Genomic DNA, 288358 nt, shown 5'->3' on the forward strand with positions numbered 1-288358 from the left:
TGCAGCCTGCGGTATTGGCAATTACTGCAGGTAGAACTGGAAAAGCACCACTTTTTTATTCTTGAAACATGTTATCTCGAGGGCTTCAGAGTTACTCCTGGGCAGATTTTGTGATCTTCGTGCATGTGAACTTTTGCGGTTTTACATTTGTTGCTTTTATTTTCCAATTTGAACATGATTCTTATGCATTCATTCAATTTCACACCTTTATTCAGGAGCCAGCTTCAAACAAGTATTTAGTTAACCTTTTCGGAAAACAGCATCCTGTGTGCGGTTCCTTGCGTTGCCAGATGTAAACATTTGCTTTCCCCCGTCCCTGCAGATAATGTCTCATTTGTCATCTCGCGCCGAACAAAAACACAGAACAAGACACAATTGATTAAGGTTCACGTAGTGTGCCCTCTTTGCCCCCTACTGATTTCTGGTTCCCTTATGAATAATGCCGATTTTAGCAGAAAGTATTGTAAAAGAACAAGCAGGCACGATTTGCCAGTGTGGGGACTTAGTTTTCTTCTGTATCAAAGGAATTCATTTTTGTCAGCGTATCTAATTGTGAGCAGCAAAAAATTAACTGTACAGTAACTCGTTCTCTCTCCGGTTGTGCACTTTAAATCTCCTGTTTAGCATTTGGACAGCTGTTGTACAGACAGTAGGTGACCTACTACAGTTAGTAGGTCCGAAAAAAGGTTTGGTGTTGTCACTGTGACGATCTCAGTAGTCAGGCATTAGCGCACGATTTACATACAAAGTCAATATGAAAGTGAGTTTCACGTCACTCGCCTTTCGGCTACGTTCGGCAACGATGCAAAACGCAAAACTTACGTCATTCGCTTCGCCTGCTCTAGTTGAAATATTCGAACTCTCAGCGCGAGACTCACGTGACGCAATGTTGCGAAAAAAACCCCAGTCAGTTTTGAGATACTCTCCCGAGGCCAATGACGTTGTATCAGAAAATGGAGGACAAGATTATCGTTTTGCTCACACGGGTAAAGCGAAGTCAAAGACAAACGATCCTGCAGCCAAACTTGCCCCGAGGAAACGCAACACGAAAATTTGCTCAGCGTGTGGTCCTGACACACCACAAGTCTGTGCACGAGAGGAAACACTGTCAAGTACAATCACTGCGCAGGGTATTTGTCATTCTTACTCAATAATGCAGCCCTGCACATAGTAAACAATACTCAAAATACACCTCTCGTCTTATTAGTTTTCCCCCAAGGCCTTTCTTTGTTTCTACCTGCTCGTCACTCTGCTCCCGCTTTTTTGATGTTATTATTTCGTTTTTTTATTTCCCTCCGTTCTTCAAATTTGCCTGTCTTCAGGTAAACAGAGCGTTGGACAGTCAGTCATGCTTCTGAATAGCTGTAAAAAAAAAAAATGCTTTGCACATTTCACTGTGCATCCTGGTTTTAATTTGATCTAATACACAAAATCATAACCTGTACATGAAAGGATGTAATTGCATTAATATCACACCACACAATTTGGCTGGAGTGCGAAATGTATTGTCACGGATTAGGCACGGCGTTCATTGTTCATTTTTCAGATGCCACCAAATCCACCGGAGAGGGCTTTGCTCGCACAACACAATCGCCGAAACAGATTCTCACGGTTCCCGCTCGTCCATTGTTTCCATTGAGATGAGGAGCATGCGATGCCAGAGAGATTGGTCTCAGATCCATTTCAGTTGAAGATATTTCATTCGGTTACAGGCAGCTCATGCATGCGTGGATGGATTATTACATGGACTTACCGTGCACAGGCCCAAAGGGATCAGGGCTTCATCTGTAAAATGTAAGACGAGAGTGACCACGAAGAGACGTAAAAGCGGCTGCAAAGAACCGCAGAACAACAGCAAAAAGGATGGAAAGTAATGACGACAAAGAGATGAAAAATGATGGGGTAGTCATTTTGTGTCTCATTCAGTCTAAGGGTCATTGTTCTATTCAGGGGGCGTGGGACTGTCCATTTGGGAATGGGTTTGTGACTCAGTTTGGGTATCTTCGTTATATCTTAAGCTGAATAAAGTCTCTCTAAATAGCAGATCACATTTCCTTTTGCACTTTTGTACAAAAATCAATGCAAACTAAATCTAGTTCATTCAACATTGTAGCTATTTATTCAATGAAACGTTTCAATCACAGAGCAGGCCACCTAGATTGACATTGGGTATACAACATTTTTAATTTGTACAAATTCAGTTCATTCATATCTATTCGGTTGTTTATTTTTTGCTGAAGGTATCTTTTTTCTCATTTCCTTCCTTCCGGTAGTCGATGCCTTGCAATACTGATTCCCAAAAGGCAGGATTTTGTCTCAACACTGTCACTTACTTCACCTCACTTGTTTGTTTACACACTGATGCAGGGAACTTGAGGTGAAGACTGTCATCCGTGTCTCACCATCAGATGCAATCTTCAGCAGGTTAGCACAGTTAATGTGACAAGCTTGCATGTGTGTGTGTGTGTGTGTGTGTGTGTGTGTGTGTGAGTGTGTCTGTGTCCCCAGGTGAGGCTTCAGCCTTTCTCAATCTGTGGGTGGACAGCTGATAGGATCCTTCTTCCACCTAACTTGGCCCTATGCGTGAGTGTGTGTGGGTTTGTATGTGTGTGTGTGTGCACCCATCAGGGGACGTGTGCATGTATACCTGACAGCATATCTGTGTACTGTTTTTTTTTTTCTATGGCTGTGTACGTCTGACTGTGTGGCTTTGTGCATGCCTGTCATACCGAGGGTAGCTTCTGGGTGTGAAGAGGGACAGTCTCGAGGCTGACAGCTCACGGAGGGGCCTGTTTGGAGGGCAAATATTGCAAAAGGTGTAGAGCTTCACGCTGGCAAAGTGGAGTGACGGGCTGGAGCTGTCGGGTGTTTCTCTTTTTTGCATAGATCTGTCTTTTTCTGCCCTCCACCGCTCCCCCCTCCCCTAATTTTGTCTTTGCGTCTCCGTCTTTCTCTACATGTCACCTTGCCTGTCTCAAAATCGGAAATGAGCGTTGCCTCTCCAATTCCGTCTGTTCTCCTCCAAGTAATTGCAAGTGAAAAATATCTGACGGCTAAAAAAGGGCACGGCTGATAATTTGCCGCGATGGTAATCTTTTGAGATCCTTTTTAAACACAGTGTAATAATGGGTTGACATGAAATCAAGCTTTTCAAGCCACTAAGTTCGAAGAAAAATATCCTGAAATGAACCAAGCTTGCATTCGCCGGCGACGCTGTCATTCCACATCCAAAATAATAAGAAAGCGTGTCATTGTCCAAAATACAAGCCAGGAAGCCACAGTGAGATATAAACAAGTCTTTATTTTAATGCCTAAACTCTCCTCAGAGCGCACAGGTAGCAAAGCAAATGTTTTTCAGCTCATCCCCTTGTCTGAACTGATATTTGACTACCCCCCACATTGTATGACAAATACAAACTAACACGTCTGCCTGTGTCTACGTATCACATTCCATGTGTTTTTGGACAGTTTATTGTGGAAACAGTCTGTAATACAAGTACTGTTGGTAAGAATATTTTCCCATAGAGTGGAAGCTAGCATGCTGGGTTAATTAGCTTCCACACAGCATTTTTAAGAATTGTCTGCTGACTATTGTGGTATTTATATTCCTGCTTAATTATTGGCCTCACACGGGGTCATCCCTATTTTCCCCTTATTTCTATGAACCCCCCCCCTCCATCAAAATTAGGCCCTATGTTAGGGTTGGGGTTAGGGAACACAGTGTCATGATTCAGCCCTCCTTGAACTCTGTCTGTGCTTGTGGGGTCTTGTTTTGCAGTGTTCTGCTGTCCATGTTTTCGAGCACTTCTTGTGGATTTCGATTTGATTCCTCTTGTACCTCTGTTAAGTTACGTTTGTTATCCCTTGTGTTTCTTGTGTTTAGTTTTTTCTATTTCCTCGTGTCTCCGCACTTCCTGTGGGTTAACGTCTGTCTGTGTCTCCTGCCCCTGTCATTGGCTGCACCTGTTCCTAACGTGTCTCACCTGTGTTAAATTAGGCCCGCCCACCTTTTGTCTATTTAGTCTCTGTGCTTCCCTTCGTCTTCGTCAGTTCGTCTGTTGGTTTTCGCCCCAACCATAGTTTCCCTCCCTGTTTGATACCTGTGATATGTCCAGCCCGTGTTGTCCCTGGTCTTTCCCCGGGGTCCGGTTTGTTATTTCTTTTCCTGTTTTTTCCATTGGTCCCTTTGCTTGAGTTGGAGTTTTTTTGAATTGCCAGAATTTGGATTGTGTTGGGTCCTTTTCCTGCACCACTCCTCACACACAGGGCTGAGTGAACATAGACACGTTCCCCCTCACACTCAGTGCTGTATGTCTTCCATTACCAAGAGGCAGCATTTAGTGTTACAACATTAGCGAAGTAATGCGGCAAAAAAAACAATAAAATAACAACAATGAAAGTCATCCAATTTAATGCTAATTAATCTTCATTTAAAATGTTTTTTTAATGCAGAATACATATACCTAAAAAAAATATGTTCTAGGTTTATTATATCACATTCTATATCTCATGGTTTCATTATGCTGACATGCTGTTAATGTTAGCTAGGCTACCTCAACATGTACTTAATGTGCCAAACAGGTTGTATTTTATCGGCAGTTTGAGATATTTTTGCACGCAACACACTAAAAGAAAAAAGTTTTTATTGTTCAACATTTTTTCATCAACTCTACTCTCCTATGATCACTCCCTAGATCACTTAGCTGGTTAACTTGCCTCTAAGGTTGTTGGAAACTCCCACTGTGTTTGGAACTATTTTAGTCCCTGCTCACACAAATATCAAACCAATCAAATACCCAGAGCATATACAAATGCGTCAGTCAGAACTAAATATTGTTTGATATCTACAATACTGTACTGTCACTGCAGCAAAAAATAATTATACTTAAACTGCTTCTTTTTGATTATCACAATTTGGTGAGCACACGTGATGAATTAAAATTTTGTGAAATATATTTGGCTCCAGATCCGGTTATCATTTGTTGTCGCAGCCAAACGAGTGTATTTGCCCAATATGATTTCGATGCCGAGGAAGGACAACACAGAGAGAAATAAGTAGCCCAACCTCACAGGTTATGGCTGCTTTTGGCAGACCGGATCACCACAAGCAAAGGACAACTACTCGCTGTGCCGTTGTGATTTTTGTTTTTGTCCGTGTATGGTTTTATTTTTTTTTCATGGATGGATATCAGATTGTATGACATCGCTTAAAATAGAGGCAGGAGTGGGCTAGCCCCACGTGAGTGCAGAACCCACAGGTTCTTTGTCAATGGATGCAGGGGAGCACAAGGGACAGTCGCGGTAACAGCGGAAGCTCAGAAAGAACGGGTGATGCGTTTGTCAGACTCAGACAAATTACAGGGGTGTCTATGAGAGCTGTTCAAGAAGTGTTCAAAACTGATTTTGTGACATGCGATGGGAATTGTCTCCGAATAAAGGCTGGTGGGAGGATTTGGAACGAGGCGCTGTGCGAGGCGAGAAAGGAGGGGAGGGGAACAACATCCTGTGTTCAAAGATAAAAGATGTGCACCGTCTTCAGAAACAGACTTGCAGCATGAAACCTTTTTTTCAGACACAAACTGAAAGAAGTAAGGGAGTTGAGGATAACTACGTAACTCTCCAGCTATGTAGCAGATAGAATGTATTGCTCAAACACAGTATTCGCTCACGCAGCCCTTGATTTGACACTTACTCTTAACGACTTAATCCTCTCTATATGCTTCTACCCTAATTCATCTATAATCCTGATTCAAATTTGACCTATATGCCCAAATTCTAAAATGAAATTAACCATAAATCTTTAATCTTCAAACTGCCCTAATCAATATGTTTTATTTAAATACATATTAAAATGATTTGTGTATAATGTGAAAGGGGTGACTTGCTATGATCGACCTACAGAGAATCATTACCAGACTGTAGTTCCCCTTCAGGCCGTTGTTTTGATTTTCAGCCTGCAAATTTGCAACAAGCAACATTGTATTTAGAAGCTTAAGAACGAGGTCGGTGGAGACCAAACTTGAGCTAAAAAACAATTCAATATTAGATTTTGAGATTTAAGAGGCAGAATCACAAATGCTCACGTTGCTTCTTGGCTGCAAGATATGTAAAGGAGTTAACCATAACAAAATGATAGTATATTACAATTACATTTACAGCTAGTTCCGTGGCCCACAATAGGCAAAAAAAAAATCCAGGTTGTTATTTTAAACTCAAGAGTTTTCTCCTATTGTTTCGTCCACGAGGGGATTTCTTTTGGATCACACACACACACACACACACACACACACACACACACACACAAACACTCCACAATCCACTCTAACACACTGTCGTGGACCACAGGCAAACAGCGGGGAAGTCACAGAGTAATGGGACAATCCATCACCCGTGGCTGCATGCGGCTGCATGGTCTTAGTCAAAGAGACCCACCCACGGAGACACTAAGGCAGCAGGCTGGGAGGAAGCAGCCAGAAGGTACTGATTTAGAGACCAGAGGTGATAACCGGTGGGTGGGAGGAGGAGGAGGGGGGAGGCTGGAAACCATCCAAAATTGCTGCCTGTGGTCGCCATGACTGTGTCTTAGTATAACAGCATTTATACACGTGGCATGTCAAGAATACAATATTGAATAATACATATTTAAATGTGAGTAGATTAGATTAATATGTGTTCATTTAAAATGTATCATGAGCGTCTCTATTATTGTTTTGTGCTCTCTCAATTATTAACGCAAACCCAAATGAGGCCTTTGTCCTCGATATCGCTGATTGCTGAGTAAAAAGTTTTAATAGATGAATGAAGAATTTTTTTTTGAAGAATAAATGAAAAGACATGCCACGATAAACTGTAATATTTTAGTCTGCTCCAACAGACTCAATTTTGTTTTGTTTTTTGTTCTTGCTTCTTCAAACTTTGGATGGATTTTGTGCAGAATCTAAAATCTAAATGTGACCACAGAGTGTGACCCGTTTTCCACAAACATCTGATAAGACAAAGCATTAAATCTTAATAAAGCTGCTCTGAGATGACTGTGCAAGTACAGCCACTCGGTTCAACACAAACACCGCCTTGTAGAACAGAGGAAAATACAATCATAAACTGATTTTTGGGTCAGCTTGTACAATTAGTTGGATTTTTAGAGCTTTTTCTTGGTTTACTTTCAGTGTGACTCAGCTCTTTTGTCCTACAATATTTCATTATTTTTTCTCAATTTCCCAGTGTTTATCGAGAGTTCTGTCTTTTTCTCATTCCAATTGTAGTTTTGCAGCGGGTCATAAAAAATGAGCAAAGGGTGCAGTAAAAACAGAGGTATTGGTTTCGGGTCCACCACTGAACACACAAACGTACAAAAGAACGTCTTACCACAATCAAATCCAACACACACACACACACACACACACACACACACACACACACACACACACACAGCCATGGGAAGCTAAATCTGATCTCCCCAGATGCTGATATGCCTTGATCCAATTCAATCCAAAGCTCACCGAGACCTGTGCGATGGAGACATGTGGTCAAATTTACCAAGAAAAATTAAATTAGACTAGATTTAATTGAGCTGTATCGGGCCATGAAGAGAGTCCTATCGTGGAATCAGCCCTCCATCCATCGTCCGGATGGAGACAGGTGATCGGCAAAGACATGGCCCGCAGATACAATTAACAGGAATCAAAGAGAGGAGACTTGAATCTGTAAAACACACAGGACACGCGACACATAAGAAAACAAAAAGAGGAAAACGAACACCAGCACATTTCAAAAAGGAAACTGGAAAAGCAGAGAACTGAAATCAATGCACCACAAACACACACAACCCACACACACCAATACTGGGCAAACAAGCCCGGTTTAAGTCCTGACAAATTGGAGAAGCACACTGCACTGGCACATACAGTACTTGCACATACATGCAGGCACAAGCGCACACACACACACACACACACACACACAAACACACAAACACAAAAATGCCACTCGCACGACTGATCCCACCTCCTTAAGCATTCATGCCACGAACGGGGAGATCGATTCCTAACCCCGGGGATTCAATAGTAACCACATTAATCCACCACTGGGCACAGTCGGTGTGTCTACCAGACAGGCACTCAGTCAGCCACTCTGCTGCTCGAGATCAGCATTGGTTCGCGGAGGGGGTCTGAGGGGGAGCGGGTGAGAGGTGGGGATGAATGAATGACTGTAAGGCTCTCCGAAATGTCACCATGTTCACTCCGCCTGCCCTTTGCATAGATTCCCGGTAGTGCGCGCCAAATCAAACTACGGCATGAGGCAAAGTTCAGGCATTTGGTAGACTGTGTGTTCATTTTGTTTCATATGCGACCGTCTTTCAGTGAAAGACAACAGCATCACTCACCTTAAATGGCCCAAAAACTTGCTCTAGCAGCCACGGCAATAATGCTTCACGTCGAGAAAACCTTATTATGGGAGAGAAGGTTTTCCGACCAATAGTCAGCTGATGTTTCTTTGAACCATTTCCACAATCACTAACAATGACCCGGACACTTCTGTGCACCTGCGCCTAACCAGACATGGTTACCACTAATCATAGTGGTCCCAGTTTCATTTTTGAAATTTCGTCTTGGGATTGGCGAGAAAAAATGATTGTAACTACGGGATTTGGACTCAAAACAAGGGGTTGACACCCATTTCAGATGTGATGTCTCCAGGAGAAATCCTGGACATGGAGCATTGTAGGTAAAGAAGCCTGGCAGCCACAAAACCTCTGGCAAGAAAAACACAAAACTGAGGAGACACAGCGAAACGGAGGCCATTTTGAAAATGCAAAATAACATTGCATTACTGTTAAAGCCATTAAACCTGAAAATAGGCCGTGGTGTAACATTAGCATCTTACAACAACGCCAAAAACGCTTTGCTTAGGTTCAATGACAAGACAGCATCCCAGTCTGCTATGTTGGCCAACATTTAGCTTTGGAGTGTTAAATACTCTAAGCAGGCTAAAGCATGCACAACTAAATACAGATTTGACAGTGAAGTTGATTTTGCAACAATGGGTCTGTGATGGCTACATTTAGTCTGTCATCTACTGGTTCTAACGTCCGGCCTTGACTAAAGTCAGTGGTCTTACTTTTCTTTATGACACTCACCGTGTGTGTAAAACACTGCACATTGTACAAGTAGTATTCACTGCAGGGGTCTTTTTGATTGTATAGAGCTTTGTAGACTCAGGAGTTTGTTTTTACAGTGAGTTAAGATGATGGCAGTGATTTTCTCATATTGCAAGAGTTGGATTTCATTGCATTTGCTAATGTCGTTGCATCTCTCCAGGCTCCATTGTTGTATTGTCTTTCACGTCTGGACGTATTGCTTAAGTTGATAATATCAGACCAGACATCCTCTCCGCAAAGCTGTTTTCTGTGTGTGTGTGTGTGTGTGTGTGTGTGTGTGTGTGTGTGCGTGTCTGTGTCTCTTTCAGCCTAAATTTATTAGGATAAAATCTTATTTGGAAGCAGTTTGACTAAAATTCTCATTCTTGGTCTTGACCATAAATATATTAAAATGTTTAGAAATGCATATGAAATATATGTAACGTTAGTAGTAATGTATATTACAATAGTATTTTATGTGACCAAGACAAGAACTAAAGATTAAAAGGATGAGGTTGACTAAATATGAGTACAATTGGCATGCTCTTTTGATTTGAGGACTTAAGCGTGAGACAAATCCAAAGATAGCTGTGGTAGCTCCCGGAACCATCAGAACATTTTCTAAGATCTGTAAGAGGTCCTTGCTCCACTGGATGAGTAACAGTAATTGACCAGATTTGAGTAAATCTTTTTTCATCCTGAAAGTGCATTTCATAAATAGTAGAATTGTGCCATTGAAGTTACTGTACAAGGAAATCTACAAGGAATTTGCACTGAGTTTTTAACCCATTTTTATCTTTGACATCTTCTTCATCTACTCCTCCGCTTTAATGCAATCGTCCAGTTAATCCTCTGCAGGGCCTTTTGTGTGTGTGTGTGTGTGTGTGTGTGTGTGTGTGTGTGTGTGTGTGTGTGTGTGGTTTGTCTCTGCACCTGGCTTGTCTTCTCAGCTCTCCTCCAAATGAAAAGCAAATCTGTGGAACTCACTGAGAGAAGGATAGTTTCAGCGGCCATGCCAGTGCACAGGCGGCTGGCAAACCCCTTAATGAACCCATTACAGCCAGCGCTCATTTCCCTTGAATGAATTCAAAGAAAGCCCACCTTCCTGGAGAGCCCCCATCTCTCTCCCAGCAACTCATTGAGATCAAGTTTATTTCCTCTCCTTGGTCCCAGTGCTGGTTCTATAAACAATGAAAAAGGTGTGAGGCTGATGCACCGAACCCGACACAAGCTGACTTAATGACTCCGGCGAGGGTTAAGTCCCCAAATATGCTGTTAAAAACTGTTATGCCTAGTCTACCATTAAAAAAATAAGTGTGTGATAATATAGGAGTGTAATTAAGCATAGCTAGAGACTTACTACATGAAACACCTTGATTGCAAACATGATGAATTGAATGGGTGAAACAGGGGTTGTGTTTACCGCTACGTTTCACTTTGATTTAATTGAATAAGATTAAAAGGAGATGTCTCTGATATCCAAAGACGTTTCCCTTAGATTAATGTGCAAGAGCATGCATTTGTGAATGAAGGCTCACCCCATCAGTTATTTTTTCCTTGTTCCGATTGCTTCCTTAGTCATCTATCTCTGCGCGTCTCAAGTGGCCTCGGGAGGTTTTAAACAAGCCCTCTCCTCTTTTTTTGTTATTGATTTGAATTAAGGAGCTCCAAAACACAGATAAATGGATTTTGATCCCGGCATCAACCGCATGCTTTTGAAATGCGATTGAAGGCGCAGGCAAAGCTGCCGTTTTGGGATGGATTACACTTTAAGATCATCAGCTTTACTGATATGCATGAGCGGACCTCCACTAAGAGTGCATGGGTGTGTATGATTTTGTTTGTGTGTGTGTGTGTGTGTGTGTGTGTGTGTGTGTGTGTGTGCGGAAGGATTTGCGCTCATGTGTGAATATCCAGCCTCAAGTGTCCTCCTTACAGCACGGTAGCTTTGCCCTCTGTGGCTTTCCGCCAAAAACCCAAGTAACCTGCAGCATGCACGAGCACGAGACACACAAATAGACACATCGGTCGATAATCCTACTTGGCTCTCAATAGCTATTTTTTCCCCTCCCACTGTCCACCTGCCCATTTTTGTTTGTCTTTCCCCGGGGATCCTCACATTCCTAATTCATGCCGTATGAAACATTTAGCAGCACAACTGCTCGGCGCGGATTCCCATCCTTAATCGATGCGAGGAGGCAAAGCAAACAAAGCGCGTTTCATAAATCATTTCCTTAACCGATTCAGGCAATCATATCCGCAGACAAAGCCACAGTCACGACAACACTGCTAATATAGAACTCCCTTGAAGGTAAGTAGCAGCTTTGCAGGTGTTTATTGAGATTAGGATTCAGCCTTCATACTTGCGATGCCTTCCAACCACTTTAAAATTGGAATGAGTTATGCGCCTGCTGTATTTCATGCGCTGTTCTTTTTTTCTCTTCCATATTTGAAATAATAAGTAATAAACAAACGCTGCGGACTGATTCTGAGTGAGTTAATTTCTTATATTTGGACTTTGAAGAAGAGCTGATGAGTACTGAATGTTATTAAACCACACCAGCGGCGATACACCACTTTGGTCCGGGTTGAAAAAACTCAACAACCGTTGGAGGGATTGTCATCAAATGTGGTACGAACATTCGCGGTCCCCCAGAGTATTGAGACCTATGATTTTTGTCAATATGCTGGCCTTTCCTTCAGCGGCACTAACAGCTGCAAGTTTTTATTCATTGTTGCTCAGATGACGAATGCCAATGGTGGGGGCGATCCAATGCGCTACCTAGTGACCACCGGTCCATGTTGTCCTCATGGATGAATTGTTAATCGTCGCCTCCACCAAGGAGGTTTTCATCGCCGTTTGTCTGTTTGCTAGTCAGTAAGCAGAATAATAAACAGGAAGATCCGAGAATTTTCCTCTACTTTCTTTAACACGGCGAGACATGGCGTTAGCCTTGTTGGCAAATTTCTTTGGAAGTCTGTTCACTGGAGGCAGCGCAGGTTGGGGCTGAAGACGAAAATAAAAATAAAATCTGGGGGTAGTGTAGAGGCCAGGTTTTGATGAAGAGGATGAATCTGCAGAATAAAAAATATATATATATATATACTTCTGTTGCATCAATTTCAACCTGTCTATCATAACTATGACAATTGTATAGTGCAATGGGAAACTGCTGGAATACTCTTTGTATAGCAACTTTTTTATCTTGCACTTCTTATTGTTTGTCCAATAATACATGCAAAACGAATGACATCGCCGTCAGCCTCAGCTGAACTTTGTGGTCAGTGCTTTGACATTAGCAGTTAGGTCGAAGCACCGCTGTGACCGAGTACTGCCTCACAGAATGAGAGAGAGAGCGCACGCGGCAAAAATATATAGCACCTGAACAAATCACTGTCATGTTTGAGTGAACTTTCATGTTCAATTCAGAAACAAGTGGGACAAACTGCTCCGCCTCAGAAGCATCGACTACCTGATGAACTAAATATTTCAACAATCAAAAAAAAACTGTTTTACTTGATTTGTTTCGGGATATTATTATAATTTGAATCGTGAGAGATGACAGCAGTTATGAGGAGAGAGGTAAGGCAGAGGTTGTTATCAATTTTGAAAATATAAAGGGATAAAAAAAAAAAAGCCATTGGCATGCATTTCCATGGTAAAAAAAAAAATCCATTTGCGATCACCCTGTATTCTGCTACAATGTGTATGCAGGTGGTGTTATTCTGTTTGACTCATTTCATGTATGCTGATATTTTAACTGGTCATATTTGGCTGATTCATGTGCAAATGAAGTACAAAAAAAAAAAAAAAGGAGACACATTTGGAAAGTCAAGGAATTTAGTTGATGCTGTCCCCTGGGATTCCTATCACTGCAGGTTGGTGTGATTGGTTCCAGCCCAGCGCTGCCTGGGCCCATTTAGATAATATAATGGCCCGCAGTCTCGGCACTCATACATACAGATGCAAATGCGGTGTATGCGCACACAAGCGGGGCACACGCAGAGAGGAGGGAGGGCCGTATTTTGACACAGTTCGACGGGGCACAAACCTGCCTCCTCTGAGCTCTGAAGGTGGAGCTGAAACGATCGCTGTGTGGGATGTAAAGCTCCGGTAGCTGCTCCCATCTAGTTTTAAAACTACGACACTCTACTATATAGGTCCTGCTCAAGATCGACTCGATTCAGGCCGCAGCTTCATCTTTGGAACAGTTTGGTGTTGAAAAAGCTTTCAAAAAAGATATAGTCCTTCCCCCTCCTCTGCGAAGGAAGTAGGAGGGTGAGAAGTATCGCCGAGGTCTCATGAATCATTTTTAATCTTGTTAGGAGTTGTATAGGATTGACCTTTCCCGGTGTGTCTGTATTTACCTGCTAGCCGCGGGGCCTATTGTGCAGTTTATAGGGCATGCAGCTCCTGCACACTGTCATTCCAGACTAAGGTCAGGACGGAGTCATTTTCTAAACCGCCAGGTCTGAGACTGGCCTCGTACAGCAGCATGAAGTCGTGCTCACCCGCACGCCGCTCGGCCCCGCTCATTTTTTTGTGAGAAAGCTTACAACACCCCGCGCAAGGATCCCAATGCAAAACCTTGCATGGAATAACAGCAAACGGACCTATAGGAACCTATGCATGTGTGGCGTTTCAAAAGATGTGCTTGCGTCGTAGCTCCGGGGATGGCAATGTGTCCGTAGGTCTGTAGGCCTGTAGAAAAACGACTCGGTTAACGTGACTATTGGAACTCAAAGCTGCAACAGGTTGACATTCCCAGAAACACAGACCCACAGGCTTTACAGGCAAACATGCAAACACCACTCGTTCATATAAACACATATGTAGATAGACTCAGAGCGTACTGCATTTATTTTAATTACATAAACAAAGACCTGACATTTTAGCGATGTCTGCGTTTGACATTTTGCTAAAAAGCCAGTTTTGTCTAAAAGCAGGCTCTCGGCGTGTAATCAAAGCACTTTCAGGGAGCTCCTGCTCCTTTAAAGTGTGAGTAATCGCGAGGACAACATATATTTCAGAGACATACGAAGAGGTAATCTTCTTTTGTGTGTGAAAATGGCCCTGAGGTGCAATTGGATGGATTTTAGTGGACGATTTTGGTTGAATTGCCACATGTTTATTTTCCGCGTAGGCACCTGGAGTTATCATCAAACCGCTTTGCCTGGAATTTCCGTCCATTTGGTACCAAAGGATTCTCTTGTTACTATCCTACTGGATAGTTTGAGGCCCATCTGTGACCGCAGTTAAAGTGCACAGGTCTTATAAAGCAGATGAAGGCAACTCCCTTCTGTCCCTTTTTCAAGCCATAGCATGTTTTTTTTGTTTTTTTTGAGTGGGCCCACTGGAATGAACCGCACACGCTGCACTTAATCCATCCCTGAAAGATGCTAGGCGTCTCTCCATCGTGCACACGCTAACAGAACATGGCGCATGGCGTGTACTTTACAGATGTAATAAATCCCATTACATCGGCCTTGATTGCTCTTAACGTCTCCCTCGCAATTACACCCCTTCCATGTGCGGCGTCCTAGGACTCAGTCGATTGCTTCCGACCCCGTGCGAAGACTTCCACATCGTCAAGGCTGAGCCCCTGCACGCCTCGTCTTGTGAGATGTCAGCTCCAGATTGCGATCCGCGTCCTGACAAACTATTCTACTGAATGCACAATAACACCAGCTTTGGTTTAAGCCGAGACGTGACCCAGTTCGTCCCGCAGCAGCAGAGCTGTCCTGTCTAAGGCTGTTATACCCCCCGCTGCCAAAGATTCCCCTTTGAACTTCTGTTTGAAATGTGTTGTTTTCCTATTTCCTTCTTTCTTTCTTTTTTATCCAAGAAGTTATATAAGATACAGGTTTAAGCCCATAATGTATAATACTCGTAAAATGTGAATAATTAGTACATTAAAGCGGCTTTTTAAAGCCGTAATGTTACGACAAGTATTCGACCTACTGGCTTATTGATTGGTGGTCGTCAATTTTAATAATTTTAAACAATACAACGGCACATATTTTTCAGCAAATATGCTTCATCTGTGCGACACAGTGTTCAAGGCTTTTAACATCGTCATCTTATCGTAGGAGTGATGGAGTCTTGGATGAACACAAAGTTTTTTCTGCTAGCGTTGAAGCAGCTCACATATTTCCACATATTATATATTGTGTTTTTGACCTTGTTCCCCATGTTTCCAGGCCCTTGTCTGTCAAATGAGCTCAAACCCGGTGAGTCCGATTACGCCTTCATCAGGACTGCACTAGGGTTTTTTGCAACAAGTCCTAAAAGTAACAACCATATCGCTGGCTCGTCCCCGCCTGCAGCAATTGCCCATGTAGAGGCAGGAATACCCTTGTCGTCATGGTAACAGCCATAAACATACAATTAGGTTCAGGCTTTTGCGAGGGTTAAGGACAAAATGTTACAGGGACCTTTATCGTCATGGTTACGATCGTGAGCACACGGCTGAGGACGTGGACAGTCATGAATAGAACATATGAATGCTGACTATCGGTTACACGTCGGAGACTGCGTTTTGTTGACTCGTTCTCCTCCGCACAGTACATGGACTTTTATCGCTTCATGAACCAGGTCACCCTACTCCCTCATTAGCCCCATTATAATTACTATGGTAATAGAATATATGGTCGTAATAAGCCGCACGAATGTTCAGCCATTACTGTAAGTTTCTGTGGGCTTTAAAGAGCCACCCCCCCTTTGTTCACCCAGACGATTGTTCTTGCTGACGGAGGAGCTCAGTACAGCCACCGGGCTGGTGGTTTCTAAAGGGATACGCCTGTCAATTGGTCTGCTTCGGGATTCAACACTTCACAAAGAGAGCAGTCATCCATCCCATCCTGCTGTCGCATGTAAAGTAGAACTAGTCTACAGCAAAATCAAATTCACAAAACTCGGCCAGCGGCAGGTATGGATGCTGGTGGGTGGTGAGACACCTCCCATGGCAGGAGGACACTCAGTGTTACTGCTACTGTTATTTTTCGCCGGATGATTCATTCATAGGGAGAAAAAAGAGAATCTGCGTTTGCTCTGGAAGTGAGGGAGTGCAGGACACGTCAGATTCATCTAATACAACAGGAAAACCAATATATCGGTCTGACCCTAATTAATACCATTATGTATATCTAATTCATTGTCATGTTTCTACAGACAAGCCTAGCTCAATACATCCGTCAGAGAGACGACAAAGAATGTATGACTTTATGAATGAGCCTCAACGGTGAAAGTATATCACAAAAAAAACATGACGGATTGTTTAATATCGATGATGATGATAAAGATTCTGATGCAAACAAATTGGCTAAATCTACATTTAGGAAAACTGCATTATGTATTTAATTAGTGCAGCCACAGAGTAAGGGCTGCACTGTCTCTTTTTGTAGTTGAATGATTAGAAGGAAAAAAGAATGCAAAATGAAAAACAAACACAATGTTTGGACACTGTCCGTCATTCCAAAATGCTGTAAAATGAAGAAAATATGAGATGACACATGACAAATAACGTGATGGTAAACAAGCTCAGGACTCACACACACACACACACACACACACACACACACACACACACAATACACACACACACATGCTTGATTTAAAGGCTGTGCAAGCTGTGTTGGTGACTGAGGTAGCAAAGGTGCCTGTTGACCATACAAATAAAGCAAAAGCACTTTTAGGGCTTGTGTCCCTTAACAATCTTTGTCTGCTCTGCAAACACACCACGTGTTTACTGCATCAGATCTGATGTATGTGGTCTGAATCAAAAGTATACCGATGTGTGAGTGTGTGTGTGCGCTTTGAGTGGATTGACACAGAGACGGTCATAGCCCGCGCATGTCTTGTTTACCCTGGTCTGAAAAGGATATTTGGATGGGGTAGCAAAGGTCTGTGTATGTGTGTGTGTGTGTGCGTGTGTGTGCGGTGGTGGTGGGGGGGGGTTAATTTCCTTTTAAGGAACATTGCTGGACAGTCCTGAGGTACTGATACGGAAGAATCATCTGTATCAGAATGACGTATCATCAAATAAAGATGCAAGGGATCTGAGACACAATGATATACACAAACACACACAGACACACACACACACAAAAAGCTCAGAATTTTGCCTTAAGGTGGCGTACGTGGAGTCCATCGAGTCTTACACTCACTCACAGTACAAGTCTTTATCATTGGTGCCATGTGTGTACTGACGCCGTTCAATTAGCTCATCAAGATAACATTGTTATTTATCGGCTATTGTCTACAGTTGTGTGTGTGTGTGTGTGTGTGTGTGTGTGTGTGTGCTATATGTGACTGTATTTCACATGTTCCATCAAGCCTAATGAGGACACTAGAAATGGAAATGAGCAATCACTCAGCGACACGGGCACATCATTATCAGACACATTTAGAGTCTAATAGTGTTAATAAACACGGATTTGACGGATCTAAAAATTCGTCTGCTCCTTTTCGCCTTTTAGTTTATGAAACACAATTATTTTGGAAAATGCGATGCTTTCGGTAATTCGGCAGTGACTTGGTTGAAACGCATTCATTATTGTTTTTTAAATCCAGGGGGAAAAACAGAGGGAATATCCCATTAATGTTTTCATTTATATGCAGTCATCCATATTATAGTAATTATCTGATTATGTCAAACACAATCTTCCCAACAGGCAAACCCACATCAATCATTTCCCTGCTGTCATAAACTGCAGCCGTATTGGTCCCATGGCTCATTCTCCTGCTGCCGTTCAGTTTTCTCATGTGAAACACGCTCGAAAAGCGGACCAGGAAATGCAATCACATAATACATACTTTTACATTAAATGTATCAACCTCTCTCTTTGAAAAGTCGGCTGGCGGGAATTCCGCATGTGGCGTCTGCGTCACCTCTATCAGCGCTCCCGCAAAAATCCCAAATTACCTAATTACATCCATTGACAAGGTTTTTTTCAATTCTCATTTCTATTGCATCTGAACACGACAACTGTGGTAAAAAAAAAAAAAAAAGGGGGTAAACTTCTTCCACACTGTTTCCTGCAATGGCAACCGCCGTGTGGAATGGTTCAGCATAGACATAGACATAATTTTTAGGGTGGGAAATAGACTGTATTTGTATAGAGCCTTTCTAGCCACATTTAGCATATATTCTGCTATGTGAGGAGATTCTGTCTTCAGAAAAACCACAATCTGTATTTTGTCATCACACGGCAAACACTGGCCCCCGAAAAAGACCAGGAGCCGAAAGTCAACTCAGTCAGCTAGAGAAAGTCTTAATGCGCACGCTGTGCGGGCTGGAACCTTTTCGGCCATGGTGCAACGGGGTGCACCATCTTGAAACACGGTACGCAGTTCCCTGCATACATCCACGGTCTTTTGCACTTGGGAAATCAGTATCATGATAGATGCTGAGCAGCATTTCTGGCCTCAGTTGTCGGCTGTCAACTGCTGGCAGTAGTAGTAGTAGTACTACCATGCTGTTATCTGGTGGGCCACAAGAGTTCTGCAGCACAATGACCCCGTTTCCACGCTAATCTGTGGCCAGCTGGAACACAAATATAACCAGTGGAGCCGAACTGTTAGATCTCGGCTCCGGCATGAGCTTCTAAAAAGTTATTCATAACATCTCACTGGGATTTCATTTGTTTTGATTTTGGTTCTAATTTCAGATAGCAGATTGAGCTGTAGTGATGTCGCCGGGCATGCACAGAGAAAGAAGATTTTTTTTAAAGTATCCCAGCCAAAATTAACAATGTCATGATACATCAGTGAACAGCTAGGGGTAAATGCATCAACTGCTGGAGAAACACAGAAAGCATAGGCAAGTATTAGAAATTGCAATCATTCTAAGTAAGCACTGCAAACTCTCTCTCTCCCATTTAATGTCTACCTTTATTCAAATCATACTTTATTGTTTCTTCCTTGCCGTTTTAATCTGTTTGTTTTTTCCTTTGGTTATGAGCAAAGTTCTATCTTTTGTTATTGAATTTTAACTTGAAATAAACTCAAAACGGCACTAGAATAAAATAATATATACATTTATTTTACACAGTATGAATTACAAGTAAAACTTTCAAAAAAAATTACTTTAAGACATATCCTTGAAGCTGAAAGTAACTGTGATCAAAGCCATTTTTCCCCCCATGTGTTATTTAGAGGTAGAAAGTAATGAGGGATTCCTTCTTTGCATGCTGCTGCTATGTCCTCCATCCTTCGCCTGTGAAACTGTCACTGTGTCCACATGCATAATGATTACTTTCAACCATGCATGAAACTACATTGAGGGGGGGACTGGGACTGTGGTCACGCTTGTCAGTGGTAGACAAAGGATGGGTCCCATTAAAGAGATGGGCTTCTTTTTTTTTTTGCGCTGACAGAGAAACACACACATGGTAACAAAGTCAAAGCAGTCCCGCGCCTGCGTAATCAAAACGGGGGATACGAGTCCGCTACACTGCGTGCAGGGGGGAAAGGTTCCTGTTTGACTTGGCCGTTTGAGGACTGAAGGGTAACCTTGGACGAAATTCTTTCAAAACGACTTGTGCGCAGTTGTGCTTTGAGGCGCAAGGTAAGAGGAAAAGCTCCTGGAGCCGAGGCCGTCCCCCCATCTGTTCGTTTTAAAATAGAGCCTCTGAGCCCATATGTTGGTGCCGAAGGCCTCGTGCTAAACATATTGCCACGAGGGAGGTACAAGGGAAAATGCTAATTTCACTTCAAATGTGTCGAGCTTAAGAGGTCGGTGTGAGTTCAAGTGAAGAAATCAGACCTACTGGATCCCATTCACCTAATTCAAAATAAAAGATGTGGTCGACGGTCAAACCCAGCACACACACACACACACACACACACTGTGTATATACTGTGATTGACGAAGTATTGTGACCTAAATTCGGCGTCGACACGCCGAGCTGCTGTGTCACAGCATAGCCTACTTGCAGCTGTGCGGGTAGTGACGTGTCTTCTGCTGGTTCCTTGCTTGCGAATGTGGACACAAGGACATTTCTCTCACACAGACGTCACAAACTCGACATGGTCGCTGTCAAGGAGCGCGATGTGGCAGGTACAGCGGCCTACAATGTGCAGGCAATCAAATCCTATTTCTCAACACCCATATTGGGTTGCAGAATGTGTTATTAATTTGCTCCCGCCCGCGCTCACTTTCAGATGACTGCTAAAAGTGAATGACGGATCCGCTTGTGTGTAAGCAACACAGCCGGTCGAGAAGTTCTGCGCTATAAAAAGAGACTATTCATGATGAGCAAGTGGAAAGAGTGCGCACTCCAAGCCACGGGTGGCCGGGGGTAAACTCCCGTAGCTGGTGGGTGTGAGGGCAAATTGCGCAATGTTTTTTTCTGTTTCTGATGAACAACCTAGCCAACATATTATTCCCGGCGGTGTGTTTTTCTCGGTCCCACCTACCCCCTTCCACCTACAGGCCTAATTCTCATTTACAGAAGAAAAATCTATCTTATAAATGAATGAGCAGAAGGTTGCAATTAAAGACGGTAAGCAGCATCTGTCTCCTACGCTCCTGAAGCAGAAATGATCGGAAGGGAGACGAGTAAGTGCCACCTGATTTTAGTTTGTAACTGGTGAGAGCTGTAATGTTGATACTATTTTTATACTGTTTCGCTTGTTTTAAATGGCAGATTCATTCTTTTTGTTTTTCTTAAAAAAGAATGAATCTGGTTTAGTTTAGTTTAAAGAGTTAGGGATCGAGTGACGGTTTCCTTATTCTGAGACGACAGGAGTTGTAGAATCCAAGGAGAGGAAGCGTATTCAAAAGATCATTAAGTTCAGAATCGGACGTTTCCACCTCCTCTTTTAAACCATTCGAAAAGAGAGTAAATCATTTCAGTGATATGAACCTGCAGTAGCAAACGGAAAGAGCAAGGATTTACAATTGTACTACAAATCACTCAGTTGTGGATCGATTCTCCCCAAATTGAGCAGAAATTAAAATTAATTTTCTACCAGGAAATCTGTGTGTGTGGAGGACATCGTTGGGGCTCGTGTGTTGACTTGTGTACTCAGTTTGTCGAAACGGTAATTACCAAAAAGAGGACATTAAAGTTTTATTTATATTTCATGGGTGCGGGCTTTTTTGTTTAAGGGAGCATAAATGTGTAGTTTAGACTGACACTGTCATTACTGTAATTGTGAATGATCCAATATGTTTGTGGCCACGCACCATATCATCTCAGTTCCAATGGCCACACAGGCAGTTAACCAGCTGGTAGTTGGACGCTGCCGTTGCTTCAGTTCCCAAAAAAGACCAGAGCGATTTTCTCTTTTTTTTTTTTTTTTTGGCAGATGTTAAAAAGTCAGTGCTTTTCTATTGAGGAGAGCTGCCAGCGTTTCTCACGAATGTGCTCTCATGTGGCTACGGCTCATCCACGCTGACTGTGTTCAGCGAGTGCAGAAGAGAAGTCAACCAATCATCAGCGAGACAAAGATGTCAATGACCCGTGAATGTATGTACCTACCTATCGACCAATCACTGATCCCAATTGTTTGTTTTTTTGTTGCTCTGAATATATTGATTGACTATTTCAGTTCATCAGTTTATTCATGACAGTTCAGGCCCATTATCCGTTCAGTCCTATAATCCGTACCAGCCATCACTAAAGTAGATTGGATCTTGTAGTCCAGACGACTCAGGACACTCTATTTATAGCTGCAAAGTTTTACAGTCTGGTCATTTACCAGAACCCTCCTTTTCTATCATGTAATTTAAGTTTTAATTACTAGTAGTAGTTAATCCACAGCAGTATGTGGCAAATGGGGGGGGGGGGACTACGTCCTGTATCAAATTAGCGCATCCCGGATGTTGACAGAGGGTCTTCTGGGAAAAATTCCGCTCTCAAAAGTTAGTCAGACACTTCCAATGGCATATCCAAAAAAGGTCTTATCCTTTGTGGGAAAAATAGAAGCGCACAACAGTTTCACTGTCGTACTTTATTCGACAGCTGAATTCAATATTCAGTCTGACTCCGAGTCACAGTTGTTATTTGCTTCCTCTATTTTTCCTCTGCATCTTGTTCCGACTTACCTGAGTCGTACATCTGTATTGGACTGACAGTATTTCGGCCCGGCTCCTTCACACAGACCTCGTACTAATTTGCACAGATGAAAATAGGACTCAGGCTGGCTGTAAGGGTGCAGAATTTGAGGATATATACATGCATAACGCTGTTTATCTCTCAAAGACTTTCTTTCATGGTCCCCACACAAAAAATGGGCATGACCGCTCCCCTGAATATCATCAGAAAAAGAAAAAAGAAGTCACAAACCCAACCTGGGGCAGAAATACATTTTCCACAGTTTCTAAATATTGAAACCCCACCCCCCACAGTAACTGTATTTGGCATTTGCACTGTATAAATATAACTAAAGTATACTGTAATTGCACTTTAGAATGAGTCACTGTGATTTGTACCCTAACCAATGCATTTCTTGAGCTTGTATTTCTTTTAGTTCCTCCATCCCTCAATTGATTTCTTGTTTTGTGTTTTCTTTCGGAATATGACCAATTTATGGAGGTAGTCTCCTCGTTTAAGGAATATCAAGATTTATATTTTTATTTTTTGCCAGATATTGTTCGTAAAACATACTGTAGATTAGAGTATCTGGAAGTAGTGGTTTATCATTTCTACAGTTATTTCTTGAAACAAATCAAATATAGTGTTGTGGGAATTGTAGTAAGTTGCAAGAGACCATTTTTCACGTTGAGTACACGAATGTGTGTTTCGTGTATTTGCAGAGGAAAAACCAACTGAACTCATAAAATGGCGCTGACCGGCAACCTCACCAGCATCGGGCTCAACATCATGACACATTCAGATAATTTAAAGGAACCACGATCCCTGAACAGTCATACTTACATGAAATGAGTAAGGACAGTAAATTACATGCATAACACATTATGTTAACAACTGCATGAGAACAATGTGCTGCGTTTCTAATCAACAGTGTGTAGAACCACACTTAACAACAAAGGTGAATTATGTCACATTCACTACATTGTTATATAAGTATAAAATGCCTCACCACTTTTCACCACTAGATTTCAGATATAGATTTTCAGATATAACCACCATTTGAGCCTTAATATGAGTGTCTCCATTTATTATGCTCTGTAATAATAATAATACACATTTGTGTGTGTGTGTGTGTGTGTGTGTGTGTGTGTGTGTGTTTGTGTGTGTGTGTGAGGTCAGAGTTTAGGGATGCTGCTTGGTTATGATTCCTCTGCAGCATATAATTAACTACATCTATTAAGTGTGACTTTTTAATGGCCATTAAGGGTTAAAGTTGATGAAATGGCACTTTGTCTGAAATCTTTACTCAAATACCTTCGATGCTTTTTAATTGGCTACCTGTTGCCATATTTGTATTCTATTTTTTAACCTAACTTGCTGATACATTGAAACTTTGCCAAATGAAAGTGTAAAATGCAGTATACGTGCACTGATGGGAGTATTTTATGTTCTCTGAGGGGGGGAAGTCAGTGTTGTTGCGGGGTTTTTTATCCCAAGAACTTTTGTGTAACGTCTCATTTTGATCACTGTTGTTCTTTCATCGCCCCTGCCAGAGAATGAGAACCTAATCTGTGATTAATTTCCTCACTGACTTCCTCTGCTAATGCAGAAAGTCGGGTCCAACAGAGGCCCTTCATACACTGTGCCGCTGGAACGCTCCAGCTTATCATTCTGTATCAATCACATAGCATGACATGCATGACTAACATGACCCACTTGCTGATTCGCAATGTAAAAATATTCCTGGACCTTATAATTTTTTAAAAAGGGGGGTAAAAAATCAATTCAAATCAGTGCTGCTCTATTTACCTTTACCTGTATTAAAACACTGTGAACACCAGACAGCTGCTTTCATGACCAGTGTGACATTGAACACCATTGTTGAAAAAAAGCTAATGTAATGCACATTTCAACATTTGAAATGCACTCCGGCCATTTCATTCATCAAACCGCATTAATAATACATTTTAAGGATAAATAATATATCGGACCATTCTTCTATAGCACAAATTTGAGTTTAATTGAGGTTTTTCTTTGTGCGCTTGTATCATTTATAAACCATCAAGAGACTCATTAACGGTTCGGCGGCTTTTACTGATTGGCGCATTTTGCAGATACGTTCATCTCTAATATAGTAGATATTGATCAGTGTAATGATCAATATCTACATATACATGTGTGGCTGCCCCGGGAGCCCACAGGCATTGTTTTATTATTTTTCAAAGTCTTTCCAGCCTTTTTCCATGACCTAGTGTCATGCACTGCAGCCCTTTGATTCTCCTATCTGGGAACAAGCGGTCCAATTAGCAGGCCCGGACAGCAACGTAGAGCCTCTGCACGGTATAATGAAGGTTCCTGATTGCAGACAAATCGACCTGTTGCACGCACACTGCGGGAGATAACATCATCAGCGGAACATGGGTGAAGGGTGATTAAATTATACCGACCTGAAGGATTTATTTTTTTACTGCCCTCACCGCCGACGGGAACTGGAAGAAGAGATCATATTTCTCCGCGTCGGCTCCCTGTAAAATTCAGAGCAGAATTCAAATAGTCCTGCTCCTCATCTACAAAACCCTTAATGATCAAGCTCCATATATCTTAAATAGCTCATAGAACCATGTTATCCCAATAGATCACTTCGCTCTGTAAACTCTGGTTCCAAGGGTGTGTAAAAGTAGAATGGGAGGCAGAGCGTCCAGCCACCAGGCTCCTCTCCTCTGGAACCAGCTGCCGGTTTGTGTCCGGTCGGCAGAAACACTTTCTACATTTATTGTTAGACTTAAAACTTTCCCCTTCGATAAAGCTTATACAGTAGTTAGGGCTGCTCAGGTGTTCACTGAACCATCACTTAGTTATGCTGCCTAGGGAATTCCAATCATGCAGTATTCCCCCCCACGCATCTTCATATTGCTTGTTTTTTCCGACCATAAGTCATAAAGTCAGAGATATATTACCAGCAGCATGCATTTGGCGACGGAATCGTGGAACGGACTGTTTCAGCACTCGTTTAAACCTAATTTGAACATGAAGTCGTCATCGCTGAGAAGTGACGCCTAAAGGGGGAAATGCAGCAATTCACACACCAGAGTCTGTTCACAGGTCCTGGTGAGGACTGCTGCACGTGTGAAATAATTTGGAATGAAGCCTTTGGTCGCGCTGCTGTTGAGTTGCATTGAGGGTAATGTAGTCATCCGGTTTTGATAAGGAGGAAGACTGTGCGGAATTAAAACAGAGATAGATTTAGGATTATGTTGTAAGTTGTTGTTTAGTTATCATCGACAATGGAGTTCAGCTAAATGGAATTCAGCCATATATACAGTATATGTATATATATATAGTGAATAGGTGTAGATCCAGTAGTTCCACTATAGTACTGGGTTTCTATTAGCTAGACCCAAAGGATCAAACACTGGTCTCATCACATCACTGTCATACACTTGTGCGCACCATAGTCTCTCACGCACACACACACACACACACACACACACACGCACACACACACGTGTCCACACGTGTAGTTGCAGAGACGCACACACACGCTGCCCTCTCACTTCCTCTCTCTTGCCTGATTGCTTAGTTTAGCTGTCTCCATGGGGACTGTCTCCTAGATACACACACACACACACACACACACACATACGGCCGTACACACACTCGTCCCGTCCCATTTCTCCCCTGGCTAATCAAAAGCAAAGCACCGTCAATCACACGCACGCCCCTCCAATCTGGACTTTGTCCTTGGCTATAGAAAGCAGTCATCCTCTCCTCCATTCTTTTCCTTCCCTCTCTCCCCCGTGTCAGCCTCGGCCCGACCAGCCCTCTCATATCAAAGCCGGTGAGGACAGCTTTCAGGCTGTGGATCTCAACAGCGGGTGGCCGTCATGGCGGGAGGTGAATTAATCCGCCCTGGCATTTGAAACCCGCGGGCCCCATTCGAAACAGTTACATCTGCGCGGGCCCCCTGTATCTCCACTATAGCCAGCACTAGCGGCAGGCGCTCGTGTGAACAATGACACAGTTACAGTAATCTGTCATCACTCAGCGATTAATGAGAGACGGTGACAAATTTCCACTTGCTCACTGGTGGGGTTTTTTTAGAGGGTAAATGCTGATTGTTTATGATTTAAACTGTGAGAACTGTGCCTGCGCCAGAGACGGTGGATTTTTAATACAGCTCCATGCTGGTTTGACTGTTGCGGCTGATTTTTGGCTGTAATGCAGGAGGATAACCCACGCCATTGTTCTGTGCTTCTGTGCTGTAAATCGTGATGATTATTCTTAACATTTTGTGACAAACACAGACAAACACAAGAGTTTTTCCTTTTTTTCAAACAAAGTCTAACAGTGATATTTTGACACAGATGTAGATCGATAACATTTGAGAAAAACTCAAAAAAGGAAACTTCCCAGAGCCTATAATGTGACCACGTGTTTTTCCTCATTATTATTTGCTCTCTTGCCGAGAAGATTGATACCACTGTCACTTATGTATGGAATATTTACATGGAACCGGCAGCCGCTCAGTTTAGCTTAGCTTAGCATAAAGAGAGGAAATGACACACTAAACCGACACACTGACTGAAAAACCTCTCAGCAGGTCTAATACTGTATGTTGGAGCCGCGTGTTGTTGCCTGCCAATCAGGGAGCTTTATTGTGACTGCCCGTGAGGACTTGGCTACAAATTGAATAGATATAAATTTGTTTGCCAAACCCGATCAAAGCCATTGTTATTCTGAGGCAGGGCAAATTACACATTTGAAAAACACAGCATGGTGAATAATATTGGCTGTTAAAAGTAGAACCACTCAAAATTATATTTCCGCGCACACAAATTAAAATCTCACAGTGGAACAGCGCTGATATGACACCAGTCCCACACAAGCAATGTCCTCATAATAGAGATATACCATGTGCTCATGCTTTCTTGTGAGCGGCGGCTGCGGCAACATACACATTTTTTCTTCTGGCTGCAGCTCAGCGACAGAGGAGACTAGTGCGTCTCATGCGGCTGGTCAGATAGATCCCCGCAGGACCATTATTCAAAGTCAGGACCCGGATCCCAGGCATGTTGCTCAGCACTCTGTGTGGCTGGTTATGCTGCAGAAGAATAGAATTATAGAATTATATGCTCTTGAATTAATAGAAAATATGAGATGAAGGAAAATATGCTTTTATCAAAAGATTGAAAAGAACCAAGGCTGTTCTTCAGTTGCAAGAGAGATTATAAAATGTTGCCATTTTCTATCAAATGGCCACATTTAGTATCTCAGTCTTTTGGCGAATCAATAATTTGCAAATCTTATTTCATTTTTATGCCCCAGTGATGACCTACGGTTCATTGCGGCTGGGAAATAAATCGCACAAACACAGCGGTGGATTTTTATTTGATACCAATGAGTTTTTCTGCGGTTATGGGCCAAGTTATTGGACTCGTATGATCTTTTTTTTTTTTTTGCTGAGGTTATCTTGGGTGGTTATCTTTAGAGGCAGTATGGATAGACACATCAATGAGGATTTGCAGGGGGGGGGGGGGCGAATCTATACGTGAAGACGAAGCAGAGTGAGTGGAAAGAGACGGATAGACCTTCCCAAGTGCAGCCTCAGTCGCACAGGGAACTGAGCCATTAGCACTTTCACTGCAAGCCAATAAGTTTTCATGGCTCAAGATTGATCAGACCTTATAGAGTTCCACTTGAAAGCATCGTATTAAAACTGGAAATGACAGCTTAGTCTGCTGGTCTTTTGTTTTCCTGCAATCTTTTGTAGCTTTGCCATGCATCAGGAACTTAATGTGCATATGGCTCGCTGCTGTTTTGGCACAGGGGAGACGAGTGTGACTTTTCCTGGCTGTAACTGTTCAGCAGATAGAGAGCCCTATGGCTTTCTGGCTGAGGACAGTGATTGAGAAAGGCCAGCTGGCTTATTCCGGGCCTGGACGTGATCTGACAGGAGAAATATGGTCTTGGGGACTGCCAGAGGAGAGGGGGGTGCTGGGAGAGATATCTATTGGCCAAGGTTGGCCAACGATACTCAACCATTCACGGCTTAAAATCCGGGGAAGGGTGAAAGCACCCAGCCACACTTGGACAGAGTCTGACCCGGCGGGAGTCCAAAAACGCCAAACAATGTCGCAAGACATTCTGATCACACGAGGGTCCAATTGATAATAAACTAAATTCAATAACAAACTAAATTATATCAGCAACATCTGGTATAACACTGTGCATGTGAATTACGATACACAGTTCATAATTACATCAAATTGGCTCCTTCAGTGCCGCGGCATTTGTATGCGTTTGGTTTCGAAAGAGCCAATCTGATGATGAAACTGCCACTTCTGCTCATACCCACGTAAACACACGGGTAGCTGGTGACAGGCACATTTTTTGACGGGAAACAATGAGTGCATTGACTACATTAGGCTCTGTCACACTGCAGATGAACAGGCAGCTGTTTAAAAAAACAATTTGCAGCAACGTCCGCCTCCCCAAACGTAACTGCCAGGATTGACTGCAGTCGTGTTAAATTAAGGGCACCCGAGGATGATGAATTGGTTTTTCCGCAATTTAAAAAAATAATGCCCCATCTCTGCAGGCTAATAGTTTATGATGCAATAGGTTGTGACTCGTGGTTGACCAACATGCCTGCTACCAAGTCACCCCATTTGGCAGCATTTAAGACATGTTTGGTAACCACTGTACCTCCCTGCTTTCACATGTGCTCAACATGCACGAGTCTGCAAACAGTTCTGCACAGTAAGACGGGATGCACCATTGGGTTCTGTAATCACGTGGGGTGAAAATGTTCCATTGGTCGCGGGAGGCCGGCAATATTCAGCATCATACCACACGCAACCTGTCTATAAAAAAAGAGGATTGTGTTAATCCCCCCCTACAGCAACCCGATGAGCCCCGAACTGTGCCATTAGTCTCCAAAAAACTGGTGGGACTCCAGATCTCTACTGCGCCCTTGAGAAGTCATCGACTCGGCTTTTTATTTGACTCATTAGTTAAATTATTCATTTATTCCGACCCCTCGCTGTAAATTAAGCTCGTTCATGAGCAACCCTAATTTTCAGGTTAATTGGGATTCATAAGGAGACGAGGACGCGCACCTGCCGCAAGTGCCAGCTCCTCGCTCACAGAGTGGGAAGAACTAAAGCAGTGAATGAAACCCCTCGTAAAAAGGGTAAATATAAATCCGTATGAAAATGCCCAAAAAAATATGCAACCACTTCTAGTCTTGTGCTTTGTAGACCTTGAGCTCAGGTTACAAGGGTGTGAAGGAAAGAGTAGGTTCTCACTTTTTTTTGAGTCTGTCTTAAAGCAATATTCACATGCCCATATGCACATTGAAACAGGTTGTGGCTGGAGTTATTGTTACTTTTATGTATATATATATATATACATACTGCCTGTGAAGAGATCATGTGAGTCCCATGTACAGCAAGAGGTGGGTGGCGGCGATATTCACAGACCTCTTCATGTGTAAAATCCCACTCAATATTTCAGGTTGAGCTAATGTGTTGCTTCAGTGTCTTTGTTACATTATTTATCATTATTATTAATATTTGATCCGGTTAGTTTTGGTTTCACATCGCAAGTTAATATTATTTCGCCCCCCCCCCCTTCATTTTGACTGAACGTTAGATTTTTAAACAATGGAAGGAATGATTTGTGTGGTCAAAATGGTCAATATGGCCATGTGTCTGTTGTGTTAATATACGACTTGAACAAAGATGTGAATTTTTCTTTAACCGGTGTATAGATCAAAGAATCACAGACGCAGCCTATATCCTCGATATCTCTACACACAAACACACACACACACACACACTCACACACACACACACACACAGATCTGAAATTAACTCTGTGGGAAATGTAATCGGAAGAAATGTCAAACTTTAATTGGAAAGCACTATAACTGGAACCGCCAATGTCAATACCAGTTTAGGGAGGTGATGTGTGCATCGACGGTAGAGTTTCCTGCAGCAAGAGCAGCAGCAGCAGCAGCCCAGGATGAGAAACTCTACCTCTCGTCCCCAACATCCATTGTCGAAGAGAAAACTGAAGCTGTAAGCTCTTTTTACAATACTTACGAGGACGTGAGAGCACATAGTGTCTTTGTGGTCAGCATTTCAGTCAGGGAAATCAGGACAAACTTCTTCCTAGTACACCACTCACCCTATTAAATGTTGTTTTCTCTGAGGCTGAATTGATACTTTGAATAGAAGCAGAGGATGTGTTTCTTCTTGATTTAATCATTCAAGAATGACATTATTCATTTTGTGTGAGAAAATATTAAACTCTCATTAAATCTAAACTCAGTGGGAATCAAATCAAATCTTCTTTATTTGACTTTTAATAAAATTTGTCAGAACATTGATACAGTATATTGTGAGGTTATTTGGACCACACAGCGATGTACAGACACACACTCCTATCTTGACTGAACTGGAAAATTAATTCTTCGCTGTCCCTTTTCAAGAAAGTTTTGTATAGCTTAAACTTTTTTTCCCGTCCATCTGTCCAGCATGTTAAAAAAAAGAATAAATCTTTATGTGCTTCCTTCATAAATATGCACATGGTATATTTATTCAGTCCAGTTCCTTGGTGGATGTGGAGCTTATAGAAAGAGATGTACATAATTTATTTAAAAATAACGGCGCCATGGTTTTCTCTGCCGCTCCACGGATTGTCAGTTATTCACCTGCCAACATGTGTTATGTTTGGAGCCAACTAACATTGTTATAATTTACACACACACGATCACTTCTCTGCCACAGTTTTCATAACTCATATTTCATCCTTGATTTCCTGACAAATACAGGGCTTGTCAGTGTGCATGATTTATGGATGGGAGGTTGGTGGTAATATAGTTCACCTGCTGTGACCTAACTGCCTTTGGAAGTTATGCAAATTAAATGGTCCGCACAGTGCACTCCAAAGACGAGGGAATGGGATAATCAATATTTAAATATCAATCACACTGTGTCTACACTTGGCCGTGAATGGAGTTTAATTTGCATCCAATCTCATGTATAGTGTTCAGAGTCCCGCATTACTGTACGGACAATGCAATCAATATTTTTTTTACTCATTACAACAGTGTTGAATGATATTGTGATGTGAACTAGTATGCACACAGTGAAATTTGCTGAGCATTGAGCAAATGGAGCCACTTCAAGAATCCGTCTTTGTAAAGCACACAAATGGCTGGCTGATCAACACCCTTCAACAGACTGAGTTTTTATTGTACAATAATTCACAGGCTCGTGGATAAGAGGGTTTAACATAATGCCGCTTGCTATTCATCCCAAGAACAAAGTGGAGCCCCTCCTCATGTCTCACTCCCAAATCTGCGGGTGAGCTCATGATTAATGTGTAATTGACTTGATGAATGGGTTCCCCATTCCGCGAATCCATCAGAAATACTGCTTGATTAAGCCTCCTCTGCGCCTCTGATTAAAAACCGGCGAGATCAGCTCCATTTAAACACAAGCAAGGGGCCCATCATGTTTCAAAATCTGGTCACGCCCACTGATTATCTCCTCGCATTGTGGGGGTAATCAATGCACGCAGAGGCTGAGTATCGGGGGCGACATAGTTGTGCTTGTGCGGGATACTTTGCAGGCAGCGCGGCAGCGAGCCCAGCCCAGTTTCAGCAATCAGTCATGCCAACAGAAGTAGAATAGGATGGATGGGGGGCGGAGGAGGAGACGGATAGTGGAGGGTAAGAGTTTGAGAGGTGAGAATGAGATGGAATGGGATTCCGACAGAGACTGAAAGATGGATTCAGAAAGTAAGAAATTTTGATGGGGAAAGCAGGCAGTAGGGGGAGGGGGGAGGTGCTGACAGAAGGGATGATGAACAGAAACATGGAGATATGTTACTGGGTATTATGGACCCGAAAGGTTGGCCAGAGACTGCATATGACACTCGCCTCTTCACGTCTCCCCGTGTGAATCTATAACTCTCGCTCCGTCTCTGCTCCAAGTGTCGAAATGTAATTACAAAATGATAATGGCCAGAATCTCACCCTCGCAGCCACCAGCAAGAGAAAAGGCAGAGCTACTATATCTGGACCGCTGTTTGAAATTTACAGTTCTATATAGTGAGCATCTGGTGGAATATGAATTACATAGAATTCCAACAAGCGATAACTGCAATTGATCATGCACTTCTACTGAATGAAACTTTTCAGAAGATACATCAGCCATATGGCGTGTGTGGCCTCAGTTCCCATGGGGTTTCCGCTCTGTGACTGTGTGCTCGTGATGCGATGCCAAAACATCATTGTCAGGCCCACAAGCATCATAAATAACCTTGCGGGTTCTATATATGATCAAGGTACAAAAGTATAATGGGTATATATGTTCCATTATGTGACATTGTTGTAAATATACTTGTCCTGTTATGGAGACCATGCAGACAAACCCCCATTCTTTCATCACAGTAGGACAGTGATGGTGCGTATCGCTGTCTGCGTTATTTTTTTGTTTCTTCATGATTAAAATCTTCTCAGATTTGATTTGATGCTGCTGTGAAAATTTCTAACAAAGACATAAAAGGGTTTTTGGTGATAAAACTCTAGAATACCAGACAGCTTTATAATACCTTTGCAGCCTGCCAATGCAGATACAGTATCTCTTGCTGTCTCAACTTGCCAGGGTTTTTTCTGCACTTGAACGTGAGAGCGTCCATCCAAATGGACTCCAGCCACTGCCAGGGTGAAAAAATAATTCAAAACATCAGCATTCTTAAAGAGACAGCAGCTAAAAACCAAGTGTTTCAGACAGACGCTGGAAAGGGGAGCAGGGGGAATGGACAGTACGGGTGAACTGATGTGTTTACTGAGCTTTACAGCTTGTAAACCTTTTCAAGCAATAACCTCAATTATAAATTCTGAACTTGAATATGAGCATAATATGTCTCCTTTAACAAATCTGTGAATCCTCATGGAAGATATGGAAATATATACTGCTCAACATATGTTTGAGCACCGTTGGATGTTGCCATGCTTATATACCGTAGTATCTATCCCAGTACGATCTATCAAATAGTTGGCCATAGTCATAGTTAGCGATGGCCTCCATCTACATCTGGCACACGTCTTGTCCACAATGAAATGAGCCTTCCAACTATCCCAGATTTCCTATATATCATTTCCTTTGTGGTCCACTCACCCGGTTTGGTTTCCAGAGCTCCGGAGATAATGAGACTTTGGCTTGTCTCTTCATACAAGAACAATCATTAACACTCAGATGGGTATTAGCAGCAGAAAAAAAGCTTTCCTCTCCTCTCCTCTCCTCTCAACTCCCCCTCAGTTAGAGGTTTTATTTTCTTGGCAGCACCTTATTCCAGCTTGTGTTTTCCTACCTTGTTTCTTACCTTGCCGATCTTGTTTCTCATTTATTTTCCAGCCTTTAATTTGCCGAACCTCACAAAGACTCCATTGCTTCCTTTTTTACGTCTTCATCTCCCTCTTTCAATCAAGCTCGGTCTGTCTTCGTGCTTCTCTTCCTTCTAAATTTGCATCACTATTTCTCTCTGCGTGCACCCCCAACTCTTTTACCCTCACCCATTCTCCCCTCCCTGCCACCCACCATCCCTCCCTCCCACACATACGGAACATCAAACAGAATCCATTTCCCCTGGAGAGAGGGACTAACCCCCGTGAGCTGCTCTTGATCTCTGTCCGAGCATCTCTGTTTGACAGCTTACAAATGAGCTTGACCCCTTGTAAACAGGACACACACAGACACATGTATACGGTTTCCTCGTGCGGTTGTAACCTCTGTCGTCAAACAAGACCTCTGCTGGCCTCTCTGCTTTACAGACACCGACAGATTGCGCCGTTTCGGCCCAATGATGCCGTGTTTCCGATTGTCTAACCTCTCGCCCTGCGGTGTCACCTGCGACCTCTGATGGTGCAATGAAAGGGAGCAGTGTGGAGGGAGGTGTGCGATAAAACGTGCACAAATTTAAATTAAATTAAAATTATCAAATATTACCTGTTCAACCCACAGTTCGCCCCCCCCCCCCCCCGTATCCTGTAATCTGTGCGCCACACTGTTTATACACATAAAAACAAATATATACTACACACGCGAAGCGTATTACTCTCTCAACCGTTAACCTCTATGCGATTCAGTCCTCTGACGCGCGCGTCCTGCCACAACACCGCAGCTCGCGAATCGCTGGAGTCACTGCAGCATCTGCGACATTGGCCCGCCTGACGTTACATTCGCACACAGAACAGCTCCCAACAGCTCGCGCTTCTTGCAGTTTTGCCGCAGATGAAAAATTAATTGGGTGGCCTGGCAAAAGTCCGGATGCAGCACGATCCCATGAATATTTATGTCCGTTAACTGTTGTGTTTGTCGTAGTGGAGAAAAAGAAGAATGCGAGAATCACACCCTTTTTTTTTGTAAATGTAAAAGGAATATGAAGCACCAAGGTGGTGTAATTAAATCAAGGGACACAGGCATATCAGAGAGCAGTGTTACTCACAGCAGTATCTCGCACAGAAGAGGCAGAGCCGTGTGTCAGTAGTGCACATTTAAGGGTCAATTAGGGTCACAGTCACCCCCACGAAGACAGAGATGATAGATGAAACGGCGGCCAGCGGAGCCGTCGTCCAGAGACTTTGGAAACTATCTTGACTCTTCCTGCAACTTCCCGCTCTGTCAAGTTAACTAATCGGGTGTGAAGGACCTCGGTCAGGCAGATGACCACGGACCCAAAGCAGCAGGCCGCGTGTTAAAGCATCGAAAGCATGACACAAAATATGTTTCCCCGTGAAAAAAAAATGGATTGACCTTCAGCCAGTGTTGTGTCTGGCAGAGGCCCGGCGCGGCGCAGATCATCCTTCATCTAACACCGTCCCACTGTGACGCATGCAGGTGGAAGAATCAGGCTGAGACCTGTGATGAGTGCGAGAGAACAAACTGAGACGGATGCAGGCGCGTCCGTGAAGAGGAATAGACTCGAGGTGCGGAGGTGATTTGATTCAAACAGTGGTGTACTCCAAATGTGAAGGTTCATGAGTTCTCCGGTTAAAACACAGACTTGGATCTTGTCCGCATGGAAATGGCTGCTCACAAGATGCTACCTGAATCTGCAAGGAATATTCAGGGATTATGTGACAGAGTACAGATTTGCTTGGCTGAAATTGAGTTATTGATTCCCTTTGCCGTCTTGTTTTTTGTTGGATTTTGTTTCTATCGTGTCATCATAAGAGTTTTAGTGCAGACGGGTGACTCGTGAATCCCATGTTGGGTTGGCTATGTGGAAAAAGCTAAATTAACAAGCTGAAATCTTTTAACAATCGCCAGGACTCTGTCACGATCCCTTGTTGTTGTTGTTGTTGTTTCCTGTTTTATTTTGTAGTCCTTTTACTTGTGTTGCTGCACTTCCTGTCCCGTGTCTTGATTCTGGTATCTTTGCTTTCCTGTGTCTCCTGCCCCTGTGGTTGTCTACACCTGTTCCTAATGTGTCTTACCTGTGTTCAATTTGCCCCGCCCACCTTGTGTCTATTTAGTCTCTGCGCTTCCCTTTGTCTTTGTTGGTTCGTCTGCTATTTCCCCCGGTCTGTTGCTGTTATTCTCCCCGTCTGTCCCCTGGTCTGTCCCTGTGATTTTCCCCCTGGCTCCGGTGTTTTAGTTCGGACTACTTTTTCGCTACATGTTGTGGACACCCTCGGTTGGATTTTGGTTTTCGTTTTACGTTGGAAATTTGTAGGTTTGTTTTATTATTAAATATTCTTTTCACCACCTCTGCATTTGGGTCCAGTTCCTGCTCAACCACGACAGAGTGTTGCTTATGAATGCTTTGATCGGGTACTGATTAAGAAACTAATTGTTGCCGCTCTGCCTGTTAAATAACTGAGATCGTTGGACAATTTAAGTTAATTTGAAATCAATTGTCTACAGTGACTTTAGTTACATAGTTAACAAAAACAGATATTGCTGTCTTGCTATTGTCTAATGTTTTTTTTCCCCAAAAATTACATCATGATTGTATATTCCTATTGTGATATGAAATTACATCAGTCTGTCAGTCCTCTGAAATATCTCTGCAGATACTGGACGAACTGGCGTAAAATGTCGCACAGGCATTAATGGTCCCCAGGGGAGGAATACTATTGCCTTATGTGATCTCTTGACTTTTTCTTAAAGCATGAACATGAGGTTTAATGGATTATCGTGAAATTCATGTCCCCGTCAGGGTTAACTGTAGTTTTTCTTATTGCGCTAGCGCCGGGTTTAAAAAATAATAATTCAAAAACAAATAACTTTCCCATCGTCAACATGCTAAACAAAGTGGACATGGTAAACATTATACCTGCCAACCATCGGCATGTAAGCATGTTAACATTTAGCTTAAAGAACCGCAGGCACACTCGAAGATTCTTAGTCTTACTAACGCTTCATTTTTTTTTTTCAAAAAAGAATGATTTGTGCACAAGGGACTTACAGTGTCATAATCAGGACACAAATAATGGCACACTATAATGATTTTGTTCAATTAGCTGAAGTACTCAACGGTTTCAAGGATTTTCCCCTAGCAGCAACTGTTGGTCGTGTTTGGCGGATTGGTATGTGTGTTTGAGTGTGTGTCTGTGTACCCACACTCAAACCCTTTACTGTAATTGTGCTGGTATACGTCTGCTCTTGAAGCGTAGGTGGTGTCAACTGATTCAGCCTTCTAATGCACAGTACTCTCACAGCCTTCCAGCTATGGCTAAGGTATGTGTACATAACACACACACACACACACTACAGTTCGATGGATATCTGGGCGTGCATATGATTTCACATTGTAGGTGTGTCATATTTGGGGCGCTGCAGAAAACGTCTACATTCCTGACCTAGAATTAATTTTTTCACACGATGACTAAATATAGGTTTACCCAAGTGTTTATTAATTTGTCAGCTCATCACACATGAATGAAGTGTGTGTGTGTGTGTGTGTGTGTGTGTGTGTGCCCCATTGGGCCTCATGCAAGAACCGTTTTTACGAAAAGATTTGTTCTTAAATCGTGCGAGTGGTTTCGGAGTTAGATTATGCTAATTTCCTATCGTGCAGGCTCGCTCAAATATGCACTGGCGGCACTGGTGACGTGGCTTGTTCGTTCGGACTCAAGGTACGAACAAATGTGAGAGAAATGTAGGATGTGAAAGCGAAAATGTTCTTGGATGAGGCCCGTTGACACTACTGAGGTTTTAGGAAACTGTCACGATTGTGCCCCTTGAACTCTGTCTACTCTTGAGAAGGCTTTGTTTTCCTTTATGGTCTGTTATTGATGTTTTAATTACTTCTGAACTTTGATTTATTCATTCAAGATTCCTCCTGTACCTGTTTAGTTACCTTTGTTATCCCCTGTCTGTGATTTCTTGAGTTTCCCTGTTTTATTCTGAAGTCCCTTTCCTGGTGTCTGCACTTCCTTTTCCTCCGTCTTGTTCTGTCCACTCCTGTTCCTTAATGTGTCCTACCTGTTTCCCATCATCTGTGTCTCCTTGTGTCTATTTAGCCCCTGTGCTCCCCTTTGTCTTTGTCAGTTCGCCTGTTGGTTTCCACCCAACGACCTGTGAGTTTCCTCAGTCTGTTCGTCCGTGATTTTCCCCCAGGTGTTTTTTGGGCTCCTATGTTTGATACCTGTTCCGCTGAGATCATCTGTTTTCGTTCCCACTACCCCTGGACACCTTTTGTTGAACTGGTTTTTGTTTTACTCTGAGACTACGTAAGTTTGTTTTATTTTCACTTCATTCAAATTATTTAAATTGCACTCTGCATCTGGGTCCTCTTCCTGCATCCCATACTTCCCGTATGGGCTGATTAAAACATGTGGGCTCCATGTTACTGAAACCACATGGGACCCACACCATTTGTCCAGTTCAAGCCCATGTCCACTCCATACCAATTCAAATTCAACCCTTTATGCTGAATGGGGGCTAACTGACAGTTCCATAGCTTAGAACACGAGGCCAGCATTGGTGCCTACTGTATGCATTGCTTTATAGTTGCTATGTCACAGTCACTGTTTGAGGGTTTTTTTGTCCTTTGATGTTTTTTAATTTCTTTTGAAGATCAAAGTAATGGGCAGGAGACAAGTATTTAAGACTCCACCTCTTCACATGATTCACTTCACTCTTTCTCTAGTAACTAAACCAGCAAGTAGAAAAATATGGAAGACAGAGAGTTCAAAGACGTTTCAGACAGGTTTTTCATTCAACAAGACCAAATACACACATTCGACATGGAGATGTCTCAAACAATGAGCCAGCGGGACAGCTCCGTTGAGACTCTTCACCCACTTGTCAAGTCTTTTCTCATGAAGATGACCGCGGAGCAGTGGAACCTGTTGAAGTCTGGCAAACCGGACGATACCACAAAGATGCAGTTGGCGGACCTCCTGCTCAAATTAATATCGTCCCTCCTGACAGATGTGTTAAAGGCCCTGAAACGTGCACGCAGACCCGTATCGCTGGACAGCGTTCGGAGCCGCCTGGGCGACTCGCTCCGCCAAAGCTTTGCACCGGGCAGCTCAAGACAGTCTGAGAGTTTGGATCGCCTCACAGATTTGATTGTAGAGGAGGTGACGGAGACAGTCAACTCTGACCTATCTTCTGCGTGCACCAGCAGTGCATCCTATGAGGAGCCCGAACTAAGTCACTTCACTAAACCAAACAAACTGGAGAAAATGATCCGTTGTACCTGCAGAGTGTTAAAGACATTCTCCGCCAAGATCCTGTTCAAGCCTCAACCGCCTCGACAAAGAGGCCAGACCACGCGCCCGCAGACACATGGCACTGAAGTCCAGGTCATTCAGTGGAAAACAACCCTGTCAGACTCTGTCTCGTCAACAGACATTTCTGAGGGGTCAACAACCTCAGAGGTTTCATCAGAGGGCAGCAGTCAGAAAAGTACGATTTTCCAGGAAATAATTGACAAAGAGGTGACTGAACTTATTGAACCTCTTTTGGATGGAGTCTCCGACAGTGACTACAGCATGCTGCAATCGGAAATTTCTTTGGAGATTAAAGTTGCCGCAGACGAAATTGCTCCGTTGATTTTCGACGAGTACATAGCAAACCTGTTTTCTGCTGATCCAAGCCCCAAACTCCACAGACAGTGGTTCAGAGGAGTTGGGAAGAAGGTGACAAACCTTTGTGCGAAGACTTTTGCAACAGCAACTATTCTGAAAACACTGAGACACGTCCAGAAGAAATTCCAGAAGGAAACTAAAGTCCAAGACGGACCAGCAATTCGATCATTGATGGCTGGCATCGACTCTCTGCTTCTGAAAGGGGAAAAGCAAAAAGGTGCAAATGACAGCTATGCATCACTGAGGTTCGAAAAACTTTCACGTGCAAAAGTTCTTGAGCTCACGTGGGTATTTGCTGACCTCCTCTACATGCACGCCACAGCTGCAAGGAATCCAGTCATGACTCCGGATACAGTGACAAAAGTCTCTGTGCCTAGGTCAGATAGAGACATGTATGAAGACATAAAGAGGACAGCGTTATATTTCCTGTCGTTGATGAGCTGGTGGGTGAACAACCAGGTTGCCTGCTTCACAGACAGAGTGACACAGGCTTTGATGAACAGCGAATCATTGTCGACACCCGACGCCTCAAAGCTCAACGTCATGAAGACGCCAAAAGAGCAGGCAGAACAACGAAAAATGCTTGTCAATGTACTCGTGGACGATCTCGTCACGAATATATATCAAAAGTTAAAAGTGGAATGCACCGGTTGCAACACAGCACGCATAGCTCATCATCTGTTTGAGGAAACGTGGGCCAAGGTCAAGGACATCGACGTGGTTTTCCACCCAAGAATATTCAGAAACTTTGACAAGGCCGTTTTCGAGGACCTGTGCAATAGGTGGTGCTGTCCAGAGTCGCTGTTGGTTTCCATAAGTTTAGGGGAACCAGAAGTTGCACAGTGCATTGCATCCTATATTAGAAGTCACCTGTCCAACCAAACTAGTGCCAACCCATCACTGGTCTCCTCTGTGAGAAAAGGCCTCGGCAAATGTGGAAGGAATGTGCTTGATGTAATGAAGTATACATATGATATGTATCTATATTACTATACCTTTAGACGAATATAATGAAGAGCTCCAGTCCTGCTTCACATCCAGGTAATGCTCCATCCACTGGTTTCTGCTCTTGAAGGGGTAGAGGCCATTGGGACAGCAGGTTACTTAGATCTGGGGCAGGAATCCAGCTTTCTAGACCAACTCAGCGTTCAACAGCAATCAAACCTTCGCCATCTGGCTGTGATTTCAACCTGTTTTCTACTTACTTAGTAAGGTCTTACTTCGGGTGCTCGGGTCTCCTCCCACATTTGGTTTCTTGCCTAACTTCATCAGTCTTCATGTGTATGTTCAAATTAGTAGTTTAAAACCAATCAAAGAATTGAGCTCCCTCACCTGAAATGAGCTTCAACGAACTTTTGTTTTACTCCATTTTGTTTTTCTTGAATTTGGTGGAAATTTGAACTGTCAACGATCACTGCTCTTTTGGGGCCGATATAATCATGTTTAAAAAAAAAATTCAATTAAAAAAACATTTTTTGGACCAACAACTGTCCCATAAAGCTGGGACAGCGGCCCATCGGTTTAAATTTCTATACTTGACACTGGGCTGACCCAATCACTTCTCTTTTTAGGCTTTCCAGCTTTTGCACGTTTTTCAGGGAATTTCAACAATTCTGGACCTGACTATAATCATTCTTTTATTTATTTCATTTTATTTTTTACATATTAAGTTCTGTCTATCTTTTAGTTCTGATAAACTTCTGGCAACATACTTCATACATGGAAGCCATACAAGTTTTGTTAAAATATGTTAATTATAGCAAAACAGGCTTGTATTTTGAGTTATAGTGAAATAATTCCAATTAAAAGAGCGCATTGTCCATTCAGAAGTCTTACTCTTCAAGACTATAAACATCCCTGTATACTTAACTTTTTGAAATCATTTGAAATGATACTTTGAGTTCTAGCAGAGCTTTTTCTCCGACAATTCTATAATTACTAGAGTGTGGAGATTTTGTTCTCCACAGCCACTGCAGTCAAGACAGTGAGTTTTGTGCTACATTGGTCCACTACACTTACTACTCAGCTTTGAAGTGGTTTGGGGGAATAGTAGACCCAGTCCAGCCCTGCCCAAGATGGGTGTTAATGCCAGGTCTGAACACGTCCAGACTTCTAATACAGATAAAAACCGTCTCTCTCCTCCTGGGTTAGGGTTTTTAGGGTATAAGCATGGCTTTATCTAATGTGCACGCAGATTACTGGTAGAAGAAGAGAGCTGTTCTTACCTGTTCAATCCCTCGTTTTTGGAAAATAGAGGTCTTTATGCCAGAGTGCCTTGTTGACCTTGTGAAAGTGAAGACTTTCCCCTTTGCCAATGCCTTTCAGTAAATTAACTATTTGTACATTTGTTGTACCGCGCTAACTTTTATTCCCTGCCTTATTCTCCTTCATCATGCTTTCATTTTCTCTTTTTAAAGATTGTATTTTAATGTGTGTTTCTTCCCGATGCTTTGGATGTTTTATGTAAAGCACTTTTGAATCGCCTTGTTGAAATGTGCTATACAAATAAACTTGCCTTGCCTAGTCTTAGCAGCAGTTGTCGTGTCAATAGCAGATCACCATCATCAGACATTAAAAGGGACGGCAAATGAGTGTCAAATGATATTTCTGACCAAACACCTTGAATGTGAACAGCATGTAATAGCTGAGTGGACACATCAGGTACTCTGGTATTTTTAGAAACCTCGTATGCCTCCCATCTCTGGTGAGACCGTTCTGATCGCAGCAAACTTGGCAATTTCCCTCTCTTAAAATTTCACCCTCTTGTCTAAATGATCAGTGATTTTCATTATCTCCGCTCTCTCGCTGCCTCCGTCCATTGTTGCGCGACTTTTCCTGTCATCGCCATGTCTCTCCTATTCCCCCAAATCACCTTTGCTGTCCGTCCCTGCTGCATTTTTCAAATCGCTAACCGTTCCACTGCACGTCTGCCCCTCCCTACCTGTTTTGTCTCCCAAAGTCATCCTAATTAGTGTTTAAAGCCCCTGCTCCCCCACGGCGAGGTCGTCTGTGCCCGTAAGCCACCGCTGCCTTGTCTTCGCCATGCCAATTCTAATGAAAGAGCCCTATCTACTGCCATCAGTGTGTGTGTTTGTGTGTGTGTTTGTGTGTGTGTCCGTAATAAAGAAAGGGACAACTCACACATCATTAACAGCATTACCTCAATTACACATTCTGACAATGAGAGCTCGTGGAGAGAAATGGGGAATGCATGAAAGGTGAGTCTGGGGGGGGGAGGAATTGACGGCGGGTGAGGAGAGGGAGGAGGAGGACGAGATCTCAAAATGTTTGTTTATTCACCTGTCAACCAAATGTGAAACAGCTACTTTACACAAAACCAATTTCTCAACTACACCAAATGAATCCCCCCATTGCTTTTTTTGAAAATAAGAACACATTCATTCATATTACCACATGTCCAGGTTTGACTGAATCCACAGTGACAAAGAGATGGCAGCACATGGAGGTGGGTTTTTCTGTCAAGGGGCCCTGATGCAATCACACCAGCCTCATTTCTTATATCTCTCACACTCAGTCTCTTCACTCACTCAGGATTTTCTGCCCCTCGTTCCTCCTAGGCGGCAGCTTCCTTTTTTCTTAAACCAGGGAAAATAAAAGAAGAACCGATGCCAGCCCTTTTAGTTATCACTGAATTTCCTTCTGGGAACAACAAAACAAAACAGCGAAGGACAGATAAAAAAGGAGTGAGAGGGGACATGATGGAGGTGGAGTAGACGCTGGCAGAGGGAGAAATGGTTCAAATCAATATCAAGCATCTACGGGGATTTGAAATGGTGCCCGGGGACAGTTTAGGAGCAGCACATCCGCTGCCGATTGTGTGTCTCACCCAAGGAGCAAGGCCATTCAGGGCTGCTTGACCATGGTGCTCGACAAATCAATAGCCCTGCATTGTGTGTGTGTGTGTGTGTGTGTGTGTGTGTGTGTGAGCGAGCGCCCGCTCTATCTAACCACAAGCCCAACCTTCATTTACAGAGACGGCCGGGTGAAGTGTTGACTGAGGAAACCGTGCAAACAAGGAGGTTGTTTTGAGAGTGCAGGTTAGATAAAGGCTGCGATAACTTTCCTGAGACTAATGTAATATTTAGGTATTTTAAAGTAATTTTTTTTTTTTAAACCGACTAGATGTGATTAAGCAAAAAACGTTTTACTTACGTGAGGCTCAGTAAGCGGGATGTTTTTTTAGTAAAACAGTGTCTAAAGGCATCGTTCGAATTTTTGGAACGGAATTTCTTGTTAGTCATCAGCTGCCATATAAACTGATACAGACAATGAACTAATATCAGGCAGTGTATCAGCCCTGACCACCAATCTAAATGATATGCACTGTTGTAATATATCCGACACAACTCACACATATTCATGCTGACAAACAGTGGTAATCGGTGTTGCATTGCTAATTCATTATCCAATTAATACGCCATGTATGATAAAGTAATTTTGAGAGATATCCAAATATATTAATTACATAATATTTAGACTTATTAGTAAAAAAAAAGAAAAGAGGGGAAGATGAAGAACCAGTTTGATTTGGCTGACTGTACTGAACTTCCCCACACTAATGTCCAGATTAACCTCCTAAGGGCAGGGGAGGGGAACTTTTTTCCCCATCAAGGGTCATTTTAATTATTATAACATCCTTCGAGGGCCGTACTAAATTATTGAGCACACATATCACACTTCTGTCTGGAATGCGACGGCCGGAGCTGCTTCTTTTTGGCAAGGCATGGTTTCACCAGGTTCGGGTCTTTGCGAGAGTCAGGATTTTTTTTTTTGGGAAAGAATTGTTCGAAATTCGTTTGTCCTTGCTGCATATTTCCATCGGTAATAATGACGTGGGAGATTGTGTGTGTTTCCCCAAAAACGACGCATTGGGATGTCCTCTACTTCAACAAAAAAACAACATCATAATTGTTTTTCCTTTTCTCTTTCAAAATGAATTCCATGTCTTCTTGACAGGTGCCAAGATGCTCTGCAGGCCTGACACACAACGTAACAGCTACGTATGTTTATCATTCACCCTGCGCCTTACCTGACAGGCAAACCGCCAGAAGGGACCACCCTATAGGACATTTTAGTTTATTTTTTTTATTGCAGAAGAAAAGTATTAGTATGTTTTGCAAGTTGGATCAAATAGTCTTAAGGGCTTTATACAGTCCAGTAAAGATGGAGGTCCCTCAACCCTGTCCTTGGGGGCCCCAAGCAATAAATCTGTTGGGCCCCCACTCTACATTGCTTCAGAAATCAACCACTACTCGAAAGCTGGAATCACTGGCACCAAGATTTTCTATGGCTGTAAACTCAAACGACATATTTACTTAGGCTTCAATGTATAACCGTGAGCATTTTTTGGCTGAACGGTAATCCCGACTTGCCCGTGCTCTGCACAGAAGTGAAACTACAGCAGATTTAAAGCATCAGCAGGCATAAAATATGAACTCAATATTCTAAACTGGAAATTCAGAAAGTTGGGATATCCAATATCCTCCCAGGAAAAGGGAAATGGAAAAATAGAATGTCCTCTGTATAGTAGCGTATATAGTAGTTATGTATGTTAATGCTTTGTGACATAGTTGCACAAGTGCAATGGGTTGGGGTATCATGTGGTAACAAGCTGTTCGAATAAAATGTTAAATCTGGCATTACAATTCTATCCTACTAGCAGACATGAGACAGACAATTTCAAAGGCAGAACGAAATCTCAATAGAGAAGGTGGAAAAAATCACACATTATGATTACAGTATTTGATTCCTAAAAGTGCATTTTTGTACAACACCCCAGACTACAACTCGCGGCAAGAGGCAATGCTCTATGGTCTTATGCATATCTATTCTTTCAAAACTCTGGTAATTAGCATACTGTACTTCAGGCAGCAGCTGCTGCTCCATACTTGAGTGCATTATCTGTGAGCTAGGGAGCAAACACATGTACTCGGCTTTGTTTTGCAAGTCAGAATCCCTCTCACTGCAGAACTAAAAAGGAATACACAATTCAGGCAAGGCAGCTGAGGGTGTAGCGGCGAAATGTGTTCTGATTGTAAGCAATGTGAACAAAGTCTTGTTGATGCCAAACACAATCATGCTGGCACAGATGTGTCCTTGCTGTGACCAGTATCTTGTTGAGGCTATCTAGTATGATGACATAGATGTGTCCTTGTTGTGAACAATTGAACATGTGACACCTCAGGCCTGTTGCTTGGATGGTGGGTACAAAAGAACTGTACACCGTTATGCACTTTGATTTGTCTTCATTTTGTGCTGTGAACCACATCTCGAAATAAACGTCTCCCGCTGAAACTGCTCATCGGCTGCTTCGACTTGTATTTCTGCAAACCTCCTGAAACCTGAAATTCCTTACAAGGGAGCGCAACAAGAGAAACCATTTGGATTTGCAGTCATTTCCGTCAAGAATATTATATTTCCGTCATGTGAATTGGAAACAATTCATTGGTTTCAGAGCATCAACAATGCGGCAGAGGTCACTGTGTAAAGTGGCTGATTATACTGTTATCTATCCCCAAGCCACTGTGCATGTCACAGGGAGACAGATGCTGCATTTCAGTTTGTGTGATTGTTTTTGTTCTCTGTCTTCAGCTACAGCGGTGGCATATCGCTCATATGCTGTTCTTAATATACACACAGTTGTCAGTTTATTAGGAATACCAAGCGCAAACAGTGTAATACAGCAGTCCTGCAATATTAATTGATCTTTAGTATGGCTAAAGATCCAGTGTGGGCCCTTAGGCAAGGCTATCTGCCAACCTCTGATGTGTAACCGGTTATTGTAAGTCGCTTGTCAAAATTAGGTTTTGTGTTAGAGGCGTTAGAAGAGCTGCTCTTGGAAAAGATGAGTCTTCAAGAGGTGCTTGAAGATAGTATTGGACGCTAAAGTAAGTTTGTTGGCTTGTTCCACCTTCAGGGAACAACAACAGAACAGTCTCAAATCCGACCTGAATCCTGGATCATCTGTACTGGGTTTTACTGTGCATGAAGGGAGGCCCACCAGCAGTCAAGGTATAACCATGGCCTGTGCCAAGAGTTAGGTGAAAAACTGAGTCACTGTGGTACTGTTTTTTCTTAGTCTGTATTGTGCAAAGCAGCATGACTGGTAGACATAGCTGGTCGTCAAACATGACACCCAGGTTTCTCGCATACCTTCAGTTGGGGGGTGAGAAGTTGAGAAAATTTGTTCTAAGTTTGGCACAAATCTGATTAGATCACGGTGGTCAAAGGTCAACATCCGTTTGACCTCACGCCCGTCCCGTATTCTTTCATTACATCTGGAACATTCGCCTCATGGTTGACCTGATTACAATTTGGTGTTCAAAGGTCACTGTGACACATATTTGGCCGTAACTCGGGAATTATGATCATGATCTATATCACCTCTGCAGACAACAACTGGACTGGTTGGCGGATGCACCTAACCGCTGGGTGATGATTCGAGAATAACTTTACCTCTTGTCATCCAAGGAGCCAACGTGGATTTAATGTCTGATGACTGAAAGAAATTGCTGTTAGATAACCATTAGGTGTTCAGTTCATCCATCCATTCATCCATTCATTCAACTGCTGGTCGGCGGTAACAGTGGAAAACGAAGCGCTTGCCTTGCCTGGCCAATTTCTCCTTTAGTTAATTTTGCTGAGTAGCATATGATAGATTTAGGTAGATTTGATGAGTCATCGATTTGAAATGACTTTTTTGATGCTTCTCGGATCTGTTCCACTTGAAGAAGTAGACGCTGTGATATTGACCAAAAAGAGACTTTCAGAGAAAACTCCATATGAATTTAATCTACATGTTTTTACAGCCCATCAGAGCCAGTTGTAATTTGTCTACTGTAAGACAATATAACATATTTTGACAGTGTGAGTTTTTACCAAAGCAGAGACATAAATTTCTCTTCAGATGATCGTTAGAGTAGTGAAAATGCAGTTCAGCATTTTCAGCGGTGAGCGCGGCACATATTATTAGCACACGAGCTGCCGCACCCGAGCAGAGACAAAATGAAGCCGTGTCTCTCAATCTTTCCCTGTGTCACAACATTTTCACAAAGAGGTGAGATGATGGAGCAATTTACATAATTTGATATCTCTATTTCCATCTGTCGCGCCATTTGCATCAGCGCTCCAACTCCGTCCATCCCGATTCGGCCCTCTGCCTTGCACTCTGTTCTGCTGCTTTACTTGTCATTTTCCGTTTCTCTCTCTCTCCCAAAATCACTTTTACTTGCATCGCTGCTGTAATAAGCCTGTCGCTTTTCAAAGAAAACCGGCGATGATGTGACGCGGCAGTGCTTAGAAAAATCAATGAAAAGCTCAAAGGCCCTTGTAAGCCGATCTGCGGGGCACAGCAGTGGTTTGAGTCTAATGCTAACCATAGTCAGCTAACATGTCGTGTCAACAATGTCAACGCTCACGTGCTAATCTTCAGGCGGCTCAAATGTTCACCGTGGTATTTTTGAGCGCATTAACCAGTAAAGAAGTGAATACAAAGTACAAAATTGATTCACTAATCACAAATAACCTAATAGATACTGGGAGGGAAAATTCAGGGGATCACTACAATCATTAGGCTTCATCTTCTGGGGAACATGAATGTCTGTGCAGGTGTTATGGCCATCTGTTACAAAAGATTGCTCCCTAGAGCCTTTCTCACTTCCTCTTCAATAGTCATTTGATTGAGTATTGTTGAGAATATATTTCAGCACCGACATTACCTGGCCTGTTTTCATTTGAAACCACATTTTAAATTACTTAAACAGACATGGTTTCCCCTTCCTCGTATCTCATTCAGTGGTACACCTAAAGGATCCTTTGAAAGTAAGCCGATGAGCAGCCCCACTGGAGTATTGAGGAGGCGATGTATCTCCCCCGAGGGCATCCTAAATGTTGCAGGAAATTTCATTAGGCCCCCGCCATGAAAAAAAAAAAAAGCACCACTTTCTATTGGTTACAGTTAACGCTGTGTTGCGTAATTGCTGATGATGGTTTACTGATTGACCAGCACCAAAGGCTTCGCCTCGGGGAAAGCACTCTACGTTGTGGGTTGAACAGACACTGTCGCTCACTGGTCACTGTCCATGGCCATGTATTAGACACACACATCTCCTAACGTAATCTGTGACAAAGCGTTAGCCTTTAACCTTTCCCCCACACATTGATGTTTCCGTTATTAGACCAACAGGGTGGTACACATTGTGAGAAAAAAAACCAGATTCATTCATCTAATTGAGCCATACATACGCTTTATATTGATCATCTGGGGTCAGTTTAAGATGAAAGGTCAAACACAGTTTCCTGCAAGAGGAGTAGGCATGTAATCACTTGCATGGGGGGGAAAAAATAAAGGAGGAGGAGAAGTGATTGTGTGGAATGTGCTTCAGTCTTCTTTTTTTCTTTTGACAGGGATGATTGGTTTTTATACACAGTGTTTATTTAGTCTAAATTCACACATGTAGAAACCATATATCACATCCTCATATCATACGCCATTTGTTATGGGAGGACATTTTTAGACTGAAAAAATTCAATACGTATGCCGCTCCTGAAACAACCCTCCCATGTGTCCGGGTTCGGGACTAAGTACTAAGGATGCAATGGCTTGTGCGTCCCCAGTGACTGGGTTCTAGAAGCCCGGGGATCAAACTGGCAACCCCAGAGATCAGCAGACCACCTGCTCTGCCCCCTGAGCAACAGACCCTCCTATTGTGTGTACTTTCAACACTTGTTGAATCACAACAGTGAATATACTGTACACTGACTGCTGATAGCTGTGTGGCTCTGGGCAATGGACCATTACATTTTTCGAAGCAATGATTTGAGCCAGTGGCTGACATTGACAGTAAAGATACAGACATTACACGCTAGTTTTGTTCACTTGAGCTCTTTTTTGTTTCCCAAATTACCTGCTTTTTGAAAGGAACCCAGACAATGTTGGAGGAACAGAGAGGCATAATAAAAGCAAATGATAACTGGTTAAAGCTGAGCTCAATGGCTGTTAAATGTTTTAGATGAAATCTTGATTCAAATACGGTTCCTTCCATTATAGCCTTTGTGTTCCTTTTTGTAATTCCATCTGCTTTGACAAATCGTGGCTGAGTGATGGAAGTGCTTTGGCAACCACGTGCACATAAACACAGTAGGTGGAAACGCCTGTGCAGTTTGAAACAATAAGAAAGCAAAAGAAAAATGGCTCAGAGTTCGAACAGTGTCAGAAGACGCGGAGCGAGTCGGGAATACAGTTGGATAATTTGGGGTTTGAATAAATGGTTTATTGGACAAAATATGTGCAACAGTGTTTATGCAACGGAAATGAAAAATGAAACAAGCTGTGTCCAGCTGAATACAGACAAGAATGGCTGGTATTGCAAGTACATGGGACAAAAATATGGTGTGTGGAAGCTTTGTGTTTCTATGTGTGTGTGACAGTGGAAAAAGAGGGGTGCGCTGAGATTCAAATCCACTTGGAAAGTTTGACTCTTTGCCTCCGCCTGCCTCGCTTGCCAGATGGCCATGGTTTGTGGCGTGGGACTGCTGAGGCACAGTCCATAAGGCAGCCGCCTCTCAAACCCATGTAAGAATCCCCGTGTGTGGACTTGTTGTTTTTTTTGTCTTCTGCAAATTCTCATTGTCTATTACAGGCTGTGCCGTCGCGCTGCCTGAATTATAGAGGAGAGGCAAAGTGAGGGCAGGATGCTGGGGGGGTCGGGTAAGTGATTCCATTAATTGGAGTTAATGTTACGTTTTGACATCACCGCAGAGTAGTCGGGTGGATAAGTGAGAGAAGATCACAGATGAATTGCGCAATCGGTCAATGCCTACAATCACCGAGAAGTGAGAGATACGGAAATGTTGGGAGTAGTAAGATGAGCATTATTTTTAAAGATACAGTAGTTAAAGGTGTATCTGAGAGACACGGCCAGAGTTACATGATGATATTATTATGACATTGTCAACTGTGAGGGTGGAGATGGCTCAGGAGGGAGAGCACCTCCAGCTGCACCAGGGGAGTGAGAAGTCATTCCCCTGGTTTAAGAGCCTGGAGAACCTGGCATGGGGATTCTGATATTCTGGAACAGTCGTCATTGAACTTGGCTTTTTGGAAAAATATGTGGCGAGGAATATGCAGCAGTTGTGCTCAGTTGTGATGAATCTACAGCACCTTCTTCAATCACATGTCAAGGTTCGGTGTACGATTTGGAGACGGCACAATTTATTGCTTGTTGAACGAGCATTATAGCTTTCCAGACGAGCTTTGACCTCAGCTGGTATGTTTTACAGGACCATATGGAGCTCCCTTGGCAAATAAGCTAATTGGTATGCACGAGCTAAGAACCAAAGTAAAACGAATATATATAACTGTTTAGCCTAATCGGCAATGAATCTTAAGACTTGTCCGACTGTGGACTTTTAGGCTGAGAATAACGAGGCCCCTCTTCCCTCTGCGAGCATCGCCTGCTCAGCAGTGAACGCCATCACATTTGTGTAACAGTAATTCTGTTTGTTTTCTTGCTCAGTAATTAAAAGGAAGTGATAGAGCAGAGCTGCTGAAGCACCAGACCAACAAGCGAGATCGATGCGAGTGGTTGTATTGATCAAATCTGAGGCAACAACATTCCTACAGAGTGAATGCTTCATACATAGATTTATTTTATAATCTATTTAAGAGTTTGTTTGTTTGTTTGTTTTAAATGAAAGGATTAAAAAAAGGCAAAGCAGTCAAAATTTATTTCAAAGAAATATCACTATCTGTGTTCGTACGGTCCATCAATTCTCAGATTCTACCACATTGTTCCCCATGAATGTCTTAAAGATGGAGAATTACATTTTAAACCTTATCTGTCCCATTGTAATTGGAAATGTTATTTTCCTCAGAGGTAAAATAAAATAAAATAAAAAAAACATCAGAGCATAAATTAATATTGAGCTTAACTACAGTGCAAAAATATGACATATGACGTGTTGCCAAAATTAAGAATTCACTGCTTATTTGCAATGTGAATCGACTGCTGCCAGCTTGTATTGGAAAGTTGTTAAAAGGGGGAGAACACCCCTGATTACTTTACACCTCATGAAGCAGGAAAATAATTGTTATTGACTTCCTGGTTAGTCCTGGCTCCTTCTCATTTTACCTCCTTTGCTCACCTTTCCCTTTTCTTCTTTCCTTTATTCATCTGTGTTCATCACCTGTGTGCTTGTATTCTATGCCAAAGCTTACTTGACTATTTATTTTTCATCGTATCCTCCCTGTCTGTCCACCCCCTCTCCACCCACTACCATTTATCCCTTCCCTTATCACATCTGCCCATCCTCTCTATCCATCCATCCCTTCCTCCTTCCCATGCGGAAAGGCCACTCTGACCTGTATCTGTCGGGCCTGGACGAGTCCCAGGTTTGGTTTAAATGCCCCAATTATTCTCCTGAATTATGATGTCCTGCTCTGGGCTGTGTTACTCTGTCTCCGTGGCTCTCATGTGAAAGCTGGCACAACACAACGGAACCGTTCACAGAGGCCAGATTAAGGGCACATTCAAATGAGCCGCTCTCCCCATGCAACAGACCGTGGACAGCTGACGGTTGGTGTGGAAAACTCAACACATAAATAGCTTTCCCCCGGCTTCATGCAACACTCGTCTTTTGATTTTATGCATCAATATTGACAGTTTCATCTTGGCGCCAGATCTAATGCCATGAGCGATGTTTCAATATTGAGGATTAATGAATAATGCAACAGGATTTTTTTGTGTGTTTAAAATGACTGCAAAATGTATTTTTTGAAGGTCTAGAACTGTAAGACATGAAGGTTTAAATTGTTGCTGGGAAAATGAAATCCTAGTAATGGTAGCTGGCAAACAACACTGGACCATATAAGATTTGTGTATGATACCAACCATTGGGATGTGCTGCGATCATTTTTCATTTTAAAAATAGACTGACTTGAACTCAAATTGTAATCGTTAATGTCCGCACATTAACAGTCTAGACATTTACCTTACACAGTTTTAAACAGCAACCTCAATAGAATTATCAACGTTTGTCCCCCGTCTACGCTCTAAAAGTGAAGCTAACCCGACCGGCTGCTGGCCGTAGCTTCCTATTACCATTTTGCTGACAACGGGAAAAAAACATATTGGTTCATTTACCAAAGTGTTGAACCAGTCCTTTAAATTCCATAGATCTTGTATTTTGCAGCCAGTCTTTGTCAGACGGTTTTGTGCCTAAAGGGACATTCATTCTTCGGTGTAAAAGATTTGGCATCGAAAATGGAAACCAAGGCAGGTGAAGTGACGCATTCCGTACAGTTAGGTGACCTCAGGTGCACTCATAAGTCGTGTGCTCGTACTACTCCCTCTTGGAGAGTGCAGAACACATTCAGTTCACACTTGGATGAGCCCAATAAAGCCTTACCCTCCCATCCCTTCAAAGCAACTGTGTAATCCAGCCTCCATGGTTATACTCCTCACTTTTACCACCAGTGTAATCCTACGTTACGACTCAACCCACTAAACCTCTGGTGACATGTTTCACACTCTGAAAGGTAGTCTAATCATCCAGATCTTTTTCTTTACCCTACAATTTATCATATCGCATGTGGCCTTGATTAAACACCCACTCGCACTTCAGAATTAATCATGCATTGCATGAACTTAGCATTAATCACGGTATAACCCTCGCTCCATCTCCATTCCTCGGTCCTCAGTCGGACTGTAATGGGATATTCATCTCTTCAACAATTAATAACATCAGCATGGGGGCTTTGGCGCACGAGGCCCATTCTTTCTGCTCCCACAGTGTTATTTTAAGCTGGTCGCAGGCAATGATTGAGGGGTTGCACCAAGGGCTTAAATTGGATTTATTAGTGTAGATGCCAGAGGTGAAGAGAGGGAAGAAGTGAAGAAGCAGTGGGGCGACTGTGAGGTTGTAAGAAGCAGTGAGGGGGGAATAGAGAGACGGGAGGGCAAGGGAAGAGAGAGTACCCAAAGGTGATAGAGTCATTGGCATGTTTTCACATGTGTGCCCCCTGGAGAGGTATCAGTCTTCTCTATCTCTTTTAGAGTTTTCGTATCTCTGAGTTTTTCTCTGTGTAATAACCCCCTGCCACCTACCAGGTGATTCATCTGAAACACTCTGCGAGCAGAGCTCCGCCGGGGTTCACAGAGTACCTGCCACCACGATCCATAACGGTACATAACGGCACGCGCGCACAAAAGGAACAAGAGGGCTGGAAAATAGATTATTAAGCTCTGCTACAAAAATTCACTTGACCGTAACAAGATGAGAGTAGCCTCCCATACACCGCCGCCGCCGCCGCCGCCGCTGTGGAGCATGAAAAAACAACAGAAGAGATGATTGACGAGCACAGAAGCTGGCACCCATAACTCATTCTTCGGCGTTGGGGTCACGCGCACTGGATGAAGTAATGTTGCCCATGTCATACAACTTTTAAACTTCTTACATCCACAGACTCTGGCCTACAAGTAATGATTGAAAAGCAACCGCTGACCCAGGACAGAAAGAAACCATCATTACGGTCCAGAAATTACAGTTTGCTCTAGACTTCCAAGGAGAGGAGGAGTAGAGGAGTCGTCGGATATATTTCCGGGAAAGTTAAAAGAGACGGTTAATACCAGTCATGACTGTAGAGCCAGCAGCAGATTAGCTTAGCTTAGCTCAAATAATGGAAAACAGCCGTGGTTGTGGCTTTACAGTGGATCATGGCGACAGTTGTTGTTTGCACACCGGATTTGTACAGATAAACAAGATATAATGAGCTTTACAGGTGCTGGTAGGCCGATTTTGTTACCGTGAACAACAGGACACACTTGAGAGAATACTTTCAGTAACTTAAGCAGTATGATAATTTTCCAAACGGACATGTAATATTAATGCTGGTCAACATTATAAGTGTGCAGTAGGTCAGCTGGAGTAACCTTTAAACTTTAAGTGTAAATGGAATGAACAGGGGCCAAATGACAGTTTAAAATGTGCCATTTGAACAGGGTGACGCACTCCATTGGTCTTCCCACATACTAATCATAACTTTGCATTCATATTACAAATGCCCTTCATCTAAATGTCCGTCGGTAAAAGTGCCTGTATATGAAATAATTCTAGGACGGTGTGAGACAGATTTAAAACAAAAGAGGATTCATTCAAATGCAACAAGGTCAGTCTCTTTCCTTTCTGTATCCTGTTTGCAAAACTGTAGCATTTTTTAAAGGAATAATAAACTCTACACCAAAGTACTGTTTCACCTTTATTTTTAATCTAACATATTAAATCAGGATTTCGAATGCATGGAAACAGTTTGGCCAACAACCCAAGTGGTGGCATCCCTGCCTTGCTTTCGGCAGCACCTCTCTCATCTTCCAGGCTGCGCGTGTCCACTGCGGCTGGCGATGGCAAAAAAAACAAACCACGACCTTCCTGCTGGGTGGAGACAATGTGCTCGATGCCTCAAAGGGATGCCAGTTTCTTTGAAGCTCCTTGGCACCGGTCAACCGCTCCAGATGTTGCCACACAGCGCCCCCCGTGGACATGCGGCAAAACCAATTGGACGGTTCTTTTGCCCCCCTGCTGTGGCACGAGGGCGGATGGCGTGTATAAAAAAATGGAAATAATTCAAACCACATGTGATAATGACTTAATGGTAATGCCTTCTCTTTTATTGATCCCTATAGTACTGGGTGAAAAGCTCTTTTGTGAGGACTTCTCCTCACATCTTTCTCAAGGACAGTTCGAGGGAATACTTGCTAGATGCAGATTAAACCCAAGTTTTCCTTCCTCTGTCTCTTTGTTTCCTCTTTCTTGCAGAAGCTGCAGTAGAGACAGTGAACACGAGAGCCTTGATTTGCCCCCTTTGTTACAAAGCTGATGTGCACTCAAGGTACAGTCCCCGCCTGAACAAGGTTGAACTCGGATAGAGGCATAAATATACAGTTCAATAATTACAGACCCGAAAGGCAATGGCGCGAAGCTGAATTAGTGTACACTCGGCAATGTCACTGCAGGAAGCTGAGCAGTTGCACACAGCAAATTGAATAAATCCACACTGCATGCCCATAAGGCGCGATGAATGGGAGATAATGTTCTGGACTTGTTTTTGAAGTTATTGAGCACATCAATATCACTGCACATTATTCCCACACACAACGCTGTTTGCCATTTACACTCGGAAAAACATATTTCCTTCTTGAAAAGCTTAATAGTAGGTCCTTCTATGTTCCTCTGCCCAAATCAGGCAGACAGTATTCACCATTTTACTGTACGAAGTTTGACTGCGTAAGATGTGTGCACCGTATTGTGCCCTCAGCAGTTACACAATGACAAAATGACAATGACTAGTAAAATGTCCAAACTAACACGGTCTGACAATCCATATGGTCAGTTGTTTGATGGTGCCTTTAGGCCATTATTGCCGACTCATAAAACCAGGAAACATCATATAACCACCTGTGAACACACAAAGTGTGGTGTAAGAAAATATTTAACATTACTCCACTGTTTTTCACTGGCTGCCTTTTTATCACGTGGTAGTATTACAGACAAACAGAAGGTCGACTCCCAGCCACAATATACAGAAACTTGAACTATTCATGTCATATTTCTAAGGAAATCATGTTTTGTTCGCCAGTTTTGGCATAGCAGATGGGTCTACAGTACCCGTGAGCCTCACGTGCTGCTGCCTAAGAAGCCAGGGTGAATTGCGAAATGGATTGGCAGAGAATTTGTGTCACGATTCAGATCAGAACTCTTGAAAGTCTTTTGCTTTATCTTTGTGGACTTTTTAAAACTGTACCTCTGTGGACCTTTTTACTCAGTGAAACTTTGTGTTGGCACTTTGAATTGATGGTTTTTCAACTTGTCTTTTCGTCTTCTTACCTTGATCTTATGATTTCCTTTGGCTTTACTTTGAAATTATTTCACTTGTGTGTCTATACATGATTTTACTTCCTGTCCTGCTGCTGTGATAGGCAGGTCATCCTTCTTAGTTCTTTGCCTTTTATGGGGTTTCTTTTGCAGTTTTGAATTTATTCAGTTTACCTGCCTTCCCGTTGATAAAGACCTGCCTTTTTTGTTTTATCAAATTCACCTATATCTCTACCTGCCTTGTCCTTCGCCTGGATTTGGGTCATGTGATGTTTCCAGGAGCTATATTTTTCCCCTTAATGTTACAAATTTACAAGCTTGTACTTTTTTACTTTTTTATCAAAGATGCGGATATTATGTAATTCAGCAGTTCACCCTAAATAGTTCAGGCAGTTTAACCAGTTGGATCTTTTAACTGTCAATTTGACCACTGCGTGTGCCCTTTTGGGCACCTGTCAAAAAAAAATCACCCAAAAAAGTTACAACAGCAGAGTCAGTGGCTGATTCTCGATCCGTTCATCATTGCACGTCTCAGTTTACAATAAGCTGCACAGTTGCATTTACACTTTGGAGTGAATGCGTTGTCTCGGTGGCAAATGGTCTCCAAGCGACTGGATGGAACCTGATCCCTCTGAGCAACAACGATCTCCGTTCAGTGCAGGTATGTTTTCTATGCTATCTTCCGCTGTTCCTGCCTGTGCTGTGTCCTCAACATGTGTGCATTATATGCGACTCACAAAACATTTTGTTCTGCCGCATATCTTGCGTCCTCCGTGACTGGCGCAGGAGGGAGAATAGCAGTCAAAGGCACATGATAAACCCACAAACGCCTGCGGTATTCTCTGTTGGCTGTTTGGCTGTGTGTAAATCCAGAGCTCCCATTGCTCTTCACTGGCACTCAGAACAGCAGCCCACAGTGAAAGCATTCTGCACTTCTTTTCATGCTCGCTATTATGCCACGGGGGGGGCAGACATTCAGTTTCCAGCGACAAGAATTCCGCAGTGACTTAAATGGCTCGAGGTATTTAAATGTGAGTACAGAAGGCCTTGCAAAAAAAAAAAGAGCAGCACAGCAGTCAGATTATTCTGTGCCATAAATCCACACTGCCTTTGACTGTGATTGTAGCCTTTCAACATGTCTATTGAGTTGAGTTCCGCAAGTTCCTTTCTAATGCAAGTTTGATTTTTAAACTTCAATACGCGAGTCTTCCCACGTCAGTATTATCCCGCCAGACACTAGAGTATGAGTATTACAGCAATTATAAAAGAGAAGATGTTCTTTTTCTTTGATTATAGGCAAAGCAGCGATATGACAGTGTAGTGTGTACATACGCCCTTGTGCCAAGTGGTGATTATATAACAGCCATGCCACAGCGGAATGCTGTGGAAGGTCTCTGCAATCAAGTAATAATGGCTTAAAAGATGTGAGCGAGCCAGTTGTATTATTTTCTGTTGTCTTTTTTTTAAGCAAACTATGATGAGACACTGATGTTTAACATATCCCATTATTGATTTTAGACAATTTTAAAGACCCTTTGTGTCAATATTTAAAGGGGTTTTTCAGTTTCTCGATTTTCCTTGCAATTAGCATCAGCAGCTTCCAGATACACAATCCAAAATCTGACCTCTGATCTCTAACTCCATCAGATTTTATTTTTATTTTTGAACACTAAATCATAAACAAGACACAGAGTATAGTATTAAGACGACAGTAAACTTGAGCGGTGATGCACTAGATCACTTATGAGCCAATGCCTTTTATTGTTGTTATTATTATTTTTATTAAAATACTGCTATTTTGTTTAGTTTAGCTCAGCTCCTGCAGTCGGTATCATCCTCCTGAATTTTTGTGTTTTCAATGACAATGTTTCAGTTACAGGTAAGAGTAAGAAGGGCAAGGAAATGCATAGGGTTAGGAAATGATTAGAAAATGAATAAAGAGATATTTTGAGAGGAGGTGCACACAGTTTAACAATACATTTCAAAAAACGAAGACAAAGGCACCCCACTTTTTTTTTTATCAAATAACTTCTATACAAGCTCCCCTTGTCAATCATATAAACCCCAGTTGACCATTGGCTAAGAGCTAGTCAAGCAGTGTCATACTTTAGAATGAGGCATTTTTTAATTGTGGCTGAGGTCAATTTCATTCTCGTCTTCTGTCTCAGCATTTAAGAGAAGATGTATTTGGGAAAGTTGTTTTTTTTGGACAGCCATATGATTCCACAAATTTTATTCTTGTTTTATACAGAGTTTGTGGACCTGTATTATTGTGGTAAATACGTCTTCCAGTACATGTATTACATGCAATGTACGTCGCGGGCGGTCATCTGTCTCGACTGGTTGGGGGGAGGAGAGAAATGGGTTAGAGAGGAGAGGTGGGCTGAAAGAGGGTGGGAGCAGAGACAGTAGGAGAGAAGAGAGAGAGAGGACAGTTGTACAACCGCCGCTTTAATCTCTATCAGACTGATACTTATAATTAAAAAATACAATTATGTTGTTATTATTATTAGTGTAGAAAAACACAAACAAGGTTAGTGACATGTAATGTAAATACATGGGGGCAGAGAGAGAGAGAGAGAGAGAGTGGGAAAAGGAGAGAGTGGGAGACGGAGAGGGATGCTCATGATATAAGTTCCCCCAGCAGTCTAGGCCTATAGCAGCATAATAAAGAAATGATTTATTAAACACTTGAGCAGCTCTAACTATAAGCTTTATCAAAAAGGAAGGTTTAAATGTAGAGAGGGTACCTGCCTCCCCGACACACACATGGAAGCTGCTGGTGGCCCGAGAGCAGGAACAGTGGTTGGGTTAAATCCATGTTCAAGGGGGCAATGCAATTTTTGGTTATCAGATCACATGTACTGTTATGAGATTACAGTAATCTTTTATCCCCCCCCCCCCCCCCCCAAACCCTGAAATTATTGGCCATGTACTTCCCTTTCCCGGTGTCAGCTCTGTTGTCAGCCAGCTCTCGGTAAGTAGGTCTGATAATGACTATCGCAGATAACAAACCCAGGGATTCCCTGAGCGCGCCTCTCTCGCGCCTCTCCCGGTCCATTAGCCAGACAGACTGGCTGTGCGGCCGACAGATGACTGAATGAGATCTGAGTATCATCTGATGTGTGTGTGTGTGTGTGTGGGGGGGAATATATCTTGTCTTGTCTCTACTAGATCTTTGACACATGCTCTCTCCCCCCCCCCCCCCCCCCCCCCCCAGTGTCTGAGTTGCACACTCTTTCCCTGTGATGTTTTCTTCATTCTGGGAAGCCTCTGTCTTTCTCGCATCTCTCCCAGTTTTGCTCGCTCTCACTCAAGCGTTTCCCCCTCTCTTTAGCGTGACACTGGACCCGTTCATTCGGCTTTTCTTTTTTCCGTTTGGAATTGCTTCTCCCGCTATGCTCCTTGCACTTTGGTGTAGATGTTGGGCTTATAATGAAGCATACTTGTGGGGCTTACTTGCAGTATGGTTGTATCCGTGGGTTCTTTTGGATTATGAAGGCCAAATGTGGTTGAAGATATCAGCTGCAGGAAAAAAAAGAAAAAAAACAACTATTATAATCTTATGGTTGCAGCCACAATCCCAACACTGGCCACAAAAGGAGACTGAGAAATTCAACATGGAAATGTTACAGCTGAAAATGGGCCAATTTTATGGATACATGGTCACCATGGATACGATCCCTGTCAATAACAAAGAGCTAAAATATAGAAAACTTCCACTTCATATGTGCTTTTTTCTCTCTCGATTGTTGTTCACCTTATTTAATTGTAATAGTTGAATTGTTGTTGCTTCTTTGGTTCCAGTGTTTCACATTTATATATTTACTCCATGAAATGAATTCAAGTAACAGAAGAGAATGTGCTTTTTTTTTTACTACACTAAATTGAAGATGGCATGAATTTTATAAAATCAAATAAAAAAGTTTTAAAAAAGCATATTAGCTGGTGCCAAAGCGTTTTTAATTATTATAGGTGGTTTTACACTCTAAATGCCGGACACATACTGCATAGTTCAATATCTACAAATCATATGTTTGGGTAAAAATTTAATGCACAAGCTGTGAATTCACCCACAACTGCTAATTATAGCTTGTTAAATATAATATACAGTAATTACAGTAAGATAATGGAAATGACTTTGTTGCTGTGAGGCGACGGAGCTAACCACTAGACCACTGTGCCATCCCCCAGGACAGATATTTAAAATCCTGTGGTTTTATTCGGCTAAAGATGTGGACGCACTATCTGAAAATCGACACATTAAAACATTAGCTGAGTTCTGAAAGGAAGAACGGCGCACAAACTCAGCAACTGAGTAAATACAGAGAGACGACGCAAAGATACAGTCACCAGAATCCCCTCAAAACTGACAATCATTAAATTCTTTCAACTCATTTTTTACTGCAGTCTGACAGGGGTTTGAAAGATGAGGATACCATAAACTCTACCGGGAGCTGAAGGCGAGTAAACTTTCCCAGAGTGAGGTGAGTGAACTCAAACACTGCACTGGGCTATTTGCAACCTCAGCACGCTTTATCTCCAGGATTTGCTCTCACATTGTTCACTACACAGGCATTACGGAAAAAGGTCGCAATATTCTTTTTTATATCTTTTTTTTTTAACCTGTTATGTATCTGTGGGGTTATGTCCCCAGAGGGAATTTATGTGATGCCACAGAAGTTTGCTGTCTGAAAATGATGACATGGTTCGCCCGAGATTAAAACCAACCGGGAGCGTTACAACTTCAGCAGAAGGCCTTTGGAAAATCCCCCAACAAATGAACTCGTGCGAAGAATTTTCCGGCAAGTTGCACTTTCCAAGGTCAACAGTGATCCTTCAAGGTCGACGTTTTCCGAGTAATCTTAATGAGAATAACAGGCAGCGACTGGAATCAGAGGACAAACAGACTGGGACAGACTCGGGCCAAATGAGTCCAATCAGGCGACACCTACGATACCCCCCCCCCCCCCCCACCCCACCCCCCACCGCCATTTCTCCAACTAGAGACAAAGGTATTCACAGAGCCACCTCTCCTGTCCAAACTCTTACCGCTGCCACTCTGTATATCCCCAAACTTTTAATTATATTTGACGAGCTGCCATAAAAATCCAATTCCCCCAGTGTCTGCAGGCCCTTTTTTTTCATTATTGCTCCGTTACAGGAGGACCTTGCGTTCCACGCAGACTCTTCAACACCGTCTTCGTCCGTGTGTCTTCCTCACAGCCCTCTGCTTTCCCCCCCTCACATTCTCTTTCCTCGTTTGCCTCTCTGCGCCTCTTTGATTCGATTGCTCGCACATTGTCCCGTCGTTTGTACCTGCTTCTATCTTCTCCTCCTGCATCTCTCTCTCCGTCCTTCACGCCGACGTTTCCGTCATTTCATTTCTTATGTTATTTGTAATCGCTTTGCACTCTCAACATGTCAAGAGCAAATCCTTTTTCAAGAGCGTCCGTTTATGTTTGCCGTACAGCCGTCTCAACGGGCCCTCTGCAACTGTGACACTGAACATCTTTTTTTTATGCACGCCGACTATGAGCATCTCTTCACTTGAGCAGAGGAGCTTTTAATGTATGATGTGAGATTAGAGTGTGCAGACCATTCTTAGGAAAGAAATAAGTTCTCTTTGTGGCTCTCCATCCATTTTGCATATTTCAAAATGCGATGTGGTGCAGTTTTGCATGGTGCGCTTTGCACTCATCTTCCTATAGCATATTTTCCAAAAGGTAAGTCAGGAAAAAAAGGCTAACAGATAACTGCATGAAGCTAACAACAAAAACAAATCTGTTCTGCGAGTCACTCCTATCCCACCAACCTGCCCAGGCCAGGCGCCCTCAGGAAAGCACAGCTCCTCCTACCTGTCAAAACACAAAGCTGCTCAGTAAGCCCACAAGATTTCATACAGGAGCAGGGCTTTCGCTGCTTTGTAGTGGGCAAAATCTGCCTTTCTTCTGACTTCAGCGAGAGCTTTGCAAAAAAGGAAAAAGAAAAATGCCCAGCCCCAAAACAAACAGAGAGGAGATCGAGATAGAGGAGGGAGAAAAACAGAAGCGAATCACTAGAGAGTAAAAGAGAGAAACAGAGAGGGAAAATACAAAATAATGTAAAGGGGGAAAAAAACCCAGAACTGAAATGAACTGTGAGTGTGTGACCTCAAACCTTTAAACCTCCTGAATGCAGCCCCGCCTTTGCTTCTGCTCATTTAGGTCTGGAAAGTGTCCATCTCTTGTCTCCTTGGCACAGGCGTCCTTTCAAGTATAGCTTGTTCGTTATGAGTCAAGCGATGCGAGGCATCAAAACGAGCCTTTCATACGGCCGGTGACTGCCAACGTAGCAGTCACCGTATCTATTCACACTATAATTGGGAGAATGCGAACATGTGCGCCACAAAACACGGGGACCCTTTTTGACCACAGGCCGACGCGCTCATTTGATTTGTATTTGGCCGGACAAAACTCGAACAGCTCAAAGAGGAGTGTGCGCAGCTGCTTGACAAAAGATATGACGGAGGATTGGAAACGGTACATTTCATACAATGCATGAAACAACTGTCTAGTTGACGTGTCTGGTGTGTGCACAGTTGGTGCAGTTTGAATACGGACAATCCTATCTGTAACAACTGTGTCTATTGGTCTATTTCGTATGGTCTGAGAGTGGTACTTATTTCTTTGATTGAATTTCAGCGGGTCACGTGGTCGTCATTCCGCAGGGTCCAACTGACGTTTTTCAAGAAAGTCTCGTGCAGGGTTTCGATTCGACCTCGCGAGGACGCGCACCCCTGCGAACAAAAGTGGTCACGTGCAGATGAAAAATAGATTCCGATGTCCCGTGCCTATCCCGGACCCTCCTTATCGCAAGTGCAAGAGCCAAGGTCGTGTCCCTTCCTCTGCATTACACATGCGCGCGTCCTCAACATAACACTGGAACGCACCGCCCAGAGGGAGTGTGGACGCCGGAGCAGGGAGCAATCTTATTAGAGTGCTCGACTCGCGTTCATGTAGAACAAGGCTCGCAGGTTGGCGGACGAGTTTTATATTCTGTTCATAATTTTCGATTTATTTTCTTTTTCTTCTTTTTCTTTTGCTGTCTTGTGGAGCTATACATGGATATATATATATATATATATATATATATATATATATATATATATATATATATATATATATATATATATATATATGCAATGCGTCTGAAAAAAAAGCTTTTTGTTTTTTCCCCCAGTGTTTCTGTCTGACAATCACATTGGGGAGGTGTGACAGCTTTTGACCCACTCTGGCGTCGCAGCTCATATACTAACAGGGATATAATAACAGTGAGGCACTGTTAGCGTGGCTCTCTGTGAGAGCGGCTGAGTGACGCAGGTGCAGAGAAGGAAGAGAGAGGGGGTCACAAGGCCCCCGAATATCCACTTAAGTCTCATGAAAATTGTTTAAAGCACTCAGAGAACCCACCTCGTGCATCCGTCAGTGTTCTGTTTTTCAGCTATGGCAGTGACTCACACTTGAATTGCCTTTGTTTTTTTTGTGTGTGTGGTTTTTTTTTTTTGTTTTACCCTCAGCCGAACAGAATTCCAGACTTCAGAGGCAGCCGCTTGATGATTGCTGACATTGAGAGAGCCCTGCTCAGCGACCCCTGTGACCCAGGGCCTTAAATCTCCGAGCGAGAAAAAGAAAAGCAGAGGAGGCGCAGTTTATGATATCGCACTTCACTGAGCACCGGAGAAGAGAAAAATAAGTATCAATTTTACGAGGGGCTCTAAATCAGGATGGGTTTGCAGAGACGACTTTATTGTTCAATCTGGCCGCCTGTTCGGGAGGTGTTAGCGGGGTTAGACAAGCGAGCGATGAGCACGCCCGCCTCGCCATAACAATAATCATCTAGCTAAGCCCGCAGCTCACGACCTGTAAATTGATTAAGGAGAGGATGATGACAGATAGATTCTCCGCGAAACCTCTCCGAGGCACTGTGCGATGAATTTCCAGGCCTTCATTAGATGGACTGTCCGTCCAAGCGTGCTGGATCCAGGGGAGATGATGAGAGGGTGTGAGGGGGTAATGGGAAAACTCCAAACTCATTGGCCATGTTTATACGAGCTGTCTAGCATGAAGGGAAGGGGCCACGGCATGCACTGTCCTGAGATGAATTAAAAAAAGAATCATCCTCTCTGTCTGTTTCATTACGGAAAATCATTTCTCCCAAATCAGAGCAGATAAATCATTTAGAGAAAAATGCGGCAGGGTGCAGGCTTGCACGTGTGTGTGTGTGTGTGTGTGTGTGTGTTGGAAAACGTTTTGCGGATGTATAATAAGGCCTGTGTGTGTGTGTGTGTGTGCGTGTGTGTACGCCTGCCTTCGTGTCTGTCCGCCCATGTTTTGTGTGTGGGTGCGTTACAACAACCATGTTTGTGCATGTGTCTGTTTGTGTGACTGTCAGCTCAAGAGTCAACAGACGCTCTGGAGAAGCGGATGGTTATTTCTGTATCGTGGGGTCTTGCCCGAGGAAGCATGATTAAGACGCTGAATCAGGCTCCCTGGTCAAACCTCACAGCAGAATCATGCAACTTTAACTTCCTCCGACCCGTTGACACAAACAAGTAAGACATGACTCCATCCAACATTAATCAGCCCCTCTAGGAAACTCCAGGATGCAGAGGACTTCTTTTCATTTTTTATTTATGCGAACTAAACACTTTCCATGCAAATATTGCAAGGTCTCGCAATTTTTGGCCAATCTTTTGTGGCATGAGTCATCATTTCTGGAATGGTGAAGGATGTTTTTTTTAAGAAATCATCAATAAATTACAGTAACCTATTTTTTTTTTAAAACATACAGTTACACTTAAACCAAACAATATGTAACTCATCCAATGCTCACAAATCCAGCATTTTACATATTAAACATAAACCGAAAAGGGCATTTATTAGTTTGTAACACTGGTATCGTGTTTCACTAAGCATTGGTGAGATGATGCAGTTTCCCTCGACAAATGTTTTGACACAGTAGAAGGGTTCATCGCTATTTTTCCAGGGTCATACACTCCCCAGAATTATACATATGTTATACATAATAGTTCAATAAATGTGCTCTCCAAGGTTTCTGTGTTCCAAAGATCAGAGTTTCCAATGGCCCCACGTTCCCCAGATCTATAGAGCGTAAAGGGAACCTGAAAAATATTCTCTTAGCTCTGTATTCACTTAATGTAACATGGGTTTATTGATGTAAATAAATGGTAAATATTCTTAATAATCAAGCACATTTCTGTAGACATAGCCAAGGTAACGTTTCCCCCAAAGTTTCCAGTCGTTATGCTAAGCTATCATCAGCCAGAGGACGCTGGTTGCCTTGGTGACAGAATAGAGCTTAATGAAGGATTGATGAATGTTTCATTAGAAACTCTCTTTTGTCCTTTCCCCCCGACCCATCCACATCCTTCATTCACTGGTTCCCTCTCTGTTTAAACTCAGTTCATCTGTCCATTCAACTCAACCTCTAACTCTTCTCATTAAACTCAGCGGCCAATCACACGTTGGTATCACCCAACCTCAGACACAGTCGTGGCATAATGCCTCCTTTCACCGACTGAAACCAACATCCAGGCGATCAGCTCTAAGATCATGAAGTACTGCACTTATATTCCACCGTATCAACAAATATTTCCCTCTTTCATTTACAATTTTCAAACCATACACACTACCCACCCTTATTCAAGGGTGCTCTCATCTCTCATCACACTGTCCTTCAAAGCTCTACTAACCGGGGCCATTCATGCAACATACGACTGCAGAATTTATCTATCTATCTATTGAAATAGAAAGAAAAGCACAATATTTGCCTTTTCAATGTAATTAAGCAGAATTAGAAAAGTAAATTGAAGTGCTAAAGTAGTTTTTTTTTTCTTCCAAACAAAATGAATGATTTTCGATAAAAACTCAGTGTGTATCCTAATTAACCCTGTGAGAAGGATTTGGCTCATGCAGCATTTGCAGAACTAATATATTTGAAAGAATTTGAACGATTTATTTAATCAATCCCCAAAGAGAAATAAGCCTCACACAGTTTTACCTTTTCCTATATACCGCATTAAAGCATTAAAGAGACTATTTTTGTTGTCCATTGAGCAACTATATTAGAAATGAAAAGGGATGCCATCTTGCAACACAATAGCCAGTTCTCCTCAGTCCGCTTCTTTACTGCCTTTAAACTTCTCGGTATACCTCCACCACCAACTGGTGATCGGTGGAATACCGCCCATGTATGCATGTGCAGGATACGAACACTATGGCGAGCCGCTCTTACAAACAGTCCATTGCTCCATTGGTTTAAAACTCCACAGGGGCGCTTTAAGTAGAGTACCAAAGGGAGTTTCTACCACTGTACAAAACATAACAATAGTTTAGTGTTACTTTCAAGTATTTCAGCATCACTTTTAATATAAAAATTGTCCATCAGTCCCAATACTTGATTAAAACCCTCTGAACCCTAAGCCATTTATTCCTATTTTTGGTCCGCCGCATCACCTCGTGTAATAATGCTTGTCAAACCTCAACCCTGTAATGTTCAGTCAAGTTATTTCCATCTTTTTTTTTTAAGGACAACCTAGGCTATCAGAATATGTACACTTCAGTGATATCACATGAATGTATAAATAGTTCAATGACCATAAAGAAAAAGGAAAAACTAAACGGAAATTGGATCTCACAGACATTCATTATAATGACACACCAAACAACAATAATGAAGATTCTTCCCTCTTGAAAGCTGTTCCTTGAAGCCTTGACTATAAGGGAAAACATTCTTACTAATGCAAATCAAAGGTTATGTACATTTTTCTACAAATAAGTCCTTTGATTTTTCAACCCCAAAAAGTCACTTGTGCCATTCTGCAAAGCAGTTCCTGTCTGCAGTGACACAGAGGAGTGTCAGTTGTAGCAGTAGGAGTAAACAGGAGGAGTGAGAGGTCCTGTTTTCAGTGTAAAATCTTTTTGGTTTTTTTTCCAGCAGTCGCGATAACAGCGTCTGATTGGTACAATTCTGTAACAACGCCTCTAATGGGTCAAGTTTATCCACGATGGACGGCTAGAAGTCCGCTAACAACAGCAGCAGCCTTTAACGTCTTGGAAAACGGGATGAAAACGACCATCAGAGCCATTCCATTTTGGATTTATCACAGTGGATACGTTGTACAAAGTCTCCGAAAAAGACACTGAAGTTCCCGGCCGCGCCACAAGTCTTCTTAAAAGGGCCACGGACCGCACGGAAGCGCTGCCCGGAACGACGCACGCTCTAGCTTCCGGTCAAAACAAACCGTAAGTCGCTGCTGCTGCCATTCTCTGTTCCAATGCTCCAATGAGGGCTTTTGTAACGTGACGCATTTTCTGTCGCGCACGACCGGTTCGGGCTCGGACGGTCAAAGTATAACAATATAATATAACAATAAGTATAGCAAAGCAAGTAGACACACTAGCCTTCAATGCTATGAGCACAGCACGTGATATCACGTCTTTAAGGTTTTTTTTATTTTTTTTATTTTTTATTTTTTTGAATACGTGCTCTATGAATCTCTCCTCCCTGAGCTCAAACTCTGTTATCCAATTAAGCTGCACAATTTCTTTCAACATCTATTTTTTTGCTCCTTGTTAAAAAAAAGAAAAAGAAAAAAAAGCAACAACCTCAAAGGCATAGGGGATACTGTAAAAAAAAAAAAAAACTTTAAACCACACATGCATTACAAAAATAGGCACAACTGACCCCCCTTTTTTTCTTTTCTTCTTCTGCCCTTCACACAACATGGACCAATGAAAGCGGAGAAAACAAAAGCGACGCAGCGCGGGCCAGGCGTCTCCTCCGCTTAAGGACTGCATTAACCTTTTTCCGCGGAAGTCGGCGTATAATAGGTGGTACCGCGCGCCGCACACTGGCATTTGTCTAGGATAAGGTGCAGGGGTCCCCCGCTAAATGCCACCAGTAATGAAGCAGCTCTCTGCCTGTGCCGCGCTTCCTCTAATCTGCAGTTAATGCCCCTCTAAAGTATATGTATGAAAATGTGCATGTGCTCAGTGTGTGCTCAGTGTGTGTGTGTGTGTGTGTGTGTGTGTGTGTGTGTGTGTGTGTGTGTGTGTGTGTGTGAAGAAAGCAGAAAGACAGCAGTGTGAATTTCCGCGTCTGTCCTCGAGGAATTTGGAATGCACAGTGTATACGAATGTAGGTCATCAGCGTGTGAGTAGGTAGTGCCTTCTGAAATGTTAACATCATTCATCACTGATATGGCTATGTGTAGAGCTAACACTGAGTTCTGTGATTCCCCTTTTTGTTGACAGGTCCCTTAACATGTTTCTTTGTCGGCTGATGCGCAATTTATGTTTTCATTTCTAAAGGAAAAACATACAGCGCAGTGTAGAGGACTATGTCGTCAACTTAAAACCACGACCTACAGTATATTGTTAGACACTTCATCTACCTACAATTTTTTAAAATACATTTTACCAACATTGATCTGACTTTGGAGATCGTTTGTCTTTTCATCTAGCATCATCAGAGGGTGAAAGCGGTCCCTAATAACTCTTCAGTTGCTCAATATTTAGTTTTACGGACAAACAGCCGCGAAACGAATGATATGATATTCTTGTGACGCTGTCTCTGCTTTCAATGAAATCGCTTCTTTTTTTTTAAACATAAAAAAACGTAATGACACTGATTTGCCCGAGGTCACTACTCTCTCCTCATTTCCCTCCATCTGCGTGTTCCTCCGCGCTGAACCCTGTTTCATCGTCAACATTGACATCATGGAGGAGGGTGAATCAATTTGGGCTCCCAGCCCCTCACCTCGGCATCTCAACTCACTGGCATCAGTATTGATTCTTCACAACTCCGAGCCGAGAATGTATCGTGTCTGGTCCTGCGTTCAAACACTTCTGAAGCCAGTTGGATTCAGCTGGTTGGGTGGACAGTTGATAAATAAGGGGATAGACCTTAGACCTGTCGCCAAATATAGCGGCATATCCCGGGGTAACAGTGAAGAGGGCCAACATGCAAGAAACCTTTTCGAAAATGTCTATTTAAATTAAGACATTTCCTTTATCAACAATTAAAAAAACGAGTATGATATCGAGAGAGATGTTGAGACTGACTAATTATTTGCGGTTTTCTCAGAGCCGGAATTTAGAAGCTATTAGAGAGAAAAACTGCTTTTAAAGCCACTCCTGCCCTGCTTTCACCACTCAGCCGTGGTCGTGGCCACTCGGGATGAACATCCACTGAATGCATGTTTTATAAGCTTAGCTGTGTCGAGCATGCGGAACACACTGGGTGGCTGGAAGGTTTGAGCGCAGAATCAAAGGCATGTGATTCTCAGGTAATTTTGCGATGGCAATCACAGATGTGTTTACACATGTCGATATAGACCTGAAAAAAATACTGATTAGATCATTTGACACGGAAGAATCTCCCACTTTTTTTGGCAATGCGACGTTGACAGACTTTATGTGTTACATATGGATGTTGCCTCGCACATCCCTGGCTAATATCTCAGGGACGCACAGAACCTAGAAAAGAACAGTAAGAATGTCTGGGGAAGGTTTTTTTCCTTGTAAACCACTCTCCCATCTCGCTGTCCTCCACCCTGGCTGCTAAGCTCTATTGACCAGCCGGAGCAGAGGAGAGGACCCTGTGGGCCTGACCACGAGCTGCACAGACACAATGCAGCTTCACACACGGAGGATCTGTCCCAGAAATACTCCATGGAAGCAAAACACATTGTTCACTATTACAGTAGAATGCTTTCATAGGATTTGAAAAAGTTAAAAAGGCAACCTTGACTTCAAATGTCCCCTAAACAATCCGTCTCTATCTATAGCACAGTCAGACCGCCACATTGTAGTGTTTCTGTTAGTCAATTGAGCGCAAACCCAGCATTTAAAAATAACTAAATGCTCACACTACAATTGCAATATGCTGCTGTTAAGAAGGATTTCTTAGCTTAGCATTCTGACACGCGAGTCTAATATTTGCTAATTGCCACAAAACGTACATCGCCATCGATAGAGCAATGCCATTAGCATTGCTTATTAAAATATCTACATAGTTGAATAAGTATCCACGTAACTTTGAAATACAGCTGTGCTAAATGAGCAGTTTTTGCATCTGTTGCGCAAGAGAGCAATGTTCAGGGTGTGAAAATGAGGATGTGAATTGTGAACTCGACACATTACTAGAACACAATGCAATTTGCTGAGTGACAAGCGCTGTACGTTTACCCACCGAAGCATGCAACGAGATAAGAGAGGAAAACGGCATTTGTGCAATTAGTGAATACACTTCCAACATCATCTGCTTCTGCCTCATACAACAGAATAAAAAAGAGAGAGAGAGAGAGAGAGAGAGAGAGAGAGAAATAAATAGACAAAATGAGAACGGAGAACATCCTCATCAACGTCTGTCTAAATATAAAAGTAAAAGACTGCAGAATCCTACAGTACTGCCAGTTTCTACCTAGCGGAACATGGCAGATGCAAGAGTTCACTGGCGGGGCAGCGAATGCTGTCAGTTCCAGAGCACAGGAAGCATGAAGGGGCCACGGACGAGCTTCCCAGGCACTAATGTCCACATGGACTTGACTGTTTTGCTTCTGACGTTGCAGAGGTGAAAGTTGCTCAGCTCATTTTGGTCAGAGAGTTGCACAGTCAATCTTGATCTGCCTTTCAGCATCCTTATTACTATTTTTTGTGTAGTGCATTTCCAGTTGATATCCCAGTTCTGCTCTTTCAGATTCCTATTGCGCTCTCTTGTGATAGCACATTTCATTAGTTTAAATTTTGGGTGATAAATGCGACCTCCTAATCCTACTTCCTGCATTGTTTTACTGTCATTTCATTGACCCAGCAATAATTTGTTGAAAAGACATATTTGCTTACAACTTTACTGTATGTTGTCGGTGTAATTACAGGCTATACTGTAGGAGCAGAAGCCTCACCGGCCTGAATGCAGTGAAAAATCGTGAAAAATCTCTCCAGCAGCTTCCATCAAGGTGAAAAAGTAAACCGAGTCCATCGGCTGCATCAGTGGAGCAGCTCGGTGGCTGGCAGCACATGACCAGCGCAGCTCAGGGCAGCTGTGCATGTGGGGAACAGTGTTTAGCATGGCGCTGCTGAGGAAGAGGGACTGCGCTCACACAAATTGATATTAGATATTATAAAAAAAAAAAGGAAAATCGTTGATTTTACCCCGACTGCTACGCTGTCCGTTATCCCTGTCCTGTGGCGATGAGGGGGAAGCCAGCTGGCTGGAGACCTCGAAAATAAACAAACCCAACATTGTCTGGCTTGAACAAACAACCTGTAGTTTCCCCAGAGCCATGAAGCCTTTCCTCCCCAGCGATGATGAATATTCTCTGTCTCCCACAGTCATATATTTTTTTTTCTTTCTGTTGGCTCTGGTGAGTTTTTTTGGCTTCAGGGCCGGATATTGATAAAGCTGGAACAGGATTTTGTGCACTGTATAATGTGGCTATCGCTCAGTGGTGTGTGTGTGTGTGTGTGTGTGTGTGTGTGTGTGTGTGTGTGTCTGTGTGTGTGGGGAATGCTCTGAGCCGCTGTGGTTCGAGATATCCAGCCTCCTCCCGCTTTGACACACGGGGTGACCGAGGTTTATGTGTAAACAGGGAAGCAAGAGGAGTGTGTCAGTCAGTAATGACCGATCTCACGGCGCCTCTGACCTCTGTGCCTCTGTCCACACACACATGTTGTCCACATTTACACACAGCAGACGCAACACATACACACACGCACACACACACACACACACACACACAGAACAATGACAGGCACCACCTCACACTGTTCTATTTGAGCTATTTACCCATTTAATCCCAGTGTGTGTGCTGCACTCCATTTCAACCGGCAGTAATGAGCTGTGGCTAGACCCTTGCTGTGTGCATGTGCGTGGGTGGGTGGGCGTGCGTGCGCGCTTGTGTGTGTGTGTGTGTGTGTGTGTGTGTGTGTGTGTGTGTGTGTGTGTGTGTGTGTGTGTGTGTGTGTGTGTGTGTGTGTGTGTGTGTGTGTGTGTGTGTGTGTGTGTGTGTGTGTGTGTGTGTGTGTGTGTGTGTGTGTGTGTAAATGCATCCTGCAGTGAGGTCTTTAGTGCAAGCCATGTCGACTCACCCAGCACAGCTCAGCATAGTGGCTCCTCACTGTGGTGTGTGTTTGTATAGTAAGAGGACCACTTTAGGACTCCTCCTGTGCCTCATTGAGTCCATAAAAATCATAGACAGACACACGCATACATCTGTGCCCCGCTAAACAAATGCACACGTACACACTCACAGTAAAACGCACGCAATGTTCCGCCTTTATTATTTCAGAAGCACTGGGCTGCCCTTAATGCCGAAAGAACATTGCTTTCGGTGCTGGAGGTAAATAAGTAAATAAATATAATTACCGTATTAAGTTGCATTTTTTGTGAAACCACAGGCTTGTGTACTATAGTACAGTATAAGTGCCAACTGTTTTATTAAGTCTCTAAATATATGTTGCAGGTCTAAAAACTGAAAAGCTGCGGCACAACAGGATGCAAAGTTCAAGACCCCAAAAAGAGTAATATTCCAAAACGTATTTTACAAGAATCACTAGAAAATGGTTGTGAGCTTTGGGGTAACACTCCTAACAGATTTGCATAGCGATGTACAGTATAATAGGTGCAGCTCAAACAGCCTGGAAACTACTCAAAGAGGGAGAGGGTAGCCTTGGAGGTAAAGGACGAGAGCTGTAACAGCGAGTTAACACTCTTATTTCTGACTTATGTGAGCTATTATTTTGTATATTAAAATGAAGTTAAGTAGTTTAATGTTGAGGGCAGGTGTAGTGCAGCAAACTTGTCAGTATATTGCTCCAAAATAACCAGCAGTAAGCTTTCCAACTTCTAACAAGTCCTGGGGGGGTAATTGTTTTGTGGAGAATTGTGTTGTTCATCAGGTTACACTAATCCTTTATCAGGAAACAATGTGTCCGGCAGCAGAAACTCTCTGTGTGGCCCAGTGCATCGGCAGAAAAAAACACAAAACAGCAGCAATAATGGCTCTACAAAATACTTGAAGAAAGGAAAGTTCACCGTGAATCCCATGAGCTCTTTCAAGAGCCGCAGCAAGGATAAAAACCAAGTTCACGTGGGACTTAATTCTAAAGGCTAGCAAAGCTAGATAATATTATTCAGCCCGTATACCTCAACACTTTTACAATATAGTGTTTGAACCAGAATTGTCTGGTTTGGGATTACAAGAAATTCATAATTAATGAGATAGATTTAACTGGGTCCCGCAAAATGAAGCCAGTGCTGAAGCCTGTATTGTCTGGTATCACCAAGAGGGGGCGACTCACTGGTTGAGAAAATGACTACTTCTCACTTGATTTATAACGTCCAAAAAATCGGACATAGTCACTGGGTCCGTTAATTGAAGACAATGCGGAAGTGGCTGAAAGCCTGTGTACTCTGGAATGACCAGCAGAGGGCGACTCCACTGTTTGCAAAAAGAAGTCAGTTTGGACAGAAGTCTAGGAGAAAATGACTCAATCGCTAGTTTCAAGTGTTCTCCAATGCAGCATGGTGTTCATTTTGTCAGCTGTGGTCTCATTTAGAGTAAAATAGAGGATAAAGCACGATATGTATTGGTGTGTGGAAACGGCATGATTAACACCTGGAAACATCCAATCATTTATGTTCGCAGGTTCCGAAAACATGATGGCGCTGGTCAAAATGTTCAACTCGAAGGGTTCAAAACGGCAGTTTGCAAAAAACGATCTGTAAGGTCATGGTGGGTTGCCCAAGGACACGTCGGCATGTGGATTCGTGGAGCCGGCGATCAAATGACCAACCCTCCGGTAAGTGCACGACCCTCTCTACCTCCTGAAAGAGAAAGACAGCAGAGCAGAAATGAGGGGTTTCGCTCTCAGGTCAACCACTTACACGCGTCTGAGTGCTGATGAACACAGTGTCTGACACCACCACCAGTCCAGGACAATACAGTCGCCGCTGATTGTGAGCGAACAGGCAGGTGATCGGGTTCCGGCAGCCCTCTCCGAGCACGACTCCAACGCGCCCTCGCCCCGCGCTTCACTTCGTGCATTCATAATGCAGCCGATGTCCTCTAATGACGAGCGTGTAGATCTAATGTAGCACAGCAGTGGCCTTGGACCAAATAAATATTTAATAACATATTACACTTAATGGCTGAGTAGCTGCTCGCTGATGAGCTGCTGGAACGCACGGCATAACGAGCTGTTAGGCGAGATCTCCTTGCTCACTTCTTCCCCGTTCTGATCATTCAAACTAAATCCATTACATTATGCATGAAAGTGTGCAATGAGCTGCAAATTGCTAAAAAGAAGAAAAAAAAAAGAAAGAAAAAGAAAGGGAAAAACAGACATGTTGCTTTACTAATGGCTGGATTTATGACGCTTAATAGTCTCCATTCTATCTGCAGTCACTCTTTGAAAGGGGTAATATGTAAAAATAGAATTGTAAAATAATGAAGAATATACAAAACTACTGTCTTCATTTTTATGTTGTGTATAAAATGGTCGATTAAAAAAAATACAGCTGGAATTAAGGACTTTAATAATTAACAGTTGTTTGATTAGATTAATATTTTAAACAAATGATTGTTTTAATACAAACTGGTAGGGGTTCGAGCCTTGAACATTTATGACTAGAAATGATTAACATTTACTTTTATGAATTTTTTCATACTTTTAGACGCGTGAACATTATTGACTCACAGTCTCAATACTGTATAGCCACACAAATTGATATTTTGGAAAGGAAAGTGTTAATATGGATTTATTTTTTTTAAGTTCATTTATTAGCATTTGCGATCTCTTTCATAATGTTGAATTGGCTCCATGGATTAAAACAGGAGCTGTCATAGTTGTTTTCTGTGCTGTTTGCAGTTCAGTTTTAGTAGATGAGGACAGATAAACCCCAGTCTGCTCTGATTGGCCAGCTGGCCCAGTCTGTTGCGATTGGTCAACCGCTTTCAAAACCTGTGGGGAAATGTCACGCCCCTTCACCACCGTTTCTTGGGCACTCATCCCTGCTGGATGCTCGTGGTACACACACTGTACATTACTCACTCAGCAAAGATCAGGCTGACTTTGACTGAAGAATTCGATGAAATAACACGGAACATTTAATCGTAAATCCAACGATCTGACAGTGGAACGGAGGATCCACTCATCAATAAACAGAAAGGGCTCGAAATGCATCTTCTGCTAGATGCAGATATGAAAAATCAAACGGCAGTCTTTTAATGCAACAGCACTGCTGGAGCAGTAATTTAAAAAATTTTTGTCAAATGTGTCAAAAACAAAAAATCTCTGACAGTTTCGCCAAGATAGATGCAATCGACATTGTAATCTGGCTAAAGAACAATAACGCGTGGGTCAGTGTTAATTGATTCAATCTGTTTTTTTAACATTAGACAACACGAGTAAATTCTTCTCCTGCTTGTGGATAAGTAGAATAAAGTGAAGAACTTCATATCCTTCTTCTTACAGTAGCTTCCCCCTTACTTCACCCAATGTCTCGGTTGCCCCATACATTTACCATATCTAACCAATATTACTTTGGGTTTAAAGGAAGGGCCCAGAGTAAAGCTGTCCAGCAGAAAGATGATTTGTCAAACACGACTGATCCAAGCTGACTGAAAACCAGAGAGATTGTGAAATAATCTCCCTGTCTGCGGCGAACAAACATCACTGAGTGTGTAAACGGCTTAAGTTAGTCCTTCGCTGATGCTCGTGGGAGTGTGTTAAAAACTTAATTTGGTAGTGAGTATACGTTTGAGTGAGTTGTGAGTTTTTTGCCCTGCGTGCACATTTTTGCACCGCGTATATGGGGCAAAGGCGACAGGAAGGAGTTCACCACCTGTTCACCTGTAAAAAAAACAACAACTAACAAACACATAAACTGAGCAATGAAGCAACAGGCGTGTAAGTTGTGCTCACTGACTGATGCTGTGCTCGGTCAGAGACGCGGAGAGAGACGGGGAGTCTCCATGGTTACTGCGGCTGCTGTCATCTTCAATCATGTGACCTTTTCGCACGCTGCAGATCAATAATAGCGAGGTATGACCTCCCAGGTAACCAAGGGAATAGGACGACGGCGGACGGGAATAATTGCCGTTCTTTTTTCTGGCAAATTTTCTCGGGATGTCAGTTAATCTCTCCACTTTAGTATACGGTGTAGATTTGTGCAAGAAACATAGAGTGCATCTCTTTTTCTTCTCTCTCTCTATCTGCTCCAAAATTTCACACCCCACCAGTCGACGAACTCTCGGCGGTGCTGTGGAAAATCGCATGTGCAAAAAAAGGAGGCAAAACTTTAATCTGCTGTCACTTCTGGCACACACCATCTTAGACTTAGCCCAGAATTAACTCAAGAAAGCAAGTGCAGTGTCTGAGAAGGCAACAAATCCAGAGTCAAATGAAAGGGAGATTATGAATGTAGCAATAATATCCTTCTTTATTACACCAAAGGACTTCAGATAGAGCTGGCGCTTATTAAAACTCTCCTCACGGGCCGTCTGAGAGGCGGCGGAGGCAAACCCTTGGCAGAAGAGTCGGGTTGCCTTGGTGAGGCTACGTTTGAAGTTGTGAACTCCTAATTTGTTTTCCGTCCGAGGCTGCCAGGCCAAGCCTTTTCAAGATGCCTTATTTTTTCGGGCTCTTCGCAGATGAAGCTTGCCGCGGCGCAGGGGCGAGAGAAGAAAAGAGGGTGAAGCAGAGCGAGGTGGAGGGTGAGAGTGGAGCGAAGGAGTTAAGGGAGTCTGGACCATTGTGATGGACAAATAATGGTCCATATGTCAAAATGGTTTGTGAAGCTAGAGGGGGAAAGAGGAAGTGTTCACAGCAGAAGCCAAATACTTTTTATGTTCTTTTTTTCCCCTGCATTTCATTCTCGCTGTACGCTTTTGAAATAGTTGCACCGTCGGGGGTTGAGCTTCAGTAGGTCTTTCAGGACATGTTCAAAATCACACACTGTAAATTAGTACCGATTGCAATTCAGCCACAAGTAACAACCCTTCAAATGAGGGAGGATACTTCTACCAATCGGGGGGAGAATCTTTGGGGATCTCACTCATTGAATCCAGTGTCGACTCTTGGGCTATACATCCACATAAATACATTTTTGTATTAAGGAGTTTTCCAGCAACTAAAACAGAGATGTTTGGGAAGCGCTGCTTGCCCCTTTTTACTTTGAAAACTGCCGGGAAACGTTTTAGTCTGGACTGGCGGAAAAACTGAGACGATAACGCAGTCACCCGCATCGGCTTCCCGATTGGTTCTTATAAGTCACGACTTGACTACCAGCGGTGAAGTTAAAAACATTATATAAACACGTACGTGAATGGTCACGTGATATACTATATTTTTCGTGTGTGTTCGTATGAACGGGGATTCAAACTGAGAGTCCAAAATCGACCCTCGATTATATGTAAGAGGTCGCTATTTTCAGGCACTCTGCCACCAAACCATCCTTTCATGTTCTATAGGTGAGGTAAGCTTACTGGCCTTATTGAGAGACAGTCTGTGGAAAGACAAAGTAGAAAAATGTGTAGGATTATACAGCTTTGTTTGATTTTATTTTTATCATTTCTGAAATAAATTGGCAGCACATTACAGTCGTCCGCCCGTATGAGAATAATGAAACGACAGTGTGACAACCCAACTCCAAGTGTCTCCAGCACCAACGACACTCGAGTCTGTTTTGTCCAGCGGTGCGGGCTCCGTTGGTCGGTTATTGTAATATTGGAGTCTGTGAAGCAAATTTGTGTAGTTCACACACTCTTGTTACAAACAGAAACGTGTCCAGCGCTCAGCGGCTCTCTGACGGTATCAAAGTTCCGGCAAACTTCTTTCCACTTCTGCCTAACGGTATATTACTGTCAATCTCTTATCATAATGGACTCGAAAATTTTGTGCTGGCATGGCTCTATCGCCATGGCAACTGGTATTACAGCTTTGAGCTGCCTTATTTCTTTTTCTTTTTGCCTCTTTTTTTTCTTTCCCCCTGCACGTTTCGTTTCTGTCGCCAATTTGCCTCGCACGGTAAACTGTGCAAATGGACACATTAAACCACAGGTATCAGGCGCACGCACCTGCACGCGGGCATACACACACACACTAACACACACGAGGCGGCGGCAGCACAGCGTGAGTCCGAGTAAGCCAGGAGCACAAATACAACAGAAGGAGAAAGCAAATGGGAGCATGAGTGGGTTTATTTTAGAAAGTGGGGGGATCGAGGCTGGAACAGAGTTTAATACCGTCATTTCAATTTTCAGCGGTGAGGCGGGGACTCGGCAGGGAGCTGGAAAGAACCTGGCAGACAAAAAAGACCGGCAGAGCGGTGCGCTGCAGACAAGAGGGTCAGGCTGCTGTTATGTTCCACTCCTGAGCCCCTACTCAGCGCGGGGGGGCGCTCTGAAACTCGGCCAGAGAAACACTCTCGCAATTAGCGGCAGAGTTAAGAGAAAGGTCAGGGGATTGAAGGGCTGCTTTGATGAAAATATCTCAAACTAAAGTAAATGTCATACTTCTTAACCGTGTCTTCTGCAGCAGGACAATAACCAGAAAACCCTCGGAGGTACTTTAATTGATTGTTACAGCTTCACTTACCTTTAACTGCCCTGAGAGCTTATTTTCTCAATCACCTTCTTAAAGCACGAGCAATGGACTCCTACATAACACACACACAGTGTGTATGACACGGCACAGTCATTGTTATCTATTGTGAGGTTCTGTTTTCTCTTTTCTTTTTTCTTCCCTTCTGAAGGTCACTCACAAAACACATTGTTGGCCTCTTGAATGTGATATCTTGAGACTGGCTTTGAAGAGAATCACTTCAAGTTTTTCACAAACTTGAAGACGAACTGATTAGAATTTGATGGTCAAAGGTCAAGGCCACCGTGACCTCACATCCATCCCATTTCGTGTGATAGCGATTTCTATAAACCTCGCACACAAATACAAAGAACTGATAACATTTCCGGTTGTCAAAGATCACTGTGACCTCACCTTGTCAGAATCTGAATTCAAACAAACAGTAAAAATGTCCAGTCACCATTTTTTAAAATCACTTTTCTGGTACATTGCCTAAGGAGGTTTATATATCTGGAATTATAACATATTAACCTGGGTGTGTAATCACACGAAATTACCAAAACAAGCTGGTACTTTCTCCCTGACAGCCGCTACGTATCCTGGCCCTCACTTATCTATTTTAACATCGAGTTCCTCCAATTTTAACACCGTGTGAACGCAAACCGTCCGTTACAGTTTCCTCGGATCAGGAAAAAATGTTGCATCCTTTCATGATCAGTCACGCGTGCGGTTGGCCTTCTCGCGTATCTTGCTTGATTTCATTCCCCCCCCCCCCCCCCCCCCCCCCAAAAAAAGAAAGTGAGAGTGTTATCTGCTATGCTCTCTGAAGTCAAGTATGCCCTAGCTCGTTTTTTTTTTAGGCTGACGTGCGTGAGTTCCATATCAGCACGCCTCCAATACACGATCACCGGACTAAAAGAACGACCTTCATGAGGAAAATGGTTTATTTACTGTTAATTTAAAGAGCTAAAAATGATCCTTTGGAGGAGTTGTGAGTGAGTGAGTGAGTGAGTGAGTTAGTGCATCGTATCTGAAGCCAAGGGTTCCGATTGCCCCGGACCTGTGGCAGGCTGCCTGAACAAATCGGCCTCTCAAGTGTGGAAATCTACAGTACAAATGATAATGTAATCTGGTGGGTTGCACACTCGCAGAGAGAACATACTGTGAAATCTTGTTTGTTACCCTTTTGCTCTCTTTCTCTCTCTTTCAACCACCTCTTTCTCTCCAACACCCCCTCCTCCCTCTGTCTTACTTCATCCGTCCTGTCCCTTCTCTTCTTCCACTCGTTACTCTGCCTCTCAAGTTTTGGGAGCCCAAAACGAAACAGGCGGCGTCTCGGCGGGAGGGTTTTGCCGGTAGTGTTGAGATCAACCCGGCTTCCTTCCACGATCCCCTCCCTGCTCCCGACTTCTCCTCCCTCCCCGTCATCCACAATTTACTCGGCGCGCCGGAACGTAAGCTCGTGACGCGAATCCACGCACAGCTTTCGTGAGCCCCCCACCGAGAACAGAGGAGCTGGCCCACACTTCCTCATGACTTTATGAATAGTGCATCTGCAGTTGGATGTACTGTACTCTCCCTGGTACAGGCTGCTAATAACAATTCATGTTTGTCTGCTCAACCATATGGCCCCATTTGTACTGAGTCTGCTTGTTCATCACAGTTACAAGCACACTTCTTGATTCTTTCTCACAGCATTTCATTTACATTTTCCAATTATCCTCCAGGAGTTTTCTTCTCTGTCTCCGTCTCACAAACCGGCGGAGATGCATGTTGGGATGACAGATTGCTGGGGGTCAGAAAAAAGCCGGGGGTTTCGATCAAAATATTTGTGCCGGCGTCGGTGGAGTTGCTCCATGGCAACAGCAGGTTACTTTCGTGCAAGAAGTGGACAGTCAGACTTGAGGTAAATATCCTGTCACGTCGTCTATTGCAAAGTTTGTTGCTAAAGTGAAGTTTTCACTGTTTATATTTTCTCTACACCTTCCATCCAAAATGTCTAGATCTGGGGCGTTTCCACTACCAGGTTGTAGGCTTAAAATAAAAGCCTACAACCTGTATGTGCTGTACTTTCGCCAATTGGATCACTATATGTTTACAATATCAAACATAGCATTTACAAACCAAAATCGTAACACGGATCACCGTGGACAGAGTCGTGCTTCATCCTTTTTTGCATTTGTCCGTTTCTGTCCTGTGCTAACAGCCATTTCCCTCCCGCCGCACACGGACGTGGAGAAACTTCTGTGGATCGACCAGCGGGTCTCATCTTATCCAGACCATCAGACGCTGTGTCCTAACGCTCGGAGAGAAAAAGAGGAAAGGCATTTCATCAGTGCACTGTACCTGCTGACGCCCCTGAAAAGGTGAGGGGATATGGTTTTTGTACAGATGACAGATGAATGACTGTATTTTTGTCACCAATAACCGAATTTCTCTCACTGTTTGAAGAACATGGATTTGGGTCATATTACTTCCTATTTTGCCGCATTCAATCGTATTCAATGTAGAGACCACAGAAGCACTAACAGACCTATAAAATCTAAATAAAAGCACCGACATTAGACAGGCAGATAGATAGATTGACACGTTTTTTGATACTTTTTTTAGGACTAAAATTAGTCAGAACTCTGACTAATAACATTTTAGTAAAAGCCGAAATGTATGACATCTGAACATAAAGACAAAAGAAGTAAATATTTCTCTTCCTAATTTCAAATCATAAACCTATACCTTTTTTTTTTTTCCAGCATATTTGCCATAAGCTTTTTAGTTCAGTGTACATTTTTATATTCACATCGATTTCAGGTCAGAGGATGGCAACAGGCAGGTGTTACTGTACATAACTTTATTTGATTCACAGTATAGGCGTGGGTTTTGAGGGAACCTGGTAAACACGGCATTAATGTGGTGCTGGTGACTGATGAAGGAAGATGCTCTGTGTTTCTGAGAAGAAAGAAAACCAGAGGGAGAGAGATAGGAGTGGAGTGTTTAATTAGCAAAGGAGGATTCCCCCTGGTGTATAGGAATCACAGCAGTGACGGTCAAACTGACGGCGAGCGAACAAAGCCGCCAACTAAAGAAGATGAAGAACCAAGAACTGTCGGGACTCGTGGGACGGGCTCACATCTTACTTCAAGTAGAAACAAGCTTCAAGACATACATGAGCTGCGTATTTTTCCTTTTCAACTTGATGTGACACTTAATGCTACAAAAAATATATATATTGCATTTGATGTGATAGTATGGTTGCTAGGATAGCAGCAGTGAAAAGAACAGGATAGCTAAGAATAACAATGTTCCCAACCCCTACAGGAGTCCAGTGATGTCCGCGGTGCTCCATGGCAACAGTTGAGTAGGAAGGTGACACGAGTACATAGCAGACATGGATGGAAGTGCATTCGTAAGTTATGTAATGTGTGTGTAGCGCATACGGTATTATGAGGCTGGGGATCGGTACATGTTCAGTGATCATGCGCTCCTGCATGTGCCTGGACCGCCGTGTGCTTTGATTCCGTTGCATCTCCATCATCAGTGTCCTTTTTTTTTTTCACAGGTTAATCTTTGGCCACTTCACCAGCTTCCGCCCGGCGATCTCCGCCGACAGCCGAATATGGGAGCAGAGATACGTCCTCACCAACTCCAATTAGGTTTGTTTCATTTAGAAGTAAAGCATCAAGCTTCAGAAGAAAGATTTTTAAAAATAAAATAAAATACAAAAACAAAAAAAGCCACCAACTCATCAGTCCTCCTGTAATAAGCCGACCATCACAGTATTTAAGCGCGAGGCTTTTACGCTTCGGAAAAACCAATCAATTCAGTCTATAAAACTCTCATTCCATTTCATTTACGAAACAGCAAACATCATTATTGGGACATTAAAGCACGCGTTTGAATTAGTGCTCCTTTGTCACAGCTAACTAAGCTCTACTTTAAAACAACACGTGCGCGCTCGGCCGCTTCTGCTTGTTAATTGTCTCGTGGGCGCCGCTGTACCTGGTGGGGGAGAAAATAAACAACCAGCGCGACTTTGTGAGAATGAGGGGCGTTTCAGGTCGCACGCGTCCGCTGCTGATGGGTATCGGATGTGAGTGTGAAGAGACTGTGAAGAGCAAAAAGTTGAGGATGCAAAGTGTCAGAGAGTGCAGATGAGAAACAAGACAACAGCTATATGCCAGCAGCTCTGTGAGGCTGATCCCACATAGGCACATTTGCTAACGTCTGCATGCTATCATGCTCAAAATGACATTGCTATCATGCCGTTGTGATGCAGGTATCACGCTCCATGTTCACCGTCTCACAGAGCTGAGATCAATGGGAATGTCCTTCGTTTTTGCAAGGATCTGACTAATAAACTGGAAATCTCAAATCTGACAACCGCTCGTCTGATCCACGTCAAACTTCGCAGGCGCCATCGCCGAGGAGTTACTAGAGTTACTAGTTTCATTAATTATGTGGGTTGCAGTAGAACAATTTGGCAGTTTATCCTTTTGGGGGTTATTGGTTTAAGTTAACAAATGATAGGGGAATTTTCAATTCACTATACAGTAGATGCAATATTCCAGTCTGCGCCGACCCTGGAGTCTGAAGTCAGCTATAGGAAGAAGAAAAGAAAAAATCAACTGAGAAAACCGAGACAAAGACAAGAACGGATTAGAGCAGACTCACTATAACCCTGTCAAACTGAAGCTGAATTCAGGGCTCCAGCAGTTTTTTTTTTCCAGATAAGGGAGATTAGCATTGGATATGCAGGCTGCTGAGAAATCAAGTGTCAGGGTTATAGCCTACCAGATGCATCACTCAGCTGAAGAGTCGACGAACGATCGCACTTACACGGCGGTCAAGTAGCCGCCTCGCAGTCGCTGCTTCCCACCGCCGAGTGAAACTGTTTCCATTGTAGTAATGTGGAGGAGACGTACTGCACCAACAAGGTTATCACAAAGGATCAGATCTTCACACTGCAGCCTCCTTCTCGATCCAAATTAGTTTGGCTTGCATTTTTGAAATGAAGTCTATTTTATATTTTTTTCCAGTGATACATCTGTTGGAGAACAGATTTCATTTTTGCCTCTGGGTTTAAAAAAATAATATATAATAGCTTGTATCTTCACAACTATTCAGTTAGGTTCCTTCCTGAAATGAGAAATACAGTTTTGTCAGTTTCAATTGGAGTGAGCCGGCACTGCAAAGCATTCGCACACTAAAGAAATAACTGGGGTGGAACAGATTTAACAAATCAAACTAAGCTCAGGCAATAGAAAATATTACTTGAGTGGTAAGTGTGCTGAAGGCAATTACAGATTGGCTTCAGTGACTTTTCTTTTTTTTGTTCACCGTGCCGCTTTCCAGACCTCGGAATTTGTTTCAGATTTTTGTCTGTGCTGTTTTGCATTTTTGCACAAAGTCAGTAAATGCGGGGAAAGGACAGGAGACGTACCTCACTTGTTAGCGTGAGCACGGTTAGTCCCATTGCTCCCCTTATGGTGACATGTTCTAAATATGCAAAAAAAAAAAATTACAAGCTACATATTTGTAGATACATCTTCAATATGAAATGAAATGTCCCATGTTATCTCTCACTAGGTGAAAAAGTTTCTTGTTCCATCCATCAGGTGACAATCGCAACAAAGTTGGACCGAAGAATCAAGGCTTCAAAAAAAAAAGTTTTAATGGGAAATGATAAATGTCTTCAATATGTAAGTCTACATGGTCTGCTCTGCTCTGCTCTGGCAAGCCCAAGAGTGTCTGAAGCAAATGGACCTCTTTGTCGTCAGTCCAATCTTTGAAAAAGGTGGGGGTTATTACATTTCATTTTATGTTTTCTTCTTTAAAAGAGCCGGCTGAAGGAAAATGGTCGGTGACCTTGGGTGGAAACGGAGTTCAGCTCGTAGTCCGCTAGACAGAGAAGGAGGAGGAGGCGGCAGGAACTTTAAATAGCTGACTCCTGCACAAGGACAAACACTCCATGAACCGGGGCCAACAGCCAGGCTGAAGGGTACCAATGATCATGTGGCTGGACAATGGACACTTGTATTCCTTCTATTTCTTTTCTGTCTAGCTGTATGTGCGGAGCGAGCGTGTGGATTTAGTGGGTGAGGGATCGTGTGTGCAAATGTAAAAACACAGTTTACTTATTGTCCGTACAGCAGCTACAGTGATGAAGAAAACAAACTTTTTCATTTGCAAAACTGAAGTCTCGCACCAAGTCGCTAAACCTGCGTGTCACCAAAGATGGCCGCTGTATTCAAATGATCTCAGGGCCTATGTTTTTTCTTTAATGTGCATCGGAAGTGTGTCGAAAGGAACAGAACATCCACGAACATCGTCAGGAATATGATTATGAATTAGTCACTGGCCAGGGCTTCACTTTTACATATTTGTCTTTTTTCTTTTTGTAACACCCACATGCAGGTTTGTGTTGATTCCATGACACCAGGAGCTCTCGCTGTTTGTAAGGCGCGTTGTTGACAACCTTATCATCTTTGAATTCTTCCCAAGACAAATGAAGAAACATCTGAGTGGTGATGCCTTCGTTATTACATTTATTCCTCCCTGTTGTTGGAGCATAGCATCGAGCTGCCCTCCAGCAATCAGTGTTTGCCCACGTTCTTGCTCGAGGCTCTCCAACTCCCACGTTTTGAGAGTTGAACAGGTGCAAACTCAAACCGCCGGCAGTGACGTCTGCCACTGGATTCAGTGTAATCTGCAGACAAACTCGACCCCCGAGTCGTCCCGAAGCAGAAAAAACGACGTCGTAGCTCGGGCTTGCAGTGGCCACCGTAGAACTGCGCGCTCTCTTTAGTCCCGCTTACCTTTTAAAGTGGCCGAGCGCGAGTGGAAGAGGCGGGGTGAGAGTGGTAACTCAATGAGCACAAAGTGTCTCGTGAAGCCGCTCTAATGGCGCGGCTCGCCTCGCAGTAAAGTGCACCGGTCGTAACCTCCACAGAAACACAGATCAAACAGCAGTTTGTTTGTGTCCATCGGTTGTTGCGTTTGTATTTCTGTCCAGCCCCTGTGACACGTACAGCACAACCCCTTGTGGGACGACCATCGCATGCAGTCGGCCGCCTGACTCGATGGGAGCGCTTCAAACCTAGGCCTGAACTCCTCTTAAATCTGAAGGGATGAAGGAGTTAAAAATTCCATTAACTATCACGCCGGGCAGTTTATTTCATGAAGACGAGGACAAACTGTGGCAAACAGTCTGGCACCAGAAAAGACAATACTCTCACACACACACACACACACACACACACGTGTGGAGACAACTGCATCCAAACTGGATGACGCTGACGAGGTTCAAAGAAGGAAAATTGTGAATTCATCAGTTTAACCCTCAAACCAATCTGAAAAAAGACAATAAGTGCATTTCCCATGAGTGTGTGTGTGTGAGTGAATCTACTGTCCAGCTGACAGGATTAAATGGGTTAAGCTGCCAAAAGAAAAGCAGGAGTAACTGTAGTTCCCCCGCACACGCACACACACAAACACACACACACACACACACACACACACACACACACAGTTAATTACATATCCTGAGTGTGTCACTGCTAACCATTCTCTTTTTTCACTAAGGCTTAGGCCGGCGGGGTTGGCTGCTTTTTTAGCTAACACAGCAGCTTTGAGGCCGAACTGCCATGGAGGACGTACACATCCACACACTATACACACATAGACCTACACTTGCGTAAGTCCAAAACGTGTGAGGGGTAAGACATTCGTATTGCAGTTTTTCAATTGATGTGGACCTGAAATACTGCGTTTTCTTACCCAATCACCAAAAAAAAAGAAGGGGGGAAAAAAACAGCCACCGCAGCACTGAAGGGATGAGAGCAACTTCTAGTCTAGGTGCTGCAGATCTACAGCTTTTCCATTTGGACAACTTGCTTGCAAGTTGGATAATAACATCACAACAATGTTTTCATAGAAGTGGAGTGAAAGTTAATTAGGGCCCGAGCACTGAAGGTGCGGTGCCCCCTGTGTGTACACCGGAGGGCGCCCTATTGTCAGTAGGTGGCGCTATGACCATGGCTGAATATTGACATGATTGACAAAGATGCGTTGAGGGTGGGACTGTCATCATGCATGAGAGATTTGGTGAAGATTTGACAATTTGGAGTGGAGTTATGGCATTATGATGTTTCTACTATCCATATTGTTGATGAAAAGTTATCTAAGGATCTGTATTCCGTGGAACGCCATTGGTCGAGCCTCGTGGCAAAGGTTGATGTTGCCAAATGATCGGGGACATTTACATTATCCACCTCAAATGTAGATGAACGGAATTTGGTAGGCACTTGTATCATGTAAGGAACTACAAAAAAGCCTATGGGCGCCATTACCTCCGCTGGGTTTATATTGGGTCTTTTTTTTTTTTACATCACACTTTAACTACCTCCTCCTAGAAAATTAATCACAGCAACTCCATATTCGGTCGCTGTCATCTAAAGACCGTGTTGATGAAAAGTTATCAAAAGATTTGTATTCTGTTGAACGCCATGGGCGGGGCCTCGTAGCAAATTTGCGTTCCTTCAAGTCTTACAAAGGTTGATTGATTCAATTATGGGGCGTCGGTTAGCTCACTTGGGAGCTCCGGCACCCCATGTACGGAGGCTTGGGTCCTCCTGCCGTGGGTTTGACTCGGACCCTGGTCTTAAAGTCGCTTTGGACAAAAGGTGTCTGCTAAATTAATGTAATGTAATTTTGAAGTCCTCGTACCCAACGCAAACACACATGACCTTGATTCTGGAGGTTGAGGGGTTCAAGCACCATCTCGGGGGGATTCAGTGCACATCAGTGTCTGCATTCACAGCTACAGATTGATGATGATTGATGAAGTACTGCAAGGGGAGTCAGGACAATTGGAAGGAGGGGGGCAATCATCATCATCATCCCAGAACTGCTTCAGGGCGCAGACACACCATCTAAGCTATGGAGCGAATAAAACATTTGTTTCCTGTGGCGAAGGCTTTGGATGGAGCTCTGGATTGCCACTTAAGTGAACTTTGACCAACTTGGTGTTGTACCATGGGTATCATGTTATTTTTTGCTCAGGAACCACCTCAGGATGATTCTATGGCAAGGGGGAGCCAGTCAATGTGGTTTCAAGTCTTACCAAGGTTGATCAATTTTGTATGCATTCATCACAAGCAAACAGAGGCGCAAAGGGAAGACGACAAACCAAAATTGCTGTGGCCGGTGTGGCACAGTGGACAAGAACACTGACTTTGGATTGGTAGGTCGTGGGTTCAAGACCGATTCATGGAAAATATCTGGCAAAGGAGAAGCTAGACAATGCGCTTTCAGGTCTTTGGACGATTATTGTATGCAATACCCACGTTCACCCAACAGAGGTAGAAAGGGAAGATGACGAACAAAATTATTGTGGCTGGTGTGGCAAAGAGGACAAGAACACTGACTTTGGATTAGAAGTTCGAGGGTTCAAGACCGACTCGCGGAGGACTGGTAAGACCAATTAACTGAGGTGATGCGCACGGTGGAAAAGAACTCTGACTTTGGCTCAGTAGGTTTCGAGGGGTTCAAATCTGACTCAAGGACATTTAAGCATCCAGTGTCTGTATTCACAGCTGAAGTCTGGGGGGAATTATCATTATCCCTGTAAATTAATATGTTCCAGTGTCTGTAAGTAAATAATTGAATTGGAAGTCAAAGTACCTCCTAGAAGATACCTTGGATGATAACCCCAGACAGTTGATAAGAAAACTGTTTTAAAAGACAGTTGTTAAGAAAGGTCTAATCAACTGTCTTAAGACAGTTTTACCTAACAACTGTCTTAATTAAAAGACTGTCTTATAAAGACAGTTGATAATAATACTATATATATTATTATATATATATATATATATATATATATATATATATAATAATATATAAATATATATATATATATATATATATATATATAAACTTTCTTAAGACAGTTGATAGATGTTTTCTTGGTAATAATAGTATATAATAATAATACTATAACCATATATATTATTAAATATACACACTACTATATATAGTTTTATATCAACTATATATTAAAAAAGAAGAACCAACCACGTTCAGGGTTCTGTTCATCTGTCCCTGGACTAACCTGTGCATCCCAGCGCTGGATTACCAACTAGAGACTGTCAGGGGCGTTGAGACTTTCTCTTATCTGGGGTTTTCATCTTAAGGTATCTTCTAGGAGGTACTTAGACTTCCAATTCAATTATTTACATATTAACAGGGATAATGATGATTCCCCCCTCCTACCTAAAGTCCTGGCTCCCCCTTGCCGTAGCATGTTATACCCCATCGACCTTTAGCTGTCAATACAGACACTGGATGCTTATATATCCCTGAATCGGATTTGAACTCTCGAACCTACTGATCCAAAGTCAGAGTTCTTTCCCACCGTGCGCAACACCTCCGTTAAACGGTCTTACCACTCCTCCGCGAGTCGGTCTTGAACCCTCGAACCTACTGATCCAAAGTCAGTGTTCTTGTTCATTGTGCCACACCAGCCATAGAAATGTTGTTCGTCGTCTTCGCTTTCTACCTCTGTTGGGTGAAGGTGGGTATTGCATACAAAATCATCCAAAGACCTTAAAGCACATTGTCTAGCTCTCCTTTGCCACAGATGCTCCAATGAGTTGGTCTTGAACCCAAGACCTACTGAACCAAAGTCAGCGGTCTTATCCGCTGTGCCACACCAGCCACAGTAATTGTGTCCGTCGTCTTCTATTTCTACCTCTGTTTGCTTCCGATGAATGCAAGAGCTTGAAACCACATTGACTGGCTCCCCCTTGCCATAGAATCATCCCGAGGTGGTTCCTGAACCCACGAACTACTGAGCCAAAGTCAGTGTTCTTGTTCATTGTGCCACACAAGCCGCGGAAAAACAGATCGTCACCTTCCATTTCTACTTGTGTTGGCAGCTCATAAATGATGGGTACAGGACTTCAAAATCAATCAACCTTTGTAAGACTTGAAACCAGATTGAATTGACACACCATGACCTGCGACACACCCCGACGTGCAAGTGCGTGGGCCCCCATATCGCCGCTTGCAGCTTTAATTTAGGTTTGTTTTATTTCAAACGTATAATCACTATTCCAAATAAGTTTCCAATAATGATGTTCTGTATTTCAAGCATTTGTCAGCTTCCTAAGGGTTTCAGCATTTTCCAATTTTAACTAAAGCCATTTACCCATTTATCTACTTTATGCTATTGTCCTTTTTTTTTGTCGGGGAATTCTTCCGCCTCTCCTGAGGAACTGTAGAGATGACTTTTCTTTCACCATGGGAGGTCATCCCATCAGTGGCAGGCCAAGAGAGTCGGAGGTTAGCCTGAAGGCTGCCTCAGGGGGCGTCATAGTCGCAGAATTTAGTCTACATCTTGCAAGACACATTGTGGTAAATATGGAACATACCCAGACGGAGACAGTGTTACTATGGAGGTAGCCATTACTGTTTGTGGGACTGAATGATAGGCAGATTTTTGGGACACCACGTATTGACCAATTCGTCGATCCGTGTAACCGACCAGACATCTCCTCCATATATATTGGGCTCTTATAATAAATACTTCTGGTTCAGACATCTAGGGTCTCCCGTCTTCCTGAGTCAGCATCAACTCCATCAACTTTTCCAGCAGGATTTCTTACTATTTGAATCGTATATGGATTATTGTTGGCTAATAATTCCACTCAATTCATCCATTCGCTTCACCTGGGAATAGAGCGCCGCACACAGAGCTGCTGATGTCGGCTCCACCGGCAGTCTGCTCTGTGAGACAACGTTTGCCGCCCGTGAAAGGCGCGTTTGATGGGTTTCGGATTGAGAGGCATGATGTGGCACAGTGCGGCATGTAGCTGAACGGTTCAGACCCTTTTTTTCTTCGGCAGCTTCCCGCGATGTCAAGGCGTGACTCGTCGTCAGTCAGCCTCACCACTCGCCGCCTGCCGAGTTTCCAGGCGGGGATGAAGAAAAAAAAATATGCATCACAGACATGCAGCAAGTTGCAGAATGCAGCTGGGGCTCTATCATCTCTGTATAGCTGACAAAAAATCCATGCTGGTGCTTCTGCTGGTGCTATTGACTGACAGACGCACAAAGTGCTGCTCTTAAAAAAAAAAAAAAAAAAAAAAAGCTTTCGAAGTTCTACAAATTTCGAAGAACCTTTTCGGGAAAAATATAGAATCGTTGAGATCGTTATAGATATCATTAGTTGACACTTTGCTCGAGCCTACGATGTGTTGTCGAAGTGATCCACACCGGTGGGTACTCCCTCATCCGCAAAAGAGCCCGAGAAGAAGACATGAAACGAAACTTTTAAATCTGTAACGCAGATTTGCCATCCGGTCTCAAAAAAATCGCCTTCCGTGGCCGCTGCCCCGATAGAGCAGAACAATGATCCAGCATCTTCGCATCGTGGATTTTTGTAACTTAACATTTAGAAGTATTTTCGGCGGAGTATTGGACTGCGGCACCCAAACCACGCAGACGAGTTCCCTCCAATGGTGGTGGCCGGCAAATTACACCACAGTCATTTTATGTTGCGTATCACAACCTAATCTACCAGAGACGGTGTTTTTTTTTTTTTTTTTACCTGAAGGAAACAACGATGGAGTTCCAAAGTATCGTCGTCGAAGTGGCCGTGCGCGCTGGCCGAACACCGCGGCGACGATTGGACTCGCAGTGACACACGCGAGCGTCATGACACCCATGACGGCGTCAGCGGGCGGTGACGAGACGTACGGTGGATCTGACGGGGAGCTGAGACCGGCCCAGGTTCCGAGCCTGGATGTGACGAGTAAGGTCTTTACCGGTTCAGTTTACGTGTCAATCAAACAATCCAAAAAGTTTCCCCTGAAGTCACGCCGGGGTAAGCGTTCCCCACGGGCGTGAGGCCCGCTCACTGACAGCGAGGAGTTCTGTTGAAATAGAAAACAACCCTCGATTCAAGTCATCAGACGCCGAGATTTGAACACTTTTGACCTAAGAAGTTAAAGGACACGTGGGTTCTTTTGTCACAAGGGTTGACATGAAGGGCATTTCGTTAAATGGCCTGAGAGTTTAATCTCCGGGGGCGACTCCGCTCCTCGCCTTAGGGAGCCGGGGATGGAAACTTCTTTTGTCTGTTTCCGGCTACAGTACTAGGTGTCAGCGGCGGATAAATCGCTGCGGGTCGCTGAGCCACTTTTACCATTTCACCAGCCGAGGGACACGAAGCATCTCTTAAAGTATTAAAAATGTTCTACATGAAGTCGTTGACGGTCTTCATTTCTCCTCCAGGCGCAGTCACAAGTCCGGCAGCAGCTAAGTTCGCCGGCCGGTCCCACGTTGCCCTCCCAGTTCCAGCTTTGGCACGACTGTTTTGTTGTTTTCAGATGTCACCACGTGAGGGTCATTTGAAAACACTTGCACACTAACACTCGTGGAAATGAGACCGATCCCGTACACTTGAGCACGTGCGTACGAGTGTGAACAGGAAGTAGATCCTTTTACTTGGTCACCGAAAATACTGATAACAAGAAAGGACAGTGGTGAAAAGTGAGACGAGGACGAGGAGAAACCAGCGCCTAAACTAGGTGATGACAACGTTTTACATTCCCCGCCGGTACTGGAGTCGTGGCCCGATAAAGAAACCAACCGGGGAAGGAACGAGGGCGACTGCGCTATCGTTTCCGAACGTCAGGACAGCAACGCAGCCCCGGAAGTTTTTCAAACTGAGACGGGAACCAGAAGCAGCGATGTGTTTTTTTTATAAACGGAAAAGTAGTAGTGTGTAACGTAGTCTCTTTGGTTCCTTGGGGCTTTTTCTGTAAAGGTAGATGTCCGTCTGAGGGGGGGGAAATGAACAACGATTTATCTATTTCCACCTTTTTACAGTACATGTACCAATCTTGAGATTGCCAGAAATACTTTTCCATTTAATTTACCCCCACCCCATCCGAAAACACATTTGGTTCCCTCTGTCGCCTCAGCCCGAAGCTTTAAATTGAAAGTGATTTACATCACAGTTGCCGGGGGGACACGTCCCCAGAGAGAGCGCGCCGTTATCCGCCCCCGTGACAACAACGCTATTGCTGCGCGGCTCCTCCCTTGGGCAAAAAAATAAAAAATAAGAGGAGAGTCAGGAAATGGATTTCACACACACGAGCTTAAGATTCCATGGAAAGTCAGTCGCCTCAGTGATCCCAGAATGCGGCAGCCTTTCGCCCTGTGTGAGCCCCTTCGGCGAAAAAGGGGACTCACACCGGTAAACACTGGTTTATAGGCCTGTGAATTAGGGGGAGTGAGGAGGGGCCCGGGGACGTGCACCTGCGGCGGCCCTGAGAGCTCAACACAATGCAACTGCACAAAACGCATGCAAAGTATGACAACATCCACATCAAAGTGTCAACACACATTATGTACATATTGTGTATCCTTTTATTTTTTTTTTTTTTTGCTAATGTAACAATTTCCCCAGCGCGGGAACAATAAAATGTTTCTTATGTTATCTTTAAAAAAAAAAAGAGAAAGTGATGGATCCAGCTGTTGTGCGGTTTCCTACCGGCAGTGCGCTGAGCTCTCGGGGGGGGTCACCGCGCGACCAGCCGAGGCTTGAACTTCAAATGTAGACATACTGTCCAAATCAAGAGTAAACATCTCCCAACGTGTAGAGGGGAAAATGGCCGTGAGGGAGAAGCTTAGAGAACAGTTGAATGGGCTCATATTTGTTTGCCTCATCTCTTTAGCTTCACAGCGAGCTCCTAGTTCTTTGTTAGCACTCACTCTCTTACGACGCTGCGACTACTAAATGTGTGTGTGTGTGTGTGTGTGTGTGTGTGAGAGAGAGAGAGGTACCTTCCTGCGTCCATTGTTGGTTTTAATGTATTTTTAATTTCCCATGAAGTGACTGGAGTCCTTGGTGACCAGCACTCTGTAATTGGCTGCCTGTGTGAACATCAGTCAGCTTAACGAGAGTGAGGGAGCTTCTACTCCTGCATGTGCTCACACTCTCACACACACACACACACACACACACACACACACACACAAATCTGCAAGTGAATGCAGATGGCTCTCGTATTTGTGTCTTCTCCGTCTCCACCTTTCCTTCCTGTCCTCTGCAGGACGTGCACACGAAAGAAAACACCCACACACACACACGCACGCACGTGTGAACAGAGTATGAATACAGACGATGCAATTAGCTACACACTGCACGTTAGCACAGCTGTTAGCCGCGGCCTGCTCACCGCGCTGGCTTCATGCATGTGCAGACACAGAGCTTTAGTTTAATTGAATGCAATTGGACATGGAATATTTCGAATTCTGCGCATACACACTGGCACATGCACGCACACACGATAGAGTACACAAAAGACATACACATGAGGCCGTATTCAAAGACAGTTTGGTCATATATATAGGATTTATTTACACTTTCTATTTACACATTTTTGTTTCAAAATCTTCTCTGTACACATTTTAAATTCAAGAACCACTACTCCTGTCGCCCACAACACTCTAGCATTATTAGATTTTTTCTTTTTCTGAGTACTCATGAGGCAAAAATAAACAAACTCAACCCCCCCAAAAAAGGGGCGGATCTTGTTTTTGTTGTTTGGTTTTCATGATTCTATTTGTGCGTCGGGAGAAGTAGAGCGATAGAGAAAAAAACCAACTCTAAAAGAAATGAAAGCAGACGAAAAATGATACTCCTCCTGAAGATGCTCAAAAAGAGTGTTTGAAGTTTGTGTGTGTGTGTGTGTGGCACTAATATAGGGCTCCAGCCAGACAGAACATCGTTTATGTCCGAAAGGCGGCTAATTCTTCATAAAGGGGAATTTGCTGCTCATGACATTACACCAACAATTGAAAAAAATTCTCCTTACACACACACACACACACACACTCAGAGCGACTTACTGTAAACCTCCGACAGGAGTTGTTTTCCTGGGCATCTCTGGCATCCCCCCCAGTGTTCAGTATTAATGTGTGCAATAAGGCAACCAAAAAAAATAGGAACTTTGGATAATGAACTGGACAATAATTGACTGTTCTCCAATTTCTCCCTTAGTTACTGTTGCTATGCCCGTCAGGCTATCCACTCACTCTGCACGCTCAGTTTAAAACTCCCCGACTTGTCTGCGGAGATGGACGACACGTCTCCCACTTCCCCCTTGTTCAAAAAGTGACGCCAAAATATTCCCTCCAGCATTTTGCCCGGGGCTGCGATCTTTATGACCACCGCCTCAGCACGTGCAGAAATCTAAAGCCTGACGGGTCGAACGTGTTCTAGTTTACAGTTGCCAAGCTGTAATTGAACGCTTGCTGCCGGCGGCAGCAGTTTAGCAAAACAGTCAGTTGCCGAGTTTGGACGATGAATATGGTGTAAATGGCCAGAGTAAAATCAAACAGTTTACATTGGTGGCTGACAAACCCTACGCCCAGAAAACTACATGTGCACAAAAAAAGGAAGCCTTGTCACTGCAAGTTCAAAATGTCTTTCTATTGCTGGCAGAAATCTAAAACCAAGTTTCCGAGTTCATTTAAATTCATATCTAGGACGTCGTCTCGTGTCTCCAGAGTCAGGCACAATTTAACAGACGTGTCATGTAAACAGCATAAAAAAAAAATGTTTAAACCAAAAAAAACAGAAAAGAAAATCTTTAAAGAAATGCTGATTGAAAGAATATATCTCTTACAAAGAGAGAGAGAGAGAGAGAGAGGGGGAAGACAAGGCTACAGACTTTTTAAATCAAGTATAGTTTCTTTTTTTCTTGTCAGAGAGCATGGCTTGTGAAACTTGTGCAGACTGTGTGAGAGACACTGACAGCTCTCCGTCCATCTCCCCTCCACACACCGTCTTCGGGGGGCTCGAGTGACGACGATGGATCTCGGCGAAGTCGCGACATGTATAGCTTTGTGTTTAATGTCACGACTGTCTGATTCCGCCCACGTTCATCGTCTCCTCCCAACATCACACCAATGTGGTGCGACTGACTTTGGTTGAGACACGAACGGGGACAATGCAGCAAAGACGGTGACAAAAGGGCAAATGAATGACGAAGTACAATGATCAGTGTTTAGAATCATAAGGCCGTATTTATCTGCACCTGCTGCTTTCGTCCGTTCGATTATTAAGCCCACCACGTTTCTGTCACATCTGATGTGGGTTCAGACCAGCTTCTCCAAGTCTGGGGAAATAAATTCAGAAAGAGTAGAACCAAAGGGGTTTAAAGATAATTCCGATACGAACCTGCTGTACGGCATCGCGTTTTAATTTACAGCCGAGGACAAACATGGAAAGCGGCTTCGACGACCGTCCTGAATCTGAGCGACGGGGGCGACTTTGACTTATCACAGCGTCCACTACTGTTTGTAGGCCTTATGGGTGACATCTTATTAAGAATGAACCCTAACTGAAACTGAACTCGCATCAAAGCTTTATCTTTTAGGTGCAACTAGGTTTCAGAGAATGTATAAAGAAATGTCTCTTTATTTGAAGTTGTTTTGTGAACGGTTGCACTTTTACTGTACACACATTTCGTCTGAGCGCTCGCTGTTGGTATCATATCAAACAATCGAACAAAAAGTGTCCTCTCTCTTCGAAATGTCAAAGACGATTTGCACTGACACCGAACCAACAAATTGGAACGTCGCATGGTGCATTTTCTTTTTAAGCCCTTGAGGGGAAAAAAGGGTCCATAAGACGGGGGATGGGGAACAGGTGAGAGGGAAACTATTTACCTTATTTAAGCCAAAATTGTTAATTTTGATCTTCACAGTCTCACGAATTGAGTTTCCACGAGGACATTTCACTTTCTGCATATTGTTTACTTTGACACCGAACTGATGTTTGCGTCTGTGTGTGTCTTAATGAGTGGATCTCCACTCGTGTGTTGACTTTTGTTCTGAGGTAGTCGTAGCTTCAGAGAGAAGGATGAGTAACAGGTAAGACGTGGCCCTTCGTATACAGGCAGGTCCGAGGGAAACCTAATGAGTGGGAATAAGTCGTCTTCTTACTGCTGATGGCTTATTACCGTCTTGGATAATGGGGTGTGTGTGTGTGCGTGTGTGAGTGACTCTCCTGACCTGCAGCCTCTTACCGCCGTTGGTCTAAAACTCTGTTCTGTCGGTGTGCGGGTGGGAGGACGGGACGAAGGCGGGATTGAGCTGGTGTGCGCGGTTTGTGGGAGGAGGGAGGCATTATGCTTCCATGCCTAGACCGATGATATCTCTCTCTCTCTCTCTCTCTGTAAAACCCCGGTGTGTTCATGAAGGAGAACGATCTGCGTGTCCCCTGGTGTGGAGAGAGAGAAAAAAGAAAAAAACAGAAGAGGTCCCGTTCCTACGGGGTCTGTAGTGACCAGGAGCGGGGCTCAGATATGTAAACCATGTAGCACAGTGTCCTTTTGCCATCTTTCTTTGTCTTGGCAGGCTTAAAGAAGAAAAGAAAAGAAAAAGGTCACATTTTTGCCTCAGGGAACAAAGAACAATGTATTGCCATGGTACTGGAAACAACAGTAAGCAGGTTGTGTGCCGAGGTGTCAGTCCGAACCCCCGACAGTGAGTCACGGTCTTCAGATGACGTCGAGCTCTGCGGGAGTGCACATTTCAGAGCTGATCCGAGAAAAATAAAAAATACAAATAATAATAATAATAAAAAAGGCTCCACATGATCGTGTTAGAATGCTACACCTCACGTGCCTCCTAGTCATTGGTTGATTTGAATCTCTTAGTTGCTGCAAGGGCCCATTGGGCAATTTCGGGAAAGGGTGGGGTTAAGAGAAAGGGGGGGAAATCATTCCGTGTAGGAATCGAGGCCTTTTAAGTTCAGTAGACGACAGAGGGGAAGAGGAGGAGGAGGAGGGAAGCAGCTGCGCGGGGCCACGCCTATCATCTCTTGTAGTGGTTGGGCGCGTCGGCAAAGGCAAACTTCAACCTGTAGGCTTCGGCCAGCAGCACGCTCACTTCCTCGTTGCCCCAGTGCATTGTGGGAAGGTTCTGCAGGAGGATCATTAGTCCCTGTTGGATTAAGAAGAAAAGAAGAAAAATTAGAGGCCGAGACTGAGAATTAGAAACTGCAAGCGAAAGAGGACACCGGGAAATACAGTTTTCTGAGATAAGAAAGAACTGAAAATATTGTAACAGAAGGGGGGAGGGGGATTGATGCGAGAAGACAATAAAGGCAAAGATAAATCTGCAGCTGTTCCACAGAGAAGAGGGCTGAGAAGGTGATAGGGAAAGAGAGAGGGAATAAAACTATATGCTAAAGGCAGTAGATTATGCCTTTTATTACACCATAAAGATTGATATATATGCAGAACCCAGCAAGCTCATTTTCAAACTGGGTAATTAAAATTCCTCTGTACCTGACCAAACAAAATACCCAGAATGTGGACTTCAACAAATGCATATTGACAACATTTAATCTCTGACTTGATATCTTAACTGGATGGATAAAATAAAATAAATAAAGAAGTATTTACACGTAGAATGTCATGAAATCTGCTGTTGGTAAAAAAAAAAGGTGCTAAAAACAGCACAAAATATGATTTCAGGCTGTAGCTTGGTGTGTGATCCAACAAAGTGCATCCTCAGGGGTCTGTCTGGTACGTACGAGTGTAACGTTAGTGCAGCAGACAGGCACAGTTACACTAGCTTTTTTGCCTCCGCCCGTGTGACAGAGATGTTATTAACTCAGTCAAAGTGGTTTAATAACAGCTGTGAGACAGATAGAGGGGGGAGGAGAGGTGGGTGGAGGGATATGGAGGGGAAGAAGAGTAAAGAAAGGATGAAGTGTCAAGTACAATTCAGCGCGGCTCACTCCTTCTCCCCAGATTGCTGTTCTGTACATTACTGCAAGTACGAAGGTAGACAAGACACACACACACACACACACACACACACACACACACAAGTTCAATCTCGCCGACTAATGCCTCTCTCTCAAAGGGGAATGAGACTGGTTAGCAGTGAGACAAACTGATTCTCTCTTTCTGTGTGTGTGTGTGTGCCAACGGTTCAGCATCTCTGGAGGTTTTCATCATCAAGGCTGAAATCATTGCCGTGACAACGGGGTTTACAACCAATCACGACGTTGATAAGCACATCGAAGGGACGAATCACGTCGGCTCCTCTGGCGTCTGCTCTCGTCGGGAGTCCTGAGCAAATTTGCTGGCCGTCTGAAAGGGTGCCACCCCCCGTAACCAAAAAAGTACAGTAACACTGGTCGAGGTCTGTGTCGTGAATGTGTCATAAGCCCTCCGTTCTATCAGCGCGTCGTTGTGCTTCTACATTTTATGCACAATCCTTTGTTTTGTTTTTCTACTACTGCAGAGAATGTCAAACTACACAAAACTTTAAGTGGATATATTTACTGCAGCGAGCCACTTTGTATTATTTTTTCCCTCCTACAAATTAAATCGAAGGTGTTTGGGTCCATTCATTTATTTTATTTTTTTCACCCCTTCCTGGCTCGGTTTTAATGAGCCGGCGAGACGACCCCGATGACTTTTCGACAAAAAAAGCATTTGTATTCCGAGTGGGGGAGGGGGAAAAAAGCAAGATTTCTTCGACTAATGAAGCTCAGAGCCGCTCTCCTGGCCAGATTATACAGATTAGGCGTGCGGGTGTGTCCCACCTCTGTTTCCTCTGATATTCAGCCGGGTCCGCCTGTTATAACTAGCAGACGGACCCGGCTGAATGTCATTCTTTCCACAAACAGTAAATTTAAGATTTCTGAGCTTAACAAAGAGAGCAGCTGGTGATTACTGCAGCGGTTGTTATAAGCCTGATAAGCTCTTGACATGTGTTAAAAAACCCTGTTCGCAAACTGCGAGAGAGAGAGCGTTGCTAAAAATGCTAACAAACTTGGCCCCCGGTGTCGACCGACATGAAACAGCACGGTCAGTTCCTGGTCAGATTCTCTAAAAAATACTGCTCCACACGACGAGCACCAACATGCAACCACTTGTTAATTCTACATTTTTTTAAAAACCCACAGCACAACAAAATAACAGATTCTCATTTGAGGGGAAGAAACGTTGACATGACGACTTTTCCGCTCGGTTCAGAAAGATACACTTCTCTGAAGTGTGTCCACTCTGAGGGAGGGAGAGAGGGAGAGAGAGCAGAAGAAAGAGAGGAAAAAGCAGCCTGATCAGAATTCAGCTTGCCTTCCTCTCATCTGTATTCAACAGAGCATCACTATCGGCTCGCTCTCTCCTTTCATCACCTACCCTCTCTCGCCCACTCGCACATGCGCACATTTGAAATCCACCCGTTTCGCTCCCAGATACTGCACTGCAGGGCGTCGTCTTGTGTTTATGCCATGTCTGCTCCCGTGGAAACAATCAGATACTTGAGAAAGAAAAAGATATTCAAAACAATGTTTAAACAGCAAAATTGTGTATCTGAGAAGAGCGTTCGGCCGAATACAAGACACCAATAACTAACAGGTCATTGGAATAAAGGCAAACCAATCATGGTTCAATAAAACTAAGTGATGTGTGGTGGTGGTGGGAAAAAAAGTTTAAAGCCCCGATGCACATACCCTCGGAGACACTTTGCGTTTCGCTCAAACATTTTGAAAAAAAAGAGATTACATTGTTTTTCAAAAAAGTCCAAAGTATGTTGGAAATTCATGGAGTATGAGAGTCCTCTCTGTGGCCTGTTTTGGCCTCCGCAGGAGAGCAGTGGGAGGGAAATATTTAACACCATACCTTTATAAAATCAACAATTGGCACTGATTGCTATGCTACAGGAGAAGAGCCAACCACTGTCTAATCGTGTGCTGCTTCCGATGTCACAGACTTCAGGCAACACACCCAAAAGAAACACGCACGCACGCACGGCATACACACAAGCACACCGGTGCATGCTCCGCCACACACAAGTGCACACACGTGCACACACACACACACACACACACACACACACACACACACACACACACACACACACGTAGTGACTGAGGAGGTTCATTAAGAGCATATTTCTGCTTGGTAACCATCTGCTGGCCATCACTTCTGTTGAGCTAATGACTTTAATATGGTTTAATTGCATACATTTCTCTGTCAGGGGGGTAAACCTGCACCCACTCCACTCCACACAGGTGGTGACACTCCACGCTGAGAGCCCATGAGTGTCTGTGTGAATGAGAGTGCGCATTTGCATGACAGGAAGGGGAAGGGAAAAAAAAAGGAGGGGGGGGGGGGTTATCAGTGCAGTCCATGAAACTCAATGTATGTTTTGGGGCAGTGAAGGACTGTGTATGGTATTAGACACAAGAGATGTAACGAAGGAGAGTGTGAGGATGTGTGCGTGTTTGCTACAGTGCTGTGCATGTGGGTGCTTGTGGTTATTCATGCATGAATATCCATTTATCCCACAACACTAACAAACACATTGATCCACCATTACTGTATACAGTACGCTATAAAAAATAAAAGAAGGAAAGGAAGAAAAAAAGAATGCAATTAGCTCCCCATCTCCATCGCTTGACAAGGCTTAAAGTGGTTAATGGCTATTGATACTGAGGGGAAAGCAGATTGTCAATAGAGTCAGTGCTAAGGCTCTTTTGTTCAAGAAGAGAATGGAGTAATGTATTGGATACGCAGAGAGCCAAGGCCACTGCCGAGTCAAATGTGTTCTGTCTGCAGTTATTGTTTTGACCTGGATCTGACCAGGCTTAGCTGATTTAACACAGTTCCTCCCCATCTCCACTTATTAAAAAAAAAAAAAGATCAAATGTCTTTGGAAAGGGCCAACTTAACATCTCCAATGCACCTCGGCATCTACAAGTCTCTACTGTAGGGATGAACAAAGTTCTACCAAAAGACTTAAATAGACTATAAAGCAGGGTACACATTGGGGAGTGGATACCGTATGATCGACAGCTAGTATCGTCAATCAGACCCACCCCCTGCTCCTCCAAATATGGCTGCCACTCTGTGTGAACAAAAGGACACTACAGACAAAGATAAAGCACACAAGTGAAGCCCACTGTGCATGTGAGCCGCACAGTCCATTTGCTGGCAGAATGAGATGGCGCTAAGTGAAGTGAATACATTCAGTGGCCACAAAGTCGCGCAAGCTGCCTTGCCCCCGTCTTTCCCGCGGCGTCAACTACAGCTCCCCGCTAAAGCCCTGGAGAAATTACTGGGGGAGAGATGACAGGTAGCACCCACAGACACACACATAGTTTGTTGTGTTTGTTTGACATGAATCACTGCATCTCCCCACCTCCCTCAAACAACACATATACATGAGAACAAACACGCGCACACACACACACACACACAGAGACTGTCACCTGCGAGCACAAGCACTCCAGGTCGCTGGTGGTGGTAATGGTGTTTTGCAGCACCCTGAGGTGAAATGGGCCCAGGCACTGCTCTGTCGGGGCCATTAGCTTGCTGTAGTTCGTATAATTACACAAAATGGGCACTCTGGCAAACAGTGGGTGCTAATGTAGGAGTGGGACACTGTAGCATGTGGAGGTAAGAGCTGACATGGGATGGCACCGCCAAGTTGGACGGTAAAAAAAAGCCTGGCGGATTAATAGCGACTGGTTTCCTTGTTGTTTCTGTGGATAACGTGGGATTTTTGTTGCCAAATACACACGTTTAGCATCTTATCAGTTGTTTTTCTTTCCAACGACCACTCAACATGCGGATGCAACTGGCTTACATTCGGTTTAGGCAAGCGCTCCTATTGACTGTAGAATAATATAACTTTTTCAGTTCAATGAAATAAGCTTATACACCTTGTCGCTGATAACTAGTGGAGAAGATTGATACAACTCAGTTATGTACTTGAAAACTGCAGGAGGAGGAAAAAAAATAATAATAGAAGTGTAAATAAATCTGAACAATTTCTAACATGCTTATTGTGCACACGGGGCAATATTGGCCCAAGGTAGTGGGAAGTAAACTAATTCATAAAATCCCTCTATGTTCTTCACAAAAAGGAAAAAAATAATAGGGCGACATGTGGGATGTGGGTAGAACCTTTGCTAATTTAAATACTGTGGGAGTGCGAATAAGATTAAAGCGTGAGAGAATGCATGATAGATTGCCTGAAAGCTTTCGGAACACATGAAACCACCAGCGTGGGCGTGTGTGTTGAGGTTATGATTTGGATACCGCAACCTCTGCTGTTACCTCGTAGAAAGATTTGTTTTAATGTTTTTTGGGTTTTGTTTTTTTTTAAACTAAAACATAAAAAGAGTAAATGGAAATGAGAAAAACAACGTGGAATCTCTTTTGCTTTTTCCACACTTCACGCTCACTTCAGCGGGCTGTAGCCCTGCGCCCATTCTGTACCAGTCAATGCCAGCGCAATGACAAGTTCATAACCTCCGGAAGAAGAAAAAAAATTTAGCCAGAAGGAATACGAGCACTAAAACAGTCGTCCGTGCTTGTTCTGTGTATTGGAGCATTTACAGTGATATTTCACTCAGCTTGACTAGTTTCACTTTTCAGTACTTACAACTCCAAAGTTCAACACTGGTCAATATTTAACCGTTTGCCCCCCTCAGCATCAAGCATTACCACCCAGTCTGGCAAACGTGCCTCAGAAATATATGATCCAATCCGCTTATTTATGTTGTAGAGTCCGAAAAAACTGGTAATACGAACAGTCCACTGGGAACTTCACCATGCAGACGCCCTGCGAATGCCAACACTCTAAATTCAGTTTAACTCCGGGCTTCACCCGCTGCCAAGTTCTGAAAGGTTAATGCCCCCCCTATCAAAAGTTCACGATCCCTGAAAAAACCCAAGAGTGGAAGAGCCTCAGCTCTCAGTTTTGACTCTATATAAGAGCATTTATATTTAAAATTCAATATGTATGGCTCAGTTTGTGACCCAGCCCGTTCATAAAATCTCCTTTCTTCTCCCTTTCTTTAAAAAACAGATTGTCCCCTCCCGCTGCTGCTGCATTCTGTTTATTCCTCATGAGTGGGTTGATATTACTGTTTATCTTAACGGAGCGAGCAGGGGGGGCATGCCGTTGGCTTATGGGCTGACTGAGCGACTGCTGTTTTTCTGTTATCTTAGGGCAAAAAAGCCATAAAACTGTGACTCTTCCTATCTTTATCCCCCTCTCTCTCTTGGATAAACCTCAGCCAGCGATAATGTCGGTAATGACACTCACATGGCAAGCTAATCACCTCGCACGCGCGATTGTTTTGAGCTGATAAATGCTTTTGCGGAGACTCCTGGCAAAGGCAAACCTTTGCTTGCATGCATTGATCAACAGAGCAACAAACCAATTGCACATATTTTAGCACCCACCCACCCACGCACGCACGCACTTACTTACTTACTTATTGTCTACACACACACACACACACACACACACACACACACACACACACACACACACACACACACACACACACACACACACACACACACACACACACACACACACACACACACACACACACACACACACACACACACACACACACACACACACACACACACACTTACTTACGTACTTACTTACTTACTTACTTATTGTCTACACATGCCACACCATGACTAATCACTACCGACTTCCCAAGCAGCTTCGGTCATCAAAAGCGCACAGCACAATTATTCAGCGTACGAGCCCACGCACGTTAGCCTTACAGCGAACTTCCCGCTGTCAGTGATGGAGAGCATGTAGGAGGAACGGGAGCAATGAAAGAAGGATGTCACAGGATAAAAGACAGGATGGGTGGAGAGCCACATAATTACTTCTACCATATTAAGTCCTCTATTTTCCTCTAACTTCCCCCCCCCCATCTTCTCCTCTTGTTTTGGCACAAATAGATTCCTATGCCACGTCAGACGCAGCACTCAATCAACGGGGTGATTATTAAAAGTTGTTTACCGGGGGTGGCCTTGTCTCACTTTCAGCCCTATTGACTACAGCGCCATCCATCAGAGAAGCAGCAGACCCCCTAAGAGGGTCTTGCTCAATACGAGCCAAGTTTCGGAACAAAGTTCTGGGGGGAGAAGATGAGGAGGTCTTGTAATGATAAATGGGTGAAAAGTATCAAATTAATCAGAGGAAGAACCCAGCCCTTTATTGGAAATTGTGGTGGTGGTGGATCTTTGTGGGCACTTTGCTGTTGCTCACGCACACACACTGTTAATAGGCTGAAATAACAAACACAAAACAAAAGATGCACATATGCGCATTGAAAGAGGTTATATTCGTACATTCAGACCATAGACTGTGAATTGAGGTGGATGACATATCTTCACTTCCTCCCAATGTACAAAAAAAAATAAAGCCTAAATGTCTGATACGGGCGCTGCCATCTTGTACTTTTGAGATTATTTGGAGTCAAAAGTGATCAGTCTCAGTGTCGAGGTCGTGCTCAACCAATCGCGAGTCAGTCTCAGCTGTCAATCATTACATTTCACCCTGTTTTTATAGCATCATGTCATCCATCTTTACATACAATCAATGATGCAGGTGCAATACATGAATAAAGATAAGCAAAAATTTAACAAAGAATTTTTTCACTCTAAAGAAATGACGTCTTTTCAATAGTTGCCGTTTTTTTAAGAACAGCTCTGCAGGCATTTTTGTGTGGGGCTTTGTGTGATGCTTTTTATGTGTGGCATCCGCGGCTCAATTCTACAGAATTGTAAATATCTTATTTAATGTATCAAAAAAAGGGATTGTGCGTATGAACGGCATGGAAGTAAATACAGGCGGAAAAAGGAGCTTTTTTTTCCAGGAGAGGGCCCCATGGACTGCAATGTTTGCAATACTCTCCAGCATTTGTGTTGGCAGAGTGAAACATCTAGAGTGACCAGATGTCCCGATTAAACAGTGAGAGTTCCAATTTGTCCTGGCGCCCTGACAGGGACACACTTTGTTCTGATAATGGATCGGAGTTTTAGTTTTTTCCCAAAAAAATAAAACTTTTGAAAAGAGGTGAAATGTGTCATTATGAAGCTAAATGGGGTAAATCAACACAACTATCAGGATATGTCAAACACACAACTGGTTATAAATTTTAGAAATAGAAAAACAATTCTTCAAGGGCGCCGTGGAAAATCCTGGCAGTGAACTACAGCTAAGGCCTTTCAAAGAATAGAAACACATCCACGAGCAAAGTGGAGCTGAAAGCCTCTCTATCCAGAATCAGAGGTTTCTCTCTTCTCCACAATGTAAACTTAATCCGAAAAGTTGTGTTCTTAGGGGCGGTGATTGAAATAGTGCTGACATTTCCAGAACGCTCTGGTTCCTCTGGAGAGGTTCCTCGTTTCCTTTATTGCCAAGGCGGCTGAACCCAAGGCGCTCTGCACGAGCAACTGATCTGAGGACCGATGCTGACATTTGCAAAGGTCCACAGTTTTGCACACACCATTAATTAAGGTGAAAACAAATCTTAGTCTCCCCCTTTCGCAGCTCTTCTGCACATCTTTGGGGAGGAAGAAAAAAAATACCTAGTGACAGTGAGATTCCATTTACACAGAACTAATAGCTTTGCATTCACACAACACTCAGTCTCACATTAATGATCACAATGGGGGATCCTCACGGCGGAAGGCTATTCAGCAACGCTCACTAATGAAATCTCAAGCAAACAGTATTAAATGGTCATAATCAAGAGGTTTCACTGGCGACCGTGTAATGCATGCTGACAAATAATGCTCTTGGATTTGTTGTGGATGGACACAAATGGGAGAATCTCCTCGCGAGTAGGATTCCCAAATGTGTTGCCCGGCCTTCGACAAAGCAAAGGTAAATCACAGACAATAAATGGCCTAAATAATAATGAATAGTCTTTTAAAAAAAGTCTAATATCCCAGTCAAGCTAGAAAAAAAAAAATGTAACATATTAAACTAGTTAGTACTAATTAATACTTATAGTGTAGATGACTGATCAGCAGAGAAGATAGAGCAGTAAACACAGTAGGTACAATGTATAAATGAAAAGGTACAAAACCTACAGATAACAGTAGTCGGGTGGATTTCACAATTAACTGAACATTAAGCTGTTTCTTCACGAAGTTCAAGGATTGATCGGTTTCTCACAGTATGTGTTTTCATGACTGTTAAGGTGCAAGAGTTGGCATACTTCAAGTACGGTATATGATTGTGAAATATTGTGCTCGTGCTAAATGGTTGGCTGTGGAAAGTAAAGAGGATGTCATGTTCCAATGCGTAAAAATGTCAAGACTAGATCTAGCTACTGAAAGTCAAGAGCAAAGAAAGACAAACTTCAAAGCATAGACAGTGTGCAGGCAATTGTATCTTTAAAAGCTTGTGCACCACCTGGGCTATTTATGAGACTTTAATCTCCAGAGACAAATTGTTAAATGGCTGAATTACAAAAGCCGTTATACCTTGAGTCTTAAAGGAATCCATTACAAGTTGACATTTGTGCCCCCCCCCAAAAAAGAGCTCTCGTCTCCTTAAATTTCTGGCTGCTGGGCTGTGGTTATTGCTTGGTTTCAAATAGTCACTGAAAAGCATTGGTCATGTGCTATACAGCCAAAATCTGACAGCTTGTTCAGAATTTTCCTGGCCCGGCCACGGGGTCACAATCACGCAGCTCCACATATGTGGACTCAAAAAGTGCAAAGGCATGTCATTTATAGAGTCAGTTCTGTGGTAGTTCTCTTGGTGTCTGCAGGTAGTAAAGACTAATGGAAGTGGTGCTGATTGTGCTGGCATTCCCTAAAAAACAGCAGTGCAAACACGTACCTGCATAATATCGCTCGCAGATTAGGGTGTGTGTGCGTGTATTTGTGTTTGAAAGTGAATGTGTGCCAGGTGATGCATATATGTGTGAATAAAACCTTACAGTGTGAGAGAGAATTGTTTTTGTGCATGTTTATGTTGTCGTGCCAGGCTTTGAGTGACAGGAAGTGCGTGAAAGTGTGTGAGTGTGTGTGTGTGTGTGTGTGTGTGTGTGTGTGTGTGTGTGTGTGTGTGTGTGTGTGTGTGTGTGTGTGTGTGTGTGTGTGTGTGTGTGTGTGTGTGTGTGTGTGTGTGTGTGTGTGTGTGTGTGTGTGTGTGTGTGTGTGTGTGTGTGTTTGTGTGAGTGCTAACTTATCCTTGCAGTCCAGGCTAGCAGTTAGCAGTAGTGTGCCAGTTGAAGTGGAACGGTGGAAGGCAGATTGCTTGGGGAGTGCCATACACCTCCTGCTTTTTCATTTAGCAGCTTAACCAATCCAATCCCACGACCAGGGGAGGAGATTGCGGTTACTCTCTCCTAACTATGTTTGATATCAATGCATGAATTATCCTTTTTTAAATTACATTCCGCATGCACTTTTTAATTAACTATTAAAGGGGAAACAATCATTTGAGTAACCTCTCAAGACCCCAAGCATGTAACTCGCCAGCAGTTTGTCATACGCCGCTGCTCCTCACATTCTACATTTGAGAGCGAAGGAAATTACTTCCCACTTTTTTTAACAGTGGATGGTTACACTGCGTTGACTGAGTAGATCTGGAGGGGTTGTGGGGATTAATTTGACCTCGAAAGGAAAGCCTTATTTTCAAACTCTTGTTTGCATTTGTGAGTTTAACCTGTAACTTTTCAGTCTAGTGTCTCAATGAGTTTAAGACGTAATGAAATGTACTGTATGACAAAATATGTTTAAAGTGATTATTTAAATTATAAACACAAGGGTTAAACAAGTTCCAAACTGAATGGAAAGGAAAAGAAAAATCAATCAAAGCAATGATTTAGCAATGAAGCAAAACAACAAGCTATTATTGTTAAACTAGGCTAACTAGCTGTTATTACAAGGCTTGTTGGCCTCCAGGCCTGAAGAAATTGGAGTCGTAATTGCGTTTAATAATGACTGGATTGATGAGAATAGGCTTGGAACCTTTATCACAATGGTAGGAGCATGTGTTGTTTGTGTGTCTGTTGTTTGTCTACAAAATATCACAAGATAGTGAAAGAGGCCTTTTATTATATAACTATATTTCAGTCCAGCGCATTTGTGAAGCTTTATCTTTAAAACGTATTTCTGATTAAATTGTTAGAATTATCAAAAATTGTTGCCAATAAATGTTCTAACGGATGAATTAATTATTTGTTGCAACTTTACTTTTGTGACCGGAATATAATATGCTCCCTTTATATTACACACACAAATTGTGGTGCTACAAGAAAAAGAGTCCAATGGGGTTAGACCATGAATATTTGTAAAAAAAAAAAAAATTGGACAAGAGCAATCCAACTGTTGACATAAAAAATGAAATAAATGAGAAATAAAAAAATGTGGCAAAAAACAAAAGCGGCTGGGAATTAGCAACATGAAACGGAGCGACAGAGCCACAGAGAGAGACAGAGAGAGAAAGAAAGAAAGGCGGACATGAGAGGAGAGCGATGCCACAAGGGTTGCTGGGTAAGCGTGTGGAGATAAGAGCTGTTCAACGAGCCCTTAAGAACCTGGCAGGCCCACGTTTGAACTTCGAGGCTCAGAGGATCACAAGCAGAAATCTCTTGGAATTAAACCACTAAAGCTGAGAAGAGAAGGAATTCTCTTCTCCCCCCCGCCGACACTAATCAGCGGCAGGGAACTATTTAGCGAATTGTATGATATTTGGTGGATCAATTTGACGGCGATTTGCTCAGAAAGACACGACCCTGTGTGCTGTGTGGTGGAACGCGCGGGACATCTGTGTTCCATTAAGTACGGACAACGGACTTCCCAGGAAGACGTGAACAAATAGGCGATGAGAGCTCATTTGCTGTGTCCCAGTCAGGGGGATAAATGCCAGGATGACATTTGGCTGTGTCTCTTTATGAGCATGTGTGTGCGCTGTTGAGAGTGAGCGCATGTGTGAGTGTGTTTGTGTGTGTGCGTGTGTGTGTGTTTCCATCCAATAGCCTCAACTGAATATTAAAACAGGGTCAGATACGTTTTACTAAAATCTGATCAAATATTTAGAAATAAAGGCCTGTCTCCTGTTTTTCTCTGCAGTCGAGGCCACTATTTAGAAATTCATGGCATCTAAAAAGCCTTTCACTACAGCAGGGAGAGTTTTCTTGCAGTTTCCGTGAGGAGTATGCACTCCTGGGCTTTCTTCATTTAGGAGTCTGGATTCCAGAGCTACTTCTGTAGAAAAAGTTTGAATGGACTTTGGGGTGTGTGCCTGAGAACATGGTGAAGATATCCACAGTGGACTTATGGTTTTTCAATTATTTGTCAAACGGCAGGAAAAAAAGACCCCCCAAAAAAATCGAAAGAAACCTTTGCTGACAGCTCTGAACTCACAGTAGCGCTTTGAGCTAAATGCTAACGTCAAAATGCTAATGCCCTCGCATCAGTCAGGCGGTTTACCAGTGAGGTTTTTTCCGGTTCATCCCGGGGACGACATGAATGTGTGTACCACATTTCATTACCATCAAATAGCTGTCGAGACATTTCATTCTAAATCATAAATGTGCTGCTCGTGGTGGCTACAGATCAGAAAAAAGCCAAACAGATCATCTGTGAAACACAAATGTCCGTAAAAAAAAAATGTTACGTCTGCCTAATAGTTGTTGAGATACTTCACTGGGTAAAGGACGATTTCTGACCTCCCACTGGCACAACATGAAAAGTCAGGTTATCATCAGAGTAATAAGGTGAATGTCTGTACCAAATGACATGACAATCCATTTTTAAAGTTGTCAAGCCTTTCCTAAAAGAGCCCCCCACCCCGGGGAGGAGATTATAACTGCAGAGATTAAAGAGTTGTTTTTTTCACAACAATATGATGTACAGTCAAAGGCCTGTCTCATACTTGTGGGTTCACACATTCTGATCATGTAAAAAATGAAGCTGACCCAGCTGTCTTATAGTTGATTGTGTTTAGAAGCTTCCCGAAATTGATTATTATTTTACAGCCTGCCATCGCTGACCTCCCCTCGAGCTCTATCTGCTCTCGGTAAGCCTGCCTAGTCTCGTTCGGATGATGAAAATTTCCATTAATGCACAGATTATTATAATTTTTTTCCCCCAAAACCATTACAATGTGAGAGTGAACTCACCTTAACCACACAAATGTTCACAAGGGTTTCTCTGTGCAAGGCTCAAAATACTGCGGAAATCCACTGATCCTTAAATTCAATCTGAAATGGAATTCATCTTATTTGAGCTTCAACTTGAGAGAGTAAAGTGGAAATGGTGGGAGAGGCTAAGAAGTAGTATGAAAGTAAGAACAGATTAGTCCGTTGATGTCTCATCTTCAAACTCTTGACAGCCTCCGGTGTCTCAGTCAGTGGGTGAATCCTCTTTAATCAGCTGGCCTCCATCTTAAACACAGCTCCTTTAGAGCCATAACCCTCTGACTGGAGCTGCTTTTGAAGACTTTGTCGGAATTGTTCCACAGCGGGAGCCGGAGAATAGAAAAACGGAGCTGAGGGCTTGAATGTCGATGTCTGCAACGTTATGCAATTTTACCCGACGCCACCACTTTGCATTCGCTGTAATTACGTTGGTTTCCATCCCTCTTCGCTTTAAAATAACCACCTGAGGTACATAACGGTAAAACTGAGATCTGCAGGAACTCTGAAGCCGTCGGAGGAATCATTCTAAGGAAAACATACCCCGGCAGGGATTCCAATGAATAAAACCAAGCACAAGGGCAAAGTTCACAAGGAACTATATGATCCAAGCTTGAAAAAACTGATTTTTACTTAATGTAAATGTTAGTATAAGTTCTTTCTCTCTCTTTTTTTTTTAATGAGACCTACATTTAAATGATGTAAAATAACAAATGTTCTCTGGACAATCTCAGCAAACAACCACATCTGGAAACCTGTCTTTTGTTTGTGGCGTCCATTCTGAAGGGTTCCCGTTGCCTTAAGCCTCCATTATGTTTCATTAGTCATATTTATTCCAACATCTTTAACATTGCTCAGAATAATAATCTGTCGAATGGGGAAGAGCATTACAGGAAAAAGAACAACTGAAATATTCTCTGTTGCTCTTAAGTTTAATCTGTTCTTAATTCTACCCCATCTTGCTACCCTCTCATTACCACCCTGATCGTCTTCTCCCTACACCCCCTCTTTTCCTCTCATCTTCACAGGGATGGATACTTTGCCCGTGGCGCAACACTTTGTAGTCTGTGTGGCAAGTCAGCCAGTAGGTGAAAGTACATGGAGAAAAATGCTCCTAAATTTGGGGGGGGTTTTTTGCCTAAATTGTGTGTGCGACAGTGAAGACGATACAGAGTCAGTGGGTGCTTTTAAAACATAACAAATGTGCGACCGCACAATGTACGGGGCGCGGCAAATGAGATGCAAAGTAAAGCAATGAAAAAACAAAGATTAGGATATGATATGTAAAAAAGGAACGAGGGAAAGTTAAGAAGAAAGAACAGAAGAACAGATGACTGAATAACTGTGCTCACTGAAGTGAAAAAAATATAAAAAAGAGAGGAGGAGAGAGAGGAGGAGAGTCAGCAGCCAAAGAGCAGCGATTATGTTTGTATGTGATGATATTCGGCTGTGTTGCTACTGTTAAGAAGCCAGGTCCCCCGGTGAGCTGGCAACCAAAGTCACCTTCTGGCAGCTGTCGACTGTCATCTACTAATGCACTCACAACGACTTTTGAACCTCGCAGTTAATGGCCGGGGAGGTAATGGAGAGGGATGTAGGCCACGAGTGGCTCGACGACAACAGCAGTCTGGACCGGACTGTTTTATGTGGCTTTTCCCTCTACACGACCCGCACAACGTCGACCAGCACAACCCGATCCTTCATTTACATAAATGTGGTATGAACAGTATAACACCATCAGAGTGAAAAAACACAGCGTGTACGACTCCATGTGAATCTTCATTCTACATGTGCATGCGAACCTGTCTTGCTTCTAACGAGAAAGACGCAGGTTTACGGCGCCCCCTGTGTCCCGTGAGCACATTACCTGAAAATCCCTCTCCTCGAGAATCTCTTTCCTCCACCGCACCAGGAAGGCAGCGCACACGTACAGGTGGAAGTGGGAGAAGCCCTCTGGTTCAGCCTGGTGAGAGAGAGAGAGAGAGATTAACGGCGAGTTCGACAAGACACTGGCATGAAACAAATGATATGTCCATCCCAGCTGGACGCCGATACGACAGCTGCTCGGACCCCAAAAAAACAGAAAAAGAATTCAACACATTTTTCTGTCAAAATCCAATTTACATTTGCAAGGCAACAGAGACTACGAAAGGTACAAATCCACAGCTTTTTATCATTATTATTATAAAGCCCCTCGTAACATTTGGTGGCTCACTTCTCTTTTTTTATGACTCAGCAATGAACAGGAGAATTACAGGGAGGGAAAGACAAAAGATCTTTTTTCTACTCCAGTGGATAATTGCCAGGGCATTTGAATGCAAGTGAATTAGTACATGCTCCCATAAAAGGTGGGAGACAATATCCAAAGTGCTAAAATCTTAAAAGGTGACATTTCCTGAATGCACTCTGGCGTGCTCGTCGGGGGGGTTTAGTTCCCCACGTGTTACTTCGGCTTAAAATTCATGGAATCACAGCGTGGAGTTGCACACGCGCCCACCCCAGATGTACGAGCGGAGAAAACACACACACACACACACACACACACACACACACACACAGACACACATAAATGCACTCACGCTCTTTAGCAACAGCTCGAATTCATGAACTTTTCCACGCGTGTGCTCTCTGATGTCTACTTTGATAATATGCTGCATTCAAATTTCACAAACCCAGTTGTCATTCGGGGCTTTAGGAAACAGACTCGCAAACAAATGCCTTTTAATTCTGCGACATACGGTGCTGTGTCCCTGGCACAGGTTAATAAACAAAGAGCCCGAGGCTAGGCACATGTTTCCGGTAATCCAACCGGGTTGAGCGCATTTGTGCTCTAATTTACAGGATCCCAGTCAGACGGAGGGTGTACATGTAGCCTTTTCTTCATTACTTATTTGTACTGTAACCGACTTCAAGTGCTGCTGTTTAATCACCACACTCATCAACTCCGCAGGAATGAACAGAAACGGCCTTTCTGCTGAGACAACTGAATTGTCACGGAAACACGGATTAATAGTGGCCGGACTGATTGTAACAGAGAAATTATGTTATGTGTCATGTTAAATTAAAATGAAATAAATACATAAAAACTCCTGTATTTCAACAACAACGTTGTTTCTCTTGTGTTTGGGATTTTCGAGACGGATTGATCCTCTCGACGCCTCACTTTACCTCCCACTTAGCTAACACAATTTTCCGAATTTTCCAACTGAGAGTGTGTGTGTGAGTGAAAGAGAGAGAGCATAGAGTGTGATGAGAGGAGAAAAAAAAAGGACTGTCGTTTGTGAACAGCGAAGCGTAGCGTGATGCGGGTTGTAAACTGGCAGGTGACTAGCTTGTTGGTCTAACCTTGCAGCTCTAATCCAAACAACTGAAGCAAGCAAGCACAAGCACAAACACAAGCATGCACACACACACACACACACACACACACACACACACACACACACACACACAAACACACACACACACAAACACACACACACACGCACACACACACACACACAGATGAGTGAGTGTATTAGTGGCACACGGGAGCACAATGTTTATCAGTCCCCAAAGATTTGGAAAGTTTTAATTTCCTTTCTACTGAGTGTGTGTGTGTGTGTGTGTGTGTGTGTGTGTGTGTGTGTGTGTGTGTGTGTGTTCGTTCTTGGGTGAGGGCGTCGGTGAACTTTCAGGGAGTGTGAAAGTATTTCTCTTTCGGGCCCCTCCCTCTCTTTTTCTTGATCGCCCCTCCGTCCACGCTCGCCTCCCCCTCCCTCATTCAACACCCTCTCCTCTCACTCTCTCATCAATATGACGGTGAGGGATGTTTCACACACCGCAAAGTGATTCCTCTTTATTAAACACCACTTGTGTTAACAAGCGCTCGATATTTGATATTTTTGATTTGCCACCAATCATTTCCGTGGCGATCCGCCATTAACTTGAAATCTATCGACTCCCATCAGCTGCGAAGGGAGTGGGGGCCTAACTAATGACGGTACATACTGAACGACTCGCTCTGTGGCTGGCAGCTGAAAGATGGCAGGAGAAAAGGAAAAAAGTTCTTTAGGAAAATAGGAAAAACCTCACTACAACTAAATGTGTCAGGGCAGCCATATTGGCCGAGACAGACGGGACTCTGACTGACAACTGCTGCAGATCAAAGAAGGGAGAGAGTGGGAAGAGCATTGGGGGGGAGAAAAAGGGGGTGATGGGGTACAGGGAGGGGGGAAGAAGTGAAGGGGAGTGCGAGAAAGACGGTTAGGTTAGGAGGCTAAAGGTGAACAAAGGAATAAATGCGGAGTGAGATGGAGCAGAGAATGTCACGGCGTCTTCAAAGTGCTGCGCTGGCTGTCTGACTAGTCTCCCCCCGTCCAAAACAAACCGGCCTGATGTGGGACGAACCGAACGCAGACGAGATGAAAAGGTGATGGTGCAGCAGGGTGATGCAAGATGACAAACGAGGAAGATTTAAAGTGATGCAACCGTTACGCGGATAGAATATGACGAACCGCTGGCACTCGAGTGGGTACTGTTAGAGCTCTTTTCATATTTTATGTATATGAACAGGACTCTGGTAGCAATCGACCAACACAAGTTGGACGAGCATTGTTGTGCACAGTTCAACCCTTGGTGCTGCGATAGTGCAGGAGAAATTTAAACACCACGGCGAGGACCGCATATTTTGACTGAAAAGAAGAGACTGATGAATAGTAGTAGGTCATGACCATTTGAAAATGACAGCAGGAGGCTCAAAGAGGGAAAAGATTTTTTTGACAAATGGTCCTAAATAGAAAACTTCAGCACAGTTTTCTTTTTTTTTGTTGTCCTTCGATGTGGCGTCTTGCTTTAGGCTAGACTCGCTGTTTATGTGGATGATGAATGAGGAATGTGTTTGCCATGGTGGTGCGTGCGGTGCAGACCCAGATGCCTCTCACAAACAAAACAAACAAAGAGCATCTTCTACACGGCAGAGACGCAGGACCGTCACGGTCAGTAAGACTCAGGGCTCGTTTGTATCGACAAGGAACGGTGCTACAAAAGCTGAAGTTGCGTGGGTACACTGTTCTGCAACGGTGGATTTTATGACTAAGTTAAGCTCACTGTAGCAGTCTACCTGAAAGAACAGTTCGAGGCATCTGTGGTCATGAAGCAGCACAGCCCCAAATCATTTTCCTCATCGCTGATGACTTTAATCGTGCATCTTTTAAAACTGTTTAGCCAAAAATTCCCTCGAGCACCAGTCAGGTTTACTACAAGAGGGGAAAATACAATGAAATATATATAGTTGTTTCTGCTAATGTGCTCACAAACCATAGACTGTAAATAAAGAGAGGAGATGTGACCGCTCTGTAAAAGTGAAGCCAAAACATCTGGATCGCTGCCTGGTGGCTGGCTGCAGTATTGACCATGAACCCAGCCACCTCCATGTTAGTGGACTAAACTAGTCTAGGACTTATAATAATAATAATTATTATTTTCCTATTTTAGGTTGTTCTTCATCACACTGATGTATGTCCGAGCGTTCAATTTTCCAGTGAGTTTTACACGATTGACAGCTGAGACTGACTCGCGATTAGTCGAACCCAGACTCCGGCTCCGAATTATGTCAATATGTGGGATGGCAGCTTCCAAATCCAGTTTATTAGAGCTTGAAAGTGGAGACGCTTCGTCTGTCCGCATAAAAGGTCTATGGCTCACACTGACCCCTTGAAATAGGGTTAGGGTTAGTCATTTGAACATGTTAGTTTTGAGTTGGAGTCTTCATTAATATTTTGTGCTTTGCCCCTACTTATTGTCTTGAATTGACTCGTGCGAAATGGCTATGTTAAGTATGCATGTTTAAATAACAGTAAAAGCTGAACACAATCCTGAACCTGAACAAAAGCATTGAAATAAGGGCAGTGAAGTATGGGTGAGTGTACATGTACAGTACGTCATAGTGAGAATATACAGGACGTACGTGTAAATGAACACTAAAAAACCATAAATGGTAGCGCTGCTTGTGTCAAGCTGCGATTGTGTCAGGGAGACAATTAGGGAATGATAGAAGAAGAAGAAATGAAACGCTCACGCCAGTGGGATCGTGACTGAGGCTAAGAGAAGATGGTAAGACTCAGTGTGTGTGTGTGTGTGTGTGTGTGTGTGTGTGTGTGTGTGTGTGTGTGTGTGTGTGTGTAAGGCCAGGGTCCTGCCTACAGAGGCCTGTCTTATTGTATTGGCGTGACTACAGGGACAACCATTACTATAGATGGAAAAGAGTGGCAGGAAAAGTGCGGAAGGCCACTTCCCTCTGGGACGGTCATGCAGTCTCTCTTTTATTCAGGTGGCGCTATATTGATATTCATGTAACCCTTGCATTGTCAGATAATTGACTTCGGCACAACTTTGTGAGTGAGCTAAACGATATGAAGGGTTGAATGAGGCACTGTAAGGTGTGTTACTTTCTACCGCTGGTTAAGCTAAGAGCTGTAGAACATGGAACTTCAGCGACTGCGACAGTCTTTGTGCTCCGTAATTTCCGAGCAGATCTTCTTACCCCCGCTGCAGTAAATTACAAAACTGCCCCACATGGGGTTGAAACATACGATCGCATCTGACACGTTGTTGTTTCTTTGTCTTTAGAACACGGTGGCTGACGGCGCTAAACAGTTCCCTGCTCGGGGAAATTCAACCACTCGCATGGAAAGAGAGCCATGTCAAAGAAGCTGAAAATGTCACAGTATCCCTTTAACAGTCATGCTTATGCTGCCACACTGAGCTACTTGCTAATTTCATGCTCCATGCAACAGAGATAATTTGGTCCCTGTCTGTCTGCCCGTCTGTCTGTCTGTCTACAGGGGAGGGGAGGTGAGGGTATGTGTGATGTGAATCATCCCTCCTCTCTGTCAGTGCTGCTCCCTCTCTTCCTTTTAATGAAATAGTGACAAAAAGCGAAAACGTCCAGAAGAGGGAACAAGGAGGAGGGGGGGGGGGGGACTACACTGAGGGGCAAAATAGACCAAAAAACAACAAACAAACCCAAATATAAAAAAAGAGACGGGAGGTGGAAAGACAGAGCGATAGAATATGACAGATCTATCGACAAGGAGCAAAAGCCGTCTAGTGCTGGATCGGGCTACTGAACAGATGGCCGCGCCGCAGAGAGACGACCATAGCAGAGACATTACAACACTCAGGTTAAAATCCCCCTTGAAACACGCACACGCACACACACACACACACACACGCACGCACACACACACACACACACACACACACACACACACACACACTCTGTCGCAAAGGGCAAGGTCTTTCTGTTCATTATCGGCCTGTGCGTTAAGGACTCTGTCAAAAAAAGGGGAAATAATCTGCAGAAGGAGGAAATGGAGGTTGTTCGGACATGAACACATAATGCGTACTCGGATCACGTAGAGAGAAGAAAAACAGTCTGCAGAACAAACGATTCACCTGCGAGGGACGGAAACATCCGTGCAGGATAAGTCGGCAGGTAGAAGGGACACAATGCTTACAAAACTAACCGAGCATTATCTGTGAATCCTTGAGCGCTGAGCGAGCAGTGCACTACGCCTAAAGATTAATCCTGGATTTCCACTGGATGCGGAACGGCTGCGAAGCGGTGGCGCAGCGTGTCGGTTGCGTGTTTCGCCGTCCGCCAATCCCCACCGCCTCCGCCACAGTGGTGCGCTGCGGTGCGGCCATGACGTCACGAGGACCCACGAGATCTCGCAAATTCACGTATGATCGCGCGATATAACAGGGTGTAGTTTCTATAAAGAGAATCACAAACCAACAAGTTATTTCCATCATAAGTGATTTGGTGATTTTGGACTTGAATAATCAGCATCTCCTCATCCATGGTGTCAACGGGGTGAACTGGTCGCTGAAAACCTCTGACCTGTTGACTTCAGGGCTGTCTCCGCCCATTATGACGTTTTCAAGGTGTAGCGCAGGGGAATATGATCCGCCGTGAGCACGGTGTATTTTATTTTGACAGTTAAAGTATGTTTTATTTTTGTTTCTGTGCTCGACTTCCTGTCCCGCACGACCTGTTTTGCGCTGAATTGCAGCGTGTGTGCTCCTGCGTCCGGCAAAAATAGAAGCCCTGCGTATCTGCTCCGGAGGGCTGCGGAGCGTCGGAGCTGTGACGGAGCCGTGCGGAGTCAGTGGAAATACACACATTGACTTTAATTGACACCTATCGGCTCCGTCGCCGTTTCGCAGCCGTTCCGCATCCGGTGGAAATCAGGGGTAAGAGTAGGAAAGCACTCATGTACACACAAGGATGCCGCGTGGTGGAAATCACATGCTATGGGTCCTTTAGTGGGACAAAGCCTAACCCCCAAATGACCCTGGTTGTCTGTTGTGGACAGAAGGACATGTGGGTAAAGGAAGGGTAGGGGAGTGTTTCTGGCATGAGTCGAGAAGAGACGATAAACAAGTGGGAGGAAAGTGAAAGAATGACATTTACAGTAAAAGTTTCCAAGAGGACAACAGCAGACAGCAGAGAGGAACCGACAGGAGCAGCTTTGTGTCTTGCTGTCAGCTCCACTTAAAGCTTCATGAGCGGAAACTGCCTAATTCCCCCGATCAGGGTGTAGAGCTCACGACATAGACTGTCCAACAACAAAAAAAGAAGGTGTACGTGCGTGTTTGTGTGTTGTCCGTACGGCGCGTGTGTTGGCCGCGTGCCGAGGACGGGATCCAAACAGCGTTGTAAAACATCAAATATTCAGAGGATGGATTACAAGTACAATGTGCAGCTGGGTTGCTGTCAAGTCACGACAAAGAAACAACACAACGGTTAATCATTCATTCCTCGGGTCTCTCTCTTTTTTTCTTTTCAGACTTGAGGTGCACCTAGCGCGAACAAGTGTGGTCTGTCGCGTTATCCTTTCACACTGTGATTCTTGGTTACAGTCATATCAATAGTTTCCGGGTCATTGTGGCAGGAAATCCACAGAGGAACATGTAAACTGGACAAGGTCCGTCTGGTGTAAAGCAACAACGCTACCCATCACGCAGTTGATACACGGCATGATTTCAAATCACATGATCCCTATGATGATGTGTCTGTGTCAAATTGACATCGCCGATAGTTGCTTTGCGTTTGTATAGTTATTGTCATCAGGATATCGTGTGAGATAATCCCCAATAAGTGTCTTGACAAGGAGCCTGTTTGTCTCTAAATCGGCAAAACTGCTCAAAATCGCAAAGCAAATACAACTTAAACCGAGGACACCCGTGTGGTGTGAACTCATACATCAACGCTGGCTGCGCTGATGTCAAGGTGTAAATTATGTTCAGGAAAAAGACACATCGACTGTGACTAAATGTCAGGAAAAGGTGTTGTGCATTTTTCTTTGGGACACAAGCGACTTTCGATGCTGTTCCCTTCGTATATGTCTCGCTGCGTTTTCACTCCTTCTTTCTGCTTCGGTAGGACGATGATTAAGATCGTTCGCCGAGCTCCGAACTGATGATGCATGATGAAAAAGAACTGCTTGTTACCACGGACGCCATGCAGTCATCATGCATAATAGGAGAAGATTATACTGTAGAGCTGGGTCAGGTACAGGGCATTGCTGGGTCAGCTAGTATGTGTGTGTGTTTGTGTGTCCCAGTAACCACCCAGTTTGAGTTCAAAATGTGATCAATTATGGTTTTCATGCTGCCCGCGTTCGTGGGCACTGCGCTGTAGCTGACCGAGCAGCTTAACGTCACTGGGAAGACAAGTTTTTACCGGGAGCGACAAGTTAGATTTAAGTAAAAGAAAACGCTGAAAAGCTCCACTTGTATGAAATCTATTGACAGCTTTGACAGTTTGCAAAAGAACAATTTAAAAGTTTCTTTAAGTGATTAAAAAGCCACCTGGTGATGCTGAGGGACGCTGAGAACAGCTGCAGGCGCCGTTGTCAAGATGACAGACACTACATATGTTTGTGCAACCACATGGCGCCGGTGAGTGTCCCACCGATATGGAGAAGTTTATTTGAATCCCTACGTTACACATCCTCCGTTCTTCTTCTTCTCTCCGCTCCCCTTGTCTAATCACACACTCTGATGAGATCGAGTGTTTTACACTCTCAACCTCTGCATCAGCTGGAAAATCCATTATGTGTGCTCAGCTCGCACCCTGCACAACCCACACACACACACACACGTCCCGGCGTATGATCACACCCCGTTGAATCGATAGCAAACGCTACGAGTTATTGACAACTGCCGACTGGGGTTAATAATCTGATATAGATGTAGGTGGGCCTCTTTTAAACAATGTGTAAATGTGAGAGGGCAGCAGATTGAACTGGTCCAGATTTGCTTGAATTGGATTAAGATCCTGCTCTTGCGCTCTCTCGATTACACATCTAGGTCAACACAATAATAGGCTTTACTTTGACACTTTCTCTCTCTCTCATACACACGGTCAGAAAAAATAAAGCAACAGCCATAAAAAGAAAAATTAAGCCATAGGGTTATAACAGCTGAAACCTTTGTTCCGTGCATGAAAGAAAAGAAGCTACTGACATCTGTGTTTCATTTCTGAATTAACTAGTCCTTCTATATCCCTCAACTGCAAATCTCCTGAAATGTGTTGTCATTCACATTTTTTTTTAAACTTTTCCTTCTTTGAAACCCCTTACATTCCCTGAAATTCCCTGTGCTGTTGCTATATATTAGCAGAGCACTACTTCACTCTGTGTGTTGTTGTGCCAACACCAAACAAATCAACTCGTGCTGTTAAACTAACAACAAAGAGTGTAAATTTGTCAGTAGCAGGGCTGTGTGAATAGGATGAGCAGCACAGTTAGGCTGTACATCACATGCTCTGTATAATTGAGCATGTAACAAAGAGAGCAGCCATGTTTGAAGCCGTTCATGAAAAGAATCATCTTTAGTGAGTTGCGTTATACTGCCGTGCTGGCCGGGACATAAAGGTAGGAATAACACGAGTGCCACTACGGAGGCGATCACTGATGTCATTATCAGAGAATATGTCCATTTTTTTAAATCTCACGCAGAGTCGGATAGAAATGGACAAATAACAAACAGCAAAATAACAGTTGGTGTGTGTGTGTGTGTGTGTGTGTGTGTACCTGGTAGGTGTCCCACAGTCTGATCGTGCAGCGTAGTGGCAGCTCCCTCATCAGGAGGTTGTTCATCCAGCGGAAGGCAAATTGCAGGTACTCCACCTCGTACTGCTGCATGTGGCGGTGCACGGACTCTGCAAAATAATGAAGTATTAAAATAATCAGATGTAAAAAGAAAACACCCACAAATGAAGGTTCTCCTGCTTGCACATATGAGATGTGAGTGTCTATAAGGCAAGAATAAAAATTGCTTTAATAATTGTGACAGTGTGCAGTTAGACATACGCTGCTCTAGTAACACACACAAGATGTAATTACAGAGCTATCAGAATTGTCTGAGAAAAGCTACGCACCAAATTAGGATGTGAACAGGGAGTGCTCGCATTCATCCTTGGATCAAGCTTGAAAAGCAATTGCCGTGTCAGCCCAGTGAGGAATGGAGGGTGTATACTATAGGTCAATGACGTCCAGAGGTGAGGAGAGAAGACAAGATCTGTGTACGTGATGTATTGCGTGTGTTTTTTTTAATTATTTCTCAGACATTGTTGCCTTGATTAAAACTCTATTTTAGTTCATTTCTGACCTGTCGTTAAAGGTCAGTTTCTGTAAAACCTCAATAAACCCTTGTTGTTTCTCTCAAATTTGTGACCATCTATACTATTTGTGGGCAAAGCAGGATGATTTTAAGCAATACAAAGCAAGTGTGTGTGATTTTTCACCCACATCATAGTGTTAATTAAAGTTGAACCTATTGTTATTGGGCACACGCATTTGTCCTCACTATCAAAAGTTAAATCTCTTCACTGTTTTACAATGAGGCATGATATATTTCCTGTTATGCCCCGTTTGCTTTGTTTGCAGTTTGAGCCGTGAAACATTGGCCACATGATTATCTAGCAACATTTTTTAAAAAGTTAATTGGCAATGACTAAAATGCATGAAACGCATGAACTACCTACCGCAAGAATGGCAAATATTGAATTTCCCATTTCTGGAATATTATCATTATGACCCCAATGTGTCTTTACCGTGTTTGGTTAATCACTTGATCAAGGTCAAGCAGCTTACGGCAAATGCATAGACTTTTTTTTGTTTTAGTTTTTTGGCAAACTATTTGGCAAATCATTTTTGAAAACTGCTTGACATTGTAGTTCTCAGTGAACGGCACTCTAACAGGAGCAAACACTGCTTTTGTTTGTCACTGCAAATGAATTCACATTACATGAATTCACATTACTACAATTACTGGTATTTCCGGCACTATCACAGTAATAAAAAAAAACAACCTATGTTTCAATTGTAACAAGGTAAATGTAACTTTTTAATGCTTTTAAAAAGCTTTTTTTAATTGTGGTTTATGGAAAAAGTTTTGTAGGCTTTTTTTTTCGGTAGGGGGCGCTAAGGTTTCTGTTCCCCAGGGAAAATGTTTGGTCTGTGACGCAGAATAATTCCCTACCATTAGGCCTCAGCTCCACCGACAATAGCGGTAAGTAGAATGAATCCATAGATAGATAGTTTTGGTCTTGTCGGGGCATTTATGACAACAGCGAAAATATAGAAGCCTCATTGTTCGAAGCAGATATGATGGATTTTCTTTGCACATTACAGTAATCCGTCTTCTGAGGTGTGAACATAGAGCTGGGATATACATCAAAAAGCAGCAAAATATATGCATCAATCAAAATTCAGAGCGTAAACATCTGCTTGCAATTAGGTGTCCACTTCTGTCTCCTCATACCCATAAAACGTTTTTCCTTCCCCCCCCCCCCAAATTCTATAATCAGTCCAGAGCTGACGCGGCATCAGGCGTTCCTGAAATATCCTCAATGTGGAGTCAAACGTCAGTGTCAATGTCGGTGTCGTGGTGTGGCGGGCTGGCGCTGAGACTCGCTCAGAAGAACGGATGAGAGGCAGGAATGTCAGCTGAGAACTCGCTGCTGCAGACGCGGCTGTGACACCGAGAACGGCAGGCCTTTGTTCCCTTTCCCTGCTCTTGATAAATGTTTGTTTTATGCTTCTTTACATAACAAAAGATTAAAAATACCGCTCAGTATTCAGCGACTCCCCACTTCATAGTCATCAAACCCGTGGGCTCATTCGCTCATTCTCTCTGTCTCCCTCCCTCTTTCTCTCTCTCTTTCCCTCTCTCACACACGCACACACATGCACATTTCATAAATGGAGCTTTAATTATAGAGCTGTCAGAGAATCTATGAGAAAAAGCCAGTAAGGGAGGAACTAAAGCATCCTCATCTTTCACACTCTGTACTCTGACAAGCACGCGCACACACGCGCGCACACGCACGCACACGCACACGCACACACACACACACACACACACACACACACACACACCTCAGCCTATACAGCTTTAATAAAACAGGTGCTGGTGAAACATTTTGCTAGGTATTTCGATCCCGAGAACGCATACACGAGTACTCTGCAAACATTTGAGTGACACCTGTCTGATGCCCATGCGTGTTTGACGATTAGGGCGCGCACATGAGCCGGGGCGCGAAAGTAAACACAAAGCTATTGTTTCACACTCTCGAGCTTCCTTTTAATTATCACATTCTGCTGCAAAACGCATAAACAAGGCAGGCTCATTAAGGGCCGTGTGTTGCGCAGCGACAGATCTCCGCCGACTGCCAAACGGGGGAGAGAGCGGATCAACTTCAGACAACGCCAAATGACACTAATGAACTTGCGCGGCCTAAATATTAGTGACGAGGAGATGCACGGTGTGTGGGGGATGGAGGTGGGGAAGGGGGATTGGTTTGTTGTGAGGAGTTATCGCACTGGGAGAGAAAATTTAATTAAATTACAATGAAATGGACCATTTCAACTTGTGACTATTTAACTATGGGCTACCGACCGATTGCTCGGAATGCTGGGTAGTGTAGCTATGTGGGGGCCGAGGGGGGTTTGAGGATGACAACTCTCACGGACACCGTTTGACGGATGAGTCTTGTCTTCCTTCCTGCTGCTGGTGGAAGTTTAGTGGCCAGCAGCCCCATGGCCGGTGGACAGCAGGAGGTCAGAGGTCGTACAATGACTGGTGAGCGGCTCCGAGGATTCTGCTGATGGGCCAATTCTCAGCGAATTCATGCTCCCCCTTGGTGTAAAATGTAATTACAGTCAAACACTTTTCTCTCGAACTGTGTCTTTTTGTTGGTGGGGGAGTGGATCTTCTGTGTGTCAGATACTTTTCCATTAAGGACAAATACGAATTATTAAGCTTATCTAAAACAAACCCTTTTGTTTGAGCGTGTGTGTGTGTGAACATGTCTTTGTGTTAACAGATTTTACCTAGAAGGGCGATCGGAGAGCGTACACCTCTGCCACTGCTTCGGCCATGTCTCTCCACGTAAAAGAAAGCTAGAAAAAGAATTCCTGGATTTGTCTGTTTATCCGCATCCGCTCCAACATGTAACGGGCTCTTCCTTAGGTCATCCCCCATCCTTCCAAATAATTCCATGGAGAGGTCCAACACTCAGCCAGTCAACGATTGGCGTACGTCTCTCTTTGTCTGTCTCTCTCTCTCTCTCAGACTGAGTAGCGATTGTTCTACAAGGTCCCACATTTGTTACCAAGTAGCCTGAGTGTGACTGCAGCAATTGTCGGGGAGAATATATTTCTTGGTGTTAGTCCCCATATGTCGGGGCATTGTCAAAGATCAACAATCTGTTTTTTCCAAAATTTACACACAAAAAAATCCAGCTGCAGGAAAGTAAATTACCGTGATTTATCTCCCCCCAACCCATAATACACATTGTAGCCTTTCATTATGCAACATAGTCTTACAATGCAGCTACCAGCCAGGCTCAGAGAACACATTGTGAGCGTGTCCTCCAATCTGCATAAATAAATTCACCTTTGGGCAATTTGCATGTTGATGAACTTGTGTTTAATGCACTTGCGTGCAACAAACACACAGAGAGATAAGCGAGGGATGAAGAGATCAGAGGAACATTAAATGCATGCCGACAAAGTGGCATGTCTTTTGAGGAGGGCACGCGTTCCAGCGTCAAACACGGCTAATGGGAGTTAGCGTCACTCATTACAAGTAGGATTAATTACGGAGGAGGGGGTTGGATCTGAGGGAGGGGCTATTAGAGGGAGAGACAAAGATCATTTAAAGTTAAAGCCTTCAACGGATGTCACCTGCTGTTTTCAACGAAGCAAATAAAATAAAATAAATTTCCAGTCGTCCCAGGACATAAACTGGGAATTTTGAGGTTAATAATCTGCATCCTTAAAAGACTGAAATTTATTGCTGTCTTGCATGCCATCTTATTTTTAGTCTCTGCTGCCTGCAGACATGTTAAAAGTTGATCTTCACCTCGGTCAGTGCGTTGACACCTGTGTAACGGTGAAGGGAGATGCAGCGCTGAACGTGTTCAGAAGACTCACAGTTGGTCGAACGGTATGAAGCCAAAAATATCACTGTTAACAAGGAAATTCATATTTGCCAACTCTAACATTTGTCCTGCACATGTCAGCCCCGATGTGCTGAAGGACAAATAATGGACATAAACATCAAAAACACGGTTCATGTACACAAAACATGCACAGTGGTTTAAATTTACACTCACTGAAGGTCTTTAATATATAAACCAAATGCCTCAGTCTTATAATCAAAAAGTCTGGATTCAAGTATCTTTTATTTCTACTTCAGTAAACAAGACGTGACTTGGCGATGAGGATGAGCGATGAACACACAACGAGGTCAGAATCAAACGGATGAAGAGGGCTGATATTCGAATGAACAAATTGAACAGTTCAGTTATTTTCGGTGATGGAGAAATGAAATGTGGTATTTAGAATTAACAGAGAAAGGCGGAACGCGTGGGGAATGAATCATTCCTCAAAGGCTCATAATTAATAATTCAAGGGCTCTATCTGACATCAATCCCTATCACAGACGGCAGTGAAATTAAGTTCTCGCCTATACTTTGGCAGTCTCACTGCTGAATCCTCTTAGTTGGATTCGAAGCGGTTCAGTCGGTGGTTGGTCAACTCTCCCAGAGATGCAGCAGTCGCCAAGCAACAGGAGCCAGTGAGCGGGATGCTCCAGCGGTCCAGCGGTCTTACTGCCGGCGGATGGAGCGGAGTCAGGGCTGAAGATGGCTCTTTGCAAACAGGTCAGGAGTGTTACGCTACATCTTTTTTTATTCTGGTTTCTTGGTTTTGGCTGAAGTTGGTGTCAGGATAAAATCACTTTTTACTTTCCCTAACTAGACTCTCTGAAAATTATTTTGCAAGCTGGGCGAAAAAAACATACTCAATGCGATCAAAGCAAGATTAAGTAAAGTACAAAAATAGTGTTGTTGTTTTTTTATAATGAGCTTGATATTGAGTTAAGCTACGAACCTAGGTTTATTTCCACTAAAGATTTAAAGACGGGGCCGCTCAGTGTAGAGGGGAAAAAACCCAGAGCAAGAAACGCAATCCAAAAAAAAAAAAAAACTAGGAAGAAGAGGAAAAAGCCAAAGAGAAGACCTTTACTGTACTTTAAGTAAGGTACGTTTTACAGGCAGAGATCACAAACGTACATTCAAAATCTGTCATAGATATTCTAAAGGCATACCTTTAAGGAGCCTCCAAAAAAAATGTCTTTCTTTCCGTCTGTTTGTACAGTTTATGTTCTGTATATGTTCCCCAACATCTGACAGACATATAGGAGGAGAGAGATGCAGCCAAATAAAAAATAAAAAAAACAACAGAAAGTGACATCAGCAATGTCCTTTCCTTGCTGACACTGTACTGCAAACATTAATGCAATGAAACACTGAACGGAGGTCAAAAACATCGCAAGACGCCATCTTTACCCTACCGTCCTTGTCATTGTCTTAACAAATAACCCATAATGTCTCCGTATCAGTTACACAACCAATACAAGGGCTGGAAATTAATGTCCAATAGCAACAGCCTTTCTTCTGCCTTATATTGATATACTATCTAAACCAATGAGCTTTAGGTAAAATTAATCCTGGTAATGTAAAACCAGGAAAAACTAATATGTGAAAGGAGAATATTGGTAAATCCGTAGGCAAAACATCTGTCTGTTGTGGCGGATCCAATCCTTTGTCAAAATACACACCGACTTATAAGCGCTGACATACGATTTTTGAAAAGATGAGGGGGGCCATTGTTCCCAAAAACAGATGCCATGTAGACAGTCAGGCGAAAGACAATCCTGTAACGTGAGAGAAAAACTATCTGTGATCTCATTAGAGGTGGTAATGTCAAGCCACCGAGGTAGAAAATGGCTCTGCCCCAGCTGTGATGACAGGGCACTTATGGAATAAGATACAGGGAGAATTGCTGACTCGTCTTTTTTTTATGTCTTTGCTGGGGTGTGGTGAACCTCGGACGGTGTTGGGACCTTGCTTCCCCTTAACTCTTTTTTACCGTCTTTACTTTTGGGTCATCTTTCTTTCTTAACATAGATAAGATATATATACAGACACACTCACGCACACATGTTCATTTTTAACCCACACCTGCACTTCAATACGCACAGTCTTCACACGAAGTTAACAATATAAACACACGTTAAAAATATCAGTAAATTCGCACCAACAGTGACGCTCACACATCTTTCTTTCCATTTTTCTATAGGCGTGTTTCTTGTCACTATCACAAATGCAAACAGACAGGCCGGCATTGTCTCACTCACTCACTCACACTCACACACACACACACACACACACACACACACACACACACACACACTCCATTTGAATGCAGCGGGTGAGTCCTCCCCTGCCTCTGGCTGACAGAGCAGGTGACAGGAGAATCGGACGGCACCAAGGTTATCCCCAAGCACGACCACCGTACAGAGGCACGCGTTGATAAAACCTTGTTTCACACAATGCATCATGGTCCACGGTCTACAGCGACAAAGACGAGTATGGATTGCTAAAAGCAAACCAGGTGGTACTTACAAAATAAAAATAACACCAAGTTACGGTGTCACCGAGCGGTGCGTGACAACACGTGGGGTGCATAGATTAACTCCCAGGGCTCAGCGGACCATTGATTTGCGCTAATAATCACCAGCGCGTTCACATTTCCTTGTCAGCCGGGCGGAAGGGAAAAAGGTTCGCAGTGTCATGTCGTTGCAAACTGATAAAAACCTTCAGAAGAACCGAGGTGCGTATCTCGCTCTAACGCAACATTTCAAACTATTAAAAAAAGTCACGTTTTGAGCAAATTGCGCTTCAAAAGTGAGCAGAGAATTTCCTCATTAATTCCTGTTGCCGGGCAGCAGATTCCAGAACTTTAAAGATATTTATGTTATCCAATCACCAACAACCTTTCTTCTCACTGCGGCGTGTGCTTGCTCAGGCTCTTCAGCAAAATGGAAGAGGTAAACAGATCACAGCAGGCCTCATACTTGAAATCTTTATATACACAGTGTGCACAAGCTTAGATTTCTCTCTTATGGCTCTACTATACAGAAAACATTCTTTGGTTTGCGGTGAGTCCAAGCCTATGAACAAATAATGTGATGTTTGGTGTGTTTGAGTAAAGACAGAAGAAATGGAAAGAGTTAGAGCTGCAACAGCTAATCGACTAAAAGATTAGTAATCGACTTCTAAAACAAATCGCCAACTATTTTGATAATCGATTCAACGGTTTAAGTCAAATTTCTGTGATATCAGCTTATTAAATGTGAATATTTTCTAGTTCCTTTTCTCCTCTATAGCAATAAACCAAATATCTTTGGTATGTGAATCATCTCGGGATTTGGGAAACACGACCACGAAATTTTTCACCATTTTATGGACCAAACAATTAATCAAGAGAATAATACACAGATTTATCGATAATGGAAATTCTTGTTAGTTGCTAGCCCCTAGAAAGAGTTTGATTATACATAAAATTAAAGAAAAGGCGAGAGGTAGTAAAAGCAAATCGAGTCAACCTGGCAGAGCTGTGAGCAGAAAGTACTTTGCGGATGGATGGAGGCGAGGCAGGGTGACTCACCATCAATCCTGCTGACCAGCTCCTCCAGGGCCTTGACTTTCCTCTGGATCCCTGGTTGGGCAAATGTGTAGTTGTCCTGTGGAGAAGAAAAAACGTTAGTAGTCAATGTGGACGGTCACCACGTTGAGATGGGACTAGTAAACATATAATGTCCCTGTAAGACTGGGAAAAAACACATAACAAAAAAGTGCTAATAAAAGAAATAAAAACAGGAGTATCAAGACGATATTTCATTAAATACTTTTTTGTCATGTTTCTCTGTCATTAAAAAAAAGGGGGTATGATTTGTGTCACGTTGACATTTTGCAGCCATTCGTCGAGGGATTCAGAAGTATCGCAGATGCACACTCAAAAGGGATGGAAATTTCACATTTTAGACGATTCATTGTCAGGAAAGGGGCCGATAGCGGAGCAAATTTCAAGTGTTTACCTGGACTCGTTTCAAACCTCACACAAAAGCAAGCAGGAGCCCATCTTAACAGAAGAAGAAAGAGAGAATAGAGAAAAAGGGCCATCTAAGTGGCGCTGGCAATACAGAACGTGTGTCCGTGGCCTTGGAGACAAAGCAGTGCTGCCTGCGAATGGGCCTGTACGAACACGACGAGTGAGCTGTGAATGGATCCCGGCCCCGTGGTTAAAACACAGACAAATGTTGTTGTTTTTTTGAAGAGCGGATTTCTGAGCTCTGCATTTACCTACTGTTTCTTTCAAATAGTCTCTTCACCTCCTCTAGAATAAATAATGACGGCAGGTTAACAAAACTTGAAAATGAGAAGGGTTAGGGTGAGGGTTTTTATTGAAACTAAGACTGTACTTTTTGCTTATGGCAGTTAATGTGTTACAATCAATATGATGCTTTCTTTTGGGTCTTTATATCATCTTTTTATTTTTATTTTTTTAAGCTAATATAAGATTGTTGGTCTTCTTTGGTCAAACATATAGTCAATGACATGACTGCAGGCTTCCAAGAGACGGCTCACTCAAAGAACCGGGGTTACCAAGGTAACCTAAATTGTTTCTGTTTTCTGCTCATCCTTGGTGTTAAGCCTGAGTCTAGTCCTGAGTCCATGCTTGCTTTGAGTTTCACTCAAAAACCTCACAGATTAGTCTGATTCGCCGTGTTACTTTTCAGCACTGAGCTCTCGCATCTGACATTCTCAAAACTGTAATAAAACACCTTTTATAATTGTTTACATTTTTCTTGGCAAACCTAAAATTCTATGTGTATATAAGCTATTATAGACTTTGACTGCAATTATTCACATTTCACACCAAATAAATCTTGATTTTCTTTCAGCCCTGGAGGAGAAAATATGCAATACGTCTACATTTGTAGGTAATGGGGAACTTTGAGAGGCACATAACTGGAAAACAAAACAAAAAAAAGGAACTGAAGTCATTAAAAGCTTCCCAGACAAATGACAGCAAGTTTCACATGTGAAGCGTCTCTTTTGTGTTTAAGCGTTTACGCTTTAACACGAAAATGTATTCCTGAAATGATTTAGTGAAGATTGATTTGGGATTTTTTTTTATAGGACATATACACAAGAGTGGACAGTGTCGGTCGGTTGGACTTGCAGAATACAATACATGTGAGAACACGCGCACACACTGAGGATTAAGTTTCCTTGAGGGGTCATTTCAGTGTGGCTACAGACTAGCTGACGTGGCAAACTATCCTGTTGGATGGAGAGAGGGAGAGGAGGAGGAGAGAGAAAATGAGAGAGAGAGAGAGAGAGAGAGAGAGAGAGAGAGAGAGAGAGAGAGAGAAGAGTCATTTAGCAATAAACCGCTAAAGTTGTCCTTCAGGCTCAGCAGAGCCGAGGCACATGTGTCCTCCGGAGTGCATCGGTGGCTGGCAGCGGAGAAACCACGTTCTCACCTGCCTTTTTTTTTAACTCCTCCACGAAGAGCATCTCTCCCTCCTCCCGTCCCTCCAATGTCCTGACATGAAGCTTCTCCCCTTTCCTTCTCATTCGCCCGAGTCTGTCCCTCGTCTTCATTGGATAGTACGTTTGTTTTCATTATCTGATTTTTTTTTCAAAATTGTGCTAATTTTACAGTTGTATATTGTCATTATCCGTTCGGAGCTTCTCGGCCTCTCTTTTCTTTCCGTCATCCCAGAATATGTATATATTAATATGGTTAGGTAATTAGCAAGCGCGAGGGGCCAGTACAAGTAATTACATTTGCATTATTGAAGCTGCTGGCTTTAATCAACTGCTCTTCCTTCTCTGTCAGCCCCATTTTTCCCTGGCTTTTTACAGGCGGGAATGTTGTGCCTTTAAGTTCTGTAGAAAAGGTACAAACGTGGATCTTGGTTTTAAAGACAGCGGTGGTTGCCATAGTGATGTTTGTGTCAAAGGAAGAGCCCGAACTGAGTGACAGATGCCAACGCCGTTTGTGTATCATGTCACACACCTGATTCCAGATTCCATCTAGAAGTCATTAAAAATTATACACTGTGGAGCCAATATACCAATTTTGCCAATATAAAGTTTCTCAATCAACAATCTTTGACATACGAACTCTATATTTTTTCACTTTCTTTTTATTCTCACACTGTCTGTTATAACTTGGTCTTTCTATCCTTGTTTCAAAATCTATCCATCTAAACATTTTCTTTTTGCTCATCCACCACTTTGTCTATCTGTCTGTCTGTCACAACCTCTGCCCTTCAGTTTCAAAAATTATTACCCATGTTTTTGTTTTAGCCAGGACTCATTTTAGTACATTGCTGACGCACTTTTTGATTCTTTTTTTGGTAATCCCCCCAAAAATACACAGGAAATAAAAAAAATCTTCTTTTCTTATTTCTTAAATCTAGACATTTTGGGGGGTTAATTGTTATTCATCTTTGTGTTCAGTATCATGTAGCATAATACCAATATAAACAGCACTAAAAGTGATCAAAAACACCCATGAGATCAGCCATCAGTACCAACAGTCTTCAGATACCTTCTCTTACTTTGGATACTCAGTCATTCATTGTGCTGTATGTTCTTCCAAAGATCCATTTAAGTCAACTTCTCTTCACTTTGAATGTTAGACTATGTGCTTTTTTTCTGGTTTTAGAGAAATAAAGTGAATAGGAATCGCTATGTAATCGTAACTGAATGTTAAAAAAATATCGTAAATCCAATCAAGGGTCAAGAAGTTTGCAAACCTGTTTGTGCTTTCAGGAGCGTACTTTCTTTCTCTTGCTCCTTCGGTTCTGTCTTGCCCATTTTCCTTCTTATTGCATTCTCCCTATTATGCTTGATTTTCAATACGCCTTCATTTCCCTCGTTTCTCCTATAAATCTGGCTCCGTTTCTTCTCCACCCGACTCCTCGCACATCTCTCTCGTTCGTCCCGTTAACAATCTGTAACTCTGCCACCTTCTGTTCCCCATTTCATTGTCTATTTTCATCAGTCTGGTGGTGCTAATGAGGCTAGACTTGACTAAGTGTTTTGAACATGCCATTATATCTCCCCTGCTTTGTTGTGTTCCCTGGCGTTTCACTTTGTTCCACGCTGCACTGCATTTTATTTTGTGACTGATGTTGCTTATTTAGAGCCGTTTTCCTTTCCTTTTTTTTTCGGGGGGGGGGGCATATTTGTGCTGAGGCAACATAGAAAGACATTTTTGTTGCTTTATATTCCATTCTCTCTTTTTCTGCATTCACATTTACCCCACGTCTCCAATTGTTCTCCTGTTCATTTGTCTTAACTGCTTCTCCTCCTATTTCCTCACATTATCTGCACTTTGTCTCCCAAATCCCTCTCTCTCTCTCTCTCTCTCTTCTCCACTATCTTACCTTCTTTATTAATAATTTTTTTTGTCCCACTTTTTATATTCTGCTCTTATTTTGCCTGTTCCTCTTCCACTCACTTCCTCTCTTTGTCAAATCTAATATGTTGAATCTTTGATCAGCTGAGGCAACAGGAGGAAATCAACTCTCACTCTGTTATTCATTTATTCTCCTCTTCTCCCACCATCTGTCCATCCACCACATCTGACCCAGCAACTAAGTGGAACCTCCCCGGCTCACATGAACGAACAGACACACGGTGCACAAACATAAAGACTGTGTGTGTTTTCTCATTCTCAGCCAGGTGTCAACAGCCTCTTGAATTCTCTCCGTCTTTGTTCCCTCTCCCTCTTCTCTTTCAGTCGGCTGAATCAATAGCTCCTCTTCACCTCACAGTCTGTTCTATTAGAGACAACAATGGCTCCACGCTGCACTAAGATTGCCTCCTATTGAGGCGCTGGATGTCTATCAGCGAGTTGGACAGGAGCAACACAACAACGTTGCAAGGTTATGTGCACGTGTGCAAGATGGAGAGAGCGAGAGAGACATGAGGACAGGGGAGAGAGAGAGAGAGAGAGATGACAGGTCAAGATAAAGGGAGACAATAATGGACAGTGTTGTAGAGAAGGCTGAAGGACGGGGCGATGATCTGTCAGTCTGGGGCATGTTTGTGAGTGTGTGAGAGAGAATAAGAGAGGAGCAGAAAGTGATTATATGAAAGAGATGACAGGTTCTGATAAGGCGTAGACAAAGGTGCGGAAATTTAGAGTTGTTCAGGAGGTACAGGACGATTGGCCAGATTTCATTCTGTTGCTCAGAGTTAGTGTGAAAATCTACGGCCCGCGGCCTGAGGGCAGTAAACTTTTATGCAAACAGGCAGCTTCACGAGTTGGAGACGCTGCAGCGCGATTTCTCCAGCTGACGGTAAAGGTTTAAAGGTAAAGCCAACGCGCGCAGAGCATATGAACGCGGAGCATCATTCTGTGGCTGCGTTTGAATAGGAAGATTTCTAACTGAAGCGCTTTTCGGACATGAACTCCAGAAAATGCCCACAACTTTTGCTAGTTTTCAGGGTTATAGTCAAAAACTAAACGTAACGAAGTTTAGGGGCATTTTGGAAATGCTTCTGACATCATGAAGGTTTATCACATACTACTATCAAACACAACTGTTAAGAATCAGTATTCAGTTCATCCCAGCCTTGTTAGGACCACCATCAGCCCAAACAAATCATTCACCCACTGTGCAGATGGTTGGATAATGGATGGTTGGCACATGATGATCATTTATACACTACATGTACTTTTCTTTCCCTCTTTGCAGATGTATACTCTGAAGTATGTTTTCCCTACACCTGGCAAACTGTAGGAGCTAGAAACTTTCATTCTAAGGAGAAAGACAGAAGGAACAGATGTAATAAAAACTGATTAGAAACCCATAGGCATGGCTAGGGGGGAAAGAAATCAGCTTTCTCTGGCTGAAGAAACCAGGTTTCTCTAATTCCTCAGCCCAATTACAAAAACTGTGTTTCTCATGAATGTGACACTGGAGAAATCAGGTCACTGCAGAAGACACACTGTAACCTGGCTGCTGATACTTAACTTTTAGACAATTTTGTCAATTAAATCTGCAGAGAACTCGGGGGCCAGGCATCGTTTTTTAATACGAGGAAACATCTTTGACACCTTCAAATTGACTTATTTACAGTATTATTCTCGTGAAGTGGCCTATTTATCCAGCGCAACCCAATACTGATTATTTAGATGAGCAAATATATAGATGTTCTTGTTATTTCACACGGCACATGCAGTTAGTACTTTGAGACCGCCGCCGACTATGACCGACTAAGAAACCTGCCTTACCTTACATGATCCCTTATGAGATCAACACTATTCGTCTCTCTGCTAACAAGGTTTTCATCCAGCGTATAACAGTGCACACTCTTATTAAATAGCTGTCCCGAGGGCATCAGGTACTCTTAAAGTTTAGATGCCTGCCTCAGAGTGTGAAAAGATGAGTCACTTTATTGCTAACTTGTATCATGTCAGCCTGTCTGCAGTTAAATCATTAACACAATAAATCAAAAATAATTTGAATGTCTTTCTGTGCCCGATTTTCTGGACTAAGCCCTTCTTCTCAGAAGCTGCGTGGAAGCTTCTTTAGCTAACGTGATGCTGCATAATCTGTAAAAGTAAGAGAAACGATGAGGGGGAAGAAAACTATGGCTGACATAGCGGGAGGCGGGTGTGTTAAAGTCAAAGTTGTTGTCAAACTGCGGATACATTTAGAGGCACACTAATGAGGCTTGGAAGACAGACAATACAAACACACATACAAACATGCTGTCAAGCATCACACTTGTGCAGACACCAGCTGGCAGAACATTCTTCCTGTGTGTGTGTGTGTGTGTGTGTGTGTGTGTGTGTGTGTGTGTGTGTGTGTGTGTGTGTGTGTGTGTGTCTGTGTGTGTGAGTGTGTGTGTGTGTGTGTGTCTGTGTCTGTGTCTGTGTGTGTGTGTGTGTGTCTGTGTGTGTGTCTGTGTCTGTGTGTAGGTGGTGGATTGAGTGACAGCCCAAGGTGACGGTAGGGAACCCTTGGGGAGACCGGAACAGGACATGGCGTCTGGTTTGGTCTGGCTACCGTCTGCTAGACGTCGGTCCTCGGACCCCTGTTCTCACTCAAGGGAGACCCCATCTCTTGCTGGCACGTTGGAAACAGATGGTTTCCTTGACAGTGAGCGGACACACTCCGATTGGCTCGCACTCCAAGGGAGGGGCTGGCGGCGGCTTAGACATGGAGCAGCGAGAGAGGGAGCTGTTGACCACCGTCTTCTCCTTTATTTCAATTATGTTCAGTTGTTTTGTTGATGACTTAACAGCAGAGGGGTTTTCAGTCTCGAGGGGATTTCCACTTAAAAGCTGTGTTTTTAGACACGAACTCCAGAGAAGGTCAAGAGCCAATTTTCTGGACAGTTCGCCGTTCACATATGAAAAACAGCAGAAACAGCAGGAGACTGTCTTTCCACAACAGCAGGAACACTAAGGCGAGGGTAGGGTGCCACACTTACTCTCCGTGGATTTTCCCGGGAGATTTTCCTCTATGGAGGCAAAAAGCTTTCATTAGCCCGACCAGTCGCACCAGAGAAGAGGGGCAAAAACTAGCATGTCCAGCTGGGTGTCATGTTTCAATCATCACCACTAATTGGAGCTGGAGCAGATAAACACCCGTCACGACTGCAGAGTCATTTGACCAGAGGATTAATGCCGGTTGTACCCCTTTCTCACTGAGGACAAAAAGCCAAATATTGGTGGGTGTTAGTGGGGGTTTCAGTGCAGCACGGAAGGTGCTGGACATACAGATTTGATTCAAATAAATAAAATAGTACTGACTACCTGCCAAATATTATTCCTGGCAGTGTATCTTTTTAAGCTGTAAAGCCGAAATGTCGTTGTAAACAGAATGAATAGAAGTATCTTTCATGTTCTTCACTCTTTGGCTGTAAACAAGAGTCACTGTAAAGTCAAAGCAGAAGCTGCAGTTATGTACTTGTTGGACAACCACCAAAATGTCCAAATTAGTACGCATCATGCCACAGACTTGAACCATGGCATTTGACCCGCAAAATAGGCTCTGAGACATTTTCATGTTGGACCCCTATCTGAATACCATTGATATATGCTCAATTCAGATACCCAGGGGCGAAATTTAATTTGTCAAAGTAAGGGTCCAGCAATAGAAAAAATAAATTTAGGAGCCCCTTGCTGCAAAAAGGCATATCTGCAGAATTAGCATAAAAGGCAGGTTTTCATCACCTGGCTTTAAAACTGGGAGCCCTTGGGGGTGGGGGGGTGGGCTGTGCTGCAAGAATAATGGACTTGTTTGAACTTTCTGACTTAAATTCCTACTCATGGCGTGGTTCGGGATAATCGGGACATGTTTAAATCAACAAGATAATATTTGGCAGGGATGACAAATCCACTTATGATTCATTGAAACGGCAGATATGGAGCCATTTGAATACACGTTACATGAGTCAAGTTGGCCAGGGGCGCTGTCAAACTTGGCACAGTGCAAGACTAATTGGCTGCCGGAGAGAGCGAGGTAACATCGGGGTCAACTTTACAGAGCCGTGTCTTTAACGGGTAAATGTACCAATTTGTACGAGCTCCACGGTGCTTCTTTTGTCCATTTTTTTCTGTTCAGCTGTCATTCAATTTCAAATTTGTGCCTCCGTTCAGAGGACGAGCCGTGCTTTAAAGCACTCGGATGTGTCATATGAGTGGATAATCATGAACAATAATAAAAACTAGCCCATTTGAACATGACTAATGCCCCCCCCCCCTTCTCGTTTAGTACTCATGTTTTTTTTCTCTTGTTTTTTCAGTCATGTCACAACCAGACGTGGAAACTGGGGCCAGCCTGTTTGATGTGTAAATGGGCTGTGGAGAGCTGCGCGCTGATTTCTTGTTGATGCCGTTGTAAACAAATACGTGAACAGACCAGTGCTTGCGCGTTTTCCGACTGCCTTAAAAGGTTGTGCCAGGACATGACGAATGTCTGTCTTCACTCATTTACTCCCGAAACTGTCACTCACTGTCTGCGAAAAGCTGCAGTCTCAGCCGTGACAAGAGCTTTAATATAAATACACTCACACTAAAACTGTCGCAATTCTGATTTTGACAACATGGACATTAGCGATGTCTGGGATCAACAGATCTCTCCAACGCTCTCTATCCCAACTTGTTCACACGGAGCTGGTGGGGGGGATGCACTGCTGCCGACTTACTTCGCTAATGAGCAGCTGTGTAAAGTTAATTGACAGCCAAAATAGCCTTTCCCTTTAGGTTGGGAGGGAAGCGTGGTGGTGAAACACTAAAACCAGAGCTAATGGCCAATTTACTGTATTATAAAAAAGATAAGGGGGGGGGGGGGGCAAAAAAATTGTATTTCCACCTGTACAACAGGCAATTATTATAACATTGCGAGGAAAGCACACCAGTGGCGATTCATGGATGGATGACAGAAAGTTACGTTCCTCCTCACAAAACTACCCAACCATGTGGTGGTTTTCAAAGCTCCCATTAATGAGTTTGTTTCTGCATTGTGATGCAATTAAATTATTTTACCCCCCCCCCCCACTTGTCCAATGCAACTGGACACCAGTGTGGCACCATTTCTGGAGGAAATACTGTATATATATATGTATGTGTGTGTGTATATATATATATATATATATATATATATATATATATATATATTTGAGGTTATTAATAGGCAGTGAGCAAATTAAACTGCACGGACAGAATCTACCCTGTCCTTCATCTCCAGGCCTTCGGTTCAGTGTAATAGTGTGTGGTGTATGTGAGGGGGGTTTGAAACGAGGTCAGAGCAAGGGATCGCCAACGAATTACAGTGCTGAGTCAATCAGCCTCCGTCAGAATGGGGGGGGGGGGGGTGGCATGGACATCCCTGGTGCATTGCACAAAATTAGTTAGAAGCCAAGGTCACAAACAAACAAGCATGGGAACAAACAAGATCCACACACAGACACACACTCTTTTCTTCTCGCGTACGTCGCTCAAGCTTGGTTTTCCATCCGTCTTGCTCTCCGAGGGGCAACAAGGCTCGGCGTCTATTAATTTCTTAAATGAATGGCCGACCAATTGATGGTTATTTATTGACGCTCACATTTTATGCACAACACACGCTGCTTATGATTAATTACCTTTAGTGTGGGACAAGTATATTTCAATGCACTGATGTGTATTGATGAAACAGATTCATTTTTCTTCCTCACCTAAACTTTGCTTCACCAACAAGATTCAGGATGAATTTACATACAACAATAAACATATTGCCCCATCAATACATTTAAAGACTAACTGCTGTGGCCAATCTCCTAAGTGTTATTACAGATTAGGATCACTGACCTGACTGCGGAGGCTTGGCACACGCTTTTTAAACCGTGCCAGAAAATGATTAGAGCATAAAACATGGTCAGAGAGTGAGTAACTTATACATAATATGAGTAAGTCAATGAAAATTGAAGTTTGCCACCTATTCTTTCAGCACGAAGAGCATCATCAAGTCTCTTCAATTGCTTATGGTTTTCTGCTTAAATCCAGCACATACACACTTATTGTAAAAACATATCACGGTTGAGAATGTAATGGGGGTACAGCTCAGGGCAAATCTACAGCCAGTCGCATCCAGACACGTTTAAAATTGACAGTTGGCTCAACCATGACCGCTGCGAGTGAGGTCGTTGATGAAAGCTGCTGGGGGGGGGATGATGAAACAAAATGAAGTTCGGTGCTGCCGTCTGCTGTCAATTATCTGGTCTCCAGACTCACGGGCCTGCTTTGCTTTAGAATATGCAAGACAATCATATTTCTACAAAGAAAAGCCCTGCCATACACAATGCTCACACTGTTAGAAAGCTCCTGCAAAAATGTTAAAACCACCCCGAACACTGCAGCACTCGACACTGTGCATACAACTGATTGTGTGCAGTCTTATGTCATGCACAAATACACAAAAATTGAGCAGCATACAACCTAGATTGTTTTCCTGTCCATTAAAAACTCCCCAAAATGGAAAAAGCACAGATGTTTGGCATGGAAGGTCTCAAAACATATTTTGTTAAATATTCCATTAGGGTATTTTTCTTGAACTCCGTGAATTGACACTGTAACTGAAACACAAAATGAAACTAAGCTTATATGTAAAGGAACACTGGAGCTGCCCGCCACATAATACGATTTAGTGTCTGGCTTTTGTTTCCAATCTCATGTCAGCAACATTTCCGATCCATTGTTAGTGTAGTTAGCATGCTTAAGCTCGGAGGGATAACGTTGTTTCTTCGCAGTAGTACATGAACATTGCTGTCACGACCAACATCCCACCGAGCCTTGTTCAAAACATCTGGCTGTTCAATAAAACACAGTTTGATAGTTTGTGTAAAAAAAAGAAAGATGAATAAGTCAATCAACATTCTTCAACATACAGGCCAAATATATAAACAGTATTTATTTCAACAACTGGGTGTGACCTCCCAGTTGCAGTTGTATGGTCTGAATAATGGCAGTTAATCCTGAATTGGATATGTACTGTAATTTGAAGGATACCAGCAGGCCAGTAGGGCAAGAGGCCAATTATTATTATTTATTTATTTAGAATCAATCATTTTCTCCAGAGAATGTCAAAAAAATACATGTGTCCAAGGCAAATGTCTTGTTTGCATTAATCAAGTCCAAAATCTAAATTTTTTTGTGATTTTTACCATTTTTGAAGGAACAATGATGGGAATGATCAAAATAGTTCTGGATTCTTTTTTTTATGTCTATCACCTAACTGATTAAATGCCAGCATCTTCATACAGCAAAAAAGCTCGGAGCAATGAGTTTGTTATGGGGTCTACTTTCAGTCTTCTAGTGGTCAAAATGTTCTTAATTGAAAGTTCTTTGTGGCTGCTTGATTTGAATAACAACAACAAGTGGAACACATATCTCTATATATACAGGAAAACAGTGGGATAGACAGACTACACGAAGGAGGGAGTCGGCGGGAGACTGAGCATCTACTGTACGTTGTAAGTATGAAGCTGTATGTGGGCATTTTGATCAAAGTTTATTCGTAGACAGCCAATATCTTTTCAACACACATGCTTACCTGGATGCCGTCCAGCAGTTTGCTCATGCACCAGAAGCTGTCAGCCTCGATGTTCCTCAGAGCCTCTTCCTCGAGACTGGACACGTCAAAGTTTTCCACTTCCTCCTCTGGAGAGTAGACAGGAGAACATAGGCAGTGAGAAATGAGCGGCACAGGAGACAGACTGAAAGAAACAGTGAAGACAGGTGCGAGGAAACGGGAGAGAGAGTTAAAGAAAGGTAAAAAGAGAGAGCGAGAGGTGGTGGAGAAGAGACGGCGAAACAATTTCGAGCCTACCGGCGCAGCGGGGGCTCTGTCACAAGCCCACTGTACAGACAGGAGAACAAGGAAGTTGGCAGTGTGTAGGGGAGGACAAATTCAATGTGGAGTGTGGGCGCAAGGAGAGAGGTAAGGGGGAGGATTATGAGAGGGATGTATGGACGGTAACAAAGACAGATTGGAGCACGGGGGGGGGATAAAAAGCGGACTTATAGAGAAGGTGAATTATTAGCATCTTTTAAAAACTGAATTCTTTTTCATGGCTGCTTTCAACATTGAGAAAAGGTCACACCATGTCCACCGGAGCTATATTCTCCCAGTCGACCAGCTGATTGGTTTGGTTGATAGGCTAAAGACGTATCAGACGTTTCCTGAAAAAAATAAAAACTACACTGCAGACTGCGGAGAGGACAAAAACATAAAAATTCCCAAGCAGCGAGCGCACGTCGAGTCCCCAGTCGTCTCTCCAGCGGGTGACTCCAGCGACGGGTGTCATCAGATGTCATTAATGGCAGCAGTGTGTGACTGACTGCAGGGGTTTTGACGGGCCTCTGACAAGCCGCTGACAGCCGGCGGAGAGGAGATGGGACGAGACTGATAAACAATGATCTGGAGAGAGAGGGAGGGAGGGAGAAAGAGGGAGAGAGAGAGAGAGAGAGACACCGGGGGCCATATAGAAAAAGAAAGAAAAGAAAATTTGTGTGCGTGTGTGTTTGTGTGGCCATATTACCATACATTCGGGGTGGGTATTTGTGTGAGCTTGTGCATTCCTAATACAAACTCTAACACATACTAAATCGGGACCTGGCAGCGCTGCTCGGTATCCTTAGCAACCCCAGTGGAATGTTGTCATGGTTGTAATGAGCATGGTCAGTCTGACAGACAGAGGACTAAGACTACAAAAGTCACTAACAACTAGGCTATATGCTTGCATCCGTGTGTGCGTGTGTGTGTGTGTGTGTGTGTGTGTGCCCTCTCATCATTGTCTTATCTCAGCTTGAAGTAAGGTAAGAGTCGGCAGAAACTGAGAGGCTACAGCTCCTTCATTTCAGTGGCACCTTTTCACAGACTCGCACTGATCACCATGTCCAGACGCACAGAAATCCTTTTTTATTTGCTCGCATAGCAACCAGATGTTTAATACCAGATATGGAAGTGGTCAGTGGGCGGCATTGCGATTGCATGTCTCACCGTAGATCATTCTAACCGCAATTCTAACACAAGCGGCGCGGAAAATAAAAAGAAAAATGTAATAAAGCCGCAGGCCACTCACGCAAGCCATTACTGGTGCAAATGTACAGCAATATAATCAAATGGAATCCAATTTTTGGAATGAGATCGAAAAAAGAAAAAAAAAACAGTGAGAAGAGTTAACAAATGCAGAGAGGAAGAGGTCAGCCACCAAAAGAACAAAACAATAACACAATATTTCTTCTCAGGTTTAACTGCCACAGCAGAAGTCACCACCTACAATCAGCTAGACTCAACTGTGTTGGAGCAGCTGTTCAAAGAGACAAAAGAATCCTCCATCTGACCAATTTGAAGCCTATATTTAATTTGATTGCTCCTCTGTTGTGACGCAGGCGACAGTGACAGTACATTAACGCATGCGGCCCTCCGTGGGACGCAGCGGTTCCGGGCATTAAAATTTGAAAAAGATTAATTGTAAACAGGCTGACTGGCAATGTGTGTGGTGTCGCGGCTGATTAACAAGGTGGCGAGTGTGCCATTGCTCCGGTGCTCCGGAGGACCAAGAGGATCCCGAAGGCTCAAATCAGTCTTCGGCGAGAGGCTTACTGTCGGGCGCTGTTCCAAAACCTAGACCTTGACTCTTAGAACAGATTAGAAGGGACAGCTGCTTCCAGCAGACCAGTGGTCACACTGGAAATCGGGCATAGCTCATCACAACAGCGAGGACACAGGCGAGGGGGAGGGTGGTGGGCGAAGAGGCCACGATGGAAGCGACTGGAGCACAAGGCAACGGTTCACAACAGTGTTTGCGTCAGCGGCCCTGACGCAAAAACGCCAATGACCTGCAGCCCACAGATGGATGCTCAGGTTATTAGTCTTTGAGATTGCTTTTAGCAATGAAAAGTGCTCTATAAATGAAATGTATTATTATTATTATTATTATTATTATTATTAGTCATTCTCATGGTCAGGAGGCGAAGACAGCACTCGCTGCTCACTCTTTAGAGGATGAGAGAATCAAAATCTGTGAGGTGTGCGCCGGATGATTTAGCAGCCTAATTTAGTAGACTAATTCAGTTTCCAAATTACCTATTTGATCCAAATTTTCAGAAATAAAACAAAAGAGGGAGGCCACGAGGCCGCGTCGTCTCAGTTGACCTGCCCGCAGAAGAAGAAACTGTTAATTACTTCCAGAGGATCCACGCCTCAGTACGAATTCCTTCAAAAATATTCTCTTGGTAATCACCATCTGGAGCTCTGCTGTCCACACAAAGGACAAGCCGACAGTACGTGTCTGGGACATGATCCGAGGAGAAATCCTTCCACAAATAAGAACCTAGGGAATATCTGGAGGTTCAGGCTTCAGCGAGCCTCGCGCAGGAGAGCGGGGAGTCACGGTGGCTTCGGCACCGTGTGAGATGTTGCTTTTGCGCCAAATAATATTCTTGGGGGCTGTCGAGACAGCAGGTCGGACACAGACTCGCCGACACAGATACGGCCAACTGTCGTAAGACACACACACACGCATGGGCCTCTGACGATGGGGCACTTTGTCAATTTGTCTAATTGGCAGTACGGCACAGCGCACACAGATCGGAGAGGCATAGCCAAGGAGTGCCACATGCGTGCACACACACCAAAACAAACGACAGTAACAGCGAATGACTGCTTGGAAGTGAGTCATCAAAGATTTGATCTGATGTTTGGTATTGATGTTACACAAAGAGAAACAATCCCAGAATTGAGAGATTCTCTATATTTTATTTGGTTCTGACACCGACACGGACTCCTAGGCTGTGGGCTTTGGCCAGTACAGAGAACAAGTCCGCATTTTTATGTATTGTGTGGGTGCTAGGTGTTACTGCACCCGTCAAAACATTGACTTTGCAAATGCTGTAGCCCCAGAAAAACTGTGCCACATTAGTTCTGTTCAGTCTCCTTCTAGCAAAGTGTGTGGGTCTACATAGACGTACACACAGAATTGAAATAAATAGATCGGTCCCCATAGATAGGCCCTATTTCACCGATACTCAAGCCAGCCAATAGTGGGCAGAAATCTCATAGATGCGGAGGGACATGTTTAATTTAGGATTCTAAACTTTCTCCAAAATCCAAGCTGGAAGCAAACTATTATTCTCTTGACATAGTTTTAGCTCTGCCACATCAATGCACGGCTCCTTCCTTGTTCTTTTTTTTTTTTTACACCTCGACTTTGCTGCGTTAGTCTCTTGATCTCTCCGTTGGTGCATCAATGCGTTTCCTCTCTGCTCTCCCTTGTTCCCTCCATTTCTACACAACCATATAACATCTCTTCCGTTGCTGCTGCAAGCCGCCCGCACCACCCTTCCTCACCTTCCTCCGTCATTGGCCGCGGAGCCAGCTTTCTGCCAGGCCCCGGGGTTTATTTCCTGTTTGTCCTGGCGCAGGGGGCAACTTGTCCAGAGAGACCAACTGCTTGGTCGCTGCCAGCTGTGAGCACTTGGCACAGCTTGGCATGTGGAGCCAGGTTACACCTCCGGAGACCGAGCGCGGGCGCCTACGCATACAAGATGCATGCACGCGCACGTGTACGCACAAGACACACACACACACTCGCACCAGTGCTGCCATCTGCTCTTTACAACTATGGGCCACAAGGTAATGTGATGTAAGATGATAAACGATCTAGTCCGGCCTGATGTAATCATAAAGTGTGTGTGTGTGTGTGTGTGTGTGTGTGTGTGTGTGTGTGTGTGTGTGTGTGCAGACAGCAATTGGCAATAAAAAACAGTCCCATTTGACAACCTTCTGTTGGTTCAGATTAATCACAGGCAATCCCGAGCTGCCGACTGCCACAGATACAGACGCATGCTATTTTGGATTTAACAAGATTTCACCATCAAAAGTTTATAGAATCACATGAAGTGTCGCTGCCATTACTTATCATTTACGGTGGCAGTCGCGGTAAAATCTAATGAATCTAATGATTTACAATTTGGGCAAATCCAAACATTTCACAATCCACTTTCCACCTTCAGAGCGACACGAAGAAAGAAAGCCGAAGGCTTTGCACGTGTCGGCTGCTAGTGAGCCGTGTGCAGTAGTAATACTTCCACCTATACCCCGCACCTCTAAGAAACATCACCCCCAGCCCCCGCTGGCTGCAACAAGATTTCCCCTCTGTGGCACAATTAGTGTGATAACACCGATGTTAATGAGAGCTGAACATATTCCAGAAATGTGGCATTCATACTGTTGGATAATTAAGAAGAGAGTCCACCTGGCAAACATGGTGTCATGCACACGTCGAGAGCGCACACATTGACGCACAAGTCGAGAGCGCACACATTGACACACACACACACACACACACACAAACACACACACACACACACACAGACACCCATCTGCAGAATCCCAGGTGATTTGAGCGCAATGAGAATAGAATTATGGCAGTGTGAGAAACACAATGTGAAGATGTGAAAATACACAGCTACTGTAGAGTGTGTGTGTGTGTGTGTGTGTGTGTGTGTGTGTGTGTGTGTGTGTGTGTGTGTGTGTGTGTGTGTGACGTAAATCTGCTTACAGTCACAAAATGCGGGACAAACAGTACTGCAAGTCCCCTTAAATTAAGTCATTACGTTTTAAGGTGACAACTTGTTTCAAGGTTGCGGTGGTGTTAGGTTCAAGTCAAAGTTAGGGTAAGTGTTAGATTTGGCAAGTGATATCTATAGTTAAAGGTTATATATAAAATGTTTTAATCATAATTCAGCATTAATATAGCTGTGAGGTACAGGATCGGGATAATTGATTTTCTCCTCACAAAGTTAATCTTAAGCAACCCTTTATCTTTAGGTTTATGAAACTTATCTTAAGTCTGCCCTTCTAGTATCCCTCCCAAAAATAGATCTTAGAAGTTAGTGTTTTTCTTCAAAGTAGACCGCTCAGCCTACTCGTTGAAAGCACTGAACTTCAGCCTCACCAGTGATAAGAAACGCTTTAGGCCCTTAAAATCTACACAATCACTCCGCCAATTTTCTCATCTCCCACTATCTTCACAAGGACCCATGTGTCCATACATCAAACAGCGGGCGCCCGCAGCAGTTGGCAAGATAATGTAAGTACTTGACATCAAATACAATACAGCTATTAATGCTATATCTGGCATTGTGCAGACACATAATGATCCACTTGCCCCCGAGGTAGAATGGCGTCTTGTATAAGGGAACTTTACGTGTTTAGACTGAGTAAGGTCAACAGCATCGCATTAACTGTTGCTATCATGTGTGCGGAGATGGTGGGACTCAACATGTGAGCAGCTGTTGACATACTCCATGACCGTGTAACCATGGCGATGCCAGATGCCGTTTCTAATTCCGCAGTGATAACATGTAAAGGACGAGAGGGCATATTGGTGATCAATGGCACAAATCATAGCTGGAGCAACAGGATGCTTCCTGGTGGAATTGATCATTCATGGCCAGTGGCCGCTGTCAGGGAGGGGCCTTTTGAAATTAAACTCACGTTAAATAATTAAAACCACAGACTTTATGTAAAAATGGACGTAGTCCCCAGGTCCAAACAGTGAAGCCAAATACGTGCAAACGTAAAGTTTGCAGGTTGTAAGTGTTCACACGTGCAGTACAAGACTCCATACAAGTGTGTGTCTTTGTGCACGAGTGCTATTGTTGCACATCTGAAATGAGTACATGTCTGTGTGTGTCTTTGTGAGTGAGTGTGTGGGTGTGTGTGTGTGTGTGTGTGTGTGTGTGTGTGTGTGTGTGCGTGTGTGTGTGTGTGCTTGTGTGTGTGTGTGTGTGTGTGTGTGTGTGTGTGTGGATGCACACGGTCATGACGCAACCCAAAACACCACACACCACCAGCACAGCAGCAGCACGGTGAGATGACTGTTTCAATTGCCTCCAATTGCGTCAGGTCAAGCGGAACGCGTCTCGCTGGTGACAGAGTGATAAGACGAATTTTCTTTTTCTCCCCAATCACACGGCTGACGGAGAGAACGAGAAATAGAGACTTGGGAGAGATCTGAGCGCTTCTCGGTGAGGAGAGTTTCAATTTATGGCTTTTTATAGTCAAGTAATTAACTTAATCTAAAAATATTCAATAACCCCAGCGATTATTCACAGCAGATAAATCATTTTTTGACAGAACTATTTCTCTGGATCATTTCAGGGCTCTATTGCTTTTCATCAGGCGCGAGGAGAGATCGTCTGGTATTGCGAGGGAAATAAGATCGGGTCGGATGCAGATCAAAGCACAAATATTGATTTTCAGCTCTATACGCCAGATTGTCGAGCACAGACGATGGTCCGTGCGATTTCACTGGTCATTTCTACAACATGGGCCAAAACATGTGACGTTCACAAGACAATTAAAAAGAACGACGACAAATGTGGTACATGGAAAGTGGCAAGTCCATTTAACAACAAAAAAAAACGCTTAGCGCCGCTTTAGGTGTGCAGAATCTACCGGGTAAGTATATGAGTGGCAACTGAGTGCAAAAATGAGATATACGGGTGCAGAGTGTAACCTCTTTGAGTAGAAATAAGAAGAAAATAAACACACAGTGGCAACCATCAAAAGTGTGATAGAAGAGAACATATCAGAGGAATGAAGGGAGGTTGATACAGAGACGATGGGGTCGGAACCATGTGGCTGATTCAGTTTCTTCAAGTTCAAAATGCTATTACTTAACCCCAGAAACATGGCGCTTGGGCTCTAAACCAAATAGAGGAGTGGAGACTGAGGCAACACTCGAGCTGGGAGAAAGACGAAATGTCAAAGGCGATAGAAGAACAAACCTCAAACTGTCTGGCCTAAATAATGCCTACATCAAATCAATAATCTCGCCCAATGATTAAAGCAGGAGAAATTAGAGAAAAGCAAAAGTAGATAAGGAACAAAGTAGGAAAGACAAGTCTTCCTGCTGGATGTCAGCAGCTGTGCTCGGGCGACCGCTAAGCAACTCATTAGAGCTAATAACAGCCGTTAATCAGAGGGAGACTTCGAAAAGGAAGGCTCTACCAACAGGCGGCCGGACCACGGGGAGAAAGACGCCGATATTAGTTAACTGCCTACTGGCTAGGATCCACTCCGCAGACCGCTCAATCTATAGACGGACAAAAGGAGCCGAGGGACGAGAAGAGAAGAGAAGTAATCCCCCTGATGTGAGGGTGAAAATCAAATAAAAACGAGCGCAGCGCAGCGTGGCAGAGCACGCTGTGACACTACTGAAGCTCCATGCCAGTGGACAAACAACAGAGGAGCGAAGTGAGGGGAAATGCGGAGGAGAGAAAAAAGGAAAAAGTCAGGATAAAGTAGAGTGAAGCGGACATGCCAAACATAAAAAACACAGAATACTGTAATATTATTACAGCCGACGACATTCCCCTTTGAGTTTCAGAGGAGACAAATTGATAATTCACACAGTTTCCAGTGTCAGTGTGTGTGTCTGTGTGCGTGTGTGTGTGTGTGTGTGTGTGTGTGTGTGTGTGTGTGTGTGTGTGTGTGTGTGTGTGTGTGTGTGTGTGTGTGTGGCCCCACTCTCCTGCAGGCATTGCATCACAGCTGACTGACAGTTTGCTTCCATCTCCCCATCTCGGTCACTGCGTGCTTCACCTAGCTCTTCCACCAGCCATCTGCAATACTGCACCCCTACCCCCCTCCCCTCCCCACCCCTCCACACGCAGACCCACACACTCCCTCTCGCCCCACACACACATGCAGTGACAATGCAGAGGCTGTGTGTCTCTATATGCATATTAGTGGTCCATGCTGCTCACTGGCCTTTTTTCAAAGAGGCATCCAGCAGTGCATCTCGCTCTGTTCTGAGGTATTGTACAAAATGGTTGGACAGTATATAGTTGTATAGGTTCTCTAATAACCTCCTTGTGCTACATTAGCAGCATTTACCTTGTCCATCACAGCTTGTCCCTCTTAAATTAAAAGAGAGCTGCCTTCATTAACAGCAGAAACTTGGCACTTAAGGGTTATGTAAGTAGGATCGTACATAAAGACCGGCACAGAGTTTAAATTACACACACACAAACACTTATATTGTCAGTTAGAGAGAAATACGTACATTTCCACTAATTTACTACTGCCCATATTTTCCATTTCCAGCCCCGACGTGGTGAAACGTTCCCTCGCGTGAGGTTAAAAAGCAGCCGAACAAAACGAGTGAAAGAATCACAGTAAAAACACTTCAGTGAGTGAAAGAAGAAATGTTGGCAACAAGAAAGTTCTCTTTTTTTTTAAAAAGTTATTGAGATCTGTAGACTGTTCAGTGTCCCTGACTGAGCGTTTCCTTTGTGTGGCCCTGGCTGCAGTTAGCTCTTATAACAGGAAAAACACATGAGCATTATCTTAAAGACGCACGTGGCGAGTTAATCTCTCCTCTCGCTTCTATTTTCTCCATTAGGTTCAAGAGCTTCTTTTTTTTTCTCCAACTCGTAAATTGCACTTCGTAGGCGTGCAGCAAAGAGAAACTTTTTTGAAACTACGTGAAATGTCAAGGGGAAAAAAAAACAGGTGACATTAAACATCTTACGGAAGCCCAGTAAAACTTTGCGTGTATAATTTACAAATGTGCCCTTGGCAGACACCAGTTGCTCGGCATAAGCAAGTGATAAAGAGCGTCTTGTGAAAGGACGTATGCACTTTCTGCATTTGTGAAAGCATAAAGTAGCTTTCTGAGAAAAAAGCGTCCGTCTGGGGATCTGGGAAGTCTTCATGTTTTAAAAAGGCTGGCTAAAACACCTTGGCATCTTGGTCACCTTGTCTGTCCCTTTCCCTCAGCTTGCCTCTCACTTACTGATGTGAGTCGAGTTGTGTAACTGGCTGAGGATTCCTCTTGTCAGACCCGTCCCTTTAGTGAATCACATTGCCATTTGAAGATGAGCCTCTGCTTCTGTCGCAATGAAATGCATATATATTTTAAAACACACTTAACCAAGAACATTTCAGATTTGTCCTCTTCCTTGCTTCCCCCGAGGGCCACCCCCCTCCGCTCACCAAGCACATTATCCTGTTTCTACAAGGGATGACAGCAATCTACAAAATGGTAGAAAGTACATCAGGACTTTTAAGAACAAAGATCGCTTTTGTCTCTGCTCAAAAGTCAACTCTTCACTTAGTCAGGTTTTTTTTTTTTCAAATATCAAAAACAAATGTTTCTTTTTACTGGCAGACAGCGTTCGACTGTAAAGACAAAGGTCTGCAAAGCGAGTTAACCAAACAGACAGATGATAAAATCTGCTGCCAGGATTTCAGCAGGGGAAACTGGCAGTCTAGCAGCCGGAGATATGAAGCCTCTTACTTTGTTTGTGTAACAAAACTGTACTAAAGGGCTCACTTAACAAACTCACCCTGTACTGGTAAGGCACCAGTAAAACCTCACGTAGGCAATGAACACACAATCACTTTTCTAGCTGACTAGCTAACTTGTTGAGTTGCTAATTATGAACCAAACTTTAAGAAGAGCAGGACAACGTATTTGAACTATCTTTGGACCATCATATACGCGAGGCTCATTGTTGAGTATTTAATCAGACAAATAAATTCCCCACTGCTCTCACACAGTGGGGACAACACTCTCGGTACAGAACTAATTGCTGGATTCCTCGTGAAATCCTAGCACTTTGTGCCTGTCATGGCAAGTTCAGCTTCAAAGTGGAAGATGGCGATAGGCTACAGCGGACCATTCATTCCTAGTTGGTGGGGAAGAAGGACTGCTTTGCTCGGCTGCTTCCTGACAGCATGGGAGCACTTTCCAAGAGGGTCATTTCCCCCCCCTTTTTTTCGGAGTTCTTGTTTGTTTGCTCTGTTGTTTGTCACTTGCAGTGCCTTCACGTTGTCTTACTCGTAAGCCCTGCCAAGAAATACTCTGGTTGCTGTAATTTTCTACTACTCTGTCTCCATTCTGGCTCTGCTTCCCTTTCACTCACGGTTGTCGAACCATTGCCTCTTTAGATATTTAGATTCACTCCCTTCTGTTACCCTATGCCTCTTACTTTGCCTCCGTGTTTTGATCTTCTTTTTTTTTTCTTCCCCCAGAGCGGATCCATAGGTAGACATTGGCATGCAGATTACATTATGGATCCACATGCCGATCGAAGGCCGTTCCTAACATTGAAGGCGGACCAACCTCGCTCGTTGTCTAGTCTTGGCCCGTCCTGGCCTTAATTAGATGATTTTTATTGTCAGTTAATAGGAGAGGCGCTACACTATGGAAGATACGAAGAAGACCTCGCAGTTAAGGAACAAAAAAACGTTCCACTCTCTTAATCAATTTCTCCTTTGAAGAGAGGGAGGCCTGCTAGATTGCTTAACAGTCCAAGTGGACACACAACTTTAGTGGTATTTTTCCTTCCAAGGCATGGGAAGAGTTTATCAATAATCCACCAATTGGAGTTTTTCAATTAGGATTAACAGGCAGGTATTAATGGAATTGGGCCGCGGAGATGGAGTGGTTAAGAGGTCGAGCTATGGCTCCACATTGCATCATCAAAGGTAAATGGAGTGTAGGGAGGCTGAACGAGCACTGCAGTAGCACACCACGGCTGTTATGTGATGTTGAGAGCTAAGAGAGTTAAAATGAAAAAGAAAAGAAAAAAGAGATGCTAACAAAGTGACTGATAAGAATAGTGGAGTAAAAGGAAGACAGAGAAGACTTGAGAGGAGAATTAAACAGCTGCAAAACAGGTCAAAGTCTCAATCAGATTCCCCCGGTGGCTCACATCCCCCGGTGGCTGTCACTCAAACTCACTCGGGGCTTTAAACCACTCAGACACAACAAGCATATACCTGGGTCAAGGGTGAGGAAATTAGATCTGAACACCTGCATTACTGTGAGTGAAAAGGAAAACTAAGTTATGGTTCGCTGGCGGAGCAGATAAGAGTTGCCGGTGGATATAGTAAAAGCCCCCTTAGAGAACTGTGTTACCTTGGTCAGGTGGAAAACCGGGAGGAAGTGGTTACAGCTAAATGTGTGGAAACAATTCAGAGATGTTAATTGGTAAACATTAAACCAGTTCTCACATACAAGCCTCTGTGTCTCGGTCCCTGGGTTTATTATTCTAATTATTCTTCTAGAAATAAATTCCAACTTCAGAGATTGAACGTCCTGCTTTCACCATGTGCTCACCAGGGCTCAAAAAGGAGGGAGGGAAAGAGAGAGAGACAGAGCAAGAGAGCATAACGGCATGAGATGGTATAACTCACACCTTATACCCCTCCACAAAGGAGCAGGATTAGACCTGCATCATGAAAGCGCCAAACCTCACTATGCACCTGAAAACAAGAGAACCTAACAACAACAACAACAACAACAATGCGGCGCATCAGCCCATCGTGCGCGATGCCAGCCGGGCACGTTTGAAGGTTTGTTGGCTGCTGTGTGTTGTTCAAGGCTCATCAGCGCACGGAGATGCAGGGGACCAAAGCGCAGGGAGCATCGCTTTGATGATCTTACATTAGCCCGACTCACCCACAGAGAAAGACAAAGAGAGAGGGGAAGCAAAACGTAGAGAGAGGTAGGGATGGATAAAGAAGAAGAAAGTGGTGGGGAAAAAAAGAGAAATGAAATGAAATGGAAACAAGACACGGGAGATACGTGATAATGAAAAAGTGAAAGACAAGATTGACAAGATCATTGTGCGCAGTGTCTTCAGATGTCTTATACTGCTCGACCATACGTCTAAATAATATAAAAAAACTAGGGCAAACTTAGAAACGTGATCAACATATCATAAAATCAACTAATGATTTAAAATCTAAATAAATTTTTAAATGTTGTAAGTTTTCATTGCAGTTCATACTTTAAGACACTTCCTTTAGTAAACTATTGGGTAAGTTAAGATGTAAATTTTATTTTTCAATATATACTTAGTTTCCGGTTTATTAGGTACACCTATCTAAATCTTATCGTGTTGAATAGAACAGCTCTATGATATACACTACTTTCATGAGGGTTAAAATGTTCTAATGAACTGTTTTGTAGAGTCTGTACTCCATTTGTGATGCTGTTGTGTAACACTAAAAGAAGTCAAACCAAGTAGAACCAGAGAAAAGGGGAAAAAACGCTTTAAAACAAACACTTATTTGCTCTGAGCTTTGCTCAGATGTTGTGTGTGCCAAAAGGCCGTAAATAGAAGCACTGGAGTCAGAGAGTCCAGCCTCCTGCGTGCTTCCCGGCATTTAACTCGTGGATCCTAATTGTTTCTCTGTGACCGCAGTTGGTCCGAAGTGTGCAAGGTGCTCCTCCGAGTATTGCGGTTTCCCATTAAGCCAAGCGTTTTTTTAGGCCAAAAGCATCGCAACACACAAAGCTAAATAAGCACAGTGTACAGGGATGTATGGAAGAACTTGCATCACAGAGAAGCCATGCAGAACCCTGCTGTGTTGGAGTGACAGTACAATTTCTATACACACTCTCTACTGTTGATCATAACCATAATCAAAAGGAGGATGCTGAAGGGGAAAAAAAGGCATATGCAAAACCGCTGTTTTCTCAGCGGATGGAGAAACTCACAGAAACTCTCAGCAGGTTGTTGAAATGTATTTTTTTCTGCAGAGAGCTTTTGCAATAAAAGGGGGGGGGGGAACATTGACAATGTGAAAAATATGGAGGTTTGATTAAATTTGATTCTATTCTTCACAATGTATTTCTCCAGACTGTGTTTTGTGCATCTGGTGAACAAAAATAGAATTAATGAAGTGGTCCCCCCGAAATAGAAGTAACAAAAGAAAATCTCTACAGTATATTATGCTGACGGTTCAAATGGCAGAGACCTTTTTTGATACATACCATATCATGACTGCATGTCACTACTTTCAGGATGGATGGAGGCACAATTTTTAAAGATAAAGAATAACGGGGGGGGGACACACACACTGTACATACCCAAATGCAGCGAATTCCTCATCAAAAATATTTTCCAGAACACTCACACAAGTGAGCACATTTACAGAGAGTGAAGAGTCTAAAGGAAAGGGGTACAGATGCAGAAGAGGGAAGACAGAGGGCACGGAGCTGTAGGGTGAGTTCATTTGCCAGAGAGTTGTAAATAAAGAGAGGTTCAAGGGTCCAAGGGGTTGATTCCCTGTGACCTGTGGCGGTGGAGCGGGGAGTAAATCCACCGTGTTTGCGGCCACTGTGCACAGCGGCACTTTCGGTTGAAAAGAGACGACTCAGAGATGATTCTCTTTTGGACGGCATATCACAGAAGATTAGGGGAGTTTTAAAGTGAAAGGAAAGGGAAAGAAACGGAGAGAGATGGCACTCACCGATGTACTCGAAGACGTAGACCACAAAGAACGGCGTGACCAGGTCGTTGATGCCCTGCACGTAGCCGCTGGCCGGGTGGCGGATGGCCCAGATGAACAGGATCCGCTCAAAAATCTTGCGCACACACACACACACACACAGACAGAGACAGAGAGTCAAAACAGAGATCTTTACACAAATCACGTTTTGATTACACACAGAATTAAAGAAAACACATCCCTATTTTGTGGAGAAGCTAAAAGCAGAATGGAAAGAGAAAAACTCCCACGACTAACCATCTTGCAAGTTTTCCGTTATAATAGGTAACTGACTAATCTTAACCCTGACAAACGATCGCAAGCGGGGAAGCAAAACCTTCACATACGCTAAGATCTATAACAGTCTTTCTCAGAGAGGCGAATAAATTGAAGACCCCAAAATCCAAACTGGGAAACATTAGGGCTGTTAGCAACACAGGTTTTAATCATAAAAGTGTACAAGTTTTGAAAGTGAGTGATGTGTGGAGTGTAGATATCAGAACGATTGAGGCATGCCAAGCTGGTGAAGGAGAAAGCAGCTGAACTGATCATGTGGATATCCATTAAATGCCGATATGTATTGATTGATTGATTGTTTTCACCCCTGTCCGCCTGTTTGTTTGTGGTTGGTTGGTTTGTTTGTTCATGAACAGGTTTCCACAAAAAACTACCAATCCAATTTCAGAAATAAACTTGGTGGACAGATGGGAGATGGGCCAACAAAGAAATCGTAAAAATGTTGGCACAGATCTGGATAAAGGAGCAAATTATTTAGGTTCAGTCTAATAATTAAGTTATAATGCTGCCGATAAAAGCTTCCCACATTTGTCTAAGCTATTGAGGCGACCGAGTAGATGCGCCAATTATGACAAATTAGACAAATGTCTGATCAGAAGTGGTGACATTTTATCGGAAAGGTTAAAGTTCAACCTGTGACATCATGATGTCCCTAAAAAGACGCTTTTTTGGCCAATATTTTTGCACCATAACTGGGGAACAGAGGGGGAGATTGTGATCATATTTCCTGGAACTTGACTGGTTGTTGGAGGCAAACAACCAAGAGACACAAAATTTGAGTTCCACTCAGTATGTCTGCTTCTCTTTCTCTTCACCCCTGAGTCGGTTTCCTCCTTCATCTCCCTCTCTCTCTACCTCTTAATATCTATTTTTTTCGCAAGGCAAACACTTCCATCTCGGTTATGGGTGGCTGTTTAATGCTGTCAGCTCCAGTGTGTTGGAGGACGCTTGATGTTCAGCTTGTTTTCCTGGTGCGCATATGCTTTCCCCCCCAAAAAATACACACACATACACACACGCACTATCTCCCACCTCGCTGCGCAACACCCATCAGGCGCTTTCTTACTTTTTGGGGGACGTGTCATGTTTCTGTCACTTTGTAAATAACCTCATAGCTCAATGTTTTACAGTTAAAAAAACAAAACGCACGACAAAGTAGGTTTTTTTGGAAGCTGTGCGTGAAGAATCTCTTGTTTTTATTTGTTAAGACAGCTAGATTGGTAAGATGAAACCCTCTCTGGCCTTTTACGACACTTCTCCTAGAACCATCTTCACCTGCCTCCGCACCTCCTCATCCCTTATCAAAGCCCCATCCATCAAACAATGAGAGAAGCTGGCGCCAGCAGGGGAGTAATGGGACTTTCTTTTCATGCAACCTCAAAAGCTGACATACATATTTCACATTTGGCACCTGCTACACACATAACAACTTTGAGTGAACCCATGTACCAAAAAACATGGGTTCATGGGTTCTGGGAGAACGGGGAAGACGAGGTACGGGGAGAAATACAGAGATTATATACAGTAGTTGTACACACTGTACATGAGACAGTAGGTGGAAAAGGAGTCAAGTCTCGTCATTGCCTGACCCTCCCGGGTTATAGCCCCGAGTAGAGTCCTGTAAGAGACGGGGGGTGTGTGTGTGTGTGTGTGTGGGTGTGTGTGTGTGTGTGACTGTGTTTGAGTGTGGATGAATTCACGGGCTTGCACGTGTTTGCCTCTGTGTGCAGATCATAGCATGGCTCCTCATTTCCCTTCTATAATGTGTGTACACATGCAAATGTATGTGACCAAATGTACACCTACACATCTATATGTGTAGGTGTGTACACACACACAGAGCAGTGCACTGGCCACCTCATCAGCCAGCACCTCATTATGGGATTTTCCTATCGGGTGTTTTTAGCCCGTGCTCCTCAGGCCAGTGGTACTCTATGACAGGACCTCCCCGGAGAGTCACGATAAATAATAAGATCAGCTTAACCCCCGAGATGTGAATGGCATCGAGTTAATTTCCGCGTTAAGCTGCATTTGGAGGCTTCTCCGACAGTCCCCCAAGCCCAGATGAGCCAACTTCCTCCACACGTGCTGGAATATTCTTATTACCGCAGAAACACAAGTGATCGTATTTGACATTTGAGGTATCGAAAGCAACACCATTCTCCGAAGCAACTTAAAAGTGGGATCGAGAAAATGTGTGTCTCGGCTGTATGTTTTGCCAATGTGCCCTAAATACTACCGATACTGTTTTAGAAAACATAATGCTTAAGAGGTCTATAATTAAGATAATTGGTCCTTATATCCCCGCAACACAGCGCCCAACAGTGACAAGGCATTCTTCGCTCGGTGGAACAGAGACGTATAAACGAAGAGTGCGAGACTGCACAAAGTGAAAGTTTACGTGGATCTGATCACATGCATGACTGCAGGTATATGATTCCGTGTGAGTGTGTGTGTGTCCATGCCAGACCATGCAGTGTGCTGAAGCGAGAGCTTTCCCCCCTATTTCCAATGTTTGATGCTACTACATACCTGCCTGAAAGCAGAGAGGGAAAAACCCTGCTAGGTGAGGAGGCGTGTGTGTGTGTGTGTGTGTGTGTGTGTGTGTGTGTGTGTGTATGTTTGTGTGTGTGTTTGTGTCTGTGTGCACTAGGGGGTGTGGGGGTGGTGGGGTCTCACCTCTTGGACAGAAGCTTGTTGAAAAAGAGGAATAAGGGGATTAGTTCTCGGTATGTCAATGTGAATCTGCAGAGAGAGAAAGAGAGAAAAACAAAAAGGACAAACAATGAAGCATCGGGCAGGTTAGCACAGATTTCACAGGCATCACAGGCAGTGAGAGTGACACAGAGAGGGAGGGAGAGAGAGAGCAACAGTTAGTGGATTTGGTGTACTTGATTGGAGGCGAACAGGGGTTTTGGTGATCTGAAATGGAGAGCAGCCCTGGTCTCGAGGGTATACATGTTTGTTTACAAATGTCGAGTCTGTCTATGCGTGTTTGGGTGTGTGAGAGATACACAAAGAGAGAGAGACAGAAAGAGACCAGGTCTACACCATTTCAGAGTCTACCCTGCGGATGACAACAGGCGGACAGATTCGTCAGCAGGGAGCCAGACGGATGCAGGAAACAGCGACCGGAGCCAAGCCAGCTGAAGCAATCCAGACTGGACTGGCGAACGGTTTGGTGAGGGGGTGTGTGTGGCTTGTTGACCGACGGGACAAAGTGGGTTCAAGTTTGTCCGCTCTGTCCGCCTTACCTCTGTCACCTTCGGCTGCAGCACCAAAGACTCGGGACTCATCCGAGGAATGTCTATGTGGATCTGACGGCAACATGGGAGAAAGGGGTGTTAACACACACACACACACACACACACACACACACACACACACACACACACACACACACACACACACACACACACACACACACACACACACACACACACACACACACACACACACACACACACACACACACACACACACACACACACACACACACACGACTGCCAGTGTAGAAGTCCCCTTCAAGAAATTGTCTATACTCAAAAATGTAACTTGTTCTTTAACCTGGGTTATATTCTTGTAATTGTGGCAATTCTGGCAAAATTTAATAATTATAATCCAGGGGACTCATTTCTGTGTTAACTTCTCGCCACACTTGAGCTGAAATTATACTACTGGTTTGCAGGTAGACTGCATGAGCCAATTCTACCCAATCTGTGAAGCATATCATGACAGACTGACAAAAAAAAAGAGACACTGTGGAAGAGAGTCTAACATAACAAAAGATCAAAAGATGAGGAATGTGATAGGGAGAAGAATTCAATGTTCCTCTGTAACTTCAGGATCTCTGAAGATGCTTTCAGACCGGAAAAGTTCAGGCAAATGTCCGGACTTGGGTGCATGTCTGAATAACGTGGCCACAAGAGCTGGATAAGCTGTTAACAATGTATAGTGGTCGTCAAGTATGTTCTTTAAAGCAGCTAGAAAAAGTTGAGCTAAATCAGTTGTTTCATACCACTCCTCGTCTCTTCTGATATTAAAAAAAAAAAGCTACATTTGATTTAAAACACTTTCTCTTCATGGAATGAAACTGCAGCAGTGCTTCAAAGCAGCTGCAATACAAGCTGGGACTTTCTACAATGGCCACGTTCATATGCATGTATGCATACGGCCATACACACAAGCTGTTTCGGGCGAGTAACCAATGACGTGAACAAACACATCGAACGAGACAGACGGACAGAATCGAGAAAAGACACCACCTGTGGACACAGATGGAGATTCAGAACGGATGACCAACCATCCCCATATGAGCACAGACGGATACAAAGACAAGTACGAGACACACACATATGTATGTAAATACATCTACAGCCACTGAAACATATATATAGACGACAATGTACATACACCCACACTGCCATGTGCAATTTGAAAGCCTGAGGCAACGTATGAACAGATGAACAGTCACAGGAACAGTAGAAAAACGTTTCACCGAATGTCAACACAAACAGTTTTGAGATGAGAAAAAAAAATTTAGGGGGGGATCAGAGACGTGATGCAAACAATCATCGAAAAACAAACTGTGCCAGCTTTGTGCCACAGTTTGAAGGCGATCAATGAGAAATTGGACACAATCGAGCGAAATGTTTGTTTTTGCCATCGCCAGCTCACTTTGATGTTTCGTATCAGCCTGAAATGAATAGCAAGTAGTCAATGTTAAAGAGAGAGAGAGAGCTTGTGGGGGAGTGAGAGAGAGAGAGAGAGAGAGAGAGAGAGAGAGTGAAACAGAGAGAGAAACAGAGAAAGAGAGAGAGAGAGAGAGTAAAAGCAGATACTGTTTTCAAAGCCAAATATAAAGGCTCATTTAGGCAGCTCTGTGACGCCCTGGGGGGGTGCGTCTATTCTGTGAACAGAGCTCGTAAAAACTTCCTCCATGTCACACAGACGTCCAATGAGAACATGAGGGAGAGAGAAAAGGACACAAGTAAAAAAAAAAAACTAAAAAAAATCTTTTTCACCCAGATAACCAAAAAAAAGCCAGATAACCACTTCTACAGTAGTAATCCTTTCTGCATGGTCCACTCCTGTCAAAACACATTCGCACACAAACTTATACATGAACAGCTTTGTGTCCTGGGTCTGTGCTGAGGAAACACAATAGAGACAGGAAGTAGTTTTCTTTGGTTATAAGAAATGCAATCCTCTGTTGTCCAAGCTTTTGGATTCTGATGTAGAAGAAATTATAATTATCATCATTATTATTATTATTATTAACACACACGTGAATGTGTGTGTGTGTGTGTGTGTGTGTGTGTGTGTGTGTGTGTGTGTGTGTGTGTGTGTGTGTGTGTGTGTGTGTGTGTGTGTGTGTGTGTGTGTGTGTGGGATTGAGGGTATCGGTACACGTACCTGTCTGTACGTGTCCTGATGGTGTTCGTCATTGCGGGAGTCGTAGTATTGCTGGATGAAGCCAAAGTACTCTTGTCTCTTCCTCTGCAGGACGCTCTCTCTCCTCTCGGCGTTAGCTGGCAGGTAACCCTGAGAGATAGAGAGAGACGGACAACGAGAGGAAGAAAGTCGAAGAGTAGACAAAAAAGTGTACATTTTTTATTTCACTGAATTCAGACTTGGAGGCTTACACTGAATTGGACAAAGCTTAGTTTGAAATTAAAATAGTTTGTTGGAAAAAAGAATGCTTTGAAAGCTTTCAGACTTTTATTTGGGGGGAAATGTGTTTTTTTCGTTCTTGCCAAGAGTTGGATGAAAGGATGATACTCTGTCGTAGGTTTGCTAAATATGAAGCTCCAGCCCCACTTTTTATTTATTTTTTTGAATCCGTATAAGCACTTACAAATAAAAAACAACAATATTATCTGGTTTGAAGGGGGAGTTATCTGCTGGACTCTTTCTTCGCCAGGACCAGAGACTTCCCTGGAGTCGACACATAGCTGTCGACAAGAAAGGAAATAAGCCTTACTTTGCAAATTGTTTAACTATTCCTGTAATAAATCTACATATGCTTTATCATTTGCCTGAAATGTTTAACTTACAACCAAGCAAACGTATTTCAAAGCGTCTGAAATGAACCATAAACGTTTGTCACGCCTATGAATTAGCCGCACAGGCTCAACACACCGGTGTGTTTTTGACAAACACTGAATGCATTCAAGTGGGTTCCACATGGGACTCGTTAATCGAGGTTCTATAGATACTCAGTCGAACCGTCTTTTCAGAAACCACATGGTGTTTATTTCCTGTTGTCTGTCTCGAGCTTGTTTATCTGCTGTCGGTATAAAAGATTTAATGAGCCTTTGTTTCAAAACTCTTGTTCTAAGTGCTCGACTTGTTTGGAGTACGTCCGATCGGAAACCGAACAGCACCGTCGCCATGGGATTACGCAGTCCACAGATGTGACACACCTCACTTTGTGAAATAAAACTTTTGCTGTTTAACCAAATGCTTTCTGCATCTCTGGGGAGGCACCTTTCTTTCTCCCTCTGTGTGTGCGTGCGTGCGTGCGAGCGTGCGAGCACACATTTGTGAAAGCGTGTGTATCCTCCTTGTGCGGTCAGGCTTATGCAATGAGGAGAAAGTCTACTCCAGACTGAACAACAAATCTAAGGTCTATTAAAAGGCATAGTTGGGAGCGAGCGGGGGCTCTGAAATATTCACTAAGTTAAGATCTTAAAAAACTCAACTCAAACACGACTGCGGGCCCTGAAAACTTGTCCCCGTGTCAAAAAAGCCGGATTGTCTCGCTGTTCCCATGAAACCGTCCTTCATGTTGCTGTGACATGGTTTACAATGTCTTAAAGGGGCGGCAAGCGATTTAACAGAAAGCTTATCTCTCTCTCTTTGTTGCTGTTGATGATTTCAATGCACTGGCTTGGAGAACAGGGAGGTATAATATTGATTAAAAATGTGTTTAGCATCATATATTTCCAGACGTGTCACAAATGAAAACACAGGAACTAGAGAGAGAGAGAAGTTGAATCTTTGGCTCTATTCTGACGTCTTTTTTCGCACGAAAGTTGACGTGAATGTCAGATTACTGGTTTCAGAAAGTTGGAGAGTAGTCAGACAAAAAAAAAAACTGGATCTCTGGAAGGTGTGTGGGGAGGTAGGTTACTTGCCCCATTTAAATTACCCTGCTTAAATCTTACACCAAGTCGCATGTAAATTTTTAGGCACAGCAGAAAACAAATGCTCCAATTATTTGCCATCACTCACAATTTAAACCAAGCATTTTTTTTTTTCTTAGAGTAGATTTGGCTGCTTTTCAGACACATCTCTGTTTTTGGACCAGCTTCAGTAAAAAATCCTCATCAAAACAAACCCGTCTACCTGCGACCAACGGAGACAGTTTTTTCCGCCCATAGAAGCGAAACTCTGGAAAACATAATGGGCCTTAAAAGGCTGACGGTGTGTACTCCGTGTCTGTGTGAGTGTTTGTCGTTTGCGTTTTTTGTCTTTGTTACGACTCTACTGTCTGTTGTTCTTGGAAGCGGGCTACCGCTTACACGCTACCAGGAATGACTGAAAAACACAAACTATTTTCTGGGGGGGGGGGGGGGCTGGAGAGTACACACATTGACAATCACACATGCTGTACAAACTGTACATCATCAAAACATCCAAACACACAACATCACATTTCTCATTCTGTCAGCAGAGGGTCACTTGATCTGTAGGTTTCAGCCACTGACTGGAAAAACTCAAACGGAAAAAATCCTTCCACAACCACAAGACTCAGAGGGAGGCCGACTCCTCCGTACTACTCATCGACACCTGCTGCCTCACCTCCTCTCAACGTCTGCCACTCAGCCAGACGGTTCACGTGTGTACGTGTGTGTGTGTGTGTGTGTGTGTGTGTGTGTGTGTGTGTGTGTGTGTATGTGTGTGTATGTGTGTGTGTCTGTGTGTGTGTGAGTGTATGTGTCAATCACACTGACGCTGCATTACTGCTCAATAGGAAATGAGCATTCACACAAACACAGATTTGAGGAGTTTCAAGAGGATGCAAACTGTCACTTTATTACTAGTTCAAATCACTCATCATACGACTTTGGGAGATGAGAGATTTGAAGAATTTCTCTTTTACTTCTGAAATAAAATAGCGGAGATTTGTCAGAGAGATATGCCTCAGAATATTAACACATCGGCCTCCTGCCCTTCAGGATGAATTCACACTTGACCTTTAAAAAGCAGTATTTCGGGTGGATGCTTTCCGATATTTCAGTTGTTAGTGACTTCTCTGTTCTGCCAGTTCACCTCCTCTTGAAGAAGCCAGCTCCTTCATCCCTTTATTCTAAGGAATGAAGCCTCATTTCTAAGCTGCCATTTTTATCCAAGATGTTAGAAAATGCCTTTAATTTCTTTTATAAACAAAAATAAACTTTTTTTTAGAAATGTCAGTCTGCATTTCGCCCTTGGCATCAGTGACAATGCGGCAAAAAATGTTTTGCGGTTGAAGGACGAGGTATAATTACACCTTTTGGTCGCAGCACTCGTCCTTTAACAATCTCTCCTGTAGTCTGGGTGCCTTATCCAATAATGTTATAAAATAAAAGAGAGTAATATGTGCAATGAACTTTATTGTGGTGTGAGCAGGGGTGAAACATCCAAAGACTAAAGCCAACACCGCCAGGCTTTGTTCTACAACAACAAACCACCAGCCTCGCTGTACATCAGTGGTTACCTGCGAGATTCAGAATTGATTTTCAGATTTTTTTCTGCTCGTCTTTTATAGCCTTTGAGGAGTCGGAAGCCAACTGTTCATATCTGAGATCTGCTAATTCCCCATAAAGCTGATCACTGCTTGAGATCCTCCGCAAGCTCCGATCTAACAGATCCAAAATCTCAACTTGTCAGAAGCTGTGAACCGCAGCATTCCCTTTTTACTGTTAACCACTGTTTTGCACTGTAACTGTTTTGAAAAAAAAGCAATTATTAGTGTTTTTATAATGTGTAATTTGTCATTGCTTTCTCAGATAAAAAATATTTTCCATATTTCCATGGTTTTTCATGTTTCAAGTGTAACTGAGTTGAAGGAAAAGCATGCAAACAGAACAAGTAGCTTGTCTTTCTTTTTTTCGTTTGTTTTTTTAACCCACACAGAATTCATCTAATCTCGCAGTAAAATGCTTCCAAGTGCCAAAGATGCCAGTGCACTCATCCGAGAACTTGAGCGACTCATTTAATTTCATTTGTGGTCGACTGGTTTAAAAAGGGTGAGTGGAGATTAAGAGGAAAGCGGAGAGATGGAAGGGCTAAAAGCTCTGAGTTGTGTGTGTGGGGGGTACTGCATAGGGCGTCAGCGCCGCTTCTGTTTATCAGTCTACACGAAGTTCATATTCTCCCTTGCTACAATCTGCTACTCAATCCATCCATCCCTCTAATGGATCCTCCACATCAGTAAACTTTCTGTAAAAAAAAAAAAAAAAAAAAAAAAAAAAAGGAAACCAGGAGAAATATGCTTGGGGAATCCATTCAGGGAATTTAAATGAAATAGTTTTTTTTCTTCTTCTTCTTCTACTTCTTCGTTCCTCCCCTCACAGTCTAAATTGATTTCCACTTAGCAGGGACACATCATCCTGGAAGAGTAGACTAAAAACAAACTGTCCCGCTACGGGACAGAACTTTGCTTCCTTTTAAAATGTGACGAGCTTAGCTTTGATTTGTTTGGAAACAAATAAAAATGTGCGATAAAAATGTTACATATAAAAAATGAAGCACGATACAAAACTATTTGGAGGCTTATCTCGGTGGAACGTTTGAGAGAAACAACAGCGGGGTAGGACTTGTCCAGCCAATCAGGTGTAAGGATCATGTCGATGTCTGATTGGTCTTGTGCTTTGAAAGATCGTGTGATGTGAACTGGATTAAAGGAAAACTAAAATATGTAAAAACATTGCATTGCCAGGCCTTCAGTGTCACTGAGCCAAATTTAATCTCTTACAACTTAAATAGAAGATAGTTAATATTAGTACACACTCAGAAGTTGAGCAATTCAGCGTTTAAAGCCCCTCAAAGCAAAATGTTGCTGTGAAATACAATTAAAATTCACAAACTTTCAGAAGTGAGTATGTTTATACGCACCTTACATTACCCTTTGTCGAGTCTATTCAGATTTTGTTCATAATAAAAGCATCCTTTAAAATGTAGTATAATCCAAAAGACATCCGGCATTGTGAAGCATGGGCAGTGCTGCATTTCACTCATCCTCACTATTACAGATTGTGCTTCATAGCTCAAATGCAGAGAGTGAATTTCCCTACAGATGTACAAGCCAAGGATGCAGGTACACAAAGGCAACATCTTTCAACTTTTCTGGTCCTTGATCTGTTGATACGCACACAAAAAAGAAGCTATTTGGTAATGTCTTTAATATTGAGGTGACGGCGGAGCTGCACTTCTCGTGAACCGCGGTAGAAAGGCGTGTATAAACTGAAATAGAACAAAATGTTCCAGCGACTTTGCGAGGCGCCTGTTAACAGTGCTGATACACGTGTGGATGTTGAGCACAAAGTCTGCCTCAAATGAAAAAAAGAAAATAATTCTCAATGTTTCTTTTCTCTCGGGGCGTTAGAAATTATGTGTGCTGTTGTAAGGTAACAGTTTAACATAATAATCGCTAAATCTGTCCCCGCTCGCCGCCGCCGTTTGATACATCTCGTATGACCCTTAAGCCTTATCAATATTTCCACAGCCAGTTAGTTTTCTCCTCTCCCACTACTTCACATTTAACAGCCACACTCCATTAGCAAATGTAAATATTGCCAAAGGCTGACACTCATTCACAAAGCAGAAAATCCATTTAATTTCCCTCTTTTCTCCTTTAGGCTTGGACACCGAGTGCTCTTTAAACAAATTAAATAAGACGGTATTATTTCTCAAATAACAGGAGGTTCAAAGCGGATGTGTTCCTGGGGCTGGGAAAAATAATAAAAAATAAAAAACAAAAGGTGGTACAGGGAGCGATCCAGTCAGGCTAAAACGTTAACTTTTCATTTCCACACGGGCTAATGAGAGCGGAGGCTTTCCGCGACGTGGCGGCGAATGACGGCGGCTGGGAGAACGTTACCGAGCTCCGGCCACAGTGGCAGAACTTGTTTTCTCGACTTTGTCAGGTAAGGCAGAGCGTGGCTGGGAAAAAAAAAAATCAAATAAGTTGGTGCACACTGGTGAGCAGGAGAAGGGCACAAGGGACACCACTGAAGTGAAGTTTTATTAGGTGCCTCTGCCAAGGATATGGAATAAAGCATGGGCTATGAGTCTCAGTGTGTGTGTGTGAGTGTGAGTGTGTGTGTGTGTGTGTGTGGGCGTGCGTGTGGGCGTGCGTGTGGGCGTGCGTGTGGGCGTGCGTGTGGGCGTGCGCGTGCAAGACGGAGAATAGATTTTCGGAGCCCGATCCCTCCTATCTATTTCTCCACTGGGTCATACCACACACAGGACAGAAAAGGCAGTCGAGTGTTATGAAACTTCAGGAGATATGAGCGCTCCTGACACCATTCCCACTTTTCACTTTGGATTGAACCCCGGGATAAATTCATGCTGCACTCGACTCCCCCATCTATTGAAATGCTCGCCGCTGTGTTGGCGGAGATTACTTCAGCAATGGATCTGGGGCCCGCGTGGTCAAAATAGCTCCTAATATTTAGAGTGATGTCCTCTGTGAAGATGAGTTATTGTCGGTAATGCTGCATCTGAGCTTGGGGTGACAAATGTGGAGAGATCAAGAACCAGCCTGGTTTAAAACGAAGAAGAAGTTGAAAAACAAATATTTGAGTCTCCTATACTGAAGGGATATATTTTTTCTTTAGAAGCATCAGGGCTTCAGAGCTTAAAGAAGGCGATAAAGAGATGGTGTGAGATAACCTGGGCAAAACACGGGGTTTCTGCAGGGTGCACCAAGAAAAATTTCAGACTTTCAATACCACATAGGGTGAATATTTTACACTCAAAGTCTTTAGGTGAAGCACAGCTACGAAGAAACTGTTTGACATTTTACCAAATGCACTTACTTGCCTTGGCTTAGTTTACAGCTCGTCTGGATCTTCTCTAAAGTTCCCAAACCCGACCGTCAGCCCCCCTCAAGGTCTGCTTGTCTTTCCCAAAATGTCAAGCTATTCCTCAAGGAAATGATTTGATTAGCGGCGGAGGAAGAACTTATCTAAGAAGGATCATTCTTATATTTCACACTCGTTTTTTTTTTTTAACAGTATCATACAACTGGTTTTAATGCGTTCTGGGGTTGTTGTTTTTTCTGGTTTTGTTTGCATCTTTGCCCTCCACACAGTCCCTTCCTCATGCCTCCATCTTTATTTCTCTGCAGGGAAGCAGAGGCGGTCCAGCTGGTCCACAGGCCACGGCTGGGTTTTGCTATCCCCCAAAAAGTTCACAGCAGTGTTCTCTTTGCATACGTACAGACCGTACAGACGTGGTACAGACCACATGTAAACGAATGCATATATACACACTATGGCCACCCACACATGCACGTAAACATTCATGGGATTACAGTCAAATACAGAAAAGACAAAACGCCCAGACGAACACAGATACACAAAACAAATTAGCGAGGTGCCCCTCCCCTCTCCTCCCCTGGGCACTGGCTGCCTACACTGTGGCCAGCGCTTCGCAACTTCACACGGCCCTTTGAGCCTTCACTTCGGCACTAAACAAAGCAGTCGTTAATGGTTAAAGCACCCAGTAGGTAACCTACCACCATAAAAAGAAAAACACGCACACAGATACACAAACACACACAAACCTTTAATGACATCTTTTCTGCGGCACATTAGCTATTGTGCGGTAATTAATGGTAGAGTCATGGTGCTCAAAAAGCCAGTCTTCTCTCTGCAGACTAGGAGCTGTATACCTCAACAATAGCTTAATGAGTAAACACACTGAGCCTCTCATGAATAAATTATTTGTGCCTCGCAATTAATTTTCCCCTATTGAAGTTTGAAAAAAAAGAAAAGGAGGACTGTTACCAGTCTTCATAAATCAAAAAAGGGGGAGGGGGTACGGCGATAGAACATGACGGCAACTTTGTGTGTGCGCGTGCATGTGTGTGTGTGTGTGCTGAGGATCATTTGTTATGTGTTTATTATTTGTGCGATTTTATCTCTGTGTGTGTGTGTGTGTGTGTGTGTGTGTGTGTGTGTGTGTGTGTGTGTGTGTGTGTGTGTGTGTGTGTGTGTGTGTGTGTGTGTTTGTGTGTGTTTGATTAATCTGCGTTTTCCCTTTTGGGTTTATGTATGAGGTTACATTGTTTATTTTTGTCTTGGAGTGCTTTTGTATCCAAAGTGTTTTGAGAGTGGTTGTACATTTTACACAAATAAGTGATTGTTTCCCCGTGTTGGTGATTGAAGGTACGGTTTATATCCACCGGATTCGTTCGCATGTTGTGTGGACTGTGTGCACAAAACTTACGGAGAGGAGTTTCCACGTGATCGGTCGGACCTGTCTTGGGATTCCAGACCAGCTGAGTTTCCGTAGCTCTTCTGCAAAAATGCAATATGATGATTAAAAAAAAGAAAGCGTACAGGGTTTTTAAAAAGTAATAAATAATGTTTAAAGGAGGTCATTTTGTGTTTACTGCTTGTATTAACTACTAAAGAGCTATTTCAGTATGAATATAATATATATATATATATATAACAGTTTGCTTTTTTTTATAAAACATACACCTTGTTTTCAGCAGGGACCAATGAGAAAAAACAAATACGGACTCCCCAGCGATGACAGGAAATCCATTTCCGAGGACACGGAATTATCCCAATAAAACAGTTTTAAACCATTATCAGATAAGTGAGCAGCTGAATCAACATTACATCCAGCACTGCCAGTCGTTAAGCCGGATCTTCACTATCTAAGTTTCCCTTCCTGTCCGTCCGTCCGTCCGCCTTTCCCCTGACTGAAATTATGTGATGGGGTAGAAGTGGACTATTGACTAGTCTCCTCAGACTGAGTGGGAAAGCCTGTGGGCTGTGATGTAAAATAAATCTGACGGAGAGGTGCAAATTGAAGTTTTAAATTGGCAGAGCGACGTTCCCTTTGGGTCTTTGAAGACCCAGGAAATATGGCTTAATGTTCGGCGCTATCGGGACCATACCCATCGCTCTCTCTAACACACACACACACACACACACACACACACACACACACACACACACACACACACACACACACACACACACACACACACACACACACACACACACACACACACACACACACACACACACACACACACACACACACACACACACACACACACACACACACACACACAGTGGGAGAGGACGGGTCGGTGTAGGGATAATCAGTGCCAAGAGAAAATGCTTTGTCTTGCGTTATTTAGCAAACCGGTGTCTTCAGTTTCATCCCATTTCCAGTGAATCAGACGTAATAACCGGACTACGATGAGGGGGGAAAGGATCTCAAGAGATCTATGTTCATAAATAGAACCAAAAGCTATTGTTTTGTGTTACTGCCTTGCTTGTAATGTCTCCACCCAGTACTACGGACCTTGTTGGGGGCTGTGACGTAATAGCCAAGTTACACATTTCAGATCATCGTGCATTGTTCCCCGAGTGACCTTGGGTACCTTTTTACCGGGTAGGTTGGGATATTGAAAATTACTTTGTTTTATTTAGGAGCAGGAGGTTCCTGGATGAGTTCTTCTCACTTACATTCTCTCATACATTATTCACAGATAGGTCTCCCTCTTCCCTCTCTGGCCCCCGCAAGTGCACAAACCTCCCCATTAGCATTCGATAAGACAAGACCAACGTGAAAAAACAGGAAATCTCTTCACTTGTAATTGCACTTCCACTGTTTTACCTGCATTCCAAGAGTGAAAGGAAGAGGGGGAAATTGATCTCAGTGCAAGTGAAATGGCGCTTTCCTAACATACTTCTCTGAGGGGGGGACAAATACAAAAAAAAGAAACAAATGTACCTAATGAATGAGCCAAATTCTTCGACTCTTATTCAAGGCACTGGACGGAAATTGATAAGCCCTTCGAACAGACTGAACAGTATTGATTAGCGCTGCCAAATTACTCTGCCTTGCTTGTTCTTCAAGGCAAATGCAATGGAGAGTCAGTGACAGATAGCAGAATAGGAAATAGCAATCACCCAAACTGCAATGGGCTAAGTCCATTGGCCAAATTGAGTGAAACGCATTAGAGCTTGTTCAACTGATGGGAGTAGCTATTTATTCCCTATAGTCCCTGTGCATCTTCCACTTAAAAGTTCCCTCTTACCTTGTCCCCAGTGACTTTAATTATATAGAAATTCAATACAGTGATCTAGTGCACAGCGTGGCTCTGTTGGTCCGGAGGCTGTCAGAGGCCCACATCGTATGGGAAGGTTTCGATTACCCCCAGGGATAGTGTGCAGCAGCAAGTTGCATTTAAAACAAAGATTAAAAAAAAAAAAATCATTCAGACATGACACAGCCAATAAAATTGCAACGCAAAAAGTGCCTCAGGTTTTACCGCGGATTCTCTGTCTGACTACGACAGATGGAGGGCAGTGCATGGAAATCTGAGGGTGTGGAGATCCTAGAGGTTAGACCTCTGCAGTCCACTCATTTGTTCTTGAGGCTAGCATCCCGAGGACCGAACTGTCCAGGGTTGAGTTGCATTGTGGGTAACGTAGGTGCGAGATCTTAGCTCTGTCCTCCTTCAGAGGCTCCAAGGGGTGGATCCTTCTCCGGCCCAACCTTTCCCAGGATTCATTGCACGCCGGAGACGAACTTTCTCATACCGTGGGTAACTGCAGCTCCGTTGCTTGGCAACAGCCGCCAGGGCAAAAAAAACAAACCGGTGAAGGCAAATAGGAAATCTTCCGCAGACCACACAGTCCTGTTTCTGTTCGGCCTTAGTGGTCTGCATTGACCTCATCCTCCGAAGGAAGCGGCCCCTGAATAAGCCAGCATTTAATTTACTGATAGTTTCCCTTTTATCTGGAAAAACTTGTTATCATTAAAAACCCTTTGTTACTGATATGGTATAAAACAATACTGCTGCCACAGCGGACAAACCACTGTGGTCTCGTCTCTGCGCTAGAATCGCTGCCTGTTCTGAGGGCTCATGAAAGAGGAATTCATGAATGAACCATTAGGCCAGTCGCACGGACATCTGCCTTTTACACATGTAGAGTGGAGGCAGCTGCGGTGCAGTTATGTGAAGTTCATTTAAGTCTATAAGCGTGAAATCGTTATCCCATGTGCACCTGTACATTCATTACAGCCCTAACAGCTAGTCACTGGTGCCTCTCCTCGTGCCTTGCACCCTTTGAACCTTCATTTGCGCTGTCGGAAAAAGAAATGACTCCATGAATCTTGTGGACTCGGGCTTAATTAAACTATGTTATATATCCCCCCACCTGGCATTAATCTCACCGAAGGGGGTACAGAGAGGAGGGGGTGAAAGGGCGTGGAGCACAACTTGGCTAATGGTCCCATCACGATGCTGCGTTGATCTCCAGAAAGCCCAAATCCCCTCTGGTCAAAGATTTGGCAGGAAAGGTGGTGTGGAAAGGAGGAATGTGTTCATTGTAGAGGCCTGTGTGTGGGCATGTATAAATGTGTGGAAAAGGGCAAAGGAGCAAATATTTACTTGGCACCGTGTGGCCAGCAGAAGCAGATGTGCCCATACATCAAATACAGAAAAGCGCAGACACAGCCTTTGCTCCCTCGCCGTATTCCTAACGCTCCTCTGCAGAGAGAGCCGGACTGCTGCGGAATCCAAATCACAGTTACCTCAACGTGAGCCTGGATGACTTATAGACCTGCAGCTCGACTGGCAGAGTAGTGATGCTCTGCACCGGTGCAGTACATGAAAGGACAATGGGAAAAATGTCTGGGATGAATGTTCGTCATATTCTTCCAGTTTCAAATATTTTACTTAGTCCCGGGCTAAAAGGGCTGCTTTGAGGAGAGATCTGCGCATGGAAACAAATAATCCATAATCCATCTTTGAAATAGATTCTGTGATGCTTTATTCTAATGCAAATACACTCTCATAGGGAATGTGTCTATTCCCCTATTTGCTAAAAGCTTACTGCAGTTTGCAGCCGCTCTCATCTGAGCTCTAATTCCTCAGAAATTTCCCACAGTGGGCAGAGACAGATAGTTGATATACAGGCTAAATTGCAGATGTCGTTTCATTAGTGTGAGGCCGGATCATCTCTCAGAAAAACATATCTGACTCTCCGGGGCATCTTTTGTGCATTATGAATGAGACAGTCGAGCCCCAGCTCCGCTGGAATAAATTTAGAGGCATTCTGTGAAATTTTGAAAATTAATCTGTTGTTCTGTTTTTTTTGCTCAACAGGTACCTTTATTCACGGGTGAATAAAAACTGCAACTGTCCTGCAGGTGACGTACCACTAGCTGTGCCCGTCAGTGCAAACAAGCCATTTCTAGCTGACAAACATGTCGTTCCCGTACAAAAAGTAATCTGTACAAAAATAAACTCTGCTAATTGAAATTGTAAAGACACTCCCTTTTGCAGGGCTCTTATGCAAACAATGCAGCAGCAACTCATTAAAGCAAAAACTCCTACTTACAGCTAATTCACCCTACAGGCAACCATTTAATCATTTTAAAGAACACATATCGAAGTGCGGGCGGGTACAAGAGAAAGCACAACTTCCCCATTGGGACCGGTAAAATATCACATTTTTATACATATGCATTGGAATTAGTGCGATCAGATTCAGGGATGTTTAACATGCTGGTAGGCGCACGCCTCGGGGGACCGGCCCGGAGGAAGCTATTTTCCTCGCTGGCACGGAAGAAACACCTGTATCGTCGGCAATGTGCAACTCAAGGGCAGCTGCTGCTAGTCTTTTCCTCCCTGCGTCTACTGTATTCCATTATGCATGAACTTACAGGGGTGCACTTTGTCTTGGCTGGAGTTAAGCCGGGGACCACAGGGGGTGATTAGGACACCGTGTACCTTCTGTTGAACACCCACAACAGCTGCTCTGATGTGGGACCCTCCGAGGTAATGAATGCTCAATGACTCTTGAAACATTCAGAGGGCAAAATAGAACTAAATATTGTGATTTTATTTCATTTAAACTCATTCAGCAAGCCGAGTAGCAAAAGTATTACGCAACGGCAGCCTGACAGTGGTTTAAAAGGAGAGGGGGGGTAACATCAAGTGAACAACATGGAGTTGCCCGTTGCAGTTCACTCATGTTCCGTTGCCTACAGCAGCTCCACTGAAGAAGATGGGGTACGGGTGTCTTGACAGAGGCCACCTCAAGTGTACTCTACTTGCCGAGGGAAGAGAGAATGTGTCTCATTCACCTTTCTGGCCCAGATTCTCTCAGTCTGCATGGGGACATGGAACACTTACATGTGGGTCACAGGACCGTTTTGGCAACATGTTGGCAACGCATCGTAAGTGCCAAGAACAGGGAGCCCAAATAAAACCAGGGTTAAGGGTTTTAGTTCCCAGACACTGTATATAAAAATCGACGTAGTCACAAGCTCCCGGGAGTGAAGCCAATGTGGAAGTGACACCTGTATTCTCCCGAATGACCAGCAGAGAGCGACTCCACTGGTTGCAAGAATCACTTAACATTTTCCTGATGTGTTTATGTTCTCCATCTCTAGTTTCAACTATTCTTTAAGAAAGCATGATGTTCATTTTGTAAATTATGCTCCCATTTATAGTAAAATAGTTGAAAAAAACACAATATACAGTACATTTGGGGCGTGGAAACAGGGTTAGGGGGACAGGGACAGCTAGTAACGTCCAATGGTTGCAGGTGTAGGTGGACTTGCAGTGTCCTCGAGCTCTCTGACAGGCCCCACCCCCGCTCCTCCAAATATAGTTACAACTGTTTGTTTTTTTGAAGATGCTTAAACTTAAATGCTGAAATCAGGCCTAAAAATGGCAGTTCCAAACGAAGGGGTGATGTCACAGTGGGTTGCCACTTGTTCCACAGATAAAAGAAAAAATGTATTCAATATTACACTACTAAACACAACTAAAGCTTTACTATAGTATAAAGAAGGCAATTTTCATTTAAGCCCCACTGCAGCTCTATTATGGATACAGACAAAGGCGAGCAGTGATGCAACAAGCTGTGGTTGTTTATATGGAGGCACATACACATTTTTTTAACTTTTATTTAAGCAGTAGAGGATGCCAATTTGTCTTACAATATGAAAAGTAAACCCGGGGTGTATTCAAATTTTTCAGAAACTGAGATGAAAGAGAAGCCAGATGTGATATCAGGACTGGATCCTTTAAGAATTTAATTTTAGACTTTAATCTTCATTTCAAACAAAGGCCAAGTAGGAATTCAAGTGCCACCACCTCCTGAGTGGACTCAGACAACGGGGCTCTAGGACGTTTTGTTGCCGAGGGAGGGCAATTACTAAGAACAACCAACCCACATGTTAAAATTAATAAAGAGAAAAGTGTGTTTGTATGTATGATTGTACGCGTAAATGTGCAAGGCTGAACCTGTGCACACCTTCCGCGTCTGCCTGTCCACCTGCCTGTCAGTCAGTCTGCCTACCTGCGTGCACGGTTCTGTGCGAAAAGGCCAATAAGAAGGCGAGGAGACAGCGAGAAGAGAGGAAGTGTTGTCAGTCAGTGCTGGCTGAACAAGGAGCTGACGGGGGCAGGAGGGAAGACGGTTGGCGGGCCGGAGCCATGCACTATTCAGGCAGGAGCGCGAGCACTGGGGCAAAACACCGCAAGGTTCAAAACACCGCAAGGTTCTCAGGCAACACACACACACACACACACACACACACACACACACACACACACACACACACACACACACACACACACACACACACACACACACACACACACACACACACACACACACACACACACACACACACACACACACACACACACACACACACACACACACACACACACACCTGACAAAACTGGCGATCAGATTCTGCGACAAGGGGTTGCCTCAGCGAATCAAGGGTCAAAACGGTGGTTTTCACATACAGTACAGTGAAAGTCTGTGGTTCCTACTCAGACCCTACTGTATGCTGTGGTCTAAACCTTACGGAACATAACAATCAGTTGTTCTGTGTCATGCTGTAAACACAGTGGTGCGTCATCCTGAACACCTGCCTGGGGACAAATCAGTGTCATCACAGACCATTATCGCCGGTGAGGTCAGAAAAACAATACAGTCGGGACAGCCACCTTTATCATGCAGTGTATTAAAAAGTTAAGCTCCCCTCCTATAAACCTTGAATACTGTGAGCGAGTCCCGAACGGTCTCAACTCATCTAGAGGACAAAAGTGATGGCGCCAGGGAGCAGACGGCTCATAAACTAATGGGACTCTTGTAAAAAGATACTCCCCCCCTGGATTATACCTGCTCAGGAGGCCTGATGGATGGCCCAGATGGCTGGGAGAGGACACCGAGCATAGATGAGTGAACAGGTGTGAGAATTTGTGTGTGAAAGTGTGAAAGTGTGTGTGTGCGCGCACTCAATTCCCTGGAGCTTGCTTTGCCTAACTGATGAAACCAGCCCTAAAAAAATTTGGGGGGGGGGGGGGGTTTCGTACTATTAGGACCGTCAAACATAACAAATTGTCAACAAACTGTTGTACTCTGGCAATGCTAAATCAGTAAATCTCAAAAATAAATGTGCATAATCAAAACAGTTGGTTTAAACTAAAACTGCTGCCAGTGGACACAAAAATGGGCAGTTTATGGAGGCCAGCAGAGGTCACGTGTGCACTGTAAGGGCTGAGTTGCGTTCAGTCAAGCTTCTCTTTGAAAAAAAACAACAGAAAGACTCACATGGAAGCACAACACAGTGAAACATATGAATAAACTGAGCCGGGCAGTCGGTGGGGCTACTGACATGGCTGGTGGCGTGACCAACCTTATTAAGTCAGGTGTTTTGCCTGGAGACATGCTCGGAGGCAGCGCGTGCAACATTAATGTGCACATACTATACAGATTCCCCCTGACTGTTGGCATAGTTGTTGTGAACGACACACAGTGGAGTTTGAAGGCAATTTTCCCTCTTAATGCGAAACATGTGCTGAGATTTTAAGATTCAGTATTTCTCACTGTATATGTCATACAGTAAACAGCATGCATGTATTTTCATGTCTCTGTAGCTTTTCTCAAATACATTACACACTTACATTCTTGGCTAATTTGCCTGCGAAACTCCCTTCAACAATCCAATGCCACACTATATCTTCCTTAACACTTTCCCAGCCGCCAGTGGCGCACACTCCTGAGGTTGTCACACATGCACGGAGGCATTAGGGCTGAGTTAAATTGAATTACATCGCCACTTCCCACTTTGATGGCGCCTATTAACTTGGCAAACAGCGCTGATGGTAAGCCTATCATATGGTTGATGCTGTGTAACAGGATTGCAGATTGCTGCACTGTAGCGCGCGGAGCGGGCAGGGCCGTGGCAGGGAGCAGAGCGGGCCCAAGCTTACCACTAACAGGTTGCTGCAGTGAACGGCGATGGCAGTTGGGGAGAAAGCTGTGCTGGGGTGGACGGATGTGTAACAAAGAGCTGCAGCACCCCCAACAGAGGGTGGAGACACACCGACATGCACCGAGGCAATGGAAGGAGTGTGTGTCTGCGTATTCCTGTGGGCAGACAGTTGTTGCATTTTCTGTGTTCTCATTGTTGGTAAGCAGTTTCTTGTATATTATCGACGCGCCGACAGCCCATGGATGTATGTGGGTGCACATGTGTGAGCACATGTGAGCTCCGACATAATCAAAAAAGGAGTAATGAGAAAATAGAAAAAAAAATAGACAAACAAGGACAGGTACTCGTGAAAAGGGGAAGTAAACAACAAAAAGGATAAATTGCCAAGGAAAGGAGAAGGAAGGACAATTGCCATAGCAACAGCAGTATTTCTGTGATCCAGCAATATTGCCTTGATGTCAGATGCCAGCTCTCGTTCTTAAAATCTATTAAAAAGAAAGGAAAATGTGCAAGAAGTCTGTAAAACCTGGCATTATGGCTGATAGCCCATGACAGAGCAAGTGGTTCGCAGAAAGTTAACAAAATACACACACACATACAAATACGACTTATTCCTGAATTTTGACCAGAGCTGTCAGAAAGGGAAGGTGTTTTTTCTGAAAAACAGCAACTGAAAAAGCTTAAAATCTGTAACAAGCTACAGGAAAATAAGACAGATCGTCTTGACAGACGTGTCATAATTACAGGCGGGCCACGGGGGGGCCAGGGGTGCTGTGCCCGCCCAAATGAAACTGACAGGACTTTTGACGACGAGCTATAAACTATGCACCGTTGTTGATTTAAAAAGTCAGAGGGACCCAACTGGAAGGCATATTTGCTTCATGTAAGCGAGTTGCCGGTGCAGCTGTTCGACTGGCGCCTTTCTCTGCTCAGAAACTGGTCGGACGCCATGGTGATTGCTGACAAGAAAACACAGATCGCTAAACTTAGGTAGTCTGGGGCTTTTTTGTGTTTTTTTTTTTTTTTTTTAAGCTTGTCATGATCGGAAAATGAAATGAGAAAATGCCTGGGGAGAAAGAAAAAAAATATGGCCCAGTTGAGGTAATATAATCAATGCTGATGTGTTTCATTTTCTGATTAGCAAATTACTATTGTTTAAATGTTGTTTAATCTGATTTTCCGTTTCCCCCGCGAATGATAAATTGTCAGTTCCCTATTGGCAATTATGATACAGGGTTTTACAAAGATGACGCCAGCTTAAATTGCCTTAAATGCAGTGAGTCTCTTGTGAACAATTGAGTGTGATATTAGAAAAGGTTGTTATGTGAATATAGAGATGGTAGAAAAAATTCAATTCACAATTTTAAAGCTTTATAATATCTGATGTTACAATTTTCAGTTTAAAATAGCCAGGGCTCATTTTGTGATTTGGTAGAAAAGAAATTGGGTTCATCAAGATCAAGAAGATTCCATCTGGGATAATAACATCACTTCTGGATTGTGTTGAGTTACACAGGAAGGGCTACTTCTAGACTACATATTCAAATATATGAAAATACTGCATGCCTCCAAAAATACATCCGCCTTGCTGCAGCAACAATGAGTGAAACTCGTGAACTGGAGGGAGAGAGACTGTGTTTGTCATTGTCCTTCAGTTTCCCAGCTGAAACCACTCGCTCCTCCGCTGAGCGGTGTACAGTGGGTGCTGTGTTCAGGCTCGCCTCAGGACATCGGGAATAATTAGGCGAGATCAACGGGACATCAATCACCCGACTCTCGCGCATGCACGGGTCATCACCTTCCCCGCGACCTTACATGCTAAACAGGCCGCTGTCACAACCTGTCGCAAGGCTCAACGGAGAGAGAGAGAGAGAGAGAGAGAGAGGGAGAAAGAGAGGTGGAGAGAGGGAGGGAGGGAGGGCGTTAAAGAGACAGAGAGAAACTGACAGGGGTGTTAAAGATCGGAATGCAAAGGGAGATCATGAAGGCTAGTTGGACAGGTATTGTGATCAAAAAAAGTGAAAAGACGACCCTGACAAGTGAAGGGGGGAAAAAAAGAGAAACAGGTGAGTGAGGGTGCCGATTCTTGTCTTTTTTGTTCTCACCACCTATCCCCCCTTCAAATGCTGGTTTCTTCTGTTGCACAGGCAAAGTTTCAAATCACTCGTGACAGGAGAAGTGTACGTTCAAGCTAACCTACACCTGTGACAAGACCAACTCGGCTGTAACACAAAGTCAAGCTGGCTATAATGTGAAGTTATGGGCCCTAATTCATCAAGTTAAAAATATATATATCACACAATGCCCCGCAAAAAATCACACACAAACTCCAGAGACTGCCAGGTCAGACATGTCGACATGGCTTGTCCTAAAAAACATGGCGGCTGCCACAATTAATGACACCATTCAACTGAGGGACCAGCCAATGTATCATCTCCGTCCACCCCCCTTCCTTTGACCTCAAGGACAGTCGGTCGAGTTTCTCGTTTACACAAGGGGGCGTCATCCCCGCTGACAGTGTCTGCCGGTATGTCGGAATTTGTTTGAGTGCAAATGTGTCACAGACGGCGTGCGGGGAGGGGGACAAAATTTTAATCCGTCTTTTCATTCTCTTCAGTGAAAACTGCAACGTTATGCTCATGTGTAAATGGTCAAATGTGAAAAAAATCCCATTCGTATTTCAATCTGGCCAACAAAAAAAAATGAGACCAACTTTGTGAACCGAGGTCTACTCACAATGTCAGTGTTTACTTTTGTGCCAGACATATTTAGTCCCACTAGGTTGGAATTTCTTCACATGGAGGAAATTTCTTTCTCGTCTCCTCTATATCCCATTCTTTGCTGCTGCAATGACCCAATTTCCCCCTGGTGATCATTAAAGTTTCATCTTATCTTATCTTATCTGCCCCTATCCCCTCCCGTTATCACCCCCCTCCTCTCCCCCACAGTCCTTCACTTAATTATGTCCCATGAATGAAGTTCATCTTTCATGCTGCCAGCAGCCGGCAGCACGGCTCACCCGTTCTCTGGGCTATCCAATCACGGCGCGGAAACTAAACTAAATTTAGACAGCCGGCTTTCGCTATTGCCTGGCGGGCCCTAATGGCGACTGACATCTCGAGACAATCTGCTGATGTACAGGATACACTCGGCTCTGTGCTGCGCTGGCTGCAACCTAAAGTTGACTAATGCTGATGACTTGTGAACCAGTTAGTTTGGCTCAAAAAGTTTTCAAGGGGATCTCACACACACACACACACACACACACACACACACACACACACACACACACACACACACACACACACACACACACACACACACACACACACACACACACACACACACACACACACACACACACACACACACACACACACACACACACACACACACACACACAACAACAAGGTGAATTACTCTGCTGACTAAGGCCATTCAACCTTAATGAAATCCTGCATTTACATTTTAGGATCTTAGCCAATGCTAAGACTAATCTGCATGAGGCGAAGTAAAGCGGGGGCAACGTGCTCCGAGTGATGCAAACTTACACACTTATTTAAAACAGCAAACCAATCAGCCGCCTCTCTGTTGACCGCACGGGATTTGTGGATGCAGGTTGCCACCACCAGGATGTTTTAGTGTCGGCAATAATCGTGTGATCATCGTTAATAATCAAAGGGGGAAACTCACTGATTTTACACATCGAGGTCTGCTTACAGGTGTTTGCAAAGTATAACTAAGTTGAATAAAGACCATCCGGGGCGTATGTTTGAAACCTTTGTAACACCAGCTTTTAATGTGAAACAAACTGACAAACAAAAGTGTTGACTTTGCATTGTACTGCAAAAACACAAAATTTGACTGAAAAAGGCTTCCCTTTCATATGAGCCCGTCTCAAAGAAATGCCTGGTAGCCTCTTTAGCTGCAGTAAATTAACACAACAGCCACCACTTGAGAAAAGGCGGCTACGGTATTTAAGCCGTGTCATTGCTGCGGTGAAATATCTCCGACACAGTCTTTTTCCATTTAGCATATTTAAGGTATTTAGACAGGCGCGTAACCCATTCTCTTGCTAACCACTGCACTTTCCTAATTCTCTCCCCTAGTCCTGCTTCAGGCTTCTCATCTCTTCGGCACACTTGACACACACACACATACATATGCAGACACACATCCCACCTTTTCACACAGTGAGCACATAAAATCTACCCAAGGATGTCAGATGTACATTCTCTCATTTAACACACACAGAGATCTGAATGCAAAACGGCTTCTATCGGAGTTTGACAGAGCATCCTGCTACATTCATCCACAAATATTTTTTCATGAGCAAGTCTCTTTGCTTTCACCAAAACTGGTTGAGGTCATGCTGACAAAAAATTTGAGCAATCTTTATCTTTTTAAGGTCATGCACACATTGTCTGTCGGTATGTGTTATCAAGACATACGGTATACAATAATAAAGATTCCCTAAGTGCTTCCAATGAAGTGGAACAAAAAAAATATTTAATATTCGTGCTATTAAGATAATAGAAATAAAAATGAATCTTCCCCGACCTACAGTACGCTAACGGTATTGACAAGGAACTTGAACGTTTTGTTGAAATATAATTTGATTAAGACTGCAACCACAATTTTTGCTACAGATTGTGATTGCAGTGATTCATTATGACAATTCAAGGGATAAAATATTAAACTCCTGTCTGTATCTTACATAAATAAATTTGTTCGTTCTTCATTTTGAAATGAATTGTCTTATTGTTAACAAATCACAACCCTAATCCCCTAACCTTAACCCTTTTTATACTGTATATACAACTATATATATAAAATATTTTCAGTTTTAATACATCAGACTACTTCAGGCCGCCCAAGTCTCAGGTTTTTTTTCCAATATGAAGGGTTGACCTGTGCTCCCAAATGTTGAATATAACCGCAGGTGAACTGTGCATCTACGGATTCAAGGTGCATATGCAGATTTTCAGTATTTCATTACATAACTTCTTGCCTGTAAGTTATAGACTGGTCCCCGGCTGGATCCTTGACATTCAAACTTCTCACTCAATTTCGCAAACTCGTCTTTGATGTAGTTTTTATCTACTGGATGCAACAAGTCGGTGCACAGCGGTCGGCGAAAAGTTAAGTTCCAGAGGACACAGAGTCAACTGTAAGAGCGGGAGGTCTGCGGGGGATATCATGGCCACTGGGGTAGCAGCGGTAGCAAACGCAGTCTCTGGGGTTGGATGAACAATAAAGGGGCCTGTCGTTTGTTTAGAACAAAGGCCTGTCATTTGCTTTTGTTGTCGCTGGTATTTTTGTTCCCCCCCATGTAATCCTCGCAGCATCGTTAAAAGCGCAGCACAGCTGGCAGGACTGAGCGAGCAAACTATGAGTGAGACGCAGCGGAAATGAAAAAAACGGAGAACCTGTTTGGGCGAGTGTCTCTCACCTAGATCTGTGTTGGGCCCGGCCAGCAACTGTTTGAACTTGTCCAGGCGGGACGCCTCCCTCTCGGTCATGGCCGGGGTGCCAGATGTGTTCTGGTCAGCCATGCGAGCCACCAGCGGGATGACGGGAGGCCGGTGGGGCAGAGACCGCTGTCTGTGGAGCGATGCAAACTCACCCGCTGCATCTGGCGGGCAAAGACAGAGACACGAGACAGGTTATACAACAACTACACACAGCGAACGGAGGGACTTCATGTGACACAGCAGCGTATTATCTTGTGCAGATGAGGATACTGAAGACATTTTTTCAATACATGCAAAAGGACTTTGTACCAGAAGTAATCTATCTATAGAATAAGCCCAGAGCTGCACGTTTTCTTCTAAAGTCTGCAGAAACTTTTGTTTCCATCCTCTTCCTCCCAGATCTGACAACATGGGTGAAGGGCGGTGCGCGTTGGTGGGGGATTAAAGTCTCCGACGGCGCCGCGTTGCTCTGTGCTCGCGAAAAACATGGCGACCGTTGAGCGATCCAAGGATTTTGATTCAAGTCTCTCCTGGAAATAGTCCAAGCCCACAGATTCATTTTCACTTCACATGATGCTCTGATGTTGTGTTTCACTGTAACTATACTGAGACCAGTATCAACAACGCAGAGAACTCCGTAGATTATGTCTTGATGTCCTGCTCTAATAAACTTTGATTTGCCTTTTTCAAGAGAAGGGGAAAAAAACACTCATGCTGAAATGATCCCTCGGCTTTAATCTGAGCAGGAGCAAGGTGAAACTGGCGCTGATTTGTTAATTAGTAAATGCTGAGCACGGCAACTTGCTTGCTAGTTAGCATGTTATCAAAATCACACTGAAGATCAGCTTTTTGCAGATACACTGAGCTGATATTCTTTTAACTACAGCTGCATAGCAAGTACTTACAGTTAGGATTCTGGCCCAACACATGGTCGACATAATACCACAGTCACCTACACTTGGAACCTAATGGGCCTGTTGCCCTTTCACTTTATTGTATGGTTCCTAAAAATCTTTTGGGAATAGAACGTAGTCACTGTTTATGGTTTGTTTTGTAATAAGCCTCCAGTTTGGCAGCAGTTGTTGCGGAATGTCTGTGGATCATCTATAATGGATACACAAGCACATTAATTCAGTCTGCTGAGGGCCACATGTTCCCCCAGATGTTCGAAATTTAAACGGGAAAAAAAGAGAAGACAACGAGAGCGAGAGTCACACACACATACAACAAAAACAGAACCAAGAAAAGTTACTGACAAGCTGGTGAGTTCAGGACATCAGCGTGGAAAGGGATGTCCCTCGTGTCGTGGACACTAAACAAAAGTTCATAAAGGAAAAACCGTGTTCATAAAGATCCCTGCCAACATCCCTGAGCGCCGGAGCAAACCGCGACTATGTCTACTGTGCAGAGAGAATCACACAAACTCCATGGCAATTAATACAACTGCCAATTTTAATAACCCTTTCAGTTTTTACAGCAGCAAATAAAAAGACTAAAAATCTGTTCTCAACCACATTATTTGCACTTTGAAAAATTTAAAAAGATTATTAGAGTATTTGTAGTGGAACATTTTTGTTGGACTGTAACAATTAACCCCCCCCCCCCTCCTTTTATTGCACATTCAATAACTTTTAACTTTTAAGGGGGCATAAAACAGAAATTTAGAGGAAGTCAGTTATGTCCACTTGTCTGTCACAATATGCTGCATCGATTATTACGAGTAAGGACGATCAAATACGTAGACGCGAGTGCACAACAGCATGAAAAGAGAGAGCGGAACCCCTGAAGCAGTATTACAGTGCGGTGTCAAGAAAACCAGTGGCTGAAGAGATCCGCAAGCTTCCGCAAGTGTGTGTGTGTGTGTGTGTGTGTGTGTGTGTGTGTGTGTGTGTGTGTGTGTGTGTGTGTGTGTGTGTGTGTGTGTGTGTGTGTGTGTGTGTGTGTGTGTGTGTGTGTGTGTGTGTGTGTGTGTGTGTGTGTGTGTGTGTGTGTGTGTGTGTGTGTGTGTGTGTGTGTGTTGTACATGCATGCTAGTGGGATGATGAGTGCCCGAGTCCATTATGCCATTATGTATTCAAGTATATGCCGCCTCGCTAATGAAAGCCATGCTGTGTGCCATTTATGTAATTTGACTGGGCCAAGTGTGTCCATGCTATTCTTAGTTGTCAAGAGAAGAGAAGAAGAAGAAAATGAAACACCTTCATCATCTTCTTTCCTGTTAATGTGCATGTCACTTGGTTGACCAGTCTGCCAAGTATTCATGTTTTGCAAGTCAGTGTTTTTGGGGACAAGCTCATATCATGACAGTGCATTCAAGCCTGTACCGAGATAAGAAGAACTGCCCCGAAGGCAACAGACTGCTTATGTCATCTGTATCGGCACCGCGGCAACAGGCAGAGCGGCAGAGCACCCCTGCCAGACAGGGAGATGACCTGAAAGACAAGGGCGTCTCGTCCAGACGTTCGTGGTGTTTTGGGCGTCTGCTGCAATTGCTGAAAGTTACAATCTATGAAACAACAGCAGAGCAGCAGCATAACCATCTCTTTGTTTTCCGTAGCCTGCTTTACGCTTTAAAACGTGTTTCTAACTTTTAACCAAAACTATTTGACAACAAAGACTGTAGTATCTATCTCCATCTTTTTCTAAATGGTTTCGATGCTGCACACTCTGCCAAGACTGCAAGCGAGTCCGAGCAAAGCACAACATTGGCAGTCTGTCAGAAACGCTGCTCTACACAGTGAGAACTTTAGCAGCCAAATATCCGACGCTGATTCCTCTGGTGTGTGGATGCTGGATGATTCTGTTGAATCAATTGAATGTGGTTAGGATGACCTGATGACCTAATGACCCAAAGCTTAGGGCCACGACCATTTACTGCGAGTCACTCACTGACTCTCCCTCTGCCATTTTCTATCAATCTTTCACTGCAGCTATCAAATAAAGCCATTAAACTGCCACCCAAAAATATTATGAAAAAAGCGAATATTCACAGCTATTTAATTTATGGCAGATTATTAAATGTCAGTAAAGTGACTTTCCGATGTTTTAACCCAAAATTTATGCAGGATGCATTCCATCCAAACACCCTGTTTTCGATCAAAATTTCAAAAAGATGAAACCATGAAACTAACAGAATAATAAACAAAATTAAATGGAGTTAAAAGTTAAAGGCAGTGGTGTGATGGATGAGATCTGCCTCTCGATTACACAGAGGTTTCAGGGTGTCTTTGCAAAATATTCCGTGACAACGGGGCACTGGAGATAAATACGGTCCAGCTTTTAGTATGCAGGTGAGCCAGAAAACTTTTGGACACTGAGCAATGGTGTTGACTAACCTTTAGGTGACCCAATTGGAGCTTCGCTGTGGGATTTCACCAGGCGACCGTCAGCATAAAAGCTGCTCTGGGAGGCGAACGACGCCTCTGGGATGGTCGCTTCTCCCTCCTCCGCCCTCTCCTCCTCGTCCTCCTCCTCGTTCTCCTCCTCGTCCTCGCCCTCCGCCGTCTCCTCCTGCGTGTCCTCTTCTCTCTGCTCCAGCTCGGTCGAGTCGTCCAGCCTCTGTCTCTCCTGCTGCTTGCTATGATTCTCAATCACCTGTAGAGTTTAGAGGAAGAACAAGAGCACAAGACATTGAACTCCATATACAAAAATTTTGCAAACCACAACATCTAATTTCTACAAGTGTAACCTTGTAAGAACCCATTTGCATAGATCTATTTCAAATCCCTAGAAAGACTTTTAAACAGTACTGTAAAGCCATGTTACACTTTCTACATCTGCAAATACACGAGTGTCCACTAGTGGCCAAGTGAGGTCATTTTCATCATCAGAGTATGTACGCAAAGCTCTATGCAGACGTCTGTGTACCTTCTAATTTGTTATGACCATGGTCAGTGCGGCCTTTAAGCTATGAGAGCATAATAAGTATAATAAGAACTATGTGTCTGTGGTGTCTGGCGCTGTCTGTGTGTGATTCTGCAAGGGAGAAAAATTGAGGCCTAGGTGTTCTGATTTTTAGAAATTCTTTTGCCATATACAGTTGACAATTTCATGGAACAACCTGATTTGAGGGTGCAGACATTGGTGAGATGCTTTAAAATAGACAGAAAAGACTGGGGTGGCACTGTGGATCTGGCGACTCTCCTTCAAACCAAACCCTTATGGAAGAAAAACCTCCACCCACAGACCCCAGCATGAGTTCATTCACCTTATTTGCCGTTTCCATGACCACCTCGATGTTAAGGTTCTGTGCAGCCATGGCGAGCAGCTCGTCGTCGTCATCCCCGACATCCCATGCGTCACTTGTGATGCTCTCAAATTCCTGGAAGGTGGTCGCCTTCTTGGGCTTGCCTGGCGTGGCCGGAGGCAGCTTGTTACCTGCTTTAATTAGACTGGAGGAACAGAGGGAAGGTCACGAAGATGGAGGAGATAAGGGGATGAGGATGAGATTGAAAGAATTGAGAGAAAAGGGAAGGGAGGGGGGTAAGACAGGGAAGCGGGGAGGGAGATAAAGTAAATAAGCACAGGATAAGGAAAAAAACGGCTCAGGGATGAAAAGATAATCATTTTGACGCTGACAGATGAGGAATGAAATAAAAGAACACCAGCCCTTTGAACAAAACATGACAAATGAATTAATGAACTAACTTTCAAACACAACAAAGTATGTATTATATTCACATTTAAAACACTGACACTTGTCAGTAATTCAAAACACTCACAATGAAACACACTGAGAATCACATGCCTTAACACCTAACAGGACAGAACCTGGTCAAGTTTGAAACAAAAATTTTTACTCATTTGCTTTCTTTGCACTAAAGGGATACTATTTCCTCCAGCCAGAAAAAAATAAGTGCAACAGAAAAAGAGAGTTTAATTAAACTCAACACTTCCTGTTTTATCGTGCGATGCGGAAAAAGGGGGATACGAGGGAGGGATGGGTAAAAACACGAAGGTGCACTAATCTCTTACAAAGGCAAGGATTTCCATATCAAAGAGAGGGAGATGCTTGTCCATATTGGCTAACTTTCATCATAACTTGGAAGAAAAGAGAAAGTCTGAACATTTACCCGGACAAAAAAAAAATAAGCAAATTAAATTCAACCCCCTGTGGAAATCTACACGATTAAACATCAGACAGAAGGATTACCATTGAATAACAGGCTGTTCTTCTGTGTGTGTGTGTGTGTGTGTGTGTGTGTGTGTGTGTGTGCGTGTGTGTGTGTGTGTGTGTGTGTGTGTGTGTGTGTGTGCGCATGCATGTACGTGTGCAGGAACAAGACAAGTGCCGACGGAAATATTTTTCAACTGTACATAAAATATCCCTTTTTTTCTAATTTATGCCTCTTAAATCTTTAAATCATATAACCTAATATCAAAGTTTGTACTTGGCATAGTTTAAATCTTTACAGATAGGTTAGAATAAAAGTGAAAGTAGCAACTGTAAGCCGTTCTCTCTCTCAGTCCATTGACCATCGATATTCTGGTAGGTTCACTTCCTCTAAAACAGGAAGGGAACTGCAGTGCAAACAGAAGGTTCCCAGAATTATACTGCGATACCAGAGATATGAAGATTCATAGATTCAAGCACACTACGGTTATGGCCACTCCCCTATGACGTCAAAGCCCGTGTCTCAGTCAGCTGTCAAACGGCAAACAAACGGGACCACATTCCTGAAAGTATGACGTGTTGTTACTGCATCAATCAACAGCAGATTTCACATTTCAGATTTCAGCTTTCAGCGAGTGGCTGTGCAGAGTCTCTTTAAGATGTTTGCATTCTTCTGGCGCTTAAATGCATCAGATCACATAATCCCTGGCCCTCGTGGTGAATAGAAATGGAAAATTAAACATAGGAACTTCAGGCAAATGTCATTCAAAGTGAATCCTGCATCCTGATTCCTACCAAGGGACTAGCGGTTTCTATAAAGGTCTTTTGTGTGATAATAATTTCCGCATTGTTTCTGACAAAAGCCTTAGTAAAAGATTCATCTCCCGTCAAAGAGGAATGAAAAAGAGAGCACTTTGATTCAACACGCACCTGGATAAAAACCTGTTAGTTTATCAAAGATATCATCTAACTGGAACAGTCAAGAATGGGAGCTACATTGGTTTTCAGACATAAGTTTTCCAAACTAAGACACACTGTTAGCACACAGAAAGTTGAAGAGGAAATAGTCCCAACGTTTGCTCATAGTCTCCGGCAAGATCACACGCACAAAATAGAGCTGCACTGAACTTACTTCGCGTGAAGGAGCGGGTCGAAGGGCGGATGCTGTGCTCCGTATACATGTTGAATGCTGAGGAAGTGAGGAAGAGAACATGTAAATGAATGAGCTAACTTACCGCTGGCTGTCAAGTTAGATACGCTAGCTTTCAAGTTAACCAGTTGCCACTGGAATAAGCGTTACGGAAATGGGACTGTTTGAAAAGCCATGGTTACTGCTCAATGAAAAAAGTGCTACTGTATCATTCTGTGAATGCGCTGTGGGTACAGTAGTTGACTGTTAGCCGCTGTTAGCAAACATAGCTCTTAGCCAGCTAGCAGCAGCCAGGTGTAAACTGCCTGAGAGACTGATTTACAACGGATATTTGTACAATACGAGTGGAGGGGGGGGGGGCTAGCGAACGTTGTGCAATGCAGCAGGGCAGCCGGTGGAAGTTCAAGTTGCGTTTGAAGCGCAACAGTGCAGCGTCCATTGAGTGAGGCTAGCTACGCTAGGCTAGCCAACAGGAGGGAACACGTCACTCACCTGCCAGGAACCTTGGCTGCGTTTCTCTTCCAGAACTGTTTTCTGCTCCCGTCACTCGACATGATCCCCCCCTCGGCTCCGGCCAGTCCCGAAACACAAACACGCGGACGCTGTCGTTGTCTGCAAAACGTGAAATATGTGTTTATTTACACCAGGTCCCCCTCCTCCAAAACTCAGAAAGCTGCCATGTTGATACTGCCTAGTGGGTGAGCAAGCGCGGCCGCGATTGGCCGGGGCGACACTTCCTCGCCGTGGGCCAATCACAAGTGAGTTCCGCGGTGAGGTGGCACGGGAAGCGGCTGACGTCACACCCCGCTGTCTTTGCTTTGTTGACAGAATGAAAAACCACAAGCATCAGCAACACAGGCCTGGAGAGAAGAATACCAACATTTCCATTGCATCAATTGATCTGTTAATACTTTAGTAAGGTATGCTATTGTTTAAAGTTGTGTATAGTTGTTACCACACATTATAATTCAGACACAACTTTGAGAAGATGAACTATTTCTAGAAATAGGAAGTAATGGTATGTTCTAAATATATATATATATACCTTTCAATTTCCATACTAACTGTCTTTCTCTGTTACGCATTTGCACAACACTCAAATACCATGAGGAAAAACTAACACAACAAATAGTGGAGCTGGATTATCAATACAACATTTCAATCGTTTTATAATCAGTGATTTCCGACCGAACACAGATGCCAGGATGTCGGGGGCAAACAACTTAAACACAGTTTGTTTTCATGTCGGTGTTTGCCTGAAAGCTACCTGAAGGTTATGACAGGTTCAGATACTGATTCAACTCTTGTGTGTGGAACCACAGAGAATCACCTAAATGCTCTGATTTAGAGAGAGCTTATGTGTCCACGGGGCATGCTGATGCTGTGTTTATTTGCCAGGTTTGAAGCGGGGGGGGGGGGACGGGACTTAGAGCTATCACTCCGTCACTATTTTTTTAAGATACCAGCATTAACAGGAAAAGTTGCCAACCCCAAGTCCCTGCAAAAAGAAAGAAATAAGAGCTGCAGAAAGGATCACAAGTGTCTCTTTCCTCTCCATAGCCTACATATACACTAACCGATGTGTCAGAAAGGCAACAAACATAAGGACTGACCCCATCCAGCCCTCCCACCACCTTTTCACACTCCTGCCATCTGGTAGGAGCAATAGTTTCTTCCCCCAAACCATCAGAAGTCTGAACACTGCGAATGCTGCCCCATATCCCCCTATCTCCAATACCATGTAATGACATACATGCACTCATACAAATGCACCAGCACCCTAAATGTGGCCGGCTCTTAAGTACCGTCCACTCAGAACGTATAAATGCATCAGCACTTTTGTTTTAACGTGGAATAAGGACTTTTTATGAATCAGCAGCACTTTTTATTTAACGCTTGCTCTATGTTTTTAATCTGTTCCTATGTGTCTGTCTTTCTTTTAAATATGTGCCTGTTCTTAAATGTAACATACACTTTGATCTATGAAGAATGGTATCTCACTCCCCATGTATGCTTGAGTGTGTAGTATGTAAGTGACAAATCTGATTCTGATTCTGATTCTGAGTTGCAAAATGTGTCCAAATGTTGCAGGTTTTCTGTTGAAATATCTAGGGATTGTTTTTGTGTGTTTGTTTATTTTATTCCTTAAGTGTTAGACCTGTGCAGGTTTCATGGCTGAATGTCAAAAGGCATCTGGGAGGCTTACTTTTCCAAAATAGCCTTTGGCAAAATAAGTTAAAAAAAAAGAAAAAAGGAATAAGTAACCTAAAAAAAACAGAATTGAAACCTGTTGTGTGCTTCTCCTTTTATATGGATGGAACAAATTACAAGTTCCTATTGTATTATCGACTGTTTCTTTCTCTATTTAAGCATAGTTATGACAACACGTTAGATTTTGTTTTTTCCTATATGAAACAAACTGGCATAAACTTAATTTATTTAATGTATTATTGTCTTTACAGTTTAGTGTACAGACTTCAATTCCAGACACGTTTTTATTATCCTCCCAAAGTTTTATTTTTTATTTTTACACCTGAGTGAACCCTCTTGCTCACACACGATCTTCGTGTGAAGTACACCTGCTCTGCTGTCAACTCGGGCACACGCGGTACACACACACTTACTGCACACACACACACACACACACTGCACACACACACTCACTCCACGCGTTGAACGCGTCGTGCTGGGCGGGCCGTGACAAAAGTAGACACGAGCTCCATCGGACGGCAGCTCAACAGCTGATCGCACGTCCAGGGTGAAGTTATGGAGAAGCAGCCCCCGTCGCTGTGTTCGAGGCTCTTTCACGGCCGCGGGCCGGTGGAGGTCGTTCTGGATCGCAGTGTTCTGGCTTGGAAGGAAACCGAGGGGGGCCGAAAACGAAGCTCGGCCATCGGCGGGTTGTCTGCAACGGGTGAGTGGCAGTGGAATGAGTCTCCGAGCTGTGCCACGATTCCCAGCTGTTGTGCTGTTTGCTTTTGACATTTGCCAAATCCCTATTAAAAGTTGAAAAAGTCATATTTTCACAATCCATAAAAGTTCAAAAGAAAAAACCTAACCTCAAAGACCAGACTTTCTGACAGTCAATCGTTTGCCTTTGGTAAATGGAACCACTGTAACCTACATGCAAAAAACAAACAAACAATTCAATTCAAATTAAAAGTCAGGATGAGCCGTCACTCTCCTCTCCTTATCTGGACCATGCAGGTGTTAAGGGAGCAACAGTCAGGTCGTGTAGCCGCTGTATGAGCAGGTGCAGGGTTCTCAAGTCAGAGACAATCAGGAGGCTCTGTTTCTTACAAGCAACCACTACAAGAGGATGGCGGTCATTTGATACTGTACATCTCCCCAGGATAGAGTTCATTCATTCATTCATTCTCTGGCTGACTCGTCCACGAATGCTGTTTTTCTGCCCCCAATGAGCTCCGTCAACATCTTCAGTAATGCGAGCCCTGGATTCAGCTTGGTCACTACAAGTTATGAGTTTTGATAAAAGAAAAATTGAGGTAGAATTTCCTCAAAACATACAGGGCATGAAATTCTTCTACTCAAGTCAGAAAAGACAGAAGTGGGGAGTTCAAACTTAGTCAGAAGTCTTTATCAGTCTTAATTTTATATTGTACGTACTTACATTACAACTCTTTATTTGTATGTCACACGGCCACCTAAAGCTGTTAGTTGTGCCCCAACTTGAAACATTCACTTACATCAGTGATGGCAACCAATTTGCTTTTAACCGTTTTTTTTAATGAGCTCAAACAAATGTTTAGTTTGTATGATTCTATGATTTGTAAACTTTGTGCTTTTCCATCAAACGTGCCAGGAACTTTGATTTCTCTGGAACATGAAAGTCATTTGTGTGAGTCACAATACGCCGTAATGATGACGGCGGCACAATGTTTTATTTGCACAGCTGGATGTGTGTTGGCAATGAACTACAATCAATGAGTTCGTAGTGGCAGGTTTTGAAATAATGGGGGAGTGGTGTGTAATAGTGGTAGTATACTTGACTTGTCAGCAATGTTCAAAAACTTCCTGAACCTCTTATTGGTGGCACTCTTTAATCGACTGGGAACTGTTGGGATTTCTCTGTAATAGTGTGAGGTCTCGACCTTACTGTGCAAAGTGCCTTGAGACGATGTATGTTGTGATTATGCTCTATAAAAATAAAAATTGAATATAATTGAATTCCTGCAGTGGAAACACTCCTAAAAAATATGTGTTTACGGATAGCTGTGCAACCCAGCATGTACTGGATTAATGGTATCTGTATCCTAAGATCTCTTTACTGTCACTGTGGTTGTCGGGCAGTTTTCCAAACGTCGGCCCTTTCAGTCCTTTTGAATCGGAAACGTCCGCTTAGTCCCGACGTCGTACGGTTTGTCCATCCAAATGAGATCCCTGGTCTGCAATTACTGCACCACGTGTACACTCGGGTTTAAACCTGGCCGTTGACCTTCCTCAAAGTGGTACCAAGCGCCCCTTAATAACCCGCCATAAAGACTTCCGTTTATTGAGCCAACGTTCGACGCAGCTACATCAAAGTCCCTCCCAGTGATCACTGTGACGAGAGCTGTTCAGTTCGCCCTTGAGCTGGGGAGTAAATATTGCCAGTAGTATATAACCAATAAGTGCAGCGTTAAACACTGTTGTTAAAAAGAAAAAAACAACGAGGAACGGGGTCACCGTCATTTCTGAGGAAATCAAATGACCGAGGTCATGCCGAGGCAAAACCCCCCAAAAAAAGGCTAATTATGTTTACCGCTTTATGACCGTAGTCTTTGAGCAGCATCTGATTCTGGTTTATCATTAGTGGACCGATACAGCGCGTAGTTAATCAGTTACTGTAGGAAAGAAAGGGCTGTTGTCGGTTGGAATTTTCCCTCACATTTTGCACCTACCCAAACACGAAACTCTCTGCGTCTCGGCTCCGTTTGTTTTACATGCTGTTGACTTACATCATCGGCTGCTCAAACACGCCGCGCTTCCCTGTCGGTTATTTCTGTGTGTGTGTGTTTACATTAGAGCGGGATCAGAAAAAATTTCACAGCTGTCGCAGTCCGTCTGATGAACTTAATGTACTTGAGATGTGTTTCTACAGTTTGTTGTTGGGTTAAGACACCAGCTTCTTACCTGCATGGTCACAGATACCAGTGCCCGCAACAGCTGAAATACTGCAAATGAACAAGTTTGCTAAGTTGCTTTCTATTTAATTTTCTTCCCATTAAGTGTACTGAAAATTAAAAATGTGCCAAATCAAGCTGGGATATTGGGGAAAAAATAATATTAGAGGAGGAGGCATGTGTTAGTTGGTAGAGGTTTGACCTTTTTCTCCACCGAGTAACATTTAGACGTTAAGAGAATCAATGGGTCAGCCGCAGCAGTGAGAGGTTAGACAAAAGTTCATCTTAGCTGGTGACAGAAAATCATGCAGCGGGACTCAAATTTGCCGGGGTCATCCTCGGCCTGTGTCTTCAACATTTTTTTTCCCCCGATATATATTTCCCCTAACGTCAAACTGACCCACGAGTGCCATAAATGCCGAGAGGAATTGTTGTGAGCGGTGAACATCACTCCGGCCTTGATGTTTTGGCTTACGCAGCATTAGCGGATGTTACTGCTTGACATTTAAGTGGATTTGGCCGAATCACAGCATCCGTCAGTCAGATGTGCTGAGTAACACGCGAGACGGATGGCAGCCACAGACACGCTTAGATCAAATCCAATCACTGAGATGACATGATCCGCGAGTCCCGAGTAAATCTAGAGGAAGGAGGAAAATCTGGAATAAATCACGGCGTATGCCTTTGCGAGCGGCGCCCCTTTTCCTCCAAATCACTTTGCTTCCGGAGGAGCACTTCCTCAGGCCCCCTGTAAGCCGGGATATCTCTCTTGGTCAGAGGGGGGGGGGGGTTTAGATATTTGCTTCCCCACATGGCAGAGCTGGATATGGATCTGTCGTCTTACAGTGACGGATTCACTTACCGTATATACACTGGAAGTTTGGGAAATGAGGGTGAAAAAAATTGGCATGAGCATGACAGAATTTGCTCTGTGATAAAAACCCCTTTGGAAAATCCACATGATAGCAAAAAGGGCAAAACATGGATGTCTGTACAAACTTTTGTTTACGTCCATCCGGGAGGTATTTCATTGACGGAGGGAACTTTTTGACCTTTTTTTTTTCGTGGCTCTTGAAAAGTCAGCAGATCAGTCGGGCTGACCAACCGCCCATTGACATCGCTCAAGCCAAGGTGATAAGATGACTAAATCCAAGAGCACGCGACAATTACAGAAAAATTGAGATCGCAGGTTGTTATGACTTTAATCGACTGCTACTTCTGGCATCGGTAAGTGAATGCGCAGTATCCCCTGCATCTCCAGTCTCCCGTTATAACTTCCACCTTGGCTGTCCTTTTTTTCTTTCTTCCCTCCATCTGTTTGCCTAAGCGTTGGCTTCACAAAACCGCCGTGCCCCCGGGGAAATCCACGTCTCGTCTGACAGCTCACTGCCATGTGTACCCAGGCAGATCTGTGCTCTGTCATCTAAAGCCGGTGCTCAATGCACAGCCCTGTCTGTACATTGAGAGACGGGCTACAGAGGGAGGGAGAGCGACGCGGGGAAATAAACGCTGGCATAAAAACGACAGCTTGGAGATCAACTGTGCAGCTTGATACCTTATTGTGTTTACTTACCTGTGGCTCAGTTCAATAGGAGTGGAGAGTGGGACGTCTAAAGCCGAATGCTTGTACGCAATGAATCAATTACCTGGATAATGATGTGTTGAGTGAGGAAAGTAGTGCTTCGCTGTCCTCTCCATGGAGGCACATCCACCCTGTTTGATCATAGCTCACATTTTCTGATTTATTACTGTACAACTGTTGCGTAAATGGACACTGCTTCCACTTAAATCCAGCATGAGGCCAAAAACTCTTTAATATTGTGTTGAATACCCAACATCGTCAAGTCTTATCTCCTCTCTTGCACCTGTGTTGCACGTCACTCGGAATACAATATGTAAAAGCAAAACAAGAATGACATGAGCACAACATAAAAAGTGTGGGCACACGTAAGCACGCAAGCGTTTCCTTAAGCTTGCACCGGCTTGTCCCCTTAACACGTTGTCACTGCCAAACCACAGTAGCAACGAAGGGATTACATATTGATTCACCGTGTTAAGGGAGGGGTGCAGAGGACAACGGCAGAATATAAATATGATGACAGCTCGTCGCTGTCAGAGGACCTAAAGAAGACGAAGGGCAGGCGCCGCGCCGTGGCTTATTACGACCTATGTGGTCGTTTTAATGGCCGCAGTGTATGTACACGGCCACTAGAGGTCAGCGGGAGATGTACCGTGGCCCTGGTACAGTAAGTCCGTCGAGTTTGTGTATTTTAATGGATTTGCTTATATTCTGAAAAGCAATCGTGCCGATTCTCAGCCATGCAACCGTAACCCTGACCTTCCCCCCTAACCTTTACAAGCTCGTCAACCACTCGTTGGGAAATCAAATGAGAACCTCACAGTGCAATGAGGCGAAACATATTTGTGGGGTATAAGCCACTGTCAAAAGTGAAAAGAGTCCAGAATGGTGGAAGCTATTATAGCCTATAAGATAAGCTACAGTATGATGGTTCTTTAACCTCATATACAACAGTGATCTTCCCTTTTTTGTGTGCATGCGTCACTGCCACAGTGAACCGTGCTCTTCTTCAGAGTCACTGGTTGAATTACATGGTGGGTTGTGTCTCTACCAAAAAAGAGCTGGATTTATCTGACCCCAAAAGCTCCGTTACACTAACACAAAGATCCTCTTTGTTCCATTATTACAGGATACGATTATTGCCCAGACTAGTGGCTCTCAAACCTCGACGAGTCCTGCTTGACTCTCGGGCCCTGGGAGTTCAAGGGCTACTTCACCGATTTTTAAACTTTATGCTTCTCCTAATAGACATACTTAGAGAAAAAAAACCCCCACACTAGAATAGTCAGTGGTCTCTTTCAAATCCAACACCTGAGTGATACAGTCTGAACTGAGACTACAGCTTGCTCATGCCCACATTATCCCATGTAGGATTGAGTCGAAATGGAAGAACAGATATCTGAGTTTTCACTTTTTCCCAACGAGCGAGTCCCGATATTACCAGGTGGTTGCAAGCAAAAACTATTTCTGCTCCAAAAATGTATTACTCTTTATTACTCTTTTTATTTATTAACCGCACAGTTACTGGTTAAGTTTAACCGCGGGCCCACTGAGAAGGAATAATCACTCCTTGTTTAAACCGCTCGCCACCTGTAGAGTTAATCAATCTTCGACGAGCCTCATTTTAATGAACCGCCGGTGTCAACAATCGTGGGCATAACGAATTCGCAGATTGTTCAAATATCCGCAGACTGGCCGTGGCTTATTTCACCGTGTTCACGCTGCGCTGCAGCTGTTAATCCAGCTCACGTGACCACAGTCGAAACCCGGTCGCGCGCCCCCGAGGACTTCGGATGTTTCTGGCTCAGTAGAGGAAAGGCACCAACAATGCCAGCGCGAGGGGATTACATTCACACTCGGGGCAGAGCAATGCACTGCCGCAGCCAGAATTCGGGGTCCAGCTACACATGCCAGGCTCGGGGAGCAATTCTCTGCTTTGTCCCTCGGCCTCATTTCATGTGACTCTCCGTTTGAACCTAGTCCCGTGGCAGGCAACTTGAACCCTTTGGAAAAACCTGATATCAATACCACGTGGCAGGTATCAAGGGTTTTGCCGTGGGCTCGGCAAAGAAAGTCGAGCCAGCGACGCCAACACGAAGTGTCCCGCTCCGGGCGGCGCTAACCACCGGCTGCTTTTGAATGTCGTGGAAATGACGAGGGCAGTGTTTGTGTTTTAAAATTGTTGAGCTCTCGAGCTTGCCCCCCTCGGGACTGATCATTGGCGGTTTTGCCTCTCGGCCTTTGTGGTCTTTCATTTTGGAGCAACTGATGGCTGAGGGCAGCAGTGACGACGAAAGTTAGACTCGACGAAAAACAAGTGAATGGAAAGCGGGAAGAGTGCAGAACGGGACTCTCTGCAGATTTGCAGCCCTCTCCTGCTCACAGTCACACACTGAGCCCTGTGGTACGAACAGGCGATGCAGTGCACAGGCTGACGGCTCAGTGCTCCGATTCTTTTCAAGCACAAAGAAAAAAGTATGTCAGTGGAGAGTGGAGAGGATCTGGCTTGTACGGCCGAGGGCTTTGCATGTAGCTTAGGCGCCGCACTGAGCTCAAGAGTCTGGAGTGTGTGTGTGTGTGTGTGTGTGTGTGTGTGTGTGTGTGTGTGTGTGTGTGTGTGTGTGTGTGTGTGTGTGTGTGTGTGTGTGTGTGTGTGTGCGTGTGCGTGTGTGTACGTGTGTACGTGTGTGTGTGTGTGTACATACGTGTGTGTGTGTGTGGCCGGGGTTACTGGAGCAGCGTTAGAGAGTGGGAATGTCAGCCGTTGTCTCCAGCTCCCTCGCTGACACAGTTCGCCGGGATTGTTCACGTTGTGCTTGTTTCCGGGTTTAATTTGACCAAGACCAGAGAAAGAGAGAGAGAGAGAGAGAGAAGGAGATGCTGTGTACATGTAGTGAATCGGCTGGTTTTATTTGTTTTTTGACAGGGGTAGCTTTGAATACCAGGTTACTTAACACGGAAAAGATTTCATACATTTTTCATTTTTTGGGGGGATTTCACCATAAGCCCAGGGAGCTTAAGATAACAAACATGCAAATGTGTTAGATACAAGACAATATATTCCCCCCGGTGTCTTGTCACAACTCGGTTAAAAGTTTGGTGCTTAGATATGAAAAGGAAAAACGGCAAAGCGCAAACGCTCCTTGTTGAACTATGTCAAATCTGATAGAGTTTTGTTTACAACCTTGGGATCATCGCGGCTGTAACTGTCACGATCACCATGCGACGTTTCACCAAAGATAATCTGCTTTGCGCTTATCAGGTCGCGCTGGCATGGAAACGATTTCCGACGCGCAGGAACGTCCCGCTCAGTGCACCGTGTCTGCTTTGTCAGCGCGCACCTCAGCGATGAGTCAAACCGCCGGCATCACATGTTGCACGACTTTTACAGCGTCGGTTTTGAGTAGATTTGACGGTAATGAGCCGTTTAAGGCCTTTTTTTTTTTCTTTTTTTTTTTACTGAAACCTTGCTACATACCACAATGTCTCACCTTTTTTTTAAAACCTATAAACCGTGTTGAATATGGAAGATGAGCTGTGTGGGTGTAGAGGTGTTTTTTTTGTATTTTAAAGGCACCCCTTGGCAGAGCACGTTGCACCCCTTGGCAGAGATGCTTTGGAATTATTTCACAGAAATAAAAATAAAAAAAATAGTCCAGCGTGTACCTGGTATTCAGCGATTACTGCTGTCAGCTCAGCATGCTGACATGTTCTCGCTGTGTGTTCAGATTAGTTTCCTCTGGCTGTTCTAGATTCTACCCACAGCCCAATGACATGTGGGCCAGGTAATTGAAGATTGAATTGAAAATGTATATGTATTGACTATATATATATATATATATATATATATATATATATATATATATATATATATATGAGATACTTGGGCGACCTCACCAGTGCTGGGTCAGCGTCGGGCCCCTATAGGCTCTGAACGGGATAAGCAGTTTAGAAAATAGATTGAATGTTTGTGTGAGAGTAACTTTCAGCAATTCATTATGTATTTTAATTCAACACCAAAAATCACTTTGGCAGAGCACTCCGCGTCCTTTTTCATATTGTCGGAAAGGAAACGGCTCATTCTTTTTTTTTCTGAAATAAAGCCATTACCCACATGGCCATAACTCTTCTTCCTATTTGTCAAAGTGTGAATATCGATGGCCATAAAGTTATTCATGCCTGCATGGCGCATCATCTTTATTTGAGAAAGAAATGAAATCCTATTCCCTCAGACTCCCAGGAGGGAAATAATATGTCATGCCTCCCTCCCATCCATTTCACTATATCACCTGAATAAATTTGTAGTAATATCTCTCTGTGTGTGTGTGTGTGTGTGTGTGTGTGTGTGTGTGTGTGTGTGTGTGTGTGTGTGTGTGTGTGTGTGTGTGTGTGTGTGTGTGTGTGTGTGTGTGTGTGTGTGTGTGTGTGTGTGTGTGTGTGTGTGTGTGTGTGTGTGTGTGTGTGTGTGTTGCAGAGTTGAGGGGGGTCAGTTAAACTCTTTTGCAAGTAATATTGTCCTTCCCGAGTGCAAAAAGTGCACTTGTGAATTTGTTCCTGTGAGTAGCAAAAGCTATCTGTCGTACTCGAGTGCTCAGAATTTCTGTATCTAAATATAGAAACGGCTTACGAGGGAAAGATTTATTGTGAGATATTGTATATAGAGTATTGAGGCATCACCCTCCTCCTGCAGAGTTGCACCTTTTCACAGTCCACGTGTATTCTTTTTGTGATTTCATTGCCTTCGTGTGGCTTTTCCTCTGGTCGCTCTGTGTCATAGTGAGACCGGCTTGTCGTCACTTTATATCATGTATGTGAAAATAAACCGTTTCCAAACAATCTCCTTTATTTTTCCCTATCTCTGCCTTTCCAGCGTGGTAAATGAACACTTCATTCCTCTCATGTCACTCAGCAGCTCTTTCAGGCAGAGACCCGCTCCGTGCCAGGTGGCACCGGATCACACTGTACTTGACAAATAATGAACACGTTTATGAACAAACCGTTCCGATTTTGCCAAAAGCCTTTCATCCCACAGTCGTTCTTTTTAAAACTGGCAAGCTGAATCTATCCATCTATCTAATCTTTTCTGTGGGAAAGAAGTCTTTTGTTTTTTGTTCCTCCGCTAACACTCGCCACCTCTCATGGGATGCAGCCGTGTTATTCCTTCTCATTCGATTGATTTACATATTTTTGGTGCTGATAGACTTCCAATACGTCTGATGAAAGCAGGATGGGACTGAAAAAAGTAAAGTTTGACTTCTTCTGAGACTAAAACAGTGATCTGAAACACGCCAAAACGTAGACAAACAGAGACGAGGAGAGCAGCATGTAGTCACGTGATCATTGCTAATATAAAAAATAAAAGATTACAGGAGCTTTAATCTTCGCAAAAGTGAGCCTTTTTGTGAATATTTCATTTGCGCGTGCTGTGAGCATTGCACGGCCGCTTTAGTTTTTCCTGTGTGTCTGTGTGTGTGTGTGTGTGTGTGTGTGTGTGTGTGTGTGTGTGTAAAGTAGTACTTAAAAAACTAAAAAAGTTAGACTAGCTCTGACAGCAAAAAGGAAATCATGCTTTGATTAGTGTCTCCTGCAGTTCAGTGTTAGTTGATTAATGAATTCCTTTGTTTGTGAATCTCCTCAGCTCACGGTCACGCCGTTCACGTGTGCGAAATAGTGGCCGTCCGCAAGACGGAAGAAGACGACGACGACGACGACGACGACGACGACGGCGGCCGAGACGGCGCGAAGAGCAGGAGTCCGACAAAAGCGACGCAGGGCTCCCGGCTGCATCCCCACGCGTTCACAGGTACCAAAACTTACGTGGTTCGTCCAAATACAGCACACACACACACACACACAGGAGTTCTTCTTCTTGCCATTACATTGTTCTCCAGTGTGCATGCGTGTCCACGAGCATGATGTCTTTACCTTGACTGCGATCGGTTCTGACTCCAAATCTTTCCTCCGTCTCCCCGTCTTGCGGTACTTCATTTTGACCCTCTGAGAAAGAGATGCAGCGTCTTTTGTTCCCTGAGGCCAGCTCTCATCACCGTCGCGTTCACCTCCTTCGCGGTAGGTCAATGCCATATCCCCGTTTTTGGGGGGTGAGCGCGCCGGGAGCCACCAATCACGAGTGATCTGACACTGGACGGCTCCACAGTCTGCACGTACAGTAAATGCGTCAACCTGAGGGGTCTGTCACAGCTCATCTGACTCGGGCCTAAGAGGGCAGCGTGCCAGGGACTTGTGAGTTAATGCCAGATTTTTGAGCCATTTAGATTGCATCCAAACAAGATCGGGTTTACATTATTTATCACAGGCAAATGTTAGAAAAGGACCTCCCTAAATGTGAGCCTTTGACGGCATTAGAGTGTGTGGGGTCTGACAGCTGCACACACCCCCACATTCTGTGGAAACCCGGCTTCAAAGACACGTCCTCCTCACTTACATCCTGATTATGTAACACTTTAAAGGATGATTCCCTGCCTACTCCACTGTAAGCATGCGGTTACCATGAGTGGTTTTGACTGAGGATCCGGCTCGAAAAGTGAACTTTCCTATCCGATGACGAGAAAGAGAAACGAAATTGGCTCATGTGATCATTCGACTTTGAAACGCTTAGCGGGTGAATGTGCTGTCCAAGTGCCTCGCGAGTGAATTTTGTTCGCTCCTTAACGTGAATATTTCAGTAATGTTCCTCGAAACATATCGTGTGGTTCCAGTGTCACACAAAAGGGTTGAAGGCCGAAGGGCTTTGACCTGACATGACCTTTTAAAGTATCTTTGTGGAGTGTAAAACATAAAGTGCCCCCAACAAGTTCACATGATGAAAATATAAACAGCCATCGTATGGCACAGATCATTATTCATTTTTTTCTATCTTTGTCCCACTCTCTGTCTTCCTTTCCTCTTCTTTTTTTTTCTTCTCTCTCTCTCTCTCTCTCCAGTCTCGTATGTGAGGAGGACGCGGCAGCACCAGTGGCGGTATAGTGATGTCACCTTCCACTGTGCCAGTCAGCCACTACGTGAGCAGTGGATCCGGGTCATCAATGAGCAGTTGTCACTACTGAGTACGCACCGTTTCACAAAGTTCTTTAACGTACTTTGGACCTAATCAGAACTTACACTTCATCCGAATCAGTTTATTCACATTCACATGCTGCAGTAGGGTTATTATTATTATTATTATTAGAACAATGAATCTGTACCACATGGAACAAAAGGTCAAATGTATCTGGAGGAAATGTACCGTAGTCAGGCGAACCTGGCAGTCTTGTTAGAGATAATGATTGGAAATTCATCAAGCACCGTCTTCCATTGTGACATTTTGGAAATATTTGGTCCATGCTGAACAATTACTCAAAATATGTACTTGTACTTACAAGTTACACAAGTTGCCTCTCAGAAGCTGTCATCTTCTTTTCACTCCTCTCCTCTGATGAAGTTATTATTCGAGACAAGGATTATTGTGACCGTGTTTTTTCTTGCAACTGCACTTGTCGGCGGAGGCATACAACATTTTATTAAATTAAACATTTTCTTATGAAAATGTCAATTGAAAGCATTCAGCACATCGTCGGCCACAAATCTGTTGGGGCAAACAAATGATGAACCAAATTTGTAGTCAGGAATTACACTAATTTATTAACATAATACCTTACCATAAAAAATATTACACCATCAGTCAGTACATATTAGGCTTTATTAAATTTTTGACCCTCCCTTTTGCACTTTGGGACTTCTATGATTGCATGATTGCAATAATGGGCTCTCAAGAATCGCAAGAATCGTTTATTGGCCCCTCTTCTGGCCGGAGAGATGAATCAATTCAGGAACAAATGAACGACATTCATCGTGAAGTTGAAGCTTTGGCGTGTCCGACGGTGTTCGTCCCCTCCCCAGTGCGCCCTAACATCACCCCCTTCCTTTCTTCGTTTGTGCTCATTTACCACTCGATCCCGATCCATTCGTTTTCCCATCTGAGCACTTGCTTTGTTCTGAACTATCTCGATTTGTTGTCCTAAACGCGCTCTTCCGTGGCAGCCAGACAGACAAACCATTTGCTGTGCTCCATCACGGCACTTTGTTGTTTTATCACCAAATGATGCAGCGCCTCTGAATTGCTCCACATTGGGCCCATAGTCGGTCGACACGCCATTTATTTCTCGAGCAGCGTGTTTTGGAGACCAGTCAGTTTGACTGAGCATTTTGAGAAAAGGTCTCTGGTTAATGAAAACTTCATCAAGCCGCTGTCAACTACGCGTTTGGACAAAAAAAAAGAAAAAAGCATAAACACTGGGCCTTTTTAACAACCATCTCATACCCCTCTCTCACTTTGCAGCCAACCGACCCAAGAGCCTCCTGGTGTACATCAATCCCTTTGGCGGAAAGCGGCGCGGGAAGCGCATTTACGAGCAGGAGGTTGCGCCACTCTTTCGCCGCGCCTGCATCTCGGCCGACGTGATTGGTGGGTCCCTCTCAGAAGCCTCCTTCAACATTTGAATAAAAAATGAGTCCTTATGGCCGCCATATAGATCTCCATGGCCGCGGTGGCCTCTCGCGGGTTCTGCAGAGGCTTGCGAGGATATGAATTGGCATACGGTGCTATTAATCACATCAGCACCTTAATGGAAGCTGTGATAGTTGATAAGCTTGGGTATCCAAACACATCTATTATTCAATAAGTGCTTGGTACTGCTGCACGTAGTCCCGGGTATTGATGGTCCATCAGAGGGAATGCTGTTCACTCTGGGCTTCCTACAGCGACCGCGAATAGCAGGGATTGCATCTTTGTTGACATTGTACGCTCGGTAAACAGATTAACTGTTGAAATATAGCTCATATTTCGCGGGGCAAATGTGAAATAGTTGAATTGCATTGTTTCTGTGCCGCCGTGCCTTCGCCTTTTTTGGAACGTTAATCTGAACGGCGAGATCCAGTTGGTGTTTAATATTCAAAAGTGCAGCACTTTTTCCTCGTCTTTTATTTCAAAGCACCGGTAACGGCACGCTCGCTGTACTCGTCGAGCCACAGAGCGTCTAGTTATTATGTCTGTGCGTTCCCTCTCATTGACACTTGCCATTTGATTTTGTTTCTATAGTTACCGAGCGTGCCAATCATGCCAGCGACCACTTGAAAACAGAGGCCAATCTAGATAAATATGACGGGTGAGTACTGGAGCTAGGCGCCGGCTTTCGGGCTTTTAACGCTGGTCCTTCACTGTGACATTGAGTTGACTCTTGTCTGTTCAAATTGCTGTAAAGCCACTGAGAGGCTCCGCCATTAGCTGTATGTCACATAGTGTGTATTAGAGGGTTTTTTTATGAGGCCCTGTTGTGTTGTTATCTGTGTGTTGTGTCAGACTGTAATGACTCAGACAAAGCCCCGTGAGTTTCTCACACCCAACAGCCAGTGTCTCTGATCATCTCCGACGATAAGCTGCATTCAAGTGTCTAGAGTTGGTGTTCTGTGACCTGACGAGTGATTTTTGATGAATGTTACTCACAGGTTATTCACAAAAGACACAAAACCAATAAATGAAAAAAAACAAAACATGAATAATTAAGGGGCTGGAATAAAGGCCAGCACAGGATGAAATCAATCGAAAAAGGAAGAGCTTCCCCGACGGCCTTTAGCAGGTTGAGACCTAGAGGATTTTGGGCTTCACAGTGTGGGCTCATTTCAGCAGGGTCATCAGTTCAGAAATGTAGTCAGGAACCAGTCCCATAATGTCCCTTAAATACCTTTTTTGCTGTGTTGTATAGGATGCTTTAGTACTATAGTAAAAGCAGCATTTAAGGTCTAAAAGCAGTAGATCAGATGTCACGAAAGATGTATTAGTAATTTCCACATTTTACCATCACATCCGGCATGTAAAACCACCTACAATATCTGTACAATAAATCAAAATCTACAGGTCACTCTCTTGAATCATGTTCCAACTCAAACTGTACATAAATCCTGCTCTTCAGGTCTGGGCGAGGGGATTGTGTGAAGTCAAACTGATAATTGTAATTTAAGACAAAAGACATCAGTACCATGAAAGGTTTTTCTTCCTGCAGGGAGCCCGATCAAATCCCGCCTCTGTCCGTCAGACATACACTTCTCCGAGGTTTGTGAGATAGGCTTAAAAGACTGTGATGCAGGGTGGCACCGCGTGATATTCTTATTTATTAAAGAGTTTCACAGTTAGACCTGCTGCCCAGATGTGTTACTGTCAAAGCGAGAGGCAAGAGCTGCAAGAGCTGAAAGTCCTGCAAGCTGTTGATATCATTTCTCTGCCCAGGGTGGTGTGTGTGGGCGGAGACGGGATGTTCAGTGAAATCCTGCACGGGCTGGTCACCAGGACCCAAACTGACCACGGCGTGGACCAGAGCCAACCAGACGCTGAGCTGGTGCCATGTTCTCTACGCATAGGCATCATTCCTGCAGGTGAGCTTCGTCCATTGTAATACATAAAACGATTTAAGGGTTGGAAGAGGATTCAAAGGAACAATTCAACCTTTTCGGAAATGTGCTTATTCGCTTAATATCCGACAAGAAACTGTTGAGATAGACACCACTCTCATATTTGTCCACGGAATAAGACGCAACAGGCAGCAGCTGGTTAGCCCGGCATGACTTTAACCAACAGACATGAGAGAGGTATTGATCTTCTCTCCTAGCTCTCGGCAAGAAAGCATTCTTCCAAAACATCCTGAAATATTTCTATTATTTTCATGAAATGCGTGTGATGCCAAAGTTGAAGTGAAATATAAATAAAGTTTGTCTTAGGAAGTGCAGAAAATAATGACAAAAGTAGAACTTTAGCAGCTCCCTCATGCCCCCATGGCTACAGACAACATCAGGTTACATAATGTACTAATAATGATGGAAATCCGACACCACCTTTTGTTTCCCCATCAGCAGACAGTGTAGGATATGAATGTTTGCATGACACATAATAATTTGCCTGAAAGACTTTTCACTTTTCCTCAAACACAAAAACCTCTCGCCTCACTGTTCCTCTCTCCGCCCACACACACGACTGCAGTCCACTGCTGAATGCAGAGTTCACCGCAGGTGTCTCACTGTTGTCAAAGGTGCCTCTGGGAAAAATGTAGGAAATCACTTATGACTCCATCGTGAAGGTTTAAATCGAAATGACTGAATAAGTCCTGCAGTCACAAATCAGGAATGCATTGTGTCGGAGGGCTACAGGGAATATACTGTACCTGCACAGTAACTTGAATGTCGAGTTCTTCCCTAAATTGTACAGGAGGAGTATAAAAGAAATTTGACTCCCATCAGAACTGTTATTGATTCCCATTGAGAGGAACTTTGACCCCCACTGATCCCGGATTTGCCGAGCTACAGAGCAGAATCTCTATGGCAACAGGGGCAGGAGGTCCCACCAGGGCCCGGTGGAGGGTCAATCATTAAAAAGTGCCAGTAATGGGAACACGCTGGGTGACATTTTGAAATCACCGTAAATTTGACGAGGATGGAACCACAGTGCACGAGGCAATGTGGCGCACAGAGGGATTATAATAGCGGAGGGGTTCAATAACAACCAGGATTTAGATGTTAGAATTACATTTTTAGTTGTCTTTTACAAAGGCAAAGGGATTTGACATGTGAGAAACGTGTGAATCGCTGATCCTTTCATACGATTGTACAAAGGTTCCAACATCTTATCTTCACACTTCTCCTCGGCTACTTTAAGCGGTCTGTGAAAAGCTCAGGGCCACTGCGATGAAAGCCCCTCAAAGCACTTTGGTGCTTGGATGTGTTATTAATAGTGCTTTGCTTTCTTGATGATACGGAGTTAAACAAACCCTCTCTCGTGGCCAAGGACAACCTCTCGTCGGTGTTGTAAAAGCCGCCGAGAGCATATCGTAATCACAATGAGCAGGAGCTTGATTTCAAAAGGCAACTTCAGTGGGTTTCTCCTGCCACGGCTACGACTGCTGATAATCGGGCACACGGCACGCGGCGTTCCAGGACAACAACAGATTCAGTCTAATGTCTGCATTATTTTATGTAACAGTAGCACAGCCAACAGGCTATTTTGTTGTTGTTGTTGTTGTTGTTGTTGTTACCAAATTTCATGAGACGACCAAAACCAGCAGCGAACTGATCTTACTAAAAGAGCTTCATCTTTGTGCCGTAACTTCCCCTGTGCCGTAGAGCGCTATTTTGTTTGATATCAAAAACACATCGACGAGTCACAATTTTGCATGGGAGTTGTAGCTTATTTTAAGTACGAGAGCACCAAATGTGTCTTCATCCACTGCTGTAAACAGTCGCCGGAAATGAAAGATTTACTCCTGTCTGAGGGAACATTTGCTAAAAATTACAGCGCTCAGCACTTTTAGGAAATAACTGTGTCCGAGTGATTTGTGAGAGATTGATTTTTTTTTTTAACAACTTGCATCTTTACTGGGAACAAATGAGCTCGGAAGTGAAGTGCCAGAGAGACGATAGGTGCCACACCAGGTGCCATATTATTGGTTTTGTTATTTTCAAGCAATTTTTCGCTAATACCTCACAGATATATATATATATATATATATATATATATATATATATATATATATATATATATATATATAATACCAGCAGGCAGCCTCACCACTGCGGTGTGGCTCAGGAGGCAGAGCTTGTCTTTGAGCGAGACGCTGCTCCCGACGCTGCACCGTCAGTGCATGAAAGTGTGAGTGAATGGGTGAATGAGACGTAAGTCGCAATGTGAAGTGCTTCGATCAACTTTTGATTCTGCTGCGTGTGCCATCACGAATGACTGTACCTTTTTCCACCTGGGTTTGTTCTGTGACTTCGTCAATGTGAAGATCAATATTGCGATTAAGAAAATGTGGTGCCAAAGTCCTGAGTGCCACAGTTCCAGTTAGGTCATGCGCTCATCCATGGCGTTGTCATCGAGCTTTTACACTCACTTTAGACGTTTCCTCCTGATACATTCCTGTCACATTATGTTCTTGTCAGTTAACCCCTTAAACTTTGAAAGTAAGTTTCTTTTCTTTTTTTTCTCGCTCCTTTTTAGATATATGTTGTTCAAAGATCCCCTTGTTCAGTGCTGTCGTTATATGGTACTGTCAGAAGTGCAGCGCATGAATACATTCATGCGCTGAGGATTCACACAGCAAAAACAAAATCCAGCACTGAAAAAGCATCTAGACCCCATAAAAGATGATCTCTCTGCCAAGATGATCTTACTGGCGAGACAGTTTTGGGGGGGGGGTGCAGATAAAGAACTGGAACTTCTCCATGGAGGATACGTCTTGTGACAGTTTATGCTCTCTTCTCTGAATATTCCAACAGGCCACTGGTGCTCCGGCAGCTGAAGGGGAATAAAACATTGAACATCTGAGGGTCTGATAACCATTGAACATCTGTGTGCGCGCGAGCCGTTAAAATCCCATTCAAAGTCAGTTGGCTTTTAGTGCGTAGCTCCTGTGTAGAGTCAAAATGGCATATGTCACCGCTTTTCTTTCCACGCTCGGCGAAATCGCAGGCGGCGCAGCGCTGTCGGGAGCGAGATTATGAAGCGCTGGGGAGGGGGGAGAGCGAAAGGCCACACAAAGTGATATTCATAAAAAGTTGAGAGGACGCGAGCGAGGGAGCTCATCTTCATACTCATCTGTCGAATGACAGGCCTGATCTCCTCCTGCCACGCTCCTGTGGGCCAACTCAAAACATCACCGGTTAGATTTCACTCTCCCCTCTCCCCTCTCCATCCCCCCGCCCTCCTTCCGTCTTTTATCAGTGGCAGTGGGTCAATTTCACCACGGGAAGATGATCAAAGGAGGACAGATAGGTCTGAAATTACACGGCGTGGTGCAGAAAAAGAGCGATGTGGCCTTATTACCTCTCAAGCTGAAAGATTTAATGTCAAACTCCACATTTCTCTGGAGGCAGGGGGAGGCCTCTTATCCCTCATTTCTTGGCTGAAGGGAGCCGATGATGGCCCAGGGTTCCGCAGGTCTCCGATTGGTTGACTTTATGACTGAAGTATCTTCCCACTTCCGCCTAATAAAATCATCCGACTGGATTTTTCTCACTTGGCAGCAGACACGATACTCCGCCAAGGACCAACTCCCAAATGACTGATTTCATTAAAGAATAGGACACATGCGATTTACGTCTTTGCAGGACACACTGCCCTTTGTGCTTATGATAAGAATATTAAGTCCACTACTAATAAAAAAGTAACCAGAATCATGATTCACTTCCCCACCGCAGGAATGGAGGAAGACAGAGACTCAAAAACATGAATGACAGTTGAACCGTCCGTGCAGAGCTGGTGCATAAAAAAATCTAAATAATATCGCATAATCAAAAATGTTTTCTGGGGAGTGTAAAACGGAAAAATGTGTCAAGTTATCCTGGTTTGTTTTTGGAAAACTGAGACAATCCTGATGAAAACTGGTTTGTCTTTGTGAGTGTCCTTGGTCTGTCCCTGAGTCAGATTCGGTGGTTACTGTCTTACCTCTACGACTATTTGATATTTACCATGGGGTATAACAGCACCTCAAAGTCAGAATGGCTACAGGTTTGATTGAATATAGAATAGAATTAAATAGAATAAGAATATTACATGTAATACAAATTATATAAAATAGAACTATATTACTAATATAGCATCTCAAGTGAGTAGCAAGTCAGAGTCAAGAGCAAAGCAATATACAATGAAATATGTCATACCTCACTACTAATAATATAACAATAAATAATCCCTGAAATAACAACAATGTCAGATAGTGAGATATTATAATAAAATGTTTTGAACATATACACAGTGGAAGTTTGCAATAAGAATTTCTTATGCATCAGATTATTTTTAATTCAATTCTGTCTTTAACATGGCACTAGTGCACCAACGACCTCCGTGTGCCTCTGGTCCCAACAGGGTCCACCGATTGTATCTGCTTCGCCACAGTGGGGACCAGCGATCCGGTCACTTCTGCTCTACACATCATCGTGGGTCAGTAGAAGTCGTCGTTGAAAGCGCAGGACGTCGTGTACCTCGGTGTTCGTCGAATGGTTATTACAGCACCTGCCTTGTCTTCACAGGTGACTCCCAGCCGATGGACGTGTGCTCCGTTCACCACGACGACGTCCTCCTCAGATACTCGGTCTCGTTGCTGGGCTACGGTTTCTATGGAGACGTGCTGACGGACAGCGAGCGGAAGAGGTGGCTAGGTCCCGCCAGATACGACCTGTCAGGTGCGTGTGTGTGTGTGTGGGGGGGGGGGGGGGGGGGGGGGGGGGGCATGGTTCTCTCACCTTGAGCGACTCGCTGGCCTCGTCGCTTAATGAAACACACGCCTGCTTTTGTTAACGTCGGGTAAAACAACTTGGGTTTATCCCAGAGCCCGCTGGATCTGGCTCCAGGTCCAGGATTCGGAGGATTAAAGATATAAATCAAACACGCAAGCCTCGGGCTCAGACTCATGCGTAGTGGGACTAAGTTGCACCAACTGCCTCACTAACACCACCAAGATGTCTCCTCCTAGTGGGGGGGGCCACACGCAAACACTCACAGTCATCGCACTGTAAGTCCTCCCACCCTGTGTTGCCAGTGATAAAACCAGACTAAATTGAAGTGGGTGGCAACTGTACAGAGGAGAAATTATTCTGATCTGTAAACCGGGAGCCTTATTTATCGAAGCATGGATAAAACAAGTGTGCAAAACCATAAAAAAAAAGTTAGCATTTAACACTGGCACCTTTACACAATGATGTACTGAGAACTAAAGCAGCATGCAACCTACAGAGAATAACACTCATTAAATCGAATGTGATTTGTTCCTGGACAATAACCTTTTACACGCAGGTAGATTACTCGTGTACATGCTGTACTTGGCGAACTGTGACTTCATTCATTTGTCCGTTGCCAATCAAAGTGTTTATTGAGTTGGTGAGCAATTTCCCTCTGTTCAGCGTGTGCCCACTCATAGAGAAATAGCTGTAATCTGTCTCTTATGATTACATGGTGGGCAGCAGAGTGGCGGGCCACGTGTCAGTGTACCACTAATTCTACTGTACGTGTGGAAGTGACTTACCTCGACACACTAAATGTACAGCTGAGGCCTCTGGGCCGCGTCTAGCGCAAGCACGCTTAGAAAACTTTGTTGATGTAAAACTTGCAACAGCCTCCGGAGAGAGAAAAAAACTAAAAGAACAGCAGTCCAGTTGGTTATGCAGATGCCACTTTCACAATTCTTTTGCTTCTCTTAATTGCCCTGTCAAATATAATTGGAGTTAAATTAAACACAACAAATGAAAACACATTGGCACCAGACTTTGTTTTTTTGTCCTTTCCAGGGGTGAAAACTTTCCTGAGCCACAACCACTACGAGGGCACCGTCTCTTTCCTCCCCGCCGAGGAGGACGCGGGGAGCCCCCGGGACGAGCTGCCCTGTCGATCGGGGTAAAATAAAACCTCTCGGATGTCTCTTTTTTACCGTGCGCTGAACTTATCTGGCGTCCTGTAGCTCGACGACTCGCCGTGCACCTGCCACAGCTTTGAATGGGCTGGTTTATACGTTGTCAGGGAGCCTGTGTGTGATTTATTGTGGACTCAACACATTCGGTCTTCTCTGAATAGTGCCTGACTAAGTGTGTGTGTGGGGGGGGGGGTGCAGACGTTATTTGCATTTGTTACGGGGACTGAAAGGGGGGCTGAAAAACCATTGATCTGCGAAAACGCCGTGCTCCCTGACATCTTATTCTACCGTAAAGAAAGTGACTTGACTATGCCACAAAAGGCCTTTGGAGCCCCTGACTTCTGTGAACGGGCTTTGGCAAGAAAAAAACCCCCCCACACAGATACAGTACGTGTCAGTTTTAGACGGACTGAATTTATCGAATGATGTAAGCCCGTTAGAACACCGAGGGTTCGACGACTGTAAACTGTTTTCAGGTGCCGCGTCTGTCGGCAGCGGCCCCCGTCGAAGGACCCGCGGCGGGAGATGTCCGAGGGGAAGGAGAAGTCCGCCACAGGTACGCGTTTGGTGGGGTTGTTCCTCGGGATGTGTCAAATTAAGAAGAAAGTGCCTCTCTCATTTTCTCTGCCTGTCTATTTTGAAACCATTTGTGAGAATGCGTTTGTCGAAACCAGTAGTTGCGAGGAAAAGACCAGAAAAAGGACATGAGACAACCCCGCACACACACACACACACACAGACACAGACACACACACACACACACACACACGCACACACACTGAATCAGGGGGAGATTTGCATTTTTCTCTCCTTTACGGGGCAGATTAAATACCCGAGGTAGACCGGGTGTAAATAACATCATCTTCTGCTTCTCAAATTTTCGCTTTATCTCCGTTTTCTTTCGGGGCTATTTGTCTCCCCGGCGGCACGCTCAAATTCCTGATGAGATTCCTGATGACTTATTGACGAGGAGACATAAACCGATTTGAGCGCCACCGCACGACTCCCCCTGCCGAGCCGCCGCGGGAGCCTCTTAAATTTTTTCCTTTTTTCCTTTTTGCCTATCGATTTCCGAATCTCCATAATCCGGCCCCTTCGCCCGCTCCATCAGATTACATTTTCCTCGACGAGGCTGGTGTGTGTGTGTGTGTGTGTGTGTGTGTGTGTGTGTGTGTGTGTGTGTGTGTGTGTGTGTGTGTGTGTGTGTGTGTGTGTGTGTGTGTGTGTGTGTGTGTGTGTGTGTGTGTGTGTGTGTGTGTGTGTGTGTGTGTGTGTGTGTGTGTGTGTGTGTGTGTGCGCACTCGGGCCTTGAGTAGGACAACAGTAGACTCCCCTTATCCCTCGTCTGTCCCTATGACCGTGGTGCTCACACACACACGCACGCACACACACACACACACACACACACACACACACACACACAGGCGCACACACTTCATTATCTACAATCCTCTCAACCCACCGACACAGCAGCACAAACCTCTGGAGGCAGATGAAATGCTGGCTCCTGTGTGGTAGCACTGGGCATGTTTGTGTGTACTTTGAGATGCAGATGAGCTGTGTGTGTGTGTGTGTGTGTGTGTGTGTGTGTGTGTGTGTGTGTGTGTGTGTGTGTGTGTGTGTGTGTGTGTGTGTGTGTGTGTGTGTGTGTGTGTGTGTGTGTGTGTGTGTGTGTGTGTGTGTGTGTGTGTGTGTGTGTGTGTTCTTTTCTTCCTCTCTAATTAGTGTTTGATCAAGATTTTCTGTCTTGGCCTGGCTATCTGTGTGTGGTTGTGTGTTTTCTTGTGTAAATATGAACGGGAGCGCAACCTGTTTGTGTGCGACGTGTGTGACAGACTCCCACTAATCAGGACGAAATTTGGCACCGCCGGCTGTGTCGGAGGGTTTGTCTCATGCCACTGCCGCTGTTTTTCTTTCTTTCCTTCCTGGCGTGGGAAATCTCAGACAACTGCTGAATCAATGAGGCACGACGCACTCACTCTCTCCTGCAAATGAGCCAAGCCTGTCCTCCGACAGCAAATACTCATTTGGAAAGGTTCACTTATGAAGAGCCGTACAATCCACAGTTGGATTTGTTTTTTTATTTTTTTGATATATATATATATTTATTGTTATTTTTATAATTTTGCTTTAATCACAACTTCCCATTTAGAATATTGTTGTTTTTTTAATGTAGCCCTCAGCGGGCTTGTTATCGCTGGTTCGCGTTATCACCTCTGTCGGTTTGTTTCTGCGAAATTAGTTGGGGGGGGAGGGGGGGGGGGGGAAGGTAATGAATCGTTTTGCTTTCCCAGATCACATCATTTCCCCTCTGAGATGGCTCCTAAAAACAGTCAGATGCTAATTTGGACGTCTGTGATCACTTTTTCTGCAGCTTACTCCAGTGACTATCATGCTGGTGACAGGCACCGCCGGTCCCGCGGGGGGGACGCCGCCGTTGTCTTTGATACGCCATCCCCCGTAAACAGCCGCTAATCTCCGAGGAACAGGGCGGGCGATTTTGTGGAGTGCGGCCGTCGCGTCTGTCGCCTGAGACTCGGAGGCCACGCGTGCGTCTAATCAGCGACTTGAAGGCCGTGCAGTCTGCCGTGCATCTGCGTGACTTCCTCTGAAGAGCGTGCGAGCTCCTCCTCTGGCAAACTCGTAACAGAAAAGACATTCAGCTTCTTTTTTTTTTGCTTTTTTTTTGTACAGTGCTTCCAATCGTCGGGGTGAAGCCGCTCCGAAGGCTTCCCGCCAAGACATCTGGATCTTAATGGACCCCTCATCGGCATCGCCGCCGTAGCGTGACAAGCTCGGAAACTCGTGAAGCGCTCGGAAATTTACACAGTGCAATTTCAAACCCAAATACCTGGTGGTACGTAGACGAATTAGTTGCAGCACTTGTGGAATAAACCCTAAACCGGAGGCTTAAACTGCATCAGGCTTCTGTAGCTTCTATTTATCTCTTATCTAACTCGTACAGGTTAGTGCTGTATAGCTCAAGGCCGGCGCAGTACACACAAACTCAAACGTGGCATGTTTGGAAATATCGTGGAACTGCCGCCGAGTGCGGCATTGCAAAAAAGAAAACCTAATTTGCAGTGCAGCATATTCACCGCAGCGCTTCTTTCTCTTCATCCGACGCTGTCGGTGTCAGATGGAGGAGCTTTGACACCGCAGTAAAAAGAAGAAAAGAGGAGAGCTAAGTAAATGGTTGCCGGACAAGGCTTGACGTGTTCAGCAGCGCTTGATTTTTTTTTTTTTTTTTTTGCTGCAAGCCTGCACCATTCTCCCGGCGTGAACACGCCACATCTGATTTCGTTTTGAGTACGCTTCAGTCAAAGTGAGTTCACCCACTTGGATTTAAGTTATTCAGAGGTTTTTAGTTTAGATATTCAAACTTGACTTCTTTCGTGTGGTTCGGTTGTATACCTCAAAGCACAGGTTTTAATATGCTGTAGGGTGTTATTTTATTTCAATGTTGTTGTTTTTTTAGCTTTAATATCATCAAGAAATACATAAAAATACCCTTTTGGGTGAGAATGCCACAATGGCTGCCGTCCCTTCTCATCCTTGCACTCTGATTGGCTGAGTCCTTGAGAATTTTGAATTTCAAGCTCTGGATATATCTTTTCTGTCCAGTGCTCAAAATACATATTTGTTTCCTCCTTTGACAAAAAATTTGAAAGATACTTTGTCGCATTTTACATAAATCAGAATCTAATCTGATCTGATCTAAATTTCCTGCTGTCACACTTTTAAACCCCTGACTCCTCTGTTCCAGACGACGGCTGGAGCGTGATCCGTGGAAAGTTCATCGCCATCAATGCAGCCAGCATGAGTTGCGCGTGTCCCCGCAGCCCGAGAGGCCTGTCGCCGTCCGCCCACCTCGCCGACGGCACCACCGACCTCATCCTCATCAGGGAGTGTTCCCGCCTGGACTTCTTCCGGCACCTTCTTCGACACACCAACAGAGACGACCAGGTAGGAAGGAAGGAGCAATCTCTGGTCGCTCTGTGCATTTCTATCGCACGTGCGTCTAATGGCGATGCATCGCACGTACTGTGCAACATTTGGGAATTGAAACGAGCCGGGTGAAATTGATGCGAGTTTGATCCAGCGATGATAAACGAAAGTGGAAAAAAACTCCACCAAAAAAAACCAAAAAAAAACCGACGCAAAACTTCAGAGACAATTTCATCCCCGAAACGCCCCTCTCCTGCGCACCCCCCCCCTCCCCTCCGATTGCTCCCCCCTTTCCGCCTGCAGAGTTTTTAGTGCTCAGCATCAAGAGTTTCTCAATCCGTGCACTGATGAATTGAGAGAGAGTGTGTTAAGCCTGCGAACGAGCCCACTTGCTGTGCTAGCACCTCTCCGTCTGCTGACTCCGCTCGATTTCCCAACTATGGTTCAATTTAGTTCAAATGCCTTCGCCCCTGCGCCTTCCCACGTATCATAAATAACCTCCACCCAGGTCCGGGGAGGGCGCCGGTAATCGCTGCATCAGGGTTATGCTGTATGGGAGAACGGGGCGGATACCAGACTAATGCCCTCTTAGGACGGTGCAAGTATTGCCAGGGGAAGTCCGGTGATTAGTAATTATTACCTCAGGAAGGACCTCGAGAAGTTTATCCCATTTAGAAGGAATCCTGTAAGTGTTTTTCTGTAGGTACCCCTGGTGAAAGTGTGCAAATGCAAAACTGTATTTTGAGCCAACACTGACATCCTGAGGCGGGCTCTAAGTCTTGAGATCAACGTTTTCACTCGTTGCACAAAGCATTTGAGAGATTGTTACTCTTGTAAATAAGGCTTTAGTAGATTAAGAAATTATATATTTGCAGCCTTTAAAAGGACTCAAACCGTTCACTGTCAGGTGAAACCCAGAAATGATGCGGGAGGGGTTTCAAGAAAAGAGTGCAAAGGATGCTGCTGTTTTGGTAAAATGAGTAACTTGCCGCTCTGTGTGACATGGAGCGTGTGCTGGGATTGCTTCCACCCAGACGACACGAAATGACGACGTGCTGAACGAGATCACACACGCGTATGGTTAAGTTCAAACGACCAACTTTCCCCGGCGATGCTACGGCAGAGATTCCTTAAATTTATTCTACCCTACCCAGGACTGAAATCCAGTGCCGCGAGTCGCCAGCGCGATGTTTCTGTATTCCATGTTAGACGCCGGGAGGACACCTGGAAATTGGATCGCTAGATTATTATCTTAAAAACTGTTGGATGGGAATCTGTGAAGTTTTCTTTGGACTATTTCATGGTGCATTTATGCTGTGATTCTGGAGATCCAGTGACCGAATTTCCTCCAGCGCTACCAGCAGGTTCACATTTCGGGTTCACCATGCAAACAGAAGATTTATTATTTCACGTATCTCATTATCCATATGAGGTGGTGCTGGCAGTCCCGATTCGCGCCGGCGTCTCTAGCTTCCGGATGTCTCGGCTGCCTCACTTGCAGCACACTGAGGTAGACGAGTCGTCGCGTGAGCAGGCGCGAGCGGGACTTTGCATCGGAGTTCACTTAACGTCAGCATCACTGTCCAGCCAAGCAGAGAGAAACAAGGAGTGAGGAGCCACTAAGCGTATTCATGGCCTTGTCAGAAAGCCTTTTAGGCAGAGCGTCCGGCATGAATGCAAAGCGGCTGCAGTCATAAAGTGGGGCTGATGTGAAATAAATGGCTGTCAGTCCGCTTTTTCGGGACGAGAGAGGGCGAGAAGGGAGAGAAGGAAGGGAGAGAGAGAGAGAGAGAGAGAGAACGGAGGAGAGAAAAATGAGTCGAACGGAGAGAAAGTGGCACTCCGTGAAGTTAAAGAAAACAGTGCGCCGCACTGAGCTGGACCTTTCTGCGACACTGAGTGAGATGAAAGGGGATTTTGACAAAATAATTTCTTTTCATCTCTCCGTTTCTGCTCCTCCTCCTCACTCCTCCTGGCGTTCCCGTCCTTTTCGCGCACCTCCATTTCACCTGACCTCTCATCTCCTCTCCATTCATTTTGTATGTGTTCTCCCGTTCTCGCTGTTTTTCAGTTTGAGAAATGGACCCCAAAAAACGCATGATAACCCCACATGTAGTTTTGCTTTTCATTATAAAAATCAGTAGGAGTCCGTGGAAAAAGACATTGGAGGAATTACATTTTTACCTCACCCACCAGGAGCTAGTGAGCTAAACAAAAAAAGAAAAAGGAATAACGTGCGGCGAAATTGTTTTGCCACACAATAGAAAAAATTATCATATTGCGGCTAAATGTTCCACTGCCCATTTTCTTAAATCAAGTAATTTCTACCTGAGACATTTAAATGTTAAACCATTTAACATGGAGATAGGAGAGGAAAAATGTTTGCAGGAATCCACTTATTGTTAAGAAAATATATGGTTTTCGCAAATATGTCTGTAATTGTACTGTATAATTAAAACTGCATTTTGAAATGAAACTTGTCACTGGAGAGAGTGGGGTGTTTAACCTCTGCACCATCTGTGGGCACATCTGTTCCTTCATCCATCCATCGCTCCTCTCTCTCATTTACTCCTGCATCTGTCTCTGTCTCCCTCCCCCCCAGTTTGACCACTCGTTCGTGGAGGTCCACCGGGTGACGGCGTTCCGCTTCCAGCCGCGGCACTGCGCGACGCTTTCGGCGGAAGACCGGGAGCCGGGCGAGACTCCGGCGAAGACGGGCTTCGGCCCCGTCTGCTCCGGCCAAGCAACCTGCGACCGCGGCAAAGCCCGCAGCAGCTGGACCTGCGACGGGGAGATCCTGCCGCACGCTGCCATCCAAGTCAGGTGACCGGTCACAGCATCGCCTGGGAATTAACTGTACAGCTTCGAGCATACAGTAGAAGCGACATTGGTTCATATCCAGCTGAAAACTACAGACTTACAGGCAAACTTGAAATACAAACTTGAAATACATAACCCGGCAGTCAATCATTTTGCCTGCTAAAGGAGGGCACACTTCAATCTTATTTTTCCACCATTCCTGCTTATTTTCTTCATTTTGAGGCAGGCGGGCGGGATCACTCTCCTCTCAGATGACGACCGGCGAATGGCTTTGAGTCGGTTTCACATAATATTGTAGAAGTGCTCTAATGGGAAAAGTATTGAAACAGTTGCAGAGCTACAGCACCACCTGGTTGGGTATTCACGGTAAAGACTCTTCTTTTGGGGTATTAAAGCTCTAATGTTGGTTTAAATTGCCCTGAAATGTCTCTGAGTATCATGAACGGAAGCCTAAGTAGGAACAGATGAAGTCGTGTGTGCTCTGTATTCACTGTGCACTGAAGAAAAACTCACGCATCCAATTATTTAGCCACACTTTGACTGAAATATCTCAACAACTACAGAATACATTTGCTTTGAATTTTCGGAATGGACATTCATGTTTCTCAGATCAGAGTGATCATAATGATTCCCTGACTTTTCATGCAGCATTATTATAATTATCTTTTCATTTTTCCAATACTTTGGTTTAGTGGCTGTGGTGGTGCATATACTTCTGGGAATGGGAGGTTACTTTAAATGTATATACCCAAAGAAAAGATCATAGACATTGCATATAAAGATGGAGGACGTCTCCTCAAAAGTGAAGCCAAATCCTCGGTGTCGCCCCCTGGTGGCCAACTGCAGTATAGGGAATTAACCCCGCCTCCTTCATGTTAGCAGAGGGGACATGGACCAAATTGGACTAATTTACTTTTGGACCAAAAGTAAAATTACAACGTCATATGAACTTTTCTCTCAGATGGTTTCATGCTGTCATTTAAGGTTGTTGTTATGACACTGATGTATGTTCAAGTGCGTTCGGGTTTCTGGTATATTTGGCTTGAATTAGTCATTTTAGAATATTTTAGGCAATTTCTTTTTGTTTCTTGATCTCGCAGGAAGCAGAGATCGTCCATCTTCATATACAGTCTACAAATATGCGCAGGCAATCACGTGACGGTCCTGAACGCACCGTTATCCCTGGGTCCCACTGATACTGAAAGATACCACTGCTAGTTAACAGATGTTAACATGCTTACATGCAGAACCAAGGATGGTTTAACATTATTCCAGCTGAACATCCCTTTAGCAGTCATTGGCATTGTGGGCCTGTGAGCTTTCAGCTCCAAGCACTACTATGCTTAAGTCTCACGGCTGCAGACTCCCATTACTGTTTCACTTATACTTAAATATTAAATAGCAAGAAAAAAAGGAAGTAGTCTTGATGCTTAGTATTGGCTCCTGATAAAGAAGTCCCCCTACTTGGCGAGACAGAAACGAGAGCAGTTGTGCCGTGAGTTCTGCGAGTGTCCGACTGTGTCTGATCAGGAGACTCTCTTCATCGTTCTCTGCAGGACCATCTTGGCGACTCGGCGGTCGCCGGCCCCTCCTCATTATTCCGGCCCCGTCTCCCGCTTCAGCCGATCCTCGCTATCAGATCTCTATACGGCCGGCGTGGCACCCGCCTGACGCGCCATTTATTTCATGCTCCATTGTATTTCGCCAATGATGCATGGCGCTGTAATGTTGGTAATTTAATGGCCCTCCCCGTGTTAAAAGGCTACTCCCCTTTAATTAAAGCAGAGGTCCGTCCTTTTATTGCCTCTTCTGCTCCGCTAATCGTTCTCGGAGTGAGCCAGCCGGAGTGCGGATAATTAATGGCGATGGCCCGGGTGAAACCGAAAGAAAGTTAAAGGGGGTAAAGAGTTTTGCTTTTGAAAAGTTACACACACCTTTGAAAGTGAAACTCTCAAGGTGCCACAATGAAAGATCCAAACAAGTTAATAATAACCTGAACATGCAGCTTGCCTCATTATTATGTGTTGCACTGAAAAATATCATTCAGGAAATAAACCTTACCGTGCTATTACATTTTTCAAACTGCCACTTGCAAGCCTGCGAGGAAACAAAAGGTGTCCCAGTAAAAATGCAGTTGCCCGACAATGCCACGATAAAACACACTGTACCCTAATATACCCGCTTTGCCCGTTCGCCGCTTCTTTCTCTTCTTCTTCTTTTTGTCAGTGTTCTTTTACCCTGTACGCGTCGGGGATCTGTTATGCGTGTCATTAAATTGCACCAGGCTCATCTGGTGCGGTGACATCTGTTACAGCAGCTCCTTAAAGGTCTTTAGTTTCACACGCCACGAGGAGAGTTTCACTTTCGAGTTGGCGCGTCGTGCCGCCCCTCACCGGGGGGCGCCGTTCGATTTCATTTACATCTGCCACGTGGACAGTGAAGTGTCATTGAAATGGGCACGGGTTGTTAAGTTGATAGTTTGTTATTCAGGCGAGATGATGATGATGATGATGATGGTGTGTGTGTGTGTGTGTGCGCGTCTGGTTGTACTCTCTCTCTCTGCAGTGTCCGGTGCCAGTTGATCAGGCTGTTTGCCCGCGGTATCGAGGAGCAGCAGCAGTGTATGTTTGAAGACCCCTGGACACTGTTGGCCCCGGAACCAAGCAGCGCGCACCAGTCAGTGGACTGAGAGCTGGACCGGACATTTAGCCACCAGATAACAAAACACAAATTTGCCCTCGGCAACACTTTCCTGGGGAAAAAAAAAATACACATCACACGAGCGCAAACTCCAATTGCTGGCATCCCGTCCCTCTCCGCAGTGAGTTCGCCTGAACGAACCGTGCAGGAAGTCCTCTGTGTGCACGCGAGGTGATGGAATGATAAGAAGAAGAAAAGAAAAAAAGAACAATCCCAAAAAATGAAGATGGAGAGCTGCCACCACCGGCCATAAGAAATGAAAGGTGGAGGTCCGAAGAGACTGCAGCGGGTGTTCATACAGAAAAATGAAACACAGCTGAGCTGCACTGAGCTGGACTCATGGACACAGAGCAATCAGAATTTCTTTTTCCCCATACCACCATGAAGGAGGACGCAAATAGGATTTCTGCCTATACTGAGAAAGAGAGACAGCCAAGGAGATACTTGCGCTTTGTACGAAGGATGAATAAAAACAAAATGCCTGTGAAGTAGACTTGGGCTCCACCAAGAAAAAAAAGGGGGAATAAAAACCCAGGAGTGCAGTCTGCCGTTTGCCCTTTTTGGGGGAAGAAAAAAAAAAAACATATTAAATCCGTGACCCAGGTGAAAGCGGATATGAGCCAGGGGCACTAATGAAAAGAACTGAATACCCTGCTAATACACTAACAGGACCCCGGTGGCTTCTGGGTAACAAGGCAAAGTGGTTGCTAAGTGATTCACTGTCTCAGCACTGCTGCGCTGCACCTGTGGCTCTGAGCTCCGCTTCCTCTCCGGCTGAAAAACCGCCGACAGTTCAGCCATCACCTGGGATTAGCCCGAATTATACGCTGCTAATGCTGTTAGAGATAATCTACTGCATGGCTCTGAAATTAGCAAGTCGAGCTGGTCTTGATATCTCTGAGGAAAAGTCATTGGAGAGGGAAAAAACCAGCAGCTCCGAAGTTTGCTATTACAGTAGGTTTGTTTGTTTGTTTTATTGTTTTGCTGTCACTGCTTCGATATGATGCTACATTAGGGTTATGGGTGTGTGTGTGTGTGTGTGTGTGTGTGTGTGTGTGTGTGTGTGTGTGTGTGTGTGTGTGTGTGTGTGTGTGTGTGTGTGTGTGTGTGTGTGTGTGTGTGTGTGTGTGCGCGTGCGTGCGTGTGTATGTGTATGTGCGTGTGTGTGCGTATGTATGTGCGTGTGTGTGTGTGTATGTGTGTGTGTGTGTGTGTGTGTGTGTGTGCGGTAGCCTCACTTGTGCTCTTTTGCGGATGCTCCCTCGCTACAGCAAACACACACACACACACTTTCTATAATGCACTCACACACACGCACTCTCTAACTTTTAACACCTTGAAAGCTTTGTCTGCTCTTTGAATCCACTCCTGTTTAGTTAATGCTCACTCTGGATGTTTATAATGCTTCACCTTCAGAGCTCTCTTCTGCAATCTGCAGTGACGCTCTTTGAAAGACTTACGCTTTTGAATCCTTACACACACACACACACACACACACAGCAGTGCAAAATGGTGGACTCTGTGGAAGGAGGGACTGCCTCCTTAGTAGATAAACAGGACTCAATTTAAGTTTAAAAAATTGAATGAAATTAATAAAATGTAACAATTCTTAGTTTAAGGTGATTGTACACCCATTATTATTATAAAAAATATACTCAATTTTTGTCAACAGATCCCCTTAACCCTTGGACCTTTAATCATATTGCAAGTCTTGTAAGCTACAGTAACTAAGCCAAAGGAGCTGCCACCCATGGCTTGCATTATACAACGGAGGCCTTTTGGCTACATAGCCATTTCTTTTTCATGGGTCAAGATTTGCAGTCGTGTAACCTCAAGCTCTCCCTGTAAGAGAGAGATTTCATTTCCGATTTTATCCAAACCAAAATTATACATCCCTGGAAAAAAACGCTACTGTGCACCAACCCCAACAAACACCACGGATATCATGAAGAGATTTCTTAGCAGAAAACGAATGTTAATCTTTAGCTCAACATAAGTTTTTATTTCAATCTTGCTGTGCTTGCCATATTTGTGTAAACACATAAAGTAAACTGTGATGTAAGTAGACACTGTGATGTAGATTTGACCTACGGAGTTTATGATAATGCTTAATAAAGTACTTTTGAAGTGTGTTTCGACAGTTTCTTCTCCTTTGTGTGATCTGGCCGCGTTTGAAGCCACCGTTGTTTCATTCCCTCCTTTTCTTTTTCACTGTCGCACACACACACACACACTCAAAAAGGTCAGAGCTCTGGCTTTCTCAATCTCACTCGTTCTCTCGCTCTCCCTGTATGAGCGGAATTTAATAGGGTGCTCTGATGTGAGCGAGATGTTTCATTAAAGAACATCAGACATCAAAGGTCTCTGCTGAGATGGAGTGGTATTTCAAGCTGTGCTCATTCTGCACACAGTCTAGAGCTTGTTTCTTTTTTTGATGCCGCAAGGCAATTCCAAAGTGTCGGACGGCAAAAAGAGAAATCTGAATTTGGTATCCACATCATTCAAAATTCCAATCGTCAGCTATGCAAAGTGATCTCAATGATGATGATGGCTGGGGTTGATGAAACTTTCTATCGCCGAAATACACCAAAACAAATGTCTCCAACTGGAAAATGTCTGTAATCCACTGATTGGCGAGGGTACTGCCAGATTAGCCATTCTCTGGAAATGTGCAGTGTCCCTGTTCATAAGACCTCCTAGCTAGTAACGGATTACTTTCAAAGCAGACACCTGTTGATATTTTCTGTCCACATGCGAGTGATAGAGAACAGCTCACCTTCTGAACCCATAATACTTAAATATCTTTTACAGGCCATGCAAAGGTACTTAATGGATCATTTTCAAGAACACTGACCTTGGTTCGGGAAGTCGAGGGAGGGGTTCTCTGAGGTGGTTCACCTCGGAGATTCGGGACACATCCAGTGTCTGTATCCATAGCTACATGCTTGATGAAGTACAATAAAATAAGCAACGGCAAGAGGAAGCTTTGGATGGAGTTCCACTGAAGTGAAATTTGACTCAACCTGGTCTGTTTTTGCGTGCTATACTCGCACTCATTTATTGATAGAAAGGAAAGGTGACAAGTGACATCGCTGTAGCCGGTGTGGCTCAGTGGACAAGAACACTGACTTTGGTTCAGTACGTCGAGGGTTCAATACCGTCTCGGGGAGAATCCGTGGCAAAGGGAAGTCAAACAAAGTGCTTTCAAGTCTTTGGACGATTTTGTATGCAATACCCACCTTCACCCAACAGAGCTAGAAAGGGAAGATGACAAACAAAATTATTGTGGCTGGTGTGGCACAGTGGACAAGAACACTGACTTTGGATCAGGTAGGTTCCGAGGGTTCAAATCCAATGCAGGGAGATATAAGCATCCAGTGTCTGTATTCACAGCTGAAGTGTGGGGGGAATTATCATTATCCCTGTAAATTAATATGTTTCAGTGTATGTAAGTAAATAATTGAATTGGAAGTCAAAGTACCTCCTAGAAGATACCTTGGATGATAACCCCAGACAGTTGTTAAGAAAGGTCTAATCAACTGTCTTAAGACAGTTTTACCTAACAACTGTCTTATTAAGACAGTTGATATATATAGATAGATAGATATATTATTATATATATAAACTTTCTTAAGACAGTAATATAATATTATAATACTATAACTATTATCAAATACACACTACTATATATAGTATTATATCAACTATATATATTAAAAAAGAAGAACCAACCACGTTCAGGGTTCTGTTCATCTGTCCCTGGACTAACCTGTGCATCCCAGCGCTGGATTACCAACTAGAGACTGTCAGGGGCGTTGAGACTTTCTCTTATCTGGGGTTTTCATCTTAAGGTATCTTCTAGGAGGTACTTAGACTTCCAATTCAATTATTTACATATTAACAGGGATAATGATGATTCCCCCCTCCTACCTAAAGTCCTGGCTCCCCCTTGCCGTAGCATGTTATACCCCATCGACCTTTAGCTGTCAATACAGACACTGGATGCTTATATATCCCTGAATCGGATTTGAACTCTTGAACCTACTGAGCCAAAGTCAATTCTTTCCCACCATGCGCAACACCTCCGTTAAACGGTCTTACCACTCCTCCGCGAGTCGGTCTTGAACCCTCGAACCTACTGATCCAAAGTCAGTGTTCTTGTTCATTGTGCCACACCAGCCATAGAAATGTTGTTCGTCGTCTTCCCTTTCTACCTCTGTTGGGTGAAGGTGGGTATTGCATACAAAATCATCCAAAGACCTTAAAGCACATTGTCTAGCTCTCCTTTACCACAGATGCTCCATTGAGTTGGTCTTGAACCCTCGAATCTACTGAACCAATGTCAATGTTCTTGTCCGCTGTGCCACACCAGCAGCAACAATTGTGTCCGTCGTCTTCCAATTCTACCTCTGTTGGCTTCAGATGAATGCAAGACTTGAAACCACATTGACTGGCTCCCCCTTGCCATAGAATCATCCCGAGGTGGTTCCTGAACCCACGAACTACTGAGCCAAAGTCAGTGTTCTTGTTCATTGTGCCACACAAGCCACAGCAATTTCCGGTCGTCGTCTTCTCTTTCTACCTCTTTTGGGTGAAGGGGGGTATTGCATACAAAATCGTCCAAAGACCTGAAAGCACATTGTCTAGCTCTCCTTTACCACAGATGCTCCAATGAGTTGGTCTTGAACCCACGACCAACTGAGCCAAAGTCAGTGTTCTTGTCTACTGAGCCATACCGACCACAGCAACATGGCTCGTCACCTTCCGTTTACTAATTCTGTTGGCAGCTCATAAATGGGTACAGGACTTCCAAATCAATGAAACCTTTGTAAGACTTGAAACCAGATTGAACATTGACACACCCCGACTTGCAGCTTCAATTGTTCTTAGATTCAGAACATTTGTCTTATATTGCAGGGAATTTCCACATACTTTGTGCCATTTCACACTTGTTTAGTCAATTTTTTTATTTCTTGGCTCACAAGATGTGGGGCCAATTTACAGTAGTATTGCACATCTGTAAAGTTAAGACTCACAAGAGATACAGAATGTTTTATTTAAAAAAGCACTGGATCCTACGATTACCAAATTCCAAATGCCATCTGTAGTTGGCACCTCCCTGCCTAAACACCTGTACCTTTAAAAGTCAATTCCCCATTTTATAATGCAGCTTGTAACTTCTGTCACATGATGAAATGATGCCTGTTATGATTTGAGTTTCTTGGTTTTCTCTCGCCGCTCCCTTCCAGCCACAGCAGCAGCTGGATTGGAAAAAAAACAAAAAAAAAACCTTTAACAAACACATTGTGTAAACCCTGTCCAGCACCAAAGTTACTTGACTAACCGATGAACATAATGAAGCTTTTTTTATGTTAAAGGGTCAGATACTGAATTTACTTCAGAAGGTGGTGGAGACCAAAACATTTTACCAAGGTTCATCAAGTGGCCAGAGACATGCTGTAACTCTGAATAAATGCTTCACAAGGCTTTCAGTGCAGCTTTACCTCTACCTCCAAGGATAACTGACAAATAAGAACTATGGCAAACGTAGTTTACTCAGCGTTTCACGAATTGTGTGCATAGTTCTTTTAAAACTATAGTCAAAAAAGTCATGTTGTACTTCATTTTTGAGTGTGTCTAGACAGGCCTTTCCAAAAGGAAGAACTACTGTCCCCTTGATCCATGGAGACATATTTATCTATCTATTTATTATAGTTGTTTTCTGCGACCCGCAGTGTAGCCCTGCGCAGGCATTGAATATATTCTCACTAAGTGACTGACTCTTCTCAAAATGGCCACACATTGCTTCAATATAAGCACGAGTACGGCAGCGAACACCGGAGGGATTTCCGGGCCTCTCCAGTCTGCAGCCGCGACAAAATTGTTTTCCCTCCCTCTTATTCTCTCCCCTCGTTTTCTTGCTTTGCTACTCTCTCATTGATTTATTCTCCATCTGCTTGGTGGCAGCCCACCGAGAGACGCTATCTCATTCCCCACATCCCACCTGAGACACAAGGTGAGACCAAAACAGCGGCAAACACCCTGTACTACCGCGTGTGCACACACAGAGAGCGGAAGCGGCCGTCCGCAATTCACCAGCGTCTCTCCCCAAAGAAAGGCTTTCTTAACAGGACATGACAGTGGCCGGGACACTCTCATTCACACTCCCTCCCTCCCTCTCTCACCTTCACACAAGCACACGTACACACCCGAGGTTGCATCAACATATCTTGATTTTCTCTCCCACGTGACAGTATCACACCCACAACACGCTCACATCCTCTCTCTCTCATTTTTTAATTTCCTTTTATTCTCCTCATGCGACCCTGCACATTATCTCTCAAGAGACTTTGTGGGTTCACGAGCAGTGCTGCGTCTTCGAGACCCGTCCCATTATTATCGGTCTGATTTGGCCTTTGCAGCAAGTCTCTCCGATCACAAGCTGAGTATGAAACATTTTCACACCTTCATCCACCGTTTCCTTTCTTAACCTCTGTCATGATGCACACAAACAGCAGGAAAAACAGTCTCCTACTGTATAGACACAACAAACGCTCCTTCTGCACCGGTGGTAGGATGACCAGATGTGCCAAAACATTCGGGACAGTCCCGAATCCTGTCCCGATTGTCCCCGAAACTTATACTAAACCAGAGGTTTGACTCGTTATGGCCTAATAAAACATAAAATCCTGATCGATGTGTTGGTTTGTTTTTTACATGACAGACATTTGAGTCAATGAATTACAAAGATATTGTATTGTACCGTTCATCGCCACTGTGACCACGCCCGCCGCCAACTCCCCTGTCGCGGATTTCACCCAATCTCACCTGGCGTCAGTCAAGGCGCCTCAGTGGCAGGCCACGTTTCACCAGCCACGGTTGCGTAACATACAGCACAGTGAATAATTACAGCAATGCAATATGAAGAAAAAGCATGTTTGCTTGTGCAAGAGACTGAGGGGAATTACGCGGGTGTGCGTGAAAGCTCTGAGGGTGAGAAGCGGAGAAGGGGGGTGGGGGGGCGGCGAGAGCAGACAATGCAGGGGCGGCGGTCCAAGCAGCACTTCTCCCAGTATCGATCGGAACAGGCTCCCTGTGAGAGATTTAGATCAATGAGGCCATAAAAGTCCATCTTCTCAGTCAGGAGCCACTGCCGGCCACTTATCTCTCACTCTGCGTCTCTCACCCACACACACCTTTGCTCACACACTTCAACCCACTAATGCACTCGCACACGCAGGAGGTCTTGACCCCGACACTGAGCCCAGTAATGTGTTTTTGTTGTTTTTTAATGTGTTTATCGTTGTTAATTATTCGCTGGTGAAGGTGCATTTCACACAGTCTGAGAGGCTCCTTCATACTCTCCTGCAGAGAAGACGTCTGTCAGCTGACTATATCAATTAAAAAAATGTCACTGGATCTGATGATGACTTTTATAGAACATCTTTTGCTGTATATAAGGTTTATACGTTTTAAGTAGAGCTGTAGTAACAACTTGAAATTATTAAACAGCTATTTTGATTCCATTCATAATTTTTCCAAAAAAAATACTTTTGTCTTGGATAATCGGAGACCGGTTATGATGGAGTTTAAGGGATATTGGTTGGAATAATTTTTTTTTTGTTGGGGGGGGGGGGGGTTGTCAAGTAAAGAATTAGCAGCTTTGTTGGAAAATGGTTAATATTGTTACCGTAGGTAGCAATTGTTAATATATAAATAGTTGACTCGGCTGACGTCCACTTACACCAATCTATCTGCTGATGACGACTGTATCATTGGTCAAAAGCTCTTGGAACAAGTGAGTAAGTCGACCTTGGGTTGAGATTTTTTTCCTCCACTGCAATTACAGAGTGAAGGATGGTCAAAGTCATTCACATGACAACTAACAAACCCCATGTGCGGATAAAGACCACGAGATATGGTCAAAAGCTCTAATATAATCTTCCAAGGTCAAGATTGAACAGTCAAGCTTAATATTTACTGATGCTTTTTAGATGAGTTACAAGCCATGAATAAGTAATAATAAGTTTGGGTTTGCTGGGAACTAAATGCAGATGTTGATGCAAAACAGGTTACATAAATAAACGATCATTCCTAGCAGCATAGGGAGCTGTATTTTCAAGAGCCAAGTAGAAAACATTTACAATTAAACAAGTACCTATAACCAATTTACTATGAATTTTGTGACTCAGTGATGGAGGCAGCAGCACACTGAAGCTCATAATCATTCATTCATTCATTTTTTAACTTGACAGCGAACCGTTTTCCTTATTATGCCAATTTCGAGTAAAAGCCACTAAAAGTGAGAGGCCCCTTGAATCAGAATTAATGCAGCGATTAGCGAGACTATATACCGAGCATCGTCGTAATCTCTCAAATCATAATCATCATCTCAAAGCTATGCGGCGATATGTAATTTTCTCCACAGTGTTTTCTGTTTGGAGGACCTGTAGCCTAATCTGAGAACTTTTTGCCTGCTGTGCGATCATTACCAATGAGTTGTGTAATCACTGGTTTCAGTTGCGTTGCTTGTGCTTTTAATTGTCGCAGCAACAAAATTACATATCTATTGACATATGTTTGTGACAAATATCAAAATCTTTGGTTTGTCTCTTATCACAGTATTTCACCTGCAGTCACCTGCATATCTTGTAATGCGCTCTTAGTTTGTGTTTAAAATCACTGTGTCATTTATTTTGAAATGCATATTTAAAAAGTTGGTCCATAATAATTCTGAACTAAAGCGCTTCATCAATAGACAGTGAAAACCAGGCAATTACAAACACATGGCTAATAACTTTCCGATCAATAGGAAACTCTCATAGAGTCTGACAAGCCATCGCTCACAGTGTAACAATGCAGCTTTGGGATATACACAAATGATTAAACATTTCAATATGTCATCAAGCACAAGATGATTAAAATAGAACAAAGCCGGAGAGCGAGCACGGGCTCTTATAAACACGATCAATATATGCATGGAGGAGCAAAGTCAACAGTGTGTCTGACAAATTATTGAAGCTGTCATCGTGTCTATAGAGGTCACAGCCACTGAGGATGGAAAGCAGCATTCTCTTTAAAGGTCTGAATGGAAAAAAAAACTACTGGAGAAATGGGGGAAAAAATGGAAGTAAATAAGTCCCTCACATTTGATTAGATAAATATTTCAGTGTGGCCAACGGGTTGTCACGTGTGGAAATGCAACTCATTAGACCTTCACCCGTATTCATTCTCAGCAGGTTTTTAATTATGTGGTGTGTTCACAATGGGAAAGTGACACGGTGTCGTACACACTGCTATCGCATTTTATCGTAGACTTCTAGAGAAACTGACTTATTTTTGCAAACTTTTGGAGTCGCCCTCTGCTGGTCATTCGAGAGAACACAGGCTTCAGCCACTTTCTCATTGGCTTCGCTTTCTGGACCCGGTGACTACACCTATTTGCATGCACAGTCCATAGTTCCGACAGTTTGCTTGTAAGTGGGTGTAAGTAACACGAACCACTCCAGAGCGTTAATAATTACTTCCAAAGTTACTTTGCCCACGACACCCTGCTCAGTGTCCGCACTGTGAAGTTGCTGCCGGGCGTCGTACCTGCTGAATTCCAAAGTGGCACTCGGGCCTCTGCCAGCGGGCCGCCACCGAGCGCCTCACAGTGATAAGTCATTACCTCAGCTGGCACTTTGTTAGCAAACAGAGGATCTGTTGCCGGATCCACTCATTACTTGTTAATCACTCGAAGAGGAAGCCCCTGTTTGTACGGGCGCACATAAACCCCCCCCCGAGTTGCACGTGCACAAACACATTCCGCGAGCGCGGCGGACTTTGTTTCCTGCTAAGCACGGGCGTTATTGTGTTCCTAATGGTGCTTGAAGTAATTACACTCTAATGTTACTCGCCGTCTAGTCCTCTCCAGCAGGCCTCAGCATGGTAGCTCAGTTCAGAAGTAGACCATACACACACACACACACACACACACACACACACACACACACACACGGTCATTCCCCCCTAAATGACTCCATTAACCAGACGGCATTTGCAATTGCTTTGTCTCGTGCAAGAATATGAGGCATGCTTCAACAACAGCCTAACTGACTGCATACAAGGGGTAGTCGGTCAGCATGAGCAAACACACAAAGAAATTAGTGGTTACAGCCGTTGGTAGAAGTCTCTGCATGTGTGTGTGTGTGTGTGTGTGTGTGTGTGTGTGTGAGAGAGAGAGAGAGAGAGAGAGAGAGAGAGAGAGAGAGAGAGAGAGAGAGCGCTCGAAAATCTGGAGGACTTTGACAAAAACGCTATCGAACAATACAGAACATCTGAAACCAGAACAGAGACACAGACGCGTTTCCGCTTCCATTGTGGAAAACCGCTGAAGTGATTGTGAGACAAAGTAGTCGAGTGCATTTTGGAGAAACTCGAGCATTGATGCAATCGCCTGCCAACTTTCCCTGGGAATTTGCACTTGCCGGGTGATGCACTGTGTTTTGGAAACAGAGAAGACATTATTCTAGCGATATGCCATCAGCTTTCTTTTCTTCAAAATGTGACACTAGAAGCTGCAGGTAGGAAGAAAGAGTAAAAAATATCTTTAGGGTTACCGATGAATTTTTGATCTCCTTAACAAACCCCTAGATGGTGGGTGGGGAAAAGATAAGCTCACAAGTTTTTGTAAATCAGTGCACAGGCTGCGTTTTCACCGTCAAACTCTCAATACAGAAACATGAATTTTCCCAAACTTTGACCGCGACATTTTTCTTAGTTGCTCATGAATATTCAGTGGCGGAGAGAAACACACGCCTTGAAACGTTTTGCAGGGGCCTTAAGTAAACTGGAGGACTCCTGCTGTCACCTTTTAATGCCTCCATTTAATGCCTTGTGCGCAACCTTCGACCTCGAATTTAACATGGCACAGCGTTGTCTGTATTGCATTCCTCGCAGCAGCAGGATGGATGTGCTCCTTTCTGCCGTCTCTTCGTCGGTGTCAAGGCAAGATGCAGCACAATCCAATATTAATGCAGCCCAGCCAGTGTGACTGAAATGACTGGCGCTGTAAGGCACTTTGCCCTCCAGAAAATTCTAACTGATACCTCCTTTCTCCCAGTCTCCAATCGCCCTTACGACCCCAGTCTCCAAACCCCCTGAGGGATATTTGGTTTAAACCATTTCCTCCTGTGTCTATGCCTCTCCTCCTGCCTCTTCTTCCTCATACATTTGATGTCACCAACTTGTTTTTCTGTTTATGACTTGTGGATGATTGAGGCGCGGTGCTCCTGCTCCAGGGGAGAACGCAGTAGGACAAGGACAAACAAAAACTGTCACCTTCCTTTCGACGAGTGGTTCAACTGGCACTGGGGGGATGAGTGTCAATGTCTGAGTGTGTGTGTGTGTGTGTGTTCCTTTGTGTGCGTGCGTATGTGCATACAGCCTTCTCCCCGGGGGTTGACATCTTATCTCGGCGGCGGCGGGGAGAAAAACAGGCCAATATGTCGGTGCAAAGATGTGCCGTGGGTGAGAATGGATAACGAGACTTTCTGATTTACCTGCAGTGACAGGACCATAGGGCGTCCTACTTTACTGTGCATCCAGCCATTGCAAAACCAACTCTGAGACATGGAAATGGAGGAGGACTTGAGATCGTCCGGAACATTGGAGCGGGGCGTGCTTTGTCTGTGGCAGATAGAGACGCCAAACGGTCACATCTGAAAAGGGTTGAGAAATAAAAAAAAGTGGGTGTCCAAGTTCTTCCCAAAATGGAGTGACAGGTTGCGAGACCTGGCATCTCAAAAAAACGGAGATCAACTAGTCACGAGGAGTCTGTTCGCTTCCTGCCGAGCTTCTGGACATCTGCTGTCAGTGGAAGTCGACGGCAAAACAGAAGTGCACACGCGTGTGTATCCCTGCCAGTGTGATTATGTTCCATGGTAAATGGTTGTTTAGACAATGAGCTGCAGTTCATTTTTTTGCAGTTACTGTCATCTTTAGGAAAGTCCAAACTTTGAAATCTGGCATCGAGAGAATAAAACACCTCACGCACTCACTGCCACATTACAGGTGCGGTAAAGATGGCTACATATTGTAGTATATGCTCTGCGATCTGAGCTTATTCACTCATTGTTGTGTATTTGCCCTCTAAACATGTGCATGCATGTGCTCGGCCAGTCCTGATTCATAAGACTAGAGCACGCTCTAAGAATCCTCTCATAGTATGCCATGCTTACGAATGCCTGTTGCCTGCACAATGTATGAATGCTGGGTTGAATAAAGTGCGTCATATTTTATATACGTCACACTAATTACCAACTGTTGGTCTCCATCCAGCGATGAGGAGCATCTCACAACTGCTGCGGGTTCAGAGGTTTTCAGTCAGATTGGCCAAAAGCAGTCACTGACACCAGAGGAGAGCACGATTGCTGGTTTGTACTGAGATGATAATGATTTGTGTTTTACTTCACAGGGCTAGTTTGTACATGGGCTGTTACCGTGTAGGGGCCCGCTGCTTTCAGTGTCCCCCAACCGCTCGTACCAACTGGGTTTAACTCGCCAGCGTCCTGCAATCACCAAGCGTGCCTGCAGAGGCCACTGAACCCGCTCAGCAAAATGCCACATGAGCATTCAGCGACCCGTCATCTGACTTCATATCCCCCTCGCGCACCTTATTCCTGCAAGTGGTCATAACACCGAACAGCAACGCCGTGCATCTCAAAGGAGCTGGTCCACAACCGAGCGCCGCTTTGGGCTCCTCCGTGAGCTACTGTACGTGTTCATAAAACTGACAACCTGCTACCTCGGAGAAATGTATGGAAACAAGTAGTACCCCGCAATTTGTATTCCCCATAAACTCATTCATCCCGTGGTGCTCTCAAAAATAGATCTTGTGAGCATGTGAGATCGAGCCCCGCAGTCCTCTGCTTTTTCGATAGCTGAGCACTCTGGGACACTTCAATGATTCCAGGTCCTCCAGTGCCCCCATCAGGATCTCTCCTGCACCTCCAATGCATTCTCTCTTTCATCTCCAGTATTTCGTGCTCATTTCAACCCCCCCCCCCCCCCCCCCCCGCCCTTCCCTACCACAACGGCATCTCTTTCTTATTCCTCACTCTCCCTCTCTCCGTTGTGCGACTCGGGAAAACCCCCACGGTGGCGCCATTGGGTGAAGCCGTTAAGAAACAGCAAACAGACATGTCGCGTCTGCAAACAGTGGCGTGCGCGCACGGGAGGCGCAGAGCTCACCGACAGGAATCATTACGACCGTTCCACTCGGATCGGCGCCGGTCCACTGGGACCGAGCCTCCACGGGATTGACACACGCACAGATTGGGTGCATACACACACACACACACACACATATGCACACACAAATACGGATGAAACCACATATGGTGCGCAGGTATATTAAAATATGAGTATGCCAGTACATGCGTACAGGTGCACGCAGGAAGTGAGTGGGGATTATCATCACTTTGTTTAGGGAGAGAGCGGACTGTGATGGCACACAGTAAGAGAAGGAGAGCGAAGACAGCAGGCCCAGAGAAACCCAAACCTCCACTGGTTATTGTACCTGAGGCCAGGGAGTCAGCTCGCTCTGCAGCCTGGCTAATGGTGCGACGTTCACCGGCATATTTCACCTGACACATTTACATTTGCAACCGCTCTGACCTAGTCATAGCACATCTCTCCCTCATTTGTCCCCTACGTCTGTGTGTGTGTGTGTGTGGGTGTCTGTGTGTGCAGCAAGGATAATGACTGCATTGATCAGAGACATCCCCAATGGGTGGTCTTGTTCCGTCAAGGCTGAGAGAAAACGAGAGGGAGAGAGAGAAGAGAGCCGGGGCCGAACGGGATGCCCTCTGTCGCTCTCCGCCTCATCGCATTAGCCAATCAAATATCCATCTTGGCTGTCGCCTTCCCGCACCATGCAGACTATCAAAAACTAATCTGCAGCCCGGTTTTTATCGGCTGTCATGTCTCCGCTCCTTCTTTCCTTCATCATCCGCTCGCGCCGGCTTAGGAGTACCATCTCTGGTTCACGCGTTTTCAGATCTGACTGCTAACTTACCCAGACTCACTCAAGTGGCTGTATTAAGACTAACTTGATTCATCAGCTGAAAGTAAAAGAAAGAGAAAGCTGTCCATGCCGCACTCAACGACAAAGAAAAGGAGCTCTTAAGAGTCGAGGGCTATGGCAATTTTAAACTAGGAGGGGGAAAAAATCCAAAGCCGGAGTAAAAAAAATAAAGGCTTTAAAAGCAGTGGCTGGTTACATGACTGACACCAAAGTGACACCTTGTCAGGGTGTCTGGGGTAAAAATGCCAGCACAAACATTAAAGTGGCACAAGAGGGTGGTCGTCTCCTTCTGACTAACACACACACAACACACATGCAATGTGAATGACTAAACCTACTGTACTAGAATTGTCTCCCATGATAAATGATAAGGATAAAACTAGAACCGATACAGGCCGAGTGCATTCAGTAACATCACACCAGCATCGAATCCATAAAACAAATCCCCACAAAACAACAACACTCCAAATCCTTCATTTTCCCCAATAGTTATTAGTGTCATACGCTCATTACCCAAGCTGGCGTCTAACAAACCTCAATGATTTCTAGCAAAGGGTGTGGCAGAAAAAAACAAACAGACGATCTAAGTCTGGTTTCGGTGGTGTACAAACATAATTTACTTGCCATTTTTTAAGTTGGTACCATTTCCATACTGTATAACCGAAGCAAAAGGGGGCCCGGAACACTTCCCTGTGGAACTCCCACATGTAATAAGATGAAAATGGGATAGATGGCCTTGAACCTCAACTCTCTGGAATCTTTAAGTAAGGCATGAACTAAATCATAATTAGGTCTTTTCTCTTTTCTTTCTTTCTTCCTTTTGTTTAATACTATAAGAGGTCTAGACCTCTGATAACATTTCTGCGATGTAGTGAGAAAACGAATCACACAAGTGAGGAGTGCAAGGATATCCGGGGCCGATCGCCACCCCCAGATCGCCCCCACATTGATTTAATGATGCAGTTTAAAGTGCTGTAGTCTTTTATTCTACACAGAAACGTCTGCTTCTTCTCACACCAAGGTTACCATCATATGAACAATAACAATCCATCCACTGATGTCTTCCTCTCATGACAGTGAACATAACTTTGTGTGTGGAAGACCGAGGCGTTGCTTTTTATTTCATTTTTTGTATTCTTTAAAAAAGGTCTGAGGTCTGACAACTCTGGAGTTACATGAAGAATTCATCTAAGTTTACAGTGAGAGCAAATCGCCACAGTTTGCCGCCCACAGAAACAAGGCAATCACTCACCTCAGCTCCTCTACACAGCGAGACAGCATTTACACACACACACACACACACACACACACACGCAGACAAATGTTTGTGCATACATGCAGGCAGATTCAGAGATATATGGCCTGCACACAGGAGAGGGGAGTGTGCAGATGATAGCGCTGATGATTTCTTGCTGCTGACAGTTCGCTTCATCTCCATGTCCCACGTGTGTGTGTGTGCATGCGTGTGTGTGGGTAGATGAGGATCTGTCACGGAAAAGGTTACGTCTGGTACCAGTGCAAACAAGAGGTGCAAGATCTGGCCGCAAACCACTAGCAGACTGCTATATGCTTCACTTTTCAGATGCACACATACGAAGGAGAAAAGCACACATATGGCTTGAACACACACACACACACACACACACACACACACACACACTAGTGCCACACACACTGATAAATTCACGCATTTAAAAAAGGCAAGTGCACGGCTAGAAACCAGACAAACGCACACGTGAAAAGGAACACGAACGTTCTTAAAGGACTTTTTAGGGCTATTTAGTGCTGATGACATTCAGAAATATTGGATGTTCCTTGGTTTCTAATCTCTTTTTCTCTGCGCTCCCTGTCGGAGCGAGTGGGTCATTAAAAACCAGGGCATATGGGCACGGTGCCTGCAGGAGATGTGGAAGGACCCCTTCTCATCATCGGCGATGCACTTCTGTATTTGTGACTCGGGGAAACTCAAAGGAGGAGGAGAGGAGGAACCTGAAAGGGATAGGAGAAGATGAAGGGGGACGACGGGGCGAGCGAGTGAGCGAGGGGGATAATTGAGATGCGAAAGACAACAGTTTCAGAAGGAGATGAAACAAGTCGGTGGTTTCGGCGCGCGATCGCAAATTGACACAAAGCAGGAAAAAGCACACAAAGCCAATAAATCTGCAGCTGTCTCCGGAGAGTTTTGGCTGATGTCTCCCAGGCACGCATGAATATTAAATGGCCTTCTGTAAATCAAACAGTGGTGTGTTGGAGAGGACTGAAACGGAATTAAGTGGGGGAAAGGGCAGATAATAAATTGACTGTTTTCACGGACGATGCCCAAAAAAAAAAAAAGAAACGTCTCCCCACGTGAAAAGTATACAAACCTAATGGTTTTGGTTTTTTGTCCTTACTTTCATCCTCTTCCACCTTCGCGCGCGCGCACACACACACGCACACACATGCTCACACACACACACGCACACACATGCTCACACACACACGCACGCTACCAATTGTCCAATTGTACCAAGGAGAGTAATAGAGCCGGTTTAATTTAATTTCATCCACTCTTTTACATTGGAGTTGAGGGCACTTGATGTTGATTTGCACGTGTGTGTGTGTGTGTGTGTGTGTGTGTGTGTGTGTGTGTGTGTGTGTGTGTGTGTCCATGCTTTGGCATTTACTGCAGAGGGGCAAGACAGAGAGAGGAAGAGATGGACTCAGAGGAGGCTATGTGTGCGTATATTGGTTGTTTCTATATGGCTGTGTGCTTCTCTTTTTCTTCCCTCGGATGCAGCCTTGGGTCGTAATCCAGTGGGGAGACAGAAGAGAGAGAGAGAGAGAGAGCAACAGACATGGAGGGAGGGAGTGAAAGAGGGAGAGAGAGAGAGAGAGAGAGAGGGGAATGATACAGGTGAGAGAGAAAATCAACCAGCCCCTCACACAGAGACAATCAATAAGCTCTCTCCTCAGTCTATTTCCTATGGGCCGGCCAGGGTAATAGCATTGTGCCCGAGCCGACGGAGTGTAGCCTGGGAATAGGTTCAGGGTGGCGTGATAGTGAAGTATGTGAAGCCACGGCACCTCCACCGCCGAGCTCACACTAATTGTTACTTTTTGTCATAAAGAGGGCAGAGGAATCGCTGGGAGGAGTGTTGTGGAGACACGGGTACAATGTCGGGGGAGTTCAGGAGAGGGGACACGGGGAGGAAAGTGGGAATACTTTTGTCTTTAAATGGCCTGAATAGAAGAAAAAAATATATCACTGTATGATGTATGTGGGTTTTGTTCTTTTAGGTTCAAAGTGCACACTTACAAGCAAAAGTCGTGCAAATTTCTTAATTTTCTTTCACACATTTGTGAAGGTGCCGAGGGCCGCTGTCGTTTCTCTAATGTTCCAAAAAAAAAGAAATTCAGCGTCACTTAACAGAACCTCAAACTAAAATCAGTACACATTCATGTCAGAAGATAAATTCCAAATCCCTCTGGTAAGATGAAAGAAACTCACTCAGTCCCATGTCACCGCGTTAAAGAGATGCTCACGGTAGGTTTTCAGCAAATGTTTGGGCCACTGAATATTTTATACGGGTCAAATAAATGAATGAAATACACGTTGAACTTGTTTACATCATGTGCCCAATATCGGGACTCCAAAAGAAAGCTAATGTTGCTTCTATTTGCTAGATGTGTAAATAGACCCTAGCACATAATGTTCTGTTGCCCCCCAAGAGGCCAAAAATGTTAACACTGCCAAAAATCTGCTATAAAACTTTGTTCGATAACAATGTAATATTTTAGTTTAAGTAGCTGCCTTTAATGAACACCATTTCCCACAAGCCCCTTATCCCAGGTTAAATGTCATCAATCAAGTTGGACTGGATAGTATAAATAAGAAGACCGCCTTGAGTTTTTTTAATGCTACCAAACTGTTTTAAATTTTCTGTTAAACACTGGTTCATTTAGTTCGTCATCTCTCAATCAGAAGTATGCACTTTGGCAATAGGCTGGTTTAAAAAAAATGTTTTAAACTATCCCCCCCCCACCCTCTGTAACTTTTTGTTAATGCAGGAGCCTTATTTTGGCAGGGGGGATGATTAAAATCTCATCTCACCTTATAGTTTCCATGCATCACGCGGCCGGGCCGGCCGGCCCGCCCGCCTGCCTGCCTGTCCCTCTGAATCTCCACGAGGAGCAGGAAATAAAAGCCAGTGTGACACAGGGGGGATGACGGGAGTGGAATTTCCACTCCAGTGCAGGTGAACCCAGTGATTCATTAAAAAGAACGAGCAAGTCAGCACGAGCGCTGTGGCGAGGAGGGATGCTTGGGCAGGCTGAGGGGGCGGGGTGGCATGGCGTGGGGGGTGGGCATTGGGAGGAGAGGAGGACGAGTGCAGAGCCCGGGGTAGGGCTGCAGTTTCCATCCATATGGCGAGACAGTTGGTTGGTGGGCCAGTACTCAGGTCTCAGTGATCCTGAGCACACATGACCACCAAATCATCTCTCTCACACACACACACACACACACACAAACACACGTGTGTTCTCTCTGGAAAAGGGAGCTGCGAGTGCGTGTGCGGTGTTGGACAGGTGCACCAGATGTCCGCCCGCCTCCCCCATGGCCACTGTCACTAACATGCTCAGGTATATCATGGGTAAGGGATGGAGGCCAAATGGCACACACGGACACCAGAGCGGTTCTGGGGGGCTGGCGCCGTGGAAACTGAGAGGGTTGCCGGCTGCGTCCGCCTGGCAGGAGCCCCAGGTAAATGGCTCAAATGGCAGCAAACCACAAAATATTTCACAACATTTTAAAAAAAGAATTAAAAAAAAGGCCAAACAGGAGTCAAACCAAATGGCACTGCTTCATTCCCAAAGGTCTAAATGAAGTTATCTGAAAAACAACAATGATCACAACCTTATGGGGAATATCCATTGCTCATACTGGTAATGTTTTTTAAAACTTCGTCCTTACCAGTGTCTTGCTCTTAGCGACAGTGACAACAAACAGTAATACCACCTGGAACCACTAGGGGCACAAAAGTTCAGTTGGCTCTTTAAGCAACAAGTACATGTCCGCCTCGCATCGACTCAATCTCAAGGTGACTTTACAAGACTTTTAAAGGTGAATTATAGATAAATCAGTAAGATGTTATCTTTTTATATATATATATATATATATATATACAGCGACAAAACCTACTTAGGTTAAAAATGACAAGTTGTGGTTCTACAGACTATTTCTTTGCCCGGGACACGTAACGTTCTGAAATGCCGCATAGTTTACATATAGTTTACATAAGCTAAGCGATCTTGCTGCTGGCTGTAACTTCATATTCAACACATATCATACCCTTACATGTCACTTGCTTTATTCTCGGGGTTAAGGTTTTACTGGCTGCAAAGATGCCGCATACAGGCCAAGTGGTTTGTTGCTGAAAAGCAACTTCTGTCCCCTAATAAAGCTGTTATCATTATACTGTAAAAAAAATTGTCAGAAGCCTTAATTGTCTTCTTTGAGCCCCAGAGGAATTGCAGAAACTCCCACACAAAATCTTTATTTAAATCATGTCAAAGAAACAATGTTTGCCCAGCAACTAATGCGACTGGGGCCTTTGGGGTGGCCCTCAAACGCCGGCCCGGAACTTACGAGGGCCCCAGACTTCCCCGAAGCCTCGCGCTTAAAAACAGCACTAGACACGTGCGGAAAAAAGAGAAACGGCAGCATGTGTGTTCTTTTGCTCTGGAATGCGCACGTTCTCGCCTCCCTTGATTGTGACTAATAACATTTTGACAGATCACCCAGCTGGTGTATCGGCAGTGTGGGGTAGCGAATCTGTTATCTGTCTCAACTTCAGCCTGACCTCTTTGAGGGAAGTTGACACACACACGCAAGCACGCACGCACGCACACGCACACGCACACACACACACACACACACACACACACACACACACACACACACACACACACACACACACACTACAGGAGGCCGCCATCCCACGCAGGGCAGCTGAGTGAGCGAGCTAACAGCCTGTGACCACACTGTAATTATGAGCCGTTTTCTAATTATGAAGCACTCTGGTGGTTCTGCCTCGACCATCGAAACTTTGGTGTCATTTTTTTGTTTGTTTCTTCTTTCGTCTCCCTTTGTGGCCTGCAGGAGCGAAGACCAGAGCGATGGACGGAGGGAAAGGGTAGGAAACTTTCCTGGGGGGGGGGGGAGTAAGGCAATGAGAACACTGCTGGAGAGTGTCAGCAATGAGGGGAAAGAGAAAAGGGGGAGAAAGAAAAACGGCGGACGGCGGAGGGACACAGGAGAGGAAACAGCTGTCCCTCAGCTGCAGTCTTCTCAGCGGGACTTTCCACGGAGAGGAAAGTGCCAGCGAGGCGCCTGTAAAACACAATCATTACACCGTTAACCCCCAATCCATCTTCATTTGACTGCGCTGTGAGAAACTGTATCGGTATAAGGGCCACGGAGCTTCGTGAAGTGGACTGTGGATATGGGGCAGCGACCGCCATGCACCCCCCCACCCCCCACCCCCCACCCCCAACCACAGCTCTGAGCCGTGGGCATTCGCCCCTCTCCTGTGGATCTGTGGTTGGGCGCAGCAATGAGAGGTGACTTGTGGCCGATTGTGATTTATGTGGCGGTGGGTATCGTGTGTGCGCGACGTGGGGCCCGGCGGATGGGGGGGGGGGGGGGGGAGATGGATCCGAGGTGTGACCGAAGGAGACAATCTGATTACAGCCCCTCTCTACCTCCTCTTCATCTTCATCTTCAACACTCGCACGGTTCAACTCGCTCAGTCACGTCTCTATGGTTACCTTAAAAACCTGGTGCCAGGTTTTTCACGGGGAGAATTGAAAGACAGACGATTACAGACGAACAGGACAGCGACCCGAAGTTGTCATTTGAGTTTAATAACGGACCACAGAGGGGGCGCATCACTTATCCATCAACAGTTCCCAAAAGGTGGAGCCTGTGACTTTCCGACCCGCCTGCCGTCCCACGTGCGACAGTGGCGAGAACTGGCTGGCTGACACTTTCACCGCTCTCCCCCGCCCTCAGTTGCCAGGTGTCCATCCGAGTGTGGCACAAACTCTGACCAAATTTCAAGAGATCTGGCGAAGGAACAGGCAACTCAGTGTGTCTTTATGTGAGCGTCAGGAGTTTGGTTTGGTCACGCTAATCAGCTGCCGGTGCCAATTGTCCAGATGGACGCCATCATCGGTTGCGTACCACAGAAAAGAGGCCGCGTATAAAAAGAGCACCAGTCGCACCTCAAACTGTGAAAAACAAGCGAGAAAAACATAGGGAACATGTTCTCCTCATTTCATGTATTAATTTAGGGAAATGCTGCCATGTATCATCTCTTTAGTGGAGCCAGAGCGTATGGCTTATGGCCTATGTGGACTTTTATGTCACTTGCTTTATGTGTTTTCACCTCGGCCAAGAGTAAAAAGAATGTGTTTTTTTAAAGATTTGAATTTTTATTTAAACTCATTTTTTTCATGTGCACACGGAGGGGATGAAATCCCACCTGACTTTGCTTGAAGCTTTCTGATTGGATCTCTGGGATTCTCAGCTTTGAAACAAAAACCTCGGCTCTTCTCACCCACTAAACGACTAATGTTCATACACACAGCTCACTCAAACTGCTGCAGTGCTCTTCAACTCCTTTCAACACTTGAAGGCTTAAACTGATCTATTGCAGCAACTCTCACTGACGCTTTGAGTTGCTCATCACAAGCCGGGGAGATCGGGCCGCTTCACGGGTAACGGTCTTTTACTGTGCAACAACATCGTGCCAAAACAATAACCAACCAACGAACAACGCGGCCGTCTCCGCGTGGCCCAATACGCCACCACATTCTTCTTCTTCTTAAAGAGGCAGATACAGATACAACAAAAGTTATTGTTGTTGAAATTATAATCGGTTCACAACGGCAACATATCAGGTCTAATCCACGATTCCGGCGAGATGAGCTTCAGTCATCTCGCCGTCTCACTCGAGCAGAAGTTCGGCGAGTGGACAGTTTTTTTAGCGCTGACGAGAAAACAAAGGAACATTCATCATATCTTTTTTATTGTTTACACTTCAACTGACAGCTGTCAGATTATAAACCCCCGAGCTGGAAGCCTCGGTTTCATCCGTTTCAACGGATCCTCTCAAAAAACAACTTACCACTCCAACTGACATTCCGGCTCTTTTCGAGTGTTTGACCCTCAACCGAAACTTCAAACTAGTTTCAACACTTTTGCTTCAACCCACTTGGTTTTAGCGCTCACACTTCAGACAACTTAGTCGATTTGACTCCTTCAATACTTTGACCATTTCAAACATTTCACTGCAAAAGCTTCAATTCCGATTTTTAAGCTTCGTTGTCTGAAGGGAGCCGGGGTCAAGGGGAATCATTCAGAAAGTACACAATAGTTGATTTTTTTTTTTCAATGTCTGTATAGCTTGGCGCTGCAGTATGTCCTGCATGCAAAGGGGAGTACAGTGTTCTTGCTGTTCTTGGTTAATATAAATGTTCAAATCCGTGAATCAGATCGGGATCCCAGACGCATGAACGTCAGGGCCGACCAAAAGCCCACTGTGTTCTGAGACTGCCATCAAGTGGCAGAGAGCGGAAATGATGGTGCAACGTCCCCTACTGTGAAATGATGTGTCTGTATCAAATTAAGAATCCTTTTGGTCTCAACATTCCCGTCCCTGATTCTCCTCTTTGCATCTGCTCAGCCCGAGAAGACGTGAGAAAGGAGAGAGGAGGCGGTGAGTTGGAGAAGAGGGTGGATCACTTAAGCGTTAGAGGAGGGAGAGTAAAGAAGACGAGGCAGTACAAAGTAAAGAAAAGAAAATAAAGGCGGGCTAAGGAAACCTATTTAAATTGGCACAGACAAATGCTGACGTCCCAACACGGCCCTTAATGATGAAGGCATATGTGCGGGTCAGCGCGAGCGGCCCGCTCCTCACTAAATCACAACACGGACCGTTATATAAATACGAGGAGCCGATTGTCTCGTCTGCTGCACGCGGGGGGGGGGATGTTGGTCTTCCCTTGTGTCAGATCATTTATCACCATCATCATTACAGTGTGTATTATTGCGCTGCTGCGAGGTGTGAAAACAGCTGACTCCTGACTAAGGCTTTGTACAGCCGACGCTGTGCTGCAGCACAGGCCTCCCATGCCAAAGAGAAAAGAAAAGAAAGACTTTGTGTAATTAAAATCAAGACAGCAAAAATGCTGGAGGAAATAACTTCGGAGTGTCAGGGTGGAAAGACGGGGAAACTGAGTGGGATGGGGGAAAGATGAAGTGGGGCCGGGTGTGAGGAGCCTCTGTAATTCTCGTTCCATTACTTTGAGGGAAGAGGGGGAGAGCGAGATGGACGGCGTGGGGTGGAATCCTAAAGACGCAGCGCGTCTCGCTCACCCCAAACGACAGCAAATAGAGGGGAGAAAAAGCTTCAGGCTTTCGGCCCTTGAATATACAGATTACTCAGTACTAACTTCTTCTTTTTTTTCTTTTCTTTTTTTTTTTAAAAACCTCTCATAGGCAAGAGGTTTTCTTTCAATTTCTATCTTTCTAATCATGAGTTTAAAAGCTGAAGAGCTTCATTCGATCCAAGTAATTTTTTTCTATTGTGGAACATTTGTGTTTAACTCTCAGTTTGAGTCATCGGCCGCGGCGCCCAGAGTAGATTTGTCCGCCATTGGCCACGTCCAATATTGGGAAGTGAAATAAGACAAACGGGTCAAAATGACTCAATTAGCGGAAGTGAGCTCTCACACGGATGGGATTCGGGGAGAAAACAGCACAGAATCTATAATTCCACAGCTTCATGAGCGGTAACTACTGCAAAAAAACGAACGGCTGGTTTACACGGACAGAACAAACACAACGGTAAATCTCAGCCCAGGAGCACGTCGACAAGTGTGTCGGTGTCAGGAAACAGAAGAAAAAAATAACAGAGCGGCGGGCACAGGTGCTCTTTTATCGCCGTCGCCTGGCTTCTCCGGCTCAAAGCGGCCAATGGAAGCAGAGGCGCTGAAGAGGAAACGGGTGTGGTGCTTCTCCAACGCCCATGTGTTTCTTTCGCCCCGAAAGATAAAAGACACTGCTCCGTCCCAGAAGACATACTGTACCCCTGCGTACCAAAAAACAAAAAATTAAAAGAAAAGGAAAATGATAAATTGGATGGCAGGAAATGGTAATGCTCGCTTGCCTCAAATTGAACTCAACTACACTGAATCATTGGAAAATAATAATAAATAAATAAAATGTTTCCAACCTTTGTGCCACAACATCCAGAGATACAGTATGTTTACACTGAATAATTCACAACATTAGTTGTGTCAACGACACAAGCTATATAAACCCAAAGGCAAGATTATCACCTTGCCTTTTTACACTCTGTTTTGTTCTCCTCCATCTATTGAAAGCCCAGTGTGTAATTTCTGTATGGCGACTCACACGGAGGTCCTCTCCACCTCATGTAACTATATTTGACTCATTCAAAGTTGACAAGTTAACTTATTGTTGCAGGTGAATACACATACATGAACACATAGATACGGACAAAATATTCAATTTCTGTGAATAACTTCTTCTAAATATTACACACTGTAGCTTTAAATTTGCCACTCACAAAGTCCACGAGCGTCAATCCAACTCCGTCGCCTGTTCTCGCTCCGTTGCTGGATAAGTGGTGCACGGAAGGTTTATTTATCGGAGCTTTTAAGCTAAAAGCAGCCGCCTGCTGCAAATGGAAGCTCGGGGTGATAACTCTCTGTCTCGTTCACATTATGCAATGAAAACATTGATATAGTTCGGGCGAATACGTCTTGTCATTATGCAGCGACACGTCGTCCGTCTGCGGTTCACGCGCAGCACTTTGTTAACGTCTATCTGTCCATCAAGCTGCTCATCTGTCAAATTATCCAAACAGCCAATCATGTGGGCGCAAAAAAAAGGAAAATCATGCAGGAGCTTTTTAGGAGCTTCAGTTAATGGTCCCATCAAACATCTGAATCTTTAAAAAGATAAAGGAAAAGAAAAAGTGACCTTACCTTATTATTGTTGCGGACCATGTTCATTCCTTTATGGCCACATGTTCTAATGGCTACTTCCACGATAACACAAAGAAATATAATCCAACTGGTAACCGTGATACCCTTTCCTCAGTGGCATCCCCCGGTCACCAGATCTGACCGGGGATCATTCAACATTGTGGTGTTCCTAATAAAGTGCTTGGAGAGCGTATGTCCTGACACACACACACACACACACACACACACACACACACACACACACACACACACACACACACACACACACACACACACACACACACACACACACACACACACACACACACACACACACACACACACACACACACACACACACTCGCTGTTAGACAACCTTGGCCTAAGATGTCATGGGCAGACAGAAACTGTTCTCTCGGAAGCATTTGGACACTGAAAGTATGAAGGCGATCAAACTGAACAGATTATCAAACACTTAGATTAAGCAAGGACCGAAGCCTGGTACAGTATGTGTATGGTGTCTCGTCAGTGAACCGTTCAGCCACCTCATCAACTTGGTTATTCTGCTGTTCATTGGCAAATATTAGTAGGTTAGAATGGGACTGCAGAGAGTGGGCAATTTCAGTCTTTCAGAAAAGCTTTCTTGACAGTTTTGTTTCGACGTTGCAATACTTGTGGTAGAGCAAAAAAAAAAGAAAATCCTGGACATTTTCTCTGTTGTATTACAAAGCAAACACTGGGCCTCACTTTAGTCAAGGACACCGACCAGGTCAGTTCATTCTACAACCAACTGGTCAGAGTTTTCACGTTCTAAATCAACCTCCTTCTTATCTATTGAACAGATTTAGTTATGAGTAAAACATCCAGGCTGCACTGCAAATCATCGTCGGGGGGCTGGTTTCCCTTCCAGCCCTCGGCCCGGCCGAACATTTGATGCGAGTTGAAGCTCGACCCGTGGTGACCTGAGAAATCGGCTTCCGTTGGAAGAGGCGATCGCCCTTCGACTGACAGCGAGTGAATAACGATCGGAGCGCTCCGTTTTAAGAAAAAAGAGTCGAAAGTCAGAGATTAGAAGAATAAAAAAGCGTCTGCTCGTGTTCCTTCATTCGTCCAAACGCTGGGTCGTGACACTCTCCGGTTAACTGTGGGAGTCATCTGCTTGTTGCATTCCCTTCCTCATCTTGAACAGCTGCCAGTTACACACACACACACACACACACACACGCACACACCTTCGCCATATACACTCCTTAGACGTGTGTCAGATAAACATCATTAAAAGCCGGCGTCGGTTGGCCCTGTGCGACACCCACCATGCGTGTCGGGTAAACACCACAACAGCTCATTAGCATCCAAAGTCATCAAATTACTGTGTGTGTGTGTGTGTGTGTGTGTGTGTGTGCACGTGTGTGTGTGTGTGCAGGCAGATTTTATACCTGAACTTTGAGTGCAGCGGAACAGTGAGGAGAAAACTATTACATGTTCGTGTGTGTGTGTGTGTGTGTGTGTGTGTGTGTGTGTGTGTGTGTGTGTGTGTGTGTGTGTGTGCCCGCGCCACTACATGCATGAGCGCCTACGTTTATGTGCCTTCAAGCAAATGGGGGGGAAAAACAGTTCACTGTGCATTAAGCAAAATTTGTGTTCAAATATTCATGAGTGGCCTCCTCAGCAGGTTTAGTCAGGTCGAACAATGTGTTATCTCTCTGCAGTCTCCGACTTCACCGAAACAACATTGATTATTCTGTAGGAGGACGACTCCGATGTTTCCTCCTTAGCCGCTTTCAGACACGCACTGAAGTCCGGACATTTTCCTGAACTTTTCCAGAGGGGCATGTTCGGGAAATGTTCCTGCCGCTCTCGTCACAAATGAACGGCAAACTCCGTTGGGTCCAGACATTTTGGGTCCATGTCTGAAAACAAGCTTTTGAAATGAAAAATGTTGCCCGGGTCAGGAAACTCCTCTGCAGTGTGTCCTGCAATCATGTGGCTAAAGGCCCAAATTAAAACGTGTGAGGTATACCAGCGACAGGTGGCAGGAAGATCTCTCAAGTGCAAACGAACCATAGCATTATAAATATTAGGAGGAGATGATTGTGTGAGATGTCAGCGTGTGTCTGACTCCCATACGTTCAAAAAACACTAATGAACTGCAGTCGCGCCTCCGTTGGATCAAACGCACAAAGTCACTGCAGGACTCGGCAGAGGAAGTCGCACAGACTCACAGACTCACAGTCTTCATTATACAGCAAACAGCTGGAGGCCTCGGGGAAGGTCACAAGTGCGTGTGTGTGTGTGTGTGTGTGTGTGTGTGTGTGTGTGTGTATGTGTGTGTGTGTATGTGAGAGAGAGAGAGAGAGAGAGAGAGAGAGAGAGAGAGAGAGAGAGTCCTGAGGGAAGGTTTTGGACCTAATTGGCACTGGCATGTCAAATGTTCCCATGAACCCGAGCTGGCACCTCTGTAAGTCCAAAAACTCTCCGTCCCCAACAAAAATGGTGCGGCGCATGGATTGCGAATAAGTGCGGGGCCGACCCACCCCCCCGGTGACCTTTAGCGTCGCGGCGCTGCGGGGCAGTGAGGACAGCGGCAGGACGGCTAGGGGGTGGCATGAAATCTGTTTATTAAAATGAACATACGCAAAGAGACTGTGACTGGTGCACAACCTGCGATGAGTGCCAGGAGCCCGACAAACATCAAAATCAGCCAATGTCTCCCGACGAAGGTGAAGCCACATTCATAACGAACTGTACACGTGCCGTCTCGACAGGAGAGCCGCTATAGATAAAACCTCATCGGTGAGTTGTGTGTTCAACGGAGTCGATGAGCTGATTAAACTTAGATATTAATTTGGGGGGAGAAAAAAAAAAACTGATTGTCTTCAAACTACTATAGCTCCTTAATAAGTTGAGATGTAGAGCTCCCATTAATAATCGCCATTATGCGGAGACAAGGACGCTGACATTAAATTATTTGCTAATGAAAGTGAATTAGTTTAATTTATGGCCTCATTAACACAACTACTTATGTTCAATATATCACAGCGATATGGTGGGACGTTAAGCAGCTCAAGTGCCTCTCGTTTATTATGGTTCCACCTAATTATATTATATATTTGAATATTTTATGACACGTGTCACATATTACACATGTGTTTTACATTTTTAGGATGTTTTACAGCATATACTCACTCCACATGGCTAATCTTCAGTGGTAGTGTCTCTTTGGTTAGGGAGAGGCCACAAATGATGAGGGGGTACTAACCGCAGAAAGTATATCTCTGGACAGTCGGGTTTTGTTTCTGTTGAACAGCTGATCTCACTTCCCCAAAACAAAGTAAAATAATGCAATTCATTCATGAAATCGACGGAATTGTCTGCCAGCAGAACAGCAACATTTCAATTTGACAAAAGAATGGAAGAACGCAAGTGAAAATAAGCTTGAAACGAGAGAAATGCTCTGATATTAAAAAACAAGACGGCCTGGTACAGCTTTAGTGGGTTACAACGCTGACTTTGGTACAGAAGGTTGGGGTTCAATTTCAGGTCATCCCAGTATGGGCCCTCAATGCCACTTGCCTCAATGAACAAAGTTTATTTTTACAAAAGCATCGGCAAAATTATTAAAATTGAAAAGAAATCTGCTGTAGCAGGAACCAACACAGCACGGACACAAGACTTTTGAGATCTAAGGAGAGTTGACGCCGCAAAACATCTTAAGATCCATTCCCAGATCAAGAGGCAGTCAGAGCTAAGAGGTTAACATTTGGAATATGCTGTTTGACCCATATTCCTTATTATACTAGGCATTCATGAGCAGGAGCTATGTTAACAAAACAATAAATGGTCTTTGACTTACCGCATTGGACACATATATATTTTTAGCATGGTACTTATATGGCGCCATCTTGTGGTGAAGTCGCAAACTGCAACCAACTGAAAATCCGACAGGGGGCTTTTTTCTTTTGTTTTTTTACGGTTGCGCACCGCTAATTCCATTTCCGGTTTCTCCGCAGCGCTGGAAATTCAACGCGAATTCGAAGTATTTTCTGATCCTGGGCCGTTTTTCCTGCAACAACCACATGTAATGCTGAAATGAACCGCTCGGAACTCGGGGGCGGTGATTCCCCCCCGACCTCCCGAGTCGCGGTGGAACCTGAACGCAGCTCAAACCGGACGTAGCAAACATGGCGACTCACGCGGAGGTCGGGTTCCCCCCTCGTGCTACTGTGTTGAACTCATTCAAAGTTCACGAAACCCCGAACACACAACTATGGACAATATATTCAATTTCCGCGACTACGTGCTTCCAAATATTACAAACTGTAGCTTTAAAGCATTTTGGAAAAAGCCTTATTTGGAAAAAGCCTTATACAATTACGATGGATTATTATTATTATTATTAAATATAAAATGAATTGTTGGTAAACGTACTTACGTGCTCCCTTGTTGCTGTGGAGAACCATGGATGAGTTGCCGGGTCTTTCCTCCGGATGTTTTGGGAGGCAGTTCATACCGGTGAGGTAGGTGTGTGTGTGTGTGTGTGTGTGTGTACACCTCAAAGTGGACAAGGGGACAGACTAAAAATATGCAGATCCATCACGCAAAGCAGCGGGGAAGTAGACAGAATCCTCTGAATGCCTGCGAGGTGTCATTTACTGAGTGTCGCTTCAAAAAAACCCTGCCTTTTAACCGTCTGAAGGTTCGTGACACTCTGTCTTTCACTCGCTCTGCTTTTTGTTTGAAGTGGCTCGTTTGTGAACAAAGACAAACCCAGTCACAGAGAGAATACACACTTCACATTCCCAGATCAGAGGTTGAGGAAAAAAGACAAGAAGAGAAAGAATTCACCAATGCGTCGGAGCCTTGACAGGTTCTCTGCAGGAAATCTGTTAAAGATGAAGTGAGGTTGTTTTTTTGGAAAATTGACTTTTGGTCGTTTGAAGATAAATCACATCTCGATTGAAAGAAAAATAATAATAAAAAAAAAATCTTGGTTAGCAGGTTTGGACTGGAAAGACTTGGATGTCATGTGTCATAAGAATTGTTAAAAGAAACATCTAGTATGCTTAAGGATTTTCTGTGTTCAAATGTGATGCTCTGGTATCTGCAAGTTTACTTTAGTCAAACCTCTATCAATGTGTAATCAGGAAGTAGATAGCATTCCCCACAGAAAAAAAGTAAAGTAAAATAAAAAATTTCAAACAGCAGCAAACCTTAAAATGAGAACGGGGAAGAGCAAGGTGAAAAGACTTTTTAAATTACCTTTGGAAATTTCAATTCCCTCAATTCAAACTCAGTATTTAATTTTGGTGGAGATATTTTACATTTTGTTTGAAATCTTTCTCTTTTCAAAACATTTTGTGGATATACTGTATCGACAGAAGACATTTTGACAGGCTTCCCTGTTTTCCTTCTACAGTCAAATCCTTCATCTGCACAGAAATATTTATCTTGCAAATCAAAGAGATGGATACTTTCCACAGTCTGAATCCAGTATATGCCATTTTAGCCAAACTGTGCTGGATGTAGAAGTGTGAGAGACTCTTGCAGCTGTCATTTATGAGGTGTGATGAATACAATTTACCCACAGTCCCTTGGAAAAATAAAAGCTAAAGAGAACAAAGAAATATTGAAAAGTGGAACTAAGCTGTAGCTGATATTTTTAAAAACACTCCTTATCTGATCTGTACCAGCACGTGAGGGGAGAATCAAACTGGATCACATACCTTCGCCTGAAATTGTGGCGGTCACATGAGCGAGACGAGGTGTAAACATGTCTTTGTCCACCTCCGTATTGATTCCTTGGCCGCCCAATCATAATAGAAATGGAGTCAGAATTGTTAGGAATGCATAACATGTCAAACCACCCACTTTCTTATTCCTACACCGAATACAGAGCGCTGAATTATCCTTGAGCGAGAAGGTAAGGCAGCTAACCGTGACCTCTGACCTTACAGTGGAGATGGGGGAGGCCGCATGGGAAAACGCTCCCAGCTGGCGAGCCCTGACGCAAGGTCTCATAGAGACCTCATGTGGCCGTCTACAGGTACTGCAGCATGGAGCCAGAAGCATAATGAGTGGATGTTTAAAATGGAATTTTACAAATACAAGAGATGCCTTAAATTCATTTACTTAAATTAAAAAAAAATGTACATCACACTATCCTTTACAATAGACATGTCTTTTAAAAACTCAGTGGTTTTCATGTTCTTCACTGTACATTTCAATAATCTGTATACAAATTCCTCTTTGACAAAAAAAAGAAGAAAGTCCTCCAAGTGACTAACACAGATAAATTAATGACTTGTTATGATTACACTTGGCCCTTAATTTGCAATTCTCCGTCCGTACCAAATATCACGAGTATTGGCTCAGTCCATAACATAGGACTGAATCCTTGAGATTTCCCCCCCCTTCGAGCTTTTACATTCACCTAATGTCAGATGCAAGGTCGTGATGCAGCCTTGAGACAGTTCAATTGTTCCTTGACCGGAGCCCTGGTGAACTTCGAACTGTACACTCAATGTGGATCATTTGTATGTTGAACTGTGGTTAGGAAACCCCCTTAATTAACATTTGCAACACAATTAAGAGGAACAACATATTTAATACAACAGCAAGGACACCAGCTTCAATGGGGGAGGGACCTTGAAAAGACAACACCACTGTGTTTGAGGCCCCTTGATTATTACGGCAGTAACCATTCTGTATCATTTACCAGTAGCAATACACACACAGCATGGCAGTCATTCCTCCCAAGTGCCGTACAGTAGAGAGCACACATTTTATTTCATTTAAAGGAAAAAAAGAGGGGTATCCAACTGTTTTATTATTTCTGTCTTACTCAACAATCTTCAAAAAGGTGCTTCAAGTCATAATAGACAAACTGAAAGACCAAAATACTCCAGTTGTCCTTTCAGTCCATCACGACCATCTCTGCTCTGTATGAAGCCTGTGAATCCGGTGTAATACTACAATGATGTGACCAAGTACTGAGACGTTGGATATGACAATTTACATGCTGAACGCGGTTTTAAAATACTGCTTCTGTAACTACGATTTTAGTTTCCTATTGGTCAAAGATGAGCAGAGATAGTCAGATGGTGCAGAGCCAATGAGAGCTGACACATTAATTCAAGAACAGTGTCGCCGTCCAGTCTTCATAACTCCAGAGTCAAAGGAACTCAAACTGGGTTCTTTCAAAAAAACAAAAAAACAAATAATATTTACAACCATCTGTAAACATGAGGCAGAATATGATAATAAAAAAATTAAGATTTGGCAAAAGAAAAGAAAAGAAAAAATTATAACGTGATACATTCTGTGCTTTATCTGAGTGCAGCCTCGTCAGGGCCCGCAAACCCCAGAGAGTTGATTTTCAGAGTTAAGAGATTACAAAAGGCTTCAGGTAAAAGCTTTAAGACTACAGTGAGCCATCCAATCACACAGTGAGACAGCATTAGTTACTTTACCGATTTCACCTGCTCTAATATCCGACAGGTTTTTCCCCTACTCATGGATACAATTTATTCCTAAACAAAAATAGAAATCCATGTCTGGAAAGGCAATCTATTAAATAACAGGCCAAATCATACTATGTGCATGTCAAATAAAAATACATCTTTAATTAGTCTGAGCAAAAAAATGAACCACAACGGTGGTTGTTTGAACTGGTCCATTGCATCTTTGGCAACTTCATATCCAGTCCTGTTGATTCTGATTAATAACAATGACGAGAGGACGTGCACAGACTTGAAGAGAAACCTTGACATTTGAGTCCAAGGGCGGAGAACTGAAAATAACACTCTGCTCTTCTTGTGGAATGGTGACACAAGTGTGATTCAGGATTGTTGAACGTGAAAGAAGTGTTCAGTGTGTTAAAAATACCCCGGAATTGAAGTGAAAATTCAAATGTCAAGGCCTCGCTTTTGAGTGTTTTGTCAGATTTACGAGGAAACTAAAGCCTGTCCTGCTGGACACCCCAGTAAATCAGTGCTGGGAGTGTGGAGTAGCCACTCTACCGTCTCTCATATTAAAATCTGAAGATCCCATCTCCATTCGTCTTACAAAACACAGTAAAGTGTCTGATGTAGTTTGGCATTATATTTCTACATATCCAACCATTCTGCAATCCCAAAGACCAGCTTTATTCTTGCGAACGGCGTCTCAAAATAAAGTGACGTTGAAAATATTCTGTTACGTCTTATCCATATACTTCCTAGACAACCATTTTTTTTTTTTTAAAGCCTACATTTAGAAGATCTGGAAGAGCACCCAGACGGCAGCCTCTACTCACTGTGGCGTTACACATAAGCAGAAACAGGAAGACAAAACAGAAACAAATTAGGCATGTCTTTATAGCTCATAATCCTGGTTTTTGGATCTTGAAAAAACGGTATCGCTCAAATGAATCGAGAGTCTGTTACAGCTTATCGAACCTCGAACAGCCTGGCATTTATTAAAGTGAGGACACCCAATCACAGGAAGTCGTGTTTGACGGGATATTTCTACTCTAGTCTTGGACGACCAGATTTGATTTATATGTCAGAGGTTGAAAATTGCTCACCGCTTAAATGTGAGAAGGGCTGTGATGTGAAAATAATCAGCCAGAGGTTTCATTTTCAAGGTAAGGTACCTTTCCTTCTTCTGTTTATGGTCGGTTTGAAGGTTGTCCGACTCAGAGGAATGTCCTCCCTGTAGGCGACATCAATCCTGCATTAAATACACTGTGCTCACACTGCGTTTGTGCTGCAACTGTGCAGCAGCAGGCGATGACCTGCGCTGGGCCAAGTGGTCAGACAAAAACAAGAACACAACAGGACATAACTGGCAGCTGTGAAACTATCTGCCAACACTGACCACGGATTCCAGAGAAGTATAGTCGCGGCAACAAGAAATTCCAGGTAACGGCCTGATAAAGTGCAGACAGAACACGACTGGCGAATTTTTTCAAAATAAAGGCATTTTTGAAGAAAAAAAAAAACTGTTCACTCTAAGTTTCACACATGCACACGTACAAACACAGAAGTGGATACTGAATGCTGCGTATGTTTTCTGTTTGTTGGACAGACAGAGATGACCAGCACATAGCATCGCTGCTGAAATGTGTCTAGTAAGAAGAGGGGGGGGGGGGGGGGGGGGCGCCATAGACAGCAGCGATGTAAAACAAACAGAAAGGCTCTGTGTCAGTCAAATGGTGATCTGACGTTTTCACAGCTAATACATGTAAAAAAAAACGAAACTAAAGATCCCACACACAATCACTGACCTCTCACACTTGTACACCTCTATATTTTCTTCGGGCAATGCCAAGAGGCACCAATCAGCCAGTTTAACTTCTAAATATATCATCATTGGTGGTTGTTTTTTTTTGTTTTTTTACACTGATTTATGAAGCTAACCTTACATATTTGTCCCTACAGATGTCTGGCAGTTAAACATTGATTATTTGTTTTAGATTTTACTCATTTTATGATATATTCATTTTACAGCCATGTTGGAGCACTTTTTGAAATCTTCCTGCCAAAGCAGACCTCTGACTGAGGAGCAAAGACAGCCACTTGACAATGACGTCAACACACACGCAGGCAAGCACGCACACACACACACACACACACACTGAAGCAAGTTAGTCAGAAACCAGTCAGTTGGTCAGTCAGGTTGGAGAGAAGAACCAGCCCCCCCACCAGCCTTCTGCTGATTGATAAAAACCCCACTTTAGCCCCTCGCTCCTTAAAAAAAACCCTCGGAAAGCTTCATCCATTGTCCAACACACAAACAAAGTATGTCTAAATCCGACTACACCCCCATATCCCCCCTCAGACGTGGCCTTGCCAATCAAAGGGGCCGACCAATGAGGAAGCTGATGCCCGTCACAAGAGGAGCAAGCTCTTGCAGAGCAGAGGAGTGTGGTGTTCGAACGCATCTTCCATCCCAGTACATACTCAGGAGTCTCTCTGGCTTACACTTGAGCCCCAAGTACAGAGAATCGCTGCAGGGATGGAGTCCGTCTAGAGCTCTGCGCTGGCTGGTGGTTTGCTGGTGGTCATGATCTTCATGTACTGTGTGAAAATGGCCTCGAAGGCTTCGTCTCTGTGGATCATGGCACCAAACACCAGTGGCTGGAGGAGAAAGAGATGCCGAGTGATTAAAACATCACTCTACATATAACATGTTATAGCTGCGCGGGGCAAATGGGCATTCCATGCAGTTGCCATTTCTTTTAATGTCAGAAGACATATAGGTCCTGTCCTGAGAAAGCCAATAATAAATGTAAGGATAGTGTAGAAGATTCAGATGTGTGACTATGGGATCAGTAAATAGATTTTACATTTGTTACTGTGAGGCTGGAGGTGGCTCAGGAGAACACCTCCAGCCGCACCAGGGGAGTGATCTGCCCTTCTCTGCAATTTGAAGTTCAACCGAAATTCTTGCAAGCTAGATTGTTTGTGAAAGATTTCATGGCTGAATCTTGCCAATGTTGCTGCTCAGCCATGTTGTTGCGCAACATTCTTCCACTGGTCAACCTGGCGCGAGCAGCTGTGCTGGGCGTGGCACGCGGCCTGTGTTATTTGCATATCATTAATCTTTTCCTTTGTCTCTCTCCCTCGGGAAGCTTCTCCAGGCTCTTTAACCAGGGGAGTGATTAGAATTTACTGGTCCCATATACTGAATCTTCTGCACTATCCTCATGTTGCCACTTGGGGCTGCTAATGTGTTACCCTTCCTTGATAACTGACACCCCCATAAAAATATATTCTAACGTACATATTGGTATAACATGTGACATTGCAGAACTTAATGTGGTGTTAGTTATCATCTACACACCGACTGCCTGTTGGCAAACTTTTCAACCAGTATCTAGTGGTTTAAAATATTTATTCCATCTATCAACACCACCTCTCTGTCAGCTCGTTGCCAGTCTCTGTGGGTTTAGTAAATATCTAATGAAGAAAAGAGTTGAAGAGTCACTGATGACATTGTTGGAGTCGATGGAAAAGATATACATTGGGCTTTTTCCAAATGACAACCTGCAAAATCACACCTTATATTCTAAGACATTATATATATATTCCATCCCACGTAAATCCACAGTAAAATGGGAGAGAAAACTGTACTGTACCTTCTGGGTGGAAGGAGTAGCTATGGAGATGCCCATCCCACTTCCTGGGAGGACTGACAACACTTTGTACTGGGGGAGGTAGAAATAAGAAAAAAGAAAATAAAACAGGAGAGTGAGTTTTTTTAAGGGCAGTATCTTTTAAATAAATCACTCAGCACTTTATATTTATCACATGTAACACCAATTTAAAGATATCAATAATAAGAGTTAAAGGACACTGTGACATCTACTGTGTTTAGCTGCTTTTGCAAAAGCTAATTTAACTATTAAAAGTTTTTGACGCCAATAAAGAGGAATTACCTTTTGTATGTCAGTGATGTCAACCAGCTTGATAACCTTATTCTTTTTAGAGGAGCTGGATCTGGAGCTGGAGCTCTCAAAGCACAGGTAACTGAGAGGGGGAGGGAGAGAGACATTAGCAAAGGGTCCTGAGAAAACACAAGCAAGCCAACAAAACAGAGAACAACCTTAATGCACTCCTTGTCAGTACAATAACCAAAGAGGTGAAGAGATTTGAAGATCAGAGATATTCTCAGGAGGAGGCCTGTCCTACTTGTTCCACTACTGACTCACACACACACTCACACACACCGAGGGAGAGAATGAGAATGAGAGTGAGAGAGGATGTGGTGTATCTCTTTGTAAAGAACTCGATACCACACACCCATTTGCTCAAGTGATTCCTTGCTTTTCCTCTGCGCTCCCTCTCTTTTAGAGAAGAAACGTCTTTCTCGCTCTCGCAGTCGGAGATACGACAATGAAAAGATGCTCTCCTGAGAGAAGATGTCCCACTTACTTCTCTGTGACGTACAGCACTCCGTTCCTGATGTAGTCCGTGGGCATCTTCCTGTCCCTGTTGATCAGGCAACACCTCCAGCCGTTCTCGCACACTGAGAACACACAGAGTATAGAACATTGAGAACTGTGTTGGCAGCACTAGTGGTTAAAAATCCGGATAAAAACTATAAAACAAGTTTTTTTTGCTTATTCTCAACCAGCAGCAATGTTGTTGTCTTTTATTCCGCAGTAAGGTCTCTCACCCGCCAGAGGGCGCTCTATCTCTGACAGGTTGAAAATCTCATGGAAGGCTCCCTTCTTGGTGCTGTGGGAGCGACCCGTCTCTTCCTCTCTGCTCACCCCACACGGCACAGTGGCGAGGCTGCCACGAGAGACCACCGGCTGGACCTGGAGCGGTACGGAGGGAAGGAGGAGGGAGGGGTAGTGTGAAAGAGAATGAAGACACACAGACAGGACGATGGGAAGCCAGAGGAAAATGGCCGTGGAGGAGAAAAAGATGCGAGTTAGGAGGGAAAGAAAACAAGTGTAGATGATGAGGTAAAGGAGGAAGAAGAGGGAGAAAAATGTTTTCAAAATCAAGTATCGCTACACATTACGTGGGACCATCAAAATAGGACCGCATGTCCCCAGATGTGTTGGGACAAGTGGCTCCTCAACTTTTATTATTGCATCATGTGCTTCTCTGCATGTGCACTTCTTTGCAGCAGGCTCAGGTTTGACGTGCAAAGCGCAGAGTGTGGGCATCCTTCACTCAGCATACGCACTGTTACAGTTAAGACAGCTGGTACTTGTTAGTTTGTGAAAATATGAACAAATTATATTGGTATATGAAGGTATATGTCCTACCAAAATGCACCTTGCTTTATGTGTTGACATTGGAATAACAATCTTTAGAAGTCATATTTATATGAGTGGTTACATTATGATAAAAATGTTGAGGGTACTCAACTGCTCTAAAAGCAATTACATAAGAGGAATAATTACAAAATACAATGGGGAGCAGCAGATACCTGTACCCTGTCCACACTTTTGCAGATATTGTACAAAACCCAAAACTTTTTTTTTGCCTCTCATCCACACGCAAACGTTGTTTTAAGTAAGTAACGCCTTCTTAAGCAGATTTATTTATTTTTAATCATTCTGGTTTCTGTATATCAGAGTGTTTGGGAAACAAGGATGTCACAGCTTACTTTAGGCATGCCAACTGTTGCTTTGTGTAATGGGTATGTGCCAGAAACAACAACAATGGCAGCTGTATACCAGTGTATACCAGTGTATGTATGTAAAAATGGACTTAGTCCTCGGGTCAAAATAATGAAGCCAATTCGGAAGTGCTTGAAACCTGTATTCTCTGGAATGACCAGCAGAGGGCGACTCCACTGGTTGTAAAAAGAGGTCAGTTTCTCAGGTTTTTTCTTTTAAACAGAGGGGGAATATATCTGCTCCGAAAAATATCCGCATTCATGTGGACATGGTATTAATGAGCCGATATGAAAGTGTAGTTGTCAAGGGGCTATTCTATGTGCATGTGAACTACTCAGGATAAACACACTGCTACTTCTCACAGAGCATCTACAGTATGTCAATGGATCAAAAATGTCACTTATTACTCCATAAATTACTGTTATATTTATGAGAGATTTCAATAAAAAAAAAATCTATTGTTACATTTTAGGTTGCAGGGTTTTGTGACATTTTGATCCATTCTGTTTGCAATTGCTGACGGACAGTCCCAAGGTGTGTCAGGCATCACACATACGCGCACACACACACGCACACGCAATTTGAGGTGAGCTGGCGGCACACCCACGCACAGAAGAGGAACCAAACGGACACACACCAGAGTCCCTACCTTCTCAATGCCAGAGAGCTGAGAGAGAGAAATGACAGAGTGTTCCTGTGACTGAGACCCACAGCAAGGACACACACACAAATGCTCACACACTCACAATGAACATATACAGACAGTATGTGGTGTCCACCCAGCGAGAACAGACAGCGGGTGTCTGAGTTTTAACGTATTATTGGCAGGACTCATAATGTTTTGATACTTTATTGACCTCCTTTGCCTCTGGTCAGTGGTGGGAGGAGGGAGACTGACACTTCACTGGACCAACATGAAAGATTTAACCTGACCTGCAGCAGAAGGATGGTCTATTATGCCACCCCAGCATGACATATTACTTGAGTACATCTCACACCTTACTTTGTATCTTGTGTGGGCTGAAAAATAAGCACATTTTGTGGCATTTCTAACATTTTATTCATCTTTTGTGCTAAACTGCATCATCAACTAGTTGCATGGAAATAAGCCAAAATTCAGAGATCGCTGCCATTTTGTTCACAGAGCTGCTGTTAAATCTCCGGTTGGCCTGGATGCAGTAGCTGCTGGAAGTTCTGTGACGCAAATGCAAGTCCTCTATAGATATAACCTTGTTTAAACTTCCCCGTTTTTAGGTTAGAAACAAAGGCGTCTCGGGCAGAGAAATAGGGGAGCACAAATAATCCCTGTGCATTTTGATTATACATATGTCTCAGACAGGATTAGTACTGTGCGAGAGAAGGAGTGTGTGTTTAGGAAAGCAAGAAACTGTGAGAGGAGTTAGCGAAAGAGCTGATAAAGACGTGTTGATGTGCGTTTTGGGCCCCTTACCCTCCGCGACATGGTGGCGTTGGTCCTCTCTTTGAGCTGGGGGTCGGTGGGGAGGCTGTTCCACACGATGTGCGGAGTGTCGTACTTGTCCCGCAGCTTCGGACAGCTCTTGAAAAGGAAGTCTATGATGAAGAACTTTATGCCGGCGTATAGGCCTGGTGAGAGGAAAACAGACACGGAATAAGTAGGAGTGTGAAAAAAAACGTGGCAAATGGAAATCAGAGGTTATCAATTTAATCTTAGTACGGTAACGGTGGGCAAAAAGTCGCTTCCTCCTTTCAGAGACCTCAAATAACCTTAGTCTGTAAGGTCTTACCTGACAGTTCAAAGCCTTTCATCATTTCAAATTAAGCAACCATTCATGGTGCGGCTTGTTTTGTGTCCTTCACATCTTTCAAATTCTTCTAGAACCGTTCCTCCTCAATATTTTTCCACATTTCAGTATTTTTCCACTGAAGACAGCTCCAGTTTTTAGTGGCTATATTCATACAGCAAATGTTTTGGACAAAAAAGATGTCCTTGTCAATAAAAAAATGTATCATTATTGTTGAATTATTATACTGTACATACTTCAACAGAACAGGGAGGAATGGGCAATGTAAAAAAGGAGAAAGAATTTTTAACTGACATGCAAAACCCAAGAAATAACTATTTACATTCATAATTAGCACACAGCGAATATATTAAATGTTGTCGCCCATAGTTAGTGATTGTCAGAATGTATTGCCGTTTTGTTACATTGGGTTCACTGTTAATCACGTAAGTCAATCAGTCAAGAGAGATTTTGAAATAGAAATGAAGTGCATTAGAAGTGACCAACTCAGATTTGCTCACTGAACAAACAGAGCCATTGTGTCAACAATTCTTTTCGCTGAAAGCGTCTTGGAAGAAAAGCACTTTTGAGACCCTTTGTTTGGAAGAAAGAGCTCAAACTAAAAATGATCAGCGAGATGTGCCAACGGCCTGCAGCCGGCCCTCGCGGGCACAGGGAGAACGGTTACACAAGTGCTGCATGAATGTATTTGTTTGTGTGCGTCGGATTGAGAATAAGTCTCTACATTCATTCGGAGCCAAATGCAGTATACATACAGTATGAGAAGGATAAAGAAGCCTGTGTCTCTGTGTGTGTGTACAGTGCATTCAGGAAGTATTAAGACATGTTCCCTTTTTTTCTGCATTTTGTTATGTTGCAGCCGTATGCTGAATTCAGTTAAACTCATGTTCCCCCTCATCAATCCACAGTCAATACCCCGCACTGACAAAGCACAAACAGAAACTATTTGCAAAATGGAAATATCAGACCCCATTTTACTCGGTATTATTTGAGGAACCTTCGGCTGAGATTTCAACGTCTAGTCTTCTTGGATCTCAGGCGACAAGCCTTGCACACCTGGGGTTGGGGATTTTCTGCCGATCTCTTCTCTGTAGAACCTCCTCAACCTCTGTCAGGTTGGATGGGGATTATTGGTGGATGGATATATCCAGGTCTCTATGGAGATGTTGGATTGGGTTTAAGTCCGGGCTCTGGCGTGGCCACTCCATACAGAGTCATTGTCCTGTAATGAAACAGGCTTTCCTACTTCGCGCAGGATCTCTGGAGCTCTTACCTAAGTCCTGATGGCTCAGTATGTGAAGAGTCTTGGTTGTTCAAACCACCTTCTATGAAGATTTATGAACTTTTTGCAGATTTTAATTGTAGCCTACCCCCCCGATCTGTGCCTCAACAACAAGCAACATTTTCAGCTGTGAGGCCTTATATGGACATATGTGTGCCTTTTCAAATCAACTCCAATCTGTTAAGGTTACCACAGGTTGACTCCAATCAAGGTGTAGAATCATCTCAAATATGAGTGAAATGATGTTTGCATTGAACTGAAACATAGAATAATGTTTAAAAGAAAGTATGAATGGGTGTGAATACTTTCTGAAAGGACCGTGTGTCCCTTACCCATCATGAAACCCATCAGTTTGTACGGCAGGACACAGGAGGTGATGAACGCCATCCACAGGCAGATGTAAAGTTTCCTGGTGCTCTCCGGCTGCACCCACATGAAAAGGCTGACACACACAAACACACAGATGAGAAACAATAAATAAAACAATATTTCATTCAATTTTTATGCACTGCATGCGATGTTGACTTTTCTTTATTAACTTACTTCTTTATCTTCTCCAAAACGTCTGACATCTTGCCGAAGAGGTTCTGTGAAGAGATTTGAATCAGCGTCTGAACCAATACTGTCTCGTTATCTGAACGCTCTAATCCGACAGGAGTCCTGACGTGTGTTGTACCTGTGCTTTTTGTGCAACGTCAAGTACAAGCTGGAACTTCTCGGACACGGTCAAGTCTTCCTTCGGAGGCTCCTGCAGAAATAATGAAAGACATGTTTGAACTTTGCCGATGGACACGTCGACTTTCTGACAGACAGGAGGCTGGGAAACAGGAAAATGAAAGGTTGCCTCACCATGGGTTCAGACACCTCAGGCACAATGCTCCACTGGATCCTCCAACCTCTGGAAAATTGGAAGAAAAAGAGGTGTTTTGCACTAAATTGGGCCATTAGACTAGACTAAAACCTCTGAAATTAGTGTTTCCAACATTTTGACAACCATCACTTCTAATCAGGTGTCCCTGTTCAGGACAAAACGTACAGTAAAACTTCTCACAGTTAAATAATTCACACATTTTAACGGGATTCAGATAAAAAGTCAAGGCAGTGTTGTGGTTACCGTATAACAAAAACTGGACAATAGCCTCTCCTCTACTAAAGAGCTACGCAGTGAATGGATTAAAAATGTTTTTTACCTGGCGATGAGGTAATTTAAGGACAAGCGCAGGATAGCCAGGAAGAGGAGCATGGGAATGGCCCAGCCATGCCAAGCAGCATTCATATAGATCTGCAAAAGGAAGCACAGCTCAATGCATGGCAGTTTGACAAAACTCAAATCAAATTTAATTATTTCAGCCAATATTGCTGTTCAATTGTCCGAATTTGCATTCAACAAGTTGATGCAGTGATATGTTTTGGGGAAACAGAATGAATCCGCTCTGTCACGAAACTTTCTGTATCGATGTACAATCTTAAAATTATACTTATTTAACTATTATTCCTTGAGTTCTCACCCTTACGTTGTATAATATTCATAAGAATCAACAGTTACCAAGAAAGTATTTGACAGATTAGAGCGAGATCACCTGGAGATATTCAGGCCAGTGGGTTGAACATGATTTAGCGGCATTATCGGCAACTTAAACTCGTAACCGCGGAGCAAAAGTTTTTCTGCCACTTTACCGTCAATTACAAGGGGCTTGAGACCAAATGGGGCGAGAATAAATTTACAGATCTAATGTGAAGATAATGTGAATTACAAGCAGAAGAGGTGCACACTCACAATGAAGGCAATAGCTGAGGTGTAGACAGAGTGCCAATTCGATAAGGCGGAGAGGTTCCTCAAGAAGTTCGTGACAGGCCTGGCTCCTCGCTCTGAAACAAGGATAGAGAGAAATATTCAGTGTGATTTATGTCAAAAATAGCACTTGATTGAAATATATATACAGTATAAATATATGGCATTAAATGACTCTGAAAATCTGTTACGGAAGGCTTATCCAGACTTCTGAATAAAACAAATAGTTAGCTATTACTGCAGAAGTGAATTTGAGTCGACGCTCTTGGTAGTTTTTCAGTGTGACTGCGGGTGTTTTGAGAACTCACTGAGCCGCCTCATATTTTCTGTCAACCTGGATGGAAAAAGAAAAAAAAAAGTGAAGGTCAGAACAGGTGCTGGTGTTGAAACACACACACACACACACACACACACACACACACACACACACACACACACACACACACACACACACACACACACACACACACACACACACACACACACACACACACACACACACACACACACACACACACACACACACACACACACACACACACACACACATTTTCTAATCTCCCGTCCTCTTCCCACGTGATATGACGGCTGATCTGAATACACTGACTGTAGCTATCAACAGACTGCAACTGGAGCAATTAGTACATAAAAAACGATACATACAACTCTATATGATCTTGTTATTTTATCTAACGTCAAAGGTGAGATATATGATTCTCAGCTTCAAACATAACCACTAAATAAACCAATTCCTGACAACTGTGACAGTCTAAAGTCTCCTTGAACAACCACAGACGGACACTTCACATTCTGCTCTGCAGGAGCCGCCTCCCACCTTTTTGCACTTAGTGGTTCCTCCGTCTCCACGGTGCTCTCCTCCGGCTGGAAGCGAAAGTCCTCGATGTAAACCCCGAAGCGCTCGTACAGCCACTTCTGCAGCCGCGAACTCCACACCTCCTTCTGCTGTTTGTCTGCTGGAGAATTTGAGGTAACGTAGGTTACAAACCTTTGTAAATGTAAAAAAAAAAAGGTCAATTCAGTGTTTTTCAAGACTTGTTAAGTCATATAACCTGTTTATTTTAAATAAGCGTTACATTTACCTAAACTCATATGTGATTCCTCATCCTTACATCCTGAAAAGAAACGTGCCGCTCGAGATTATAAACATAAAAATATTAATCTAACCACTGTGTTGTTTGTTCAAGTACGTTATTTTTCTCTATGGCGAGCTTTCAAACCATCCAAGGTTTCTGATCGAACAAAATGCATCTTAATTAGATTTCCCTGTATAATACAGTACTGTAACAGTCGGGCGAACTTCACTGATCCATGCAGCGTTAGCTTCACTCTTTTAGCACAACATCATGTACTGTATGTAGCCGTCGTGTTCATAATCAACACTGCTCCCGTTTAAAGTGTTCAACCAACTTATGGTGTGTTATGCTAGCTAGCCTAAGATGATAAAAATCTGCTAGCGAAAAGCCTAACATTAAAAAGCCTGCTTCTGTCTACCTCTGTGTGAAATCAATGGCATATTTAAAAAAAAAAATAATAATTACAAAGAATTTCTACGGTCTGCCAGAATTATCAATGTGAATGTGTCTGTGCCTCGCAAGAACAGAGAGACAAAACTGGCAAAGCAACGGTTACTAAGCGGGGTGATTCATTCTTTGAAAACGCTTCTGTAAAAAATATCCAGTCATATAAAAGAAAAATTTAATGAATGACATCTAGGTTAAAAATCAATTCAAACAAATTAGCGACATGAAAGGTGGAGCTGCCGGGGGTGCGTCAAACAATAAAAAGTCGGAAACCACTGCACTTATTGACCGGCTCTATTGAGCGGTGACCACAGGTGACTGTGACTGTGGAGGTCAGACAAAAAAAGCAGCGTGTGTGTGTGTGTGTTCAGTCCAGTTTCACTTTTGTGTGAATGATGTCATTCAGCTTCTCTCCTTTATCCAACACATGGACACTCACATTCTCTCCGTCCTTTTAATCCACACAAGAAAGCCCAAACACAAACACACACACTCAACACAACACAGAAACCTACACACAAACGCACACACGCACACGCACACACACACACACACACACACACACACACACACACACACACACACACACACACACACACACACACAACACTACTTGGAGCTCAGGCATGTCTGCCCTAGATAAAGTGATCTACAATCATAACCCATTTTCCAATATTAACCACTCTGTCTTTACCTCCCTTTCTGTCTCTGAGACCGCACGCACGCACACACGCACACGCACACACGCACACGCACACACACACACACACACACACATTTTATATGTGTAGGCCCATATGTGTTGGTTCGTACAGCGATTCACCTCCATAGGAGAAACAGCTTTCAATGCACTAATGTTGTTTGATGAGTCGTGTGCTTGATTCTTGTAACAACTATCTGCACACTGGAATTCACCCTGGAAGTGTGCATTTCAGTTATGATGTGCATGACACGCTGCTTCGTGTCCTAGAATAACCCAAGAACACTTTCGAAACACTCTGTTCCTATCAAGCACTCCACCGCGCACGCACGCGCACGCGCACACACACACACACACACACACACACACACACACACACACACACACACACACACACACACACACACACACACACACATCCTACAAACACTCATTTTCATTTTCTCCCACACTCAGAAGACGTCGAAGTCTTCCTCCCCCACTCATTTCCTGTCGGTCCGCCCCGAACCGACTCCCTTTCTTCTCTAGTGGGGTCTTACCTGTTCCATTGTTGGAGGGCGACTGCTGTTTTCGGGGAGGCTGTGGCGGAGAGTCCTCCAGCCTGAGAGTAGGGAAAGGGGAATATTTGTCAAGTGTCAGTCTCACTTCTCCCCTTCGCCAGGAGCTGCGGTCCCACGGCGGACACGACCTCAGGAAGTTCATATGTTTAACATGTGGAGAAGCTGCTGCACCGGACAAATCAACAACTGTCAAGACTTAAGACACATACAGGGACAAGAGAGAAGGACAAGAGGCTATTTCAGTTCTCAGCTGTCTGCCTTTGTGAAGTTAATGTCATATTTTTCGGGGGGACAAATAATAACAATGTGTGAAAGAAAGAGCCTAAACCAAAAAGATGGTTGGTCCTTTAATACGTCTTTATTAGGTTGTATTGCAATCATCACATCCTCTTTTCAGCTGATGATGCCCAGACTGTAAATGTATTTCTTTCTTCATTACTTATCAATGTTTACTGTCTGCTAACGTCACATGCTCGTCTCTGGCTGGTTACTGCTGACGCAGGATTAACTGAGGAAAAACTCCCAGGTTGTGGTGCATTAGTCCCCCCCCCCCCCCTCCTTCAAAAACCCTGATCTGCCTCTGACATTCTTGAGGTAGTGTTTCTCTGCTGGTGATCACTTTGAAGGCAACAGTGGAATTTCCCCATTGGTAGCCACAGAAGCATCATCTGATCTCTCACGCGCGCGCGCGCACACACACACACAAGCACACACCTAGATGTGCAGCATGGGTTTAGCGTCAAGAGACGCAATTTTTTCCTGACACCAGCATAGCTACAGAGTCACAGTGTGCAGTTGGAGAAACACACACCAGCGGGTGACTTGATTCTTGTCACCTGCTTGAAACACGCGCACACACGCGCGCGCACACACACACACACACACACACACACACACACACACACACACACACACACACACACACACACACACACACACACACACACACACACACACACACACACACACACACACACACACACACACACACACACACACACACACACACACACACACCTCCTTGTGGAATTCCCTGCCTACAGTACCAAGCGGCGGAGCCTTCTATTTATAACTGGCGCACACACACATGCATGCGAGCACGACCCATGATAAGCTCTGCTGAGATGAAATGTTACAGAGTGCACTGTCAACATTTCCTGTCGCGCCCCCAAGTTATTACTTCCAATCTCGCACATTTGGCTCTCATCATTTATCCCACGTCAAAGCACTTCACACAGCTCCTTCCTGTCATGTACCTGGACTTGAGCACCTCGTTCATCTTCTGCTCCAGGTCCAGCCTCTTGGTGCGCTCCCTCTCCAGCTCCTGCCGCAGGGAGTCCACGTTCGTCTCCTCCCGCAGCTTCCTCAGCTCCTCTTCTGGGGGGAAAACAATGACAGAAAACAACACTTTTAGAGACGAAAAGCGACACATGAAAAGGCATCTGACAAGAATTCAAACCCAATGTATTTGGAACATTTTATTTTGGGGTAAAATAACTTTGATCTTAATAAAACATTAGAGCTGCAACAATGATCGATCAGTAACCGACTACTATATTAATCACCAACTTATTTGATAGTAGATAGATTATCTGTAGCTTTTATTATTTAAAAAGTTATTTCAGCTTCTTAGATGTTAATATTTTCTTTGCTCCTCTATGACAGTAAACTTCTTTGGTATGTGGACAAAATAAAACATTGTCTTTGGGTTTGGGAAACGCAAATCGACATTTTAACCAATTTATGGGCCAAACAACTAATAGATTAAACAATGCTGAAAATAATCGTTGGTTGCATCTCTATAAAACATAAAAAAATATAATATATATATATATTTTTAAATAGAACACATTTGTTATGTCGAACTGGAGATTCTTAAAAGCAGCCTCTACTTATATGTGTCTCGTGTATATGTCTCCCTCCCTCCATCCGTCCATCTCCCCAACCTTCACCTGTCCCCCACTCTTCCTCCTCCTTGTCAATCAGCTCCTCGCATTGAGTCGCGTCAGGTATCAGCGCTTCGTGTGCCCGTGGTGCAACATCAGCAGTGTTTCCTCTCAGTCTATTGTCCCTGACTAAAGGGACACATGAATATTGGAGGAGACGGAGGCAATAAAAAGTGAGCGCACGTGCATGAGGGGGTCGAATGAATGAATACCTGCAGCTATGAACACAACAAGAACAGGCAGGAGGAGCACATGTTGAACTATTCTTCAAACACATCGATAGAAAATACTTTTTGGGGGGATTTAGAGAATGATTTATCAGAAAATTATGCATCACACCAACACTAAATATGGCTCTATCCTGAAACACAAGACAAGTCATGATAAAAGCAGGGCTGTGCATCACCTGCTAATGAAAATGTACATCACCTAGTCCCCACCTTCTTATTTTCCTGAGATCATTTCATCACACGGATAGTAGGGGATTCATATTACAGTACGAGAAATTAGCCGGCAGATTCTCTTTCTCCCTTTCTCATAACCTGATCTAATGTTTTACTCCCGTCTCGTCCCATTAGTGCTAATAAAACATTCATTGGCAGGCCAGCACCTCCTGCAGCTACAGAGAGGGCACATGCAGTGTCTCCTCATCACATATCACGTACCTGATTAGGATGTTCTTTCATTTACAGTTTACAAAAGCGGTTTTATCTTTGAAATCACATTAACATAACACATGATTCTGTCCTGTGTGTAATATGACTCTTGTCATACAGGCGCCCTTTCTCAGTTTGCTTGTCTCCCTCTCCCTGTTTTCTGTTTATGGAACAGTATTAATGTATGAAAACAAAGCGAGAGTGTGTGTCTGTGTGTGCGTGTGTGTGCGTGCGCGGACAAGATACAGAGTAAACCAGAGGTTGGCCAAAGGTTGCTATGGGCTAAGAAGCTTAGCGCTGGCTATGTTGCCCTGTGCCAGGAGACCCACCACGGCCAACTGTAAACCTTTTAGACAAATGGGCAACAGCAGCAGCAATGCAGCACGGGGGAGGGGGAGGGGTGTAGATAAAAAACTGAAATTAGTAGTTCACGCCGCAGTAAATGCAAAACTCAACAGCAACATCGCACAAAGCTTAAAACACGTTTGTCAGAACCTTTTGGTTAAAAAGCAACAGCTGCCGGGAAATGACGTTGACGAGAGCAGTGAGACTCGACCAAAACAGTGAGCTGAAAGAAGATAAAACGTAAATCTGAAACAAACCACAGAGCAGACATTAAGTTCAGCAACGTCATCATTCGTGTGGTCTTGATAAAAAACTCCAGTCCTAATGTATGATTAACAGTTATATACCGGTTTATTTGATACATAAAACCATTCATAGTGCAGCTCTGTAATGGCTATGATGTACTCATACGCCATTTTCCCATCCTGGTCATACTCTTACATCTCACCACACTATCACTCCCTCCCTATTCCCTTGTGTTATCATTCCAGTCAGATCCCCGTATAGGATCCTCCACAACTCCTTGAGCCTGCCTTCACCCTTTCCCTCTCCACAGTTCCGTCCTTCCTTCCACACAGACTACATCCTTCCTCGCACCAAGATAAAGTGATGCCCCCTTTCAAACAGCCACTGTATCAGGTGTGGGGCTCCTGATACAGCACAGCTCGACACAATATGCTATGTGTGTCAGACGGAGGGAGATGGAGCACGAGCGTTTTCCTGTTCCACCGAGGCCCTTCTACATCACATAGACTATTAATATTGCCGTCAACACGGCCGTTCTGCTTCTAAAATTAATCCGTCTTCAATGCTGTGCATTCAGAAAGTATCCAGAGCCTTCCACTTTTTGCACATTGCATTGTGCTACATATTGGATTTTTAAAAAGGCAACATTTGCTCATGGATCTACACACAGTAACCCAGAGTGGAAACATGTACATGCGCAGGTTATCAGCTCAGGTTCCTCCAATCTCTCCTGATCATCTTTGAGATGCTTCTTGGAGTCCACCAGTGTTGAATTCAATAGGTTCGGCACAAGACCTGTCCGTATAATCTCTCACAGCTGACAGTGCATTTCAACGGCCTGCAGAGCCCAGGGTTTGTTTTGTTGTTGGGGTTTTTCCCCCAAATGGGAACGCAACACATTCTCCACCGGAGGTAAATGTTGGCACAGCTGATTTTACAGCAGGGCTGACAAGTGGTATTCATGTAATAACTGACCTGTTTTTATCTCCCAAATCAGATCCAGTATCCTCAGGATATTCTCTTCATAATGATTCAATTGGGGGGGGGGGGGGGGGGGGGGGGGGGGGGGGGTTGTGTGTGTGTGTTACAATTGATGTTGCGGTGATAAAGTGGTAATTTGCTTTTTTAATAAGGTTATGGTAGCTTCTTTGATGCTAGTCAAGGTTTTGTGCCGAATTATAATATGCTTTTGCATTTCTCCCCGAACTATGGGCCTCATTAGCATGAAAACATTTGTTTCTAACTTCCCTTCATCTCAAAGATTTTATTTGAACTGAAATTTTAAAGAAAACAACTGCAGTACCATTATTCCCCATATTAAAGTACAATTTAAATCATCCATGTACATTTTTATAGATATTGAATACATAAATGTTAAAATGAGATAAAATAGCTATTTGCCATATTTTTTTATATCATTGTTCATGTCCTCCGGTGTCTCCGCGGATGGGGTGACATCGTCCGATTCATCTGCTGTCGGCTTTTTCCTGCATCAAACTATTGTTATCGTATCAGCCTCTGAAAATCAACTATCAATTGACCTAAGGCTGGAACAACAAAATGTGAAGGAATTGAAATGGAATTCTGAATACTTTCCCAATGTGCTGCATACAGTAAATTTTAATCCTGCGTTTCAATATCAAAGCAGTCTTTGGGTATAATCAAGGCTAAGAACTGGACCATGTATCTGTAACACAGACGGGGATTAGCGAAATACCAAGTCTGTCACTTTTAATAGCGCTGACCTTCTCTTTCATGCACGCTTTCAATAGAACGCTCATCTCTGAGAAAAATGAGCCTCAAAACAACAAGAGATCCGCACATCATAGGGTCTTATATGCTAATAAAAATCTGAAAGCAGCAGTGATGTTGAGGACAGTTAATTGTGATATTGACATGGGGTGTACTCAGTAAACTGTATCTCTTACATGCAACAATCATTTACTGAATCAACTCTACAACACTGTATAATAGTAAAGAAGAAGACTAACTTAAAGGGCTTACATTGTACATTTCTAGTGTTTCTATTTCTATTTGGACAAATGTGAGTTTAGGTCAACAACTTTCTGACAAGATGTGTCACCAGAGACTGACATTGACACCCTGAGGTTTATGAGCCAACGAGCTTTTGTGTTATGTTTTCCAGTAACGAAGAGGTTGTCAAATTCCTTGTTATCAATTTTAGTCAACCCTATTGTTTAAAAAATGGCAAACAAACAAGCCTCGTGTTAGGTACTGTAGACACTGATTAAACTCTGATGATAAAGGTAGTTTTAAAAAGTGTAGTGTGGTTTCCAAAACAAGGCTCGCCAATCAACAGCAGTTACATTATTCAACCTTACAAGTTCATGATGAACTGCTGAAGCTGATGAAACTTACTGAGGTTCAGATTACTTTTATGGCTTTTAATCTTGTCGACTGCTCCACTGGAAAGCAGCTCAAAGCTGTCAAAGGTGCAGTCCTCCATCTTGCATAAATCCATTTGTATCTGCAGTCCACCTGTCCAAGGGACACTTGTGCAAGTTCGGGAGGGCAGAGTGGCCGCCTTGGCTCTTTCTTGAGATCGGGCCACGGCTGCAGGCTCTCTGGTGTTTGACAGCAGCTCGTCTCGAACCACTCGCTACATCATGACCTCAAAACTCCTGAAAAGCCCGGCAACGTTTAGGTGCATGCTCCATGTTGACATGTCCCATCCGGAGACGAAGCAGAGATCGAGGACAGGCTAATCTGCCACCAGCAACACAAGAGAATTTTTTGACAGACACAGAGTGGTGGTCAGTGTCCGGAGCCAATGTGTTCTGCAGTGGGAGGAAAGAGAAGGAGGGCGGTGGAGGTAGAGAGAGGTGGGGCTTTGCTGGGTGGCCAGCGGAATAAGAGGGCCTGGAATCTGACATTTTCTGTGCACATGGGGGAGTCGTCGGACACGCGCATCATGCATGCTCGTGCGTCAGCATGGGTTTATGCGACTGTGCTCGTGTCCGTGGTGCATGTGTGAGCTGTGATTTGTGTGTCTGTTGTGTCGCCGGTTTGCGCGCGTTCAGATTTGCGTGCAGCAGGTTGAGCGTGCGCGAGAAGTACTGTACATACCCGAGCGCAGCAAATCGCTTTTCATCTAAGCAGGCAAAGTTTTTAAGACCTCAAAGGAAAAGTACTGTGAGGGCTTTTCAGTCCAGGCCAGAGACAATGGCTCCTTTCATTGAAGGAAGGTGGGGGCAAAGTGGGGTATGGGAGGGGGGAATCAGAGAAAGACGGACACCGAGAGAGGGAGAGAGAGAGAAAGGGAGAATCAGCTGCTTCACATCGGTCTCACAGTGTCACCACTCACCACGGTGTTTGCCACGGCCAATCAACCGATGTCAATACACCATTCAAGACAGCGACCATTAAAAAGAGAAGGGAACGGACGAAGTTCAGCACCTGATCTACATCGATAACATCAGGCTCTTTCAGTTTGACCTTTGCCTTTGAAAGGAAACCTGTTGCACATGTTATGTTTGTGCAAGTGTCACGACCAGAACATGAATTTTCAAAACTGCTGTTTTATCAAAACATTTTCTTTACACGTCTACATTTCACTGCTGTTACACTTGGAGTGAACGGAGTAAATACGACAGCTCGTCTGCCTTTTGTCTTTTTAAAATCCTCCGTCCTCTCTGTGGCCTCCTTGCACTCTGCCACTTGGTATCTGTAGGTGACCTAGATTTCTCTCGCTTGTTCCCCTTTCACCCTCTGCCTACACATCCGTCTCTCTTGTGTCGCTGCCTGTGCTGTGAGCCCGCCTCAAATATTTACGAGGCGAGATGAAATAAACATGCCATTAATAACCTAGATAAACAACGTTTCATAATCCAATGTTGTGTCAGCGGGGAGGAGAGCATCTGCTTGTTTGGAGGACAGTAATCACATCATAGATTTCATTACATCATCGTTGCCGGGTCAAGGCGCCGCAGTCTCCGCCGAGCACCGGGGGAACCAAGTGGTAGCAGGGGAGACGGCAAGAAAAACAAAATGACATTTCGGCATTTTTTTGCTTGTAGATTCGGGTATCCAGGGAGATAAATGCTGCTTTAGACTGGTGAAACTTCAACGTCTGTGACAGAACGTACAGCACAGTGTGTTGTGGGCATGCTGCCTTTTCAAAAACACTGAGTGTGTGAGTGTTCTCTCTACCCACATGGCCACCTGTCTCATTCTCACATGCTCTTCTGCAGCGACCACACGACTAAAAGTCACCGTATCTAAACTCAAGACAGTAATATAAACTGTAAAACTGCAACATGGACTACAGCACATTGAGAAAAACAGATGAAGAATGAGATATCGTTAATACGGAGCTAACATGAATTTCAACTTACTCGATGATTTAATTACAGAAACCCCCGCCGTCTGTCTGGGACGTCTGGTCCCATTCTGCCTCGGGACTTAATTTCCTGGAGAACAGAGCTCACCTATGACAGAACGGTCCTTAGCGAAGCACCGAGCATGACGTCTTCATTATCATGCAGCATGTACTGTGGCTGCCCATTTGGATGGAGGATGAATCATCATCATCATCACCCCACGAAGAACAAGTATGAGTAATGAGGCACTGTCCCATAGAATACTCAATTACGGCCATAATTAGCTCCGTAACCTCGTACCTCCATTTTTCACCGTAACTTCACTTTTTTTACTTCCAAAGTCGCAATGTCACCCATTGCGGACATGAATTTCAGTTATATTTTACTCATTAGGCACTGTCATGACTGTCATGATGATATTTTGTACTTTTGTTATAAATCATGTGGCAGATCAACGTAAACAAATGCAGACGAGGTTAGATCATAGCAACCCACGATGACCCATTGGTTTGAGAACTGCCGTACTGAAGCTTTTGAATTCAGCATTTTGGCCAGTGCCATCTTGGTTTTTGAAACCAGAAGTAACTCATGTTTTATCGCCTATTTTACTCTAAATGAGACCACAGTTTACAAAATGATCACGCTGTGTTGAAGAAGACTTGAGATTAGGCGATTGAGATCATATACTCCTTAGTAAAATGTCTACTGACGTTATAAATCAAGTGAGGAGTACAGTCTTTTTCTCATAGAGAGTTATTTTTGCAGGCAGTGGAGTCGCCCTCTGCTGGTCTTTCGAGACAATACAGGTTTCAGGCACTTCCACGTTAGCTTCACTTTCCGGACCTGGTGACTACGACCATTTTTATGTTCACGTTTTTAAACAGTATATCATTTTGTCTATTCTCAGGGCTGCTGAATTCAGGCTGACAGTAGAACATTTGTTTGCATTGAAATTCTTGAGAAAAATATCAGATTTTGGTGTCAACCATTATTTCAACACTTTCACGAACACAAATTACAAGGGCAGATATAAACCCAGGGCTGATTGCATTCCCAAGGCAGCTGTAGGCTGTACCTTATGGTGCTTTCACACAAAACGCCATACGAATTTTCCGCGGACGTCAGTGACGTCGGGAGAATGTCAACACCCGAATACTCTGTGTTGCAACTGAAAGTGTCTGAAAACTAGTTTGCAATTGAGAAGAGGGGTCTAAACATATCTCTTGATATCCATTCTTTTTGTTTTATGTCAGAAGGGGGAATGAGAAACTTGGCTGTTATTCTCAGTGGTTTCCCAGTACCAGTGGGTTCACATAGTACCAGACGGAACACATTGCATTACACACCTATTGTGGCTGATCTCTTCTGAATCCATTAGCTTTTGGTTGTGCTTGGATGCGTGTAGCCTTTGTGTGTGTGTGTGTGTGTGTGTGTGTGTGTGTGTGTGTGTGTGTGTGTGTGTGTGTGTGTGTGTGTGTGTGTGTGTGTTCCCCTGCACAGTATGAAGTAGGGCAGCAGCTAGGACACTGTATTGATCAGCCAGTCACTGTAGAGTACAGCGTGTGGCCTGTTCCCCTGCACTGACCTTCAACACACAACCTCAAACAGAACAGCCTCTCTCACTCTCACTCACACTCACACACACACACACACACACACACACACACACACACACACACACACACACACACACACACACACACACACACACACACACACACACACACACACACACACCTTTCAAATGTCACAGAACTAGTAGCAGTAAAACCAATAAACCACAATTAAGGCAGAGACTGGCAATTACACACACAATGTGAGGCAGTCCATCTGTGCGTATGCGCGCGCGCGTGTGTGTGTGTGTGTGTGTGTGTGTGTGTGTGTGTGTGTGTGTGTGTGTGTGTGTGTGTGTGTGTGTGTGTGTGTGTGTGTGTGCTCCTCAGCTCTGGCTGGTAGTATAATAATAAAAAAACAAACTTAAAAGACAATCAGCTAGAGGTCACAACACGCCAAGAATAAAAAGTAGGCAAGAGGAAAGGAAAACAAGACCACAAGGGCAGAGGAAGAAAGACAGTGACGTTTAGAGATAGGAGTGAAAGAGAATAAGAAAGAAGGCAGGGGAGAAAGGAAGCAATGAAAGCGAAAACAATGCAGCCTGCACATAAAATTACATGGTGTTTTCCATTGGCACTAGGCCATTTCGGCACCAGCAGGGGGGTAAGTTCAGTCCTAGATTCTAGTCCATCCATCCGTCCGCTTTTACGTCCAGAACTCTAATAATCTCATAGGTATCACAGGGCTGTCACCCAAGGTAACTGCGCGTCTGAGAGAGCTCATCGTAAATCCTGGTGTGTAGTATGCGCAGGCGAAGAAACACACTAAAAAGAAATCATTTATATATATTCCCATGTTGATCATTTAGAAACACACACCCAAACGCACACACTAGAAGAGCAGAGTACAGAGCAGTTTTATGGTAGAACACTTGCATAATTTACATCTGCGTGTTTTTTCGGTGGCTGCAGCTGTACAGCTCTAACTGTGCAAAGCTCTGCACGTTTGTATAACAGAGGATGAAGCAGCACAGTCCGCATATAATCAAGGAAGGGTAGACAAGATGACTACTACCCTGCTCGCCGGCATAGATGGGTGTTGTTTTTATCCCTTTCTCTGTGTGTACAAAATATATACACAACTAATGGTATCTCCAGGGTGTGCAGCCTGCAAGCATAATGAAAACTGTATGCCTTTAGCACAGTCAAGGATGTAACTGTATCCACCAGGTTAATGCTGAATTATGTCTGCCTTCTGAAGACAGTAGAAAACTTTGTGGATGTTTTAACTAGCAACCAACACGTGGTGGGATTTCTCCCGGTCCTGCCAATTGGTCAGTATGACGGTAACGTTTTTGGGTGAGAGAGAGAGAGAGAGAGAGACAGAGAGAGAGAGAGATTGACAGAAGCCAAAGAGCACTGCACACAGCTCTACCAAGCAACATCACAAAACACTAAGATAGAGAGCGAGAACGAGAATGAATATCTACACTTACGCATTAATTCATAATGATGATAAACATAAAGAGAAAGAGCAGCCACTGCTGGCCCTTTAAACTAACGACATTGGTCTGTTGTGGGGTGTGTGAGCATACACATCACTCAGGGAGATGAAAAAATATGACAGAGGGGAATAGATGAGAGGAAAGGGAATGAGTGAGGACCTGGAGAGGATAGAGAAGGGAAGAGGAAAAAGAGAAGAAAGGAAGGAAGGGAGCACAGCAGAAGGGCATCGCGACCCCCACTGTATATGTGGTGTGTGTGTGTGTGTGTGTGTGTGTGTGTGTGTGTGTGTGTGTGTGTGTGTGTGTGTGTGTGTTAGGCTTCTGTTTCGATGTGATCTCAAGTTCGGAAACATGGTTACAAATTAACCAATTAAGTACCTTAAGAATAGCATGGGTCAATCACAACAAAAGCTAGCTGTGACACACACGCCATATGGCATGGAAAGTCACGCCTCCTGTGAAGTATAGGAGACAATACACTTAAGCAGTGTGTTTGTTTTAGCGTATGCGTGGGCCCCAGCTTTATTTTAGGCAGCTGAAACAAAGAAGTCCCAGGGAGGGAGAACGAGAGAGACAGGGAGAAATTGAGAGAGAGAGAGAAACGCCTACACTCAGTTCACTCTGTGAAATCCAAGAAGCCCAAATCATTTCTCTGGGTTAAATGTTGATACGCCATTAGAGAAATGAACATAAAACCAACACAATGGGGTTTGAAATGATGAGTTGTTTTCTTTTCCACTGTGATCCTCATTCAGAAAACAGCAAAGGAAATAAAAGGACGGTCAGGTACGATCAGATATCACAAGATGATAAACCAAAAAACAAAACAAAAAAACAACCACAACACATGTAACGTCATGTGAGAGACCACAATGTTTGTCTCAGCAGCAATAATCACGAGCATCTGGTTATGTTCCCGGACCCACTATGGTGTTACGCAGGGTCATTTGGCCGAAAGGTAGATCTGTATAAATTAGCATAATGGCCATAATCTAGATGGCTACTTTCTGTGTATACTTTCATCCTCAGAGGTTGAAATACTTTGTGTAAAAAAAACAACAACATGTTTATCTACATGTTTTGTGGAAGTGCTTGTTTCCCAGGATCCTTAAGTGGCGAGGCAGAGTTTGCACAACCCATACAGCTACAACAGCCACGTCTGCGGTAAATATTACAGGCTGAAATAAACCAGAACAACATCACATCCTTTGTGCAATCTGCAAAGGAGACCTTTCCTATAATGGTATGTTGTGTGTTTCCTATAGTATCAGTAAAGCTTTTACACAACACATACACTCATAACATTTTGCCACAAGGAGTCTTTTGTGTCACCTCGATAATCTCATTAGCTCCAGCTAATGACAAACTGTATACAAGTGTTTAAGCCCGTGTTTCGTCGGTTCTCTACTGAGAACATGACGGACGCACACTTTTGTAGGTCTTACTAAAGGTGGCTGTACTGTGCGAGGAATCACACAAACACGCACACGCTCGTGGTTCTCTGACATGATGACTGCACAAAGCCCAGTGTCAGTGCACAGGAAAAATGGCAGAAATAGAATTCACAATAACTAGAGTGCAGTGCGGGGAGCTTAGGACTCCCATTAGGTGCTAATGGATTCTCATGCTTCAGTGTTCCCCGAAGTACGATTGCACAGGCCAGAGACAGGTCCGGAGATTGAGAGGCGTGAGAGAAATAGATAACCAGAAAATTAGATGGTCAGGACGAAGCACAAAGAACCTGAGGTAATGTGAAACGAGAGGGGGGAAAAAAAAAAAAAAAACCATTACCTAGAGGTACTACTAACTTTTCCCAATCAACAACAGAAGGCAACACATATGACGGTTCCTCCCCTTAGAAAATGCAATGAAAGTGGCTGCCATCTTAGGTAAAGCTAAGATGACGTGTCTTTGTCAGATCTTAGAGGAAACTCAGGATACTGCTTGTGTCTGAACTAGAGGCAGCGTAAAAAGGGAAAGGGAAATCAAATCAAGGAGAAAGGAGAGAGAGAGAGAGAGAGAGAGAGAGAAGAGGGTAATTGAGAGAGCTGAGGCTGATCCAGAAATGAAGACGAGACAGAATGGCGGGAGCAGAAATCTGAAAGAGCAGCTCAGCGGGATGTGGAGGAGAAAGGCAAAGAGAGCCCTGGAGGAATTCTTTAAAAGACAAGGAGGGAGGGAGGGAGGGAAGCAAGACAGGAGGAGGCAAGGAAAGGGCAAACAGAAGGGAAGGAAGGAAGGTTGCATCTAGCTTGCCGCCTGACACTGTGACAATGGATTCAGCCCTTTTAACTCAGGCGCAGGCATTATGGGGGAGGACATAGCCTGAGGTATTCTCTTTCTCACACACACACACACACACACACACACACACACACACACACACACACACACACACACACACACACACACACACACACACACACACACACACACACACACACACACACACACACACACACACACACACACACACACACACACACACACACACACACACACACACAAACATGCTCTCTGCACACCACGCGACTGACAACGTGCTGCACAGGCACAGGACAAGCCCTGGAAACACCTCGTTCGACACGGAATGGAAATGTGTGTGAGTTGAGGGGGGTGTACAGTTTCCCCCTCCCTGCCTCTGCATCGCCCATTCATTGCTCCGACGGCCCGGATGTATACAGATAATCCATCACATCTTTGACCCTCGGTTTATCTCTGTCACTGTGAAGAAAGCCTCTGTTTCAGAACTGTTTTCGAGTTGTGCCCTCACTTTGTTAGAGGATACTGCACCATGCGTATGACTCTTAAGTTCTTTCTTGAGATTAGGATCCGTAGTTGGGTTCAATTTCAGCTGTCTTCAGGTGGTACTGGCAAAGAGCTCAGGATGTTCTAATGGTTTATGAGCCACGTGGAGGAGTGATTCAGGTGGATACTGTTGATTTAACAGTGCCGGTCCTGGTGTTAAATCGGAGTGGGATGCTAATCAATCAAACTGTGCATTGGTTGGCCTGAAGACCGGACATGAGATTGAGTAGAAAGCTTCATGTCAAAATTGGAAGTGGGCCAGCAAGTTTAAGGATAATTGTGCGTTCACAACAAACGTCAGGCGAATAATTCCATAATGAGATTACATACAAAGTCAATGCAGAGACGCGGCACGATTGGCTCACAATTCACGTCATTCCCTCACTCTCTCGAGTTGAAATATTTGAATTAGTGTGACGTGTTGTGTTTACGTGTGTGTGCGTTTGTTCAGAGGAGGTTTATGGGTAAAGTGGAGGGAAGAACACGCGGGTTGTGCATGATCCTGCGGCCAAAATCGCACGAGTGAAGCAACGTGAAAAAAAGCACCAGCCTTATTTGAACACAGCACTCAGGGTGGTGCTATTCCTTATTTTTATTTTCTGATTTCAAACAAATCATTTAAAGTTAGAAAATCGACAATGCGCTCATCCGTCTGTCAGGCCTTTCTGACCATCTCCGCTTTCAGACATGCACTGAAATCCGGACATTTTCCCCGAACTATTCCTGCAGGTCCCCTTGTAAAATGTACGTAAAAATGTCCCACGTGGGAACACAGAAGGAAAGTGAGCAGTGTGGATGATGATGATTGATGTCCTGCCTCCTGCATGCTCTAACCAGATGCCACAGAATGTCCCGGAAATGTTCCTGTGGGTGTGATAATGGGTGTAATATTATGTTTGGCACTATATTTTAATATGTTGCCATGATTACTTTGCGATTAACTTCCCTGTAGACATTAATATCATACGGATACGCGCGGGAGAATCAACAGATGAATAAATAAGTAGAAAGCTTGTAGGGTAATTGAGGACACACTTGCTTCGCAGACGGCCCGACACAGCGCGTCCCTCTGGTGAAGCATGTTAAATTGATAAACATTAGCTCGGCATCAGCTCGTTTCCATCGACTCCCCCTCTGAAAATTAAGGGTCGCTAACCTGTGGTTACCAAAACAGGATGTTAGCGTCCTCATTGCCAATTCTAAACATCGGATTAGATAAGAGGTCCACACAGCTTTGTGTGTTGACTTCCTGATGGTCCTAGTACAAGCGAGCACTAGTACAAAGTACTGCGCACAGATTCAACTGGATATTATTCAAATTTGAGTTGTGCAAAACATGTCTTCATGCTTCATGGGGTGATTATAAAGCATCAGGGTCGTGATAAACAGCCAGTGGGTCAGAGTTCACGCGGCAAACGAGAGTGATGAACAAAAAAAAAAAACCCTCCTGCAAGATTGTGAAACCACAAAGCAGGCATGGCATCATGAGACGCTCATAGTTTGATAGTCATCAGATAGACATCAGTGAGTGCCAGCATTTCAAGCATAGATTTGTTTCCTTTCAGCCACAACTGAGTTTAACAAGATCCTCGCATCACTGCGTTCACCAAAAGGAGCTTGAGATAAGAAACTGTTTGAAAGAGGCAGAATCTCCACAACACAGCGTCACGGTTACAACGTAAACTGTTTCCGTGTTCTGTTGCTTTCCTGCCTTTGCTGCTGCAAACAATCTCACCATACACGTTGTGTGTTGGAGGGAGCTAAATGCCACAGGATCGGGGCATCTCTCTAGGTACTAACATAGAGAAATTCTGTCTTTCAACGGAGTTAAGTGGTTCCCTGTGGGAAATCACAAATAGCAAACTGTAACTCTGACCGCTGGACGACAGACTCATGATAACTTCTTACTGAAAGGCGAGTGGGCTCCCAGCAAACATTTGGTCTGTGTGTGTGTGTGTGTGTGTGTGTGTGTGTGTGTGTGTGTGTGTGTGTGTGTGTGTGTGTGTGTGTGTGTGTGTGTGTGTGTGTGTGTGTGTACTCACGTAGGAAATGTTTCTCCAGTAAGGCAATTTCCAAGTGACCTTTGACTTCATTTAGTCGATCTGACTCCGATCTCTGGAACTCCTGGATGGCCGCAGCCATGGTGGGAGACCCTGAACCCGCCTGTGCGCGAGCGCACACACACAAACACACACACACACACACACACACAAACATGGATCCATGCACACATTCACAAGCAGAGAAAAAAAGAAAAGAATGTGTTTGGTTTTAGAATTACAAGTACTAGCAGGGATATCCCATATGAGCTAACACACACACACACACACACACACACACACAGTTAAGCCTGGCGCATGACTCACAGAAATGTTTCCTCCCGGTTTAAGTCCAGCAGGAGAGAGGAGAAAGGAGGAGGAGGAGGAGAAGGGCGAAAAAGAGGATATTCCCCCCTCTTCAAAAAGCAGCGCTGATGACTCACACACACCTCTGATTAAGGGCTTTCACACACGGACACTAACACAACTAGCAACACAAAATGTGTGTGAACAGGGCGAACGGCAATGACTGAGAGACGCCACCTGTGTCAGACAGAGAGGAGGAGAATGAGGGAGAAAGGTGTGAGGGGCGAGTGCACGATGGAGAGAGGAGGAATGAGGAAGAAGAGCAGGAGGAGAGATGGCTGTGTTCGCAGGAAGATGAGCTCTGCAGGCTGAGCATCGATGCTCCACCATGGCGAGGCTCCTTTAAGAGACTCACACTCACGCACGCACGCACGCACACACTGCAGCAGCTTCTCCCAAACAGCAGCAACCAGCATGTTTTGTGTGTGTGTGTGTGTGTGTGTGTGTGTGTGTGTCTCGTCTACAAACTGCAATGTCTTTAGTTGATGGGCTCACTGCAAGAGAGCGGGCAGGAGAGAGAGAGAGACAGAATCTAACAGCCGGGTGGGGAGACACAGAGATGGAGAGTGTCCCTGATTAAAGAAACACTTCTAAGAGAAACGAAGGAGATTCTCTTCAAGGAGTGTGTCTTGGATAAAGAGAAAAGGGACATCTACGGAGGTTATGGGAATTAAATGGAGACGTGGATAAAAAGGGAGAGAGAGGAAGCGAAAGAGGTAGAACAAGACAAAGATGGAGAGGATGTGGAGGAGCAGGCGAAAGCAGACGGCGGGAGTGAAAAGAACGGTTGCTGCATTACGAGCAATCAGCATCAGGAGCTCTGCTGTTGAATTTTGACAGCGTTCCGTTTTTGAAAAGTGTCAAATCGGCACACCTTCGTGCGTCTACGTTAATAATCGGTCGGATTGCCCGGTCGCCCAAAGTAGGTCAAGCCCTGACGTCAACCTGGGCGATTATCGGCCGATTAATTATTGTGTGCCCCCTCCTTTTTCAAGAGCGAGGCTGATGCGAGCAGAGGAATGAGCTGCTGTCCCACCGCTGCTGTAAAACTCCAGGGACTGTCTGGTGTAGGATAGAGGTGAATGCATTTTCTGCAACAGGGATGTGAATCAAATTAAGCCACGATCCCCCCCGAGAAGAAATTCTTTCTGAAAGTGTCTTCTCAGTCTCTCCTCTGAATTTACTTGATCCAAAGCAAAATTAACAAAGCACTCAGTCTGTCACTATTCGTTTGTGCTTCTGTTCAATAAGCTTGATTATACATACACTTCCCCCCCTCCCCTGTGAAACCATGGCACCCTCCTCTTTACCCAACCCGACTTCCTGTTAACCCTGCGATGACTTGACTCGACTGTCTGATACGGCTGACGGTGCAACAGAGGGAATTAAAATGGGTGTGTGTATTTTTTTTCCCGTACATACATTTATCCATTATGCGATTGTTATTCATGGATGGATAATGGATGCAACGGAACAAAGTATGACAGGTGCGGCGGGGGGAGCCATTTGATCTAGTCAAAGTGAGGCAGGTCACATGCATGTCGTTTGTTCAAGGACTGAACGCCATCTGCTTGGTGACATTCTACCTATTTAGTATGGATAACACGGGAAAGTGTCATAAAGTCTCAGTTTGTGTATTCTTGCAGCCCAAGGGCACACGCTGTCCTCTTCATAAACAGATGAGGTAATGAAGTTGAGGTTAGGACCCAGTTCATGGGGCTGGAGGGATCGTATTAGCATGGGTGGGCCTGTGAAGGGCCCCTGCAACTACCACGAAGGAACAGAGGGGACCTATGAAGGGCACTATGCAGGGAAGATGAGATTTCCATCAAGCAGCGGCAGCTCTTGGATACTGAATGCAACTGCATGCTATGTGTGTTTGTCTGTGTGCACGTGTGTGTGTGTGTGTGTGTGTGTGTGTGTGTGTGTGTGTGTGTGTGTGTGTGTGTGTGTGTGTGTGTGTGTGTGTGTGTGTGTGTGTGTGTGTGTGTGTGTGTGTGTGTGTATCACAGATAGCTTGGTTTATTTTGGGGCTTCAGTGTGTGACTCATCACTGCCGTGATGTGGGCGATGTTTCCTCCGGTGGGCTGGTAATCATGCACACAAACACCAGTGCACTGCACACACAGACAAACAAAAACTCCAGCTCACAATCCAGGCTACTCCCTTGGACAGAACTCACATGCCACAGATAATTTTTTTCGCGAGGCCCTTTGTGGTTGAAAGTTTTTTTTGTGTAGTACCACTGATTTGACAACGGGCCTTGGGATGCAGGAAAGACCCACAGACACACACACACACACACACACCCAAAAGTTAAATCAGTCGTCTATTTGAGGAGGAACGATGAAAAAGAGGAGATGAAGATGAAGAAGACGCCCCGGGGGGCATTCGATCCTTAAATGGTACGATCGAGCGACTGATCCAGTGTTTTTAACTCTGGTATCTTCCCATCGACAGTGCCGCTGACTTCAAGTCGTGAGAGAGAGCTGCAGATTTCATGAAATATGAATAGTATCTAGCGTGGGAGGATGAAATATCTGAAAACATTATCTGGTTTTTTTTCTCACCATTTCCTCTCCATCCTTTCGATCTGCTCCTTTTTTCTGAGGCTACATTTATGTCCCCTAGTCCACTTTATCACTTTTTCTGCTTTAATCTGTTCCCTCCTTCAATTTTTCATTTCCATCCTCCTGCCGTACAATATCGGCTCATCTCGCCGCTGCTATTTCTGCTCACGTCCGCCGCCGGCCGTCGTCTCTATTCTGTGTCCACCGTTGGAAAAAATCTTTATCACTGTAATCTCGTCCATTTTTCTTCATCATAACAAGTCCCTCCGTCCATCGTGCTCCTCTACAGTTCAGCTCAGTGGCACAAAGTGTAAGGAGGGGAAATCGAGCTTCGATTTAAAAACACCATACTAGTTACGGAAATGATGTTGGAGTCATGCTGAGGTCAGATAATCTTTTACAGAAGGAATAATCATTTTTTAAAACCAATCGGGTGTGCTTGTCCAGGCCAGTCTCAGCTCTTTGACAAAAATATGTTATCACTTACCTAGTAAGCATGATAAATAACCGAGACAGAGATATAAAGAGGGGGAGTGACAGAACTAAAGACAAACAGAAAGGCAGAGGATTAAGGGAAGGACATAAAGAAACATAAAATGACAGAGAAAAAGATCATGAGAAGCAAAAGAAAGAAGAGGAAATGAAAGAAAATCACTTTCTACTTCCTCCCTCAAACGTGATCAACCGCGAATATGGCCGTAGCTCAAAAGCCCACACCCAAAACACACACACACACACACACACCCACAGACGTTCATATACATCATGCACGGTGAGCACTCACAGGGTCTCGCAGGAGCTCCTCCGTGTCTCGCAGAACCGCCTTGGGCTTCGGCTGCACGTCGTCGCTACATTCGTTGTCGGAGGCGGGCGGCGACTCCGCCAGGTCCGGAAAGTCGTCCCTCGTCCTGGGGCCTCGGAAGCGGATCTTGTCCAGGCGCTTTAGCATGGTCAACACCGCGCACCTGGGCTTTACCTTAACATGGCGGACGGCAACCCTGCAGTGACAAATGAAGACAATTGGTATACAGGAGCTACAGGGATATTTTCTTTCTGCTGCAAGAGAACTGCAAGTCTACCCTCTTCTTCCACTGCCTTTTACTTTTGTACGTCTAATTATTTCTGTTTATTTTGTAATTCTCTAATATCTAATGGTTTAGGATGTTTTTGTCTTCTTCTTTAATGCACTTTGAATCGCCTCGCTGTTGAAATGCGCTACACAAATAAAACTTGCCTCGAACCGTCGATGCTATCGATGCCCTAACCTCGTCAGTGCTTGTGATTTGCTCTCACGTTCGGCCTGCACAGGAACATGGAACCAGTAACCATGTTAGGCCCATGATAACCACATCCTTTCACTCCTCCGCCAAACAGTTGATAGCAGCCGATCTGCAGACCTCGCTTTCCGAATTAGATTTTCAGAGCAGGACCAGTTGCAGGGCTGGCGACAGGCTGTGCAAAGCTTAACGGTTGTTGTTTTTTTACGTGTTGAAAAGCCGTGATGTAATGATGACAGATAGATCGGGGAGGCTGTTTGTGTCATCACACATGGAGCCACAGAGGACCGTTTCCTCTGGACAAAGCAGCAGATGCTTGAGACTGCAGTTAAAATAAATCCCACCGATAGAGACAGAATATAGACAAGTTTCATAAATGAATGCGCACAAAAAGTGAGCATTACAGTACAAGAGTGCTATAAATCATGATAAGCATTGAAATATTTTAAACCACAACAGGTGCTTAAGTGTTACTGGCAAATATTCTGCCATGTCTCCTCACTGCGACCAGTTCACGACTGCCACCGACTTGTGGTAAACGAAATTAGCACCTGCCCCACTCGCTAAATGACAGAAAAAGTACGTCAGTCCACACATTTGGCAGATTGTTTAAGCAAACCTACTTTGATGTCACCAGAAACACAAAACAGTAAAGACGGATTACTGGTAAGTGAGTCAGAAAGCATGTGGCGGTACATTGCTGGCAGCTTATCAGTGTTTTCGCTGGTAAAATGTCTCTGTGGCGTTCAATCCAATCAATCAATCATCTAATCCAATTCCTTTGCGACTCACCCGGGCATTGATTGGGGGTTACCTCGCTCCCTTAGATCCAGGCCAGTTTGACTTCCTTTCCATTCAGCAACAGCCTGTCAGTAATTACTATACTGCAGTCAGAGCTTGTCTATGCACGTTATGGTTGACAACGTTACTACTGACTAGTGTATATGGCACACACACACACACACACACACACACACACACACACACACACACACACACACACACACACACACACACACACACACACACACACACACACACACACACACACACACACACACACACACACACACACACACACACACACACACACCAACGATCTGGCAATTCTCTCACAGCTAACCAGCTAACCAACTGAGAACCGGAGACGTGCAAACTATCTTGTATCAATTCATTTCATTATGAAGTGTTTCGTTAACCACCGTAGTACAGAGAGCGAACATGGTTCAGAGATGGAAGATGAGAGGTTAGACAAAACATGGGAAGTCTGGCAGGGATCAAGATTAGCCTCACATTTCAAATAACTGTAAAATAAATTAATCTATCTATCTATTATTTAGAACACATCCGTTAAGGCTTTTCTCTGAATGAAAAGTGCTGACTGGATGAAAGCGAGATTCGCCTATAGAACACCTCCTCTGCCGGGTCTTCCCTGATTCGGATGAACGCGGCGTGTCAAAAATTTTTTCACAACAATCCATCATGCTTTCAAGCAGCTGACCGCGGGAAAGGTCTGGTAAACATGACTGCGTTGTTTT

General features: G+C 43.9%; 3 protein-coding genes and 2 long non-coding RNA genes across 16 annotated transcripts in view; 2 read left to right on the forward strand and 3 right to left on the reverse strand.

Moving 5' to 3' along the window:
- Positions 1–30517: 30517 nt before the first annotated feature.
- Positions 30518–33668, reverse strand: LOC118317937. Its single transcript, XR_004795575.2, has 2 exons — positions 33563–33668; positions 30518–32905 (listed from the first exon to the last, which is right to left on the reverse strand). It is a non-coding gene; the product is annotated as an uncharacterized LOC118317937 (long non-coding RNA).
- A 33488-nt stretch (positions 33669–67156) lies between these two features.
- On the forward strand, positions 67157–94080 carry LOC118317914. Of its 6 annotated transcripts, none has more exons than XR_007031760.1 (8): positions 67157–67489; positions 73897–74050; positions 78514–78706; positions 80560–80738; positions 81039–82235; positions 82389–82482; positions 91443–91640; positions 92123–94080. It is a non-coding gene; the product is annotated as an uncharacterized LOC118317914 (long non-coding RNA). The 6 variants fall into 6 exon arrangements; XR_007031757.1 differs by lacking the exon at positions 78514–78706 and having other exon boundaries at positions 67161–67489; positions 81039–81198; positions 81787–82235; XR_007031759.1 differs by lacking the exon at positions 78514–78706 and having other exon boundaries at positions 67161–67489; positions 81039–81198; positions 81859–82235.
- A 151-nt stretch (positions 94081–94231) lies between these two features.
- Positions 94232–189386, reverse strand: tbc1d22a (TBC1 domain family, member 22a). 5 transcript variants are annotated; one of them, XM_035646965.2, is made up of 15 exons: positions 189163–189384; positions 188653–188709; positions 186615–186798; positions 185743–186001; positions 182386–182568; positions 168882–168952; positions 160854–160982; positions 158693–158755; positions 158118–158183; positions 155124–155238; positions 141393–141499; positions 129929–130004; positions 121940–122067; positions 112723–112818; positions 94232–97849 (listed from the first exon to the last, which is right to left on the reverse strand). In XM_035646965.2, the coding sequence occupies exons 1-15, from the start codon at positions 189222–189224 to the stop codon at positions 97721–97723; spliced, it is 1725 nt and encodes a 574-aa protein (XP_035502858.1). In that variant the 5' UTR covers positions 189225–189384; the 3' UTR covers positions 94232–97720. The 5 variants fall into 5 exon arrangements, with proteins under 5 accessions (XP_035502858.1, XP_035502869.1, XP_035502879.1 ...); XM_035646976.2 differs by lacking the exon at positions 188653–188709 and having other exon boundaries at positions 189163–189386; XM_035646986.2 differs by lacking the exon at positions 158693–158755.
- Positions 189387–191296: 1910 nt separating this feature from the next.
- On the forward strand, positions 191297–223417 carry cerk (ceramide kinase). Its single transcript, XM_035618560.2, has 13 exons — positions 191297–191584; positions 201011–201175; positions 202317–202439; positions 203711–203836; positions 204470–204536; positions 205655–205800; positions 210278–210352; positions 210442–210594; positions 211696–211801; positions 212294–212373; positions 215584–215783; positions 218368–218588; positions 221151–223417. Exons 1-13 carry the CDS (start codon positions 191437–191439, stop codon positions 221272–221274), a joined length of 1734 nt encoding a protein of 577 aa, XP_035474453.2. The 5' UTR covers positions 191297–191436; the 3' UTR covers positions 221275–223417.
- A 29557-nt stretch (positions 223418–252974) lies between these two features.
- Positions 252975–288358, reverse strand: part of gramd4a (GRAM domain containing 4a) — a 40627-nt gene continuing 5243 nt past the window's right edge. The window contains exons 2-19 of one of the 3 annotated variants that reach the window (XM_035611815.2): positions 286328–286541; positions 282611–282731; positions 268426–268546; positions 267149–267210; positions 265204–265339; positions 264677–264702; positions 264354–264445; positions 263767–263858; positions 263426–263474; positions 263253–263324; positions 263120–263163; positions 262909–263018; positions 260961–261115; positions 258550–258694; positions 258306–258399; positions 257810–257900; positions 257510–257578; positions 252975–256508 (exon numbers count right to left, since the gene is read on the reverse strand). In XM_035611815.2, coding sequence (XP_035467708.1) covers positions 256398–256508; positions 257510–257578; positions 257810–257900; positions 258306–258399; positions 258550–258694; positions 260961–261115; positions 262909–263018; positions 263120–263163; positions 263253–263324; positions 263426–263474; positions 263767–263858; positions 264354–264445; positions 264677–264702; positions 265204–265339; positions 267149–267210; positions 268426–268546; positions 282611–282731; positions 286328–286541 — 1804 coding nt within the window. In that variant the 3' untranslated portion in view covers positions 252975–256397. The other 2 variants (XM_035611804.2, XM_047336322.1) reach the window with 2 other exon arrangements.

This window comes from Scophthalmus maximus, chromosome 12 (assembly GCF_022379125.1).
Source record: "Scophthalmus maximus strain ysfricsl-2021 chromosome 12, ASM2237912v1, whole genome shotgun sequence".
NCBI lineage: Eukaryota > Metazoa > Chordata > Actinopteri > Pleuronectiformes > Scophthalmidae > Scophthalmus > Scophthalmus maximus.

Bases quoted from the DNA above. Each gene is read 5' to 3' on its own strand.
- cerk (XM_035618560.2), top strand. From the start codon at position 191,437: ATGGAGAAGCAGCCCCCGTCGCTGTGTTCGAGGCTCTTTCACGGCCGC. The intron at 211,802-212,293 runs GTAAAATAAAAC...AACTGTTTTCAG, and splicing joins GAGCTGCCCTGTCGATCGGG to GTGCCGCGTCTGTCGGCAGC. The intron at 218,589-221,150 runs GTGACCGGTCAC...CTCTCTCTGCAG, and splicing joins CACGCTGCCATCCAAGTCAG to TGTCCGGTGCCAGTTGATCA.
- tbc1d22a (XM_035646965.2), bottom strand. From the start codon at position 189,224: ATGTCGAGTGACGGGAGCAGAAAACAGTTCTGGAAGAGAAACGCAGCC. The intron at 186,002-186,614 runs GTGAATGAACTC...TAAACTCTACAG, and splicing joins TCATGGAAACGGCAAATAAG to GTGATTGAGAATCATAGCAA. The intron at 141,500-155,123 runs GTGAGTGCCATC...TCTACTCTCCAG, and splicing joins CTACGTCTTCGAGTACATCG to AGGAGGAAGTGGAAAACTTT.